The 240,186-nt window shown below is 53.9% G+C and overlaps 69 protein-coding genes and 5 non-coding genes across 74 annotated transcripts; 39 read left to right on the top strand and 35 right to left on the bottom strand.

Moving 5' to 3' along the window:
* Nucleotides 1-525: 525 nt before the first annotated feature.
* Nucleotides 526-1,749, top strand: ColSpa_08012 (uncharacterized protein; the record flags this gene model as incomplete). The annotated part of the gene is made up of 1 exon (XM_049274224.1): nucleotides 526-1,749. The coding sequence occupies one exon, from the start codon at nucleotides 526-528 to the stop codon at nucleotides 1,747-1,749; it is 1,224 nt and encodes a 407-aa protein (XP_049130181.1).
* Nucleotides 1,750-5,836: 4,087 nt separating this feature from the next.
* On the top strand, nucleotides 5,837-5,918 carry ColSpa_tRNA_214. The gene has a single exon. It is a non-coding gene; the product is annotated as a tRNA-Ser (tRNA).
* Nucleotides 5,919-10,276: 4,358 nt separating this feature from the next.
* Nucleotides 10,277-10,513, top strand: ColSpa_08013 (uncharacterized protein; the record flags this gene model as incomplete). The annotated part of the gene is made up of 1 exon (XM_049274225.1): nucleotides 10,277-10,513. The coding sequence occupies one exon, from the start codon at nucleotides 10,277-10,279 to the stop codon at nucleotides 10,511-10,513; it is 237 nt and encodes a 78-aa protein (XP_049130182.1).
* A 185-nt stretch (nucleotides 10,514-10,698) lies between these two features.
* Nucleotides 10,699-11,631, top strand: ColSpa_08014 (O-acetyltransferase anaat; the record flags this gene model as incomplete). The annotated part of the gene is made up of 1 exon (XM_049274226.1): nucleotides 10,699-11,631. One exon carries the CDS (start codon nucleotides 10,699-10,701, stop codon nucleotides 11,629-11,631), a length of 933 nt encoding a protein of 310 aa, XP_049130183.1.
* Nucleotides 11,632-13,275: 1,644 nt separating this feature from the next.
* On the top strand, nucleotides 13,276-15,636 carry ColSpa_08015 (putative endo-beta-1,4-glucanase D; the record flags this gene model as incomplete). Its single annotated transcript, XM_049274227.1, has 1 exon — nucleotides 13,276-15,636. One exon carries the CDS (start codon nucleotides 13,276-13,278, stop codon nucleotides 15,634-15,636), a length of 2,361 nt encoding a protein of 786 aa, XP_049130184.1.
* Nucleotides 15,637-16,185: 549 nt separating this feature from the next.
* Nucleotides 16,186-17,203, bottom strand: ColSpa_08016 (uncharacterized protein; the record flags this gene model as incomplete). Its single annotated transcript, XM_049274228.1, has 2 exons — nucleotides 16,186-16,943; nucleotides 17,002-17,203. The coding sequence occupies 2 exons, from the start codon at nucleotides 17,201-17,203 to the stop codon at nucleotides 16,186-16,188; spliced, it is 960 nt and encodes a 319-aa protein (XP_049130185.1).
* Nucleotides 17,204-18,489: 1,286 nt separating this feature from the next.
* ColSpa_08017 (inactive glycosyltransferase 25 family member 3) lies at nucleotides 18,490-19,774 on the top strand (the record flags this gene model as incomplete). The annotated part of the gene is made up of 3 exons (XM_049274229.1): nucleotides 18,490-18,639; nucleotides 18,696-18,910; nucleotides 18,976-19,774. 3 exons carry the CDS (start codon nucleotides 18,490-18,492, stop codon nucleotides 19,772-19,774), a joined length of 1,164 nt encoding a protein of 387 aa, XP_049130186.1.
* Nucleotides 19,775-20,246: 472 nt separating this feature from the next.
* On the bottom strand, nucleotides 20,247-21,044 carry ColSpa_08018 (uncharacterized protein; the record flags this gene model as incomplete). Its single annotated transcript, XM_049274230.1, has 1 exon — nucleotides 20,247-21,044. The coding sequence occupies one exon, from the start codon at nucleotides 21,042-21,044 to the stop codon at nucleotides 20,247-20,249; it is 798 nt and encodes a 265-aa protein (XP_049130187.1).
* A 2-nt stretch (nucleotides 21,045-21,046) lies between these two features.
* Nucleotides 21,047-26,090, bottom strand: ColSpa_08019 (uncharacterized protein; the record flags this gene model as incomplete). Its single annotated transcript, XM_049274231.1, has 2 exons — nucleotides 21,047-25,723; nucleotides 26,028-26,090. 2 exons carry the CDS (start codon nucleotides 26,088-26,090, stop codon nucleotides 21,047-21,049), a joined length of 4,740 nt encoding a protein of 1,579 aa, XP_049130188.1.
* A 3,031-nt stretch (nucleotides 26,091-29,121) lies between these two features.
* On the top strand, nucleotides 29,122-31,272 carry ColSpa_08020 (uncharacterized protein; the record flags this gene model as incomplete). The annotated part of the gene is made up of 2 exons (XM_049274232.1): nucleotides 29,122-29,367; nucleotides 29,425-31,272. The coding sequence occupies 2 exons, from the start codon at nucleotides 29,122-29,124 to the stop codon at nucleotides 31,270-31,272; spliced, it is 2,094 nt and encodes a 697-aa protein (XP_049130189.1).
* A 3,471-nt stretch (nucleotides 31,273-34,743) lies between these two features.
* ColSpa_08021 (uncharacterized protein) lies at nucleotides 34,744-35,049 on the bottom strand (the record flags this gene model as incomplete). Its single annotated transcript, XM_049274233.1, has 1 exon — nucleotides 34,744-35,049. One exon carries the CDS (start codon nucleotides 35,047-35,049, stop codon nucleotides 34,744-34,746), a length of 306 nt encoding a protein of 101 aa, XP_049130190.1.
* Nucleotides 35,050-35,541: 492 nt separating this feature from the next.
* On the top strand, nucleotides 35,542-37,072 carry ColSpa_08022 (3',5'-cyclic-nucleotide phosphodiesterase; the record flags this gene model as incomplete). The annotated part of the gene is made up of 2 exons (XM_049274234.1): nucleotides 35,542-35,553; nucleotides 35,582-37,072. 2 exons carry the CDS (start codon nucleotides 35,542-35,544, stop codon nucleotides 37,070-37,072), a joined length of 1,503 nt encoding a protein of 500 aa, XP_049130191.1.
* A 362-nt stretch (nucleotides 37,073-37,434) lies between these two features.
* Nucleotides 37,435-38,402, bottom strand: ColSpa_08023 (uncharacterized protein; the record flags this gene model as incomplete). Its single annotated transcript, XM_049274235.1, has 2 exons — nucleotides 37,435-37,572; nucleotides 37,653-38,402. 2 exons carry the CDS (start codon nucleotides 38,400-38,402, stop codon nucleotides 37,435-37,437), a joined length of 888 nt encoding a protein of 295 aa, XP_049130192.1.
* Nucleotides 38,403-40,138: 1,736 nt separating this feature from the next.
* ColSpa_08024 (uncharacterized protein) lies at nucleotides 40,139-40,402 on the top strand (the record flags this gene model as incomplete). Its single annotated transcript, XM_049274236.1, has 1 exon — nucleotides 40,139-40,402. The coding sequence occupies one exon, from the start codon at nucleotides 40,139-40,141 to the stop codon at nucleotides 40,400-40,402; it is 264 nt and encodes an 87-aa protein (XP_049130193.1).
* Nucleotides 40,403-41,826: 1,424 nt separating this feature from the next.
* Nucleotides 41,827-44,337, top strand: ColSpa_08025 (ribonucleases P/MRP protein subunit pop1; the record flags this gene model as incomplete). Its single annotated transcript, XM_049274237.1, has 1 exon — nucleotides 41,827-44,337. The coding sequence occupies one exon, from the start codon at nucleotides 41,827-41,829 to the stop codon at nucleotides 44,335-44,337; it is 2,511 nt and encodes an 836-aa protein (XP_049130194.1).
* Nucleotides 44,338-49,570: 5,233 nt separating this feature from the next.
* ColSpa_08026 (protein flp) lies at nucleotides 49,571-51,484 on the bottom strand (the record flags this gene model as incomplete). The annotated part of the gene is made up of 1 exon (XM_049274238.1): nucleotides 49,571-51,484. The coding sequence occupies one exon, from the start codon at nucleotides 51,482-51,484 to the stop codon at nucleotides 49,571-49,573; it is 1,914 nt and encodes a 637-aa protein (XP_049130195.1).
* Nucleotides 51,485-52,310: 826 nt separating this feature from the next.
* ColSpa_tRNA_220 lies at nucleotides 52,311-52,401 on the bottom strand. Its single transcript is given in 2 exon segments — nucleotides 52,311-52,345; nucleotides 52,364-52,401. It is a non-coding gene; the product is annotated as a tRNA-Gln (tRNA).
* A 569-nt stretch (nucleotides 52,402-52,970) lies between these two features.
* ColSpa_08027 (putative pectate lyase E) lies at nucleotides 52,971-53,984 on the bottom strand (the record flags this gene model as incomplete). The annotated part of the gene is made up of 2 exons (XM_049274239.1): nucleotides 52,971-53,400; nucleotides 53,479-53,984. The coding sequence occupies 2 exons, from the start codon at nucleotides 53,982-53,984 to the stop codon at nucleotides 52,971-52,973; spliced, it is 936 nt and encodes a 311-aa protein (XP_049130196.1).
* A 1,369-nt stretch (nucleotides 53,985-55,353) lies between these two features.
* On the bottom strand, nucleotides 55,354-58,059 carry ColSpa_08028 (phosphatidate phosphatase APP1; the record flags this gene model as incomplete). Its single annotated transcript, XM_049274240.1, has 1 exon — nucleotides 55,354-58,059. One exon carries the CDS (start codon nucleotides 58,057-58,059, stop codon nucleotides 55,354-55,356), a length of 2,706 nt encoding a protein of 901 aa, XP_049130197.1.
* Nucleotides 58,060-59,365: 1,306 nt separating this feature from the next.
* Nucleotides 59,366-61,748, bottom strand: ColSpa_08029 (ATP-dependent RNA helicase DRS1; the record flags this gene model as incomplete). The annotated part of the gene is made up of 2 exons (XM_049274241.1): nucleotides 59,366-60,091; nucleotides 60,144-61,748. The coding sequence occupies 2 exons, from the start codon at nucleotides 61,746-61,748 to the stop codon at nucleotides 59,366-59,368; spliced, it is 2,331 nt and encodes a 776-aa protein (XP_049130198.1).
* A 659-nt stretch (nucleotides 61,749-62,407) lies between these two features.
* On the top strand, nucleotides 62,408-63,436 carry ColSpa_08030 (microtubule integrity protein mal3; the record flags this gene model as incomplete). The annotated part of the gene is made up of 4 exons (XM_049274242.1): nucleotides 62,408-62,421; nucleotides 62,532-62,603; nucleotides 62,699-62,811; nucleotides 62,904-63,436. The coding sequence occupies 4 exons, from the start codon at nucleotides 62,408-62,410 to the stop codon at nucleotides 63,434-63,436; spliced, it is 732 nt and encodes a 243-aa protein (XP_049130199.1).
* A 1,540-nt stretch (nucleotides 63,437-64,976) lies between these two features.
* ColSpa_08031 (vacuolar protease A) lies at nucleotides 64,977-66,080 on the top strand (the record flags this gene model as incomplete). The annotated part of the gene is made up of 1 exon (XM_049274243.1): nucleotides 64,977-66,080. One exon carries the CDS (start codon nucleotides 64,977-64,979, stop codon nucleotides 66,078-66,080), a length of 1,104 nt encoding a protein of 367 aa, XP_049130200.1.
* Nucleotides 66,081-71,922: 5,842 nt separating this feature from the next.
* Nucleotides 71,923-72,633, top strand: ColSpa_08032 (uncharacterized protein; the record flags this gene model as incomplete). The annotated part of the gene is made up of 1 exon (XM_049274244.1): nucleotides 71,923-72,633. One exon carries the CDS (start codon nucleotides 71,923-71,925, stop codon nucleotides 72,631-72,633), a length of 711 nt encoding a protein of 236 aa, XP_049130201.1.
* Nucleotides 72,634-74,856: 2,223 nt separating this feature from the next.
* Nucleotides 74,857-76,844, top strand: ColSpa_08033 (amidase 1; the record flags this gene model as incomplete). The annotated part of the gene is made up of 3 exons (XM_049274245.1): nucleotides 74,857-75,108; nucleotides 75,192-76,260; nucleotides 76,318-76,844. The coding sequence occupies 3 exons, from the start codon at nucleotides 74,857-74,859 to the stop codon at nucleotides 76,842-76,844; spliced, it is 1,848 nt and encodes a 615-aa protein (XP_049130202.1).
* Nucleotides 76,845-78,265: 1,421 nt separating this feature from the next.
* On the bottom strand, nucleotides 78,266-79,925 carry ColSpa_08034 (putative metabolite transport protein YwtG; the record flags this gene model as incomplete). The annotated part of the gene is made up of 6 exons (XM_049274246.1): nucleotides 78,266-78,434; nucleotides 78,480-78,565; nucleotides 78,746-79,203; nucleotides 79,493-79,621; nucleotides 79,674-79,783; nucleotides 79,843-79,925. The coding sequence occupies 6 exons, from the start codon at nucleotides 79,923-79,925 to the stop codon at nucleotides 78,266-78,268; spliced, it is 1,035 nt and encodes a 344-aa protein (XP_049130203.1).
* Nucleotides 79,926-80,670: 745 nt separating this feature from the next.
* Nucleotides 80,671-82,227, top strand: ColSpa_08035 (cytochrome P450 monooxygenase atE; the record flags this gene model as incomplete). The annotated part of the gene is made up of 4 exons (XM_049274247.1): nucleotides 80,671-81,248; nucleotides 81,304-81,574; nucleotides 81,629-81,911; nucleotides 81,971-82,227. The coding sequence occupies 4 exons, from the start codon at nucleotides 80,671-80,673 to the stop codon at nucleotides 82,225-82,227; spliced, it is 1,389 nt and encodes a 462-aa protein (XP_049130204.1).
* A 422-nt stretch (nucleotides 82,228-82,649) lies between these two features.
* ColSpa_08036 (uncharacterized protein) lies at nucleotides 82,650-83,162 on the top strand (the record flags this gene model as incomplete). Its single annotated transcript, XM_049274248.1, has 2 exons — nucleotides 82,650-82,746; nucleotides 82,897-83,162. The coding sequence occupies 2 exons, from the start codon at nucleotides 82,650-82,652 to the stop codon at nucleotides 83,160-83,162; spliced, it is 363 nt and encodes a 120-aa protein (XP_049130205.1).
* A 4,394-nt stretch (nucleotides 83,163-87,556) lies between these two features.
* Nucleotides 87,557-87,754, bottom strand: ColSpa_08037 (uncharacterized protein; the record flags this gene model as incomplete). Its single annotated transcript, XM_049274249.1, has 1 exon — nucleotides 87,557-87,754. The coding sequence occupies one exon, from the start codon at nucleotides 87,752-87,754 to the stop codon at nucleotides 87,557-87,559; it is 198 nt and encodes a 65-aa protein (XP_049130206.1).
* Nucleotides 87,755-88,175: 421 nt separating this feature from the next.
* On the bottom strand, nucleotides 88,176-89,042 carry ColSpa_08038 (uncharacterized protein; the record flags this gene model as incomplete). The annotated part of the gene is made up of 1 exon (XM_049274250.1): nucleotides 88,176-89,042. One exon carries the CDS (start codon nucleotides 89,040-89,042, stop codon nucleotides 88,176-88,178), a length of 867 nt encoding a protein of 288 aa, XP_049130207.1.
* Nucleotides 89,043-94,956: 5,914 nt separating this feature from the next.
* ColSpa_08039 (putative protein in traX-finO intergenic region) lies at nucleotides 94,957-95,766 on the bottom strand (the record flags this gene model as incomplete). The annotated part of the gene is made up of 1 exon (XM_049274251.1): nucleotides 94,957-95,766. The coding sequence occupies one exon, from the start codon at nucleotides 95,764-95,766 to the stop codon at nucleotides 94,957-94,959; it is 810 nt and encodes a 269-aa protein (XP_049130208.1).
* A 578-nt stretch (nucleotides 95,767-96,344) lies between these two features.
* On the top strand, nucleotides 96,345-97,461 carry ColSpa_08040 (dehydrogenase RED2; the record flags this gene model as incomplete). Its single annotated transcript, XM_049274252.1, has 3 exons — nucleotides 96,345-96,687; nucleotides 96,746-97,139; nucleotides 97,230-97,461. The coding sequence occupies 3 exons, from the start codon at nucleotides 96,345-96,347 to the stop codon at nucleotides 97,459-97,461; spliced, it is 969 nt and encodes a 322-aa protein (XP_049130209.1).
* A 249-nt stretch (nucleotides 97,462-97,710) lies between these two features.
* ColSpa_08041 (maltose permease MAL31) lies at nucleotides 97,711-98,438 on the bottom strand (the record flags this gene model as incomplete). Its single annotated transcript, XM_049274253.1, has 2 exons — nucleotides 97,711-98,346; nucleotides 98,400-98,438. The coding sequence occupies 2 exons, from the start codon at nucleotides 98,436-98,438 to the stop codon at nucleotides 97,711-97,713; spliced, it is 675 nt and encodes a 224-aa protein (XP_049130210.1).
* Nucleotides 98,439-98,692: 254 nt separating this feature from the next.
* Nucleotides 98,693-99,482, bottom strand: ColSpa_08042 (maltose permease MAL31; the record flags this gene model as incomplete). Its single annotated transcript, XM_049274254.1, has 2 exons — nucleotides 98,693-99,092; nucleotides 99,154-99,482. The coding sequence occupies 2 exons, from the start codon at nucleotides 99,480-99,482 to the stop codon at nucleotides 98,693-98,695; spliced, it is 729 nt and encodes a 242-aa protein (XP_049130211.1).
* An 825-nt stretch (nucleotides 99,483-100,307) lies between these two features.
* Nucleotides 100,308-101,830, top strand: ColSpa_08043 (uncharacterized protein; the record flags this gene model as incomplete). Its single annotated transcript, XM_049274255.1, has 2 exons — nucleotides 100,308-100,631; nucleotides 100,697-101,830. 2 exons carry the CDS (start codon nucleotides 100,308-100,310, stop codon nucleotides 101,828-101,830), a joined length of 1,458 nt encoding a protein of 485 aa, XP_049130212.1.
* Nucleotides 101,831-103,196: 1,366 nt separating this feature from the next.
* On the top strand, nucleotides 103,197-104,114 carry ColSpa_08044 (putative oxidoreductase; the record flags this gene model as incomplete). The annotated part of the gene is made up of 1 exon (XM_049274256.1): nucleotides 103,197-104,114. One exon carries the CDS (start codon nucleotides 103,197-103,199, stop codon nucleotides 104,112-104,114), a length of 918 nt encoding a protein of 305 aa, XP_049130213.1.
* A 4,619-nt stretch (nucleotides 104,115-108,733) lies between these two features.
* ColSpa_08045 (uncharacterized protein) lies at nucleotides 108,734-109,432 on the top strand (the record flags this gene model as incomplete). Its single annotated transcript, XM_049274257.1, has 2 exons — nucleotides 108,734-108,886; nucleotides 108,944-109,432. The coding sequence occupies 2 exons, from the start codon at nucleotides 108,734-108,736 to the stop codon at nucleotides 109,430-109,432; spliced, it is 642 nt and encodes a 213-aa protein (XP_049130214.1).
* Nucleotides 109,433-109,697: 265 nt separating this feature from the next.
* Nucleotides 109,698-110,123, top strand: ColSpa_08046 (uncharacterized protein; the record flags this gene model as incomplete). Its single annotated transcript, XM_049274258.1, has 1 exon — nucleotides 109,698-110,123. The coding sequence occupies one exon, from the start codon at nucleotides 109,698-109,700 to the stop codon at nucleotides 110,121-110,123; it is 426 nt and encodes a 141-aa protein (XP_049130215.1).
* Nucleotides 110,124-111,819: 1,696 nt separating this feature from the next.
* ColSpa_08047 (versicolorin reductase) lies at nucleotides 111,820-112,119 on the top strand (the record flags this gene model as incomplete). Its single annotated transcript, XM_049274259.1, has 1 exon — nucleotides 111,820-112,119. One exon carries the CDS (start codon nucleotides 111,820-111,822, stop codon nucleotides 112,117-112,119), a length of 300 nt encoding a protein of 99 aa, XP_049130216.1.
* A 1,159-nt stretch (nucleotides 112,120-113,278) lies between these two features.
* On the top strand, nucleotides 113,279-113,363 carry ColSpa_tRNA_215. The gene is given in 2 exon segments: nucleotides 113,279-113,314; nucleotides 113,328-113,363. It is a non-coding gene; the product is annotated as a tRNA-Arg (tRNA).
* Nucleotides 113,364-114,046: 683 nt separating this feature from the next.
* Nucleotides 114,047-115,423, top strand: ColSpa_08048 (putative monoglyceride lipase; the record flags this gene model as incomplete). The annotated part of the gene is made up of 4 exons (XM_049274260.1): nucleotides 114,047-114,150; nucleotides 114,330-114,463; nucleotides 114,565-114,659; nucleotides 114,731-115,423. 4 exons carry the CDS (start codon nucleotides 114,047-114,049, stop codon nucleotides 115,421-115,423), a joined length of 1,026 nt encoding a protein of 341 aa, XP_049130217.1.
* A 6,766-nt stretch (nucleotides 115,424-122,189) lies between these two features.
* On the top strand, nucleotides 122,190-124,564 carry ColSpa_08049 (dual specificity protein kinase lkh1; the record flags this gene model as incomplete). The annotated part of the gene is made up of 6 exons (XM_049274261.1): nucleotides 122,190-123,104; nucleotides 123,159-123,240; nucleotides 123,298-123,645; nucleotides 123,697-124,159; nucleotides 124,212-124,299; nucleotides 124,352-124,564. The coding sequence occupies 6 exons, from the start codon at nucleotides 122,190-122,192 to the stop codon at nucleotides 124,562-124,564; spliced, it is 2,109 nt and encodes a 702-aa protein (XP_049130218.1).
* Nucleotides 124,565-126,559: 1,995 nt separating this feature from the next.
* Nucleotides 126,560-127,750, top strand: ColSpa_08050 (uncharacterized protein; the record flags this gene model as incomplete). The annotated part of the gene is made up of 2 exons (XM_049274262.1): nucleotides 126,560-127,294; nucleotides 127,343-127,750. The coding sequence occupies 2 exons, from the start codon at nucleotides 126,560-126,562 to the stop codon at nucleotides 127,748-127,750; spliced, it is 1,143 nt and encodes a 380-aa protein (XP_049130219.1).
* A 757-nt stretch (nucleotides 127,751-128,507) lies between these two features.
* On the bottom strand, nucleotides 128,508-130,024 carry ColSpa_08051 (uncharacterized protein; the record flags this gene model as incomplete). The annotated part of the gene is made up of 3 exons (XM_049274263.1): nucleotides 128,508-128,687; nucleotides 128,736-128,851; nucleotides 128,914-130,024. 3 exons carry the CDS (start codon nucleotides 130,022-130,024, stop codon nucleotides 128,508-128,510), a joined length of 1,407 nt encoding a protein of 468 aa, XP_049130220.1.
* A 5-nt stretch (nucleotides 130,025-130,029) lies between these two features.
* Nucleotides 130,030-130,620, bottom strand: ColSpa_08052 (uncharacterized protein; the record flags this gene model as incomplete). Its single annotated transcript, XM_049274264.1, has 1 exon — nucleotides 130,030-130,620. One exon carries the CDS (start codon nucleotides 130,618-130,620, stop codon nucleotides 130,030-130,032), a length of 591 nt encoding a protein of 196 aa, XP_049130221.1.
* Nucleotides 130,621-131,989: 1,369 nt separating this feature from the next.
* ColSpa_08053 (ADP-ribosylation factor-like protein 2) lies at nucleotides 131,990-132,815 on the top strand (the record flags this gene model as incomplete). Its single annotated transcript, XM_049274265.1, has 5 exons — nucleotides 131,990-132,048; nucleotides 132,102-132,212; nucleotides 132,265-132,281; nucleotides 132,330-132,475; nucleotides 132,540-132,815. 5 exons carry the CDS (start codon nucleotides 131,990-131,992, stop codon nucleotides 132,813-132,815), a joined length of 609 nt encoding a protein of 202 aa, XP_049130222.1.
* A 2,289-nt stretch (nucleotides 132,816-135,104) lies between these two features.
* Nucleotides 135,105-140,597, top strand: ColSpa_08054 (gelsolin; the record flags this gene model as incomplete). The annotated part of the gene is made up of 4 exons (XM_049274266.1): nucleotides 135,105-135,255; nucleotides 135,409-135,657; nucleotides 135,770-140,178; nucleotides 140,232-140,597. 4 exons carry the CDS (start codon nucleotides 135,105-135,107, stop codon nucleotides 140,595-140,597), a joined length of 5,175 nt encoding a protein of 1,724 aa, XP_049130223.1.
* A 788-nt stretch (nucleotides 140,598-141,385) lies between these two features.
* ColSpa_08055 (translocation protein sec66) lies at nucleotides 141,386-143,598 on the bottom strand (the record flags this gene model as incomplete). Its single annotated transcript, XM_049274267.1, is given in 4 exon segments — nucleotides 141,386-141,549; nucleotides 141,610-141,713; nucleotides 141,725-143,199; nucleotides 143,257-143,598. The coding sequence occupies 4 exon segments, from the start codon at nucleotides 143,596-143,598 to the stop codon at nucleotides 141,386-141,388; spliced, it is 2,085 nt and encodes a 694-aa protein (XP_049130224.1).
* Nucleotides 143,599-145,300: 1,702 nt separating this feature from the next.
* Nucleotides 145,301-147,743, bottom strand: ColSpa_08056 (patatin-like phospholipase domain-containing protein NCU11180; the record flags this gene model as incomplete). Its single annotated transcript, XM_049274268.1, has 2 exons — nucleotides 145,301-146,640; nucleotides 146,696-147,743. 2 exons carry the CDS (start codon nucleotides 147,741-147,743, stop codon nucleotides 145,301-145,303), a joined length of 2,388 nt encoding a protein of 795 aa, XP_049130225.1.
* A 2,175-nt stretch (nucleotides 147,744-149,918) lies between these two features.
* Nucleotides 149,919-150,820, bottom strand: ColSpa_08057 (small glutamine-rich tetratricopeptide repeat-containing protein 2; the record flags this gene model as incomplete). Its single annotated transcript, XM_049274269.1, has 4 exons — nucleotides 149,919-150,292; nucleotides 150,371-150,410; nucleotides 150,543-150,646; nucleotides 150,685-150,820. The coding sequence occupies 4 exons, from the start codon at nucleotides 150,818-150,820 to the stop codon at nucleotides 149,919-149,921; spliced, it is 654 nt and encodes a 217-aa protein (XP_049130226.1).
* Nucleotides 150,821-152,042: 1,222 nt separating this feature from the next.
* ColSpa_08058 (uncharacterized protein) lies at nucleotides 152,043-154,190 on the bottom strand (the record flags this gene model as incomplete). Its single annotated transcript, XM_049274270.1, has 2 exons — nucleotides 152,043-152,901; nucleotides 153,376-154,190. 2 exons carry the CDS (start codon nucleotides 154,188-154,190, stop codon nucleotides 152,043-152,045), a joined length of 1,674 nt encoding a protein of 557 aa, XP_049130227.1.
* Nucleotides 154,191-165,482: 11,292 nt separating this feature from the next.
* On the bottom strand, nucleotides 165,483-167,591 carry ColSpa_08059 (uncharacterized protein; the record flags this gene model as incomplete). Its single annotated transcript, XM_049274271.1, has 2 exons — nucleotides 165,483-167,109; nucleotides 167,203-167,591. 2 exons carry the CDS (start codon nucleotides 167,589-167,591, stop codon nucleotides 165,483-165,485), a joined length of 2,016 nt encoding a protein of 671 aa, XP_049130228.1.
* A 3,653-nt stretch (nucleotides 167,592-171,244) lies between these two features.
* ColSpa_08060 (vegetative incompatibility protein HET-E-1) lies at nucleotides 171,245-172,765 on the bottom strand (the record flags this gene model as incomplete). The annotated part of the gene is made up of 2 exons (XM_049274272.1): nucleotides 171,245-172,030; nucleotides 172,364-172,765. 2 exons carry the CDS (start codon nucleotides 172,763-172,765, stop codon nucleotides 171,245-171,247), a joined length of 1,188 nt encoding a protein of 395 aa, XP_049130229.1.
* A 730-nt stretch (nucleotides 172,766-173,495) lies between these two features.
* On the bottom strand, nucleotides 173,496-174,782 carry ColSpa_08061 (vegetative incompatibility protein HET-E-1; the record flags this gene model as incomplete). Its single annotated transcript, XM_049274273.1, has 1 exon — nucleotides 173,496-174,782. The coding sequence occupies one exon, from the start codon at nucleotides 174,780-174,782 to the stop codon at nucleotides 173,496-173,498; it is 1,287 nt and encodes a 428-aa protein (XP_049130230.1).
* Nucleotides 174,783-174,885: 103 nt separating this feature from the next.
* ColSpa_08062 (vegetative incompatibility protein HET-E-1) lies at nucleotides 174,886-175,841 on the bottom strand (the record flags this gene model as incomplete). Its single annotated transcript, XM_049274274.1, has 2 exons — nucleotides 174,886-174,908; nucleotides 174,929-175,841. 2 exons carry the CDS (start codon nucleotides 175,839-175,841, stop codon nucleotides 174,886-174,888), a joined length of 936 nt encoding a protein of 311 aa, XP_049130231.1.
* Nucleotides 175,842-176,695: 854 nt separating this feature from the next.
* On the top strand, nucleotides 176,696-178,510 carry ColSpa_08063 (cytochrome P450 monooxygenase fum15; the record flags this gene model as incomplete). The annotated part of the gene is made up of 2 exons (XM_049274275.1): nucleotides 176,696-176,930; nucleotides 177,099-178,510. 2 exons carry the CDS (start codon nucleotides 176,696-176,698, stop codon nucleotides 178,508-178,510), a joined length of 1,647 nt encoding a protein of 548 aa, XP_049130232.1.
* Nucleotides 178,511-179,502: 992 nt separating this feature from the next.
* Nucleotides 179,503-179,617, bottom strand: ColSpa_rRNA_027. Its single transcript, XR_007414258.1, has one exon. It is a non-coding gene; the product is annotated as a 5S ribosomal RNA (ribosomal RNA).
* Nucleotides 179,618-180,536: 919 nt separating this feature from the next.
* ColSpa_08064 (ATP synthase subunit delta, mitochondrial) lies at nucleotides 180,537-181,095 on the top strand (the record flags this gene model as incomplete). Its single annotated transcript, XM_049274276.1, has 4 exons — nucleotides 180,537-180,563; nucleotides 180,602-180,755; nucleotides 180,828-181,006; nucleotides 181,063-181,095. 4 exons carry the CDS (start codon nucleotides 180,537-180,539, stop codon nucleotides 181,093-181,095), a joined length of 393 nt encoding a protein of 130 aa, XP_049130233.1.
* Nucleotides 181,096-184,064: 2,969 nt separating this feature from the next.
* Nucleotides 184,065-184,316, top strand: ColSpa_08065 (uncharacterized protein; the record flags this gene model as incomplete). The annotated part of the gene is made up of 1 exon (XM_049274277.1): nucleotides 184,065-184,316. One exon carries the CDS (start codon nucleotides 184,065-184,067, stop codon nucleotides 184,314-184,316), a length of 252 nt encoding a protein of 83 aa, XP_049130234.1.
* An 845-nt stretch (nucleotides 184,317-185,161) lies between these two features.
* ColSpa_08066 (putative 1-acyl-sn-glycerol-3-phosphate acyltransferase) lies at nucleotides 185,162-186,144 on the bottom strand (the record flags this gene model as incomplete). The annotated part of the gene is made up of 2 exons (XM_049274278.1): nucleotides 185,162-185,361; nucleotides 185,427-186,144. The coding sequence occupies 2 exons, from the start codon at nucleotides 186,142-186,144 to the stop codon at nucleotides 185,162-185,164; spliced, it is 918 nt and encodes a 305-aa protein (XP_049130235.1).
* Nucleotides 186,145-188,199: 2,055 nt separating this feature from the next.
* On the top strand, nucleotides 188,200-190,158 carry ColSpa_08067 (uncharacterized protein; the record flags this gene model as incomplete). The annotated part of the gene is made up of 3 exons (XM_049274279.1): nucleotides 188,200-188,594; nucleotides 188,648-189,000; nucleotides 189,050-190,158. The coding sequence occupies 3 exons, from the start codon at nucleotides 188,200-188,202 to the stop codon at nucleotides 190,156-190,158; spliced, it is 1,857 nt and encodes a 618-aa protein (XP_049130236.1).
* Nucleotides 190,159-191,840: 1,682 nt separating this feature from the next.
* Nucleotides 191,841-195,203, top strand: ColSpa_08068 (exportin-T; the record flags this gene model as incomplete). Its single annotated transcript, XM_049274280.1, has 3 exons — nucleotides 191,841-191,852; nucleotides 192,096-193,635; nucleotides 193,786-195,203. 3 exons carry the CDS (start codon nucleotides 191,841-191,843, stop codon nucleotides 195,201-195,203), a joined length of 2,970 nt encoding a protein of 989 aa, XP_049130237.1.
* Nucleotides 195,204-197,466: 2,263 nt separating this feature from the next.
* Nucleotides 197,467-197,582, top strand: ColSpa_rRNA_028. The gene has a single exon (XR_007414259.1). It is a non-coding gene; the product is annotated as a 5S ribosomal RNA (ribosomal RNA).
* A 637-nt stretch (nucleotides 197,583-198,219) lies between these two features.
* Nucleotides 198,220-199,985, bottom strand: ColSpa_08069 (fusaridione A cluster transcription factor fsdR; the record flags this gene model as incomplete). The annotated part of the gene is made up of 4 exons (XM_049274281.1): nucleotides 198,220-198,456; nucleotides 198,523-198,886; nucleotides 198,960-199,444; nucleotides 199,542-199,985. 4 exons carry the CDS (start codon nucleotides 199,983-199,985, stop codon nucleotides 198,220-198,222), a joined length of 1,530 nt encoding a protein of 509 aa, XP_049130238.1.
* Nucleotides 199,986-201,895: 1,910 nt separating this feature from the next.
* On the top strand, nucleotides 201,896-204,968 carry ColSpa_08070 (ZEB2-regulated ABC transporter 1; the record flags this gene model as incomplete). Its single annotated transcript, XM_049274282.1, has 7 exons — nucleotides 201,896-202,508; nucleotides 202,593-202,841; nucleotides 202,901-203,103; nucleotides 203,160-203,503; nucleotides 203,561-203,846; nucleotides 203,894-204,456; nucleotides 204,512-204,968. 7 exons carry the CDS (start codon nucleotides 201,896-201,898, stop codon nucleotides 204,966-204,968), a joined length of 2,715 nt encoding a protein of 904 aa, XP_049130239.1.
* A 14-nt stretch (nucleotides 204,969-204,982) lies between these two features.
* ColSpa_08071 (ZEB2-regulated ABC transporter 1) lies at nucleotides 204,983-206,936 on the top strand (the record flags this gene model as incomplete). Its single annotated transcript, XM_049274283.1, has 4 exons — nucleotides 204,983-205,238; nucleotides 205,303-205,925; nucleotides 205,983-206,446; nucleotides 206,501-206,936. The coding sequence occupies 4 exons, from the start codon at nucleotides 204,983-204,985 to the stop codon at nucleotides 206,934-206,936; spliced, it is 1,779 nt and encodes a 592-aa protein (XP_049130240.1).
* A 2,893-nt stretch (nucleotides 206,937-209,829) lies between these two features.
* On the bottom strand, nucleotides 209,830-210,021 carry ColSpa_08072 (uncharacterized protein; the record flags this gene model as incomplete). Its single annotated transcript, XM_049274284.1, has 1 exon — nucleotides 209,830-210,021. One exon carries the CDS (start codon nucleotides 210,019-210,021, stop codon nucleotides 209,830-209,832), a length of 192 nt encoding a protein of 63 aa, XP_049130241.1.
* Nucleotides 210,022-210,181: 160 nt separating this feature from the next.
* Nucleotides 210,182-210,739, bottom strand: ColSpa_08073 (uncharacterized protein; the record flags this gene model as incomplete). Its single annotated transcript, XM_049274285.1, has 1 exon — nucleotides 210,182-210,739. The coding sequence occupies one exon, from the start codon at nucleotides 210,737-210,739 to the stop codon at nucleotides 210,182-210,184; it is 558 nt and encodes a 185-aa protein (XP_049130242.1).
* Nucleotides 210,740-217,837: 7,098 nt separating this feature from the next.
* Nucleotides 217,838-218,656, top strand: ColSpa_08074 (uncharacterized protein; the record flags this gene model as incomplete). The annotated part of the gene is made up of 2 exons (XM_049274286.1): nucleotides 217,838-218,490; nucleotides 218,551-218,656. 2 exons carry the CDS (start codon nucleotides 217,838-217,840, stop codon nucleotides 218,654-218,656), a joined length of 759 nt encoding a protein of 252 aa, XP_049130243.1.
* A 5,016-nt stretch (nucleotides 218,657-223,672) lies between these two features.
* ColSpa_08075 (sphingolipid C4-hydroxylase SUR2) lies at nucleotides 223,673-224,047 on the top strand (the record flags this gene model as incomplete). The annotated part of the gene is made up of 1 exon (XM_049274287.1): nucleotides 223,673-224,047. One exon carries the CDS (start codon nucleotides 223,673-223,675, stop codon nucleotides 224,045-224,047), a length of 375 nt encoding a protein of 124 aa, XP_049130244.1.
* A 229-nt stretch (nucleotides 224,048-224,276) lies between these two features.
* Nucleotides 224,277-224,936, top strand: ColSpa_08076 (uncharacterized protein; the record flags this gene model as incomplete). Its single annotated transcript, XM_049274288.1, has 2 exons — nucleotides 224,277-224,734; nucleotides 224,792-224,936. The coding sequence occupies 2 exons, from the start codon at nucleotides 224,277-224,279 to the stop codon at nucleotides 224,934-224,936; spliced, it is 603 nt and encodes a 200-aa protein (XP_049130245.1).
* Nucleotides 224,937-226,792: 1,856 nt separating this feature from the next.
* On the bottom strand, nucleotides 226,793-228,069 carry ColSpa_08077 (uncharacterized protein; the record flags this gene model as incomplete). The annotated part of the gene is made up of 3 exons (XM_049274289.1): nucleotides 226,793-227,215; nucleotides 227,287-227,574; nucleotides 227,653-228,069. 3 exons carry the CDS (start codon nucleotides 228,067-228,069, stop codon nucleotides 226,793-226,795), a joined length of 1,128 nt encoding a protein of 375 aa, XP_049130246.1.
* Nucleotides 228,070-230,079: 2,010 nt separating this feature from the next.
* On the bottom strand, nucleotides 230,080-232,360 carry ColSpa_08078 (uncharacterized protein; the record flags this gene model as incomplete). Its single annotated transcript, XM_049274290.1, has 2 exons — nucleotides 230,080-231,477; nucleotides 231,527-232,360. 2 exons carry the CDS (start codon nucleotides 232,358-232,360, stop codon nucleotides 230,080-230,082), a joined length of 2,232 nt encoding a protein of 743 aa, XP_049130247.1.
* A 506-nt stretch (nucleotides 232,361-232,866) lies between these two features.
* ColSpa_08079 (uncharacterized protein) lies at nucleotides 232,867-234,836 on the bottom strand (the record flags this gene model as incomplete). Its single annotated transcript, XM_049274291.1, has 4 exons — nucleotides 232,867-232,902; nucleotides 232,925-234,412; nucleotides 234,488-234,590; nucleotides 234,649-234,836. 4 exons carry the CDS (start codon nucleotides 234,834-234,836, stop codon nucleotides 232,867-232,869), a joined length of 1,815 nt encoding a protein of 604 aa, XP_049130248.1.
* Nucleotides 234,837-238,136: 3,300 nt separating this feature from the next.
* ColSpa_08080 (uncharacterized protein) lies at nucleotides 238,137-238,373 on the bottom strand (the record flags this gene model as incomplete). Its single annotated transcript, XM_049274292.1, has 1 exon — nucleotides 238,137-238,373. One exon carries the CDS (start codon nucleotides 238,371-238,373, stop codon nucleotides 238,137-238,139), a length of 237 nt encoding a protein of 78 aa, XP_049130249.1.
* Between the last annotated feature and the right edge of the window lie 1,813 nt (nucleotides 238,374-240,186).

The raw sequence follows: 240,186 nt of genomic DNA on the forward strand, positions 1-240,186 counted from the left end.
TATCGGTGAACATTCAGAAAAGATTTTGTCGGGAGCAAATCGGGCCGAGGACCCTGTATCGCGAACTCGAAGCAAGCCGATTTGCCCTGGCGGCAGGGGGCAAGAAATAGAGCTGAAATGTCAAGAACACTAATGACTGAAGATTCCGACCGCTGTTGTGGGGCCACTTGCGTCAGAAATGAGCATCTAGAGCCCTAGTCGTGAGCTTCACTCCCTTATAGGTCATCATGATGCCCAACACGTTGCCAATCCTAAAATTTTGCTCTACGCTTTCCTTGCCTAGATTGTCGAGAACATAATCCGGGCCGTCTCGCAGCGAGTTAAGCGCCGCTGTGCCGCAGGTGAGAGTTAGACCTTTTCAGATGCGGATCGTGTAAAGCCCTGCCATGACTGTTCAACCCTGTTTGTTCAAACCAGTATCCTTGTAATGAGTCGAGGCATATGATCCTACGTACGTGCCTCTAGCCTGCGTCCCTGGCTTCTTTCAACACCGAGTTTCTAAGTCTTGACATAGATTGCTTCGCCATGGCATTTCAATCAACTGCTAGTCTCAACCTCCTCCCGACCGAGATCCTTGAACGAATCCTTTTCTCCATTACCGATCTCCGATCAATTTACCATCTCGTCACGGCTAGCCCGGCTGCGTCTCGCGTCTTTGAGTCCTCAGAAGTGGGACCAAAAGCTCTCGATCATGCGCTTGCTGAGTCAATGTCACCCCATGTGGTCGAGCTGGTCCGCCTTGTCGGTCTAATCCGCATCGCAACGCCAGGCCATCCACCAGCATCGTCGCTCCAGGAATTTATCGAGAAGCACACCCAATGCCAAGGAGGCCAGGACTCTTCCTTCCTCTCGCCTGCACCAAGCCTCGCGCGCTCGCTCCGCGGCCAATCTCCTCAGCTCGTCCGGGACATTCTCTTGACCGCGCGACGCATCTGCTGCCTGGCGTGGGCCTGTTTCGAACACTATCGCAGCCGATGGTCCTCCGTCATCCCATCCCACCTCGAAGACCCCTTCGCTTGGGGTGTTGGTCGTGAAAAGCCATGGCGCCAGAACCCCCTTGGGAAGCCATACAAGCTACAACCTATCGGTCCCTTCTGCTGGATGGAGGAGCAACGCGTGATGCGAGGGTTCTGGAGATTGCAGCTGCTGATCGACCTGAAGCTCGCGGCTTCTGAAGGCCGGCTGGGATGGGCCCTGGGAGACGGCCAACGAGAGATATCTCCTGAGATTCTATTTGCAGGCTGGACCTGGCAGAAAGAGGAGTTCCTCACCGTTGTGGAGTTCGTTGACCATGTGCAAGGCGGTTCAGTTCTCGCGCAAGGCTCTCGGCGTCTCCCGACCCCTCCTCTCGACTACGAGTTCGCAAATAAGTGGCAAAACCCAGCCTTGCCAGGAGTTGTAGACCCCAGATGGCCACGAGAGGAAATTTCAAAGGGACAACCACCGTGTTGGCCGTTCTACGTGGTCAGACTATTAAAAAATCCGTATTCGCCCATCCGCGGAGTTCCGTTCTGGCCGTATCGCCAGCTGGGACTAGCCATCTGGGAAGAAGACAAACTAGATGCACTAGAACTATCACTTAAGCCGTATGCTTCCAGGGCATGCAAACGGCCAACATCGTCGGGCGACCAAGTCTTCACCTGGAGAAGCCTCTTGAGCCAAGAGCTTATAACCGAACTCCAAAGGAACATGGAAGAGGACTGCCAGAAGAACGGGTTTTCGTTTAACCGCGGTAACCCAGACATGTGAGAGTCTCGGGGTTGACTTTGCGGTGGTCTAAGTTGAGAAGAGCATGGAATCAGGATCGAGCCGAAGTTACACGGCTTGATTAGCCAAAAGAGCATGAGAAGCGGGCAAAGGATGTATACCAGGGGAGCAACTCACACCAAAGGTTGAATCGCAAACCTACCGTTGCACTGAAAGACCTTGTCACAAGCCTCCCAAGCCTCGCCACCCTTGATGTATCTCACCCCCAAGCCTTGAAAGGTGGCAGCGTCTTCACAGACATCATCTCACCACATGTTCTCGATGGTGCAAGGCCCGCGGCAGCGAATTCTCTTAACCTGGGCCGGGCCGATGATGACGTTCCTCAACGTCGCGCCGGGTCCGAGAATAAAGACAGCAGCAGCCTCGTCCTGTTCGGCTTGGCCCTTGCAGTCGTCAATACTGTACCATCTTCTCGTCACCTATAATAATGCATGTTAGTAGCAAGGCGACTATAAGGATTACAGCCCATACTCCAAGCGGTGCACGACCATGCGCAATAGAATTCACATGAATTCCGTTCTGAGCCGTCCCTGCGGGCTGCAGGATAGGCAGCCCCTCAGTTATCGCGCCGTAAGGATAACTTGCTGCCATACCACACTTGCATAATACCGTACACCCTCAATTAGTCTCCTCCAATCAGCAGTCAGCTTAGATTACGAAAGTCGGAGATCGCTCTGGCCACATTTGTGCTTTGCCAATCATGTGAGAGATGTAGGCAACTTGATTGTCCTTTATTCTCCAGGATGCGCGCCGTTGCGCGCAATTGCGCGCGGACTGACTTGCAGCGCTCCCTCAGAAATGAATTATCAGGCTACTGCTTTGCATGTACGTGTAAGTGTACGAGCCTCTGGAAACTGATAATGCCGACGCATTTCGCACATTTATACTGCCCAACAACAAAAGGCGCTCTCAGTCCAATATTTCGAGAAGAGTTGGGTCAGCGTCGCAAATTAGAGCAATTCACCGAGCTTTGGGCTTCAATTTTGGTTGGGGCATCTGAGCAGTAGCCTAAGATTTGCAGTGGGGGGCGGTCTGACGGCCACAGAATTTGCCGAGACCCCCTTCAAGGGAAGTGGGAACATGGGGTCCCATCCATGTCTTACCACAGTGACCCCAGCACAATTGTGCCTGGCACCGATTTGCGCAGCATAAGCGACCATCCCTTGGGGCTACACACCTTGTATGAAACATCTCCCTCCTCTCATCTTCCCACTTCATGCTCTATGTCATCGTCATCAGTCATATCTAGATGTAGACCGTATGATGGATGTATTCAATACACGTTCTCCAAAACCTCCGGCCTCATCATGAATTTATTAGTGTAAAGCACTGTCGTTCGTTTTCCCATCACCCATCACCGACCTACGCCATGGGCATCACGCTTTTCGGGATAGAATCTAAGCAATTCGAAGAGTTCAGCCAATGGACTGCTACGCCCCCTTACGCAGCCGTGGTTTCCATTGGAAATCCCAATCTAGATCTGAATCTGGGTCCCATAGGACACAATGCTCACCGCTCACAATGGATGTCTCAACAGCTAGAACTCGAGCAATTCGAGGCTGCATGTGATCTGGTTCGGGACCAAGGGCTCCAGTACGTCTGGCCAGATTTCTGGTGTGCTAATATGAAATCCGGAGGAATGGACTCCCACGGGCTCAACTTCTGGAAGACCTGTTATGGACGCGCTCGTTGGTACTTGATTCTCATGTCGGAGTCTTTGTACCAACAGGTTCAAAGAAACCTGTATCCTGGAGGCAACCCTTCTGGATCGTCCCAAGGACCCCATAGTCCGGAAAAATTCCTGGAATTACTCCTCGCGTCAAGAACGGAATTCTCCAATCTAAGATCTGGTACCATGGATCAACGGCCCCTTCCAAACCTGGCTCATTTGATATTGGCCATCCATGGAATGAATGCCGCCAGGCTTCAAACTTCTATATTACATGAGAAATCAGCAAATGTTACTTCTGTGGTTAACGCAGCAAGCAGTCATGGGTTGTGTAAGACAGTGATATCACAGCTGGTTTTGGTTGTTTTTCGAAGCGATGTAGGTAGTAATTCTTGTAACAAGCAGACAGCTGTCTGCCAAAGCTTCCAGGGAAAGCATGCGACGTTGCCGAAAGACACAGTTTCCAATCTCGGAGAAACTGTAGACAAAACCCAAGGACAATATCGAGCAGCACCATCAACCTGGCAATTTGGAAAACCAGTCATTACACATCCCGACTCCTATACCAAGCAAAGCCAGTTTATGAGGCCACAGACTGGCCCCCGCGGATTTTTCGAAGCTTCGCATGCTTTCCAGCAATCCATCGAACAGGCGATTCCCGCAGCATCTAGAAACAGAAAACAACACGAAACTCGTCATCTGTTCCCAGTGACGGAGGAGGAGACTTACGATCAACGTTCTTCAACATTACAATCTCAAAGTCACTCATTCGACATGTTGCGACTAAAGCAACAAGAAAAAATCGAAATCTCTGCACCGCCACACAACCTGGACAAACATGGCGTCTCCATGATTGCGATCCCCTCGCTATTGCATGGAAATGACCTTCAGCCCTCTAAAGAGGACGCTTTTGGCACAATACGTTCGTGGCTCGATTCGACTCCGTTGGATCCAGCGACAAAAGAAGAAAACGAGTCATTCAAGCTACTTCCTTCCGTAGACCCAGTCGAAGTAGTCGATGACAACATGGAAGATATCAACGACAGATCTTCGGAAACTTCATCCAAGACAGAGAACCAGTGGCAATCCTTTGATGGATGGGCAGAAACGGCTACTTCACTGGAGTCCAGTCATCCACTATTCTTCGTCAAAGGCAAACTCATTGAAACTGCTTTGGCCAGGTACCTTGACCAGAAAAATGAACAGCGAAGATCTAGTGGCAGTCTGCGGACTCCAGTATCATCCAAAAGACAACGAAGGCCGGAAATAGCATGTCCCTTTTACAAGAAGGACCCAGTCAAGTACTCAAGTTGTCTAAAAGGTCCCCGCTTATTGACCATATCCCGAGTCAAACACCACCTTCTGCAAAAGCATCGCATGCCGTTCTACTGTCCAGTTTGCAAGAAGGATTTTCAGATGGCTCAAAGCCGGGACAGGCACATTGTCAAGCGGTCCTGCAGCCTTAGGGAAGACTTCCCGCATGAAGGGATCTTAGACGACCAGAGACGACTTCTGCTTCGTCGTCATAGGCGTTTGGGCCTAAAGCAGCACTGGCACAAAATATGTGTTCTTCTACAGCTTGAAATCTACGAGTCTGTGTCACCATACTTGATGGATACAAACGACATTGCAAACGAGGTTATGAGATTCAGAAACTTTTGGAGAAAGGACGGCCAAAGCTGTATAGCAGACACTTTGGTAAAGGTCGACTTGTGTCATTGGGATCGCAAGAATGAGGAACGAGATCTGGCTTCTTTATATGTAGACGTTCTGGAGGGAGCGTTAGACACGCTCATCAAGTGATACAGATAACAGGAAGAGAGGCTCACACTATACCTTGAAGGGGTAGGACAGAGAATGTAAGAACCCCTTTCCACTATAGGATGAACCTTCAATAAAAGCTCATGAACAACACAGATGGTATCAACTTAAAAATCGAAAAGTAGAAATTGTTACAAGCCTAGCAAGATTATAGTGTTTTTGTGGATGGAAACTAAGTTTCTCAGAAGATTTCTGAAGATAGTTGCTGTTTCTTTACAGTCTCTTTCAAAATTCACAAAGCTTGGAGTCCTTATGTATAGGTAGCCTTATCAAATTGGAAATTACGTTGTCGTCTGAATATCAATGCTTTGAGTGAGCTCCCTGACGCAAAACTGGAGTTGATTACGAAGCATATTTTGATCGTGGAAGGACTAGCTGGAGAAAATCTGAGCGTACATTCTAGTATATCCAAATGAAGTGCTAGCTTAATTCGTAGACACGCGATATGGTTCTGTTATTTTGCGATTTTGGAATAGGGCTTTCTTCTGGGCATCTCTACTTGCGCAACCAAGGATTTGCCATCAAGAATTTTCGAATTCCACCGCATCCCGTGTCTCCACCTCAGTTCAAGTGGGTTCCGGCGTTGTGGCAGAGTGGTCTAATGCGCAAGACTAGAAATCTTGTTCCTTCGGGAGCGTCTGTTCAAATCAGGCCAACGTCGTTAATAGTTTTTGGTCTACGTAACCAAACGTTTTTTATTAGAAGACACTCACGAACAGCACATTTTTTTCACCTACAAGAGTTATGTTTTCAGTGAATGAAGATTAAGAGCTGGAGAGAATTCTCATAACCAGGCTTTCATGTTAACTAAATTTGTGTGGGAAGGGGGGGCTAGGCAGTATGAAGCACGTTGGTTTAAATACTCTTGATATCATCAGTCCACTTATATCTATAAGCTGTCAAAGATTTCAGCTCACCTTCCACTGTTGTATGAATGCACAGCGGGAAGTAAGCGCCAATGTCCAATTGGCTCGACTGCCTTTCCACTCCAAGACCCGGAACATAGTTCTTTCTGCAACCTGATCTACGACGAATACGAGCAGTTTTCTGCTGCAAGTACTCGGCGCATCAAGAGGGTACAGTTCCAGTGGGCAGGATAGGTGTCGTTCTTGGCAAACAATCGAAACAAGATGGGCCTTAATTGTTCCGATTGGAGAGTTGGCGAAATGAGTATAAAAGCCTGGAGCGGCGCGTGTTTCTAAGCCAGAGCAGGATCAGCTGCCCACCCACCCTTTATTCCAGCAATCTTCGATCTACGCATTTGCAAACTTATAGCCTCTGGTGATGATTTTTTCATTGAGACGGTGTTGTAGCATAACGGTTTAATATCACGCGTACGCCAAGGCTCTGTGATCACTTCTAGCAGATTTCACGATGGCCGAGCCTATGACCAACCAATCCGGCGCCCCCGCGGCTGCAGAAGCTGCTGCAATACGTCCTTCTGATCCATCAGTTACCTCATCGGTTGTAACCTCAGAGATTCCCGCGAATGATTCAATACTTAAGGCAGACGAAGGAGAAACTGTATACGTTGATATGATGTAATCTATTCTGCCCTGTAGACTCTAACATGTGCATGTATTTCAAGACTGACGGAGCTTCGACAATAGATGAGCGACTGTAGGAAAACCTCATTATCTCAGATCCGTTTCTTGATACTGAAATTACGTAGCTCTAGCTATACCGCTTCGCTGTCCTCTAGCGTGATTGATTACCCAGTCGAGTACGGACGACGCTATCATGCGTTTCGGCCAAGGTGTAAGCCCTAGTATTCCTTCCAGTAGCATTGTGTTTTTTGCCTTTATGTTAACCTATTTGGCCTATGTTATGCCTAAGACGGAATCGACAAAGAGAGACTTCAGTAACCGTAGGTCAAATGATACGTGCACGCGGCCGTTACGGATAGAATCTTGATTATGAGCAATGTGAAACAAATGGGTTCAATAGTATCCCATCAGTCAAGGCAGGTCAGCATGAACTCACTGCAGCACACATGTTGCATCAACTCTGAGGTCCCAATCAAGGACTTATCGCGCGTTTCTCATACATTCCAGCACAAACGTTGACTGTATCACGACCGATGGCTCATTTCCGTCGACTTCCAATGCTGAACCAGCGACTGTGGTCATGCCACTGACTGATCCCCCAGTTATGCGGTTTGTCAGACCAATCTCATCATCCGACTCTTGTAATCGCTGCATGCCATCCCCGTTGCCATAGTTGAACCTCGATCCCCCGTAGGTGAACAGCGCGCCTTGGCCTTGTTTCGAGTTATTGCAAGCTCCCTCAGCCGACCTCCACGGCGTGCTGTTGAATTCTGGCCCGGATTGCGCGCTGCGCTGTGTCGAAGAAATCCTATTGCGGACGAGGTGGCGGAGTGGAGCGAGGTGAGGTAGGCAGGCAGATACAATGGCAACAGACGGCTCGATTGCCGACCAGATAAATACTGGGCCCATAATCCACGTGAGATCTTGTGCTTTGGAGAATTTGTCTAGGTACCAGATGCGGACAACGCTGGCAATACAGACACTGCAAATCGGTCAGTCATATTACCATATCATCAGTCGGGGGGTGAAAAGGGAGCAGTCGCACAAGCTCCCGAGCAACATGATACTGCACACAGCAAACTTCCTCCGCCCAGACATCTGCAACTTCAAGATCTCGGGGATTGGTATCAACAAGACCATGATGTCGTTCAGCATGTTGATTATTCCAAGTGCGAGATAGAATGCGTTTACGTCGATACACGTCCCATGTTCTCCGACGAACTGGTTCCAGTAGAAGGATAATGGTTTGCATGCATTTCCCATCGTTGCCCATATGATGATCGGATATGATATTGATAGGAAGTATCCAAAAATCAAAGAGATTTTGAAAGAAAGAACCGTGGACACGAATATTCGTTGGTAGAAGAAGATTGAGATTTTGGTAGCTGCGCAGGCGCTTCCATAGACGAAGGTGTAGGCGTAAAGGACCTTTTCTCAAGGTTGGTCAACAAACGTAACATTTTCAGAGAGACGAAGATCAAAACGCACCTTGAAGACCCGTGTCAGCTTCCCAAGTGTCAGGGACCAGACATGGTTTCCAGCGCCTTGGGCACCACCCGCGATACTCAGACCAACGGTTGCGCCAACAAGAACCTAGAACACAACACCGACGAGATTAGCAGTTGTTTTCGGCAGGTTAAGTTTGATATCAGGCCTTCGTACATACCAGAAACACAACGATGACCCAATCATCCGCCTTAAGGTTGTGGCCTTGGAGGTATCTCGCCCCCAATCGCAACATCACCGCTACGGACGCCAAAACTGCCAGGACAATTACAGCAGCATTATTCTGGGCGACACTGCTTTCAGTAACGTCTAAGCCGTCCGGTGGTGGACCAAACAGCAGGGTGATTTCCGAGTTCCATTCCATGTCGGAGACCTAAGTCTGGTATGCAACAAATAGAAATGCCGTGCCACTAGAGATTCGCGGTGGAATCAATACAAACACTTTTGCAGACATGTAGTTGCAGAACAACAAGAGCAACTTTCTATCTTGCAGAGAAATGGACCGGGTTTTGGAATTATTGTGGCACAGACGGGCGTAGGAAGCTCTCAGGCTGCGCAAAATGGAAGGTGCTGGCTGAGGCGAATATTGGAACTGATGCTAGAAGTCTTTCGGTCTCTGCCCCATGCAGATTTCCTCGCATTGTACCCTCTTCAAGCTTGGTAATACCAAAGCTTCCCTGCGGTTCGATGTTCAGATCCTCTGGAATGTATCAGTCTTCAGCGTCATTTTTCAAGGTGCTCTAGGGTTACTGGGTGGTTGTTATGCAAGGGTCAAGGATGGTTTGGCCGTTGGTTGCACACCACGCTGCCTTCCCCAGCTGTTATGGCTATTCAATCCCCGCTTGTGGGACAGTATTCATTAGCACCTTCAGGGGTCATATGCACAGACAAGAGAAACTGTTAGCGGGCTCCTCCAGTATCACAGTACCCTCTGATAGTTCTCACCGGTGGTTGATGCGCATACCTACTTCCATGACCTGAACATCATCCAGTTGCTTTCGCAACAGCTCCGTCGACGAATGCGTCAAAGGAAATTGGAGGACCAAAATGAGACAGGGCCCTGAAAGTCTGGTCGAGATCTACAAAGAGCAATTCGCATTGTTTCAATGGTATACCATCCATATCGGAGAAATGACAGAATTTTGAATTGGAGAAGGTGTTTACGTTGCTCTTATCTCAAGTATTAAATGCAACAAAACCGGATGATCGTAAGACATGTAGATAACCTGCAAATCTTGACCGTTAACCTCGAAGATATCGAACAATAGAAAACTGCTAAACCACAGTATAAAGACTGCGTATTCTGTAGATTGTCAAGTGGTATGTGCTTCCGGAGCCGATCACTCTTGCCCGTTGGACCGTCTAGCTGCAACTTATATTGCTTGAGACTGATGGCACGGGGAACAGGGGGGCCGGTTCCGTAAACAGGGGTCAGGTCTAGGCTTGGTCTGATCACGCTGCTAGGCGTGGGCGAACCATTTAAATTGCGAAACTTATCTTGCAAGGACTGGTCGAGATATTCGGAACTCAAGGAGAAGCGCTTCTGGTTTTAAGGATTGAACAACATACCTATGCGTTTAGCCAACAAGCCAGTTTTGTGACCCAAGTTGACGTCTGGCTCTGTAAAGTCCCCTTGTATATAGTCCTGGACAAGTCCTACCCTGTCTACTTGTGCAGTGGGGCAAGGCCGAATTAGTGCTGCTCATCGGCGATACATAGTAGATAGACGATAGGAGGAGGTCGAGTGGATTCTCCATGTTCGTTCCGTGGCAAGACACGATGTTAGCAAGAAGGGGTGAAGTGTGGTTGCGGCGTAGCTACTTGGTGCTGGGATCATCGTTCAGGGATAAATTGTGACCATAGCTACGAGATGCCATTATGATAACCCTGTTTCTTATGTCCTCCTTTTTTTGCTTTATTCCCCAACTCTCCATCGTTCGCTCACTCATTTGAGCAGTTTGATACCATGGGGTCCCTTCCAGGCTTCACCGAAATTCCCGACCTGACACCCTTGGAGCGTATTGGTCCCAAAGGCTACCTCCGGTATGTCTTTCCTTTTCAACTCAAGGATGACTACGACCTCGATCAAGTAGCTTTAGTCCTCTGTGCTGGATATGAAGCTGCCCAGCGACGAATCATTGTCTTGGACTGCGAGGCCATTCCAGACTTTGATGCAAAGCAAGCTCCGAAAACTACCATATGAAGACATGGAGAGGATTGCGGTCAAAGATCTACGCGCTCCTGGTATTTTTCCAATGACCTATTCAGAGCTAAAGTCGAAGGGTTTTCCGGTGTCTGCGTTCGACGCTGTCACCATCTGCCGCCGTTCTGTCTGGCCTTCTCCTGGACGTCCAAGGTGGCATGATCTTATCGTGGTGCATCTTCCACATGTTCGGTGATGGACAAACCTTCCTAACCTGGACAAAGATCTGGGCAGAAGAATGTCGCCGCGCTCAAGGTCTCACCATCGCGGACCCGTTCAGGCTCGACGAGACTCTTTTGAGGGACCGCCAGCGACTCATGAAGCCTACTGGCAAGAACCAAGGACGGACCGAAGACCATCCGGAGTACACCATTCTCCCTTTCACCCCTCAAGGCATGCCTCCCAACATGCTGTCCGAAGACCACCGTGGACAAATATTTTACTTCTCGCCAGAGTCTCTTGCCAAACTCAAGTCCGAAGCCTCTCCTACCAAAGCAACAGAGCCTACCAAGCAGAAATGGATCTCTACCAACGACGCCCTTTCAGCACTGCTGTGGCGTACAGTGATGGCTGTTCAATCGCCTCTCAAGAATCTTGAAGGCGACCCGGTTTCGGTCTTTAACATTGCAATCAACGGCCGTCTCCGTACAGACCCACCGGTGCACCCCGATACGATGGGCTGCTTTCTAGGTTATGTCGCCGCATCAGTCCCGATCCGCAAGATGCTCGGCTCTGCGAGCTTAGCGGATTTGGCCATCTTGATCCGGCAAGCCCTGATACGAGCCGACAACCAGTTCGTTGACGATGTAGCGACACTCATTGACAAGGTGGAAGATGTCAACCGCGTACTTCCCACTGCGATGCTCGATGTTCCGGGCAACAACTGCATCCAAACATCTTGGGTCGACTTCTCTCTTTATGATGTCCAATGGGGGCCAGTGCTCGGCGACAAGATCCAGGCCGTCCGCGCCCCTCATATAGGAGTTATAAACGGACTGCAGGTAGTCATGCCTATCTTGCCAGATGGCGGGATGGAGATTTTGATTGGAGTTGAGAAGAGCTGTCTGGACAAGTTGCTGCATGAGCCATTGTGGATGAAGTTCGCCGAGGCGAGATAGACCACTACAGGCTTACGAGCGATTACTTTGGAAATAAATCATCCAGCCCGGTACCAATAGGGACTGTTCTTGGGCTTACCAACCGAGACAGCATTTGCTTGGAGTAGTGAATACAGATAGAGTTGGACGCATTCTTGCAATCGTATCGATCCGTATGAGGCCAGGGATAATTGATGAGCATGGTTTGTATTGGAAATAGGGAAGAAAAGTAAAATTCATCGCAATTGTCTTCAGTTTTCCCTACCTGTTCTCTTGTTCTGCATCACCGGGTACAGTTGCCTTGAAAAAAAATGCAAACCCGAGGGGTGGCGTTGGGGTAACTGAGCTTTTCTGGTGAGTTCCTTAACTATTACTATCACTACTAACCCCGATTGATGCCACAGGGATATACTCCAATTGGTATGGCCCAAACCAACGTCATCCATGAATTATCGCTTTGCAAAACCAAGAGACTTCTGGCAAGGTCTTGTTACATCAACGCAAATATCATATCGAAGGGCTGTCCTCGTTTTCCAAACATTCACTGGCGCGCACAATAACATTCACTCTTAGTACTTCAAAATCGGCAGGAGTCGTTAGGTAGCGACTTTTTATCATGTCATCGTAAGATTTGAGGGCTACTTTCCACCTGTGGTTTCTCGATCTTCTGGTGACATGGGACTTAACGTTTCACTGTGAGATAGCCTGCACTGGTAGGCTAATGTAAATCTGTTTGATACTACTAAGATAGCAAGGTCTCATGAAAACGCTTTCTTTCACGAGCGACTTCCGGCGTAAAGCGTGTGAGTTGCGGGTACAAGCGACATGCTTTTCGTAGCTCGGGTTTGTCGAGTTAAATAAATTTATGTAGTCCTCAGTCATTTCCCGCATAACATAGCGTAACAAGATACAGATCCTGAAATCTGATTTAGCACGAAAGTCAAACGCAGTCCTTCGCAATAGCGGAAAAGAGAGCCCACTCGACAGGGCCTGAGTGGTGCGCAAGTTAAAGTATGATTCATTAAACGAATTCGAACAGATTAGACAGTTACCTTTCATAACACAAGATCATGTGGCTCAGGCACAACTGTTTTTGTCTAAAGGCTCCGAGTAAAAATTTCTAAAGATGGGTGTCGCCGGTCGCACAGCCTAGTTCTGTGATCCATTCATAAAACAGCGCATTGAACATCACTTCAAGTAGTAACTTTGAGGCGCAATACGCACTCTAATCGCACGAAATGATCAGTAATATATTCCGAAAGGCGTACAGTCTAACGTCTTACTTACCCGAAGTTCTGTATACTGGTCTGAAACAAGACGCGGGGCCTCTGGGTGCACCGAACTCGCCGGCCAAGACTTGGATATGAACTTAGATTTGACTCCGCCAGGATCTGATATTAGTTTCGCATAACCTAGATGATAGCGACGAACTTAAAAACCCCTAACGGCGATTAACGTTGTAACCCCTCAATGATGCTTGCGGATATATCTTACCATTCTTCGACCGGCGCCGATAGAAGTCCATTCCTCGGCGAAATTCTCTGATAATCCTGTCGGCTAGGATATCTGGAGTCTCTAGCGACCGATATATTCGTTCCTTGAACATCTCCTTTCTTGACAACTCACTCAGTCACTCATTTGTTGTGTGATATTACTGTCTTTACCATGCTTTCTTACGTTCTTACCACCGCTCTCCTGTTAGCTGAGCTGGCTTACAGCCATCGACTGCATGGACTTCACGGTCGCGTGCCTGCTAGGTATCCAGTCTCGCACGGTCCTGGAACGCACGCAGACTTCACCAAGCGAAACTCGGAGAACGTCTTCGTGCCCATTTCTCACGATCGGCCTATCCTGGTCCCAACACGTAATGATCACCCGCAAAAGCCGGTCGGCGTCAAGGGGGACGGACCAATTCAAACCAACAAGTTTTACGCCAACTTCTTCGCCGGCAAGCAAGACAATGCCACCTGGACGCACCCTTATTCAGTTTGGTGGTCCAATGACACGGCCAAACATGGTCATGGACTGTCAGTGTCCCATACGGACCGTAGCGATTTCATCTACGGTCCAGGGCACCCTGTGCAGTCATTCGAGGACCCTTTCTTCCAGCAATCAATCGCCCTTTCTGCCCGGGAGCTCCAGAATGGCACGTTCTTGACAACGGACACGTTGACAGCTTTTGCCGTCAACGTCAACCTTGCACCCAGGAAAGGCGCCAAGCCAACGATTTCGTTCCCACTTGTTCAGGGAATGGCTTTCGTAACCGGTGTTTATAATGATGCCACTGTTCTCATTCAGTCTCAGAAGCATTTCTCGAACATAACCGATCTTCGACTAGACTCTTATGGACTCGATTCTTCTGTGTACGGTTGGAGTGCTCGGCTGAACGATGGGTCAAGCTGGTTGATCTATGTTAGCCCAAGCGAATCTTCTCAGAGACCAACTCTCAAAATGATGGACAAAGGGACGCTTCTAGGACCTCGGGGCTTCACTGGAACAGTGCAAGTTGCTAAGAACCCCAGTGGAACGTCTGGTGTCGAGATTTTCAACAAGGCCGCTGGAGCGTATCCTGTGGGTGCCACAATCTCTGGCTCCGTTTCGGGCAAAACAGGAACGTACACACTCGCTTGGAAGAAGAAGGGCGTCACGCAAAGCCCACTGTTAATGTTCGCCTTACCTCATCATGTCAAGTCCTTTGATAAGGAGACTGCCAGAGGCCTCACGAATGTCACCTTGGCCAGTACCACCAAGGGCATCGCAACTGCTACGTTTGCTGATGGTTTCACCATGATCGAGGACGACCTTCCGACCGACATCAGCTTCGATCCGTGGTCGCCTCGTTTGGGCTCTGTGGGATCCAAAGGCGCTTCAGGCGGCACAATCTCGGACGAAGCCAAAGCCGCTGTGATTGAAGCCGCAAAGATCGAGCTTACCCGCGACATCGTCACACTCACTAACCTAACATCCAAATACTACGGCGGCATAGCCTTTTCTGTGTACGCAAGGGCGCTCTATGCTGTTCACGAAATAGCTGGGGATACTTCGTTCAAGGATGAGGCACTGCGCAAGCTCGAGACCGCATTCGACCGTTATGTCAATAACCTGGAGCCGAACCCCCTGTTCTATGATGACGTGTGGAAGGGCCTCGTCTCCTCTGGATCGTACGGCAACAACGACTCGGGGATTGACTTTGGCAACACGTACTACAACGACCACAACTTCCACTACGGCTACTACGTCTACACTGCCGCAATCATCGCTTATTTTGATCCGTCCTGGTTGACGAGGAATGACGGTCTCAACAAGCTTTGGGTCAACAACCTGATCCGGGACTGGTCCAACCCCTCCACCGAAGATCCCTTTTTCCCCTTCTCCCGCTCTTTCGACTGGTTTCATGGCCACAGCTGGGCGCGTGGCGTGCTCGAGGCCCCTGACGGTAAGGACCAGGAATCTTCTGCCGAGGATGCCTTCTCGACGTACGCCATCAAAATGTGGGGGCACATCACAGGCGATGTTCATGCCGAGGCCCGCGGCAACCTCCAGCTCGCCGTCACTGCCCGCAGCTTGCAGTCATACTTCCTCCTGGCTAGCGACAATGATGTACAGCCGCCCAACTTCGTCGATAACCGCGTGACGGGAATTCTCTGGGATAGGAAGATCAACCACACCACCTACTTCGGCGACGAGATCGCCTACATCCAGGGCATTCACATGCTACCGATCGTCCCCAGCAGTGCATATGTTCGGACGGCCTCGTTCGTACGCGAGGAGTGGGACCAGTACTTCGCGGGCAACAAGAGCGGCTCTCTCACAGCAGCCGGCTTCGCAGGGCATGTTTACGTCAACCTTGCCATCGCAGATAAGCCGGGTGCGGTGGAGAGCTACCAGTTCATGAAGAGTCTGACGCCGAGCAGCCCTTACCTCGATGGGGTGAGCCTGACATGGAACATTGCGTACACCGCTGCCCTGGGTGGAAGTCTGGGCTCCAACTCTACTGCGAACTTGGCAATCAGGGAGTCATCTTGAATACAAGGTTCTCTTGGAGGCTTCGGTGGGTTCGGAGCGTGGAAGGGGGTGCAACCACGGAGTTCATAATTTCATTTCTACGCTGTACTGACTCAATGAGTCAGTTCATGGCGGCACCTATACCAACTTTTCCACTGCTAAAACCGATTCGCATTTATTTGGGTGCAACGCTTTGAGACTTGCTTCAACTGTTACTATAAGAAGATATTACCCATGAATGACCCAAAGTCGCCTTGCAAAAGGGGACCTCTATCGAGCAGGCAACATTATATCGCACCACTAAACAACCAGAGACACAAAGAGAAGTAAACCTGTAGGTTTATTTGTGGACGTAGACTGGTTTCGATAGCTTCTTGCAAGTTGTGAAGCCATGTAACCGTCCGTGGTTGTGAACTATGTGACTTGTCATGACTCATGGAGATGGTCTCAATTTACCCACACGCGAAACCTATTCGACTGTTTTTACAACCATGCACAAACCTGGCCGCACCATAATGAAAGACCTCGCGCAAACTGCCACCCAACGTTTCCCCACCCCACGGACACTTCTCAAGCAATCTCGACGGCCTGCGAGTTGACGTAGTAGCCGGCCGGCTCTTGTGTCGACTTGGTGGGCGACTGGACTTCCGGCACGGGGCGGAATACCGATCCGGGAGAATAGGCAGGGGATTGCGACATGGTCATCTCCTGCACCTCTGCCAAAGCCTTTTGATTTTTCTTCAGGTACCTGTACTGCATCACCGCGCAGACGATGCAAGTGATTCCGATGATGCCGATCCCGACTCCCATACCAGCCTGCGCCCCGACTGGCAAACCGCCATCCGATCCGGAACTGCTGCTCTCGCCGGTCTGGGTTGCTTGACTGGTGCCAGAAGATGTTGACCCTCCTCCATCTGTGGTCTGCGTGAGACTTGGAGCTTCTGATGTCTCAACTAACGGTGTAGTTGTGTCCATTGAGGGACGGGTCGTAGGAACAGCTTCTGACATCCCGGGGGACAGTGGCAGTATAGTCATCGAGGTTTCGGCCGGGGAGCTACTCGAAGGGCTTGAGAACATGGTCTTTGAGAGGATCACGGTTTTTGTCGGCTCTCGTCTGGTGGTTGAGAGGTTTAGCATGGCCGATTTGCTTGGTTGATCATCGTCGGTGATGTTGAAGGGTATCGAAGATGTATGCCGCAGGGCCTGATTTCCCTGGTTGGGTTCTGCGCCCTCGAACAGCCAGAAGTAGACGACATTCGAGACGGACAAGTCCAACCCGTACGCCTGGACTTCCCAGCTAAATTCTCTCAAGCCCCCCTTGGCATCATCTGCGTTACGAGTCACAACTCTGGTCACGTTACGAACAGGCGAACGTTGGACACTTACCCGTACTGAAGACAACGTCTCCCAACACTGCGACAGGTAAGGTTTTCTGCCATAGCCCGACGGTGCAGTGCTTCAGAGTCGTGTTGAAAAAAACCTTCCTCTTCTCTCCGGTCTTCCACAGTTCCCCAGTCAGTGCCGGGCTAAGGAACTGGCACAGCACCGAGGGGATGAGGGCATAGAGAAGGAGCGGTGGAGAAAGCATTTTCGCAAGGGCTCTGTACTCTGAACGATGATCCGAACGGAGCAGCGTTGGCCATGACACGTCCCCTCTTATCGTGGTTCTTTGACTTGTTGATGATCTTGCCTGAGGCTTGAGCCGGGTTTTCAGACCCTGTACTCATGTTACTAGCACGCTGGCTTATTTGCGGTTCCTCGCTTTGTTCGACAAACTTGGTCGTGATGGCAAACAATTGTTTGCTGCATTTCGGGATCCAGCACCTGGTAGGAGCTTGCCTGAGTGCACTTCTCAGGACAGCCATCTTCAAGACAGCCATCTTAATCCCATGGAAAGAGAAGAAAAAAAAAAGGCCGAAGTCTTTGTGGTGACATATATAGGAAAAGCATATTACATCAAGGTATCAACCAACGAAAAAGAGTTCCCAAGTCGTCTAGCGAATAGATCCATGCCGTCCCGGAAAACAACGGCCGAAGCAGGGGGTCCCCGGCCGGTCGTTTGGCTCCGTTGACCAGCAATGGGCTGCCAGACACGACCCAATCACGCAGCGAAGATGCCCGCCGTCATCTGCACCCTGGCCTCGACCCGAACCAAGCGTCTCGTATCGCCAAGCGTCTGTGATAGGCGCGTCGAGCCCGACACAAGGAAGGAAAAAAACCACCAAGTCCAATTTGGAAAACCAACTGCGGTCTAGTGAACTCCGGCCGCGCCCCCATTGCTTCTTTTCTCAGCCGTCTCCCTCCATCCAAAGACACGCACTGTCTACTTGGAACCCCGGGCTCCGTTGGTCTGTCTGCACTGCGCAGCTTCGCGCGTTCTCGCCAAACAAGGAACCCCTCCTTCGCCCGCCCCCTCCAACTTTGTCTTATCATCAGTCAGCCGCCAATGCAGCATCACGTTCTTTTGGGGGCTGGCTGAAATTCGCCTTGCGCCCCGTCAGCGGGCATCCCGCCGGCCGGCAAAGTAATTTAAGCAGCCCACATGCGCCTCGAAATATGAATGAGCTAGCTTGAAATGTTGCCGTTTCTTTTTGTCCTCGTCCCCCATCGATTTAAAGACAGCTCTGGCCCTCACGCGGGGTGCCCGGGGTCTTTGGCTGCGGTTGCAGGAATTTCACGAATCTTACAGCCCAAGGTCAGGAGACTGCTCACCGCGAGAAGTTTCACTGCGCTGTTTGCAGGCGAGATACTCTGGACAACGTGCAAAGCCGGGAAAAGGACTGGAGGTCTCGTGTTGTACTTGGCCATTCTATCTCCTTGCATCTAGCCAGCGCATGGTTGTAATCGCCCATGATGCATTGTCTTCCCGGCAGGATGACGTCCAAGAGGGACCTGTGCATCGTTGGCGCCGTCTTCATCACGGTCGTGCTTTTCCTGCATAATCCGTTCCTCGACCAGGTTCGGCAAAGGAGAGCCGCGGCTTCGACAAGCTTAATGAGGAGCATCCAAAACAGCACGCTTGGGGTAGGTCTCCGTCGCCTGTTGGGTCGGCACTCTTCTAACGGTGCTTCTCCCACTAGTTTGAAAAGATCTTTGTCGTCGGTCTACCGAGCCGGACGGACCGCCGAGATGGCATCCTCCTCCAGGCCGCGCTCAGCGAGATGGAAATCGACTTCATCGACGGCGTCCAGGGCAACACCGTTTCCGACAAGGCGATACCACAGACGAGCGAGCACGACCGTCTGAGCGACGGCGCCATCGGCTGTTGGCGCGGACACATGAACGCGCTCGAAGAGTGAGTAGCCCCCCGACCTTAACATCTCGCAAGGCTTCGGAAAGACTTACATCCCTAACCCACAGAATCGTCCGCCGGAACTTGTCCTCGGCTCTGATCCTCGAGGACGACGCCGACTGGGACATTCGAATCCGTCAGCAGCTCCACGACTTCGCCCTCGCGACCCAGGCGCTCACCCAGCCCCTCCTCCAGGCGCCCTCGTCCTACGTCGACCCCTCGTACCGGACGCTGACCGGGGACTCCCCCGGCACCGTCCCGGACATCTCCTTCAACCACCTGCCGGCCACCGTCGCGCCCGAGATCTCGCCTTACGGCGACGATTGGGACCTCCTCTGGATCGGCCACTGCGGCATGCACTTCCCCTTCGCAGACCCCGACAACGTCGTGCCCAAAGCCCGCGTCATCCACGCCAACGACGTCACCGTCGCCCCGAAAAAGAACCTCTGGACGCTCAACATCCCCTTCACCCTCAAGGAAAAGTACCCGGAGCACACCCGGGCCATCCACCACGTCCAGGAAGGCGTCTGCACGCTCGGTTACGCCGTCAGCCAAAAGGGCGCGCGGCGGCTGTTGCAGGAGGTCGCTCTCAAGGACGTCAGCGACGCCATCGACATCCTGCTGAGGTTCTTCTGCGAGGGCAGCCAGGGCCGGAGGCCGCACAACTGCCTGACGACGCAGCCGGCCTTCTTCCACCACCACCGGCCGGCCGGCCCCATGAGCTCGATGAGCGATATCGGTAACCACGGGGATGGTTTCAGGGAGACTAGTATGACCGACATGGTGAGATGGAGCGTGCGGCTGAACGCCGATGCGCTCTTAGAAGGGAGCTCAGATTTTGTTGACCAATACCCTGATGACAGATGACCACTAGAAAAGCGTGCTCTTCGTTTGACCAACGAAGTCGTCATTGTAATAAGATACTGTATGAATGTGTCTCTCAAACTTGATGAGCCTTTTTGAACTCATCCAACGTACATCCGTTACGTCATGTTAGGCATTGCCGGAGAAAACTGAGTGAGATCTTTCACTCGGCCAGGCCCTTTCATGCGGTTTTCGGCGTAGAACAAGGGGATTGTCATGATTAGCTAGAACGGATCAGTCATCCTACTACATTTCGGGTCTCCACCCAGACTAAAAACAAGTTTGAATCACGGTCGAAGAAGCGAGAGAAACGGTACTGAATTAGAAATAATCTCTTGAGGGCATGCAAGGGGAATCCTCTATCCAAACAATGCATCATGTGACGCAACCATTGTATCCATGTCAAGACGCCGCGGCTTGCCTCCCAAAGGCTTAATAAAGAAGAACGTCAACGTCGCCCAGGCATCCAAGCCTCCTAGTGCTGGTCCTGTTTTCTCCCCAAATCGTTGGCGAGGTTCATGTGCATCAGAGCCTGAGCTGTCCAGTCCTCGTCGGATTGACCGCCTCCTTTTTGGCTGTTCCACATATCTGTGCTATCTCGCCCATCGACACCAGGAAGATTGATCTGTGGAGGGGGTTGCCCCGGGCCAGGCTTCGCACCCACGGGCGGTGGGTCGTCGTCGCGACCGAATTGGTCGAAATCCGGCAGGACATATCCGTGGCCCGCAGACGTGTTGGCTTGCCCCTGTTGTGCGTAAGAAGGGCCCTCATCACCAGGCATCTCCGCAATACCATCGTGGCTATGTTGGGGAAGGGAGGCCATCTGTCCGACCTGCTCTTGGAATTCTTCCTGCTCCAGAATCTGCGGCGCGTGCTCTACGTTCCGTAGACTCGAAGAACCCGGGGCTAGACCGCCTGCACTTCTTTGACTGCCGATAGAAGCCCGGTGAGGATCGGGTCCGTCAGCGGTGCCAGGCTCGCCCCCAATAATGCTTGCCGGGTCCATGTCTCTAATGGCGAACTGCGCAAGAGTGCGCATCTTGCGCGTGACCCATCCAGCCAGAATCTTTCCGCGCTGTTTTTCGCCGAGACGAGACCGGGGAAAGTCGCCCTTGTTGACGAATGCCACGATATCGACAATGATCTGGTGTTCGTTAAGGATTGCGTTAACGATGACCGGCACGACGGAGCCGAGGTAAGCCTTGCGAGTGATCTCAGCCAATACGACGACGAGGCCGCCAGCTTGGAACACGGCGCTGGAAAGGATTAGCATCATTACTCGACAAGGGTAAGGGCAAGGGCGTTGACTAACCATCCACCAGTGACGATGTTTCGGTGGCACCGTTCCACAGAAGCCTCGATATCCATGGGGAAATGGCTGAGACCATTGATCTCAAACGTTTCACCAATGTTACCGAGGACGAACAACACCTGCATGTCGACCTGCGCGCCTCCAGGACCAATCGGTCTGCTCACATTATGCAAGAAGCCCAAATCTCCGGTGCGGACATACTGAATGCTAGGGTCGCCATCGACCGTACGGCCGTCGAATCGTTCAGCGTCGAACACATCCTTGGAGCCGTAGAAGCCTTTGACGCATGCTTCGGAGTCGACCCAGATCTCACCATACTCACCATCGTGGCAGAGTAGTCGGCTTTCGGGGTTGACAATAGCGATCTGTGTCGAGACGGGAACCATGCCCGAATCCTGGAGCAAGAGCGCCTTGGGGTCTTGCTCAGGATCGACAGGGTAAATGAGACCTCGTCGCAAGGCCTTCGTGTCCAGCCAGAGCTCAATAGGCTCGATACACATGTAGGAGCGCGAAGCGACCATTGGGTTGAGGACGTGGGAGTAGACGGTGTTGATGGCGGTTCTGTCGAGGCCAGTAGCGGCGAAGTGCAGGCGTACCTTTTGGAACACGTCGACCCGCGGCCTGCTCTCGGCCGAGATCATCATGTTCTTCAGCTCGTGGAGCGTGAAACCCTTGCCTTGCATCATCGCCATGGCGTGATCCAGCATCTGGGGCGTCGCGTAGGTGTCCTTGATCTTGTACCTAGAAAGAGTCACGAACAGCGACATGGGATTCTGCGCAAACTCGACAGGTGACAGTAGGTAAGTCGGGGTGCCGATATAGATGCCCATCAGGCATGAGTGGATGAATCCCAGACCGGTACTACTACGCACGCAACCGAGGACAGGGCGAGAGCTCGTCATCTGACATGTTTCCTTCTGGACCTTGCACATGCCCAAGATGGTGTCGTGTCCTAGCTGAACCGCAATACGGCGCTGGTCGGGTGTCCAGTACGTCCAAATGATTACAGGATAGCCTGACTGAATCCACGCGGGTTGCATCGTGATACCGTTATCTCGCAACCCACTGCTCTGCTTAGGCGGTTTGGTGGTGTTGTAGTAATTGGGAACGCCTATCTTGAGGATGGAAGCGGCCTGTTTTACGTGGTTTGATACAAGCTTCAGTTTGACCAAGTGGTCAACTTCGTGGTTGACCAGAATAGCCTTGACGCGGAAGTCGGCGACGACGTGCAAGAATGCCGGCACGTCTTCGTTGAGTCGGTTTTGGTCCAGAGGGGCCAGCGGGATGACGACCGCGCCCAAGTTGATGCATGCATGGACGGCGTAGACAAACTCTTCCGAGTGTGTGTACATCAGAATCAGGTGGTCGCCGGGGCGGACCTTGACCTTGTTCTTCAAATACAGCGCCACGGCGGCGACCTTGGTGTCGAACTTCTTCCAAGTAACGCCCTTGCCTTCTCTGCCACGGCCATCAATTGTGCAGTAGGCCAATTCCTCGGGCTGTCGGGCTACGCGCCATTGGATGAGATCAGTGATGCATGAGAAGTTGTTGAGTGGAGTGGAAGTGCGATCGTCAATGACAACTTCTCTTCGGTCGATACCCGAGTATTGCTTGTCAGACGACATGAGAATTCCCGCGCGGGACTCGGAAGAGATGGGTGACCAAATGCCTCCGATCGGGTCGACGCCGATGGGCAAATTGAGCACTGCATGCTCCACACCAAACTTGACATGGACGCAAGGCAGATTACCCAGGTCGAACTCTCTCCTGCACAGCATATTTCCGATATCCCTACGTCCGTTCTTCACCACCCTAGGAAGGGAGTTCGGTGCCGTGATCATGACGCAGTAGAGTCTCAAGTGGTGCTCCTGCATCAAAACGTCCATACATCTTTCGGCGAGCGAGTCGAGAAGCGCGGTATCGAGTTGTCTCGGCGGTCCACCAGACGTTAGAGGCGCTGTCGAGGCAGCTGGCGATTCCAATACCACAATGGGAAGATGCTCCTCATTGACGAAGACGTCGAAGGCAGAGCAGTCGTAGATTTTTGGTACATTCTTGACAATGCTGACAACGAGATGCTGAACGAAGAAGTAGCGATGCTCTGCGACCTCGGTGCCGTGTTCAACCCATTCTACCTTTTGGCGAATGCGATCCTCGTACAAGCCCAGCACGAAGATCTTGCCCTCAATCACCGTGCCGAGCAAGCCAGTTCTCAAAAACTCAGGTTCGACAACTGTCGGTGTTGGCTCGCCAGGGTCGAATTTGTAAGGGCGAGCGTGGAATATCTGCTCCGTGTGTTTGGGCAAGGCCCAGAACCCCCCAGAGAGCGAGGGCGAGTCCACCCAAATCTCTCCGACCGAGTGCGGCGACGCCAACAGGCCGGTCTCTGGGTCGACAACGGCGAGGGTAGCATCGGGGATCGGATATCCAAAGGCGCCAACGCGGACGGTGCCTTGTTCGCTAGCTGCACGTTTCCGCGCCTCGTCTCCGATCGCAACCACGACAACTTCGTTTGTCTTCAGAGCCTCTCTGTCAAGGAGCACCTCACTGAGCTCGTTCTTAGCGCGCTGCTCTGTGGTTGTTGTGCCACCGCCTCCCAAGAGACTGCCGAAGCCGTTCGAGGGTGCTAGTTTCACCTCTTCCTTCTCTTCCACGTCGGACTCAAAATCGGAGCCCATGTCAAGCTTCAAAGGGCATCCCATCCGCTCCTCACCTCCTAGCCAATCGCGAATACTGATGACCATTCCACCGTGTTCCGGCAAACAAAGCATGGGTGCGACAACCTCGCGGGCGCGAGGGTTTCGTAGTGGTCTCAGCCATCTGTCCGCTAGGACCTCGTGGAATTCGCCATCCACCGTCAGGGTATCTATGAGGCAGAGTTTGACTGTCTGGAAGTTGGGCTCCATGCCCTTTTTGAAATTTCGTGTCGTCATGGGGTCTGATTGGTAGTTGTAGGCTGCCCGTTTCAACCCGGGGTAGTCCGCAATCATGAGCGTGGCCTTGTACTTGGTGATGAGATGGGCGTAGAGTCCGGGTACTTCGACGGCCTTGTTCTCGACCCAAACCGTCGTGTGGCCTCCGTAGACGGTGAGAAGAACGCCCAAAATCATGCCGATGCCCTGCCGCGGGTCAAGATATGAGAGAAGCGTCTCGCTCGTTGATCCGGCACCAATAAGACGACCGTTCTTGTCCCGCAGGGTGCGGCTAAAGGTGTCACCAGGGCCGTTTCCTGGCACTGTCGAAACAATGGCACTCAAGCAAGCCATCTGATGCATAACTGTTCTGTGACTCAGTACAACACCTCGCAAGTCACCGGTTGGAGCCCTCGAGAACTCAATGTAGGCGAGGTCGGGAACCGTCAATGGCGGGACATCGTCCTTGCGTTTGGGGTGAAAACTGCCGAACTCATTCGTCTTCCACCATTCAACACCCTTGGGCCAGTTGAGCTTCTGCGTTGTTATATCGCGCTGGAAGGCCTTGAGGTTGTTGTCGGTCGTAAGCGCCAAATGCGCCTGCGTCGAGGTGAGGATCAAGTTCAGCTTCTGGTAGTCCTGGAGATCGTTGATCGGCACTGCGACGACGCCGGCAATGAAGCATCCGAGAAGGGCAATAGCAAAGTCGATGACTTCCGTGTCGCGGTAAATGAGGGCAACGCGATCGCCGCGATACAACGAGCTCTTGTCCCTGATAACCTGCGCCACCTTCTCGGCTCTCGAGGCCAGCTTGTCCCACGTAATGGAGGCGATTTCCTTGCCTTTGTTGTCGAGAACCCAGTACGCGGGAAGCTTGGCCATTGTCCTTCCCCTATGCCTCAAAACCGCGGCAATGTTGTCAAATTTGGACATGGGGGTGTTGCTGTCGTGCGGGTCGGATATCGCAAATGGGAGGTCGCGGGGTTCTAGAGGCATCTGGTATTCGAGCACTTCCGGCGGGGGCAGGTCGTTGGCAGTGAGCATAGGTGGCGCCATGGCAGCCGTGGGCGAGAAGGCCTCTCCCGACGAGTATCTGTGTCCTCCGCCATATTCCTCCTGCTGTCCTTGGTCGTAGCCCTGCTGGTCGTAGTTCTGTCCCTGTTCGAAGTTCTGCCCGCCGGTGAATCCCGAAAAGTATCCCGTCGTGTCGAGCATCGTGCCCGTACGGCTGTCGTACGGGTTCTGGGCATGGTCTACGTAGTGTCCCTGCTGGTCGGGGTTGAAGGCGTAGTCAGTCGACACCATGGTGCCCGATCGTGTCGGCGGCTCGTTAGCAGCGCCCAGAAAAAGCGAGTCGTGCTGCTTCATGTTCGGCCGGTGTTCGGCGAGAGGACCACCAGGTCGAAGGAGGCCGGCGGGGTTCATCTCGGGGGAAACGTAGCCAGCGCCCGGGGACTGGTATCCGGGTGATGCGTAGCCGGCAGAGCCGTGGCCAGAACCATGGCCAGAACCGTGTCCGGAGCCCTGGGCGCCAAAAGGCGACTGTGGGCGGTGTGATGTCGGTGATGTCGGGCTACTGGGATCGGAGTCTCTACCGCCCAGGGCGGCGAGAGCGGCTGCGCGGTGGCCATCGCTCGAAGGATGTCCAGTATTGTCCGGAGAGTGTATGCCCAGGCCGCCTCTGGTCTCGTTGACGGCGGGAGCACCAAACGAGCCGGGGCCCATGAACTGAGAGAGGAGCTGCGTTCGTCGCTTCTGGTATCTGCGGGGAGTGAGGGGGTTCGTTAGCCGTTATCGCGCCGTCGCGGGCAAAGAGGGGGGTTTCGTGGAGGAGCGGTCGGCCACCAACCCTTTCTCTGTAATGTCGCCTTCCTACGAGCACAAGAATGCGTCAGTCAATGCGACGGAAAACGGACGACGAAGAAGAGACTGCAGGTGCTCAGACATGGCGCTCGCGCGCGCGCGCGCAAACGCGCAAGGTCTTTTCGGGACGTTGGACAAACTGCAGGGCGGCAGGGGATCGCAAACTCACCTCCAACTCCTTCTCGAGCTCGTCGAGCTTGCCCTGCAATTCGGGGGTTAATCGTGCTGCCATGGTGGTGACTCTGGTCGTGGGAATGCGCGACGTCTGCGCAGGATGCAGCAGCAGCAAGAGGAAGTAGTGAGAAAGGGTCTGGAATGGCCCGAGACCCCCGGGGATAAGGGGGATTGTGGAGTGGGTGGGAGTCGTCCAGAGTTAAAAGGAGGGACGATCGCAAGGTGTTGATGTCTATTTTGGGTCCCTTGTATGGATATGGTGGTGTCGGTGATGGTGGTGCACCGTCCTGGATCCTCTACCCGGTCGAGTCTCGTGACGTAGTTTGTTTCCAGGAAAGATGAGGAAGCGGGCGGTCGCTTTCCTGGTTGGGCTAAGGATCTGAACCAGGTTAAGGTTGGCCCGAGTCTCTCGAGAGGTTGGTTGGGGCGGGTGGGCGGCTAGAAGAAAAGAGAAGAGAGGGAAAGAGGAGGACAACGCAGGGTTCGGGGCGGGAACACGGGGAATTCAGTAGTACCGTTAGTACAGTACGATACGGTGCGTGGAACGTGGAACGTGGTGGTGACTGGCTGTTGGCGCAGGGCTCGGAATGGCGTCTGCTGTACGAGGTGCAAGATGGTCAAGTCGGGCAAGGTACGGAGACATATGACTTAGCAAGAATACCTTGGCCAAGGAACGAACCGGTTTGATTTTTATTCTTATTTTTTTGGTTTTTTTTCTGCAGTCACTAGTGCGGAACGTTATGCCACGCAGCAATGAAGCACAACATGTACATCTGCAGTTGAGGAGGAAGTTGGATCAGACACGCTGACGACAGACATTGAGATTTTCATTAGACGTAGGCCTGCCTATAGGTACACGACATGGCGGGGCAGTTCAACCAAGCATTCCCATTGCGCTCTAGCCATTCAGTGTTCGTCCATTTCGCCCAAGCCAACAGCAGTGGGTGTCGAATCGCCGCTTGGCGTCGAGATCCCGGATGAGGAGACCCAGACAGACTTTCAGGTACCCGCGAGGTAAATGGCGACGAAGTGTCCGGCCGGTGTGAGGACCCGGGGGTCTCGTGGGGGTTTCGATGGTCTGGGAAATGGGCCGAGGAGGCGAGAAAACGGTAGTCGACAACATCGTCATCGACGCCAGATGGACAACCCGGCATGTGGCCGCAGATGAATCTTGAACCAGCCCGGAACCATGAATCGGCCAAGAAAGGTCGACCGAAGGATGCCCAAACGGGAACACGGACCCCAACTGCCATGCCATGCACCCCTCGCTCTCTCGAGGCCAGTCCCTGCAAACCCGGCGCCAATGGCGTAGGTATTGACCCCAAGCTGCTCACTCACCGTTGTGGAACGGCTGACACACACGCAACAGGAGAGCAGAGCCTACAAGTGGATGGACAAGAAGCCCAGGAGACTAGGTAAGGTGAGTTATTTCCGTTGGGCTGCATCCAGGGACCACATTAGACCGCCCGAGATGTATCCAGGAGGTGGAATTCTCCAGCAACGCAATCCCGACTGTCCCCCAATGTCTTGGTCGCCGTCGACCAACAACTCTCTCTTGAATCCTCACAGGTCCAGAACCGTCCAGTGATTGCATCATTGGCTCGGCTAACTGCCCCGATCGGGCTGAGAGATATCCATAAACGGAATAGCGTCCAAGGACTAACGACAGGGAACGGTCGCCCCTCCAAACGGCTTTCGGACGCACGGACCATGACAGGGCTGCGGGGCCCTTTCCCATTCGTGGCCGACCTTTTTCGTTGGCTTGAACCACCTTTGAACAGAAATCTCTTTCCTCACCTTGACGACTGAGCGTTTCTCTCTCTCATCAACATCACTACCCAGCCTTGCAACATCTCGAGAAGATGGGAATCGGTCCGTAAAGGCCCTCAGACTCAATGTGGTGTGCTTGAGCAATGAGTAATGATGTCCAACAAGCTACCTTGCATTCGTCGGCAGTTTTTCAGCCTCATTGTCGGTTGGTTCGGACGTCTCGAAATATGAGGCGGACAGGCTCCCGAGTTTGAAAGGACGGCATCTCTTTATGCTTCGCCTCGACCACCAGACGCTGTTGGAGAACCAGTCTGCGCAAATACGGTTTCTCATCCTCGAGTCCATCGCCCGAACCACAGCGAGAGAACCACAAAGTCGACATCAAGTGGTGTTGACCACGTACCAGTCAACGAGCCTCGGACTTCTCACGAGGTCTTCCTCGAGACAGACTGGCATTGCTGCGACCAACTGACTCGAAACAGGAAGTCGCTCCTATGATCACCTCAAAATGGTAAGCTACAATTCTCTTTATTCAACCCATACTACCACAACACTTCTTAAATGATGAGAGAAGCAATTAACACAGACCTGTTCGGAACAAATTTTGTCGAGAAACGTGCACTTTACTCCTGATGAAGACCTACATACACTTTTTTTCAGCATCTTCCATCCAAACGCAGTCGCTGACCAAATACCCAAGACAGGAATCATTCAACTATCAAGCCAATGGAAGGACGTGGTCGAGGCAGTGCTCCGCCCTCTGTCTCTCTCTCTCTCCATAAGACGCTCTCGAAGACGAGCAGTCCATCTGCGACATGAACTCAAGGGTCATTGTCCCGGGACGAGAAGGGCTCTTTTCCACCCCAGCCTCACCCCAGCCCATGTTTTTCATCAGCGTCTTCTTTACCAGCGTCTCTTGTCGTGCTTCAGCGTTCGTTTGTCCCAAGTCTACTTAGAATAGCAATTCCAAACCTTTGTCCAGATCGATCCTCGACCTGGTTGGACATTGTCCACCCGGTCCCGTTGTCCAACGCTCAGCGCCTTTATGTCGATTCTTCGTTCCAGGCCCAGCGTAACTTGTGCTCTGCTGCCCGAAGAAGGGACATGAAAAGTAGCATTTAACCCAGTCGTCGCCCCGCGGTGTTTCTGCCGTTTGGAAGGCCTCGACATTCGATTCGACACAGTATATACTCAGCTAAACCGATAGAAAACATCAACACGTCTCTTCGATTGTTCCTTTTCCGTTTCATTGTACAGTGACACCAAATCATTGCAGAAACCTTTTGCAACTCCCCGTAGGCAGCATGTATACCGAAATGATGACACCCGTGGATGACACCTTCCACCTCGACGGGTACCCCGACACGTCCTTCGACGCCTTCGTCGACCCCAACTCGTACTTTGAATCTGACGCCTGCACCGAGGGGCTGGACCCCATGGCAGAGTCGACCGCGCAAGTCGCCGAGACCAGCACCACGCTAGGTGGTCTACCAACCACCCAAGTCTCTGATTTCGCTTCTTTATTCGGAGATGACCAAGATATTTCAACGCCTCCGGTCTCAACAGTAAGCCCTGACCAGCTCATGCTTACAGTACGCGGTAAGCCGTCAGAAACACAACAGCAGAAGCAGCAGGGCCCTGCCGCTGGCGCACACAACCTCCCCCTCGTACTGCCAAGTATTGAACCAGGACAGTCCGAAGGAGACGACCTCGAGACACTCTTCGCCGAGCTGTCCGGCCCCATAGCCGACGCCCTCCAACTCCCAACCGCGGCCCCGACGCCCGTGCCCACCTGCGACTCGCTTGCCCTCCCCACCACCTCGTGGCCCTCGGACACGGTTGACGCCACACTCACACGGGTTCCAGGGGTTGACGCAGCAGAGCTGGATCTCTTTGCCTCTCAGCCTCCCATGGACGGCATCTGCGACACCTTGGATACCTTGAACCCCTTTGGCACCTTTTCTGAGATCAAGCAGGACTTGACCTCTTCGACGGGTTTCTTTTACCCATCCCCCCAGGGCACCGAGGTTTTGCCCACGCTGCCAACGCAACCGCAATCGACCGAGTATCTCGACTCCTTGTTCCCCGATATAGCATCCGCCCCTGCCGGCGGGGTCCCTTTCACGTACGATGAGAACTCGGTAGATCTCCTTTGTTCCCTCCCTTCAGTCGCATCCTTGACCGCTCCGCAGTCCGTTCCTCCCCGTAGCGTCCCCGTCGTCGCGGCGGCCGCCGCTAGCAGCACGGCCAAGCTCGTGCACCCCAAGCCGAGGTCGCCCAACTCTGTCAGCTTCATCCATAGGCGCAGTGAGTCCTTGACGGATACCTACCCCTCCAGCATCCTCGACGGCCGGGGCCTTATTCATGTCCCCGCCGCCTCGGCGTCTTACCTGACTCCAGCTCACACCCCGGCAAGAGACCTGACCACGCCGGTCGTGGACGGCAAGGTCCTCAAGCGCATCCCTAAGCCGGCCAAGGCCAAGGACGTGGATGCTTCCGATTGGTATGATGCTCTCCCCGAGGCGCCGGCGGCATGGGGAGGTTGTGACCCGAAGAACCCCATGTTCCATTACAACAGGGAGGGCGAGCTACTGCCGAACCTACGATTCTCGAGAGAGCAGATTCTCTACTACCTCGAGGGGCGTAAGGAGCAGGGTCTCCCGTTAACGCTCTGGATCCAGAACGTCCCCCACGGATGTAAGACGCGCGTCGGGGACGATAGGCTGCGCGCGTGCCGCTGGTCGGAGTGTCCGGCCTACAAGGGCACCATTCTCAAGGGGTTTTGGCGAGTCTGCTTCGACGAGCGGCCCGCCACGTCGGGCAAGCAGCACGACCCGTACCACAATGCGGGCTACATGCACCTGTGGTGTCTGGACCGCTGCTTCGACCTCTTTGAGATCGCCCACGCCTTCGACCTGAGGCCCGACACGCGATACTTTGAAAAGGAGGAGCGCAACCCCATGGCCATGACGCGTGACCACGACGAGCTGGTGATGGAGTTCGAGAAGTGGCGCACGTCTCAGAAGGCGGCCTACGGGGAATGGCAGAGGCTGTGCGAAATAAACAAGATGCTAGGCCTCCCTATCGAGAACCGCTTGGTCGACAAGGAGGCCAAGCTGTGGAACGTGCTGACAACCGGGCATCTGGCCCTGGAGACGCCCGTGCGAAGCAGCATGCGGAAGAAGCGGAACGGCATTTCTATTGATAAGCACAAGGGGGATCTCGGGTGGTACGTTGAAAAGGTTAACGAGAAGAAGGTTGCCAAGAAGGGGGCCGCCAACTACGAGGAGGTTGACACGGAGGATGAGGATGGGCCCGAGACTCAAGTGAGCAGGCTGCGCGCCTCGAGCAACATGAAGAGAAAATCAGAGGACCGGGAGTTTGATAATGAAGACGGCGGCTCTCATCGCCAAGCGACCTGCGGCAGCAAGCGTCCCCGACGTTCCTGTCGTTTGGGCACGATGCAGTGAGGGCCAAGACATGAGATGGGCAATGAGAGCACGACCTGAAGGTCTGCAAAGAACGGACGAAGGCGAAGCCAGCCAGATCGAGGAAACACCAAGACCCCGAGTTCTGAAGATGCATAACCGCAGAGCTCCAACCAAGACATGAGTCCAATCCGATGCAATGGTAACACTGCAAGTCCTGACTCACTATCCAGGCTCCAGCCAAATTTTCAATGGGTCGAGGAGCTGGAGCAGGCGCGGCCGCCAGACACTGGGTAGCCGGTCCTAAACGGTCGGACACAAAGCTGCGGCCGAGGTCTCACGCCCGCACCAATGGTCTCATTTCGATGTCGAGAAAAACATGGGAAAGCTCGGGCTATCGTCGCTTGAGGTTGCAGAAAGGCGGGCGGGGAACGAAGCCGATGAGATTTTGGCTTGGGAGCTATGGGCCGCAGTGCTCCAAATGCGGGGCCCTCCACACACAAGGGTTGCGGTTCGTAGAAGCCAGATTACCAGAATGGCCAGAATTGGAGAGGCAGGGAGAACCGGGACTAGCTGGAGGGGGTGACATGGTTTGGGAGAACATGGCGTTGGAAACCCGGTTAGAGAGGTATATGGGCGCTGGCATGGTAGGCCAAACAGGTAAAAAGCTGGAGAGGGATGAATATAAGCGGTAGGTCAGAAGGCGGGAGCGGGTCAATCGCAGCTTTGCAGGTGGGAACACTGTGAGTCGTTGGAACGTGAATGCGCGGCGAGGCCGAGGCGGGCAGGGGGCGCTAGTGCTCGATGGAGGTGCCGCGATGCAAGAATGCGCCGCCAAACTAAGATGGAACGTAGTAGCGTATCCTCATCAGAACCCCAAGAGTCACATTGCTGCAATGGCTGTTGAACGACAGTCGGACCTTTTTGCTCTTCTGGCTGCAGGGCAGCGTCGGGGTGGAACGAGGCGGGCGCGTAACGGCGCCGGCGACGGCCCCAGCGTTGGCGTTGGCGTTGGCGTTGGCGTGAAGATACTATGCAGACGAAACGAAACGGCTGGAATTTACTGTGTGCGATTGTTAGCCAATGCCTTGCCATGAACAAACCAGCCTTGGCCCAGGTTCGAGGAAGAGGTGTGAGGAGGAATATTAAAACCCATTCCTCCGTGCCGTTGTTGGTGTCGCTGTCACCACCGGGGTTTCCTTGTCGACAGAGCCAGACGCGGCAGTCTTGAGTCGGAAACCAACCAAATAAACTCTCATCTGACCAGGCAAGCTTTCGTTTTCTCGTTCCATTTTGTTCTCTGACTATAGTCTGCTGTCGACCCAGAGTCAGTCTCATTTTTCTAATTTTTTCTTTACTTGGTGTCTCGCATAGGCTCAGCACATTGGCGCGAGATGGTGTGGTGGGATTGGGCAAAAGCCGACGATCCACTTCATCCCATCATCTTGGTCGGTAACGAAACCCGGTAGTCCCCGCAAACAATTTGCGATTTGGACTTCAGACGGCACAAAGCTGGAACACTGGGCTGAAGCTTACGTTGGCGGGAGCACCTGGGATCCGGACTGTCTTCGAAGGTTGGCCTCGGGTTAGTCTGGCCAAAGACGACACGCCATTGGCGAAGGTAGCTTGTGAGTGGCCAACGAAGTCGGGGTCGGCCTGGATTTGGACTTGCAACCAGGTGCACAGAAGAGCCTCGAACCGAACTTCGAGAGACGGGGTTTCTTCAGTCCAAGGGACAAAGAGAGGACCAGTGCGACCTAGACGATCCCTACCTACTTTGACGGCAGCCAACCCGCGACACGAGATTGCCTCTCACTCATCGTGCCCCTTGGAAGGCGCGTGCCTGCCACGCCTTGGATTTCTATCCACGTCTCAAGGTGGGAGGAACGGAAGGGCCAGTCTACCGGTACATACTCAGTCAAACCAAGCAGCGCAAGATACTAGCAGTTCCGTACGACAGTTTCGGGAATCCAGGGGAAGCGGCAACTGAAACCTTGATCTATCGTTCCTTCTCAGTTTTTCGGGCTGTCGAATTGTCAGACCTTAGTCAGTCTGGACCCTGAAAGAGGAAAGAGGCCAGGACAGCTGGTTTGGCAGGGGTGGTGCTGCAGTGCACTACATACGTATGCAGGAAGCACCCAAGCACCATAAGCAGACGGCAGGCGAGCGGCAGACATCGACATCGACGCCGACGCCTCCTTACACAGGCTTGGGGAAGGCACACGGGCAGATCGGAGCACGGGCCAGTAGGTGAGCACCTACCCCAGTCACTAGAGCATCGCACGTGCGGCGGCACGGCACTGGGGCCTTTGCGCTTTCCCTCCGTCGAGATACATACACTACTACGTACTTACCTGCCTTGTTGCGTACAGTTGGCTCGCAGGTACGTCCTTGCTGTCCTGCTCCCCTCTCCCCCGGTCGGGTCAATACTGTAGCGGCTTCAATCTACTTGGTGTCGCTGCTACCTCGACTAGACAAGACGGGAGGAAGAGCAAGAGCAAAGGATCGGTACCTCTCATCTCGACTCTGTAGCCGACCTGGAGAAACCTACTCCAGCATCCGCCATCAGCAGCAACACCACCCAGCAGCGCACCCTGCCCGTTGCTGTCGCAAACGACTTTGATGCCCACCCGCTTCCGCGCTTCCACCTCCAAACCCCAACACCCCAAGAGTCTCCAAACTCTACATCCACTTCCGCATCCCACGTCCCTCATTGTCGCTGTGCGCAGCTGCAGCCACCCCCGACCCGAGGCCACTTCCGCTCCCTCATCACTCCCGCCGTCATTCGTCGCATTCGCAGCTGTTGCCGTCGCCGCAACAGGCTTGAGCTGCTCACTCGTCTGTCCGTCCTCCAGATCAAGCCAGCCACAGCCAGCCAGCCAGCCAGCCAAGTTTGCTTGGGACCGCCTGCGTTCTGCACGAGACCCCCGGACCCCAAACGAAGCCATTCAAAAACTGCTCCATCGGACTTAAACCCGACTGCACAATCGCATATCCACACGCGCATCCCTCCATTCACCGTCCGCATCCACATACGTCCTCCACTTTGCCAATCAATACCGTACCGGCTGGAGACTCGTCTTACCCACCTATCCCGGGCACACGACGTCGGGCCTTCGGGGAAGCCGTCCATCTCACCATCTCTAGCTCCATCCATCGCTTTTCTCCCGCCCTCAGGGATCTCGTTGGAACCTCTTGCCCAACAACAGTTGACAGAAAAAGAGTCGAGAAAAGTGCCAATGCGCCGCTGCCAGCATCAGTCCTGAAAGCCCCAACCCTGTTTCGTTGCGATCCATCAAGACGCTAAATTGTGTCTCTCTCACTTGCATTCTTCAGTCTCCCATTTGCCCTCTCAATGCTTTTTTTACTCACTTCAATCTTTCCCGGTCCTCACGCCCGCCATCGCAACCTGGATAGCTCCCGTCAGACCAGTCACCTCACTACCGACGTGCGCCAGCCACTCACCGACGTCATCCTCCCTCCCTCGCGCTCACCGGCGATCTCGTTCAGAACTCAGATCCCAGATCTCCCCGTTCCCGCGACCATCAATCCCACCAGCGCGCGCCCGTATTGACTACTTCTGCGCGACCCGTACGACGACACTCGCATGCGATTCCCATCTGTGCCGTTCCACCGTTTCTGCCGCGCGCCCCGTGACCCCATCTTGGCATCCTGTGTCGGCGGGGTGGTGGCATCGGCTTCGGCTTCGTAGAGCTGGCCTTGGCTGTGCTTCCAGTACTCGATCCTGGTACGGAATCTTAATCCATCGACGCTCATCGCGCACCGCTGCGCTGCATCCCTTAACATTCGTTTCGCCATGGAGGAGGACACGAATGGGGAGTCGGACAGGACCCATCGCCCAGCCTTACAGGTTATCGTCCTGGTAAGTTCACTGTCATTACATCCAATGCGCCCCGTCGCTCCGCCCTACTGTTACCTATTAGTCTTTCCCCTCCGTCGTTGAGTGTTCAATCCCTAGCTCTGCTCCTATCGATCGCGAGCTGTCACTTCATGATTTGGCGATGAGACAAAAGTCGCCATGATATCATTCGACCCGGCCGGGCGGCGCATCTTTTTGTCATTCATGCAGACGCCTATTTTGGGGTCGCCAACCGCACCGAATAGGCAGTCGCTACTGCAGGCGCATCACACCCTAGGAGTCTCTGCAAGTGCAGCTCGGAGACGAAGCAGGCAATGACCAGCAACTTCTTCCGTCCGTCATCGTAATTGTTTAGCTCCCCCTTCTTGTTCGTGGAGATACGTCTCGGAAGAGGAAAATCGCATATCGCTTGAATATGGACTTGCCTCACTATGCCTTGTCTTGTCTGCATCTCTGCTAACCCATTCTCAGGGTGCCGGTGGCGGTCCCCAGGAAAACAACACCACCGCTCTTCTGGTACGTTCCGTCGCTTCGGGCTGGACAAAAGGATCCATTATTGCCGTAGACGCTGGCGTTCACCTGTCCGCCATCACCCGTATTCTCGAGACCTCTGTGCCATCTGGCCTTGGCAGTACTGTACCGCTTCCCCACACTCTCACATCTGGGCCATTTGCCGGCCTTGAGCTTAGGTCAGACACCACATCGATTTACCCATCATCTATCGCCGCTCATATCACCCGATCTCTCATTGATACATATCTAATCACACATCCTCACCTGGACCATATCTCCGGCTTCGTTGTCAATACAGCAGGTCTTACTCGGCCCAAGAGGCTTGCCGCTCTGCCGAACACCATCAACGCCTTCAAAACTCACATCTTCAACAACATCATCTGGCCCAATCTTTCTGATGAGAATAATGGTGCGGGCATAGTAACGTACACACGGCTCGTCGAGGGCGGGTCGCCCGCCATTGGTGACGGCGAATCTAAGGGCTATCTGGAGATTGCCGATCGTCTCGCCGTTAAGGCGTGGTCAGTCTCTCACGGCCACTGCATGGAAAAACACCCTCACCGTGGATCCACCTCATCCACTGCGACGCCCCTGCGCTATCCATCTGTCGATGCCGCCTCGATCGCGTCGCCGCGCATTCTACCTCACGGCGTCGCCCCTAGCACTGCGCCTATTCCCCGGGCGTCTTCCGTCGCGCCTGAGCCGCAGGCAAGCATATGCGTCTATGACTCGTCGGCCTACTTCATCCTTGATCTGGCCACCAACCTCGAGATCTTGGTTTTTGGTGACGTCGAGCCCGATTCCCTATCGCTCTCCCCTCGCAACTTGGGAATATGGCAGGAGGCTGCACCAAAGATTGCGTCAGGACAACTGGCCGCCATCTTCATCGAGTGCTCGTATGACGACTCCCATTCTGTCGATCGCCTCTTCGGGCACCTGAAGCCATGTTTCGTGATAGAAGAGATGCGAACATTAGCCCAGGAGGTCGAGGTAGCGCGACAGGTTGCCCACCTCTCCCGGAAGCGCAAGCGTGTAGCAGACACCGACGGGGTCCCACGGAGACGGACCGGAGGTGCCTTCTCACGGCTTACGGGCGGTGACGAATCCCCGCTCAGCCCCAAGTCGGTGGCCAAGCGTCAACTCTCGGCGGACATCGGACACGTGCCACCACTCCCGCCGGCCGCGACGTCGGTGGAGAGCCCAAAGCTCACAACCCCGACGAAGGAGTTATCACTGCGGGAAGCCGAGGGATGGAGCGAAAACGAAGAAGGGCACTTTAGGAACCTGCCCTTGAAGGGCGTCAAGGTAGTCATCATCCATGTCAAGGATCGGCTGGATGGGCGAGATCAAGGGAATGTGATTCTACAGGAGCTGCAAGCGTACGAGGAGGAAGCCCAATTGGGCTGCGAGTTCATTATTTCGGAGCCAGGCCAGAGCATTTACCTGTAAAAGCCACTCGGCCTGCGCTTGGGCGCATGCAGACCGCCCTAGGCGCGGATACCAACGAAGGAACGATTTCAATGAGTAATTCAGGGACATGTCGAGCATGAGAGGAGGGCGGGAGCTCTGGAGTTTGAAAGGCGGGGTTGTCGAGAGGGAAGCATGGGTTGATACCGTGTGCATTCTCTGGCACATATTCGTCGCATTCTATATATCCGTCGGACGCCCTGGTTAGAACGGGGCCGCCGCGTTTGCTCTATGGCTGATTTCTATGCTCATGGCCGCGGAAAGGTGATACGCGGGTCTTTCTATACTTGGCCACAACGATTACGTTTCTTTCCCACCCCGATTTTCATGATCAGTACGAGCTTCTACTGCTTTCCCTTGGCAATCTTTTCCCAGCCCTCTTCGCCACCAACGTTCTTGTCCCAGTCCGCCCTTGGGATCTCCAGGACCTCAGTGGTGCGTCCGTAGGTGATGCCGCCTAATCTGCTAACAGGGCGAAGGACCTACAGGTTCCAGTTAGTACGGGGATCGCTCGCAAACAGGCGTCAAGGGGGGGGGGGGGGGGGGGGTGGAAGTAGCCTACCTTGGGGTCGACAATGTTCTTGTCCTCGTTGATGGCATCCTCCCTCACCCAAAAGTTGACGCCCTCGATGAAGGCGACGACGCCGCTCTTCTTGCCCGGCGTGGACTTGGAGTCGTACTCCTTGAAGAAGTCGAGCTTGCCCTCGATGGCGAAGACGGCCTCCTTGACGCGGGCGGCCTTGACGTGCTTACAGTCGTGCACGGGAGTCAGCCCGCTGACCTCCCACTCGCTCTTGCCGTACGGCGCGTTGACACTCGTCGAGTTGGCGGCCTCGAGGTAGCCCTCGCTGATGATGTTGATGACGCACTCCTTGCTCTCGAGCAGGCACTTGAGCGAGTCCTTGGGCTTCTCGACCGAGGCGGCGAAGCCCACGACAAACAGGGGCGGGTCGTGGTTCACCATGTTGAAGTAGCTAAAGGGCGCGAGGTTCGTGACGGCGCCGTCGGCGGAGCGGGTGGACAGGAAGGCGATGGGGCGCGGGACGATGGAGGAGATGAGGAGCTTGTAGTTGAAGCCGGCCGGGCGGCCCTCCTCGTACGGGTCGATGGCGATGTGGGGGGCGGTGGACTGGCCGAGAGCGTTTGCGCCGGAGCCGAACTTCCAGTCCGGGTCGACCGTCTTTGTGTAGCGGATGCCGAGGGAGGCGTCGAAGGGGGGCCGGGTGGCCTCGACGGATTTGAAGTCCGGGTGCGGGTTGTGCTGGGCCTGGGCGCCGCCTTCGAACTTTGTATTTTGGTGCTGAGACGACATTTTGAGGGCGGTGCGGGGTGTCGTCGCGAGGGTTCTTCTTGCTGGGTGGCGGCGGGGTGAGGTCGGCGATGGAGGAGCGGGCGGTATTTTGAAGAGGACGCGACGGGGTATCGTGGGAGCAAGACGGAACAAGACGGTACGGCTAGGGCCGGACATGACGGGCTACCTACGTGCGGAATAGGGCGGGGGGGGCCGGCTAGGATTAATGCCGCGGTGCACGCCAGATTACGGGGCGCGAGTCAATTGGCGATGTGCGGGATGCAGACGGACGGAAACCCACTTTCCATGAACGCTCTCGTGTGTCCCCTTTGCTGTCTCTTTCTCACTCGTGACGTTTTGGTTGCTTACGGATGCTTTGTTACCTCGACCCTGCCGCAAACTGCGCCGGGCACCCCCTCGGGTAGTGGAGTGGGGGGGGGGGGGACGTGGAGGGGCAAGGTCCGCATGGAGGGGTAACACAGGAGAGCCCCTGGTCCATGATGCAATTGACTTGGCGGGCCACGGCTTTTTGGGGGTTGCGCCGGGGGGGTCGCACGCGGTTCCTTACTGGTCCATGGGGTCGACAAATGCCGTCTAGATTTCTGAAAGACCTTTTTAGAATGTTCCGACTTGGGGCCATGTTCCTCTGGGCACGCCAGGTCGGATGACAACCGCAACTTAAGCTCCCCGCTGACAAACCGCCCGTTGTTCTACTCGTTCCGCGAGCCGGGGTTCCCGTCCGGGCGAGGGTTCCGGGGGGGTGGAAATCGGAACTCGGAAGGATTTGTAGCAGCTTGTCGGAGTGGGATTGAGCAATTGGTGTAGAGCGGCCTGTGGAGGAGAAGCAGGATTGGACTCTGCGTAGGTAGCAGGCCGTGGGGAGGTCGGGCAGCGTTAGAAATTGTGCAAGTCAGATGATAAGAGAGGACGCGGATCAGTTGGTTTGATGCACTTTTTGGGTGGGGAATGGCATTTTGGAGACATGATGCGATGTCTTTGACGACTGAAACTCCAAGATGCCTCGTTTTTTTGCAGATCGATACATACTATGATATTTTCGATTAGGTTTGATGTGGGGAATCCGATGAACTCGATGCTCAGCTCAAGTGGTAGAACTTGGCCAGTGACCGACGTTGCAACTTGTCTCTGGTGTTATCGCCAAAGTTCCATGTTGTTGGGGTTGGCTGCAGCTCCTGATTGATGAGATATGTGTCTCAACAGCCGAAGCGCGGGGGACACTGAAACTCTAAGAATGGGGGTGTGAGCGGCGAGCCCCTCGGACAGCTTTCTTAAACACCCCGGGGCCAATTGAGATTCGCGTTGAGAAACAAGAAGGACATTTCAAATTCTTTGCTTCTGGTGATCAACATGGGGAACCGACGTGGGGAAGATGGCATTCTCGTCTTACAAACCCATCCAGCTCGCCCAAGTGGCAATGCCCCCCCGCCATTCCCATCGACGCCCACATGGCATGGCGAAACTCTTCCCCGGCGCGAATTGGCTGTGTTTCTCATGCAGGGACTCTTCGTGCCATTGATGGAATGTCAGCGGGTGGCCACCTCTCCAGGAACGGGCGATCGCCAACTCCTCGGGGAAGGGTGAGCATGCGCAACCTCAACAATCCGAGCGTGGCAGCCAGTGTGTATATAAGTCGACGGGGATGGTCATCGGCCCATTGATGCCCCATCAAAGAGTCTCTCACTTGAAAAAACTCCTTACCGAACCCAAACACAACCTCAAAATCCTCACAAGCCATCATGAGCGCCATCCGCTCCTCGTCCTCGGCTCTCCTTCTTCTCGGCGGCGTCGCAACGCTCCCCGGCGCCGCCACGGTTCGCAGCCGGTTCCCACAACGCAGCTCGCCGTCCAACTCGGCCGATGCGGAGCTGGGATACATGCAGCAGCCCCTCGGCCCGGCCAGCAGCACCTGCACGGCGACACCAGTTACCACTCAGAAAGCCGCCCCACGCAGCACTGCTACATCCGCAGGGCCGCTGGGGTGGCAGGCCCAGGCTTTATGACTGCCCAGGACGGCGGCGGAGATCGTCACGATGGCGACGACTCACACGCGCCTCCGGGTAAAGGATGAAATCAAGGCTGCCTTCAGGCCCAAGTCTGCCAGGGAGGTGGTCGCCGTCGTGCTTGGTCGCAACCAGAAATACTCGTCGCTACGACCTAAAAAATGATACCAGAAGAGGTGAAAATCTGAGAAAGAAAAAGTTTGGTTTCATCTGTCGGTTAGGACTGGTCATATTGATCGCAAGAGACCATATAGCTGGTGGGCGTTAATCGGTCAATGTCATTTCATCCAAGACAGGTCGTTCGGTTACGACCCCAGGTGGTTTAGGGAAAATCTTTGGGATGGTCTCGAGAGTAATACTAGTGCTGTTCTAACCCCAACTAAAATCATGAGCAAATCGTTGTTGACGCAAGTCGATTGTGTCACCAATGGTGCATTGTTGAGGTGCTGAGATGCAATAGATCGAGTCGTTGAAGCGCTCAGATGTCCGGTGTATCACTTACCTAATCATGGAGAGACAAGAACCCGGGCAATGCTGACTCAGCCACTGCGCTTGTCCGATAAGCCCTTATCAGCTAGCCGCAGCTGTCAGCCGCAAAGGGTCCGTCCAGAAAGTTTTTTTGGCCGAGCAGTCATTCGCCGCCCACGACAAGTCGCAGCCAGTCAAGTCCGTCATACTCCAACTGCTATTCTCCAATGTGTTGATATCCACCAGTGTCTTTTTTTTTTCTCTTTCCGTCGTGAGCGTCGTGCTCCCCACACTCTTTTTTCTTCATGTACCGCCCAGCAACCCAAAAGCATGTGGCGCACGCATTGAGTCATCTTAATAACGTTTTACATTGCCCAAAAGGAGCTGTCAGTCCTCTGACTTCTACGGTTTCCCGGCGATATTACCACGACAAACCCAAGCCTGCGTCTTCGTCCGCACCACGATCCTCGGCACAGTCTAAGGCGAAGACAGCACCGCCTGAGACTGCTAAACAGTCGCCCAAACGTCGTCCCTCTGCAAACCAACTCGACACTCTTCGCTTCACTCCTAACGTCTGGAAGGACAAACCGGCATCTCGATCTGCCCCTGCAACAGCCTCGAAGAACAACCCGGCTACGTCGAAGAGCCACTACAAACCACCAGCGAGACACTACTCCCGAAACACCCTTTGCGACAATCTCGGCGAAAAACCGTCACTCGAGTCACTGGGCTCATACACGGGAAGGCAGTCGCCTGGAGCCAGTCTCCGCACCCACAAAATCCTTCGCGGCGACCCTCGGTCGTTTCCCAGCAGGCAGGTGTTCCTGTTACCGGGCGGTTGGAACAATATCGCCGATCGGGACAGCAAAAGGAAGTTTGTTTTCTGCCACCACCTCCTTAGAGGACCACAGAAAGGGCCACTGAGACGCATCCGAAAGAATTGGCGGCTTAACACTATGACGAACTACGTTCAAGTTGTGTCGACGCCTACGGCGGATACAGGCGCCAGTCTTTTGCTCCATTTCGACCACCGACGATATTTGTTTGGCAACCTTTCCGAAGGAACTCAGCGAGCCCTGAGTCAGCGCAAGCTCGCCGTCGCTAAGCTGGAGACCCTTTTCATGTCGGGCGAGACCAAGTGGGAAAACACGGGCGGCATGATTGGCATGATGCTCACGATTGCCGACGTTCAGGACGGCAGCCGGAGGGAGGTACAGGCCCGGAACGAAGAAAACAAGAAGATCGGCAAAAAGCAGGTGGAACTCAAAGGCCCCGACCACATCGAGATCCACGGGGCCCAGAACCTGAACTACTCCATTGCGACCGCGCGGGGGTTCGTCTTCAGAAAGGGACTCCCTATCCACGCTGTTGAGCTTTACGAGGACCCGAGATTGACAAACTCTGAGGCTTCGAAGCCTGACTGGGAGGACGATTCGATCCAAGTCTGGAAAGTTCCCATCTCTACTGACGAGTCCTTGTCAGCCCTCAACAAGTCACGTAAGAGAAGCCACGAAGTTATGACAGCAGAGGACGAGGCTCTGCAGACCCCCGCCCGCACAGAGTCGACATCGATCGAGCAGCAGAAATTGACCGATCGGGAGGCACTTGAGGCGATTGTGGGAGAGATGTTCAACTCGGACTGGACCATGGACAAGCTCTACGAGACAAAGCTGTCCCAGGTAAAGCTTCCTGCTACGGTCTTCATCAAGGTGGACGGCCAGATCCAAAAGTACAAGGGTCCCATGCCCGGTGACAAGGGCGAGGTACCTGACGTCGATGTCCTTGTGCGATACCCCTGGCCAGCAGCCACGGTTGAGTCGCTTCCCGAAGCCACACGCTCCAACTCCGCCGTTTGCTACGTCGTCAAGAACAGAGGTCGCAGAGGCAAGTTCAACCCTGTCATTGCTAAGCAGTTGGGAGTCAACCCTCCTGACTTCAAGTATCTTGCGGACGGCAAGACGATCAAGAGCAAGACTGGCAACGAAGTGACACCAGATATGGTGCTCGGAGCGCCGACGAAGCCTATCGGCTTTGCCGTCATCGACCTTGCGAGTACATCTTACATCGAATCGTTCCTTGGCAGATCAGAATGGAAGAACGAGGCCGTGATGGACAACGTGCTCATCTTCTACTGGATTCTCGGCCAGTCGGTAATTGACGACCCGCGCATCCAGAGCTTTATGAAGGAGCGACCCAATGTCAAGCATATCGTCATGGCCCCGGACGCTTGCCCGAACATGGTGTCGATGGAATCCTACGGCCTCCTTCACGCCAAGCTGCGCCACATCGATCCTGACCGCTTTCCTCTTCTCAACTCCGACAACACGGTCCGGGATCTCTCGCACATTGGCCCTAATGTCGAGGCTGCGCGTGCTGGCATGAAGGCCGTCTTGGGGGCGGAAGTAAAGGAAAAGAAGGATGAAATCGTGCCGTTCCCAACGTTCAAGGAAGTTGCTGGCATTGACAAAAAGGCCTCGAAGCTAGCCTCGGATGCTGTGACTAAGATCGGAAAGCCTGGATTCTTGGAAGAGGTCGAGAGGGTGGAGCAGGATATCCCTAACCGCGATACCGAAATCATCCCCCTCGGCACTGGATCTGCCCTGCCATCCAAGTACCGCAACGTCTCTTCGACCATCATCCGCGTGCCGCAGTACGGCAACTACGTTCTCGACTGCGGCGAAAACACCCTTGGCCAACTTCGCCGCGCTTACCCCGCCGAGGAGGTCACCAAGATTCTCCAAGAGACTCGATGCATCTTCATTAGCCACATGCATGCAGACCACCATCTCGGAACCGCAAGCTTTATCCGTGCCTGGAGCGAATCGACCGCCCACCTCAACCCGCAGCCCAAGCTTGGTGTTGTCAGCCCTAACGCCATGCAGTACTTCCTCATGGAATACAACCGCATCGAACCGATGGCCTTTGATCGCCTGAAGTTCATCAGAAAGGACCATGTCTTCCCTCACGGCGACGGCCGCCTGCCCGCCGACTGTCCTACCCGCCTCGCCTCTGTCCAGCTGGTCCCGGTCCAGCACTGCCAGCACTCGTATGCCGGCGTCCTTACCTGGCCCTCGGGTCTCAAGATCGCATACTCGGGCGACTGCCGCCCCAGCGATAAGCTTGTCGAGGCCGGCAAGGGCGCCACCCTGCTCATCCACGAGAGCACTTTTGACGACGACAAGAAGGGCGACGCGCTGGCCAAGAAGCACTCCACCATGTCCGAGGCTCTCGACGTCGCGTATCGCATGGGCGCGCGCCGTGTGCTGCTGACGCACTTCTCGCAGCGCTACGCCAAGCTTCCGCTGGTCGAGAAGCGGACGACGGCAACCGGCGCCGACCAGGCCGTGTTGATGGCGTTTGACCAGATGAGGGTCAAGCTTGGCGAGTTCCGCCAGGCTCAGGCATTCTTGCCTGCTATTAGACGCATGTTGGACACGGACGCCTGGAAGGCGGATGAAGACGATTAAAGCAAAACTCCTCTCCAGACACACAACCAATGATTTAGAAGCCATTCCTATCCGTGGATATAATTCGTGAAGAAACAAGGACCCTGGACGGTCTCAATGTCCAAGTCGTAGATATTGTGTGCCTAACCTCTGGGCGTTTGCGGTGCAAACCCACAACGATACTCATCTCAATCAAAGATTGACTTAGAACCCTCGATCATAGTGCACTTGGAGAAAAATACCATGTGTCTGCAGGAACCTAGCTATGTCCGTCGGATGCTTGACTTTGAACCACGTTCTGGGTCCAAGGGGGGGGTCACCGAATTGCTGATGTTGTGCCACGCCCCTCCTCGGAGTGGGTTTCACGGGAGCACCGTAAGACTTCGCCAGCTGCCGCCTGAGATGGTGAGGGACGGGCCTTTTGTATTCATGGGTTTAAACCGGCGAGAAACAAAATATTGAGTAGGGCCGGTGGATTCATGGTCCTTTGGTCGGAAAGTCACGATGGTCTTATAAAGGCATAAATGTATCCAATGACTTTATTGCCGTACACAACATATTCTTGTTCACTATTTAAATATAAATCGACGGCTAGGTCTATGTTCATTCAGTATCCTCATCAATGCACCTGTGACAGATTAGTAGGGGTTTAATCAAGTGAATCAGTCGGCATGCTATAAGCGACCATAATGGTGTCCATCTATCTGCATAGTGAGTGAACGATTGCCTAAACACTATTTCGTTGTTAGATATAGTTGGGCCGTTACAAGACCATATATCCGGTATGCGTAGATGCCAAGGGCCAAGGGTACCGAGTGAGATGCGACCACGCTGCGCACAGCCTGGTGTCGTCCCTTCCTTGTTCTTCCCATGTTCCGACCCGTCTTTGGGATTGCCCCTCCCGTGAGCACACCGGATGTCGCTCGAAAAGCCGTAGGACGATGTGGAAGCCCTTCTTGTGGTGTCTGGTGTCAGTGGGAACGCCCGGTGTGGCGCGGTGCGTCACGCGAAGTCGGCACTTGTTGTTTTGCGGTGCCATAAAAAGTCTCTCATTGGCGCCTTCAAAGGCATATGTCAGTCGGCTCGAAGATTGTATTGCAGCGGCGGCCGGCAGAAGGTGCAAAATCAGACGACACAGCCCGACAGCCCGTGCCGGATACGGAAGGTCACTGTCTCAGCTTTACCCCGGACCGAGGCGCTCCTGTAAGAAGGCCTCCAAAGAGAGCAATCGGCTGAAGAGGTCGTTCAGGCGCAGTAACGGACCGCCGAGTGGGTTTCCAGAAGTAACCAGCGGGTTCCTCACGGCTTACACGGCACGGCTGTTGGGCGACAGCAGCAGCATTGGTTTTTTACTATTATGTTTCCTTTTGTTCTTTTAGTGAGTCCGCCACCTCAACATCTAGATATTCTTCAAGATAGAAACAGAGCGGCCGTCTTGGAAATGGGAGGACCTCGAAAGTATTTAGGCGAACGATATATCCTCTCCATATAGCGCAGCCAACGTTCCCAAGAATAAATTTAACAGACTCTAGCTTGCAACAAAGGTAGAGTTCAACCTCTACCTAGAGGCTATAACAGCAACTAAAAAGAAACGAAGAGGAAAACAAGACACAAGAGGGGACTCAGTTGTGCCTGCTCAGCCACACTCGGAATGTCACTTGGAGAACTCGAAAGGGACACCGCACACTACCAGTGAGCGTAGGAGCATTATCAAAGAATATCAATGCTGCACTACCGGGGAAGTACACATGCCAACTATGCGGCCTCCTATCTCGGAAAGATGACAGCGTACTAGCATAGCTACAGACCTCAATGGTAAGGCTCAACTAGTTTTCGGATTATATTGTTGCCACTACCTCGGACCAATGCATGTGGCCAAGCAACAGAACTGATCGAGCACTTTCTTCCCGTCGTATTAGGTCGAATGTACAGCGCGTTCAGATGCACCATCGAAGCGACGTGCGCAGAGGAATCCTACTGTTTTATCTAGGCGCAAAGACCGCATCTGGCCTTGAAGACTGGTCACTGTGTAGTTCTGGAGGCCATTTGAGGGAAAATGAAACTCGTTGCATGAATCAACCAAACAGGGTGCGGGAGCATTCCACCTATATTGTTGATCTTATGTGCTATATCGCAGCTCCTATAACCGTACTTGGCAAATCCGTCCAGGCTATCGCTATGTCTCGCACTCGTTAAGATAGTGGGCCTAGGGCGAGTAGGCGGTTTGATACATGCCGTGAAAGGATTCAGCACCATCGGACAACACTTGGCTTCGTTCGATCGCATCACCAAACGGCTTCAGTCCTGCGTCAGCGTCTCCACCGGACAAGTATGGTCACTCTTAAGTGCTCAGACACGTCATCCCTGGAACAAATGAAGATTTGCGACAAGGGGGTCGGTTTCGAAGCTGGCCCTACCAAAGAACATGATCCGTTTCCAACCCATGGGTTTCCTAGAAGGTGCTGGCTGTACCCGTCTCGCATTTCTTCGAAACGAAACGAGGCCACTGCTAGCATCTTATAAGGAGCAAGAGTACAAAACACAACAAAGTCCAATCTGGGTATATCAATGCTCTTCATGGGCGACAAAGCAACGGTTAGACTCAGCAGCGATTTATACTCAACAACATACGATACCACTATATACGGCCATCCTCCCGCCTCGTCAGTCTCACTCTAGCCGAAATTTTGGCCACTGGAGGGCCCGACTCCCGCCACGATGCTTCTCGACCACACCCCCCTGCGGTACAAGCTGGTGTTAGCTGCCAAGTATATCGTAGGATGGATCGGATTTGGATGTTTTTCATACTTTCTGTTTGTTCTGTTCGCGTTCGGCGTGCCGGGAATCGCACATCCCTTTTCGATCGCTGTAGAGGCATACGGCCTCGTGGAGATTATATGGTACTTCACCGTTTCCGCATGGCACAGGAACCGACTACAGGGCTTTGGCATGCCGATGCGAGAGATGACGAGGGCTGAGAGAAAAGCGCTGATGGAAAAGTCTTGGGCTACGATCCCAGACGGTCGACTTTACATCCGCAAGTGGTTCTCCCTTGCGCACCTCGATCAAATCCACCGGGACAACATGAAAGATTGGTTCGCGTGGGCTCTCTGGGCCACGGAGTCTGAGGCCCTCAGCAGAGAGGAATGGGACGAGATTGATGATTACGTTGACATGGCCGAGGAAAAGTCAGGCTACATCTTCCCCCGGGCCGGGCTGACGGCATCCCGATCCGCCTCAACCTCGATCCTGTGCAGATGTACCACCGATCGCTGCTGTGGTATACCCTCATGGGCCTCCTAGACCATCAGGCGTTTCTTTGGCTAGCTTTAAACGGCTTTACCCTCTACCGACTACCGCGCTCCACGTTTTTCTCAATATTCCCGCTCCGGTTCATGACTCTGCTGGCGCCCAAGCAATCAGCTTCCGCTCACTTCAGTTACTACTACCGACCTCACACATCCACGACGTACCGACCGATAGTGTTCTTCCACGGCATCGGTCCTGGCATAGGAACTTATGCTTTCTGGTTACCAACCATACCCAAGGAGGTTGGCGTCATTGCCATTGAGATCATGAACGTATCCAATCGGATAGCCCCCATCGGCGTCGAGATGACTACCTTTTCCAGAGAAATCAACCGAATCCTCGAACAGCACAACATCGAGGATTTTGTCTTCATCGGCCACTCCTACGGCACCATGCTGGCGCGCCCGCTGCTCAAGGACCCGGCCGTTGCGCCCAAGATCAACTCGCTCATCCTCTGCGACCCCGTATCCATCCTGTTACATCTTCCAGATGTGGCATACAACATCACCCGTCGGGTTGCCAGTGACACGCCACAGGTCGAGATCGACTTTGCCGCCGGCAAGGACCCCATGATTGCGCACACTGTCTGCCGCCGCTTCCATTGGCCCGAGTCGGTTCTGTTTCGGGAGGACTTTGAGGGCAAACGGACGACGGCTGTTGTGGCTGCGCGCGACTGCGTGTTGAACGGCCCTACAGTGGCCGCCTACATGCACTACGGACATGTCAAGTATACGCCCGCCGACATCGAGGAGCTGAAGAGGACGCCGGAATCATGGACCGGGCAGGCGGATATAGAACTTTTCTACCTCCACAACCGCGACCATGGGCAGTCGCTGCTGATACCATCAGAGCAGAAGCGCATTGTCAGGATGGTGGCGACATACGCGGACAAGTCGTTGGACAAGGCCCCGGTGGATGAGAAGTGGGAAGTTGAGGCGCAGGAGCAGGAGCAGGAGCAGGAGCAAGCGGAGGTTTACCAGAAAGAAGTGGCTGCGGGACCAGCCTGAGCGAGTCATAATACCAGCGCAGAAGATCGCGTTTAAAAGAAGGACAGCACGACGATGATTGGAAGATGCCGCATATGTTAGGATAGCATTCCCGTTTACGTAGCGTAATGAATAACTGGAAATAATATGTGAGAATACACTGTTGACTGTCTGGCCTAAGGGCCTCTCCTTAGAGCGCGGCGCCAAATTCGTTGACTGGGCCCACCGGTCAGCAAAACCCGGAAAACAAAACGGAGGGAGATGTTGAGTGGGGCTGTCGGCAGCTCCCGTATTTCTCGGGCCCAGGCCGGCGCTTCGAAAGGTATGAAGACGTCTGGATACCTGGGCTCAACCGGAGGCTCGTAGGACAGAAATCTAAACGAAGGTGGCACAAAGCTGGTGGGCACATCTTTCAACGTACCTCCGCTATGCTCTAGTCTCGTAAATCACCGTTTTGCTACTCCTAGGGTTCTATCCCCGTTGCCTGCCGCCATCATCATAAGTCCCTATAACAGGAATCCTGCCACAGAAGAAGAAAAAAAGTACAATATTGTCCTCATTAGTCGGCACTATTCTGATTTTAAATTTATAAAATTCTCATACTATAGCAGTGTTGCAAGTAATGACCCTGTCTTATTGTATAAGACCCATTTTGTCATAGGCGTAGCTAAGACCATCATGGTAATCTCGTAATGATACCTACCTGTTGGTTGTTTGTTCATAAATGCTTTCAGAAAAAGGCTTTCTCTGATGTTGTGGTAAACAATAGAGCGGAAGATTTGTTATCCCTCTAGCGATGATGAAAACGAGCAGCCAGAGAGTTACCCTGGAGACAGACTTGCATAGTTGATTAGTTATTATGCAACTACCTTGTTAACCTTTAGTGTTACCAATCCCCATCTCAACCTGGAAGGTATCGAAAAACTCAAGTTTGACATTGACTATGGCATGTCCATAGTCTACGCCGCCGCAAATTGCCCAAGCACATACGGTAGCTTGTTGTACCTCAGATCATCAAACTCGGCCTCAGAGATGTACTCCCTCGTATTGATCGTCAACGCCCAATCCACATCAGACCTGCTCGCCGCAAACGTCCTTGCCCCCACGAGCGTCCCGTCGCGCTCCGCATACAGCGCCCTTCCGCCCGTGCCATAGACAGCATGGGTGCCGATAAACCTCGCCACCGTCGCCGCGCTCGCCGCGAAAGAGAAGGCGCCCATGCACTCTTCCTTGATGGCGCCATCGCCGCCAAAGGGGCCCGGGACCTGGTGATACGCTTGCGGTTCCGTGGGATCGTAGCCAGTGTACTTGCTCTCCTGGATGATGCGGTCGACAGCATGCTTAGAGGCGGCAGTCTCGTAGAGGCGCACGTCGTGGTCGCCGAAGACATTCTCCTGAAGGTAAGAAAGGTAGGGAGTCGCGGTAAGGTTGCTGACGATGTAGCTCAGAAGCATGGTTCCATAATTGGAGTAGGAGTACTCGGATCCTGGGGCGGAATCAAGAGGGCGGGCAAGTTGGTACTCGATCACGTCGCGCAAGGTTGCGGCACGAGTGCCGTTGAAGAGGTTGAATGCGATCTCGCGGAACAAAAAGGCAGGATCTCCTGACTGCTCGCGGCTGTACCCAGATGTGTGAGTGAGGAGGTGGTTGACAGTGATGTCGTTGGCGCGGGTGTCAGCAGGCTTGAACCCCAAAAGTGGGTAAACGGTGGTTGAGTAGTTCAGCTTTCCGGACTCGATCAGGTTGGTGACGGCAGCGTAGACAAAGATCTTGCTCACACTGGCAAGAAGAAAAACGTCGTCTGGCTCAACAACAGCCCGGTTGCTCTCTGCCCAAGTGTATCCGCGCCCCGCAATGGTTGAGCCATTCAGTGCGACGGCAACCTGGGCCTGCCGCACACCGTTCTTCTTCATCCAGGTCTGCATAGCATCATCGAAAGCTGCAGTGGCGCCGGCGTTATCTTTGAAACCCGTGACAGAACCCGTCGCGCTCCACTTGCGAGATTCGGGGATGTCTGTCTCTGCGAAAATGACGGCGAAGCGGACGTCAGTGCCGGAGACGCCGCCGTGGAGGTCGATAGGATACAGGCCCACTTGCTTTTGAGCTTCGATCTGTGTTGAAAGCTCTGAAGCTGTGAGTCCGTCCATGGCCACCCATTTCCCAACGGATGTGTCGACGAACTGCGGCGTGATAATGTGATCATCGGAAACGAAGAGCCGAGACGGCCGCCAGAAGGGCTTCGCGACCTCGGACTCGTAGATGGTAGGGTAGTCAATGGTGTAGTTCCCGGCCGAGTAGAAGATGGTAGAGTGCCGGTTTCCAACATTCTCGTGCCCGAGGATGCAGTACCGGCGGTCATCTGGGGTGCCGTACATGCGGAAGCCCTTGACGACCATGTCAACCCCAGACGTCGCGTTGTCATAAGCATATGGGTCAGTCAACCCGCAGTACTGCTCCCAATTGGCGACACTGGTTTTCTCCATGACGCCGGTGAAGACGGCACTGCCGGCCGGTCCTGTAGCAGAGACATGCGTCGAGACGTAACCCTTGTTCTTCCACGAGTCCAACCAGTCGTCGTAAGTCGCTTCGTCCACGCCGTAGATTACCTCAAAAGGGTTTCCATCTCGCCGGACCCAGATGGCGGCGTAATTCTCGTGTGGTGCTCCGCCGTACGCACTCAGAGAGATCATGCGGTAGCCATCGGCAGTCAACGACTTGATCTTCTCGCCGTGCGCGGAGCTATCGAGGTCGAAGTACGTCTGAACGTCTACGGAGGTGCCATTGACAAAGCGCCTCTCCGTAGGAATCGCAATGACAGCAGAGCATAATGAGAGGCATGAGGTCAAGAGACCCAGAAACGAGTGAGGGTACATGGTTAACGAGAGAAGGATGCCCAAAGACAATCCGAATCGACCCTAATGTTTCAATCTTTGAAACTCTAGAGACAAACACTGCCATAGACTTCTTCCATCGCGGGTTCGAACGGTCACGTTGACGGTTTTATTCTAACCTCCCGATATCCACAAGTCCCTATTATTAGAGTGTCAATTTAGACTGTGGTCAACATTCTGCAATACGAGATGAACCCCGTCTATGCCCCACAACGCGGCGCCCGGCAGAAGGCGAACGCAACCCTGATCCCAGTTTGGCGGACCTGGAAGCGCCGGGCTCGCCTGTCTATCCCGGAAAGTATAGCCATCGAAAAAGGGTCTATACGATGGTGTTGCCCTTTCTGGTTCCATCGCTCATTTTCACAGTATTGTAACGTACTGTGTAGGGTGTTCGCTGTCTTTGAAAGTCCATTGTTCTCGTGTGTGACATCTTGGTGGCTTTATGCATTCTGGTAGATGCTGCTATCGCGAGTCGGATATTCCATCGCCTGTCGTCAAACAGGACCTGCATAGATCCCGGTCAAGGTTCTTCATAACTCAAGTTAAACTCAGCATCGCCGTTTCAGCAACGCGTGCACATCGTCTTCGTTTGACAGGTAATAATAAGCGCAGATATAAACATGCTTCACATAAAACACAGATTCAACTATTAAAACCAAGCACCTTAACAAAATAATCATTTCGTCACACACTCTGTTAGTGAAACACACCATCTTTGCTTCCGTTGACATTGCATATTTGTCCGACCCATTCGCACCACGTAAAATAGTCAACACGTAATATCAACGGGATGCAACAGCAAAAGGAAAGGTCCATCCAGGATTCGAACCTGGGCTTACGGAAAATCCCAACTTGCGAGAGTCAGAATCCGACGTCCTAACCAACTAGACTAATAGACCGATTTGTGCGAACTTTGTGATGCTCAGCTGCTGTGGATGCATTGGCGGAGATCGCAGAATTTGAAGCGACAACGAGGTGATGGTGTGGGAAGCGGATCCCGAAGCCCTCTCTGTGGATGTGGTGGGGATGAGGGCGGGGCGACGTCGCCGGTCTGGCGGGACGAGGCCGTATGGGCTGGGGCGGGATATCCCGGTCATAGACGTCACACCGAGATTGTCGAGTTGAACTACATTTCTAAGCCTTGCAATTTGGTGTCTCAAAAGACTTCAATATCTTCGTTGCAATGGGACTAGACTACTGGTTTACAGCCAGCGTTGGAGACCGCGAAATATGTAAGACTGAAAGCGCTAGCTGGCTTGCCTCTAGGCTTCCTGCTGGATTGACACCAAACCAGGCTTTTTCCCGATATGTACAGTATCAAAGTATAGACAAGCTGCCAACATGGCAGTCCTCAAACCACAAGTCTTGGAGAGACTTGAAAACACCCACAGTGTCACTCAGTGACCCGTTCACGGCCCCAAACCCTCCACAAGATCCCGTCTCTAGCATCTCTCTCTGTCAATCCAAACTAGCACCCGCTAGTCTTAACATTGTTCGCGACGCAAATCTTGCCATCCGGCCCCTTGCTCTTTAGCGGCGGCTCGGCACCGCTGTTGTTGCCCTCAAAGTTCTCACAGACATCCGCACCGCCCAGCACGCACGAGTTCGAGACGGTCACGCCGTCGCCGAGGTTCCCGTTGACGCCCGCAACGACCTTGCCGCCGTCGAGCCTGATGTTGTCAAAAGTTGCGTGCCGCGCCGTCTGCTTCTTGCAGTTGCCGCAGCTCCTGTACATCTTGCTGCAGTTCTTGCAAAAGTAGTTCTTGACCGCCACCGTGCCACCGCCGTCGTGCTGCAGGACCTTGTCCTCGGCGTCCTGCGCGCCGCCGCCGTTGACGTATGAGGTGCCGGATTCCTGGCGGAAGGTTATGGCATCCTCGCAAACCTTTTGGAACCAGCTGTGGACGGGCGTTAGTATTCCGGCTTTCAGGAACGAGAAAAGGGGCAAAAACAAGAGAAGGGGGGATGTGACTTACACATTGTTGATCGTACAGCTACCCAGGCAATGGATTCCCTCACCATTGTTCGGGCCAATCACGACGTTGCTAATCGTAGAGCCCTCCTCCAGAATGAAGACGGCGTCCTTGTTCCCGCCTTCGGCCTGGCCGTGACACGTGCTTGGGCTACGGTCCCACAGCTGCATCCCGCCGTCGAACGACTGGCCCGCGGCAATGGTCTTGACGGCCGCGAGGTTCTGCGAGCCCTTGGGCGTGGGGAAGGTCGTCTGCAGCTCCGTGTTTGTGCCGCCCGAGCTCGTACCGTTGCCGGCGGCGGAACCGGAGCCGCCGCCGCCGCCGCCGCCAGTAGATCCGGCACCGGATTTCGGAGCATGAGTACCCTTGGGCGCATGCGCCGGACGCGTATTATGCGCCTTGGCGGCCCCGCTGTGCTTCGCGCCCTTGCTCGAGCCGCTCTTCGAAGCCGGGGAGGCGAGAACGGAGAGGCAGAGGGCCAAGACGAGGAGGTTGTTTCGGATGTACATCTTTGGTGGAGGCGTCGAAAGGTAGCGGCTTGGCAAAGACGAAGAGTGTTGGGATGGAAAGGCTTGGCTTTGATATGCTGAAAGATTGTTCGGTATGGATGGGTAGACCAGCTGTCAAACGAAGCGACACAGTCGTTGTGAAGAAGAGAAGGTTGAAACTTGGACAAGAAGTGAGTGAGTATCTTGAAGCTCTTGGAAGCTGCTGATGATGATCAGATCCAAGAGTCTGCAACGACGAGAACTCTATCCTCTTTATATATCCCGTTTCCTCACGTCTCTCCCCCACGAACCCCTATGTTCTCCGTCCGCTTCCATAAAGCTAATCGCAACTTGGCTTCGCGACTGACAGCAGTCGGCCCGGGCTCGCGTGCCGCAACCACTGCGTGCTCCTCCATCCCACCAGCAGCATCTTCAAGCGCACGTACACGGACGGAAAGGTGAAGGGCAGAAATCTATCCAAGAACGCTGGCGCGCTTCATCTAGACGTTCCCTTGCCCCACAGTCGTCTGAAACCTGCACGGTTAAGCTTTTCCAGACCCTTCAGACAAAAAGGCTCTCTCTACTCTATTCTCTTCGTTCCCCATCTCAGCCACGCGGGTTGGTAAGTAAGCTCAATCTACTAGAGAACGACGTTGACCGACTGAAAAGCTTATCCGAAACCCACCAATGGCCATCCTCTCAGTAGCGTGGCATGCCATGGAAGACCGATGCAAAGGCCGCTGATGGCCGATCTATCCCGTCCGATGTCTTAATGCACGGAATATCACACACAGACCATCCGGTATCCCGGGACTGGCGCAAGCCAAGGTCCCTCCCTGCGAAGAGCCTCATGTTCGGTGGACGGGCCTGTGGGATGGCTGAGTAAGTCAGAGTCATGGAGGGGTGTTCATTTATCTCGGACGCAGAGTCAGGCTCTTCATCTTCTTCAAACAGCCTCTCTGGTGGGTACGAGTCTTCATGCATCTCCATATGTCGGTAGTGTCACCCGAAGTATAGTTGTCTCTCCGTGGCGTTTGAGAACATCAAACCTGGCAGTATAGTTTCATCAACTTTGACGACCCTTTTTTCACTCATGCCAGGCGTTCTTGTCATGCTCTAGCCACCGAGCGAGACCGTGCTGGACTGTCATGACTGCCATCAACACGGACCAACCCTGACTGTCACGATTTATGACGAGAACTAGACACAATGCGGATGTCCTGAATGAATGGCCCCCGTGATTTAAAAAATTGCAGGCTTGATTGTAAATATCTACTTGAATCATCTCCGCCAGCGCCATGTTATACCGTTCTTCCCCCTGGCCCGCTGCTTCCCCTAGTCAGTCATCTCCACGAATGGTATACCGATGGCGTCACTGAATCTTGAACGGTCACCACTTCTGCTGGTATGCTCCTCGCTGCTGCTGTTGCGGCCTTTGTTGCTGTTGATGCTGCTGTTGTTGTGACTGTTCTCTCCGAATCTGCCTCTCGAACTTTTTCCCCTCCGTCGTCGCATCCTTTTCGCCGTTGAGACCGACCTTCTTCAGCTCCTCTTTGACAATTCCCACGGCCTCGGCCACGACGTCGCCGCCCCTTCGCCAGGTGTACAAGGCCACCCCATGCGACTCCAAGATCTCTTGGGCCCGCTGAAGCCGGCGCATCCATAGCTCGTGCTTCCTATTCGGCGCCGCCGCGGGTGCGAGGTGCGGGCTGCCTGTCGGTGAGGTAGCGCCCGACTTCAGACTGCCAGTCCTAGTCCTAGCAAAGGTTGGGGGAGCAGCCTGCCCTTGGGAGGCCGCGGACGGCGGCAGTGCATCAAAATCAATATCGTCATTGCTCGATAGCCTGCGTCCGTTGTTGAGGTTCCGCGGACTGAGGCTTCGGGAGCTAGACGGGGTATCCCGGCGCCGAGGCGGTGGGGGTGGCGGTGGGACTTTGGCCGTCTTGCTCATAGTGTTCTGGGCCGTGGCTGCCGGTATCTTGGCGGCGGTTGGCAAACTCCTGCTGCTGGCCACGGTCTGCTGAGAAGAGTTGTGCATCTGAGACAGAGGATGAGGGCCAGCTCGGTCAGCGGATGGCTTTCGAGATCTTGGCACAGGAGGAGGAGTTGCCCCGCTGCTCACACCAAGTGTGTTCACACTCGTATCAGAGGGTGCGCTGCGAAGGGCTGCCGGCTTGTTCGGTCGAGGCGGAGGAGGTTTGCGACCGACGACGAGATCGGTGGAGCTGGTGTGCGGCTTCGGTCTAGCCTTGATCTGGGCCAGGGCAGCTGCATCATTCAGTGTGGTTTCCTCGGGTTCATCCGAAAAGTCGATCAGGTCCCCCATGACTGGCCCAACGGTCTTGGCCTCACCCCGTGGAGGCAATCCTGGTCGACTAGATGGTGCATCGCTTTCGTCTGTGACCCTGAACTTTGGGGCTTTCTGACGTGAGCTGCCACCCTCAAAGGAATTGTCGAAATAGCCAGCTTGCTCAGGTGTCGTGACATCACGGATAAAGATGGCAATGACGCGTCCTGGATGAGCCTCGACCAGCTCGGTGTAGACCTCCAAATCTGCTTCACCACTGTCGCCGACTAGTAGGAACCTGCGTTCTGGGAAGTCGTGCATGAGTCTGGTAAGGGTGCTCTTCTTTCTTTCCGCTACAGGCTCGAAGATACCCTGGAGCATACCGCTATATTGCTTCAGATGGAGCGAACCAGGAGGCAAGCCAGCGACCATGAAATAACTCGCGAGCACCGGGAACAGCTGCCATGGACTATTCGAGCAGTAGTGCATGCTTACGCCCATCTTGTGTAGCTCGTTGTACCACTCTCGAACGCCCTCCACCGTCAAATCCTTCAGTTCTCGAACAAAGGTGTTGCGGAAGATTTCTTTGGCACCACCCGAGATGTTGGAGCGCTTAATAGTGTCATCGATGTCACTAATCAAACTGACACCCCTCGGCTCGATGATCTTGACCTCCTGAGTTGCCGACAGGTCCTCATTAGCGAGAACGCGCACGTGCGTGGGGACGAACTCCAAGGCGGCGCGCAGAATGAAGTGTCCCGCATCGTTTGTCTGTACTGTCCGTGAAGCCGACTTCTCATCGTTATAAAAGAAGACGGTGATGGGTAGTTGAACCAAAGGCGTTGTCATGAAGGGCGCTATTCTTGCCATGAGGTTGGCATTCGCGACGGAAAGTTCGGCATCTGTCAGGTCGGTACCCGTAGTGTTCTGCCTTGTCGGTGCCAACTTGGGGGACCCAGGGGCCGTCATGGGTGTGTGGGTACCGCTTCGCGACCTTGATCTCGCTCGATATATGCTTTCCGTGTCATCGTCCGAGCCCTCTTTTGGCGCCTCGCTGAACCCGCCGTGGTTCGCCACACGCCGTTCCTCCTGTCCCCTCTTCTCGATTTCTGCGGCTTCTTTGGCAATCTTCTCCTGTTCTCGCCGCTCCTCATGGGATTGGTGCAGAGCGGACAGGTTGTCGACGGGCGCAGGGGCGTCTTGTCTAGGGGCCGGAATGCCACTCAACTGGCGCGCAAGGCCAATGAGGATGCGGTTTCGTCGAGTTATCGGGCCTTTGTGAGGCGAATATACCCAGCCCCTGACGTCGATGTCCACGATGGCCTTCTCATCCTCATTACGTTCCCATTCTTTCCTCCAGAACTCCTGGTCTTTGACACTACCAGGCTGTTCGTCAGAGTGTTGCTGATATTCCGCTGTCCAGTCTTGCTTGACATGGCGCTTCGCGTATGACGGGAAGATGACCATTTGGTCGTCTCCCTGCACGGTGATGGCAACGTCGGGGAATGATCCGGGGATTGTCGTCCTGGGCATGCCGTCCTCCGGTTCCAAAGGCCGTACCCGTGTCTGCGCATACCCTTCTCTTATTTCATTTACGGCGGTGGCACCGGCGCGGTACACACTGCCAGCCTTTGCAGCCAGCCATTTCCGCCGAAACCCCCTCTCGCCCGGGGTTGGCGGGTCATCGGCCGATGCAGCCCCGTACCCATAACCGTTGCCTGCACCAGCACCAGCACCAGCACCGGCACCACCGCCGGCTGCGCCTCGCCCTCCTCCGCCGTAGGTTGTGTAGTCTGAAAACGTGGGCATCTTTTTGCTTAGGTTGCCTGCCCTCTCCCTCGCATGCCGTTTCAGCTTGGCCGAGGGCGGACCTAGGAGCAGCCGGCGACTGTGCCGCGCGAATACGTCGACGAGCCTGGTTTTCTCGTTCCGCTTTCGCTGGCGCTCGAGTATATATCGGTATATACTAGACTGAAATCGGTGCTTGAGCTGCGGGAGAGTGTCGAGGCGGAAGTTGAGGACGCGCTCGCGGTATCGGTCTCGTAGGCTCCGTGGGAACAGGTATCGCAGGAGGCTGGTGCGGTTGTGAGGATGCGGGCGCGGGGGACCAAATCGCCCGAAGGGAGCCAGCTTGATCTTGGTTGTGCCTTGGATAAGGGTCCAAGACGAACGGCGGGCGCGGGACGGCCCAGAGCGTGGGCGTTATGTAGGAAGAGAAGTCTAAGTCTGGGAGGGTACGATAACCGGCGAACCGAGGCTGACGAGGCGAAGTCGACGAGTTGCACGAGGCTGGCAGGCGACAGCGTCTTCTGACCCCCACGCTCTTACAGGTGATGAAGGGACGGCTGAGGGTGATGGAAGCACATGGTCTTGGGCGGCTCTGGTGGGTGAAGTTGGCGCGAGCGGTTCGGGGTCGAAGGAGCCGGAGCACGCGGTGTGCTTTGGGGGGAGGGGAGTGAGCTCGTGACGGTGGGCGGGCGGAAGCTTTAGGTTCGTGTTGGTGTAGGTGTGTTGGTCTCAGAAGCTCCCGGTGTCGCGCAGTGCGGGCACAGGTTTGGGGGCGAGGGTTGGCGTCTGTCCTGGACGTTCACAATGCGACGAGGTGCCACAACATGCGATTATGCGGGATATGGAGGTGGTCCCGTTGCTTCTGGCCGTGCTGATGCACTGGGGAAAGAGGTTGGGGGACTCGAAGCGAGACGAAACATTACGTCATCCTTGCACAGCTTAGCTTCGCTGGCAGCAGGTATTCAGCCGCTGAAGCTTGGCCCTCTTATTCACCACTGACGCGGTGGTGGAGGATCTTCAGCGCTGTTGGCTCCCCATGCTCCGGGGAAGTCACGGCCAGAACGTAACATCGCTTGGCCCCCAAATGCCAAAACTGACAATGCACAGACCAGATCTCACATCAAGTGACGCTCGAGCGCGCTGGGCATGTGAGACTGCGATGCCATAAATCGCATCCAATAAAATCCGCATGCTTTTACACGATTTCCTCCCATATGCGAAAGACCCCTGGCCGAGAAATCAAATGGTATTGTCCACATGGTGTGTTGGTCTAGACAGCTTCCCTCTTCTTCTTCTTCTTTTTTTAAACACCGAAAGAAAATCAAAATTATCGCTTCTCACGAGCCAACCTCGCCCTAGTCCTACCCTTAGCCGGGACGTTCTTCTTCTTGGGCTGTTTCTTGAGGTTGAGCACCGCGCCCTGCCCGGCTCGCTCAGCTCTGCCCTTCTTCCACACCTTGTCCTCGCTACGTATGGCCTTGGCGTCGAGCTTCTTCTTGTCCTTGTTGCTGAGCTTTTGCTTCTTGCCCTTGGGCCCGTTGAGCTCGTCGCGGCCCGCCTCCTTGGCCTTCTTCTTGTCCTGCTCCGTCTCGAACCACGTCCTCTTCGGCCGCGCCTTGATCTCCGCCTCGTGCTGGAGTATGTTCTCTCCCTTCCTGACTTGCATTTCTGCCTGCGCGAATTGCTTCTCCTGCTTCTCCTCGACCATGATCTCCTCAATCTCGTCCTCCATTTCGTCCACCTGCGTCTGCCACTTGTCCGCTTCCGCCGGCTCGATGATGCGGCTCATGATCTTGGCGCCCTGCGCCTTACCGGCCTTGACCGCTGCCTTGACGACCTTGCGGTCCGGCTCGGCGGCTAGCGTAATGGCGATACCGGTTCTGCCGGCACGCGCCGTACGACCGACTCTGTGCACGTAAATCTCAATGTTTTGGGGTGCCTCGTAGTTGATGACTGTGTCGACGCCCTTGATATCGAGACCACGGGACGCCAGATCGGTCGCCAGGAGGTAGTTGACCTTGCCGTCACGGAAGTTTTCGACACTGGCGATTCTCTGGAGGCATGTTAGCGAATATTCATGACGGGAAACCTTCAGTGACACTGACCTGAGCCTGGTTCATGCTACCGTGGAGCTCGGCGCAAGACATGCCAAGCAGACCAAAGATGATTCTCGCGCGGTGAGCCTCCTTCTTCTGGCGGAAGAAGACGATGACACGCTCGGTGTGCATCGTCTTGCAGATATGCACCAGATAGCCCATACGCTTCTCCTCGCGTCCGGGGCGCAGGCGAACAAACTCCTGCACCAAGGTACCGACAGTCTTGTTCTTCTGCGAGTCGACCATGACTCTGGCCGGCTTGTTCATTCCCACGCGCACCAGCTTGTCGACGGACGATGTCATTGTTGCGGAAAAGAGCATGGTCTGCCTTGACTTGGGTAGGGTGGTCAAAATCTCGTTCAGTTCGTCGGCGAAACCATCCTCGAGCATGCGATCGGCCTCATCGAGCACGAGAATCTCCACGGTATCGACGTTGAAGCTGGCAGAGTTTCTCATATGGTCAATGAAACGACCGGGTGTGGCGATGATGACATCCGGGCGCAGCCTCAGCTCCACCTCCTGGGCCTTGAGACTCAGACCACCGACGGCCAGGGTGAACTTGATGTCGGTGTAGGCAGCCAGCTTGGTGGCTACGGCGTGACACTGGATGGCCAGTTCACGAGTCGGGGTGAGGATGACAACACGGCTGGTCGGCACCTTCTTGGGTCTGTACAGAAGACGTTCGAGAATGGGAACGACGAAGGCAGCAGTCTTTCCGGAACCCGTGACAGCGCCACCAACGACATCCTTGCCCATCAGCGCAATGGGCACAGTCTTGGCCTGGATGGGCGTGGGCTTGGAAAAGCCAACAGCCGCGAGACCTCTCAGCAGAGGGCGCGACAGGGACATGGCCTGGAAGGACGACGCAGTATCCTTCTTGCCAGGCTTTGCCGGCTCCTCGGGGGCGAAGAAAGCGTCACGCTTCGCTTGTTCCTCCGCATCCTCCTCTTCCTCGTCGTCTGAATCACGATTGTCTTCAGGGTGGTCGACAGGCGTCGCAACGGAGTCGTTGTCGGATGCTGCGTCGTCGTCCTCGGCGTCGTCCGCGTCCTCAGCGTCAGAACCCTCATCTTCAGAGCCAGATTGCTTAGCGTCGGGGTCCACGCCCATTCCGAAAGCATCATCGGCCAGGACTTCGTCGTCGTTGTCGTCCAGGTCGATGTCCACGTCCATGTCATTGTCCACCTCTTCAGCAGCCTCTTCTTGTGCTTCTTCCGGCTTGTTCTTGCCATCTTTCTTCGTGCGCCTCCTGCGAATGATCTCTTCAAGGTCCACACCGAGCGTCGTGTTGCTGCTCATGGACTTCTTGGCTCCTTCGAAACCCCAACCTTCGAGTTCCGCATCGCCGAATTCGATGGCGCCGTCTTGCGCAAATTCAAAGTCTGAGTCCATGGCACCATCATCGTCATCTTTTGCGCCCCAGATGCCCTCGTTGACTTCTTCTTCGGGCGAATCTTCCTTGGCAGCAGCCTTTTTCGATTTCTTGGAGGTTTTCACCTTCTTCTTGGGAGGCGCTGCGACGGGGGCCTCCTCCTCGATGATTTCTTCGTCATTGTCGGAGATTGTGTGGACGAAGTCGTCGTCGACGGTCTTGCGCTTGTTTGAAGGAGCCATGTTGGGTTGTGGGAGGATTGCGGAGAGAACGAATGTCGGGACCGCGGGGTATCGTTCTGGCTTTCACTACGCTTCCCAATGCTTCGCGCTGTTCCAGAGCCAGAAATTTTTCTGGACGGACGGTGGAGCTCAACTTTTTCTGCCACCCTCGAGGTGACCCGGAAGCAGGCGGTCAAAGTACAGGTGGGGCTGATTTCTCGCGCAGACGGGAGAGGGACCGAAGAGATACGTACTCCATGGACAAGCACGTGATGCTGCTTATCATCTTCCATCGTCCGTCGTTCGTCGTCCAGTGTTCAGTGTTCTCAGGGGGCAGGGGCGACTCCCGATGGGAGACCCCACCATGGTTGATTGGGCGACCACTCACAGCTTATTGGCAACAATTTTGGCAGCCTTCACGCCGCTGGGTGCCGGCAAAGCAACGAGATTTAATTTCTGCCCTGTTGACTCTACAACTTGTCTTTTTCGGTCCTAACCCAACTCGGTGCCTCACTTTCCCGCGTCTCCTTCTTGACCACAACCGCGTCTCTCTACTTCTCTCAAGCGTCTTTTCCAACGATTTCCCTTTCCTCGAGCGCGCATTTCGACTCTTCCGATTGCCAACAAAAGTTGCTCCCGCAAGACACACAATCCGCAAAACACCGACACACACAGACAAGATGGGCGAATCCAGGTGGGCGAGCTTCCATCCCCTTCCACACCACTATCTCGGCGTTGTGTTTGGCAGCATCTGCAGACGTTGGCGCGTCACAACTCTCTGCTAACACCACATGGGCTTTCCAGGCAGGAACTCATCCAGTGGTTGAACCAGCTGCTGTCCCTCAACATCACAAAGGTCGAGCAATGCGGTACCGGGTAAGTGGTGATCAGATACCCCTCCCCCGCCATGTGTTTATAGTGGGACCCTTGATGATTTTGATGGTGTTGTTGATGTTTGGTCCGGTTTGCAGCGCGGCCCTCTGCCAGGTGTTTGACAGCATCTTTATGGACGTTCCCATGTCCCGAGTCAAGTTCAACGTCAACAGCGAATATGCGTACATCCAGAACTTCAAGGTCTTGCAGAGTGAGTGTTGCGCCATCCCGTCCCATGCCGCCCGCCTCTGCTCTCCCTCGATCAAAACAGTCACGGCTGACCAACGCTCACCTACCAAACAGACACCTTCGCGAAGCACCAGGTCGACAAGCCCATCCCCGTCGAAGCGCTGGTCAAGTGCAAGATGCAGGACAACCTCGAGTTCCTGCAATGGACCAAGAAGTTCTGGGACCTGAACTTCCCCGACCACGAGTACGATGCCGTTGCCCGGAGAAAGGGCGCTCCTGTCCCCTCCGGCGGCGGCTCTGCCCCTCGTGTCGCGTCCGGTACCGGCGCCGCTGCTAGACGAGGCGGTACCACCCCCTTGGGCGGCGCCCGTGTCCCCAAGGCCGCTGGCCCCGGCACGGCCGCTCTCCAGCAGGAGAACGCTACCCTCAAGGAGACGGTTGTCGGTCTCGAGCGCGAGCGCGACTTCTACTTCAGCAAGCTCCGGGACATCGAGCTCTTGGTGCAGCAGGCGGTGGAGGAGGACCCCGAGCTGGAAAAGCAAGAAGACGGCCTCGTCAAGCAGATCCAGACCATCCTGTACTCGACGGAGGAGGGCTTCGAGATCCCGGCAGAAGGCGAGGTTGTCGACGACCAGGAGACCTTCTAGATGGTGTAGGGGTGCATTGCAGGAAAAAGAAGAGGTGCTTGGATGGGGGTGGTGAAGCAAAAGCACACGGGTTTGGCGCTAGTGCAAATACCCAGAGGCACGTAATAATCAGTATACTGGCGATGATGAGGCTGAGTAGTACTCGGACAGTCGAGGCCGAAGTCGGTCAGAGCTCACGGCGGTCCCGTCCCGCATGAGCCGTCATGATAGAATCAAAATATTTTTTGTCCGGAGCTTCAAGTCATGTATGCGCGCTAGTCGTGGGTTGTCTACCGTATTAGTAGGCTGTCCTGTTTGTCATCCAAAGTGGGCTTGTTGCAAACGAGCTACGCGTCCATGGAACCAAACTAAACCCTGAGACGGATGGCTGGCTTGGTCTGCAAAGTGACCCTATGGGTCAGTTTCAACCTCCGCCCTCGTCAGAGAATGAAATCTTATTGTCTGAGAACGGCTCCGCATGGCTTTCGGAGCTAGAATCCGACACCACGTTATTGAGCAGTCTATTCAAGGCTCAGAGAGGAACTTCATCAAGCACTATCCCATGATGCCGTTGCAACTTGATCAAATAATCCAAGGTCGAGGTAGTGGGCGAATATCCGAGTGCTGTGGAACACCAGCAGCGTCCGTTCAATCATAGCATGCATGCTATGCCCTCGGCGTGTATGTGTGTGTGTGTGTGTCTTGGGCCTGCGTAGGTTTGGGCCTCACCTACATAGTACGTCGTCAGCTGGTTCCTGGCCTGGAACTCGGCGCCCAGGTGAGCGTGTCCCAGAAATGCGGTCATTCCCTGCTGCAGGCCCCAGTTTAGCGGTTCCACGCAAAGAAAAATGCGCCACAGGCGTCAAACAGCGCACACGACCAGCGGCGGGCGTCCTTGCCCGTCGCCTGCCGTTTTATTTTTTCTTTCGGAGACAGGCTCTGAGGGAGAGGCGAGACGGGACGACAGGGGACCTCAAAACAGGCACGGGCGGGCTGTGGGCCAGGCTCTTTTAAGGCATGGTCCGCTGGGGCAGCTGCTGGAACTGGAACTGCTGCTGCTGCGCACCTCACACCCGACCATTCGCGGTGGGACCAGCTGCTCCATCGCCGGGGACGAGGCGAACCAGAGACATTGGAACCCGACACCGAACGAGCCTTTGTTGCTTGCGAGAGTGCCTGACGCAAACAACCTCCTGACCAACTTCATCATTCCACACACAAACAACACCCAAGAGGAAAAAACGTATTTGACTTGTGCGACGGCCCCGTTCTTGCTGCACACCCTATTCGACGACAAAGACTCCAAGTTCGGTTGCGAGACAGCGTCGAAAAGCTTAAACAACATACATACATTATCGAGACTGCCCGCTGTCACTGTCTCTCTGTCTCTGCCCTCAATCTCTCTCTCTCACCACCCACGATCGACGAGGGGAGCTACAGCAATCAACGACTCAGCTCACCCGAGCAAGCCCCTCGTCCAAACCCCGAAAAGACGTTCGATCGCTCGTCCTTGATAACCAACAACCTCTTGGACTCCCGTTTCCCTTGACCACACCTCACAATGGCGCCCCCGGCCGAAATCTCCATCCCATCGACCATCCTCTCGACCGGCGAATCCAAACCATACACCCTCTACAACATCACCCTCCGCCTTCCCCTCAAGTCCTTCGTCGTCCAGAAGCGCTACTCCGACTTCGCCGCTCTCCACCAGACCCTCACCTCCCTCGTCGGCTCTCCGCCCCCGCAGCCGCTCCCGGGCAAGTCCTGGTTCAAGTCGACCGTTTCGTCCCCCGAGCTCACCGAGCAGCGCCGCCAAGGCCTCGAGGCCTACCTCCGCGCCATCGCCGAGTCCCCCGACCGCCGCTGGCGCGACACCACCGCCTGGCGAGCTTTCCTCAACCTCCCCTCCACGGGGGTGGGCAGCACCTCCAACTCGGCCGCGAGCGCCCATGGTCTCATCACCAGCGGCCGCGCCGGGGCCTCTGACCCGACGACTTGGCTCGACCTCCACCGCGAGATGAAGACGTGCCTCCACGACGCGAGGAACCAGCTCGCCCGCCGCGACGGCGCCGTCGATAGTAACAACAGCACCGCGGCGGCCGAGGCAGGCGCCGCGGCCAAGAGGTCCCTCGTCAAGGCCGGCACGCTGGTTAACACCCTCACGGACGGGCTGCGGGCGATGCAGGAGGGCGGGCGGCTCGGCGACGGCGAGCTACGGCGTAGGAGGGACCTCCTCTCGTCGGCGCGGGTCGAGCGCGAGGGCCTGGACAAGCTGAGCAACAGCATGGCGCAGGGCAACGGCCGCAGCGGCGGCGGCGGCCGGGAAGGGTGGGCCTCGGCGGGTGACAAGGCCGCCCTGCTAGGCGGGAGCCGCAACGGCGGGGCGCGGACCGGCGGACGGGTCCTGGGCGCCCCGCTTCCGGAGAACGAACGCACGCGGGAGCTGGACAACAACGGCGTCGTGCAGCTGCAGCGACAGATGATGAGCGAGCAGGACGAGCAGGTCAACACGCTGGCGGCCATTGTGCGCCGGCAGAAGGAGATGGGGCTGCAGATCAACGACGAGGTGCAGGAGCAGACCAAGATGCTCGACCGGCTCAACGAGGACGCCGACCGCGTGGGCGGCAAGATCGACGTGGCCAAGAAGCGCATCAACAAGTTCTGACTGCGGCGTGCCGGGGGCGCCGTCGCGAGGGCCGTGGTGAGCGTGCTCGAGGTCGTGGTCTGGATTCTTTGGGTCGGCGGGCGGATATTGGATGCTTTTGCGTGGTGTCTGGAGTTGGCTTCTCTTTTGGTCGCGCCGGCTCGTCGATGATGGCTCGATGGGCCGAGCACGCGCTATTTTTTATTGTAGTTCATTCGAAGTAGGTAATCACGACGTACATACGTACAGGACGACATTCGCATTTACATATCTTTTTCTTTTTCCCCAGCAATAGCGGCGTTATCCTTTGGGTTGAGAGTGGAAATACCAGCACGGATGCCCTTGGCCGTTATACAAACATACTCGTGATCTCTGTCCTTGACTTGACTATACGCTGCATCATGACCCCACGTGAGGATGAACCTACAGAAGCCGCTCACTGTAGAGGACCCCATTGTCGGCATCAGTCACGATGAGGGGCCCGAGAGACCATATCAACAAAGAGCAACAGCGGCCCGGTCATCGGCTGCCTGACAATGGTCTTGGGCTGCCAATGCGCTGCAACGCGGCTGGGCGAGTTGGGCCTGGGCTATGCTCTTTCCTTTCTACGCCTTCGGCCGTCCCTCTTGCCGGCTCTTCGGGGTCCTCCTCGGGGTCCTCTTCTGCGGGTGGGATGGGCATCAAGGCAGCAACTCAATAACTTTCAGTGCAAGCCTTCACGCCACGAGATGACGCGTCCTCAGCCTCTCTTTAGAGTGTCTACGTTGATAGGAACTGCTGTAAAAAAGTACTCTGCCAGCTATGTTTTTGGAGAGGGGCGCGTTTTTAGGCAACCCCTGCGTCTCCTTGCACATTTGCTTGTCAGATGTTCAAGTCAAAGCCGACGCGGGCTTGTTCCCTTCAAATGGCTAGTTTTGGCCAACCAGACATAGATGCAAGATACAACGTCTTAGCTTCTAGACGGGTTTTATGTTTATTCGTCTGCCTAGGCTGATAGGCAACAAGCGTATCGGATGAACACGAGCTTGGTATTGAGTACCGTCAGCACGACTTCGTCTCAGACAGCGACAGCTCGCACTAGACGCTTTGCAAGATCTGAATCGTAGACTAAGATTTAAAGGAGATACGCGAAACATTTTTTCGATACATGTCAGACTCAGTGAGCAAGGCATCGGCATCTCGACGAACCCCCATTCTCCGGTTCCTGAAACATGACGGAAGACAAAGGAACAATGCCTCCTCCGTCGGGCTTCGCCAATAACGACCCGACTAGTTTCTTAACACCCAACTCAGTTCTCCAACATAAGGGGTTCGGCACTGGCTTTTAAGTTTGTAGTATCAAGAAAGTCAGGGTAATATGGCACAATGCGACGAACTGAATAACTATAACTTCGACTCGGGCACATGTAAGACACGACCGTATTTGAGTTGCTCAAGGTGGCTGGCCTTTGTTGCAGAATCGAGCTAATTTCGTCAATCTTAATGTAGGTATGGCTCGGGGTATACTGGAGGTGTCAGCCACAAGAACAGTCTCAGGGTTTTAGGTTGTTCGATTCAATGCCGCTTGCGCCGATTAGAAGCTTGAGCAGTTGGACAGTCAACAGGTTTTGGTAGAAACAGCCACAGAGAGGCAATCGACAGATCGCAGGACCCAACCAGAGCTTACTAGAGCACGCGATCGATGTTGTCTCAAAACAAGAAAGCAACGGGCGCGCCCAGGACGGGACTTGGAGTAGGGACGCGACAGCGTCCGCGGCGGACCGTTCCTCATGCGCATGCAGATGGTCGCTTATAGATAGACCCTTGCCGTTAATAAGCGTGGGCGCATGCAGCCGCTGTCACATCGGGGGCTCTCTGCTCGTTGCCAAAGAAGAAACGCATAAAGCCACAGGTGATCAGATCTAAAGTTCCAGGTGAAGAGGGCCATAAGTGGTTGCACCATGGTGGTTCATGTAGACATCGCCGATTCCGTCACGTCTGCTCATGACGCCTCCCAACCGTCCGGCATCCGTAAACTCTGAGCCTCCGTCCGAGTCGTGCAGACACTCACACGCTGCCGGCCGGCAAGGCCAAAAGGCGGTTAGCGTGGGACCTGTATCCGCTACCCACTTGGTGATTTTTGATACGTCACTGCGGCGCCAGGATGGGCACAAGGTGCAAGGGACTTCCCGCGGTTGCTGGGCAACGAAGCCGAGCGCCGTTTCCTGGGAGTGGAAACCTCCACAACCGACATTGGGACAATGTCACAGTGTCGCAATTGGCGCCCAACGGCGCCTGCTGGCGAGCCCCGGCTCGGTCCAGAGGTTGCAGTCGCTGTGCTGGCCCGATCAGCCGTCGTAACCGATTCCATCGAATGCTGAACCTAATCGACCAAGGGATTCCCAGTGAACCGGGAGAGAGGCCTGGGTCCTTGGATGAGGAGAGGACCGTCGCTGTTCGCCGAGGTGGCTACTGCAACCGCACGGGACTGGCGGAGGCTGGTGGATTCCATGGCCCTCCCCCTCTTCCGTATTGCCTTCCTACACCCAAAGAGGATGTGTGCTGGCGCCGAAGCCTTTCCGGGAACATAGCCTCAAGGTCCGCGATTCGCTGTGGAGGCTGGCTCGGTGGACCTGTCCCCCAGTGACTCCCAGTGATTGACCGCTCGAGGGACCCGAGGCGACTTGGCGGATAACCTCTCATAGGCAGGAGATTGAGCAATTTCTTGGGATTGGACGGTGAGAGGAGGGGATTGAGGCCCTGGAGAGCGGCGTTTGCAGTTTGTTCATTGGACCTGAGCGGGGGAGCTCGTGGACTCGGCAACCGAGGTTTGTTGTGACGATCTGTTGGCGGCGAGTGGGCGACGTTGCGTTGCTGGCGGTGAAGTCGTGTGTCGTCCATCGGTTGGCCGACTTTCGTCTAATACGAAGGCTACCAGAGGGAGGGACTTAGAGAAACGTCAGTCGAGACGGGGTATGGACGTGAGGCAACGGACATGGAGATTGGGGCCATCGCAGCCGCCTCTGCCGCAGATCGAAAGGGTGGCTGGAAGCTCGGTCATCCGTGTGTTCGGTTTTTTTTCAGGGTCTTGTTGGTACAAGGAAGATCCTCTCAGCCCATGAGGTCAAGCTTGGATGGCAGTTTTTCTGCTGACGGACCCTTATTGGCTTTGTCAGTCCAATATTTCCAACAACCAAGGACATCTTACCCGAAGCATGTAGATGCAACGGCCAAAGAATGAAGGTTCGGGACTAGCAGAGCAAAAAGGAAGCCGAACAAGAGAAGCAAACGAGACAATGGAAACTGAGTGGAAGATGGTTGAGCTGGTGGCAGCACCTGCCATTCGGTATCGGGTCTGTGTGTTTGTTCCTCGCCCCTTCCTCAAGACTTGAAAGAACAGCTAGCCACCTGCCTGTCAGAATGTCACCATCTGGTTTCTTCGCTTAGAGGAGGTTAGTGAGTGTAAAGTGGGTCTTCGTCCACTGTGAGCCCCCGGACGGTTGACTCTTTCAGTACTGTACCAGCCACTAGCGCCCAGTCAACCCCCCATCCCACCTCTCTCTGTGTCTCTCTGCCTGGACTAGACCGTGTGGTTGCCCATGAGAAATTCCCAAAGTAAACACAAAAGAATTCCTGGCCCCTTCTCGTCCTCCTCTTCGCCGCATTTTCTCACTCAACACCACCACCTCCGACCTCCACCAGGAACGGCGCCGTGTCACAAGACTGCTGCATTCCCTCCAAACCCGATTTACTGACCAACGGGGTGAATCCCTCGAAAACAAGACAATTATTTTTTCTCGGTCCCTTCCCCGCGATCGGACACAAAAAAGCGCCGGCAAAAAAGCGCAAAGGCCGAAGCGGAAAGACACCATTCACTCTAGGCACCCGAGCATCGACAAATACCTCTAGATACCCATTCTCTCTCGCTTTGACGCCTTGGTCCTTGCCCAGTTTTGTCCCTGGGGTTCCGGCGTTTGTTTTTTCTTGCATTGTTGCTTGTGAGTCTCGCCAACCTTTCCACTTTCATCTTCTTTTTCGGCCATCCAACCCGCTGTATTTCCTACCACCACATGCTACTCCTGCCCCTCTCCTGCTGGAACCTTTCTCATGGCTATTGTGCAGACGCTTCACGACCTCACGACCGTCAATGGACCCCCCAAGATACCACTAGACTTCTGTTTTCTTCATTCACTCCGAGTCGGAGTCTCCACTTGAGCCCCGAGGCTCCATTTAGGTCAACAAGCAGTGCCTGCCACCTCACCACAAAGTGCTGAGGTCTACCTGACATGAGCGCTCCTCCACCGCCTCCGCCCCATGGCGAGGCACCCAAAACCACCGCCGGTTCCCCCCTCCCGGTGCTGGCCTGGGACCCGGCAACTACGACATTTTTGTCATTCCCCAGCGCGATAAGGGTGGCGGGTTCATCTACCTGCCCTCTCTGGCTCCCAACGGCCCCAGCTTTGCTGCTGGCTTCGCATGCGCCCTCGTCCTCGTCGTCATGTTCCAGAGCATGGCTCCGGCCTTCAGGGCATGGTGGGGGACGTACCAGGGCATGGGAAACATGGGTATGACCCTCCTGGTCATAGCCGTCGGTGTGGGAGCATGGGCTTGGGGAAAGTCGCAGAACCAGAGCTCGTCTTCGAGCAGCGGTCCCAATGCCAACTACCGCTCTGGTCCTGGTGGTTACGGTGCAGGGGCGAACTTCGGCGGCGGTTACGCAAACGCTGGCCCTCCGCCCCCGCCCCCGCCTCACGGCAGTCAATACAACGGCCCCCCTCCGAATTCTCCGCCGCCCAACCACGGGGCGGGAAACGGCGGTCCTAGACCACAATGGCAAGAACGATCACAGCCTCCACCTCAGGAATCTGAAACTGAACCTGAGCCAGAGCCGGAACCACGCAAGCCAGATCCTCCTCCGAAACCAAAGCCTGATCCATCGAAGGGTGCCTGGGAAAAGGCTCGGGAGGAGACGAAGAAGCGCGAGCAGGAGCGCAAAGCGAAGGAGGAGGAGGAGCGCCGGAAAGCGGAAACGGCACGGAAGCTCAAGGAGTTCCGAGAGAGGGAAGCTCGCGAGCGCGCGAGGCGGGACAAGGAGGAACGAGAAAGAAGGGAGAAGCTTGAGCAGGAGATACGCGAGAAAGAGGACCTCAAGCAGAAGCTTGAAAAGGAGCGTCAGGAGAAGGAGAAGCTCCAGCGCGAAATGGAAAAGGCCGAGCAGGAAGCCAAGGAACGCGAGGCAAAGGCCGCCAAAGAAAAAGAAACCAAGGACCGTGAGGAGGCGCGAAAGAAGGAGGCAGCCGAAGCCGCCGCCCGCAAAGCCCGTGTCGAAGCGCAACTGGAGGCCTTCCGGAAAGCCAAGAAGGAACGCGAAGAGGCAGAAAAGGCCAAGAAGCTGGCCGAGGAGGAGGCTGCTCGCAAAGCCAAGGAAGAAGCGGATCGCAAGGCCAAGGAAGAGGCGGATCGCAAGGCCAAGGAAGAGGCGGATCGCAAGGCCAAGGAGACGGAAGAGGCCGAGAAGAACGCTCGCAAGGGAAGTAGCTACGCATACTCGTCGGGTGAGAAGACGAGTATGTGGCCAAACGGCCGCCCCCCCGTCTCCCCCGCAACGGCTTCGACGCCGCCGAGACCTCCCCCGTCTGCTTCGTCCGCTCCCCCAAGACCTCCCCCCTCTGCCAGCTCTGTGCCACCGAGATCGGCACCTTCTGCAGCTTCATCCTCGAATACAGCCAGACAACCGCCACGGCCGTCAGCACGAACCGTCGACGAAGACCAGTACTCATACCGACCGTACGACAAGCCGAAACACAGACCCGCGTCTTCAGTCGGCTCCGAGTCATCATGGGCCCCGTCGGCCACCACGACGAGAACGACACCGCCGCCTAGCATGCGCGGGCCGTACACGACGAAGGATCCAGACAAGATCGTCATCAAGGCCGTCTACCTGTTCATGAACCAGTTCGCAAAGACACCAGCCAGTCAGCTCATCTCGGGATTCGGCACAGTGACCGACGGCCTCATCCTGCGAATCACGACCGAAGGCCTCTTCATCGACGACGACGTCCGCGGCGTCCCGCAGCGCGAGTGGGACGTCAAAGCCTGGACGCTAAAGCTGGTCGAGGTATGGTGCCCCCCGCACTGCTTGAATTCCAATGCTGCTCCTGCCCCTATGAGTGCTGCGAATCATCCTTCGAATTTGTTTCAAAAAATGGCGAATCAGCGAGCCCGTACGGCGGACAGGGGTGCCACCAGGACGCTCACGGGCGATGAAGCCGATGCCTACCTGACCGAGATGTTGCGTGCTTGCAATAGTTGTTGCCGTCTTGGCTTGTGCGACACGAAATTCAGAGATACTAACGTGGCATCTTCGACCGGACAGACTGGGGAGTGGAAAACTAAGCGCCTGCATGTCTTGCGCGCAACAGTTCGAGACCAAGAGGGCAAGCGATACATGTTCGTCCTGGACGAGGAAGAAGCCTGGAAGGTCGCCGTGGGCGTGCAGCGGCTGCGTAAGGGCACCCAGGTTCGCTCGCTGGGCGTCAGTGGCATGAGTGCCTCGGATGCTCGGGGCACGCTCGAGACCCTGGGCTGGTCATGAGATGTGTCTGCTACCAACAGTTGTAGGCAGCTTTCGATTCGGGTCAATACTTTTTTCGGGCGGTTGGGCCGCCTTTGTCGAGGCAATAATGTGTGTGGCTGGGAGATTTTGATCTTGGAACATGGATAAGCAGGCCAGGCTGCTTTCTTATACACGGCACCGCGAAAGGTCAAGGGGACGTGGCAGTTGAGTTGGCATTTCGGTTTCGTGGAATTCGGTTGCATAGCAGAGCGAGGATGGTCACATTCCAGGAAACAAAAAGCTGGGACAAAAACATTGGCAATGGGTTTCAACAGTATTGATGACCCGGTTGGGTACATCCTAGGATACCTCCACTTTGATGGACGAACCACTGACTTGCATCCGGATGGCTATTAAAGTTAGCGGTGCGAGAGGGTGATGAGTTCGGATAATGATGATACGACTTCAACTTTGTGTCTTTTGCGTCGTTGTTTCTTTGCAAGTGATACATGAGTCTTTCGATGGCGTCTGAAGAGGCCATTGTCAGTATTGGCGGGATCGCGAGATCCAGGCACGAAACTTTTCTAGTGCAATTGTCAGCAAGGATCATCCCGACGATGGCAGTTGGGAACATGTGAGGTTGTTCCTTGTTGGACTTATCGCTACCAGGAATTGAGCTGGGCCAACGGCTGCCACCAAGTGTGATACCCAATCCCGCGAGGGATTTTTTTATTTTATTTAAAAATCTTAGATTGTCATCGACGGCGCGCTATGCCTGTATCGCAGCTCATGCGTCCCACGGCGGCCCAGTCTATACTACGTCGTCCACATTCCACGGGCCTCTCAGTGCTGGGCCACGATACGAGCTGTCAGCTACACTACGTCACGTAAACAGGCGTGACTGCCGAATCCCCCGTCCCCTCCTTATCATGATAGCGTCTTGTCACCATCGGCTGGGTCTTCTTCAACCATCGGGCGAGGGGGGGGGCCTCCGGCGGTGACGGACCACGGCCTGCAAGCAAGCTGCAAGTCCCGCATATTATTGATATCGGCCTCCCCACTTGGAGTAAACAAGCACAGGCTCTCTCTCGCCTCGCTGCCGCTGCCTGGGGGCAACAAACTCAGTCGACGCGTACTCCAACTTTTTCTCGTCGTCTCCAAGCCCATTCGGGGTAAGAACGATGAGTGTCTGAACGCCCGGTTTTGGCGCAGACTCGTCATGCTTGTCGTCATCGACGCCCGAGAGGACATTGTCTGACACTAGCATCCTGTTCTAGAAACAATCCATGGTCAGCCCAGGAACCGTTTGACGCCGCAAGCTTATCTTTTGGCAAGTCGGCTCGGCCCCGACAGAGTTTGCCGGCCCGCCGGACAGACTGCGGTAGTTCCGTGCTGCTGCTGCTGCTGTGTGGGGGAACCGTCTCGCTGGGAATGCCACGCCTGTTACGCCCCGACTTCCCCTAATCGTGCCGTCCAAGATAGATCGGACGGGGTTACGAAAGTCTCATGGTAGGCGCGAGTCTTTGCTGGTATTGCTCTAATGTTCAGATGTTCGTCAGCTATACGTATGCCCGTCAGCTGGTCAGAGATTCGTCAGCTACCTATTGTTTTCTTTCTCGGTGAGCCGTGCCGTATTGACAACCAGCCACTGCCGACGGTTTCCGCTTCCGTCAAGTCCCCCGGGCCCGGCAAAGCGACACAACTACCGACATCGGCCAGCCCTCGACAAGATTCCTTGACGACCCCTCTGAACCAAGTGGAATCACTATCCTGTTCATCCCGCATCAAAGTCCCCGAGGGATAGAACACCGATGTACCCAAGGATCACCGCCGTCTGCCACGGCACAGGCTAGGGCGAGGCAGGACAAGATACCCCGGCCCGAACCACTAACGAATGCGAAATGCATGCATGCCCTCGTGGAGTGCCATGATAAGCAAGCCCGACGGTCATCGTCCCCGCCTCGTCGAGGTGACCGAATCAGATGGGCCAATGCTGCCGAAATGATTGCACATTGCTTTCTCACAGAGGTCCTGTTTCTTAGCAATTAATCCCAGCCAAGCCCAAGCGCAGAGATAGCTGGACTGGACTGGGCGAAAGAAAAGAAAGCCCCCGCTTCACCATCTTACATCCATTGCATGCGTAACCAGCTCCGGCCCGGCGCGCGCCCATCTATAAAGCATGTCGCGGCCACAGGTTCTCCTGCCTTGCCTGGCCAGGAACCAGTGCAAGACTGAAGCCTCGCCATCCTCTCGCCTCTCACGATGAAGGCCTTCACTCTCCTGACCCTTGTCGGCGCCGCCGCCGCCGACCTCGTCCAGACCGGCGCGTCTCTGCGACTCAACGACGTGTACTACTTCGTCTCCCCCTTCTCCCAAGGCAAACCCTCCAACGGCTCCCTCAACATCAAATCCCTACCGCGCGCCTTTGGCTTCACCCCCGTCACCGTCGTCTCCGACCCCGTCCCCAAAGACAGCCTCGCGGCCCTCTTCTCCAACTGGACCGCCAAAGACGACGTCTGGCAGCCGGCCTTCCTGAGCGCCATCTTCCTCGCCGGCGCCGAAACCCCTTGCTTGACAAAAGCCAGCTATGACGGCAGCAACAAGACGCAGTCCATCGTCGTGCCCCTCTCGGGGGAGGCGGCATCCCTTCCGGCCCATACTTCCTAGACACCTACACCGGCGACGTCTACCAAGCCTTCCGTCTGTACGATGACTTCGCCGGCGCCTTCACCGAGTCCCTCCTGCAAACGCCCCAGGGCACCTTCCAGACCCTCTCGGCGCAGGTCCCCTCCTCCGCATCCCTGACCATCGGCGTCCCCTCTCGTCTCTACTTCACACCCACCGCCGAGAAGCCCCTGGCTGGCGTCCGCGTCGGTGTCAAGGACATCTACGCCCTCGCCGGCGTGCGCCGCTCCAACGGCAACAGGGCCTGGTACTCCCTCTACCCGCCCGCGGAGACCACCGGCCCCGCGATCCAGAACCTCATCGACGCGGGTGCCATCATTGTTGGATCCCAGAAGCCGTCCCAGTTCGCCAACGGCGAGACGGCGACGGCCGACTGGGTCGACTACCACGCGCCCTTCAACCCGCGCGGCGACGGGTACAACGACCCGTCGTCCTCGTCTTCCGGCGCGGGCGCGTCGATCGCGTCGTATGCGTGGCTCGATATCGCCGTCGGGAGCGACACGGGTGGTTCCATCCGCGGGCCGTCCAACGTGCAGGGGCTGTTTGGCAACCGTCCCTCGCATGGCCTCGTCAGCCTGGACGAAGTCATGCCTCTGTCTCCGACGCTTGACACTGCGGGATTCCTGACAAAGGACCCGTATCTGTGGGACGAGGCGAACAAGGCGCTGTACAAGGACAACTACACATCGCTTGTGGGTGGGGAGGTCAAGTACCCCAAGACGCTGTACACGCTCGGCTTCCCAACGGGTGACCAGAGCGACGCGCCCGCCGCGCAGATTCTGAACAAGTTCGCGAGCGACCTTGCGACGTTCATCGGGACGAATCTTACAGTGTTCAACCTGACCTCGTCTTGGGCCGGCTCTGCTCCAGCGGAGGTCAGGAACCAGACCCTGGCAGACGTGATGGGCACCACGTACGCGACGCTCATCACCAAGGAGCAGACGGCCCTCGTCCGCGACCCCTTTTACGCCGACTACGCCGGTAAGTGCACACCCTCACACCTTGCTTCACACTCTTACAGATACTAACACCGCCAAGCCGCCCACGACGGCCGCCTCCCTGCCGTGAACCCCGTCCCGCTCGCCCGCTGGTCCTGGGGCGACAACCAGCCCGCCACGGCCCTTGCGGACGCAAAGGCCAACAAGACGCTCTTCGCGGAGTGGTTCAACACTCAGGTCCTCGCGCCCGTCGCCGACCCGTCCACGTGCTCCTCTGGCTTCCTGCTGTACATCGGCAGTGCCGGCATCGCGGACCCGCGCAACCAGTACCCCTCTGCGCCGGGCACGCCGCCTCTGGGCTTCTCCAACGGGCGGCTGAGCGTATACAGCGGCGCGCCGGATCATGTGTTCCCGCTGGGCGAGGTCGGCAGCATGAGCTCCGTCACGAACCATACCGAAATGCTGCCAGTGACTGTGGACATTATGGCGGCAAGGGGGTGCGACGGGCTTATTGTGAGGTTGGCGCAGGACTTGGTTAAGGCCGGGTTATTGACAGCTCCCAAGGCAGGGGGCACGCTTGCTGGCGGGGAGGTTCTTCTGAGGAGGGACGTGCATGAGTGGTTTTGAGAGAGGGATCTAGGGAGGGTGATGATACAAAATCTAATGATAATCTGTATGCGACACATGATCTTGCTTTTTGTATTCCTGTGTGAAAATTCTCTCCGATGCTTGCTTCTGTGATAGCTCTGTTGTTGCTGGTGGTTAAGAAACCGATTTCGAAGGACAAGCAATTTCAGAGCGAAGTCGTAAACCCACTGGCAGTATCCACTCATCTAGGCCATCCATTCTGTTTGCTATTCTGTAGCCACATCTGGAGCTATGTCAGTGGAATCCTTGACCTGCCGGCGGATTCAATTAAATGAGAAGCCTACACAGTGTATCGGCATCTTAGTGTGGTCTGTTCTTATTAATGTTGCTTTTGTTGATTTAACTGAGAGATTCAAAGGGGTCCGGGCAAGCAAGGGGGCAGCGCACCTTTGTGCCGCCCGGCTCAGCAAGGCATTAGCCGTTGTTAGAACGGAGCATTTGCCGCGAGCAGCTGTGGCATTTAGACCAGTTTAAGATAAGGAGACGACCCGGTGCGTGGTGTGTCAGCTGGAGACAAAGTCAAGTCCCTCCGTCCAGTGATTGCCTTGCGTCACGGCTTGCTGAGCCTTGGCCGTACATAATATTATTGACATAAACCTCTCGGAGGTTGTTACCTTGCTACCTAAATGCAATTTCTCCCCAAGTCGCTCGGAATGGAGTGAGGAATTCTGTCTGAGAGCTCCGAGGAAGTAAGGCCATTGATTTTCGATTTCCCGCCCCATGCGCCAAAATGTGAGTACGAGGACAAGTGTGAGGAGGATCGGTACACATAACAGGCCACGAGAGCCAGCTATTTGGGTTCACATATGTTAACCTGGCTTACCAACTCATCAACTACAGGTTCCCAAAGGGGTACTTGTTCGTTATTGTATACAACCTTTCATTGTTCCTAGTCATTAAAGAACAAGTCTTTCTAACAGAGAACCGTCATAATTACTTACCTGACACTTATTACTTGGCCGTGAGATATGATATGTGTTACGAGAGACGTGAAACAGACATTAGACGGATACGAGTTACGTATCGAGGGTATATATATACCTCCTCGAGACCCCTCTAAAGGGCCCTTACTCTAGACCTTCAACCACAGTTAAGACGTCCTTTCCTACGTGTACTTTTTGATCGTGACAGTTATAAACATGGTGAATGAGTTGTTCAATTACTTCTATAAGAAATTTCGGTCTGTTGAACGCCAGCTTTTTCGACCAGGTCAACATTACGAACAATCCTGACATCCCCAAAGATCTCATCAATTTCTTCCAATGATTTGCCTACGGGACGTTAGGGTTGTTTCACCAAAGTACAGGAGCACTATTTACCTCTAGTCTCAGGGTAAAAGAGCGCAAAGACGGCGGCACAGAGAGCATTGGTCAAGATGAAAAGAATCTAAGGGCATCGAGTTAAAGTGGGTTTCTCAGAATCGCATCGCGGTTGCCTACGTAGTACTTCCAGCCAACAGCAGCAAGCGCAATGGGAGAGCACTGCGTTATGACCAAGCTGATTGAGTAATGGATCACCTGGACGATGGCATTCGCCTTTGCTCGTAGTTCTGTGGTGAAAACTTCTGGCCTAGAGGAAATCAGAGCAGGCTCGTACTCGAATAAGCAGACTTACGGAATGATCCACGTCATGGGGCCCAGGAGAGCAGAGTAATTGGCCGATACAGCAAATATGCATGCAATCAGACCACGCTGGGCTGCCTGGTTCGTGGGGAATCCGGGTCTCACAGGGTAAACCGCAGCCAGGACCGTAATAATCAAGTAACAGACTGACAAAAGTGATGAACTGATAACAAGAATTTTCTTACGACCAATGCGGTCAACGAAGAACAAGGAAAAGAAGCATGCCACAGGTGCAACTGAGCCGTAAAGACCGCTTACCAGGAGTTGCTGGTCTTGGTTGAACTGCAGCGTGGCGTAGATAGCTGTCTGGTAATATTGCACAAACGATATGCCTGATAACATTGCTGCACTCCATACAAAAGCTCCAACAAAGAGTCTTTTGCGGAAAGCTGGAGTCTTGAACAGGTCGCCCCATGAGAGTTGGCCTTGAGCTTGCAGCTCCTCTGCGATATTGATTTGGATGGCGGTGAACTCGTTGCGACACCAGTCGTCGTTGGATCCGTTATAGTGATAGTTGCGGAACGCTTTCTCAGCCTCTTCATGACGGCCCTTGAGACACAGCCATCTCGGTGACTCGCTGATAAAGAGAACGCTGACGCCTAAAATGAGAGCAGGGAGACTTTGTATGGCGAAACCAAGCCGCCATTGGTTTTGATTGTGCCATTTTCCCTCGCCTACTCCAGTCCATAGGGCGACGAAGAAACCCCAAGCAACCACTGTCCATATGTGTCATTCAATCAACTCGGATTCACAAAAAGAGACGCAACCTACTCATTTGGTTGACAGCCGTAATTCGGGCTCGCTCGTGAGTCTTGGAGCTTGTCAGACTTATCGGATCCCACAAGATTTACTGGTACCAGCAAAGCAGGTTTACCTTTGCAATCTCTGCCCCGAACACAGGAGCTACGCCAGTGATTGTCCCAACAGCAAACCCAACGAGGAGACGACCTACAACGACTGAATTCATGTCAGCACGGATTCTTTCAAGATTTTTAGATTACTCACGCATAGCGACATGGGCAGCACCAGCCATCAAAGCTCCACCAATAACACCCCATATGCATCCGAAAGCAATGGCCTTCCTCCGACCGAGTCTATCGCTGGTGATGCCGACGGAGGCACTACCGAGCCATGCTAGGGGTGGCTTGTTAGTTTGCAAGCGCCGCTCGAAAACTAACGACCCTACCTCCAGCCTGGTAAACAGACACAATAGCCCCTCTCAAGGGAGCATTGGGGTTACCAAAGTACAGCAGAAATGACTTGAGTGCCAGACTGGGAGTGACGATTCCGGAGTCACTGGTAAACGCATGTAAGGACGCATTCGGATAATCTAGGAACGAGGAATGTTTACTCACTATCCGTACAGAAACCCTCCTGTGCCAAGCAGGATTGATGTCAGGAATGGCTTGTTGAGCCAGCTCGATTTGTTTAATTCCATGATTGGCCGATCAGGTTCCAAATAACAACAATTAGTCGAGCACGGTCAACTAAAGGGGGATTTTCATGAGTACACCATGTAGACTGGGCCTCGTAGCCTTTGTATTGCTTCGCTCTATCTTTCCTCGCCTCAACCATCAACTGCCGCAATGCTGCTACTAGAAACAAGGATATGCTTATCCGCATACCGCCATTGTAAGCCCCGTGTCAGCAAATAATATGTGTGAGGGACCCTGGAACCGATAGGCCCATGCATCTCCTTCCCCGCGTAACCCGCATCAAGCTCCGATTGCGGGGTTATGGGCCTGCCATTTTATGCTATCAGCCTGTCTTATCAAAGACATTGAATCGCAAAGCTTTCGGAGACCCAGTCACGCCCTCGCGAGTGATTAGACATTAGTGGGGGTGGCTTGCTGGACTGTCATCGCCAAGGTCGGCAATTGGCAGACTGTCGGGTTGAAACACTAGCCGCATCCTTGACCTTGATAACCTCCGGCTTTCGGCCAACTGCCTGGGTACATAGTCTTCAATATTGCTGCCTTAGATACTTTAGATGGTCTTTTTCGAGAGTGACGACCGGAAAATTGACAAGATACAGGCGGGAGGCTTTATCAAATTCCCCTTTTAGTAGTGAAACTATCATGTTGGGCATTGTCACGTATTTGGCTGTGGTTTTCAGTCTGGCTTACCTTGCCCTGATATTCCCCAGGGTATGATTACTAGTTAGGCTTCTACGCGAGTACTAAATGCTGATCTTTCTTGTCAACCAGTTGCAACAAGAATGGAAGCTCTATTCTCATCGCTCTCAACTACCACCGGGACCTAACGCCATCAAAACCGGCATAAGGAAGCCATGGATCTGGTTCCAGGAGCTGAGCAAGGAGTATGGTGACGTTGTATATCTCCAGCTGGGACCGACACCAACCATCGTCTTGGGTTCTGCCCAGGCAGCTTGGGATCTTCTCGAGAAAAAGGGAGCCATCTTCTCATCTCGACCGCGCTTCATAATGGGCGGTGAACTCTTATCCGGCGGCATGAGGGGGCTTATGGCCCCTTACTCACCTTTCTGGAGGCGGTGGCGTAAGCTCCTCCACAGCGGCTTCATGCAAAGACAAAGCGAGACGTATCGACCAATTCAGAATCTCGAGTCAAAGGTCCTTATGCATGAGCTTCTCACGACCCCTAATGATTTCAGGAAGCACCTAGAGAGATATGCGGCTTCAGTCATTGTGACAGTCACGTATGGGAGAAGGGTTGAAGATGTTTCGACTGACATTGTTGTCCAACGAAATGCCGAGTCCATGGGACGACTAACTTCAGTCAAGTATGTCATTTCTCGACCAAGAGATAGAATCCTGTTAATCATGTCCCCTTCGCAGTATCCCCGGCAAGTTTGTGGTCGAACGGTACCCGGTACTCAAATATCTTCCAACCTTCTTGGCCCCGTGGAAGGCCGAAGTCTTGAGACAAAGACAAAAGGACATCCATCTTTATACAGAGCTCATGGATGCAGTTCGAGACAAGGTTGCGAAAGGCACGGCACCCTTTTGTTTTGCGAAACACCTCTTACAAGAGCAGGAGAGCCTCGGTATGACGGATCTCGAGATTGCTTACACGGCAGGATCACCATTCGGGGCGGGTGTTGAGACTGTAGGGGAAACAATCCCTCTTTGAGAGAGAAATGACTAACACCGTACTCTACAGTCGGCTGGGTCTCTAGCAAGCTTCCTTTTGGCATGCGTCAAGTTTGGGCCCCGATTCATACCAAAAGCTCAACAAGAACTTGACAGAATCATTGGGAGTGGACGACTCCCAGCCTTTGAAGATTTAGACAGACTCGAGTACATTCGGGCTATAGCGTCAGAGACTTTACGTTGGAGACCGGTCGCGGTTCTCGGAGGCACTCCTCATGCAAGCACGGCAGATTGCATATACAAAGATATGTTTATACCAAAGGGAAGCACCGTAATTGCGCCTCTATGGACCAGTAAGTCTATTTTAGCTGAATTCAACCAGGCTGTTACCTGTACTTACTTAAATCCTTAGTCCACCTCAACGAGGTAGACTTTCCAGAACCACACGAGTTCAGACCGGAGCGATTTACGGAGCATCGAGAATACCCAGGTACATTCGGTCACAGTGCTTTCGGTTGGGGTCGTCGCATCTGTCCCGGCATGCACCTTGGCTCTGCATCCGTAATATTAAACATTGCGCGGATACTTTGGGCATTTACGGTCAACCCTGCCAAAGACGAGGAAGACAGAGATATTGACGTTGATATGTACGTGTATGATCAAATTTAGTCTGCTGACCTGAAACTGACGAATGTCAACACAGCTTTAATTATTCGGACGGCTTCAACTCAAGCCCCTTGCCGTTCCCGTGCTCAATCACACCCCGGTCAGCACATCATGCTACAGTTATCCAAAGAGAGCACGAGCAAGCTTTGCAAAAGCTCAAAGCATATACTGTCACTGCAAGCAGGGAGTCTGGTATGTTGTCACAAGCTACAATGCATGTAGGAAAGGACGTCTTAACTGTGGTTGAAGGTATAGAATAAGGGCCTTCTATAGGGGTTTAAAGGAGGCATATATACCTTCGACACGTAACTCAATTTCGTCTAATGTCTGCTTCACGTCTCGCGCAGGTGACCAGCTTGCAGACCAGCCAAGTTCAAGCCAGTAATAACAAGTAGTTGCCAACGTTCTAACTGACAGTTCCCTCAATGATTGAAATTAATCCCGAGTCTTTCTTCGACTCGCAAGCTCAAGCCATTGCCTTAACAACAGACCGCGGTAAAACCACCAAGACGCACGCCGCTGGTATGATTCCCTTGTACGTTTGCCATATCCCTTTTCCCCGTCGTCGCAACCCGCCTAGTTTGCTTTCTCCCATATACCCCCTACCCTAACACCCAGCTCAAAAAGCCCAAAAACCAGCTCAAGCATGTTGGTTCTTCACCTCCCTTACAGAAACGTATGGTGGTGGCCGAATAGGGCTAGCTGCCTCCTCGTCACGGGCCTCTCTGACTACCACCGGCGCCGACCATCTTGTCTGCATGTGTCTCGTACCTGCCCGTTGTGTCGCTGCCGAACTCGCCGACAACTGGCTCTCGTATCGTTTTCCAATAACGGCAACGATTGCTATTGTCCATAACCCAACAGTTAAGACGCTCAAGAGCATCCAAGTTACGCACAAGTTTTTGACCGGCTCTGGCCAAGAATGCAGCCACATATAATCAATGCCGACGAAGCCGACGCTTTGCATAACGATCCACATGAAGTAATAGATGAATATTGTCTTGCCGAGATCTGTCGGTGGGAGGCCAACGCAATGCTGAAGGACGAAGCCAAGTAGGGTACCGTTCTGGCAAACAGCAAGGAAGACGGCGAGGGCAACAACAACACTGTGGTTGTACTCATCCGGCCACATTTTGCTGATTGCTCCCGTCAGGGTTCCAGAGGCTGTGATAGACAACACTACAAGCAAGGATACTGAGCTTCTCGCCGAGTTGTAGAGGTTCGTTATTCTTGGCGTTTGTTGCTGGATTACTGGGCTCGACTCGGTCCTGGCATGTGGAACGGCGCGTCGTGGCATTGTAGTGTGATATCAAAGCTGTCATATGGCAGTGAGTTGCTAAGGCGTATGCTTTTTTATCTGGATGAATTGTGAGTCTTGCCGATGCAGTCCTCAAGCGTGCAGTCACTGGCGGTTTGAGGAGGAAATCGTCGCTTAAGATGTCCCCCTGTTCGATGGTGTCCTGGTACTCCATACCCATGATCGGCAAGGCGTCGCGATGGTTTCTCGTGATGTGTGAGACTTTGGTGGCGTTGTTAGAAACAACCTCCATCTACCCTGATAGCCAATGAATATTGAATACATCAGACTTGGAACCTTCAACCTGCTGCACATGTCATCATTAGAGCGAAGAAGAGCCTTCGATTGTGGTATCAGTCACATTTTGCTCCCCCAATCCGAGGAGAGTTGGAATTCTAAATAGGTTGTCGGCAAGAAAGTATTGAACGGCTTTAGCAGACGGTTGGCTGATGTTTTGCTTCGGAGAATGCAGATCATTAAGGTTATAGCAATTTGCGATGAGCCATGTTGCCTCATAAGCTAGGGTCTAGTTAGTAGCTTGCGATACCTTCCGGCGGCTCGAATGTAACCACTTCATAACCTTCCCAATATTGGGTGCTCTCATTGAGATATGCTATTGTATGGACGATGTTCGGGCAAAATATCGCTCACTCCCGAGTTGCTCCGCGGGAAAGCTTGAGCTCTCGCCAGGATTCCGCTAATCGCCGAACGCGTCCAAATCCCCCTATAGCTTTCCCCCCAAACGCGCAGTTTCAAACACAAAACGCCGCGCAGACCCATCTCCTGTCTAACGCGACTGGAAGAGCTCCATGAATGGCCATGGAGCAACTAGTCTTCATTCCCATCCGCAGCGAACTAAACCCCACGCTCCTTCACCCCGCCTTCGTGTGGTCACCGACATGCCTCCGTACCCTGCGCCCAGCTTTGCGCCAACAAGAGTCCCAAGGCTTGAGTGTACAAGTAGAATACTTACATACGACACGTCCACGACATCAAGCCCCCTCTCTTTTCTGGCCATACCCCGCAGGTATCTCGTTTTCGCGGGAGTTAGAGCGTCAGTGAAGCATCGACGATGCAAGGCCTTGACTAATGCGCGCGTTGCAGGGCCGGGGTGGTTGGCAGTGGACTCAAAGGTGGAGATTAGCTGAGCTCTTAACTGGTTGGAAGTAGTGCCGAGCAAGCCTAGAGCTCTCGGCCAGGTTTGCGGTAATCCAAGAGACAACACCAAGTTTCTTGTACGCGTCCACGATCAGAGAGCACAAAACTCCAGACATTCCAATTTTTACCGGATGACAATCTGGCCAGCACGACCAGTATGCAGTTCGAAAGGGTTGCGCCAAGCGAACCCAAGATCAGATTGATGCGTGTCCCGGCTGCAGATGTATGTTGTTCCGCGCTCTACAGGTGGGCATTACTCATGGTACTTGTTGCCTACCTGCGGCCCCTCCAGGTCCCAGTAATCCAGTTCCACCAAACTGGCGGGCACATGAAAAGACATGGATTCATCCATGGCTCCACGGCCTCATCTCAATGCTCAACCCCTGTTAAACCACTGCTTCAGTCACCTCTTGATGAGTGATGGCCCGTGTTTAGCTCCGCTGTCTAGACCGTGTGCCTGTTTGAATGACATCAGCGGGGGTTTGGGATGCCGTCACGACCGGCCGAATTCCAAAGCTACCCCTCCATCATGCCACCTTTTGACCCCTCCAGTACCTTGTGCGACCAGCTATTCAAAGACGGACGTCCCTCGCAGATCTTCCCTCTCCCTCCTCTCTCTTCTACTCTTTCATCGCAAAAAGTTTGATACCCAAGAACCCTTTTTTCCAACCTTTGTAAACTCATTCCCAATACCCAAGCCACATCAATACCGCCATCATGCCTCAAGAAATTCCCACCGCTTCCCGTCTTCTGGACCTCTTCAGCCTCAAGGGCAAGGTCGTCGTCGTCACCGGCGCTTCCGGCCCCGTGGCATGGGTATCGAGGCCGCTCGCGGCTGTGCCGAGATGGGTGCTGATCTGGCCATCACCTACTCCTCCCGCAAGGAGGGTGCTGAGAAGAATGCCGCCGAGCTTGAGAAGGAGTACGGCGTCAAGGTCAAGATCTACAAGCTCAACGTGAGCGACTACAACGACGTCGAGAAGACCACCAAGCAGATCATCTCGGACTTTGGCAAGATCGATGCATTCATCGCCAAGTAAGATTCCTCTCACCCACCACCTCACCATGAAGGAGTTGGGACCGTGTGCTAACAAAACCCTCTTCCAGTGCCGGTGCCACTGCCGACGCCGGAGTCATTGACGGCTCCAAGGAGGCTTGGGACCACGTCATCCAGATCGACCTCAACGGCACGGCCTACTGCGCCAAGGCCGTTGGTGCTCACTTCCGTGAGCGCGGTACCGGTTCCTTCGTCATTACCGCCTCCATGTCTGGCCACATCGCCAACTACCCCCAGGAGCAGACCTCTTACAACGTCGCAAAGGCTGGCTGCATTCACATGGCTCGCTCGCTCGCCAACGAGTGGCGCGACTTCGCCCGTGTCAACTCGATCTCTCCCGGCTACATTGACACTGGCCTGTCCGACTTCGTTGCTAAGGAGACTCAGGAGCTGTGGAAGAGCATGATCCCCATGGGCCGCAACGGTGACGCTAAGGAGCTTAAGGGTGCTTATGTGTACCTTGTCTCCGACGCCAGCACTTACACCACTGGTGCCGACATCGTCATTGACGGTGGATACACCTGCCGGTAAATGTCTTTGTTTTGGTCATGTTTGAGCGGAGCAACAGGACACGGATACAGGGCATGAAAAGGCCCTGGGTATGATGTTATGACTAGCTGGATGAATAATAGACAAAAACAAAATTACGCTTGATAACTTTGAAACCTTGTGAATTGTCCGTACTTTCAGATCAAACCATGATGACCTTTCGATATTTACCTGTTGCGGCAGACAAGATACTCGCTGAGCGTCCAGTCAAATCAAATTTGCGCGTGATAAACAATGCTTGGCAGTCAATGTGTCATAGATACCAAATGAATTGATACGACAAACAAGATGTAGCTACGTTCGTGCTCATAGAAGCTAGAGCAATAATGTGCTCGTAACCCAAACTCACATCCCAAAATGATGATGTATAGGTGATGTTATGTCATTGCTTCGTCGTAAGGTCCATTTCTTTTAGGTAGCTAGCTGGTGTGGATTACCCGTTGCCACTCCACCTTGCGGATGCTAGCAGCAAGAACCATTGACCATCGTGATCCATCGTCAGGTCCACAACAGCCCCATGCATGACATCCACGATAGTTCAGCAGCCTTTTGGTCCATTTCTCACTCGCTCCGGCTCTATGTACATGCATCGTGCTTGTAGACTCGTTTTTGACTGCCTTATGTATTCACTCAAAGCTACATGTCTAATCACGGGCGCGTTTCTTGTGTGCAAATTACAGCCAGATTGAAGCAGGCCACCTGACATAACTTTGGTCTTGGTCCATGAATTATGGTGTTGTGGCCTGAAAAGGCTGATATGTCCATGTAAATGACCACCGTTGTATGGCTCTTGGAACATCCTTACTGTAGTTGATGGAAATACTGCATCGCCTGGCTTCAGGTGCATTACGTCCTAGGGTCTGACACAAACGGCACTGGTGTATTAAGCATCAGAGCAACGATCTCGGGTATAATAGAATTATACAGTGAAGAACTTGTATAATTGACTAAATCCCTTGGATGAGTTATTCAAACGTGGTAGTTTCACGTCGGAACAAGATGTCACAAATTCCCTCTGCTCCGTCCCATCTAACATAACAAGCGAATTTGAAAATTTAACCCCACCCATCTTGTTCATTTTTGGCCAATGCAGTTTGAGCATTTGGGAACAAGCTTTCATCTAAATGGCGATCAAATGTTGGTTCCGTGCCTGTGTTTCTTTCACAGCTATGATGAGATCAAGTGTGTCCCATGTGTATCCTACTGTGCCAGCTTTGACCAGCCGATATTGAGGTTATTGCAGTGTTTCACTTCGCAATAGTTAATTCGTGTTAGATGCTGACTCTATGCAAGAACATCATGGCGTGAAACCGCCGCTTAACTCTAGCTTTGGGACCCAACTGACGTGCTGCAAGTACCACAACGGCCATGACGAGTCCAATACCGGCCAGGAAGTTGATTGCTGCATCAATCTCTCTCATCCGGATGTTGACGATGAGCATAAGAGCCAACATGCCGAAAGGCTCCATGGAGACAATGGCATCACAAAAGTTGTCGTGTCTAGGGTATTGCTGCGGCTATACTTCGGGGCACTGATTTGTCTTTGAAGGAAGCAGATGACTCTTGTTCTCTTGTTAGCATAGCCTGCTTCGGAGGGGATACGAAAATCCCGAGTCAAGACTGGGATAAGTCGATGCAAGTTGAACTCCAATTGTGCTAGGTTTCTGGATAATTGTTGTCTGCTGATCAGATTGATGTGCAGATGTCTGTAAGGAGATGGGGAAAGTCTGTAATCAATTACAGTTGTCTTGTTCCACAAACTAAATTCGTCATACATACACTTCCATCGCAATTTCTGAGCCTCTAGCGTCCGAAAAGCCATCATACACAATATTCAATGTGTCAATTTAGGATTCGAACTTGAAGTAATACCTTCCGTTGCTTCTGGGATCACGAGGACCCACCAGAAACAGGAATCAAGTCAATAGTGATGGAGACGCCGCCGCCAAGGTCGCCGCCGATCGAGCGTTCTGGTGTTCCCGACGCGGTGTACAAAGCCAGACGAATTGACTGCCTGGGCTCCTGCTCACCAGAAAGTGTCTCGACGAGCAGGTATCTGGGATCCTCAAATTGGCGGATGGGAACATCAAACGTCCACCGGCCGCCATTGTCACCCTCCGCAGGTCGGTCGTTGATCCCGGCATACGCCTTCTTGAATTCCTCCCTGCTTACATCCACTGCCAGAGAGTGAACGCCAAGTGATCCGCTTGGATGTCTGATATTCTCTGCAACATGGTTGGGTACGCGTAACTCGCGAGGTGTCCGGTCGAAGCACCAGAACGGCAACTCGCCCCTCTCCACATTTCCTTCCGATTCCGCGCCGGCGCCGGCCGGAAGCGCAACAGCCCATTTTAGCTCCTCGCCGTCCGGTCGGATTCTCCCCCCAGGAACGGGGTCATCGTAGATGGCTATTGATTGAGCGTCACGCACACGTTTCTGAATTGCAGCAAATCCCGATTCGTCTTTCAAAGAGTATGCCCAGTCGATGATCGTGCCGTCCGGCTTCGGGCCCCATTTGTGCTTCAGGCGCTCATCCTGACTAAGACCCTCAACGAAAGAGATGAGCTCAAGGTATGTGCCATCGGCAAAGATAATGAGCTTGTTTTCAGTGCGGCCATCAGCGTGGCGACCGCCTGTGAGAATGGTAAACTCGGAGGAGATCCATGAGGGGAGAGAGGCGAGTACTTGGTGGGGGAGAAGAATGACGATGTGGTCGAGGAGGGGTAAACTTGAAGCTTGACCAGCTAAAGAAGCCATTTTTCGAGCAAGATCCTATCCGAGATGCTTGGGAAGAGTATTTTATGTTGATAAATCGGATTGTTGATGTCTCGATTATCATTTCCATTTGATACTCGGGCGTCATCCGATATTTATCGTTTCTTTCCCCGCGCGCCCCACTATGTCACCATTGCAGACAATCATTGCGAAGATACTGATGGAGTCCGTTATCGGGTGAATCAACGAGTGAGGGCAAAGCCAGGTCTGTGAAGTGCGGATTCATTTTGCGATTTCCGCCATGTCCTCGGATTAGATATCGAAAAGCTTCTCTATCCAAATCTTGGTCGTTTCGATCGATTGGTCCTTCATTAGTTTCCTTGTCCAGTAGATCAGAGGTCACGTCGATGACCTAATAAAGGGGTTGAGCTCTTCGCATGGCTTGTGGAGATGTCAGACCAGCAAGGCGCGATCTTGATCTACGATCCTTCAGCCCCTCTTATCGATCTCCTGGCACTTTTTCAAGACTAAGCTCTACTGCCTTTCAGGCCAGTAAAATGTCAGCTTCCTCAATTTCATCTTGTCTCTCTCAGAATGCTGTACTCTTTCCATCAAGATAAACGAATTCCCCAGTGAGCCTGCGTGGATTGCCCTACGAACGTCTAAGGGGCTGTGCGCGTCTGCAGAAATGCCTCGGAGCGGAGAGCGAACTCTTGCAATGCACAATAATATCAAGAAACGACAGAAAAATAAAGCTGCCTAGTATTTACCAATCTTTTCTTGCTTCGAGTCGCAAGATCAGCACCTGTCTCCTCTTGACGAACTCTAGAACTGCGAGAAAGAGAGTGTCTCTTTGACTCTATTAGTGCTTTCGTCAGTGCTAGAAGCCCTGTGAACTCCCACAGGCTATTCCCTGAACGTCCACCAACACACATGATCTACCGCTAGTGATCCATGCTGGCGTCGATTCTGTTTGGCCTCTACCACACTGATCTGACAGATAAAGGAACCCTTGACAAAAGCTTTGATGGGCTGACAGTGATCGAGCCGCTATGTGTGACGTTTTCTCCGAGCACTAGGCAACCACCCCGATTGATGTAGCCTGAACCTTCGGCCCATGCGTCGTCCCTTGTACCTCCTGACATCAAACCATAATCACAGATGTAATTGTTTGCTTCCTTTGATCCTTGTGAGACGGCAGGAAATTTCCATTGTGAATAGAGCCATCTTGCGATATTTGGGTGACAGTCCAAAGCTGACACCATTTGCAACGCTCACTCACTGGAATAATCCGAGTCAGGCCGCATTCAATCGCAAACTGCCAAAACTGGAACGTCGAGTCTCCGCCACCCGGTAAGCCCGGTGCCCCTTACCATTCGTTCCCAAGTCCGTGTGTCCCTTTTCGTCGGCCTGATTGAGGCTGATGTCCCAATTGGGGGCCTCGGGGGTTTCCCTCGCCCTCAATTGCTTAACTTCCACATATTATGGACGGTGGCCACCCCAGCGACAGCCAGCGTGTCTGGGATTCAGCATGGCAGCGGACACGGATCCCTAGCCTATGGTGTAGTACATGAAACTCCGGCCGTCTGATGCAGGCCCTCGTCTGACCGGGCTTGGTGGCGCTTGTCGCATGAATTTCGTAGTACAGAAACGATCATCAGATGACAGAACGGGTCTATCACAGCCCATTTGTGCCCATTATGGGTATGGGAGAAAATCCACATCCATGCCCAATATCGTCTTTCCGTTCGCTCGGGTCGTTTTGAGAGGCTATTCTTGGTATTTCTTATAGACAAGGTAGCGGTTTTGATCGCTTCCTTGTAGTTAATATGTAATGCGGCTGCCCACCGCCCAACCGATCTTGGTCCTCCTCCTCCTCTTTGTGACTTCTTGCAACCATACTCCTTCGGTTTTTTTTTTTGGGTTTTTTGTTTTGCTTCCTTGTAGCCGTTCGCCCCTGTCGATCGCTTCTTCCTTTCTTTCTTTCTCTTCTTCGGATTGAATCCCCTCTTTTGAATATCAACAACTTTCTACGTTCACTTCTTCAGTCGCTTAGGTTCCGAACATGAGTTTAAAGGCGATTACACTTCTTGGGTTTGCGGCAGCGGCAGTCGCTAGGGTGCAGTTCTTGGCAAGTTGAATGATATGCGAAATATGGGATGACGTCTAACCTTGTATCTAGGGAGTCGCAATATCCGGCGGTGACTTTGGTTGCGAGATCGATGTGGGTTGAGCCATCACGGGATCTGTCAAATGACCCAAATCTAACCTAAGATAGGGAAGCTGTCCTTTGGGCAAGGTTCAGCTGCCTCTCAGCTCACTTGGAGGCGGTGATGGCGAAGGCCAGATGAACCATTTTGTCCAAGACGACAAGCTCAACATGTTCCGATTGCGTAAACAATACCCAACACTCTACGGATATTGTATTCGAGCTAATGGTTCATAGCTATTGGCTGGCAGTTCCTCGTTAACAGCCAGTTGGGCGGACAACTCAACTCCAACAACTTTGGCCGCTACGACCAGGTCATGCAAAAGTGCCTCGCAACAGGCGCATACTGCATGCTCGATGTCCACAACTTTGCGCGATGGAACGGCGGCATCATCGGTCAAGGCGGACCGACTGATGACCAATTCGTCTCGCTGTGGACACAGCTCGCACAGAAGTACAAGGCAAACGAAAAGGTCGTCTTCGAGCTCATGAACGAGCCTCACGACCTTGACATCAAGCTCTGGGCGGCAACGTGCCAGAAGGCCGTGACGGCGATCCGACAGGCTGGCGCGACGTCGCAGATGATTCTGCTTCCCGGGACCAACTTCAACTCGGCAGAGTTTCTCGTCAGCAGCGGCAGCGCGGACGCTTTGACGGCGATCACAAACCCTGACGGCACGACAGATAACTTGATCATCGACGTGCACAAATATCTCGACGAGGACAACAGCGGAACACACAAGCCTTGCACGACTGACAACGTGGAGAGTTTCAGGACGGTGGCAGAGTATCTGAGGTCGAAGGGGCGTAAGGGGTTGGTCAGCGAAACCGGTGCCTCAAACGATGCCTCGGTGAGTTTCGGCTTTTAGTGATTTGGGGGAAATTGCGCCTGCTAACAAATTAACAGTGTTTCACGAGCTTCTGCGCGCAAAACACATTTATCAACCAGAACTCCGATGTCTTTATCGGCCTAGTGGGATGGGCCGCTGGCAGTTTCGATACCAATTACATCCTCAGTCTGACGCCGAAGAAGTCAGGCAACAGCTATACCGACAATGACTTGATGAAGCAGTGCGTCCTTGATACGTGGGCGAATACCGAGCAAAACGTGTCGGTGCCAGCGACGACCAAGTCTCAGCCCGTCGCTTCTGTGGCGCCCACCAAGATTCCAAGTGCAGCGCCAAATCCAGCACCCAGTTCAGCACTGAGTTTAGCACCGAGTTCCGCACCCGCCGCGGCTCCGATCACAGCGTCGACGAGCGAGGAGGCAGGTATCGCTCCCCCAACAACTATCGTCAGCATGCCTAGCACATTGTTGGTAGATCCTTCCACGCCGACACCACCGGCGCCAACCGGTTCTCGTAGGAATGGGACAGCAACTACAAGCTTGCCGACCGTTCCAACGGCTGCAGGTTCAAGAATAGATGTGGCCGGAAGCTTGATTAGTGTCGGCTTTCTGTTCACCTTGTTCTTTTAAAGGGTACATGTAGACCCATAGTTTCAAAATCAAAGAGAAATTTTTGTCAATAGACTTCGACGAGGAAAGCGAACCACTCTGCATGCGTCTTCTTGCAGTATCAAATAAGAGGCCATCGATATCACTAAAGCATTGTTATGACCTAGGCAATCACACCCCGATTTTTTAGTGTTTTTTTATAATTTTTTATGAAGGCTAGTACCCTTTAATTTCGGACATGACTGTGACTAGTTTTCAAAAGATTATGGAATCGTAGACTTTACCTATAAAAGGACGAGCTTAACCCTCTAAATGACATCTAACAGTCCGCGAACATAGTGGGTCTCGGCGACGTCTACCTTGGGTTGAGTAACATATAAAAAATGGAGAATTGACCGAACGCCTGGATCTTAGGCTGCGGCTCGCTACCTATGATCGGTCAGAATGTGTTGCACATGGCACACCCTTCTTCTTCCGAAATGAAGAACGAGGCCTTGTCTTGGCGATGATCGTCCACACTCGTTAGCTTCAAGATTACTAGTAAAACCCTTGAATCCTGTCGAAACAATTTCCAGAATAAACCTAAACAGTTAGATCTATGGAAGACCACCAAACTTACCAGAACGATCTTCTCATCGACATCGTTTTCACATCTTAGTGACGATGATATGTCATGTTGACCTTGAAACCACCATCTACTGGGTGTTTATCGACGGCCCGGCTTTGAGCCGTCTACACGTGAACTCTGGCCATACATGAACTGAACTAATGCGTCACCTGATATCGGTTTACTTCATCCTTTCTGTGGCTTGCAGCAGCCTCGTTCACTGAACACTTTCGGCGAAGACAGCGAATCTCGTTATATTAAAGCACGTTTGTTCCACATTTTCCTATCATCCACTCTCAAGCCACCGAGTGAGATCCGACGGACGTACTGCACTTAGGCAACCAACAACAACGCAAGTGATTTGCTTTAATACATCAATTTTCATCCAACAACTATGTGCATCACTGCATTCCGTCCCTTTCCGCTGCTGCCGACAGAGCTTCGAGACAGAATCGGGGACCTTGCAGTTCGTCCGGCCGGTCTCTGTGGTGTTCATTACTTCTCTTTTTATTATAATCGCATCGTACCATAAAAGACCAAACGCCATATGATGGTTTCTCACAAGCGCCAGTGGGATATTCTTGGCCCTCCACTCCCGGCCAACGATGCGGTACCGGGAAGTTAGGACCCTAACCAGTCCACTTACGCCATCGACGCAAGTTTCTGGACTACCTGCAAAGAGTCTCGTGCATTCATGCATCGCCGATACAAGCTTGACGACTGGACCGACCACTACGATAATCAAAACCGACGACAGTCCGCCATGGTTCTAGTATGGTCCGACTTCGACATTCCGAGCAAGGATTACGATGACGTGCCGGCTATATTTCCGATTGAAGATGACGATAAACGACAATATATAACCATTCTGCCGAAAAAAAGACCTCGTAATAATACAGGCGTGGGAAGTTCTCAACTTTTCATCGTTGTACAGTGGCGCCCTCTTTTCGTCGATGCAGTATGGCTTCGTCAGCTTCAAACACGTTGCTGTGGAGTTCGACCCGTTGTGGAGCTACGACGAGCTAGATCAATATCAGCAAGAGTGGAAAGAAAACAATGTAAATTGCATAGAGAAGTTAGATACGCCAAGATAGGCAACATACGACCAGTTAGTGAATGCCATGAAATCTATGCTTTTCACAAATCTGTATATGATCGACCTTCGTCTCCGTCCGAAAGCTACAGTCCTCAATGAACGATGCACGAAGCTGGCCTCGAAGCCAAACAGGGCAAGTCGGATCATTTTCCGAGATAACGGCTACAAGTACTCCCAGTTGCGGGGAAAATTCATTGAAGATGCCTGGGGATATAAGACAGACGAAGAGGCTGAACAGTGTTGGAACTTTGTTCGGAAGCTCAATGATGTGTGTAGAGAGCAACTCTATCAGGAGCAGCTGGAAGGCCTCGAAAAGGGCGAAGAGGACGACCCTGGTCATCTCTTGTATCATGACTGGGGAGTTTTCGCGTGTGAGAAAGATTGTTAAGGTTGTAAAATATTCCTGCAGCCAGTAAATTCATCATTTTCCAAAGTCGTTTCACCTCCGAACATAGTACTCATTAAGTGAGTGAAATTTTGCTCTGGTTATATGCCCCCTTCCCGGGTAGACGTGGTTCCATCTGTTCGCTCCACTTTCTGGTTGCCGGTATCTTCTCAACTCAAGCAACTCCAATAAATCCAAGTGAACTACTTGCATAGGAGCCGTCTTAAAAATTGCTTTTGGCCTGCGATATTCTTTTCAAACGCAATGCCACCCTTATATAAGTCGAAGTGACCCCCTCCAACTCTCAAGGCCTCTCCTAGAGGTGCCCGTCTGACGCACTCTTCGGCAGCATTCAACGAGGCCTCATTATCCCATGTTGGCAGAATAACTAGGTATGGGCGGGTGCTCTTGTGAATTTGCAACAATGGTCGAGAAAACATGATGCTCAATAGAGACCGCCCAGCGATGATATTGGGCCAGTCTTCGCCGTTGTCAGGTGTCAGGCGAGCCCAGCCCTCCGCTGCCTCTTTTGAAGCCATGACTGCTGCGGTTGAGCCGTCACTAACCAGGTCGACATACTGTGGTTCTTTGGCACCCAGCAAGTATGATCCCAAGATGTCAGCGGCAGCCGTGGTTGCCAGTCTCAACGACCGAGTCAAAGGCATTTGCAACACACCAGCAAGTCCATCCACCAGTGGGCACTGCGCAATACCCGCTGCCAATTCGTGATCCTCGGCCATCAAAGCTGTAGTATGCATACCGCCAAAACTGCTCCCCCAAGCAACAATACTAGAAGAGTTAACCCAGTCGCTCTGCTCGGGCTCGCGCACCCATTTTATAACGTCTCGGAAGTCTTGTAGCTGATGTTGCACGTTAAGCACGTTTCGCGGAGAGCCTTCACTTTCGCCGAAACCGATATAGTCGAACGTGACTGCTGCGTAACCCTCAGAGGTGAACTCGCTTGCAAATGGCGATAATCCGGCTGCCTTTATAGCCCCGATACCGTGTCCCATCACGACTGTGGGTAAAGGCTGTTTCATTCCATTGGGTTTGTATATAGAGATTGCAACTTTGAGACCATTACGACTCGATGTGATGAATCGGTCTTCTATGGTGTGTCCCATGTTGGCGATGGGGACTAGCTTGGTCTTCGTGCAGCTGTCAGGGACAAATGGGGAAGTAACAACTACAGTAGTAAAGGTTGCTTCACGAAGTGATAGGTCAATGGCTGGAAGTACTCGTTTGGAGTGATAGTGCCATTTATCTATTTCTCGAAACCTCTAGCTTCTGCGCTCGAGAAGTTTCGCGTCTCACAGACACAGTATCATCTGCACGGACACTCTAAGCCTCGGCCCATCGTGCGGAGTTGATACCCCAGTGACGACGCTACCTGAACTTTCTTTGCCAATGCACTTGCGGGGAAGTTTCTAACGGAAGCTGCCGCCGAGTCTGATTTCCATCCGTTGATCCGATTGCTACATGAACCAAGACAAGACACAGGTGTGAGCTTGAAAATTGACATCTCGGTCGCATCTAGCATGCGCATCATACGCCTTCCTCAATCCCAGGTTTTCTCAACTGGTCAGCTACGATGTCATCCTTGACAAATGAGCAATCTCGCGATGTCTTTGGCAGGCTTAAAGAATACTTCCGAGGTTTGAGGTCTTTTGGAGTCTTGAGGCTGATCACTCGGCGTGGCTGGCCAAGACTTGTCTTGTCCCTCTTGCTCGGAATCGCAGCGATCCGACGGGTAAACAGGTTGTTGAGTCTGGCCACTCTCAACAACTTCACTCAAGATAAGTACGACTGGAGAAGGGAGTTGGTGGTTGTTACCGGCGGTTCTGGTGGTCTCGGGGACAGACTTGTTCGTAAGTTAGCGAAGAACTGTGTTAAGGTGGTCAATCTTGATATTGTTCCTCCAAAGGAGCCGCTGCGTAAGTACTAGCCTTATGTTGTTTCCTAACTCCCATGCTCTGCTGACAACGGATAAAGCATCGAACGCATACTTTTATGAAACGGATATCACCAATTCCAGGTCCATTAAGGAAGTCGCGGACCAAATCCGCCGAGATCATGGTGAGCCTACAGTACTAGTGAATAACGCGGCAGTCATGAAACTGGCTTCCATCCTTGACGAGACTGAGGAACAGATCCGCCAAGTCTTTGATGTCAACATCGTTGCAAACTTCCTTCTGCTCAAAGAGTTCCTTCCTGCAATGATCAGAAACAACCATGGTCATGTTGTTAATGTTGCAAGCATGGCAAGTTTTGTTACCGGCGTGAACAACGTCGACTATGCGTGCTCAAAAGCCGGGACCCTAGTCCTACATGAAGGTCTTATGCAGGAGCTGCGGCATCAATACAAGGCACCAAAAGTCCGCACGAGGTAAGGCAAAGGCGAATATATTGTCAACATAATGCCTAAGACGCTAACAGCTTCACTTTCTGCCAGTATCATTCATCCAACCTACATCAGAACAGCCCTGATTGAGAAGGCTCAAGGCTCGGGGTCTTTCAAGTCGAAGATACTGGAACCCGAACCTGTTGTAGACGCCATCTTCAAACAGATCATGTCTGGACGTAGTGGCAATCTCTATTTGCCAGAAGGTTACCGTAATGTTGCCGGGGCGCGGGGTTGGCCCTACTGGGCCCAGGAGGCTCTCAGGAACCAGCAGAAGGAGGTCCTCTTGTGTCGTCTTGACTCTTGAGCTGTAATACAAAAGTTTGGTCCCGGAATTCAAGGTGGCAGAACCTTTGTAGAAGCTCTAATAGCCGCACAAGCTTTACGTCAACTAGTTCCTTGAGGTTTTCTCGCATGCGAGATATATGTCTTTATTAGCATTGTTGAAGGCTGTAATGGAAAACTCGAACTGCCTAGGTAAATCGTCTTTCTTTGCATACTCCGTCGCAGTCCAGATATTAGATCAATGTGATAGGCTGTCCCTATCACTGCAGACTTAATGACTACCGCTTTGTGCAGTAGTCTCGTTGCGCATCTGCATAGTCGTCTTGTATGTCTTGAACTTTCTGGCCGGAACACCCTTTGTAAACATCTCATCAAGCTCCTCGTAAGAGCGACCGCCGGTTTCAGGCTGGAAATACCAAAGGTAAAGAAGAGAAAAAAAGCATAATCCGCCAAAAATGAAGGCAATCTTGGCGCCCAAGTTGGCCTTGTCTGGGTTGAACATGTATGGGATAACAAACTGCCACATGACATTGATAGAATTCTGCGATGCGTACCCGATGGCAACAGTCTTTGCTCGAAGTCGAGACGTCGAGGTTTCTGCTAGAAGAGAGAAGGCAGTTGATCCAATGGAGACGTTGTACCACCAGCTGTATATAAGAATGAAGGCCACAGTCCCCTTGATCATGGGCTGGGTGGTGCCAGTTCCCAGTCCTCCCGTGATGAAAAGGAACACCGTAAGGATACCGAGGCCGTAGAGCGTAAGGTTTCTTCGACCGACTTTATCGATAACAGCGGCTGCCATCAAGTTACCTACAATAGACAGAACAGGTTGGGCAATTTGAAGCTGGTAGCTCATGGAAGTGGAGTAGCCAGCCAGTTGAAGATAGTAGGTGAAGTAGCCGGCAACCTACGCATGTAGTTTAGTATGAGTGCAAGTCAGGAAGAAACGTTCGTTCTTACCCATGCGATGCCGCTAAAAGCTTGAATGATTAATGGCATGATACTAATGATGGTTCTCCGCAAATTAGACTTTTTGAAACACTCCACATATGTGACGCCATCTGTCTCTCTGCGAACTTCTTCCAATGTACGTTCGATTAGAGCAAGCTTCGCTCTTCCTTCGTTACCCGCATGGCCAAGTCTGCCTAGACTTTTGAGGGCTTCTTCCTTCCTACCTTTAGATACAAGCCACCATGGGGACCTAGTACGGTTAGTTTGGCTTGGTCAAGTTAACCAAATACAGGAGGCTAGGTTTACTCGGGCATAAATGGCCAAAGAATGGCCGCAACTCCTGCAAAGCCGAACTGGCAACAGAACACTGTGCGATACGCCCAACGCGACTGGACTGTCCCCGTATAGTTGGTGACGATGAAAGCAACCAATGGCCCAATGCCGTACGCTACACCAACACCACAGGTGAAGATACCACGCAAGGCCAAAGGAGTAATCTCGCCGATGTACGAGACCATGATCGTGCCGACTGCACCTACCATAAAACCATTGAGAAGCTTACCGGCAAAGAAAACAGCATTTGTAGTTGCGATGAACTCGATGGCAACTGCAACAAAGGATATGAGGAGGGCGAGGGCAAGGACCTTTTTTCTTCCGATAAAATCGGCCAACTCAGCGGAGGCAATTGATGAGATCACAGCTCTACAAACGGAAGTCAGCCTTTAACTGTGAACATCTAATGAACTTTCTTCTTGTCACTCACGTTGCAACGGGGGCGCCGCTGAATGAAGATTGCCACACAGCTGGAAGGACGTAGTTGCCCTCAAACTCGTATCCAAAGTCCTTTCGGAACTCGGGAATACCTACGACAGCCCCTGCGGCCTGAACGTCGAAACTGAGGAGAATAATAGTCCAGCAGGCGTAAACACACCATGCAGATGCCCATGGGTATCGAACGAAGGACTTCCATATGCCTAGTTCATGGTCTTCAAAGTCGGCCGCCTGGGCCAGCGCTGAGTCGGCGCTTAATTCGACATGTTTGGTGTGCGAGTCTACTTTTTCGGCTTCAAAGCCGTTGTTGTGAGTAGCCATTACGATTGATCAAAGCCAGGAACAAAAGCAAAATGAGAAGTAGTGTTCCAAGTGGCCGGCGTCCTTGACATGACCTCGACCTTGATTGTGTGCGGAAACAGACGTTTAATAGGCGATGGAAAATCAGTAAATAGAACAAAGAATGGTGCAGCGCTACCCCAGGATAATGACGAACAGAGTTTCTGGGGTATATCGTAACTCCCTTGGCTGTCTAGAAGGAGTCTTCCGACGGCATGGTTCCTGGGAACCGTTCGATTACAACCATGTCCCCATGGGGTATCAAGATCTTGCGGAGGTGGGGTAGGACAAGGTTGTGCCAAGATACTTGAATTTTACAGTACCATGTAGGTATCTTGAGGCTCTAAACTCCTCTTTCGTAATAGGTCAAGATGGATCAACAGGGAGTGGGGGGTTCCGCGTTCCGTTGCGTGGCTCATATTGCCTATTACGGATGAGTCCAACTAGCTTCGGATCAGGCGCCATTTTAACCTCCAGTCCCACATCCGGGACTTCTCCCCTCCCCAAGAGTTCGTAAGAGCTTCTGGCTGCCTCTTTCGATAATGAAAAGCGGTTGTATTTGGACGGTTTGTGGTTGGCGCCAAGATTAAGGTTCGGTGTACTAAATGGATAGGTTCCCTCATCTTAAAATGCCCCTCAAGTTCAATAACTATTAGAACGGCAAGAATAAAACTTGGTCGATACCCAACATCAGGCTGAACTATTGGAAAACGGTTTAGTCAGCCTCAAATTTGAAGCCCAAGCCAATCCGTACCACTTCCGAGCAGCAAACCACAACTTGAAGGAAACCAACAACCCCCGCTCCAAATGGCCGCGTCAAAACTCGCAGGAATAGCGTCCCTTACTCAATTTCCATCGAAGCCGCGAGTCTTGATCTTGACAGATATCACTAACGAGCCTGATGATGCAGAATCGTTCTGCAGATATCTCACCTACTCCAATCAGTTCCGCACCGAAGGCATAGTCGCCGTCACATCCACATGGCTCAAGAACAAGGTGGCGCCGCAGAACCTCCACGAAATTGTTGACGCATATGAGAAAGTTGTTGATAACCTCAACGCCCATGCTCACCCAGACTCACCTTACCCCTCAGCGCAGAACTTGCGGAACCTTATCAAGTCCGGCCCTCCGGTGAGTCGATTTTTTCGTTTACCGCGAGCGCTTATCGCTGGTTTGCTAACTGGACGGCTCGATAGGTATATGGCATGGAGGCAGTTGGTGACGACATCTCACTTAGCGAAGGGGCTGAGTTGCTTCTTGAGCAACTCAGCACGCCGGAAGATAGCCCGCTCTGGGTGCTCGTGTGGGGCGGTGTCAATGTGCTTGCGCAGGTTCTTCACAATATTCGAAACCGGTCAGACGCTGCCAGGCTGCGTGAAAAGCTACGCGTCTACACGATTTCCGATCAAGACGATTGCGGAGGATGGATTCGTCAACAATGGCCAGAGATCTTCTACATATGTTCCATTCACGGCTGGAATCAGTACCAATGCGCTGCATGGACTGGAATCTCGGCCCCTTGCTCCGGTGATGTAGGAGGGCCAGACGGTTCCAAAGTGACACACGAATGGGTCGAAGAAAACGTCCAAATCGGTCCTCTGGGCGCTGCATACCCCAACTTCGAGTTCATTATCGAAGGTGACACGCCTACTTTTCTTTATCTTGTCCAAAATGGCCTTGGCGTACCAGATGAGCCTACCTACGGATCCTGGGGAGGCCGTTACATTCCGGTCAATGTTAGCCCAAAGGGCCTGTCTTCTAGGGGACACTTTGCCGATGCAATAGACACAGTGACTGGTGTGGACGGCAAGCTGCACAGGTCCAATCAGGCCACTATCTGGCGTTGGAGGAACACATTCCAAGACGACTTCGCTGCGCGTATGCAGTGGACCTTGACCTCTGATTTCAGTAAAGTCAACCACCACCCCGTCGTCTCAGTAAACGGTGAGTTTGGATTTGCACCAATTTACGTCGAGGCTGATGCCGGAGGTGGCGTGTCTTTCGATGCATCCGAGAGCTACGACCCCGATGGCGATAAGCTCGACTTCAAGTGGTACCAATACCGCGAGCCCAGCTCGCTTCAGACGTATCACGGCCTCGAGGTGTCCGATATTGAGATCAAGCCACTGAACGACGATGGTAGCAAAGTGGAGGTAAAAGTTCCTCCAGCGGAAAAGTCGTGCATAGTGGTCAGAGAAAGAATTCCCCTTGAGCGAGGCCTCCCTCTCCACCTGATTCTCGAAGTCAAGGACAATGGCATACCCTCTCTGACGAGCTATCGCCGAGTAGTCATTCATCCCATTGATAAACAATTCGGCTCAAAGAAATAGAGATAACGCTGTAAAGATTAGGATAACCCGGTTGACACCACACGATCAACTGTAGCAGCGTTGCAAGTCTGATCTGGTGCTGCGTTTCAGTGTGACACCCCAGTACATTCACTACGACCGCAGTTAAAACTCTTGTATGACCGGTATTCAGGTCACTAGGGGAGCCTGTGAACTCTCGAGAGACCGCAGGACTTTGTGTCTAGTCAAGCTTAAATACAAACCTCGAGTATATGTTTAACACTGGAAAGGTTCTAAGTGTTGTCTGGGATGTATCCAACTAAATGACTGCCAACTTCTCGATACCTTCCTCCTCACTATCGCCTATACGTCCCCGGCGGTCACACCCAAGCCCCACGAGCGGTTAAAGAATGAACTGGCACTCGTGAGAAAAGTCAGTGGCAGTCGTTGCGACCAGGTAGGTCATCAATACTCCCGGTGTCGGGGACACATCATAGACGTGCGCAAAGACGTAGGAGTAATTATTTGAGGCGACTCAGTGGGTCTTACCCTCCAACCGGCCCTTTCTGTGAAAGTATCCGAGGTAAGATGCAACTTCCGGATGTTTACCTCGTCTTGGTATAAGGCTGAGGAATAGGTAAGCCGCTGGACGAAACAATAACACTTGAGTTTAAAGAAACATCACACTGCAAAATTATGAGTTCCTGACCTGCATTTCTGTACCATGCGGAACTTCTTGGGGATTCCAAGTGATAGCGCCCTTTCACTACTCAGCCCAACAATAGGCAGTGGGTCGACTTACCTACTCCGGCCAAGTATCGTCCCAAGAACCCCGGATCAGACTCACAATCTCTGCAGCATATTCCCCGGATTTCGGGCTTCATTGGCCTTGCGTACGGAAGGCCTCAGGAAGGAGAGTGTCAAAGCCACTTTTTTTTCAATATGGAAACGGTAGGTGTGCTTGATTTCATAGCGTCTACCTCACTGAAGTAAATGCACCTACCTCACTAAAGCAATAGCGCCTACCTCGCTAAGGTAATGCGCCTACCTCACTAAAGTAATAACGTCTCTTACTATGATGCACGTACTTACCTAATGTACCATAGCCCCTTTTGCAAACTCACTTGTATAATGATGCAGCCAATCAGAACCCGTTAATCATCTAAACGATGGATCCCACTATGCACCTAACCCAAAAGCAGATTACACGATATGCGTAGGTGCAGTAAGTAAAAAGTAGTTTTGACACTCTCCTTCTTACGGCCTTCCGTACTTGCGTTTCCGCCAATCCCGCTCGGGCTAAAAACACGCCTGCGCTTCTTTTCTTGAATTCTTTCTTGGCTTCATCTATTACAATCTTCTCGCTCATCTCCACCTCGAGTTACAACAGCTTGTGTACATGCCCAAGATGGTGCGCTTCAATACGAACACAGATATCCCCGATCTTTCAGGCAAGGTCATTCTTGTTACCGGGGGCAACATCGGTCTAGGAAAGGAGACGATCACCCAGTTCAGCAAACATAACCCAGCCCACATATATCTCGCAGCGAGGAATGAAACCAAAGCCCTGGCTGCAATCGAGGATATTAAGAATGCAGTACCGAATGCAGCTCCTATTACGTTCTTGGAGGTTGACTTGACGTCGTTCGAGAGCATCAAACGCGCTGCGAAAGAGTTCCAATCCGAATCGGAGACCCTGCACATCCTCGTCAACAACGCAGGTATTATGGCCTGGCCGCCCAATACAACCAAGGAGGGCTACGAGATTCAATTCGGCACAAACCACATGGGCCATGCTCTTTTAACCAAGCTGCTGCTGCCCACCTTGCAACACACCGCCAAAACCAGCCCAGACAAGGACGTGCGCATTATCTCACTCTCCTCGGCGGCAGAGAGCTGGGTTCCGAGTGACCTTTACACTTTTGACGACCTCAAGACCGACATGGCATCTACCGGAACCTGGACCCGCTATGGAGTCTCAAAAGTTGCCAACATTCACCACTCCAGGGCTCTCGCAAAGCGATACCCTGAGATCCGCTGCATAGCTGTCCATCCGGGAGCTGTGAGCACGAATCTCACCAGCGGACTTGCAGCTAGCTGGCCAATAATCAAACCATTAATGAGCATTGCTTCATGGCTCACCTTATCGTCTGTCGCCAATGGCGCCAAGAATCAGATCTGGGCTTCGGTCAGCCCGGATGCTGAGACCGGCGTGTTCTATTGGCCGGTGGGCGTCAAGGGAAAAGACTCCAAGCACGCAAAGGATGAAGAGCTTAGCGAGAAGTTGTGGGAGTGGACCGAGAAAGAGCTGGAAGCACACTCTTAATGTTTGGGTCAATTCAGTGTTACGAAAGCTCTCGCGAATATGGATGTAAGACGCAATGTAATTTTGGTTGTTGTGGATATATCGTGATAACAATCACTGGTATTCTGTGTATCAATCAGCTCAATTATCACCATGACTTATTGTTCATTGTATATGTTCCGATGCTTGAACACTCAGAGCTGTTAGGTTCATGGACTTATGGAAATGCAAATGCTGGGAATTCGATGAAGCAGCAATATTGATGCATCTATTAGAGTTGGTGATTCAATAACAATTCATTCTGTTTATTATGCTTCGTTCTACATCCTGCTAAACGTGCCAACAAGGCGCTATTTGCCGCGTCTTGGCTTTGGTCATGTTCCAAGAAAGCAATCATTGAGCAGTCTCATGGTACATTGGCTCGCTTACGTAGTTCGCCTTCACATTTCCGTTTAGAGACTTTCAGTCATCACGTCGACTCGTATGCTCCAGATCTTTAAGGGCGCATCCTCCCACGCCGTCGACGTATTTCATACCCGATTTGGATACATAAACAAGTCATATGACTGATGTTCATCGCATGATAGCTTGAAGTACAATGGTCACGGTCTCCCATGCATTACCTATGATGTTCGCTGTCGTACATTCGACCAAGACATTAATAGGATATACAAACAAGATATACCATCGGGCTGAGATGCTTCCGTTGTTCATAAGCAAACATGAGTAGAGCTGATTTTCAATTTGTTCTATAATACTTAATCGTGACTGTCGAGCCTTTTCATTATGGCCAAACACGGTATGGGTTTTTGAAATAAAAAGTTCAACCAGAAATTTCCCGACATGATTTTTCATCCGCGACGTTTACGGAATCATTCACGATTATTTCCTCCAAATGAAGTTGTTGCGTTGCGTTCGATTTCGCTACCAAGTCTGTCTTGTGCAGAGTCATGATTTGCTGACAAGTTCTTCAATATGCCAGAACAGTGTACCAGAATGAACTTGTCGCCGAGGTAGGTGGCAAATGGTAACCTGTGTGTTATCATGCTTCTTTGCAAAGATCGCTCGGGAAACCCCTCGGGCATAAAGACGATCGTGGTAGATTTCGACTCTGCCGACGACGCATTGACAGTTTCTTCTAGGGGGCAGGACTTCGTAGTTGATGCAACCTCAATAAAGGAACTATGTTATCCGTACGCCTGATGGGCACCAAGCCAGGCCCGGTGTGAAGTAATTCATTCCAGTTTGAGTTTGCGCCGCCCCTATCAAATTTAAGGTTCGGTCTCTCCCGGGATTCCAAGGAAAATACCACGGCACTGGACAATCTCCGGAAATTTATGTGCGAAGAAAAACTGTCCCTCCAGTCGATGTCGAACACCACGCTGCTAGACTGGAGCCTCCAAGCTGGATTCATGAATATTGACTTGTTGGAAAGAACGTAAACCTGGTGAGCGACAGCAATTCTCGGGTCTACTGCACCCTTTTTTTGTTTATCACCATCGCTGTCGTCAAAGCTATCATCGGGTTGGAGGCGACAAAGCATCATGTATGTTACGTGTAATCGCAATGTTTTATGCGAGCCAGGTGGGCATAGTGGCTTTGGCAAGGGAAGCTTGGGCAATGAAGGTTGACAGACAACTACCACAGACACGAGTAGAGCTTTTGAGAATACTTGTTTTGACTGGTCTGCCGGTCAAATTTGTTTAGAAGTGATTGGTGATATGGTTCTTTCCGCGACCTCGAATCCGAGTCACGTTGAGAAGGTTGAGCATAACGGCAATACCTCTCTCAGCGTCAACTCTTTTGCTGATGACAAGGTCAAGCAGACCGTTATAGACACATGTTTGCAGGTCAAAGCAGCATGGCTGGTGATGCCGCCTGACATCGAGCTTTCCTAAAATCAGATAAGAAAAATTAACAATAACCTCGCCCTCGAGAGCTTGTTGATGCAGTTACATATACCGAGAACCGCACATTGGATGTCTTTCCAGCACATTGGGAGTAATTTGCTTTCAGTTCAGTTGCTTACTGCAAGCCCTATGACAACTAAAGCCCACCCATCTGCTTGCTTGTACATCAATCCTCAAGCTCTATCGTTAGATCCAACAATTCGCGGCAATCGTTGAAATGCTTTCCTTACATAAGGAAGCCCGTCAGCCAGCCCGGGCTTGGTTCTTTAATCCAGTTTGGTCCTATCTTCCACAGCTCTATGGCCTATCGGAGGCAGTTCCAGGGTCTCAGCTCTTGCAGCCTTGTACTAATGAGGAAAGGATAGATGATTTTGAATCCATATCCTAGCCAGTGTCACTCGCAACAAATCGAGCTATGGACGCACTGATGGACTGATGGGCGGCCTGATGAGCTGGCTGATGGCAACTGACTCGCACCCCTGACACGCGGGAATGCCGGCTACTAGCATTCGGAAAGACTCGCCCGCAGCTAGTCCTCAATTCAGGGACCGTGCGGCTGTTTGCCCGTACAGTTGCCAAGATATTTACAACGAATGCGACAGGTCCTGCACCTGGTGTAATTCGGTACATATTCAAACTCACTCCGAGAGCAGATAATGATATGTCTTTACCTAATGAGGATTTGGTATCCAATAGACCAAGCGACTGATTAAATAGAAAAAAGACTTAAAGACTGAATGAAAACTTTATTATCACCTCAGCCTGCCACCCAGCCGTGGTCTGGTGCCTAATGAGGACCATCAACTCAAATTATCTGTATCGCATCATGCATGCATGTTGGCCCCATCCTCAGCATTTCCGGCCTTGGCGCAGAGATCTGACATGCTCTAGTAAGATCAGCATGTCAGCTCCCAATGTTGTATCTCAAATAGGGATTTATGCCGTTGGGGAAATAACCGAATGCTTCTTCTTCAAACTAGCAGCCGCAATGCTCTGCATATCATGTATCCACGCAAAGTAAAAACAAAACGGGGACACTTCTCCAGGGCCCCTTAATTGTCCTATAGTATCTCAATCCTTTTCATGCCTGAACCACACATAATGACCTTTTCAGTTTATTCTTCGCCCATTTGTCTTTGTTACTGCATCATTTTGAATTTGTATTAATCAGCTGAACGCAGGAAAATGAAGTTAGTAGGTAGAAAGTTGAGGTTGTGTCGGTAGCAGAAAACTTATCTGATTTTTGTCATTCGCGTGGTATCTGGCAACTTTCCTGGATTATACCCTAGCAATACGGAGCCCGCCGGTCTCCATAACATTTCGTCAGCGGTATATCGCTAAAGCATTAGAATGGATAGGGTAGGGTTTGTAAAGCTGTGCGCCACGGTGCCCCCATTACGACATGTGCCTGTGACTTTTGTAACCCCTTCAATGCATCTCAACAACATTCCGTACCTGTCAGTTCTTGACAGTCTAAGAGCCCAGTCCCCTAATTAGCTTCAAGAAAAGAAGTACTGCAGTGAATTCTCAAGGTCTTCGGACAAGGTTAAGAGTGGGGAACCTAGGGAGAATTCCTCATAGGTATGTGGGACTCAAAAGGCACGGCAACGGCCCGGGGTCTGCTCGGACCCCCAGCCGACTACCAATAAGACGCTTATGGCTGGCCTATACAGCGAGATGAGCTATGGTGTGCTATCTGCTGAGCAGGCGGCACGATCTAAGCATCCTTGGCTTTACCCGGGCGAGCGACAAGAGCATCACTTCGAGACGTAGAAGCGGATATTTTAGATCTAATCCAGTCGCGAGGCTTTTGTCAATGGGCAGGATAAGCACCTTCCGCATTCTTGGCTATCATGGAACGTGACTTCCAACGCTTCTAGTGTTTGGGGAATACACCTGAAGTAGTGAGTTCTCTAGACAGATTTGGGATACTCTGACCTGCACAATAGAACATCTCGGGATCCGGGGTCTATCTTCAATCGAACTGAGCTTCCCGCTTCCAACGGTCCCATTCTAGTGTCCTCCCTTGGACCAAGATTCCTGCAGGTATAGCATACGTTGGTTAATTTGAGGTCCTTGGCTCAGGTGTGTATTTTCGGGTACTTCCTCACGAGTTATGTCAGGCGCAATTTCAAACTGAATACATTGGGTCTCAACCCCTTCGCTTGTGAACCTTCACAACAAACCGCGTGGCCACCGGAAAACTAGACGAAATCGTGACGGTGGGGGCCGGCGACCGTTGAAGATTTGTGGCCACAGTGGGTCTTCGTAACATTCCGAGGGATCCTGTTGGCTGATATTCCTTGTTATGTGCATGCTTTGACACATTTATAAATTACCCTGGCCAGTGGTGACGATCTCATGGGCCCTCTGGTTTGATTCGGTCCAGGGTCGGCCTCAGAATCCGTCCACTTCAAGCCTCCTTTTGCACTATTTGGGCTAGTGATCGACCTGTCATGTAGTCTCGTAAAGGGGCAGTGGGCTTGTGAGAAACGAGCCCGTTCACTTGCCAAGAGGTGTTTCTTGGAGCAAGGCCTGCCATCCGGCCCTCTCCAGACTCGCTACTACTATGGTCTCGCCCCCCATCAGAATTGGCTCGTGGAGATACAAAACTGACAAGATGAGTCGCGAAGCTTTAATTGACGGGTCGCCCCAATTTGGATCCTGGCCATCCTCCCGTCTCTTCTATCTTCCCGTGTTGTCTCGACTTTGAGATCGACGACACAGACAATGATTGGTCCAGGCGGAGATGCGCCTATGGCGCTCGGCGTCCTTTGGGGCTTGACTGCTCTTACGTTGTGCTTCGTTTTGCTGCGGCTGTATACGAGAATTTTCATTCTTCAAGCTTATGGTATTGATGACCACTTTTACAATTTCGCATTTGTAGGTGCCTCCATGCCGTGGTCATCTGGTTGAGCTCTGCTAATGTCTAGCCTCTAGGTTCTGTTCGTCGCCTACGATGTTATGCTTACACTCTCTGCCTACCACGGCTTCGGCAGAGAGATCATGACACTCGACACGCCAGACGTACCGAAAGCCATCTTGTACGAGGCCATCGGCTCGACCATACTCGTCTTTGCTATCGTCGTATCTAAAGCTTCCTTGGCACTGTTTCTGCTCCGACTTGTAAATACACGCATACATCGGATTGTCGTCCTTGGACCAGTCGTCATTCTCTTCCTCTTCGCCGTCGTCTCACTCTTGGTCTTCTGGTTCTCGTGCACACCGATAGAATTTCTCTGGAACAGGTTCATCCCTGGCGGGGCTTGTAACATCGACCCCGGTCCTATCTCGACAGCTGCTGGAGCATGGAGTGTTGTGGTCGACTTCTGGTACGCTGTCACACCATGGGCAGTGCTGTGGAATGTACAGATGCCGAGGCGTGAGAAGCTACTCATCAACGTCAGTATGAGCTTGGGTGTGATGTAAGTGTTTCTTTCACTGTTCTGCTTCATTGACAACAAGTTGACTTTTCTCCCAGTGCCGGTGCATGTGGTATCAAGAGAGCATTGGAGCTCCACAATCTCGCCAGCGTAAACTTTACCAGTAAGCAACCTACTATACCGTCGATGCTTATGCCGCAATCACCGTCCCGGAAGCGCTTGGAAACCAAGGTTTACTGACATGATCAACTCTTTAACCAGAGGATACGGTCCAACTTATAGTTTGGCACGCGTGTGAATTAGCGGTCACCATGGTTTGCATCGGCGTCCCCGTCTGCCGCCCCCTTTTCAAGGGCTGGTTCAACAAATTTTCTTCACGCGGGGGTAGCAACCCTGGCGCGTACACGAAGGACCTGGCCGACTCCAATGGCGGTTTCGGTCTGAAAACTATAGGAGGCACTGATTATTCGGTCAGAGTCGGGATGAAGACGCCCGATATGAATTTGACCAGCGCTAGCGGACGAAGTGGGGAGGGCGTCAAGGGAGATCCCAATAGGTCCATGGGAAGGGTGTATGGCGACGACAACAGCGTCGATTCGATCTTGGGCCCTGACGACCGCCACGGTCAGGTGCGTAACACGGATACCGACGGATATTCCAGTGAGGATGGCAAGGGCGGTCTTCAGAACATCTGGGTGAAGTCTGAGGTGGTGGTCCAGTCGACGGCACGGAACTAAAAGGATGCTTCTAAGCAGTGGGCCAATAGTGACTGATGGGACCCGTATGCGAGTCTGCAAGTCTGCAGGCTTGCAAGACGTTACAGCATCACTGATCATTGCCAGTGTCAAACACAGGCATATCGCCTATTATTCACGGAAGATAATAGTGTAATTCAGCGTGTAGAACCAGAAAGAGATGCTGACCCCAAAAGGTGTACATCACCTCAGCAAGTCACTGTTGTAGTCCGTACTACCAAGATGTTCTCGTTCCATACACCGCGCAAGCCCTCATCTTCGACGACACTGACGTCCAAATCCTGTTTCACATTCACTTGGGTAGTTGTACCTACGGTGTTTTAGCTAGCCCTATCTCTAACCCCCTTCATGTCTCTTAATTCCCAAGCAAGATGCTCTTCGCTGTCTGACTTCTAATTGAAGGCCTCGCTACGAGCATCGAGCTTATTTGAAGCTCATCGGTGATAGTGGCCAAGTGACGTTCGAAATTGGGACGAAGTAACCACATTGCCAGGAAGGTCTTAGAAACTAATCATGCAGTGAGAATAACTCTCCTTGAGTACCAGCAGCACCAAGGTCAACAAAGACACTCTATCCAGGTCATTTAGAAGCAAAAATTCGGTTTCGATCGTTCTTTATGTTTTGGCACGCGTTGCAGCCGTATAGTCCTCTCTCGAAAAGAAACTATCGAGCGGCATAGGACGATAAAAGACAAGGTCCTTTACAGACCAACAAGCGAGGCTTGCTTATCGTCTGCGAGGCGGTGTTTCTCGGACATGTTAAAGCGTATAATAGTGACTTGCAGCTCTTTTGAAAGCCGGATACACATCTCTACTCGACACTCGGAGGAATGAAAAAGGATACTAGGTAGCAGTACTACCAGTTTATCAAGGTCCGATTCACCCTATGTAAGAGATCCCATCTTCCATTTTCTTGAGCATCCATCTACCATTCAATTTGATATGCAATAAGTCACTCTTCCGGTACTGGGTTTGAAATTGCCACTATGGGACTTCGTCTTCGTTGGCGGTGGTCTTGCCTGCTCCGTCATCTCCAACCGTCTTCTTCACAAGGATGTTACTCTGAGGATTCGTTTGGTGGAGGTTGAGCCAACGTCAATAGCCTGGACTCTATCGTCTATTCCAACACCAATACTGGCGCCGGAAGCAACCTGCACTAGGACTGCACATCCGCCTTGCAGGCCCATCTGAATGGCCAATTGATCGGATTGCTAGCTGGCAAGGTCATTGGTGGTTGGACTACAATCAATGAGGGTAAGCTTGTCTTCAGGTCATTTCGTTACTGACTGTCGACTCAAGCCGCCAGGTCCGCGAGCATGCCGTCGACTACGTCCTCTGGGTCGAGGAGGTTGGTGATGCCAGATAGAGCCACGAGGACCAGTATCCCTACATGTTACAGATGGAGAAGTTATTTGACGCAAACATCAACCCTTATCGACATGGACTCCGCAGCTCGATGAACATTCAAAGCGTCACGCCCATGAATTGGCATCTTCCTATACGTGGAGTCTGGCTAGGACCTACGTGGTCATAGTATTAAGACGCTGCCCGAACTCAATGTGAATGCTGGTAGCCCCATCGGCCACGGCGGCTTCCTGGAGAACCATATCGAAGATCGCAGACAGCTCTTGTCTGAGGCGTTTCCTCTCGATGGTGTGATTTTCCTCACCAACGCCACTATGGTAGAGAGCATCATCGTCGAAAAGAGTCTCAATAGCAGCGGCTGGCTATGCCGTACTCGGCAACTCCTAATGCTTTCTGGGGTCAGGCATGCGGATGTTTTGATGAAACTTGGTGTTGAGGTCAAGCTAGACCAGTCCGAGGTCGGCCAGAACATGCATGAGCAGATACTCGTGCTTCCCGTTGTTCTGATCGATAACTCGCGCGGCTTGATGGGTGTTCCCTTGGCGAACATTAGCGACCCTCCCGTGATTGACACCTGTTACTTCAGTACGGCTTTGGAAAGGTACGCTGCATAAGAGGCGTTCAAGTTTGATACCAAGCTCCTCGGAAGCGACCTCACGCCCATCTTCAAAGGTATTCATGATGGAGAGCTTGCGGCAAAGGTTCCACTCACGGTGGATTCCCCTGACGGAGCGTTCGCCGCTCGCGCCCGTCAAGTTGCTCAGCACGCTTCTTATTAAAGCCTTATCTTGTTCCAAAGATAGTCGTTGAACTAGGGTATTTATTTGTTGCTTATTCTAAAGAACTTTTTTCCCGGGCGGGTTGAGGGCTATCTGCAAGCGTCGTCGATGATGGGTCTCAAGGAAGGCGACGATGGCGACCACGAGTGTCAGTGAAAGTGGCTCTGGCATGAGCTCATACCTAACGTCTCGCAACGCTGCCAGTCTTGCTTGGCCACCATCTCCGTGAAGGGCCCAACGACGTCTGACACTTTCATCAAGAGAGTGGGGCTCCCGCCTTCAAAGCCAGTTTTGACTCCCCTTCTCACGCCGTCTTCCCCCCTTCCCCACATGCCCTAGGGGACGTAACAGGTTCCAGTTTCACCGTCTCTCGAGCCTAAACATCGAAAGGCCTCAGAGGGAACGGCAATTCCGACCTATAGCTGGATACAGTTCGTAAGATCGCGTTCCTCAAAATTGTATCATGATCAAGACCCTGCCAAGGACCCAACAAGATGCACAATCGCTGGTTTGTCGCCGTGCCAAATGGTCTTGTCCCGAACCCGGGAGAAGACGACTTCAACCATGACACGGGAATGGCTCTTCGCCCTGGACTATTCGCCTCTTCCCAAAAAGCAACGAATGTTCCTCATGCTATACACATTGCCAGGATTTGTCGCCCTGGAATCCCCTGACACAGGTCGAAGGCGCAGTACGTTGATGGGAACCAACGCCATGAGCATGCACCTTGCTTCTCAGCACTATGACGGTGGTAAACTGTTAAATAACTCAAGATAAAAGTCTCCCGATCTCTTCCACGGCCACATGAACAGAAGACTTCCGCATATATTGACCCGCGGCCTGCATCGGCAGGCCTTCCGCCCGGCCTAGGCCGAACACGGGACGGCGCTCCGTGCTTTCCCCGCAGTCCTCACCCAACTGCCCCTCCTTTCAAGGACTCCACTTTAGTTTCAGCTACATATGTAAGATTTTATCAGGACGGTATAACAACGAAGGCCTGCTGGCGAAATGGCATCGCGTCAGATTTCGGCTCCATAGTCATACTCTGAAGATTCTAGGTTCGATCCCTAGGTAGGTCGCGTTACCTTTTGCCCTTTCTGACAACGCCGCGAATTCATGTAGACCAGGTTGCGTTCTGGCTTTTCTAGGTTTTTTCTTTTTTCTTCTTACATCCGTTGTTAAATCTTCCCCTCTATATTCCATTCCCGACTTTTGTTAGAAGCTGCATCTCGTTCAATCACCTCCGTTCTGCGCTTCAAAGCGCACCACTACCTGTACACGCGCCCAAGAGCCACCTCAGCTAAGCCCGCCGCACCGTCACCGACCGCGCCAATCTCCCGCCAGATACCAAGCCCTCACCACCCGTCACCAGCTGCCAAGCTTCAGGGTCCAAGCGGAATCAACCAATCTCAGCATGCAGATAACCCAACCCCGGCTGTCAAGTCCTGCACTCAATTGTGCCGCTCCCCACCGATCTCGGGACGGGAGCTCACCCGATGATACCCATCTTTTCAATCCGTCCTACGCAGACGCTTTTTGAGTGTTGACTCCCACGAGACCTCACCGCCGGCCAGCAAATATTCGAGAGGAGAAAGGTCGTACCACCAGCGTCGGCACCGCTCCCGGGTCTCTTACCTTTTTCCCTTCCTCAATTGTTGCTTATTCTACCTCTTTGCCTCCGCGAGGACCCCTAACTGAGCCTGCATCGGCCGCCTGCGATCTTTCTTCGAAACCCTCACAACCTCCCGAGCGACACCTCACGATGTCAGCTTCCCTCCCCGGCAGCCGCGAGCTGCCCGCTTCGCAGCATGACCTCAACACGTACTGGGGTCGCGTACGACACAACATGGGCCTCACGGATCCGAGGTACGTCAAGCAATTCTAAATCTTCTTGCGCGCGCGCGCGTACTGGAGAGTTGTCTCGCGACGGCGAACATATATCTGTGACCAGAGTGCTCGTGTGCTTCTCAACACCAGAAAACCTCTATCCCGAAAATCTCCTCAAGCAAAGACAATGACTGACACTTCGCTCCGCCCTCCCACAGCACTCTCCTCGTCGGCAGTACCGGCCTCGAGCAAGCAAAGTCCCTCCTCACCGACTATAAGCTGGGAAAGATCCCGACCATGACCCCCGACCTTTGGAAGGCCAAGAAGGTCGTCGACTCGACCCTCCACCCAGGTGCGACGAGCTCATGAAAGCTACAACATATCCCCCTTGCGCCGGTGCGCCCGTGGCTGGTTGCTCTCCCAACTAACATGCGCGCTCGCGCAACCACCCAGATACCGGCGAACCCGTCCTTCTCCCCTTCCGCATGTCCGCCTTTGTGCTGACCAACTTGGTCGTCACGGCTGGTATGCTCCAGCCCGGTCTTGGAGTGAGTCTTTCTCTACACACTTTTGCTCTCACCAGCTCCCGCGACTAGACTCCTAATGCACAATCGCACAGACAGCAGGCACGATCGCTTGGCAAGTCGTCAACCAGTCCCTCAACGTCGCCATCAACTCCGCGAACGCAAACAAATCTTCCCCTCTCACCTGGCGCAAGTTGGGCGAGTCCTACGCCATGGCCGTCTCCGTCTCATGCGGTGTCGCCGTCGGCCTGAACAAGCTCGTCCCCCGCTTGCGTAACCTCACCCCGGCCACCCGTACGACCCTCACCCGCCTTGTGCCCTTCGCCGCTGTCGCCTCGGCTGGTTTCCTCAACGTCCTGCTCATGCGCGGCGAGGAGATGCGCACCGGCATTGACGTCTTCCCTGTCCTGTCCGACGCCGAGCGCGCGCGAAAGGAGAAGGAGGAGGGCGAGGGCGCCGGCCAGCCCCAGTCTCTTGGCCGCAGCAAGAAGGCTGCTCAGATCGCCGTTGGCGAGACTGCTGCCAGCCGCGTCTTCAACTCAACACCCATCATGGTCATCCCGCCATTGGTACTGGTCCGTCTGCAACAGCAGCAGTGGCTGAAGCAGCGCCCGCGCCTCGTGGTGCCCATCAACCTCGGTCTCATCCTGGTGACGAGCTACGCGGTTCTCCCGCTGGCCCTGGCCGTATTCCCCCAACGGCAGAGCATTAGTGCCGATAAGTTGGAGCCCGAGTTCCACGGCCGCGGTGGGGAGGGCGGTCTCGTGGTGTTCAACAGGGGTATATAGATGACTTCTATGCAGGCTGGTGGGCCAATCGTGAATATCAGGATCAAGCGGACGTCAAAACATCAACGGCGTTCGGGTGCGACGAACGTGTCGTGGGACACAGGCAGGTCTTGCCGAGGCATCTATGATGCGCCCTCCCCTGTCATGCCTTGTCGCAATCGCATCCGTCAGGGGGATCTCCGTCCCCGGACGAGCGTAATATGAGTTTGGGAATCCGGTATCAGATCGGACGTTGAAAGTGTTTCACGCCCCCAAGTAGCCCTTGGCACGGGAGCTCCGCCGATCCCGTCCGACCTTCGAACCGTGAATGAAGTAGACAAACCCTGTTCGAGTTGGCTGGCTGGGTGCGCAGTCTGCAGAAGTTCGTCGGTCTCAATGCCTTTCCAAGGAATTCTCGAGGCCTACGTACTCCTCTGCAAACAGCTGGTTCAGAGAGCCACCGAACATCATAAATAAAGACTCCTCTGCTTGCTAATGAGACCAATCATTCCCAGTTTTCACGCGGACTTTCGTGCGTCATAAGCTTTTGTGTAATTTGCTCGGTATGTGAGGCGAGGTATAAGTAAGCAGGGCTGGGGCTGGAGTACAACGGGGCGAAGCACCGTGAATGGCGCCAGGCGTCCACCGCGGCGAAGCCATGTAATACGGTGACGGTGAAGGCATTTTTAGTGCACAAGAAGCGAACAAGAAGAGATGGCTCAGCCAGATCTCTTTGGGTATTGATGACGTTAGAGCTCCATCGCCGCGGTTGCTGACACCACCAGCCCGTCCGAGATCGTGGGAGACAGTCCAATCTGTCGTTACATCCACGGCGATTTCGGTCAATCCCTATCGCGGGAGTAGCGGCTTGAAGGGTTTCGCAATGAAATCATGTGGTAGACGGTACACATTATGCGACACCATTTCGATGAGCCTTGGGCGGGATACCGAACTTGGCTAGAAATCGCCACCAGACGGATTAGCGTGGCTGCGGGTTATTGAGGCTGGCCTGTCACTGCCCACCGCTACGATCATCTTCTGAGGCGCCTCTTTCATGGTACTAATTTGGTTCCCCAAAGACGAGCCGTTCGGTTCGACTGTCTATTTCAGAAAGACTATTAAACTTCCACCACAGCTAGCTGCAATGCTGCGACAGAGACGGGCAGTATGCATTGAGTGCCCCTACTGCATAGTCAGCACATGAGCATTACCGGCTAGTCATGAGTCTAGCGTGAAAGGCACTGTCTGTACCGCCGAGTCTCTTCGACTGCCCTCTGACATTTTACCTTTCCCCCCTGGATGACTTTGTATTGTCTGCAATGTCGACTAAATAGTTACTTGTCTCTGATGGATTGGTGATGGTGGCAACATGAGACAGGTTCCCTCTCGAAACCATAGCTGCCCCCATTTGTTAGTTGACCATGGTTTGCATCCTTTGTGACCTACCTCTTTTTAGACGTTGGGAGCAGTGGATGGTCGGTGACATGTTAGCCTCCGATTACGTGCATGCAAAAGGCAGCGGCGGGCGAGTCTGTGACAAAAGCACGGATCAAAGGCTCTGGGAAACGGAAAAGAAAGCTGAATGGTCTGCCGGTGTGTTTTCGCTCGAGGAACTGAAACTTCGCAGCCCATCTGGTTTGGGTGGCAGATGGCACCAGCATGCTCAGGCCGGGATCAAGCAAGGGACGGGAACAGCGAGAGCATGTTGCGAGCCACCGCTCCGCTCGGGGCAGGTGCTTGCCATAATCACAACGCGAAGTCTCCTTCATGTGCAGACGTATGCGAGCGTTGGGGTCAAGTTGAGCGGTTGTCTAGCGACGCCAATATTGACAATGGCGGCCAAGCAACACAATCTCGCCATTGATTATCGTTAATGAGGGGGAGATATAGGTCGATTGTTCTGGGCCTCTCATCGCCAATGTTTCGCGACGAGGCACGGCATCTGGGCCTATGCCTGTCTAGTCTCGGTTGCCACGGATTCGATGTCCTGGAGTCATGCAGGCACTTTACGCCACGCACCAGAGGGGCACGCCGTGAGCGGGCGAGCGTCGCCGCGACAGTGGGTCGGTTCCTTCGCATACGTCTCTTACTTCAGAGACCCTCTATGGAAAGGACCATTATCCAAGCCCTGACGAGAAGAATCGTGCCGTGGCAACGATCGCCCATCCCAGCGAACGAGCCCTCATGAAAGATACGCGTTCTAGTGGAACTTTGGCGGCGTGAAAAGATTAATTCGTAGACGGTGGAGTCGCGCGAATGCAGGCATGATGTTGGTTGGGGAAGGGACGTGAGGGAGGGGTTGATGACAGCACGACGAGGGTGCGTATGCCTGCCCTACCCTACCCTGTAGTGTGTTGTAAGAGTGCGTAAAGCCGTGGAGACGGGCTACTCTTCTCCGGTGGCCTTCTCTTCTGATTGAAAGGATTGCCGGGTGCCTTTTTCCCTTTCACAAGCGTTGTGATGGCTGCGACCCTTTGCCTCCTCCCCACCAGGTTGTGTGTGGCCTGCGTCTGTGGTTGGATGATGGCGACACGGGGAGCCGCTGCCCAAGGGCTCCATTGGCACATCTTTGGACGGGAGGCAAGGATCTAGACGCTAGGAAGTGCTTAGAGATTCGTCTGCCATTGCGGTGTGTGTGCACTGTTAGGTTACTGTGGAGGAGTCGATGGGATCAGATCAAAAGCAGCGGTATCCATAGAGATGTCAAGCCCAAAGACGGCCAGTGCTGGCTGTCTAAGTGAGTGGTCAAACGCTTCCATATCCGTGGCTCACTCTCGCTTGACTGGGTATCTTGACATGGGGAGCAGTGGTCCTTTAGCCTTTCGTCCAGTGCGGTCAGATCTTGGCCGACTGCGTGGAATGTGTGGATCATGCTTTGGGCTGTGTTTGGACTGAATAGTTGCCGCCGGGTTGAGGAAGCCTCAAGCGCCTTACGGCAATGAAGTAACTAGGCCGGCGTGGCAGGCATAACGAAGTCAGCCAGCGACAGAAGGGGCAACCAGAATATTCGGTTGAGGCGAAAAGGCGAAGTCTAAAACCGGTGTTGGGTTGCATCTCAGGGCCCATCGCGTCTGCATTTCCTCGAACCTTCTGACGTATTACAGCCTTCAAGGGCGTGGTATTTCGGGTAAATCAATCTAGTGCTTGGGTCGTGTTTCCGCGAAATAAGGTAAGATGGGCAGGGCTCTTTTGTCAGCAGCAAGTCCCGTCATGTCTGGTTGTCTGTTTCTCTCCGTCTGCGGGCAGCCCTGCCCTGGGTGGTGTCGTGGAGCAGTGCTGTACAGGTATGTATGTAGCACCGGGGCCGGTTGGCGGGACTGGCTCCAGTCATCCAACATCCTTTGGCCACCCCGTTGTTATCGCAATTGGAGTTCAGTCGCTGTGTCTCGACGTTCAGACCGGACCGGACCAGGCCAGCCCAGTGCAGCGTACCGTGGTAGCTCAGGCGTGAGACTGTTCACACCAATAGCGGGTGGTGGTGGTGGCGGCGGGCAGCGGCCGAGTGCAACTGCTGTAGAGTGCTGTGCACCGAGCAACATTAGAGTGAACAGAGTGACGGCTAGGTGCTGTGCAACGACGTGACTTCGGAAGAGGCGACTTGCCCAGGCCGGCGGGACGCTAAGCCTGTTTTGGGGAATCACCATGGAGGCAGATTGGCGGGCAGCAAAGTTGGGGTGGAGGGCGGACTTCAAAGCGACCCGCCAAGTGCGTAAAGTGGGTGAGAGGAGCGTGAAGCCGTCCACGGCCATTGGGTTGGCGTGTCTTGATTTCGTGAGCGTGACAAGACCGGCCTTGCTTGGGCGAAGTCATAGGACATAGGGCCGTGGAGCCCACGATGCCGGGACTTGACCTGGACAGGAGAATCGCCTGTGGTAAATGTAATATTGGTCAGAGACATTTTGGGGCTTGAAGACGGAAAGAAACTCGTCGGCGTTCGACTCAGATGCCATTGTGATGCAGAGCGCCCCCAAGGCCTCGTTGAGAAATGTGGTCAAAGGTTCGGTGGTGTGGTTTTTGGGCTGGAAGAGGCAAGAGGCAGCGGGTGACGTCCGATTCGAGAGGGGAACGAACGGTATGCAAAGACGGCTTGGGAGGAGGGAGGGGGAGGACGGCTGGGGGGGGGGTCGCCGCCATCAGAGGGCGATGGACGGTTGGCGGAATTACTGTTGTGCAAGACGGGGGGTATCAACACTGTAGACTTCGGCGTCGAAGACGTGAAGATTCACAGTCTGCAAACAACGAGAAACTGTCCGGCGCGAGGTACCACGTCCGTTACTGGCGCTAGAATACGGCCAGCTGGACAGTTCCAGTGAGGCGGCGCTTGCTTCTCCTCTCTCTCTCTCTCTCTCTCTCTCTCTCTCTCTCTCTCTCTCTTTCTCCCTCACAGTCCAGCCCCGTGTTGGTCTTCGGTGTTTTGCTCCTTCCGTCACTGGTCACTGGATTGCACCTGCTGTTCTCGGCCCACGGTGTCGTTCCTTCCTTTCCGCCTCGTCAGCTGTGGGTGATATTTTGCCGTGCTCCATTTCGCAATTTGTAGTTGTTGGTTTCTCTCTTGAATGATTCAAACGGCAAGGTGAAATGAAACCGCAAGCCATGCAATGCAAAGAACAAATAACCCGACGGCTTTCCGCTACAGGACAGGCAGCCAGACACATGGAACCGAAATATGGTGTGCGTCAAGTCTGAATGAAGTGCCCTGTAACCCGCTTCTGCACCCGCACATCAGTGACAGGCCCCTTGTTCCTGCCGGAAGCACAAGTACATAGTCTACCTAGGCGAGACAAAAGGCTAACAAGCGCACGGGAGCCACCATTCAGGTTGCTTCGGCGGACGCTCAAAACGCTGCCGATGCAGCTTGCAACTCGCGAGTGAGAGGGACAAGTTCGCGAGCTGGAACACGGGCGACCTCGCTCCTGCGTTGCGTGCACTACTTGATCCAGACGCTCCAGTCTCATCGCCTTACTCTGTGGTGTTTCTGAAGACCGGCTCAGTCCGCAGCATTGTCGGATCGTGTGCCTGCCGGAGCACAGAGTGGCTCCAGCGCTGCATACAGAGAGAGAGAGAAAGAGAGAGAGAGAGAGAATCGTGCGGGTGCTGCACGATATCACTTCCGCTGCGATGGTAACATTGTGTCGTTCTGGGGGGAGAAGAAGGACGGGTGGCAGATATCTGGAATACCTGCGTCATCATGTCAGATTGCAGCCGTTGGCAAGTACCTGCCTTAGTCGAGGTACATGTCAGCATCTGGGCCAGTGGGCGAGGCGTGCGCAGTGAGCGCGTAGCCTGGAAAGTACCTTTGGACTGCTTGCGCTTCGCCTCGACTCGCCAGCTCGCTTTCCTCCCATAACGCCTTAGGCGAACAACCAAGGTAAGCTACCTCAGGCGCTCTGCCCACGGCACCACCACATTGCACCTCTGCGAACCAGCAACGGGGGCTTTGTTTTTCTCAATACCACGAGTGCACATCAATACCACTTATGCCCTTCATTTTGGCCCCTTGTTTTTCGTGTTTCTCTCCCAGTACTGTACCTAAGCCTGTCCGCCTTCTGTCTTGGCCGCAAGTGGGCTAAACTGGAGCATCCAATCCAACAACAAATCTCCTTCTTGCCTGTGCTGCCGGCCTTCTTGTCTGCTTTGGTGATCTATCCGACGTGATTAAACAGCCTGGCAGCTGGGAAGCCGAAAAAAGGAAACGGCAAACCAGTCGTCGGACAGGGTACAGGAACGTACTCGGCCAGCCTGGAAGGTACTTCGTGCTGGGTGCTGGATAGGTGGACAAGCAAAGTACCTCCCCTCATCCACTTTCTTAACTTCCATTTCCGCTTCCACACGCACGCACGCACACACACACACACACACCCTCTTCGCCCGCGTCCACCTCGCCAACACCCTCGTCCTCTCGTGCTCGTCCTTCAGGTCGCCCATTAACTCCACAATTGGTCGCCTCCTCCCGTCAGGGCCCTCCACTTTCTCACCTCACCAACCCAACTCCTCCCCACGGACGAGGACCAGTGAAGCCGCCGGCCATCCCTCGGAACCTCGTCACTTTTCCTACCACATCGTCCACCACTGGCTGACTGCGGCTACTTTTTTTCTCTCAGCTCCCAGCTCGTCTCTCCGTATCTCTCTTTCCCTTTCCTCCTCCATTCCTGCCACTCTTCTCTCGTTCGAGAAACAAAACATACACGAAAGCTTGCCGGTACCTTCGATGTAGTAAGACGCTTTCCCACGAGAGACGCACCGTCATCAATCAAATCCTCGACTCCCACTCTCCCCCGGTCCACCACCACTACCGCCAAACCCACTGTACCCTTTGCACCGTACCAGCCACAGTTTGTGCACGACTCGGGAAACCCAGGCCGAAGACCCTTGAGTCCTTTTCCTAGGTTAGCGGTACCGCAGCGACGAGACGCAAAGCCAAAGACCGCACCACGCTGTTTTTTACCCATCAATCTGCAGCCCAGTCCACACCGCACACACACACACACACACAGGGCACATTCTTCACTGAGCGACCACTGAAGTCCACCTCCCATCCGCTCTCAACTCCCCCCCAAAGCAAAAACACATTGGTCCAAATCCGCACCCACTGGTTGCACTTGAAAGCCCCCCAAAGGACCAGCGGGCACGTACCCAGCCAGCACCAGCACGCCGGCAAAGAGGAAGGCCTGCGAAACCACCTTCCTACCGCCTTCTCTCAACCTTCGAACTTTCCTTTCCCCGTCCTCGCTTTCGCCCTCTGCACCAAAGGCGTTTCTCACGACTCCGACAACGCACGAGGAGAATCATGTCGACCCCGACAACGGCTACTGCGACATTGCCTCCTCACTCGCATTATCATCATCCCCATTATCCCTACAACCACCAGCCGTACCAGGCCTCTACTGCTACAGGCTCCTCGTACCGTCAGCCCGCGAACCCAATCCTCTCCACTTCGTCCTCGACGGCGACGACGAGATTGCCTCCCTCGTACGCCAACTCGTCGAGCATCGCTTACTCTACCACTTCCACTGCCAGTCACGCCGGTCCAAATGGCCTAGGCCCTTCAGCCTCGTCAGCCACTTCGAGGACCATCCACGACGCTTCGAGTCCCGACGCGAACTACTCCATCACCACAATGCCTACCAACTCACACTCCCAGTCTTCCCAGTCGGGTCGTAAGCGAAGGCGCTCAAAGGAGCCCGACTGGAACAAGTTTTACAAAAATGGCCTCCCCAAGGAAATCATCGTCATCGATGACACCCCCGAACCAGAGCAGGGCAAGGCCGTCGGCAATGGCGTAAGGATCGTGTCCAACGGCAACGGCATCACCACCAATGGTACCAGCAGCCGTCCTGTTCCCAAGAAGCGGAAAAGAGATGACGAGCCTCAGCCGTACGACCCCGTCTACCATAACAGCAAGTACGCCGGCTCTCACACAACCACTCCCCATCACAACGGCACCCCTAGCGGATCTACTATCTCCACCGACCGAACAACGAACTCGGCCATCCATACTACCGCTGCTACGTCCCTTTCATCGAACGGGCAGGAATATTACGACGTGCAGCCCGGTCAAAAAAGGAAGAGAACTCGTCAGCAGATCGCCCAAGAGGCGAAGAAGAGAGAGGTCGAAGGCCTTGGCGATCCATTCGTCAGCTATAAGCCTCCTCCCTACCCTCCCAAGAAAGCCTCCGACGTGCACGTTCGAGTGGTCCAGGATGTACGCTTTGACCCATCGCTGCTTGTGTTTGTTCTTCTACTAACGTTATCACAGAATGGCTACAACAAGAATGCCAAAGTCGACGATGACGACGGGCATTACATCGTTGTCCCCGATGCCGACCTGACAAAAGAGTGTAAGGATTAACCCCACAAATAAGACTTGTCGATTCAGATTGCTAACATTTTCCCAGACCAAATGGTCAAACTTCTTGGACAGGGAACTTTCGGCAAGGTCGTCCAGGCTCGAGACCGACGGAGGAACAAGTCGGTTGCAATCAAGATCATCCGATCGGTGCAAAAGTACCGAGATGCATCCCGAATCGAGCTTCGAGTCCTGGCCACGTTGAAGGAGAATGACAATGAGAACCGCAATCGTTGTATTCACCTGCGAGACTGTTTCGACTACCGCGGCCATATCTGCATTGTCATGGACCTCCTTGGACAGAGCGTCTTTGATTTCTTGAAAAGCAACAGCTTTGTCCCTTTCCCCAACAGTCAGATTCAAAGTTTTGCCCGCCAGCTCTTTACCAGTGTCGCCTGTAGGTCGAAGACTATCGAAATGCACACAGGATTATGCTGACAGTCTCTAGTTCTCCACGATCTGAATCTCATTCACACTGACCTGAAGCCCGAAAACATTCTTCTGTGCGATAGTGCATACCAAACATTTACCTACAACCGGAAGATACCCTCTTCCTCCACGACCGTGAACCGCCAGGCCAACCAACGCAGAGTTCTCCTGGATACCGAGATTCGACTCATCGACTTCGGCTCCGCCACCTTTCAGGACGAATACCATAGCTCAGTTGTGTCTACTCGCCATTACCGGGCACCAGAGATCATTCTAGGCCTCGGATGGTCCTTTCCTTGCGACATTTGGAGCATCGGATGTATCCTAGTCGAGTTCTTCACCGGTGACGCCCTGTTTCAAACTCACGACAACCTCGAACACCTTGCGATGATGGAGATGGTCGTTGGTCAGAGGATAGACTCCAGCCTTGTGCAAGCTGTCAACAAAATGGCCACCAGAAGTGGCGGAAACCCGGCCTCCAAGTAAGTGGCCTACTGTAAAATGAGTATATCCGATCCTAATTGTCTTCTCCAGGTACTTCAAGCGATTGAAGCTCGATTACCCCACCCCGGAGACGACGCGGGCTTCTAAGAGATTCGTCAAGGCAATGAGACGCCTGGAGGTTAGCATCTTCGCAAGAGGCCCAACAACACCATCTCACTAACTCCATTCAGGACATTATCCCCTCGAACACGACCTACTTCAAAAACTTTTTGGACCTTCTCCGGAAGATCTTCGTCTACGATCCCCAGCACCGCATTACGGCGAAGCAGGCATTGCAGCATCCTTGGTTCAAGGAACCCGCGACACCGGACGATGGTACCGAAGCCGCCAAGATTCGCTTGGAACGAATGAGACAGGAGCAGGACCACCGGTACCACGCATGATTCAACCAACTTTGCTGTTTTCAAACCCTTACGTCTATAACGAACAAAGTCGAGCATGGTATGGGAGTTGGGCCGTTTGATATCAGGTCTGTACGATGGGAGGAAGGGTACGGATGGGCATGGCGCTCGTGCAACTTGATTTTATTGGCATGCGCCTCGTCAGAGGCTAGCTTCGTTCTGCCTCTTAATAGCAGGCTTGGTGGGACGTGGGTTTTTTTCCTTTGGGTTGTGTTTCACGGGATGGTTCAAGGTCGAGCTTGCAGCAACACGGAGAAGTAGCACGGACGATCGAGCCACGCCTGGGACAGCGTTGCTAGTAAAAGACGTCTCAATGAGAGAGGCGTCGCGCCTTATCGCCAGGCCCAATAGAGCGATTCCTTCTGACCACCGCGAGCTTACCCGGCTCGCCAACAATCCCTTCAGCTCTACCTGGAGTGACCTCTGATCGATGACTTCGACTGGAAGAAAGGCCAACTGACTTTGGGTAAGCCAACAAATCACGTCGTACTTTTGGTTTCCCGACTTGAAAAAAAGATGCTGGTGTGTAAGTTATACATGGGATCACCGTTGTGTTCCATGCATGTGTTACTTACATTGTCCGTCTCTAGGTTCAGCCCAACTAGCCTGGTTCGTTCCGTGTGCGCTACCACGACTCAGGACAAAACAGAATCCCCACATAGTCCCCTGCACTGGTGGCCATTACGTTGTTCCTCAAGGTGGATGGAATGAAAAGGCCGCGACGGAGATTAAGCCAGAGGTGTCACGTCGGTGGAAATACCTGGCCTGCTTCAAGCTACAGATCACGAATGACGCATCCAGGCATTTCTATTTTGGGGCGAAACTGGCAAGGAAATTCGACAAAGCAATTAACCTTTCACAAAGTCATCGCGATGTTCTTTCCAGCCTTGAACGGCATGGCCAGATTGCATTGTGCCTTTGAGAGCAAGGTCAGGTTTATTGTTCTCGGTTGAGCCAGTCTCTGAGATGGAGACAACTATCAAGTTCCAGCCTCTTCGCTGACAACATGATTCTCTTGCCCCTCGACTATATAAAACTAGTCTGCTTTCTCTATAATCAACCTTTAGTCAGGATGAGCAGCCTAGTCACGACATCAACGATACTTGGTGTATTTCAAGAACCCGTCGGAAACAGAGCGTATCCATTATGTGGACCAGGCCCCTTAAAGCTGTACCAGCACATGCTGAGAAGCCAAGCCAATTCCAATGCATTCACGATTTGTCGGACGTGACCGTCAAGAAGCTGACCCGATACCTCTATCTGTCACAACGGTACAGTACTGCCCACCCTCCCGGGCACTGGCTCAAGAGCCAAGAGGAGGGTATATGCGAGCTTCCTAGCGACTGTCTCCGCCCAAGAGTCGACAATCTCAATGTTGTAAACATGGTCAAGCGTGGCCTGATGAGTATCAGCGAGAAACGCCAATTGTCATTTACACCACAGGCGGCTGTGCTCTGTCCAAGCCACCGAGGTCTCAACCCGTGGGTAATACATGCGCTCTTCGCGTTGATTGCGAAAGAGATTACAAAAGAGACTGAGCGATTACGTCGTGACAGAGGCGGCAGGAACCTGCAATACTCAACATCCATTCAGGAGTTTCTCCATCGTTTGGATGCGATCCAAGCCTTGTGGATGGACCCATCGGCTTTCGAGATGGTCTTCGGTCACCCGCCGAGTACGCCGGAAAGGGTCGCATCCCAGTGCGAGGCTTGCATATTGTCTGCCATTGGATCTCGCCATTCCTTCCTCAGTGACCTCCGAGCTCACCTAATTGCTCGGACAGAGACCGTCAAACCGGTGCTCCAAAGGATCGTGGAGGCCTGGCTTAATCATCTCCCACAAGAAACACAACAGTCGGTCTTTCAGAAAAGCTCGTTCTTAGCCGAGAAGATCAGGACTGTACGCAGAGAAATCACAACTGCTCGTCACAAGAGGCGCGATGCTAAGCGGCAACGCAAGGAACGCTGGACTCCGAATATGTCGGGCAAGAGTAACAACACGGTATCAATCAAGGGCTCTCAGCATTCTGCTACGGGGAAGCAGTCCACATCGAGTCAACAGAGCCTCGTGTCCAAGGGCGAGGACCCGTTATATGGTGTCGATGATTGCAACCAGCTGTGGGAGGACGGTGTTGGAGGCTACTATGAGCGCTTGGCTGTTGAAAATGACAACGGGCATGCATTCGACCGCGCCTCGGTGCACCCTGCCTTTGGCGGCTCTAACGCTCAGTCCGATGCCTTGCAACATCGAACGTTTGAGCCAGAACTGGAAGTTGGCTGCAGCGAACAAGAGGCCATTTGGAAGAATGCGGATTCATACGGCGCCATTCGCACACCGACAAGCCAGCAGTCCATCATGTCGTCCTTCACGACTAAACCGGAACAGCAGCCGCCTTGCAATCCCCTGCCTCGGTCAATGCTACAAGACGACTCCCGAGCCAACAAGCGTTTCCGTAACATAGCCACTAGCAGTGTCTTTGCGAACAACGAAACGGTCCAACCGGTCCCCTTGCGTTCCCAAGTTCCCCCTGCCGCCCAATCCTACACCCAACAGCGCAATGTAGCAGCACCGAGCAGCGTCTACACGAACACCGAACCAGCCCGCCCCCACCCCCCGCAGATCGACGTGTCACCCTTCGCGGTCCAACCTCAACACGCATCGTCAGGCTTGGTCAAGGGCGAACCCTCGCGCCGCCTTCGTCCAGACGCGGCTGTAAGTAACCCCTCCTCCCAACCTCAGGATAACAGACCCGTGATACAGGATCACCCGTCAACAGGACTCCCTTACCGCCCCGCCCCGGTCTCATCTGGCCGCCCCAACCGGCCTGCGACTAGCCATGAGAAGTTTGGGTGGGAGGAAGAAGACGACATCGTTGAGCGGCCGACTTTTCAGGAGTATTACGAAAACAAACGCAAGCCCGTGCCCCTGCCCCCCTCGGGACGCCGGCAGCACTACGGACGAAGACCAAGCCCCCCGCCGCAACCCCGGCCTCTGACGTCTCGTCTGCGGCCCGCGGCTCCCGGGTCGCCCGGTATCCCCGACGCGGCACGGACCCTGACTCTGGACGAGGTTCGCCGTATGACGCTGGCGAGGGGCCCTGCCGCGCCCAGCGACGTCTTGACTATATGGCCCCACGACTCCATCACCAGTGTCGGTATGCCCGGGTAAGCGGTTGGATCTCAAGGCTCGCCGTCGCTTTGATTTGGCTTCGTGAGGGGACAGAATGTAAGTAGACGGTAGGTTCGTAGGGTTGGTTATCTATTTGTCGGAGTTGGGAGGCACAATCGATTTCAGTCACATCACTCGTCATCGCATAGTCCAGCTGTGTGAAACCAACCATTGAGATATCTACCGATCTAGTCCCAAGGTACCAGTGACTGCGCTCGGTTTTCCCGAGCTCTACCTCGTCATCATGATCAGAAATCCATCCACCTATAAGCTACGTACAGTCTAATTTGCTCGCTCCGCCAAACTATTTGCTAGACTTGCGCATGTCCACCAAATGTTTTGTTGAAGAAGGTCGTTTCTTTGGCTAATGTGAACACGGGAAGGGTGGTTCTTTAACATGCTATTAGAGGTTGTGAAGAGGTGGAAGGGAGTGAGAAAAGGTACGGGAGGGAAGGGGAATGTCTGGGGGTGTCATCGTTGTCAGAACGAGGATCCTGCATCAAAAGAGGGCGCAGGTAAAAAAGGGGTTCGTTCGTGTCGATATGGTGAGCCGTCGGCTTCCGGAAAAATCACCATCTTGGGAGCTGTTAGCTCTGCAAATAGTTTCTGAACTCACCTTCTAATAGGGACTCACCTCAAAAACGCTGTTCCAATCCGAGAAAGCCGCCTCATATACGGCTACCTGGAGCCGGGCTCTCAGGAACTCCGAGGTGTCAGGACATCTGGAATCGGAATCCTGTATCGTAGGGCAAAAGGCTCAGTGACCAAAGACATCGTCGCTGTTGTGACTGGCACTGTAACAAAGCTCTTCACCCGCGACGCGAGACTGGACTCGGCGGTGCCTGGGGGAGTGTGATTTTCCGGGATAATCGTAGGAGCACTCGGACTCGTCGCCCGCGTGCAAGGTACGGACGTTGTCGATCTTGTTCGCCCAGTGCTGCCAAACAATTTGGTCGTACCAATCTACCCCGTGTGGGGTGCCTACCCTGTAGACTTGGTTGAGGCGGCCAGACTTTTCAAACTGGAATGAAGTCATAAACTTGTCCATCCATTTGAGGTCCTGGCTGTCCTCGCTCTTGACCATGGTGTGGACGATAATACCTGTCATTGCGTGTCAGCTGCATAGTTCGGGATGTTGTTGTCAAAAGTATTGCGAGGCTTACGGTGAACATTGCGGAAGTTTGGCGTGCGGAAGGAATCTCCTCCAGTTGTAGGGTCATCCCACTTGTACTCGACAACATTGCCATAGTACAAGATCGAAGTCTGCGTAAGAAGCTGGTGGAGAAGCGCACTGCCGATGCCGCCACGTCGATGATCCGGGTGGACGAAGACGGTCGCCATCACAGCAGGGGACGCCGTACCGGCGAGTCCACCGATTCCTTTCTCATACGGCTTGAGAAATGCGAAGCCGTAAATGCTGTTTTCGGTCGTTTCGTTCTCTTCGGGCTGTGATCTCTTCCATTTCATATACTGCCGATAAGCCTCTGGAGACGGCCAGTTCTTGAGATCTGACAGGTCAACCTTCTGCATAGCAGCGACAACGAAGGGCAGCTTCTCTCTCCGGCACTCAGTGACAATGAATTCGAACCGCTGAGCTGAGATTGGATTGGTGTCGACCACCTGGTAGTCATGGTTGGCCACGGCTGCGTTGTAGATCTCAGCGCAATCCTTCGCATCGCTGAGCTGGACCGGACGCAAGACGCAGTCGGCAAGGAGCTTCCTGTCAATCGAGATAGATTCTACGGCAACTTTGACCGTACTTGACATGTCTCTGCTTTCGTTTGGCTCTCGCTCTTGTGTAAGCAGGTTGCGGCGCTCGCGCTCTGTCTCCTCTTGCTGGCGACGCATCAGGTTCCTGCGAATTGTAATCTCGCGATGGATGACCAGGTTACTTGTCCAATCACGGCGACGGTGAAGCAATGCAGGCTTCATTTTTGTTTCCTCCTCAATGTCCACGATAGTTTCTGGCTGCTCAATCTTCTCCAAGAGCTGCCCATTTGTCGGGTCAACGTCGTGGTTATAGTGGTTGTCAACCTCGTCAAGGAAGGAGGTAACGCAATCCACAGACAGTGTATAGAGCCAGGCATGAAAGAAGGCGGGAACCGGCTCAAGATGGTCAGAAGCCATCGTCTTATCGAAGGACTTGCTGGGGTGGCTGGAGCCGTAGTCGTGGCTAGACGTAACCTCATCATCCATGCTGACATCCATAGATGGGTGGCTCTTCTTGAGTTTATCTGGCACACCCTCTCTCCCAGAAAGCTTTTTCAGAGCCATTGGGGTCAGGGGGTTGATTCCTTGGTGGATCCGGACATGGGGGCACGAGAGTTGGTGTAGCCGCCAGATGATTCCGTATCGGACTGAACGTAGTAGCCAGTCATGGTGGGTTGCTCTTGGCTTGGGACCTCAATATCAATCTTGGGCTTGGGCTTGATACTGCGCTTGTGTGGTGGGATATACTCGGCTGCCGGAGCCTGGTTGATGGATGCTACAGGGTTCATGTCTTCTTCGTCTTTCTGGATAGCCTGGCGATCGGAGACAGTTTCGTCTACTCGTTTCTTCTGCGTCTCCTCGAAGTTCGCGTCGACGACGTAGGCTCGCTGCCCGGCAACGTACTTGGCGTGGTCCTGAGTACTGAATTTGGGTTCGTCGTTGATGTCGCTATCGTTGTATTGGAAAGCGGCTCGTCGAGCCTTGGGGCTGGAGGTGAGGTTGTTGACGGAAGAAGGAGATAATCTCCGATCTGGAATTGGAAGGTTTTTGGCCCATCGGATCGAGGTAGTTCGGTGTTTAGACCCGGTAGATCTAACCTCAGGTACTTCAGAGGATGAAGCCGTCCTTCGAACCTGTTGATTGATGTCCCGGTCGCTCATTGTCTGGGTAGCAGAAGGGGGTAGGACCCGACCGGAGTCAGTCTGCTGAGGACGCACATTGTTGGGCGGACGAGGATAAGGAGTGCCAGGTCCAGAGAGACGTACATCACCGCCGAGATGATCCTCTCCAAGGAAATGATGTCTTGCATTCTCGCCGGCATGTGTGCCACCGGTATTGGACTCTTCTTGATTCGGCATCTCTGATAATAGCATGTGGTGAGCTTCCTCAAAGGAGCTGCGTGTCTGTTTTATAATGGAGGACAAGTCAGTAAGGCCTGTTGAAAAGAAATGAAGTGAACCAACAATCAATTCACTTAGTATTTCTCAGCGGTATGTGAAGGAAAAGAAAGGTAGGTCCCACGTGTGCATTGTTTTCAGACCTTAAACATGTACAGCTTCGCGTGCTGGACGGAGCGACGTGAAACGCTGCAAATATTGAGCAGGTATGTTCCGCAAGAACACCGATTTGAAGAACATGCAACAACTTTTAAATCAAAGCAATTAAAGAGTGCCTTTTGGTTTTTGTGGATGAATGTTGGCCGGAATGGAAGCAGGCTTTACTGTGGATGCTCGAAGACAGCGATGAGGTGGTGGCTTTGGTAAAGGAAGGAAGAAGGCCGGGTTGTGTTTGTGTGAAGAGATAAATATTATAAATGGTACGATTGACTGTGAATGAATACTTACAGTCAGACTGTTCGCTTAGAATAGGCAGGAGTGAATATCCATATGAGGCAAGCTGCTTCTCTTTTGCTCCTTCCCTCTTCCTGGATTCTTCTAGGAGACCCTCGTCGATCAGCGGTGCCTAATTCCCACCAACAAAAGCAATAAGAACCTAGCCGCTACTCTGCAAGTGCTGTGACAATTTTTCTATCAAGATTGATCGTTGATCAGTTACATAATTGCTCCAGTCGTGGATAGCTTCCACTGTCGGTGTAAGGATTCAAAATGTTGTCCCGTACACTTTGTTATTCATAGCCGCCAAAAATTGGGCATCTTGAGGGTTGTATTGATACCATAATCTCAATATAAACTGAGACAAACCATCTTGATGCTTGCAGTATAAGCCAGAGGGGTAGCAAATCGCCAGAATCTAGCGATGATTGCTATTGGTGTCGGTGAGTGTGCTCGGTGAATCTCGGTGAGACAGGCTGGTGGGGCGCTTACCTTGTCCCGACGCCGATGCGGGGTCACGTGCCCCATAAGTGATCTCGTTAGGTAGCGTCACCGGACAGCCTTGATGCGGGCACCAGCTCCTGCACCGTATTGGGACGGGTAGGGGATCATGATCAACCCGAGAAGCCCAAACTTCGCAACCTTGAGCCTGTAGTTGAGTTACTTTCAAGGGAACAATCACAAGAATACTACCAAGATGCTGTCTATCCTCAGAAAGGCGCGTCTTAAGGACAAAGAGATGCGTATCCTTATGCTGTAAGTCGTTACCCGTGTGCATACGGTTCATTTTTGCTGATGCTATAGCGTAGAGGCCTCGACAATGCTGGGAAGACAACGATAGTCAAAAAGATCATGGGTGAAGATGTCAACACCGTGAGCCCAACACTGGGTTTTATCATCAAAACCATCGATTACGACGGGTACCTACTCTTTCCCCTCAGTTTCCAAGTGCGGGTGCTAACGATAACGCAGATACAAGCTGAACATCTGTATGCCTTGCACATGAAGAGTTGAAGCCAACTGACTGACCTAAATAGGGGATGTCGGAGGCCAGAAGACGCTGCGCTCGTACTGGCGCAACTACTTCGAGAAGACTGATGCGTTGATCTGGGTCGTCGACGCTACAGACCGGTTGCGGATCGACGACTGCAGAGAGGAGCTGCATGGCCTCCTCCAAGAAGAGGTTCGTCCATCCGGCGACACGTATGAAGTGGGCGTGGTCCATCCGTGCTAACCCCGATTGACAGCGGCTATCCGGCGCAAGTCTTCTGGTCTTTGCCAACAAGACTGACGTCAACGGATGCATGGACGAACAGGAGATCCTCCAGGTTTGGATCCGGACGCACCCTCGACGAGGTTCTGGACATTTGGCTGACGTTTCTATCTTGCAGGGGCTGCAGCTGGAGGCAATTAGAACGCATCACTGGCATATCCTACGGTGCAGCGCCATGACAGGCACAAATCTCAAGGAAGGCCTGGCTTGGGTCGTGGACGACGCGAAGAAGAGGCTCTTTCTGTACTAAGATCCAGGGGCTCAGGCATTGGTGGCAGCGGCGTCTAGCCAGTTCGCACAGGAAGGCCACGTTCGCTCTGCGCCAGCAATTGAGGGGAGTCCCGGCTTCGTTCGGCTAGCCCCGAGCGTCTTTGGAAGCTGTGAGGAATAGGCAGACCCGTGCATGACGGTCGCCGGGTCAGAAAGGAGGCCAAAGACGAGGGATGCAGGATATTCTGGAAGGGCGATCCCAGGCAAGAACCGGATCCGAAAGTCCGCCACGGATTCGGGGGTCGGGATCGACGTTGCGTAACGGGTAACAGGTAGATGGGATACCCGGGCTTACGAAACACAGCGAACGCACGCGAAGGGAAAAGGGGATCGCACGGCACCCCAATGCTCGCATCGCATTGTATCTCTGAGGCTGAGAATGAGGGGCGGCTTCTGTGGACTGGGTTCGTGTTGTTACCATAGATAGTACATTGTGGTGATGTGGTCCATTGCATCTTGTTGCTTAAAACCGGGGTCTCTGCTGGTCCGACGATGCCCGAGAAGAAGAAATACGAGCGGGACAGATGGCCACGCCACTGCACGCGACATACATGCTTCGTACTACAGTACTAGTGCACACATGGTACGCACTACCGGTGGCTTCTCTCTCGAGTGTCCGCCATTGACTGGCAGGCCATCTGTGCGCCTGGCTTGCAGCAGATTCATTGCCACCGTTGTCAAATAACGGAGAGAAATGGGTGTCTTTCAAGGTCTTCAAAATGGAATGCCCGGGTCATTCCTTGGGAAATCGAGGTTTGAAACGACGTGATTGAAACGGCGCAGATGGGCCAGTGAGGTGCTTGAACGGCGAAATTTAGTGCATGGAACCTCAGGTACCAAATCCATCCCATTATGAGACAGGGGTTTGCTAGTGTGGAGAAGAGAGTGGCCGCTACATCTGGAGCGGGGTACGTACCCCGATTGTTTTGGTTCCCATTTCTTTGTGTATTCCGCGAAGTGCCGCGTCTGGCTACCTACCTACATCATGGAGAGTTGGGCTGAGCTGGAAATGAGCAGCCGAACTGGATCGGGCTGTGCCTCTTCAACTGTGCCAGGCGAGTGAGGCCATAAAGAATAAAGAGCTCAAAAGCCTGGTTGAAGAACCTCTCACGCCCAATAGATTGGGGGCATCGTTGAAGAACCAAAAAAAGTTGTTGACATTCTGCTCATTTGGGGTTAAATCACCAGGGTGGATGGTGGACGGGGCAGACATCTGTGCCAACTATGCGAAATTATTGGATGCTGCGCTAAGCCCGATGGTACCTGACGTGCAGCCTGCCCAATTGGCGTGGTTGAAAGGCGTGGCATTGTAAGGGAAGGTAGGAAGGTAGGTAGGCAGCTTGGGCGGGATGCCACTGATTATGTTGTCCGTAGCAGCGCGAGCACAGCAGCAGTAGTAGCAGCAGCAACAGCAACAGCAACATCCGGAGGGCCAACTGTCTGTCAGCTTCTGCCCTGGTTTTCGTCGCTGTGCCGGAAAAAAAAACCTGCTTCTTTCAACTTCCCGGGACGTCAGTTGTATGGTATGTACGTCTGCAGGTTCTTTATCCCTACCTTACCTCTGTTTACTTCACTTTGGCCTCGCAACCAAACTTCCCCCAAACAAAACAATCCCGAACGAGACAAAAAGAAAGTCGCATCGAGGAGCCGCCGAATCACTGCTGCTGCCGGCTGCACTACCCAAGCTTCTGGTTCGTCACCTCACTTCTTAGCCTCTGACGCCGCCACCCTCGCCAGACACACGGAACCACCCTTCAGTCTGCCGTTCTCTTCCGGCCAGTGCCCAGAGCGAGAAAACAGAGAGGGAGAGGATCCAGACCCCCTCAGCAACACCAGGTCTCGGACTCCTTGCACCCTGCTCCTGCTCACTCTCGTACCTGACCTTGGGCTGCCTTGCCTCACCTTGGGTTCCTTGCCTGAGCTGCTGCCTTTACTCCGCTTAGCGCAGTACCTTGCTTTGGCGCAACTTCCTTAGCGGCATCCATCCAAAAGGTGACAAACCCAAGGTATCTACCGCAACCCATCCCAATTCATCCCATCCCATCCCATCCCACCGCCGCCGCAGACCAAATCCTAAGGTGGACGCAGAGAGAGAGAGAGAGAAAAAAATTAGACAACATATCCTTCTCCAACAAAGACCTCACTTCCTTACCTAGTCGCCTTGCCACGACATACATTCTAACCGGGGGGAATCCTGCGCATACAGAACCACCTGTCTCCGTTCTCCCCCACTCCGCAACCGTGTCATGACTCTGCCTCCCTCGTCAACATGTCGGAACAAGCCATGGACGACGTCTCCAAGTTTTTGCAGGATGTCAAGGAGATGAATGCTCGCCGCACCGAGGAGGACGACGCCCGCCAACGCGAACTCGACGAAAAGATTCAGCAGGAAAAGAGGGAACGCCAGGCCCGTCGCGCCGGTACGTCTTGTCTATGTTTCTCTTGTCCCCCCCCTCACAGCTCAGCATCTGCGCTGCTGAGCTCTGCACCTCACCCTGCATCTCTGTCTCTGCCCTCTCTCTACCTTCCCCTTCTGCTCTTCCTATAAGCTTTCTTTTCCCAACGCGGCTAAGGCACAAATTCTGCTCCGCGTCGTGTCGTGTCCTTCCGCCTGCTCGTGCTCGTGCTCGTGCTCGTGCCGTGCTATGTTCAGGTTCAGGTTGCCCTTGATCAGAAAGCTGAGCTACTGGCGGGACGGCCGCCGCACCGGGCAAGACGCGAGCGACGCCTCGACGCCTTGACACCCACTCCCAATAACCACAAACCGCACACGGCCTCGTCCATTGTTTTCCCACCTTGTGCCGTCAGAAAACTATCAGCACGTAATTTTCTGTTTTGCATTTGCCGTTGGCCATCTTCTCCATCTCCTTGTGCACGCCGTATTGTGCTTTGCAGCAGGACTTTTGGACTATCCCTTCTGACAACGGTTAACAGAACGCGCTCGATCCATTTCCCCTCAGAAGTCATCCCCGGCCAACACCCCACCACCGTCCCGAGGCAACACTACGCAGCTTTCCGATGACCTGAAGCTGTCCTCTCCTGGCCTCGAATACACCGGCAGCCCTCGTCCTCGCTCTCGTGGCTCCCCGGCTCCCGACACCATGGAAAGATTGTCGACCTCTCCCACCAAGGAGAACGAATCCCCTTTCGACGCCGATAACAAGCGGTCGAGCGTGACCTCTCCCACCGGCGGTGTACAAGGAGCGCGGCCGCTGTCATGGCAGAGGCGTCCCAACTCTCAACATTCGGATCGATCCAAGAACCGTCCCTTGTCCGTCGTGGCCGCAGAGAACGCGGCTAGGACCTCGCCGAACCCCACGTCGGACCCCTCCTCCGCCACCGAGCAGACATTTTCTAGGGATCAGATTTCCCAGGCATTGGGTTCCAAAGACCCTGCCTGGTTCCGTCAGACGGCTGATCGTGCAAGCGCTGGGTCGGCTGCCAATCGCAAGAGCCAGGTGGAGGATACCGACACCACCGACATGTCTTCGATGCGTGCCCATCAGCTTCCCGGCTTGAGTCGCAGCTCTTCAACGGACTTGTCGCCCGAGAACTCTAGCCCGACCAAGGAGAACAGACTTGGCTCTCCGCTCTCCCTTTCCAGCGCTCAGAGGCTTGACCCCCCGGCCGAGATCTCCTCCGAGAACGACGCCACCGCACAGCGACGAATGTCCGTCATGTCGTCGGGATCTGGTCGCGCATCGCCCACGAGGCCCGTCTCGCCCACCAAGGGCATGGGCGGCTTCGTCCAGAGTGCCATGATGAAGAGATCAGACAGTGTCAAGAGATGGAGCGTAACGTCGCCCCCTGGGCTCGTACGCGCAGATTCTGCTGCCTCAAGTCGAGTCGGCGAGCCTAGATCACGCCCGCAAAGCATGTTCGTTCGCGATGGTGCAGCTACACCTACCGGCTCGTCTCACTCGCGCTCTCTCTCTCGTCCTGCCTCTCGTCCTTCCTCTCGTCCTACCTCACGCCATAGCAATCAGGAGCACCAGGACGAGCCCGAGACGAAGCCCGAGACGACGCCCAAGGCCCCCGTCGCAGCCACACCGTCAGAACCCGAGCGTGACACCAAGGAGGAGGAAGAGGAGGAGAAGATGACGCCGCCATCCAGCCCTTCCAAGACTATGGATACTAGGAGATGGAGCCCAACGAAGGCAAGCTGGCTAGAAACGGCCCTGAACAAGCCCGAGGCACCGAAACCTAAACCTCCCCCTACGGCCAACCAGCCAGCCTGGATGGTTGAGCTTAACAAAGCTAAAGCGCACAAGGCTGCCAACCCCAGTGCTGACCTTGGCCGAAGCGGCTCTGTGGCATCGAACAAGCATGAAGTCAATATTGGTGGGCTGATGCGCTCGACGCCAATGGGCAGCCACGAGGCAAAACCGTCCGTCAGTGGCCTCAAGGGCATCTATGCGCCGGTGAAGACTCACAAGACGGGCGGCAGCATCGGCAGTCCGGGCTTCCGCAGCAGCACGATCAAAAGCCCAACGAGCGAGGATAAGCCGGAAGAAACCACTTCTCCCGCAGAAATTCCAAGGCAGTCCTCCATCACTGACAACCCTGCCGTGGCCAAGGTCAAGCCCGAAACTCCTCCAAAAAAGGATTTCCGAGCTGGTCTCAAGTCTCGAAACGTATCGGGAGACGCTGCATCATCCAACGACTCGGCCAATGAGTTACAGAGTGTCTTTGGCAACCTGCGGCGGACGAAGACGCAAAACTACGTTGCGCCGGACGAATTGAAGTCTAATATTTCCCGCGGCAAAGCAGCCTTGAACATCACGGGCGGTCCGAAGCCGAGCGAGCGCAAAGACGAGTTCAAGGAGGCAATCCTGAAGAAGAAGGAAGACTTCAAGGCTGCTCAGTCCCAAGGCAAGGGCGTCGCTCGAACCAAGTCTAATGCATCCGAGAACCCAGTGCCGGAAGCTTTGTTGAAGAGACACGCGCTGAGTAAATCAGTTTCGGGCAGATCAGCTGCGACTTCGCCTTCCGCCATTGAGCACCGCAAATCCGTTAGCGAACGATCGAAATCTATATCTAAGGATGAGTCGAGCGAGTCCATCCCTTCGCTCCGTTCCCCTTCAATCAGATCCCCTACGGGTAAGGAGTCTCCGACAGAGCTCAGACCTACGACACCAACTCTTCAGAAGGAGGCCAGCACTCCTGCCAAGCTTCAAGGACGTGCCGCTGCCAGTGGTTTGGCGGGTCGCTTCAACCCCGCGCTTGCGGGACTTCTGGCTCGCGGTCCTCCCCCCATGGCTGCCAATGGAGGACGCGACACCGAGAAGTCGGAGGAATCCACCGGTGCAACCGAGCCCACGGCTCCGGGACCACAGCTTACGCACATGACTAAGGGCCGTGCTCGCGGCCCGAAGAGAAAGGCTCCGTCTGCCAATGGCGCGTCTGCCGGTGCTCCCACCACGGAGCCAGCTAACCAGCCCAAGCCAAGCTCAGACGTGACCTCACCTGCGAAGGAAGAGCCGTCTGCTCCAGCTGAGGAGCCTAAAAAGAGCCCTGAAAAGGAGGCTCCGGCGTCTATCCAGGCCCAAGTAGCTGCTCTAGCAGCTGCCAAGAACAGGCCAGTGCCCCTGAAGCCCTTCGGAAAACCCGCCGGGGCTCCTGTCGAGAAGCCTGCTGAGGCGTCTCCTGAGAAACCTATCCTCCCCGCCAAGGACGAAGACCCTGTTTCAAAGCGCAGATCTCGGTCTCCGACGATGAAGCTCCAGTCCTCTCCTATGAAGCAGTTTGAGGAGAAGCCCAGCGAGCCCGCATCCCAGCCCACTTCGCCCAAGAAACTGGACATGAAGAGAGTATCCATGTTCTTTGAAGAAAAGAACCAGGAGACTACAAAGCCCGAGAGCCCCAAGAGAGAGAGCTTGAAGGTGGAGAGTCCAAAGAGAGAGGAACCCAAGTTGGAGAGCCCAAAGAGGGAGGAGCCGAGGAAGGAGAGTCCGGCTACAACGCCCAGCATCAAGCCTAAGCCGGTTTTCGAGAAGCCTTTCAGCCCCCCACAACAGAAGAAGACTGAGGAAGTTTCTCCCGTCAAGACTTTTGGACGGCCCCTGCCTGAACCGACGCCGAGTCCTGCAAAGAAGTCGTTCTCTGACAGCGTGGAAGAGTCTACCCCTCCTGCCAGGACTTTTGGACGACCGTTACCGGAGCCCACCCCTAGGTCTCCTATCAGATCTCCTGTTCGATCGCCACCCCCCAACGATCATACGGATAGCCCCCATGTGGCGCCTCTCAGGACCTTTGGCCGGCCGCTGTCGAGACCCAGCTCACCTCAGAAGTCGAACGACCGAGTCGACAGCGAGCCAGTTGTCTCTGTGAGGAATGCCGCGGCGATGTTTGGCGGCTCAGTTGTTCAATCGCCACCTCTCGAGACGAGGTCGCGATTCGACACTCCTGCATCCCCGGTCCAAAGAACCAGCACTCCTTCGAGGGGCTCCACTAGGCCTCTGCCGATTCCACCAAAGCCATCGTCGCCTACGTCTGTTACATCGCCCGTCCGATCCCCGACCAAGTCGACCGCGGAGGTCTCGACCTTACTGGACGACTTCTTCGGCACGCGGCGGCCGCAGAGAGAATATCGTCTCGATACTACCGAGTTGTTGATGAACAAGCCTCGTGTTCGCGACATCCAAAGTCAGGGCGCAAGACTCTTCCAGATTACCGGTGATGGCAAGAAAATCCCCGTCCCGGCGCACAACGAGCGCATCCTGTTCGAAGGGGAGATGTACATTTGCGCCAACGTCTTCACCAACGAGGCTGGCAAGAAGGAGACGGAGGTGTACTTTTGGGCTGGCGACGAAGTACCAGAAGCTACCATGGAAGATGCTGCTCTGTTCGTTAGCCGCGAGGCTCGCTCGCTCGGAGGAAAGGTCATCAAAATGCGTCAGGGCAGAGAGACGCCAGAGTTCATCATGTCGCTCGGCGGCATGATCATCGTCCGCCGTGGCACCAACGCCAAGTATGACTCGTTGGCGCCTAGCATGCTCTGTGGTCGCCGCATACTTGGCCAGGTTGTGTTTGACGAGGTCGACTTCTCATCCACGAGTCTCTGCTCTGGATTTCCGTTCCTGATTACGCAATCGGGAAAGTGCTACCTCTGGAAGGGCAGAGGCAGTGACGTAGACGAGCTGAGTTGCGCCCGCCTCATAGGTATGGACTTGACTTTGATGGGCGAGCTCCTGGAGATTGAGGACGGCAGCGAGCCAGACAGCTTCTGGGCCATCTTTAATGATGGAACGAAGCCGCATTCCGCGGACCACTGGCGCTTGAAATCCAACTACGACAAGTACTGCCAAAGACTGTTCCGCTCGGACGCGTCTGCGGGTCAACAGGTGAGGAGGTCTACACTATTCCAGGGTTGAACGATGATTAACAAGGATTGCAGGTCTACGAAATTAACCCTTTCACTCAAGCCGATCTGGATCCTTCGGGCATCTACGTGCTGGATGCATTCTTTGAAATGTACATCATCGTTGGCAGAACAGCGCAGAGCCAGTACGGCTCCTTCCGCAACGCGCTCGACTTCGCGCAAGAATACGCCATTCTGGCCAGTGGCATGGAAGACCGCCCCTTTATCCCCATCTCAACGGTGGTGTTGGAGGGCATCCCGAAGGACCTCAAGAGCGTGTTCCGCAAGTGGCGAGACGAGGCGAGTCCCACCATCATGCCCAAGAAGACGTCCGGCCTGAAGCGCGGCAGAAGTCTGCGCGTCGTTCCCCTCACACATGCCCTTCAAGCAATGAGTGAGTAAGCAAACCCTCAAGGACCCAAGAGGTAGGGGGGCGGCGTACAACGGATGGAGTTTTGACAGCAGGGCAAGGACGGGGCGGCGGGCTTGACACTTGTTTTTAAATTACCAAATACCCGAATGCTAGGGTGGGGGATGACGTACGTGCAGAGTTTGGGGCAAAGTATTGGACTTGATTGTTGTCGCATTTGCAACGGTTTGGGACAATGAGTGGGAGGGGATGGGGGGCGGGTTGGCGATGGGCGTTTAGTAATTTTTGAACCACTTCATCGGACCGTGCTGGCCGGCTCGTTGTATTTGGCCATTGCATGCCCAGTGTCGTGGGTGAAATGTTGAAACAATTTGAAGCAAAACAGAAACGGCCCGTGACTACTAGCATTCTCAACGTTCTTTCGTGACAGCGGCTCGATGCCGCTGCAATCCAAGCAGCGGGTTCCACGAGACACACGGGAACAGAGGCTTGCGATGATGGAAACACCTTCTCCACTTAAACGGCAAAATGAATCAAATATACAGTAACGGAGGCCCCCCCTCCCTCACCAACTAACCTAATCAACGCCGATAGCTATGTACGTGGACTAACCCCTCCAAACATGGAACCCAAAGTCCGGCGCTCCCGGTGCGGCAAACCCCCCTTTTGGTGTGCGTGTTTGTGTACGGTGTTGGATGTTTATGACTTGGGTATATTGAGTCTTTGCACAAGCTTCTGTTTTGTGCAACTACCGTCTTTCTTCTTCTATCGCTTCCTACACGTCCTCTGCCAAAGTGCCACCGCAACACGACGGAGTGCCTCATGACTCGTCCTCGGTGTCGGTGTTTGTCTCGCTCGTGTCGTCCTCGACGTCGTCGTCTGTGCCGCTCTCCTCGTCCGAGTCCTCCTCCACTTTCCTGCGGGGCTTGGTGGCACCTGGTACGCTGCCGCCCTTGAGAGCCTGCATCTGGCCGGCTATCGAGTCTGCGGTCGCTGTTAGCATCTTACCATATCTAGTTGATTTGGGGAACGGGCGCAACATACCTTCGTCAGGCTCACTGATGTCATCCTCGGCAACCATCGCCGCTGCCTTGTTCGCCTCCTCGACAACGAGGGTAACCTCCATCTTGGTGTCGAAACCGACGTAGCTGTCGCACACAACGTGCATGACAAAGGTGTAGTGACCAGCCTGAGGGGGGCGGCGAACTGGGCCTTGAGGGTCTGCATGTTGAATGTGGGCTTGCCGTCCTCGCCGAAGATGGGCTGGTCGAACTGGGTGAAGGTGAAGGGGGGAACAGCCATCTTGCCCTGCTTGGAGTCGGTCAAGAAGACATACCACTTGGGGGCGTGATCGCGGGCGAAGTAAGGGGCGTGAGCGAGAGGAGGCAGGATGGGCTTGTCGTCAACCGGAATGGGCTTTCCGTCGGGGCCCTTGACAGTCTTCTTCTTGCGGCCAAGGTAGGCCTCGAGGTCATCTTCAGGGGGGTCAATGTCTTCCAGGTCCAGCTCGTTGATTTCGGGGACGTTTTCGCTGCCAGGGGGGATGATGCGTCCCTTGACGACGAGGGTGACGAGGGAGGAGGGGATGATGAAGCGCTCGCCGGTGACCTTGAAGAAGGCCTTGGCGACACGGAGCTGGGGCAATTGGCGGGCGACACTGACGGCGGACGTGTACTGGTCCTCGGAGAGAAGCTTGTTGCGCACCACCAGGTTCCTGCGGAGCTCGTCGGGCAGATCCATAAACTGTTGAAGGGAAACGTGAACCTTGGAGTCGCCTCCCTCGACCTGACGGACAATGTTCTGGGTGAAGTGAGGTAGCTGGAGGAGAGGCGAGGCCTTGGGGGGCAGAGCCTGGATCAGGTGCTGGCTGGTAGAGTAGGCGGCCAGAATGGGTCCGGTGTTGCCATAGGCTTGGGCAATGGCGGAGAATGAACGGGTAAGGGCGTGGGCGATGGGAGCGACTTCGTACTTGGCGCTGTCAAGGGCCGGGTCCTCGAGGTCGACACGGCCGAGGTAGGACCACAGGAGAGCCAGAGCCTTCCGGCGCACGCCGCTGTCGAGGTCCTCGAGAGCCTGCTTGTCTTTTTGGGAGAGGCCGGCCTTGTCGGCGTTGGCGAGGAGCTTCGACTCGAGCTTGGAAAGGCCAGACTCGGCCTTGTCACCCTTGAGGACGCTGTCGAACTCCTTACCGCTGCTCAAGGCAGTGACGACACCACCGTCGTCGACGTTGTCGTCGTAGGCGCGGAAAAGGTTGTTGGCGCTCTCCATGAGCACGCCGTCCTTGGACATGCGCTGAGTGCCGTACCACCACGAGCCGACCAAGTAAGGCAGAAGAACGCCGAGGAGCAGGGTGTAGGCGAGGACGACGTACTTGCCGTTGCCATCAGAGATCATGAACTGGGGGAGGGCAATGCCGATGCTGAAGCTCTGCTTTCCGTCGGGGTGGCCGTACTGGATGTAGTTGTTGCGGATCTCCTCGTCGGTGAGCGCCTGGTAGGCCTTGGAGATCTCGACGTAGGCGTTGTTGAGGGACTCGACGGTCTCGTTCTTGGCCGGGTCAGGCCGAACCTTGTCGGGGTGCAGTCTCTTCGAGAGCTGCTTGTAGACCTTTTTGATTGTCTTCTCATCGGCGGACTAAATTGGGGTGTTAGGACTGTGGGACTGGCCACGAAGCAAAGAGGTCGGACATACATCAGAAATGCCGAGAATGTCGTAGGGGTTCCAGATCTTCTGGGTGACGCTCTGGGTGTGGATGATGAGGTAGATCATGCCGGCCATGACGGCGAGGCCGATGAGCACGGCAATGACGCGCACGATGCGGCGCTGCTTCTTCTCATGCGCCTTGCGCTGCTTGTCGATGAGGTCGACATGTTCGGGCTTGAAGTTGCTCTGGATGCGCGGTGCCTTGGCCTCGATGTCCTTGGCGGGGAAGACGAGGGTGTAGCCGAGCGGCAGGGTGATGATGCTGCTGATGGCGAGGATGAAGAAGGGGTAGAATTGCGCCTCGGCGTCGTACGAGTAGTCGGAACTCATGTTGGCGACGTGGCGACGAGCTCGAGAGCTCCGGGGGACGGGGTGAGTGGCGGAAAGGTGGTCGCTTTGGGGCGGGACGTCGTTGTCGAAGTCGAGGTTGCCGAGTGTGGTTGCGCGCGCGCGGATCCGGACACGTCGCTCGCTGCCTTTGGGAGCCCGCGGAACAAAAAAAGGTTTAAAAGAGCGAGTTGTCGCGGCTTGCACTGGGGAAGCCTGACGGGACCAAGAAAAAAATAGGAAGAACGGAATGGACAGAAGTACAGAGCCGTAAGGAAGGTCTCTCTACTCTCTCCGTCTGCTGGCTTGTTTGATTCCAGGTCAGAACTTCGGGGGGGTGGAGGGGAAGGAACTGGGAGTTGGAGGTGAAGTGTCCGCAAGAGCTCAGTCACCACTTTCTTTTGACAATCGTGGCCTCGAAATAAACTGGTGCTGTGGCTTACTGTGGTAGTTTCCGGAAGGGTGGGCAGGGGTCCCAGGTACCTTTCTTCCTTCACTGTGCGGTGCTCCTGTGTGCTGTGCTATGCTGTCCAGTCAGTGTGGTCCCCTGACGCCCCACACCCGCCTCAACCTTACCTTACCTTACCATGTAGAGACCTTGTCGCGCTGTTCCGCAGTCGCCTTCGCCCCCGACCCGGCAAATGGATTATCTGTCCTTCCCCAGCTTGGACGCTTGCGCTCTGGCGCCGGTTTGGGCCTTCTTTCCCCCGTGTCTACGTACCGGGCCTGCTAAGGTAAAGTAAGCTCAGCGGCCCCATTGTTTTCTAATCCTACAGGAACCCTTCGAGCCGCCGAACCGACCACCTCGCCGTTGTTGGTCCGAACCTGCAGGCTTGCAACGGCCGGCTTGCATATGCCTGGTTTGAAAGTTTGATGGCATTGAGTGCCTATGCTCTGAACAGAACATTCAATGACCAGGTGTATAGATTAACCTACTCCTCAGGGCCTACAATCGTGCGCTAGTGGTAATTTCCACTGCCCAACGGATCCATCTAGGCGGTTACACTTGATGCCAGTAGCGTCGCGGCATCGTGCTTCCTCCTGTTGGCCAGTACAAAGTCGGCCTGCAGTTGAAGCCGGGCACGTGTGCCTCGTCGGTGCACCGTCAACTTTGCTTGGTATCTCTGGAATCCTCCCAACTGGCACGGAAACATTCCCGGTACTACGCTGTTGACCGAAATCTGCCGCTTTTGAAGAGCTCTGACTGAGGCCGAAATCGACAGCGAGCGCAGGAGCAAGTTCGTCCAGAGAGAGCAGGAACAATCTTCAGCCAGGGGGTTTGCTCCATGGCGGCCTAGGCTCGACAGCAGTGTTTGCCCGCCGTTGAGTAGGGATTGGCCGTGAACTAGTATCGCTCTGAACGAAGTTGAACTTGCCCATTACTCATCATAGTTTCTCGAAGGCTCCCGCGTGAGTACCAGCCCTGGGTGGTGACTTACGACATGCCGCTCTCTTCGTTTCCGCATACAGATGATGCTGGAGATTGGCAACAACCAGAGGTACATCTCTCGGCCGCACCACTCCCCGATCCCGGGACTGTTGCTTAGATTCACAAGTCAAAGGACGTAGTATTCCATTACATATCAAAACGCCAAGCTATGCTGCAACCTGTATCGGTTCTTGTTTTATTCCTCCCTCGCGTATACTCGACACACACACACACTCACACACGATCAGCCTCACGGGACGGCACATCTCCACCTCTCTAGTCCGTCGTTTCCCCGTTCCCGTACTTCCCCTTCTCATCTTCGTCATACTCCTCGTCGTCAACGATGGCCTCCTCATTATCCTCGTTCTCCAACAGCGTCTCCCCCTCGGCGTCCGTCGTCTCATCCTCAATGTCCGTGTTGCCCGTGATGAGCAGGCTCCGGAGGTCGTCCTCGCTGAGGATCGTCTCGATGCTGCCCCTGCGGATCCACGGCCTCGTCTCGCGCCGTCCCTGCTCAATCAGCCGCTCAATCTTGAGCCGGTTGCCCACAAACTTCAGGATCGGGTATCCCCGCTGCTGGCCCTCGTGGATCATGCGCGCCAGCCGCGGCGGGTCCGGGTCCGAGAGGATGTGGTAAAAGTCCGAAGGCACCGTCTTCGGCCAGACCGTGATGGTGCCGCTAAAGGTCTGCAAGAAGAGCTGCGACCAGTCCTGGCCCAGGGGCCGCGGAAGCAGCTCGGCGTGCCGGATGAACTTTAGCCACTTGGTCATGTCGAGCTTGAGATAGTGCTCCACCGCCGACATGACGTAGCCGCCGCGCCAGCCTTTGCCCTTGCGGTGCGTGACCGGGTGCCCGACGGACCCGCGAGAAGAGAAGAAGAAGAGGTTGATGTGCGGGTTGACCTGGCTGACTATGGTAAAGTTGACATTGAAGTGCAGGTTGAGCGCCTTGATCGGAATGTCCGTCCGCAGGCTGCCGTCCTTCCACTTGTGGCCGAACGAGTAGGGGACCAGCGTCCCGTCGCGCTGCTTCATCATCAGCACGACGGGGTTGAGGATGCCGGGGACGGCGGCGGACGCGAGCACGGCCGACCAGATGACGCAGTCGGGGCTGGTGAGGTAGTTGCACAGGATGGTGGGCGAGTGCGGATCGGCCGGGACGCACGAGACGTTCAGGATGCGACCTGTCCGCTCGTACGCCTCTCGGAAGGTCATCGAACCCCGCGTCCACCAACTGCACTGCTTGGCCCAGTCGACCGAGTCGAACCGCGCGCCCGTCTTCCACCAGCGGGGGATCCACGTCCAAAACGTCTCCCGACACGCCGTGATGCGGTGTGCGAGAGCCGGAACGAGCAGTTGCTTCAGCTCGTCGTTTGTGCGAGTCGCAACCAGAGCGGCGACCAAGGCACCGCCACTGGTACCGGTGATTACGTCCGGGAGGAGATCCGCCTCGAGGAGAGCCTTGATGACACCAAAATGGTAGTAGGCGAACGACGCACCGCCAGAGAGACAGAGGGCCGTCCGTCCGTAGTTGGTGTGCATGCCCTTGAAGATGGACCGCTTCTCTTCCATCGACAGCTGCTTCGTGTTGAGGATGAACTTGATGCTCCTCTCGACTGGGAGACGTCAGTCAATCGCTTCCGCATATCTCAGGGGACGGAGCCAACATACCTTCGTCGATAAAGTTCTGGACCAGGTTCTTGGTGCCATAGTACGTCTGGCTGTACAGCCTGGGATTCTCGACGCCGACAAAGTTGCTCTTGACGCAAGCCGACAGCAAGGCGTGAAGCTCCTCGACGGCAGGCCTGCCCTGGGCCTTGGTCTGGCCCTCGTCGTCCGTTTCGCCATTCTCCTGCGCCTCGGCCCGCTGCCTGCACTTGCGCATCTGCTCCCACACGCGCTTGACCGTCTTGGAGTCGTAGTACGCAAAGTCGTTCTCCTCTTTCCAGCGCTGCCGGTCGAGGTAGCTGTCGAGCTCCTTGGCCGCCACGACCCAATCCCGGTAGTTGTTCGTCCGGCGCATGCTGCGGCGCAGCCTCTCGCGCGTGCCGCGCCAGGTCACAAAGTGCTCGTAGACCCAGATGTACAGCCGCGTGTAGAGGTACGTCATGGCCAGACCCGCGAGCCAGGCGGCGACGAAGAAGAGCATCGGCCACTTGAGCAGGGCGTAGAAGATGCCCTCGCGCGTCTCGTCCTTGGTCCGCGTGCCGAGCAGAGCCTCGGCGGCGCCCTTGGCCCTGTTCCTCCGCCTCCGCGACCCCCTCTTGAGTATCTTCTGGTTGACGGGCGCCCAGTCGTTCTGCGCCGTGATGAACATGTTGTGCTGGGTCGTCGAGCCGTTGTGCGCGCCGCCGTTGCTAAAGGTGTGGTTCAGCCCCGGGCCGGGCGCCGTGACGTCGCCGGCAGCGGCGGCGGCGGCGGCGGCGACGGCCTGCGGATCATCTCTCTCATCCTCGTAGACGGATCCGCGCTTCGTGACGTCGAGCGAACTGTGGCTCCTCAGGCCGGGGGACCGCAGCGATGTCGTGTCGTCCGGGGACTGCAGCGGGTCAGGGGCCTGGAGGGCCTGGATGAAGGCGGCGAGGTCGGCGTCGTCGAGGAACTTTGTGTCGAAGTCGGGCAACCCCTCGGTGCTGAAGGTTTCGGGTGGGAAGCCGTAGACGTCTGTGTTGCTGCCGCTGCTCGGTGCAAACGAAACTCTGGGTTGGTGCTCAGCCATGTCTGCGGGCTGTGTCGTCTATCGAGTCTAGGCGCATGATACTGCAGGAAGCCAGTCGAAGGGGGTGGGGATGTCGAAGGGACGCGCCGACGAGAGTCACAATGATGGTTTGCTGACGCTCCAGGAGAAGCAAGATGCTCGGCAGAGAGAGAGAAAAGGGTAAGCGTCGGTGGCGTGGGTGTTGGATTTGTGTAAGTGTACGTCGCGTGAACAGTTGCGTGTGTGTATGTATGTAAGCGGCAGAGTCAGGTTGGTTGGAATCTGCAGACAAACGAATGATGGTTCTTTTTTTTTTTTCTGCCCGTAAATGTTCAGCTGTGCAGCTGTTTGTTGGGGAGCGAGGCTTGATGGTTGGTCTGTCACTGTGGCAGGAGGCTTTCCTCAGGATGGCCGGCGCTCCTCCCTAGGGAATGCAACGAGCGCCCGTGATGCCACAGGTCGGATGACGTCGGAAGTAGCTCGAATTGGATTTCGTTGGGGGGCGGGTGGAGGAATTTGGGGAGAGACTCGGCGAGAAGACGGCCGCCAGTTGGTCGCTGGCAGGTGCCAATGAGACACTATTGGCTTCGCCGGCTGATGAACCATCCACGCGCAAGCACTGGCAAGCAGGGGAGGGGAGGCGGGAGGCGTTTTCTTCAGTGGATGTCGTGCCTGTAAAAGGTAATCTAGCGGGATGCGCTGCGAAGAAGACCAATCTCGCGGGCGCAACTAATACGGATACCCGTCTGTAAGCTCCGGCTGTACCTCGAGCGAACAATCAGCCAGCCCGAAGACGAAAGCGCAGACGGAAGACAGCGGGCGGGCGCTGGCAAGGCACGCCGAGCTTATGCAAGACGCGCAATAGAGAGAGAGAAGACCAAAACCGATAGGCCTCGGCAGTGTTTCGAGGTCACTGTAACCACCTCACGGTGGGATCGGACGTGGCCATTTCCATCCTGTATTCGCAATTCCACTGTAACCCCCCCCAATCCCCTTCCCCCGACCTTCCCGTCTTTGCCCGTCCCGCCACTCCGGAATCCTCTGGAAATGTTACCTAACCACCCGCCGCACACGACCTGCAATCACTCGCTGGTGGTTGGCCCGGTACGTCTTTCAGATCGGCATCGTGAACAAGGGACCCAGTTTGCAAGGCCAGTGGACGCACGGTGTAGGTTTAGAGAAGAAACAAAGCATGGTGGAACTCCCAATGATCAACGAGGCTGAGCGGGGGGGGGGGGGGGGGGGGGGGGGGGGGGGGGGGGCGCCTTGTACGTGGTTGTGGCGGCGGGATGCTGTTCATCTTCGGTTCGATTGATTCATCGAGACGTCAGCAAAAGCCCCTATCCATCCCCAGGATCGAGTCTTGGGTTTTGACACTTGGGGCGCAGGTCTTGGGCTGTGGCTTGTGAAATGCTAAAGTGCCACGCTCCACCTGGCCTGACGTATCATCACGTTCCCGCACCGAAACCTTCGTGATTTTGACACGGTGGCCTCGGTTACATCACCATCACGACCCCGCTAGGAATCCCTTGGTACGCCGTCGGCGGTTGCAAGGCTCGGCGGGATTGTCGGGCTAGGCATTACGTCGTGGCCCTCATTTCCTTTGATACTGAATGAATGCTTGCTTTGGTCATTCCATGTTGATGTTGATGTGTTAATGCAACACTAACTACGCAGAGCAGGCTAACGATTGAAACACGCAAATAACCAGATTCCGAATCCCCGAGCCCAATGGAGTATTCTAGCCTATCAAGCGTACAAACCGCCTCGTCGGTAGCCAGCTGGATGCCTGACTGGGTGACTCTACTGACCGGCCAGTCATTGGGGCCAAACCGAGGACTTCCTCCCCTCCCGTGGACCAATGCAGAGAGCCAAGTAGGAGTAACTCAGTCCATTACGCACTTTCTTCCCCATCTCCCCGTGGATATCAGCTTCGAACGTCGAGGTCTCGTTGCCCTCGAGCACTTTGACCGGAGCTTTCATAGGCGTGGCACCATGATATCGTTCCCGTGCCGACGTGTGACCCGTTTGCCACTCGCCTGTGTATACTCCGTCCGCCCTAAACAACGCCGGGAAGCTCTACCCAGAGCTGTTGGTCCATGCTTAGACGTACTGCGAGAGCCACCGGATGCCGTCACCGTAACCTGTTCCTCCCGTTAGCCGCTGCTTCCTGCTCGCCGTGGCACACATGGAAAGCTACGCACCTTGTCTCAGAACAACCGAGCACATGAAGACCTCGATCGGCCGGATCCCCTCCAGAGGGACCTTGCCCTTGCCAGTTGTCTGGTACATGCCGAGCTGGTGACGCAGCTCCTCCTCAGAGATGGCGTCGGGGTGGTCAATCTTGTTGCCGAGGATGACAAAGGGGACCTTGGCCAACTCCTCCATGGACAGGAGGGCATCGAGCTCGGCCTTGGCCTCGGGGAATCGCTCGTGGTCCTTGGCGTCGACGAGGAAGACGATGCCGTTGACTTCGGGGAAGTAGTCCTTCCAGAGACGACGGGCCTGCTGGTGACCACCCAGGTCGAAGGTGGTAAAGCGCACGTTGCCGATGGCAAGCTCCTCGGAAGCTGTCAAGGTGGTCAGCTATTGGACACGTGCGCAGGGCTCGCCGCCGTTGGGCGTCTAGGGGAAAGGGATATACTCACTGGGGTGAAGAGTGGGCTGGAGAATGGCGACACGGTCGTTCTGTTGCATCTGTCAGCTGCAGTCCCTCGCAATCGCATCGTTGTCCCAGAAGGCCCCGTATCGGCGCATCCGACGTTCGGCGGGTTGCAAGTATCGACGGGGTAGCATCTAGGTTGTCCGGAGGCGGCGTACCTTCAGCATGTGCAGCAGCGTCGTCTTGCCGGCATTGTCGAGACCGAGGAAGAGGAGCTTGGCGTGCTTGTTGAGCAGACCAAGGCTCGAGAGAACGTTGTAGACTATTGAGAGAAGGCCAGTCAGTTCATCGAGGTCCAACCAGGGATGGGTTGCTTGGCCACAAGCTGCAGCGGCCGGCGGAGGCAGGCGCGCAAATGATTGCTGCAGCTCGTGGTGATGGAGGCCGAAGGGAGGACGGAAGAGGTCGGGCACATACACCAATCAATAATCCACATCTTGATAGCTTAGGACCGAGATTATTGTCTATATCGTGATGGTGGTTCGTGGATGGGCGGTGGACTTGAAGTAGGTAGGTTGAGGTCGGGGAGTTTCGTGGACCGGACTTTTGCACTCAAGATACGAGGCGTGCAATAAGGTGAGGAAGGTCCTGACTGCTGGGCCTGGACTAGACTGGGCTAGGCTGGGCTACCAGAGGTTGCAAGTGGTACGTGCTTGTGTGCTATGGTGCTGGTTTGGCTGGGCGCAGGGTGGTGCAGCGCTGTGCTGTGCTGTGCTGTTGCGAAATGCTGAGGTGAGGTGGTGGTGCCTTAATATTGGGGCTGCCACGTATCGGAGATGCTCCACAACCTGCACCGCGTGCGAGTGGAAGAGACCGAAAGAGAGAGAGAGAGAGGGAGAATGTGCGCCTTTGGGTGCTGATGCGTCAGAGCGAAACTCACTTTGGTCCCCTTCCTGGGCCGGACTCACCAGAAAAAGCTCCGAAAGCAGTGTCAGGTGAATCAAGCTGCGTTGTGATGTTCAGCACCGTCCCATGTTGCCTTGGATACCTGATTTTATGGTGCGGGTTGAAAAGAACACATTGTATTTGGTATCCCATCGCCATCGCATCCTCCCAGCACGTGGGCGCACCTGGTCAAAATGCCACTTCGTCGTCCCCGCCATCCGGGACTGCATTGAACTCAATACAAGCCATTATATCCTGTGGTTTTTTACTCCCTCGCTCGGCCGACCCCAGGTTGACCCAAAGATTAGTCTAGGCTTGCGAAGAGGCCAAATCATCTCTGGCAAAGCCACGAATGACATCACTGCAAATGGTCACGCTGCGAATGAAACGGTTTTTTTTGGAGGTCTGCGATATCTCGCAGGAATGCAGTTGATCAGGCTTCCTAATGCTATGTGTTCGCTCAACAACCATGCAAGCCTTCGTACACGCTATTCCAGGGGTATTCGTGCTCCAGTCCAGGCGCCGCTGGACTCCCAAAAACGATGAAGTAAGAAATGAAGCGAAAGAAGATGTACGGAGTCCTCGACCGTCGAGGTACGCTCCAGTGTAAAAAGGATATGTACAATCCCAAAGGGCGTTGAAATAGTCTCATATGTCATGAATCCCACCATGCCATGCACCTTTCAATGCCGAACGCCTTGCGAGACAACTCTGGTCTCGTCGTAAATGCAAAACAGAAACTCCTCCCCAATGTGTGAATGTAAATGATCCTCTTAGACGGAGAGGACGTAGTTGCCCTGGTCGATCTTGCCGGCCATGAGCAGGCCCAACTCTCTCATGCGCTCGCAGCCGAGGCCGCGCTGCGGCTTGCGCTCGGGAACTTGTCCCTTGCGAGCGCGGTTGCAGTACTTTTGATAAAACTTTTCCTTGCGACGCTGTCGCTTCCGCTCGAGGCCCTTGACAATGTCGATGGCGCCACGGATGTGCACGTCGTTGGCCGGAGCCTTGACACGGCGGCCCTTGGCCATGTGGGGGAACATGGAAGGAGGGCGGGGGAGGGATTTGGTAACGGTGAGACCGGGGCGAGACGCCAGGGTCTTGAAGGCGATGGCGCCGTGGCCGTTGCGGGGGGATGCGGGAGGAGATCTCAGCATCTGAGGTGCGGGAGATCTCAGGCGGCGGGGCGAGGGGCCATCAAAGAGGCGACGAGGCGAGCGGCCACGAGCCTTGGGAGCAGGCGACGCACGACGCTTCAAGGGAGGAGGCGAGTGGAAGCGCTTGGGGGAGGTGTGCTCCGTCTTCTTGCGACGTCGGCTTCTGTCGTTGGCGTGATGCAGGTCGTCCATCTTGCCGTGGAAGAACATCTCGTCGTCGCTGCTGTGGTGGACAGGGTTGTAGATCTCCTCTTCGCCCTCATCCTCCGGGTCGGAAGCCGGGAAGCTGGGGTCAATATCCTGAGGAATGAGCTGGAGCTTCTCGCGTCTGCGGGCCGCCAAGCAGGACATGTAGGCGTCCTCCATAGGGCGGTCCTCGTCGAGAGTGCCACAGACGAAGTCGGTGCTGTCGGGAAGCTCAGGGGTACCAGGACGAATCTTGATACGCTGAGCCCGGCCACGGCGGGCGCGGAGACTGCTGCGGGAGGCAATTGAGGAATCCGAGAGCTGCTCGGGCAGGGACGGCCGTCTGGCAATGGGAGTGCTGTCGATGTTCTGCATGGTAGAGCGGCCCGGCGTCCACAAGCGGAGGTCCTCGTCTTCCTCCTCCTCCTCGTCGGAGTCAGCGAAACCGGTCTCCTCGTCAGTCTTGTAGCCGTCAGAGTTGTCGTCCTCGTCAGAAGCATCATCCTCGTCTTCGTCGTCATCATGGTCCTCATCATCAACGTCATCGGCGTCGTCCAAGTTGTCAAGGTCCTCGTCATCGTCGTCGTCGTCCTCGAGAGCGGTTGCCATCTCCTCCTCCTCCTGCTCGGCCTCTTCCTCGACCTCAGTCGCCAACTTGCGAATGGCGTTCTCCTTCCGCAGGGTGTCGTCAATGGTGATGCGGCGACCCTGAGAAGAGAAGGCCTGACGGATCCAGTCGTCCTCGCGGGGGATGTCACTGGCGAACTCATGAAAGTGAGAAGACTCGTTGTTCAAGTCGTTGACGTTGGCGGTAATGTACTTCTTGGTGGTAGGAGACTTCACATCCGTCTCAACATGGGGAGGAGCAAGCGAGGGTCTGGGAGACCGCGAGCGAGCCTTGCGGACCGTCGCCGGAGAGGCCTGCTTGTCGAAGGCAGTCTGCTGAAGTCGCGCAGCGGCCATCTCCATCCGCTGGGGCGGTGTGTTCTGCGTCGAGGCGGGACGCTGGGGGATGGGGCAGGCGAACTTGATGCAAGGCTTTCGCTGGGTCTCCTGGGCAGAGGGAGCCTTCACCATGGGCTGGGCCTGGATGGGCTCAGCGACCTTGGGCTTCGCGGCGCAGGCAAACTGGATGCAGCGCTTCTTGGGCGCCTCCTTGGCAGGCTCGTCGTTGAGGTTCAGGTAACGCATCTCGGGAAGGGGAGGGCTAGGGGTGTTGGCGCGGGAGGGGCTGGTCAAGCCGGTGTCGCTCGTGAGGTCGGCGGTAGAGGCCAAGCTGATGTTGCTGGCCATGGAGCGGCGACGAGCGAAGAAGGACATGCCCGGGCGAGCCTCGGGGTCCTCATCTTCGGAAGGGCTGTGGAGGGCCTTGGTCAGGAGGGAGGCGTTGTGGTCGAGAGTAGTGCGGCGGATGGGGTTCCGCTTGAACATGCTGCTGATGGGAGAGACGGGGAGTTGGGCGTCCGGAGGCTCGTCGACATCAGCGGACTCGTCTTCAACCATCAAGGGCATGTTGGCGCAATGTGTCGACCAGGCCAGGACGTTTGACGTCGCGGCGTCGTTTGTTGTGCGGTGGGTCATGGTGGGGGATGTGATGTTGGTCAGGAGTAGATAGAGAGAGGTGGCGAAAGGTTGGTAATTCGAGGCCCAAGTCGCTCAACGATGCTTCTAGCAGGCGCAACCGGTCGAAGCTCGACTTCGTAAGAACGCAGTAGTGGTAGGAGTAGGAGTCCAGGTGATGACTGGAAGGCAGCCAGCGGTAAGCGGCCCTTGTTGTTGTTGTTGTTGTTGTTGTTGTAGTAGTCGTTGTTGGTTGTTGTTTTGTTGTGGTGTTTGTAGAGAGGGTGTCCTCAGGCGGACGTGCAGCTGGAGATCGTCTCGAAAGACAATTGCTGCAGATCAAATCGTGTCCCTAGGGACCGTGAGGCTATAAGGACAGAACTGACATCGTCGAGGGAGCAGTATCTAAAAGTAGTGCGTGGTGGTAGGGTGGAAGAGGGGAGATTATAGGACGAGTGGGCGTAGCCTCAATGTGAGGCGCGGTAGTGAGATGATTCAGGGTCCTGGGTGTACAAGAATAACTGAATCGGCGCGCGCAGATCCCGGGTGGAAAAGGGCGAGCGTGGGTGAAAGTATGTGGTGGCCGTGGGCGTTCAAGACACAGGCAGTAGGATGGGAGAGAGTTGGGTGAGCGGATGACGTCGAGCCTAGCGTGGCGCAGGGTAATGGCGAAAACCAGACGGACAGGATGTGGGAGAGAGGAAAGATGGAAGGAACAACGGGCGAGGAAGAGCGCTGGGATATGATGCTCGGACAGCGAGGGAACTTTAACAGGTTCCGGGTTATTCTTGGCGGGTTCGAGGATGGGAGGTGGGATGAATTTTCAGGATTTTCGGAGGCTGATGAGGGCTTGAGCGCTCTCTCTTTTTTGCTTCCTGGGGCCGGTAGGGAGCAGATGGGTAATGTACTCGACCATGTGCCGGGGGAGACCTGACAAGTGGCTCGACGAGACAACCTGGGAAGAAAGGCAACCAGAAAGGTGGGAGAGAGGGAGTGATTGAGTGCGAGGGGAGTGGCGACGGGTAGCGGCCGCGACTAGTGGAGGTCAGTTGGCCAGTTTTTCCAAGGGCGAGTTTCCCTTTACCGCCTCGCTGGAGCTGGTCGCGGGAGGTGTGCGGTGTCGGATGGGTGGGCGTGTAGTAAGGTAAGGTAAGGCAAGGTAGAGTAGTGGTGTAGGCAGGCCGAAGTACTCCGTGCCAGGGGGGGTACGATTTGTCTGTGGTGCCGGGTGTGCGTGGGGAGGCAGCTATGCGTTGTGAGTGGTGTGTGTGTGTGTGTGCGTGGTGGTGGGTGCTCCGTTTTTGTTGGAGGGCCCCAAAGAATGCGGTGCAGCTCCAGTCAGCCAGCAGCGGCAGCAAAATGACAGGAGCAGGCGCGGGAAAATAAAAGGTCGGAGACGGGCGTCTGACTGAGAGGGGCGGACGTAGCCAAGAGGCGACTGATTGATTGATTGGCCGGGTGATTGATGATGGAGAGAAATAGAGGGAGAGAGAGGTCCCCAGAGAGGGAGGAGACAGCGAGCGGGCCTTGTTCGTCGTTTGTGGTAGAAATGCTCTTCGATGCGTTCTCGCGTCGTCTTCGTTGGTCAGGCGGCCGTGGTTGGACGGACGGGAGGATTGGGTGGGGTCGGCCTACCAAAGGAAACAAACCGGGCCAGAATAAGGTGCGATTGGTGTGTCTAGCCTAAGGTGGTTTTTCGGGGTCTTTGTGTGCGTGGATGGTGTGTGTGTTTGCGTGTGCGTGTGCGTGCAGCGGTTGTTTCTGCAAGACAACAGCGCAGGACAAGGAAGGCGTGGGGTGTACAGTATCTGTCTGTCTGTCCGAGGCAGTGGCAGGGCAAATGCTAAAAGGGACAGCAAGATTGCGAGCCAAGGCCAAAAAGGCAGAGTCGAGCTCCGATCTTGAGCCAAAAGGGCGAGCTGTGGGCAAAGAAAGGGGAGCAATGGGAAGTGCCTTGTGCTTGGCAACTTGGCAAGATCAAAGTAAGGGATTTGAAGATCTTGGCGGACAAGGCGCTGCAGGCTGCGGGCTGCGGACTGCTGCGGATGCGCACAGCGAGCGAGGTCTTGTCTTGTTGTTGCTCAGACAAGAAGGCCAAGCAAAGCTAACCAGCAGAGGGCGACTCGACGCAAATGCAAATGCAAATGCATGTGCTTCAGTTCAATTTCAAGTGGCAGACTAGAGCAGACCAGACCAGAGCAGGGCAGGGCAGGGCAGGTCCGAATTGCGCGCGTAGGGTTTTTTTGCGATGTGTGGTTGGATTTTTTATTCCCTCATCACTCGTTCTCGCGGCGCTATGCTCTCGTGCCGATTATCTTTATTTGTTTTGTTTTTCCACGCAGTGTCTCTCTTGTTCACGGGGACCAGCCAGACACGGCTTGGTGGTTGTGGTCTGGGCCCCCCCAATGCATTTCTTCTGGTCTGTCCCAACTCATTATTTTCTGGCGAAATTTTCTCGCGCCTCCTACACTACGTACTATGTACCTCTTTTTTCATCCTCCACCTTCACCACCCTTGTCTCTCTCAATCTCTCTCTGTCTCTTTTTCTGGCGTGGGGAATCCGCCCTGCTTCGAGAATATTTTTCCCCTTCTCCCGTTTGTCTCCGGGGGTGGCACGGATTGGGGAGGAAACTCAGTGTCAAAGTTGTCATTGGGTGGGACCCCCAAAAAATGGCCGCTAGACTGGGGACAGGCCTGTCGTTCGGGGCTTGCAGGGGCCCTCCCTCGTGCAAGTGCAGGAAGGGAACGTCCCCTTCCCGAAGGAACCCACTGAGAAGGAGTTGCGGAAGGCTTCTCACATCAAATCAAAGAACGGAAGGTGAAGGGAAGGGGAAGGGGAAAAGAAAAAAAAACAAGGGGCTAGCACCATCAACAGGCCAAACCAAACCAACCAAACCAGGTCGAGGGTTTGAGCAGGCCAGCGCGGGAAATGGGAGATCCATCGGTCGTAGCGCGGCGCCACACAGTGTGCAGGCAGCAGTAAAGTGGCCAGCATTGGCAGAAAACGCCCAGAGACGCACGGCCAAGAGCTACTATGTACCTCCCACGAAGGCCTTTGGAGGCGTCCACCGGCGTCGCGGGAAGTCTGCGGCACTTTCTCGCCTTTCATCGGGTACCGCGCCAAGGAACTCAAGCTTCGAGCCGAAAACGGAGCTAGCCGGGTGGGCCAACCTCGGACGAAGACCTGCCACTGTGTGCTGCCTCGCCCTCATTGGCTCCCAATTCTGCGATGAATAACCGTTAAACACCCCGGCCCGGATGAGGACGGATACGTACCGAGACGTGCCCCCGGTCTCCAGTAACCACACACAGTACGTACAGCTCCATCGCAGAGCAACCCTCGCCGAGGGCCCTGCCCCTGTCCATCGAATTCAATCGACAATCGCGAACGGATATGGCATGGCACGGCTGGCCCTCGCACGCTGACACACTCCACCACTGGTGGGTTGACCAATGCTGGCCTTGCCAGTGGTTGAATCTGCGTAAAGGGACCACATGCATCTCACGTCCACGTCCCCGCGCCCCCCTGCTCGTCACCGGATCCACTCGTCGCCCTGTCTTCGCTTGCGGTGAATGTCTGATGAGATTCTGACGGTGAAGCGCAGCAGCTGCCAACATTGGATTCCGACCAGAAACCCCCCGAAACCACGGGTACCGACTCCAATGGCCATGCTACTGCCAGCTACCGTGTACTGCACCCTCGGCTGCCCAGCACGCTAAGCTAGGGGGGCCAGCGACGAAATGGACGGATCCCGCGCGCCATCTCGCATCTTTCATATCACTAAGGTAAGTCTTACCTACCCTCCCTTGCCTTAGCTCATCTCACCAGAGAGTGACATGCGTCCGCCCTACTAACTTCGTATGACGAGCAGGTCACCGCTGATTCATCTCGGAACCATTCTTAGTGTACCTTGCCTTACCTTATTCCCTCGGAATCTGCCCAGCTCTCCAGAGAAAAAACCTCAACGACAGACCACCGAATCACCGCTCACCACCACCTCGCGCTCAGTCGCGGTCATCATCCGTATCCTCCCCCACACCCCCTTCCGCCGCCGCCGCCAAATTTCCCGACTCGGCTCGAATCGACTCGACTCGACTGGCCTCTGCTGCACCTGCAGCTGCACCTGTCCTCGTGAGGCCGCCGTCGATTTCTCTTGGCCCATTTTCCGCCTGTCTCGTCTCATCATTCTTGTCCGAAAACCCCACGCTCCAACTGGACAACTCAAATCAAAAGCTCTGACCTTGCACATTGGCACATTCCCTCCGCTTACCGACGGGCGCGCACCCCCCAGCTTTCCCATTAATCATTCATTCATGCCCTGACCTACCCTGCCCTGTGTGTCCAGTCAAGTGATCCTGAGCCGAAAACACGACCCAATGTCAATCTATCTCCCACTTTGTTTCTCTCTCTCCATCCCCCCCCCCCCCCCCCCCCCCCCCCCCGCTCTGCTTCTATTCGTAGAAACCCGCTGTGTCAATAGTAGAGATGGCCGGTTCTTACCGAGGAATAATAGGTTACCGGCAACATGGACATATTGCTTCCAAAACGCCTGGCCTTGACTCGACATCTTCCCCATATGCCCGCAGGAGCCGCCCGTTGGGGCTTGCGTCGAGGCAATCGATCAAGATGAGACATTTTCCCCAGCGCTCAGTCCGTCGCCGACGACAAGCCATCCTCGTCTTGCACCTCTGGCACTCAGGCACAGCCGTTCTGCCGCCCATCAGCCCCCCTCTCTCGGTTGCCCTCAGTTTCCTTTAGAGCACCTTTTGAGGGATATCCTCCCCAAAATAACATCCAGAAGAACACATTTGGACCTCAGCTTCTTCGATGCTCCATGTTCTTTCAGGCAACTCACTGCAAACTTCAGACGGAACCCGCTGTCGATGCTAGGGGCTCGTCGGTGCACCGCCGTCGACTCCATGTAGCTCAGGCAGCTTGGGCAGCTCAGCCCTTTGTGTCTCTATGCAAGCCAAATTAAAGCAAAGCTGCCAATGGCATTTACCGGCCCAGTCCGCATGGAATTGATCAAAAGAAAGGCGACCGTTGCTGTCGTTGCGTAGCAGCTAGAGTAGCGCCGAGCCATCAGCATCGAGATGGGGGAGAGGCTAGCCGTCGCTTCGTCTTGCCCAAAACTTCAAACAAAACACGCCATCGACATTGCTCAGGAGTTAGCGCTGTTGACCTTTCCCGGTTTCTTCGTCTGGGAACACGCCCAAAGTTCACACTGTCAAGCGTGGGCCATGGAGCTTGCTGGTGGTGCTAGTGGTGGACATGCAAGGTGCTTCTAGCTGCGTCGTCCGACTGTCGGCCGGATGATCCTCCCACCACCTTTCCACATGCAAAGTCCTTGTCGACTTGTAGCCATGTTGTGCTCCAAGAGGGGTCATCTTCTGGAGAAGGACTCCTGAATCCTGCAAGCCCGACGCCCATCACCAGAGAACAAGCTTCAGCCCGACAGCCCTCATCCCGGGCCATTCCCTTCCCTAACTCGCCCGGGGCACCGTGGTGCCAAGCCTCGGGTCACTGGAAACGCCTCCCATCCGCAGAGCAAGGAAAACAGCAAGCTGTGACATCGATTATATCATAAGCCGAGCGGTCGTCTTGGGCTTCCTGCAATGCCGCTTCTTCATGTACGCCTGTACACGGTAGCCGGCGAGCCGCTGCTATGTAGCGGACTTGCTCCTCGTCCTCGTGGCCCCCAGTTCCCGTCAAGCTCAAGCTCAAGCTCAGACTCGCACTCAGCCCTGGGGAATTGGCATGTAGCATGACGCCACCCGGCAGCTGCGACGGTCTGTTTCTCTGCTGCGACTTCTTGGCAGTCGGTGAAGAGCACACAAGGGGGATGCAGCAAGAAAGCGAAGATGAGATCACAAAACTTGCGGATGCGGATGCGCGGGCATCGCGACAGCCGCCCGTCCGTCCGCCCTAGGCCGATTCCGGCCGCTAGCTTGTGTTTGGGGTTTCGAGAGCAAGGAGGATTCCCTCCCCAAGAGTCCTCGAGCAGATCTGGCTCGGACACCGCCAAGAGATTCAACGGTCTCCAATGGACTGTTTTGTTGTGGCACAGCTTCTTCGCACAAAGCCTCAGCCCTTCGAAACACATAACAAAGAAATCCTGCAAATGGTGAGACTCGGGTCTTGAGACCCGCACGAAAACGAAGTGCAACTTGAGATGCCCAGGCTGCCCAGAGGCCCAGATATTGACCAGTCCGGAGCAAAAGGTTTCATTGCGAGGAGCCCCCCCCCCCGAGTTGGCCTACTGGGTCTTGATCTCTTTTGGACCGAGCAAACTTACCTACTGTGTAATGCCGGGCCGGCCGCGATGATCTCCCCCCACCGTCCATTCGACGACTCCTCCTGTCGGTGCAGTAGCAGGAGGAGGAATGGAGCAACAATGTGAGAGAAATGGATTGCTTGTCCGGCACATGCTTCCGTTGCTGGCCCCCTCTTCCATCCTTCGGTCTCTCGGTCTCTCCATCCAATCTCCTCACCCGTCCTCCACTGTTCGCTTGTTGACGCTGCTTTCCGGGGGGCATGTGCGTCCTCCGGTCGACGGCACGATGTGGGCGCGCACGCGAGCGATTCAGCGGGCGTTTGACGCCAGCACCCAACACTGACAACATTCGGGTGTGTGTGTGTATGTCGTTCCAAGGCATTTACGGCACCGTACTGCTCATTTCCCTCCGAGCTGGGTACGGCCCTGCCCCAAGATTATGACCCAAAAGGTTCACGATGTCATGCCAATGCCCAGATCTCCTGGGACCCAACTTTTGAGTTGAGCCGTCGCTAGCATTTCCGGCCGGTTTGTGTTTGCTTGTTGACGACACCACACGTCTTTGGCGTGATGGAGCGTTTACGACATACTTCACTCATCATTGGTCTCCGCCCCCCGTCGTTGGCGACAACGACTCATGGACTCATGGCACTCTCTCAGTCTCCGCGGCGTGAGATGTCTTGCCTGCATGTCTCCTCATTTTTGCATGTGTGAGTTGTCCTCCTCCTCATCTTCCTGCACCTCCCCCCGTCCCCGAAACCAAGGGACAGCGCCGTTTGCCATTTAGGCGGCTGGGAAGAGGACGGAGAGGCAGGCAAGCAAGCCAACACAGCAGACCCCGCGCGGCGCATCTCTCTGATCGACGGCCCCCTGCCAGCCTCCGATTCCATTTGGAAACGGGCGGAGCTGTACTTTCTGGTGATGAAGGCCCTCGATATTACCCCGCATTCCGAAAGGGGGCATGGGATTGCAACGCCGCCAACCTGCTTCCGCTGCTGTCGGTGCTCCTGCTGTGTTCACGCGCCTGCAGCACCTCACCCTCCTTCGGTCTCACTCTCGAATCTTCACGCGGCAGCGGCGCGTAGCGCTGGAAACCCGCCGCGGCGCGGTGACTGGTCAGCTGGAAGAAACCTACGCAAGCCGTCGTCGCAACGCTGCAGACGACACAAACGCATAAGGGAAGAGGAGCAAAGGATCGACAGGTTCAACCAAGATCTTTCGAGGGTTTCCCCTCGAGCGAGCGAGCGAGCGGCCTGCTCGCACATCCAAATTTCCTCGGGCATCTGCCACCTCCGTCTCGTTGGTGCTGCTCATGCACTCGTGTCGTCAAGCTCACTATCCCGCAAACTAAACAAGCTGCAAAGTCGCAACCAGTGTGTGTAGTAGTCCTTGCCGTGCCTCGGGTAACCGCACCTACTAGTGTAGTGCCGTTGCTTTCTCTCTCCAAATCCTCGTCGCTGTCGTCAAACGGCCTTTCCAGGCTTCTGGACGGTCTACCGCCAGCCCAAAGACGCGACACCCACCGCCCCGGCGCTGCTAGAAAAACTGTCACTGACACATGGAAAGAAGAAAAAAATTGCGACGGGTCCTCTGGCGGTGGGCGGTCAGGGAGTGGTTACAGGAGAGAGAGAGAGAGCTTAGAATGCCACCCTAACGCTCTGCTCGCGCTATCTCTCGGTAGGCGCGGCGCTACCGAGTTGGGGAGCTGGAGCTTGCTTGTTTGAAGTTGTGATTCTCTGACAATGAACTCCGACACGTTGGAAGCAAAGGCTACTCTAGTCCCCCCCTCCCTCATCCCCCTCCAATCCTGCCACTTCCCGAGCGGTGAAGCGGCACAATGGACGGACCTAAGGGGGAAGGGAGGCTGTCTCGGGAGGCTGCATTGGGACACTCCCGACTCTCGCTTTGGCGCGCACACTGGAGGACGGAGGGGGGCTGACTCTGGCCGCTGCTGCTGCTGCTGCTGCACCAATAAACCACCCTCATTCAAACCCAGCCAGCCTAGTCGAAAGCCAGTCAGCTCCCTCGCCCGACTGGCCCCCTCGGTCACCCCTCCGTTGCCCCAGATGGTCGCCGTTGTGTGGATGGGGGAGGGGTGGTTTGCTTTTCCTTGGTTTTATGCTGGTCAGAGGCTACGTGAGGGAGGATAGTTTGAAGGAGCAATTGACCTCGTAGTTACGGGCGCTTGTCACATGGCCCATGCCGTCACGATCCGAAGTTTTTCTTCCTTTCTTCCTCGTTTGGCTTTCTCCCCAATTCAGGGTCTGGATTTTTACCTTCACACAGGGGCGGAGGAGGCTCGGAAGGTTTTCACAAAGGATGTCGGTAGTTCGTGTTTGCGCGGACGGGCTGCCCACCGAGTCTGTGTAGGTTTTTTTGGCATCACGAACTTCTACGGCGAGTGACGTAGTCCGCCTCCCTTTGCATCTGCTTTTTCCACGATGGAAACAAGAGCGACTGCATCACCGCCGCAAGGCGGCTCGTTCCTTGCCAAGGAGTCTCAGGACAGTAGAGATCTCGGCCGGCAAAGCTTGTCGCATACAAGGCACGCGAGACGTGGGTGTTCTGTTCCATTCAAGCCCGTGGTGGCCCTGCTCCCTCCCTTCCCCCATTGCCCCGTGCGGTGCCTCGTCTTCGTCCAATGTCACCATCGTCGGCCTCGTTTCCTTCTAGAACGTCCAGGGAAGGCACCTGTCTCTCCCAATGGCACACTGGCCGGGAGGCTGTGGCAACGGCAACTGGCGGTGAGCAAGATAAGCTGCGAGCCTCATCCCTTCCCTTACTTTGCCTTTTTTTTGCTTCCCAACCCACCATCGGTCGTCGGGTGCCCGTGGGGACGTTTGCTCGCGAGTCACGGACTGCGAGCGTGACCTCGCCTCCTGGCGTTTCAAGAACCGCGGATCTTCTTCTCCCGCGGGAAAACTATCTCTATTATTGAGAAAGGGGGCGATGAGAACGGCGGCTGTGCCGCTTGCCGCCGTTATGCTCGCCTTCTCCCGGCCTGCCCAAGTCGGTCCAGTCAATTTGCTGAACAGATGATCGTTGTTCCATTTTCGGATCATGAGGGGCGCTGGAAAGGGGACTGCTGGGGACTGGAAAGCGTTGTCGATCCCCGTTGGCTTGGTGTTTCGTTTCGAAAAAGGATGGCCAAGGGGGGGATGGGACAGCAACGCCCTACCAAGCTGTTTTTTTGCCCCAAGTCGGAGGTATTATTCCCCGTAGCGTATTTTTACCTTAAAGGATTTACGGACGGGTATACCTTTGCCTACGTTGATACATGTACGGTGTACATACATTTTCCATCTTTTTCCAGGATGGGATTTCGCGAGGTGGCGGTCCGTCAAGGCGAAGGGCGGATTCTGACTTTGGGCCAAAATACCAGACGACAAACGCGGCGGTGAAACGTGGTTGGCTTGGTTGGAAGGGGGCAGCAATGTGGAAGTGATTGACGGACGGTTACAGATGCAGATGATCTCCGGTCACGGGGTCGCCACGAGTGGTCGAGCAAGTGCGTGCCGGGCTATCATTAACTGGGCGGTGGAACAGGCGCGCATCTCCGGATCGGCGAGAGACGGGTGGGAACGAAGCTAAGACTGCAGCCGCTGCCTATCACGGCTATCACAACGTGGAGAGTGCCGGGTCCTGAACGCTTGACGGAAGACGGGTGCTGAAACTGGGAGGGGGCGGAAGGTTGTATATCAATTCCCCTTTTCGGGTGCTCTGGCATGAGGATGTGGTGGAACGTCAGATCTATGATCTTGTGCGGTCTTTTCTTCGTTGTTATTCTATAAGTCATATGGTCTTGCTGACTCACTCGAGGTGATAGTTGGGCATGTGAATCAAAAGCGAGCTGAGTAGAGCGGTCGTAAGAGTGTGTGATATGTGATATGTGCCATAGTTGGCGTTGAGTTGTAATGACTGCTGGGTCCTGTGTTGATACTGGCCCGGCTGGAGACGGTCAGTAACTTGGCACGTGTCAGCCGCGGATGGGGCTTGTTCCTGTGCATTCGTTGCCTTTGGCTTCTTTCGCTCTAGTGCCCGAGAATTGCTGTCGATGAGCGAGTTTGTCTGCCGAATAGTCCTACTCTTGATGTGATTGAGCCTCCCAGGTGGATATTATCTGTTGCTTGTTGACGACATGTGTACCAATTCGCTGGAAACTCGAGGAGACGTTAGCCTCTGGCTATGAAGCCTGCGGATTGGAGTGTGTTGCTGTTTATGATAGTTGCGTATGTGTATCTCAGTACGTCTTGCATGGTTCACAGACATGTTGATAGTCAATAGACTTCATCACATGAGATTCTCTCAATAGCTTCTCGCTGCATTATTTGACTATAAGAGCTTAATCGCCCTCAGTATCTGAGCTCTCATTGTCCATCTGCCATTCAGAATCAAACAGCTCTTACCTCTATTCTCCTGCGGATGCTTCTTGCTCGTATCATTGACGGTCACTTGTGTTGATATAAGCCCGTAGATAGACAGACCATACGCTCAGTTGGTCTACAACTCAGCTGAACATTTCACTTGTGGTTCTGATTCCATCGATAACAGGACTTTGGTATGTCTCTGTTCATGTTGACAAGTGTCAAGCCATACATGGAGAAATTACAACAGTTATTCGATCTGTTTTGCCTCACGCTGCCAGCGGATCTTGCTTGAAAAGATTCAACTGATATGGAGTGGAAGTTGATTTGATGATGAAATCCAGCTCAGTACACATACCAATGACCCGTATTCATTGAACTGTCTCGGAACAATCAAGTTCACTTGATCCTCGTCGGCATTGCAATGACTCTGTACTCAGGGGCTTGTTCGCGATGAATCAAGAGCTCGTCCACTTTGTAAACGTTTCCAATGCCCTTCATAGGCCCCTTGTACCTCTTTGAACCCCCGAGCTAATCACTTTTCAACAGGCTGGCGACAGTCCCTTCGCCTCGACAAGACAGCGGCAGACTTTGAGACCACAATAACAGCCTGAGACAAGGTTCTTGCTGATGATTGCTACGAAGACGGATGACTTGCTTGAACTGATTTCACGTCAGATGAGATCTACTTCAACCTCCGACTTGTCCTCGAACCAAGATTCGTTCCTCAAAACGAACCAACCGACACGCTTCCACTTGGCCTCATTCTGTATAACCATCAAACCCTCGGTCTCGATCAGCGGAAGGCACCAGACCTCTTCAAGCTTTTCTCCCTCATCAGCTACATCGAAAGCCCCAACAGCGACCACAATGTCACCTGAACTTGCCGCATCCGAGTTTTCCTTGGTTGAGGCAAGCAAGACTGCATGATTCAACATCTTCTTGTAAGGGAGCCATCGCTTCCTCGACTTGTCAGCCTCGAACCACTCTACCACGTCAGTCTTGATCAAAATAACCTTTGCCAAGCGTCCCAGAATCTTCAGTTCACAATACGGCATATGCAGTGCTGTAACGCCGCAGTCGTCTGTTGCCGTCCACCTCTTTCCCAGCCGGGGCTTTATCTTGACATATTTGCTATCCTGGAACAACTTTGATTTTCTCGGGTTGTAGATGCGACGCAGGGGGCCTTCTACAGACGCCCAGGACCAGGATGGCGCGCGGATTACCGGCGCTGGTGCGAAGGGAGTTGGTTTCGGACGTGTCAATGGCTCTTTGAAAAACGCGTGTACCTGATGACGCGGTTTCCACAACAAGCCCCTGACCAAGTCTTCTTCCCATATCCCAGCGAGATAGCAAGATCTCAGCACGTCTTGAGCAAGTTTCGCGATGGAGGCAATGGCTGCAAAGACATCGTGAGGGTTCGATAAAGCCCGCATTGTGTACATGTCGACGAACTCGTACCACATCATAAGGGTAGTCTCTCTATCGGCTGCCGAATGCGCAACGCCGGTAGAGAAGCCCGGGGTAAGGAAGGTGGGTTTGAGGTCTTGGAAATCGACTTGACCATCCTCCCAATTCTTTTCGGTGCGGCATTGGTAAATGATCTGCTCCTGGCCGAATATGATGGCCCGAGTCGAGAGCTTTTCTTCCTGGAAACACCATCCGCGCGTGGATACCGGCCCGATGACGGTAGACCTTGGAAGACAGACATTGACCGTGTCTTCTGTGTCTGGCGAGAGCCGTAGAGCGCACGGTGGGACCTTTTGACCAAGTCTGTTTGTGAGGAAGCCGTCACGGGCGTCCGTCGAACGACCGGCGATTATAGTCAAAGCTGCGTTGCCGTAAACTTGTGCCATGCGTTGCGATTCGAAAGCCCAGTCATCAGCATCGCCTTGTGTGATGCAAAGTGCATCGATCCACACGTAGTCGATGCCCAGAGAGCGCGCAAAGTGGATTGACTCTTGATGAGTCTTGGTCAGCTTCTCTTCTATGACGCCACCGAGAAGCTCATCTTTGGTCTTATGGGTCAAAGTGAAGGTGTCTCTCCCAGGACCCCAACAGTAGGACAGAGCCATATATGGCTCTTGTAGGCCATTCGTAACTATTAGCCGCGGCTTCTGGCTAGCTTTACCAACCGCAATGATGCGAGTTGGCATCTCCAACGACCTCGGCTTGCAGAGCTTGTGAGAGGCTTTGCACTTTCTCAAGCGCCAACCGGCCAAGTGTATATAAAGGTCAGGATCGTGGTCTGCATTCGAGAACCGTTCAATGAATTTGGACGCTGCCGGCGTTGTGAGGCCTCTGCTGATGGTTAGATGTTGTCCAATGTATTCAGATTGTGAGCATATTCAGTCGCCCAAGAATAGAGCAACGAGTACTAGATATGAAACTTACGCAAACAGAGACAGACGCGAGGCAAATGGCATACCAGGCTTATTGGTCTCTCCCTGACCACCGTCCGGATGCAGCCTTCCACATGAGATCCAAATACTACATCCTGGAATTTCTTTAGAGACACCACGGCTGGCTTGCCTCACTTCGCCATGAAGCCAGACGCTCGGGAAGAATGATTCCTTTTCGTAGCCTTCTGGTACCCGATCATTGAGCAGAGCGTCGGTGATGCTGTGGTGGCTGTCTTCCATGACACGGGTGTAGCAAAGGGTGCAGAAGGGGCATCTTGTAGCAGCGCTTTGCTGGAGCGCCTTTAGGTTGGGGTGGAAACGAACGTCTGTCGCGTCCAGTTGCTCAATATTGAGTTTTGCGCAGAATTCGCAAAGCGACATGATCGCGACATGTGCTATCTGAATATTTCACCCGGGGCTACGGCGGTACGAATATCACAGGGACGATATCAGTAAGCATGAAGTTGTAAGACGAGAAGATGCATCTCCAGGTAGCCATGAACGGCTGACACCGCATTAGACAGTGGGCCTGACGAGGGATGTACTGCGGCGATTCTATTGGCTCTTGAACATTGGGAAGTCCTAGAATATGCAGGTAATACGCCGGGTTCTGCTAGTGCCTTGAAGGAGCTTTCGGCTGACGGCGGAATTGCAGAGGCGCATGCAACTAAGTACGAGAAGCTAAAGAGTGAGCATCATATGATGTGGAGGAATCGCTACCAAAGTCCTTTACAGTCGCTGAAGTATCCCAAGTTACCAAAGATAACTACACGTTTAGAAGGACAGCAGCCACAACGTCTTTCCTAATGGGAAGCCGTTCAACAATCCTCTGCATCTTTGCGAACCTACCTGGTCAGATGAGCAGTAAAGACAGAGATCAATCTCGAGCCAGCAGCGGGATGAAATCAAACAAAACGCAAAGAATACACACAACACCAGGTATTCGCTGGTCGTCACCGACCCAACTAGTATTCCGGCCCTCACTAGTCTCTTCTAGATGGAGCGGAAGCAGTCTTTTCATGATGGCCTCACCAACCTGAAATCGTGGGCATTGCTCCTCAAAACGGACGGAGCAGAACATGGTGAGCCCGACACAGAGACATCTCAGAAAGTAAGCCTGACTGTTTATGTGGTATTTTAGCGTTTTGTCAATGAGGGATGTCGCTCTAACAAGGTTAAGTCTGAGTCGACAGTTGGCCGCTCTTGGTGCCTGAGCGCTTTAGGTGACTTTACAGTTCGGGACTGAGCCACTGAACAATGACCAGTGCAGAGTACTGCCGCAGGCCCTGACCAACCGATAGGTTGACGATGCTTATCAATCCTGTTTACGGTACATTCCCACTTTCTTTTCTAACTTGCAGCCCGGCGTATTCCGTAGCTGCTCTGCAAAGCCAGTCCTTTTTCTCCAGAAAAGCTGGCTTTGGGACCAAACGCGCCCGGCGAGCACTGGATGATGCGTAGTTTGCAAGCACAATGTGCTGCGCCTCTATCTATGCCCCGTGCAGTTGCTCGAAGCGGTCAGCGGCATGTCAGTAATCCTATATAGTCACCCGCAACAAGAGTTTTGTCCCAAATCCGCATTGAGTGTGGGGACTGATCTGTGGCCGCTTTAACTTGGGCTGACGGGGAGTAGAGGTGAGAAGAGGGTAAGCCTATGTTAGTCACCTTGAGCCTTGCCCTTAGCATTGGTTTAATTTGTAGGTGAAGTTGCTGCGAGTAAAGTTGGGAGTAAGCATAGCTATGCTGCTGACCAAAGCGGCGGAATTGTACAATCATTTGCGAATAACACGCATACGTTCAATATACTGCTTTTACCCCTACTTTTGACAAAATTAACCTATACTCTAAACCAATCCAACAGTTATTCAACGCTTACTGTTCAGGGTATCCTGGCTAGAACAGTTATATGACCTAGAAGACACCAAAGATCCTCGCTCTATTCATGTATCACATGGATTTCCAGCCATTTTAGTATCTGACTTGTGAAGCAAGAACAGAAAAATAGAGAAATAGGCAGATGTTAGCGAGATTGAAGCAATCGAAAAAGGGGGTGTCGGTGTTGGTGCGGGGAAGTAGTGACGTGGCTTAGTGTGCCATCCTTTTTGTCACCCGTGTGGAATGCATACTTCAGTTCTTGACAAATATGGTGTGTTGCAGCACCCGAAGGGATAGTTCTTCCGTTCCGTGCTCCTTTGGTTCGGCCTACTTATAGAGCTGCTCATCCTCCTCGGGGTGGCAGCAGCGCGTGATTTAGTTGCCGACTCCCGGCTGGTTCAGGTGGTAAATTGAGTATATTTATTCCAAAACTGACATTAATGATCGAGCATGCTGAGTTGCTGGAGCTAACCGTGCAGAATGTTACCTTCTCAGCAGTTGCCTATTATCATAGCCGGAGCAGGCATCGTCGGCCTTACGCTCGCACAGAGTCTTAAGAAAGAAGGCATACCGTTCCAGATCTATGAGCGTGACCAGTGTCTCGACGCAAGGTCTGCTGGCTGGGGTCTATCTTTGTACTGGGCTCTGCCCGCCCTGGAGGAATGTCTGCCTCCTTTTCTGTTCGAGGAACTGGACTCCATCCAAGTCGATCGTCAACAAGGTCTCAAAGGTACAGCAAGTTTACTCAACAGTTATTGTTTCGAATGGGGGGAAGCGAGCTTATGCTGATCCGGTGCAACGATGGTGTCAGATACTGGACGATATTTCTTTCTAGATCTCAAGACAGCAAAGCCTCGATACGTTATCCCGCCCAGTTTCAGGCGTCGAGTGAGCCGTCTGAAACTACGAAGACTGCTTACCAAAGGAATCGATGTGCACTGGGCCAAATCCATCTCAGGCTTTCAACGCACTGAGAACGGCATTGCCGTATCTTTTGTCGATGGTACCAAGGTCGAAGGCTCGGTACTCGTCGGAGCGGATGGCAGCGGAAGCAAAATTAGGCGGCTTCTGATGGGAGAAGAACTGGGTCGCCTGAATCTGCTACCAGCACACTACTTGTCCGTCACAGTGCGACTGAATCATGAAGAAATTGATCCGCTACGGAGTATCGACCCTTTGATGTTCCAGGGCAGTCATTCTGACACAGGAATCTATTTATTCTACTCAACTCTCTCTACGCCAGACGTAAATGGAAGCTCTGAAACAGATAGTCCTTACTACGAGGCTCAGTTAGACATTAGCTGGGTCATTAAGGGGCCGGAGGACGCTGTACCAAAGACAAATGCCGGCCGGCTTGCCAAAATGAGATCTGCAGCATCAGCCGGCACTGGCTTCGAAAGGACCTTAAGAGAGGCTATAGAAAATATCCCTGAGGATACTTTCGTCTCAAACATCACCTTGGCGGATTGGCCTACAGTTTCGTGGCCAGGCTTTGACGGCAGAGTCACACTGATTGGTGATGCAGCCCATGCCATGACGATGTGTATGAGTCTCAAATGGTTCTTAGTTTGTACAACAAGCTGACTTAAATCAATGAGTAGACCGAGGCCAAGCAGTTAATCATGGAATTAGGGATGCAGCAAACCTCAAGGAACAACTAAAGTTATGGCACCAAGGCAAGAAGCTTCGTGGAGAAGCACTAGCCGATTATGAAGCGGAAATGACGAAAAGGGGGCATGAAGCTGTAATGCTGGGTCGACAGGCTTGCTTGGATTCGTACGATCTTTGCAGTTTGAGTGCGGAAAGTCCTTTGATTAGTAAAAGGTAGTAGAGGGGTCAAGGTTCCCTATATCTGACAGATCTAAACCATTGAGTATTCAGCAGTTTGTACCTTTGAATCATGAGGACGTGGGGCCCAGACCCTTTCCGCGAATCACCAAATGAACATAACAGAATGTTAAAATAAATATAACTACTATGACTATACATAAACAGCTTGCGTAAGGCTAACAATTTGACTAAAGGAAGGCAGATTTCTGTAGAGCACAATTATGAAAGCCATAGTTTGTCCCTAACTTCCTCCATGAGATTGCTAAACTCTCTCAAATCAAACGGTCTCGTACGCTGTAGGATACAGCGTAACAAAAAGAGTGTAGTTATCATTTAGAGAAACGAATAAATGCGATGCTTCCGGTTGAGTGTCCCATGACAATCGTATCTTCCAGGATGGCTACGCAAGTAGCGTGATACTCATCCGGAAGCCAAAAAGCATTCTCTCCGTCCTTTCTAACCCAATCTTTCGACACAAAAATTGTGGATACATAATCTTTCAAGGACAAAGAAGAACCGGGAAAAGCCGTACTGGCAGCCAGTACCCCTCTGTCAGTCTCAATGTACCGGCGGCAAGCAGAAAAGTTCACGGCACAAACCGCAACCTTGAGTCTGAATATCCGTAGTATCAATGTGCTTTTCAGGTCCCAGATCCTAACAGTCAGATCATCTGAGCAAGAAACTACAAGCGCGTCGTCTGAAGAGAACGCTGCGGAGTTGACGGGAAGTGTATGGCCTTCAAGCACACCGTGGGAAGTTCCAGCTGCATTCCAAAGCCTGACAGTCGTATCCGCTGACGAAGACACCAGAAGATTGCCGTCCGACGAGAACGCGACGGAATTTACTGTTTCCGTGTGGCCTTCGAGCGTTTGGGACACCGTCCCAGTAGAAATGTCCCATAGTTTGACAGTCGCATCCGCTGAGCACGAAGCTACAATGTGAATGTTCCCCGGAGAAAATTGGACATCATTCACTGTGTCTGCATGGCCAGAGAGCCTGATGGTCATGCTTCCTGTTTCTACGTTCCAAACAATAGCTGTTTTGTCTGTAGAGCATGAAGCAAGGAGCCTGCCATCAGGGGAGAATCGGACCAGGCGGACACTGTCAGAATGCCTCTGGAATGAGTGCTGTTCTGCTCCCGTGTCTGTGCTCCAGAGCTTTATTGTTTTATCTGCTGAGCATGAAGCGATCAGGTGCGAGTTTGATGAGAATGCAAGGTAGCTGATACTGTCCGTATGGCCTTCCAGTTGTAGGCGTTGCTCCCCGTCTTTAGTCCATAATTTGATCGTAGTATCGCTTGAGCCAGAAGCGACTAACTGACCATCCGGAGAACGGACCAAATGGCTTATTGCACTCGAATGCCCTTTTAAGCCTTCTTGCGTAGCTGCGTTGGCTTCTAACCTAAGGGATTTTAGTTTCTCCCGCAGGAAGGGCAGGTCATCTTCAACGAATTCATCGAACTCCCCAAGTGACTCTCCGGTTCTGGCATCCCAAAGTCGCACCTCGTCATTGAAAGAACCTGATGCTAGAAGTCGGCTATCGGGAGAGAACGCAACAGCATTGATGCCGCTTGTGTGGCCTCTGAGCGTACCCAGTAAAGATCCGGTGGTTGCGTTCCAGAGCATAACTGTCATATCTTCGGAACCCGAGGCGATAAGAAGAGCATTGGGGGAGAATGTAACAGCCATGACTCTTCCACGATGACCTTTTAGCGTCGTATGTTCTGTCTCTGCGTTCATATCCCACAGCTTGAGAGTTGTATCATCGGCTCCAGAAACGATCCGCTGCCCGTCGGGGGAGAATCGGGCGCAGTTAACAGCACCTGCATGGCCATCCAGCAACATAGACATCTCTCTGTTTTGAACATTCCAGACGCGAACCATCCGATCTGCTGAGCTCGAAGCAATGAACGATCCGTCAGGAGAGAAAGCTACGCAGTTGACACAGCTCGAGTTATCTTTCAGTGCGTAGAGTTCTTTTCCTTTCTCAGCATCCCATATCCGAACAGTTTCGTCCATTGATCCTGATGCGAGGAGCTTGCCATCCGATGAGAAAGCCACAGAATTCACCCAGCGTGAGTGCCCCTGGAGGTTATGAAGCGCAGCCCTTGATCTGAAATCCCAGATCATGACAGTCGCGTCGTCCGCCCCCGACGCGATCATTGACCCGTCTGCCGAGATCGCCACAGAGCTGACCTTTTCCGTCTGACCCACGAGTGTGCCCAGTTTAGCTTTGGTAGCTACATCCCAAAGTCTCACCGCTTCGACCACAGCCCCAGATGCAATCTGTCGGCCATCTGGGGTGAATTCGATGTCGTTAGCAAAGAACGTCTTGCCCGTAATTGGTTTTTTTTATCCTTTTCGCGGAAGATTCCATGACTTGTGCATCTTCAATCCAGTTTCGCATCTGGTTCCAGAAATGGTACCGCAGCCTGTTGCTGGGGTCACTAAACACAAGGCCAGCACAATAGGTCTGAAGAGGCGCCACTTCGAAGATGGTCTGAAAAGCAAAAATGAATCGTCTCGCATCTCGAACAAATCCCAGTTGACGAGGGCTTTCGTTGGCCTAAGCAACATCGTGTTAGCCGCCCTTTTGTAGCTTGTTCAAGCAGCGTAATGAGAGCATACTCACCACAATTAGAGCTTCGTACATCCGTATTGTCATAGCGACTTCAGACACGTGACCCGTCAGGCTCATCAACTCAATCCATTGCAGGAAGAAGTCTTCAAGAAAACGATGAGCTTGACTGCCATCATAGGGTTCCATTCCACTTTCGCGGTAATGATGCACCCAGTACCGACCTGCGTATTCGAGCTCTGGAGGAATGCGTTCCTTGATCCAATTTGGGTCAATTTTCTTGGCAAGGGTGCCTGGTAACCGCACGTCACATATATCTATTCTGAGTGTCTTCATCATGAGCTGTATGCAGTTGTTCGCCATTGACTTGTGTGCCGCCTTGTCGTCCACCCAAAAGGCTGCGTCGTAGCACCGATCCTTGTTGAGAAGAAAATCACGGAATGTCGGATGATGCGGACGAATTGGTCGGTTTGTCTGGGTGGGTATGTTGAGAATCGCGTGACAGTCTGCAAGTGTGTCTTTGATGTCGCTCGACGACATGGGGAGCAAATGTGACAGCGAGTCGATTGAAAGTGGCGAGAATAGAACGACGATGCTTCCTAGGACCTCCCGCAACGTACCACAAACCTCCTTTTTCTCCTCATCATCGTAGTCTGCCTGGATACAGCCTCTTAAAACGGTTGTATAGATGTCATCCAGTTTCTTTTCGGGGCCGGCGCTGGAGTACTGACCAACAAGCAGATTGGATATGCGTTTCGTGGCAAGCTTTCTGCCCTCCCGGATAAAACGGCACGCTGTCGCAGCCCAGATGAAGAGGCCACCAGAAATATTGACCAAGCGCTTGATAATTTGCATTCCCGGCCAGCTTTTGGCAAAGCCGCGTTCTTCTCTGATCCTGTTGAAGCTGTCCTCAAAGAAGATACCGAGGTCATGATCGACAACTTCCGGCAGAATGTCGTGTAAAACAAAGATTTGTCGTTCCGCTTCCGGTATCCGGAAGAAGCTGCAGCGGACAGGGATCTCAGGCCTGCTTGTGACAAAAACCCGCAGGCGAATGTTCTTCAGCGACTTAGTCGAGGCCAAGAGCCTAAGGATTATTCGAACGTCTCTCTCGCTGTTGCACTCGTCCAGCGCATCCATCACTACCATGATTGTTGGAAGGAAGGCCTTGCTACTAAGCTTCGAAAGTGGCTTGAGGATTAGTTGGTCCCACTGGTCGCGGAGAGATTGGTCCGCAATGTTTTGCTGCTCCATGATCGCTTCACCAATATACCCTTTTAGCTGCGGCATCTTTGTTGCCAGCTGCCATGCAAGAGATGTAAACAACCTATCGGCACGAGAGACGTCTCCACCGCCCCTCGAAAAGAAGAAACTTGCTCCAAGGCACCCTCTATCATGAAACGTCCTGGCTATCGTCTGAGCAACTGTGGACTTACCCGTGCCCGCGATGCCATTGAGCCAGAAGATGCAACTCTTGTCTGGCCCATCAGCCCATTCCAAAATCTCTCTCAGCAGCTCAACTCGAGTGCCTTGAAGACACGTGGACCTGTGCTGATTTTCTAATGAGTTGAATGTCGCTTGAGGAACCACGGGCAGCTTCGACAGTAACTCATTCTGTCTGGCAACATCCGCATGCTTCTTCTCAATTTCTTCCTGCAACCGTATGAAAGCGTTGCTTCCCTCTCCATAAATCAGGGGCATGAAAACACCAAAAATTCCGAGCAAAGAGTATGCTTTGTCTTCTTTCCGTTGAGTCTGCCGGTTCTCCGCCCACGACAGTCGCTCGGTAACACTGAAATCCGACATATCAGCGCCGCGTAGAGCCTGATGGGAGATCCCAGTGATCTCATGAATCAGCGTCTCGAGCGACTTCTTATCGCCTAATCTTGTGCCCCGGACTGAGAAGAACTCAACGGACGTCGGTGCAATGAGCTCTTGCAAAGTCCATCCTCGAGTAAACCACCTGCTGTTCCGAAAAGTCGATTCCCACAGAGGACCCTGTGTCGTCGAAACATCTGATAGATAGACATAACACCTTGAGGCTTTGCGGTACCAGGCAAACATCGTTGTGATGGCCTCCTGCAGCTCTGCACTGCTTGATTTGTTGATACAACAGGTGTCTACCCAGGAATATTCGAGGCCATCCTTGGCAGCTTGCTCCACACAAAAGAGAATCTTGTTGTAGCTGGCAGCCTTCAAATGAGCATTTCCGTCCATCATGTCTTCGAAGGTAACCTCTCCGTCGTCTCCGATCCACGTGTGGGATAGTATAGCATAGTGAGGTGTTTGGTTCTCGGGACACTGAACTAAGCAAAAGCCGCCGTCATCTTTGCGGTGAAGCAGTCGCATCATTGCCGGTCTGCTTAGGTTGATGATACCTGAGCAGACGAAGTCTGAATTCTCACCTTCGGCGCGTCAGCCACCATATGTGATACCATACGTGAAAGCCCAAACCTAGGTGTGGCTCATCGTGAGCTACCGCTTAGACTTACAATCAAATTCTTGCTGGCGCAGGCGACGAAGCTCTCGGCAGTTCCTTCTATACCAACGACATCGCTACATAGTCAGCTTGCGTCTTCCGAAGGGAATGGATTCCACATGCAAGATATGTGTTGTACTATAGAGTAGTTCGATATCTCCTGTTGCAGCCGGGTGCCGAAAATGTGAATCCCACAACAGGCAGCTGAGGCAGGGGCATGGAGAGTATTATGAAAGGATGTGGAAGGGACAGGCGAATGGAGGGGTAATTGTAGATATTGCCTGCGTCAAGTGCAGCAACTATGATGACGTCTCCTAACTCTGCAGTCGGCAGCCTTGTTCACTGCTTCCTTGAGATAAATGATTGGATGTTTGCCGTGACTAAGGCAGGTAGCACATGTTATATGCATAAGGGTGGTCAGCAACTACGTCAGACTGCACAACCAAAGAGGCTGGGCTTTATGATGCTACCGTCGCTTTGACTAGGCCAGCTCTTGAACCTAGTTGCTAGAAACAACTAGAAAAAGGGAAGTCGTCCTAGAAAAGCGACCGTGTAGGTGTTCTGTTACCTCTATGCATGCTCGCTTCAGCTGGCGACTGGCAACTAGCGACATTTTTAAAGGGAAGATCTGAGCTTCATAAAGCCCAGTGCTTGGATAACAACAGGCCCCTCTTGCCACGTATCACCGAACCACGAGTTAACTTTCTACCGAAACATCGTCAGAATGTCCGTTGATGTCTCCTTGTACGTTCCAATTCTTCTTCACGTCACGGTGCTCGCCGCCTTCAGGTACATTCTGATTCCACTATGGGTGTACTGGAGACGACCTTATTCGCCAGCCATCGCACGTTTCCGAGGACCGCCAATAAAACACTGGTTCTTCGGCTTTCTCACCCCTTCTGAGATCGAGTGTTTTGAAATGTCGACGAAGCTGCTAGAACTCTGCGATGATTACGATGGTGTGTGGTATGCCCCCTTCGCAAATCGACGTCCTACAATGTACGTATCCGTTATTTTTAATGTATGCATGCCTGTAGAAACCTACACCAGGCCTTTCTCGGCGCCTCTTCCCTTTGAACGTTATGATGGTATGTCACTAAGTCATACAAACTTCTCTAGTGTTTTAGGGGACCCAGAAGCCATCAGCTACGTGTTGAATAACAGCCAGACGTATGTACGAGCTGAGGTGCAGATGAGAGTCGCTCGGATGCTCTTTGGAGATGGGCTTGTGGCTGTGGACGGCGAGCAGCATCGGAGGCAAAGAAAGGTCATCGGACCCGCTTTGACGTCTGCTGCAGTCGAGGGAATGGCGGCCATTTTCTATGAAAAGTCGCACATTTTGGCTGATCGATGGACACAGAAGCTGCCTAGTACAGCTAATCAGGAGACAAAGTGTATGGAGATCAACGCCTACCGGGAATTCGAGGCCTTGTCCTTGGATATCATTGGCACCGCTGGATTCCAACATGACTTCCACTCACTGAGTGGACAGCGTAGCGAGTTAGAGGATGCTTTAGTCAACGTCGCAAAGAGTGCAGCGACAGGGTCTATATACTCGTCTCTGAGATCTCATTTCAACTGGTTTGGCACGCTGGGTAGCCTGTTCAGCCAGGAACAGAAGACCCTAGACAAGTACAAGCGGCATGTCCGGCGAATTAGCAAAGATCTCGTCGAGAACGCGAAGAGGAGAATTCAAATGCAGGACGGCGATGAGACAGCAAGAGCTAGAGATATTCTTAGTCTCATCGTCAAGTCGAATATCAGCACTACGGGGGGGGCCCGTCTGGACGATGACGAGGTTGTCTCCATGGTCCCAACTTTCCTCCTGGGAGGGTACGACAACAACGCCTCAGAGATGTCGTATGCGCTCTTCGCGCTTACAAACTTCCCCGAGACACAGCGCCGTCTGCGAAAAGAGCTCATCTGCCCGCCGCCGGATAACCGTGACTGGCAAGAAAATTTCAGGTCTCTCGAGCGTCTCCCTTATCTGGATGCCATCGCCAAAGAAACCTTTCGGATGTATAGTTCGGCGCACTCGATACCCAGAACCGTCTCAAGGGACGACTGCATTCCGCTCAGTAGATCTCGACAGCTACGTGACGGAAGCTGGGTAGACAAGATACACCTAAGTCGTGGCGATGACGTGGTCATCGCGCAGAAATGGGTCAATGTGTCATCGCGGTTCTGGGGACCTACAGCCCACTTATTCAGGCCGGAGCGATGGATCGAGGATCCCGAGCATGAGTATTACGATGGCGGGCTGCCACGCACCGTGACGGGTGATGGTGAAAAGGCGAGGAAAGAATTGCCTGGATGGAGCCACTTGATGACCTTCTCAATCGGGCCACGGAGCTGTCCCGGCTATAAGATGGCGGTTGCCGAGTTCAAGGTCAGTTTGGCAATCTTGGTGCTAAGATTCATGTTCATAAGGCATAAGGCCATGGACGAGGTATATGGGGAAGTGCAGGTCGTAGATCGACCCCGGGTGAAGGGGAAAGAAGGGTATTGCATGCCGTGTTGGGTGAAAGCTTTAGACTAGATTCGATCTAGGCTAAGCAAGTTTGGGGGGAAATAGTCAGCTAAGGAGGTTAACGCAAGGTTACTTAATGGTAAGCTCAAGTCTAGTACACTCGACATTTTAGCCCGTGTGATGAGATAGGTAGACGGCGTATGCACCAGCGGATGGGCTAAAGGGTGGGGGTATAAGCCTCGACAGTCAGGGGCAAGGATGAGAACCCTGACATCCTTAAAACGCTGCGTCGCAACGGGAAAACAAATACATGGCAATCACAAAATTAATCAATCAAATAATTCCCATTGTTGGCGGCTTGATAGAAATACCTGCTGTGGCAGCAGCAGCCAGACTGGCCTTTAGGATATGCCAGTGGCCCGATACCGACCAAAGCGACACCACACTCAGGTACAACATTGCTTATGGCTGCAACCCATCACTAGACGGTGATTCTTACATATGTTGGCGAATTGCACGTTCCTCATACTCGGTGTTGCCTACATTGGATGCGGCTTTTCCTATTGAAGTCGGCATCACCTATGACGAAGACTTGTTTGAAGAGAACATTCTCTTTGCAAAGCCATCAATTGATAATAATACTAATAACAGTTATCTCTAACTAACACGTTGGTATTCTAAACCATAGCAATAAATCAATACCTTAATGGGTTAAATGATAGGTGTGACATATTGCGTAGGTAGTCGAAAGAAGGTAGAACCAATATGCTTTAGAGAAAAGAAATACCACCGAAAAGCCGCGAGGCACAAAAGAAAGAAGAAAATGGTGAATGACAAGAGAAGAAAGGGGTGAAGGGGTTAAGCCGCATAGGACTGAGAGGGGACAGGAGTCACAGCCGTTTTTTTGTTAAAAGAATAAAAGAAGCAAATAGTCAACGCTATATGGCCGGACGGCTGACCTATCAAACGGCGTAAGGGTTAGTCAGTAGGGGAATCCGCTCTTCTAGACAAGCCTCCCCTCACCAGCAGCGGGATGAAATCAAACAAAACGCAAAAAATACATACAACACCAGGTATTCGCTGGTCGTCACCGACCCAACTACTAATCCGGCCCTCATTGGCTTATCTATGGGAGAGCGGACGGGATCCCGAGTTTTCCAATGGGTATGGTCGTATGTGGTTATTTAACAAAGTTAGGTGAATTATATTGGAAAGAAGACGGCGGCTGTCCGAGCACCCTTGGGTTCAAGCCATCGGCTTCAGCCAGTCAGTCATTAAAATGTTCATCAATAGCAATTAAATTCTCCACATAGAGCTCTTGTATCAGCAGGACGAGCTCTAAGTTGCCATCTTGACGGGTGTTTTCTTGTACTTTCCGCGAAGGTTACTCAGCAGGCCCAGTTTTTCAATTTGACGAGTGAAGTTGAACACGAGGTGCTTTCCCGGTGAGTTCAAGAATCCGTCGTTGAAGGCAATAGCCAGACTCACGAAGACTCGGATTTAGAGTGTGGAAAATGACTTGAGCAAATAAAATCATCACGGGTAAACGGAGCGTTAGTGTCATGTCGTTCAAGTAGGCGATGTCAAGATCGCTGTAGACAGGTACTATGGAGCTGCTTAGATGCATATATGATTTGGGGGGGGGGAGGGGGGGAATGTACCAATGCGTGTTCGCCTCGACAAAGAGCTTGTTATGAACAAACGGTGCTGCTCCGTGCACAGCGGGTCATGTGCTCTGCGGCGTGACCAAAGTTTCTCCCGCTAGCCGAATCGCGAATGGACTCAGCCGAAAGATTCCTGCCAGCGACCTCACCCGAGCTGTCTTCAGCATCACATCCCCATTGCCAGCTCAGCCCATCATGAACTCTTTCCGCTTCGCGCGCGCGGCTCTCCGAGCCCGCCCCGCTGCCATCCGCGCTCCTCTCCAGCGCAGAACCTACGCAGATGCCGTCCCGGACAAGGCAAGCACCGCCCTGCATCCTCCGAGCCGGCCCCCGAACTCCCGCTAACAATTTGCAGATCAAGCTGAGCTTGTCGCTCCCTCACCAGGTACGAATGCAGGGTTTTACGAGCCCATTGAACGAGATACGAGCCGATGACAACAACTCGGCGCGACGGGGGAGTCAATTGAAGGATTGGAGCTAATTGCCGCAACCGCAGTCTATCTACAAGTCCCAGGATGTTGTCCAGGTGAACATCCCCGCCGAATCCGGCGAGATGGGTGTTCTCGCCAACCACGTTCCCGCCATCGAGCAGCTGAAGTCCGGCCTGGTCGAGGTTATCGAGGAGAGCGGCCCCAGCAAGCAGTTCTTCCGTACGTCACATCATAACCAGCCCTCCAAGGGATGACAAGAGTGAGAAAACTGACGGGAAATGTTGTCTACAGTGTCCGGCGGCTTCGCCGTTGTCCAGCCCAACTCCGTCCTCAGCATCAACGCCACCGAGGGATACCCCATCGAGGACTTCAGCGCCGAGGCTGTCAAGTCCCAGATCGCCGAGGCCCAGAAGGTTGCCTCCGGCAGCGGAAGCGAGCAGGATATCGCCGAGGCCAAGATTGAGTTGGAGGTTAGTTTTCACGAGCAGTAGTCTGCATTCTTCAATTGCTGACAGTTGTTTTTCAGGTCCTCGAGAGCCTGCAGGCTGCCCTGAAATAGAGTGTAAAAGAAGGTCGTGGGTGACATGACGTTGTACATCAAAAGACTCGGATTCCCTAACTCATCTAACATCGCATAATTGAATCCACTTGCGACGTTTTCTAGCGTTCCTTCTCCCTCCAACATTGCTTCGTGCATGCCGTGCATTTTGCTACATGTATGGGGTGGCCCTTCCGTCCTGTGATGGTACTCGTGCTGCCAGGACCTCGGCCGGTCTTGTCCACTTTCTGCGAGGCGGTCCCTGCCTATCTGCAGTCTCCCGACTTCCCCAAAACGTATTTATCCTGACCTCTCTTGAGGCAAATCCTCTTCCCTAGGTAATGTTCCGCATCGCCCGTCACGGAGCATTGTTTCTCATACGCCCACGGCCCATCCATCACAATACCATCTTACATTCATCCCAGCATTGTACAGCATTTCATAATCACTACCCACTGTCTCCTGATATGGAAGATCCCTTCGTTGACAGCTGCCGCCCTTCCCGTGCCGATGTTGCAATCGTGCTGCCCGACCATGGCGACATCCCAGAGGGCTTAGTGTCGGCGAGACGCCAGAAGTTCACGAGGCGACCATCCACTCGCGTAGTAGGCCGCAAGCCATCGCCTCTAGATACGAGAGAACGCGAGAGTACTTGGTTCGGCTAGGGTCAGCGAACCAACAACATCTTTGCGAGGCCAGCAACGCGTAACACACTGGTTGCCGAATCCCAAGCTCCGTCTCAAGACCATTCGTTCTTAGGCTGGGGGCAGGAAGGAGGCTCTCAGGGAAGCAGCCAAGGTGCCACAACCGTCTTGTGTCAGCAGCACTCAGGCTATCTGACACTTCCACAAGAGACAAACCTGGGTCTCCCACAACTTCGCCAGACCGCCTTGACAGGCCGCCTCTGGCCACGACCAAGCAAGATACAGAGTCGACATCCCATAAGACCCACACTTTCAATGCATTCCTCATCACACCCAGAGCAGTTCCGCCTCTTCTCCAATCAGTCTGCTCTCTCGAGCTACTCTCGGGGAACTGAACTCACCACGTCAACCATCCGAAGACGTCATGCTCGGGATATCTTTGCAGAGTTTGGCATCTCTCGCCCGTCTGGATGGCTCTCTGATGACGAAGGAGAGGACTTCTCACGTCACCAAGATGGAACCAACAGCATTCCACGGTACGTATCCAACATTTGTCACTCTTGTGGAGCTGAAGTTACATCCCGAACGTCTTGCAACACGTGTGGGCATGCGGTATGCCCTCAATGTGCAAGCGAGATATCAGACGACAAGGAGTCACTTGATATTGAGCACGCAGAAATCACGCAGGAAAGAACCCTGATGAGCGAAAGTAACACGGTTACCGAAGAGCACGCTCGATTTTCATCCACTTTGAAGGCTGCGGAAGCTTCTCAGGCGAACCAGGGAGCTACGCCCACTTTAACTACCCTGAAGGACAATCCTTTTATCCGTGCAGACAGAATAATCAAAACCACTGCGGCCGAGCCTCAGATCACTGACACAAACGTCCGGGCAGGACAGGCATCGAGACTATCAGATTGCGTGCCTAAGAAGACCGACTCGAGCATCGGGGAGACGCACGGAGACTATAGGAATCCCAGATGCTATGTCACTCATGCCGGCCATCACCCTGGCTGTCACCGCACTGCATGCATCGTAGAGCAGGCCTCTTCGGAGAAGATGGATGGCTCGAACCAATTGCCTTCACATCATTCGTTGACCGACCCAGTCCAGGACAAGATTGACAAGATGTACCACCACACCGAAGACCTCAGGCGTGCTCGACACATCATGGAGCACCTTACCGCAGGCTTCATTCCGATTGAAGGGAAAACCCAACCCTCTCAGGATAATGTCTTGAGGGCAACAGAATTGTCGACACCCTCCATGGAACACATGGCGTCCCAAGCTGACACTTACGGCCTCAACCGAGAGAAACAAATTAGCTTTGACATGGCCATTACTGAGGGTATTGAGCGCACTAGGGCCTTGAATGTTCACGAACTGGAAAGGTCGCAGTCCTTTGATGTGGATCCAATCAAGAAGAGAGGCTCGGAGTCTACTCCTGTGCTTGCAGGGAGCCGGCTCGCTCGTTCGCCGTCTTGGCTGCAGAGTCCCAATCGGATGAAGAGTAGACTGGCTGCAATGGAGACCAAAAGTACGCCTCTGTTGAAGAACCCAAACTCAAACAGTTCCGCCGTCATGTCTCCGTTGGAACCAGAGGCATCACCTCCAGCATCTGCGGTATCACTTCACAGCACAAGAAGCAGCAACCAGCTTTTACAAAACACATTTGAACAGCACGGGTCCGTGACAAGTGAGCCGGTAATACAGTGGCCGAAGCTAAAGAAAGTGGTCCACAAGACAACACATGAAGCCAACAAGGAGCCATTACTGTGGATGAAGAAACTCTTGCGCCGGGTACCGAAGGGAGAAAACATGACACCACAAGTTCAGGGCCAGAAGTCCGCCGAAGTTGAATTGTGGAGATCGCAGCTTCGAAAGATCCAAGCGCTGGATGCGGATTCTCCCAGTGGACAGCATGGCGCGAATGCAAACTGCGGCGACCGCAAGCGAACTGATACCTGTCTGACTTGTCGTCACGAGACGCCTTCGCCATCACTCCTTCTCGCTGATGAAATCAAAACAACTCCAGAAATTCTCATAAAGACATCCAAAGGGATAAGTAATGCAGAACATGAGGACCAGAATGACCAGACGTACAGATTGAGGCAGAAGCGCCTGGAGAAGATCCAAGTTTCAAGCTCTCAAAGATCAACTTCGAGAACCATAACAACGTCGAAGGTGGAATCAGTAACACACGTTTCTCAGACTAACGAGGATGCAAATTCTACTTTAGGATCGCTTGCAGCCGAGGAGACTATTGTCGACAGCGCTGAACAAGCCGGTATAGAGCCTTCTTGGAACTACACTGGTGAGGTCGAGGTCGTCAGCCCCATGCCCATCATGCCGCCTAACCATACGTGTTCCTGGAAGGAACGATACTTGAACTTGACGGCCGAAGTGCGGCAGCTAAAAGCGGAGATCGTGTCACAAGAACGACGCAATAGTTCCGATCGTGTGGACGTTGGGGTTAACGTCAGTTCGGATGACAACTGTGATCTGGGTGTCGAGGGGCTCACTATTGTCATGCATCTGAAGGGAAAAGACGACCTGATTATCAACACCGACTTGACTCAGGCCTCTTCGGATACATGAGACTTTGGAGAATTGGTGGTTCGAAATTGCTGTACGTTTGGACTTGGCAGGATGGCCAGGGCTATGGAAATAATGACACAAGCATGAGTTAGACAACGCGTAAATGAATAGATTGGCTTCATTGTTACAGTCATGACCTCTATGACGGTTGAAGACCAGTCCACTGTCGATCCGGGGGCCTTGCGATGATTACCAACTACCTTGCGTTATTGTCTCGAATGCAGACAACAGCAACTTGGCGCCACTATTCCGATGATTGCATGGCTATTCTGCCTTTCTATCCGCGCCACCGAGCCATCCACAGCCACACACCGGCCCTCTGCTAAGGGGCGCAACATGACTATTAATTCGACTGGCCCGGATCAATCAAAGATCAGGCGACATCGAATTCACCATGCCACCAGAATTGCGGTCTCGAGCGGATGAAGCGCCGTGTTTCAAAGCCCTCACAAACGAAACCGCATGAAGAAACCAATTTGAATGCCATTCAACAAAGATTGCTGCCTGCACGCCGTGTTCATCTACGTGTCATGCCAAACCTCTAGTTTCTCGCGGCCCCGCAGGCCAGAAATATAGACCAACAGAGCGGAGAGAGAAAATGTAAGTGCTTTCGGTCTATAGGGTATCAAGAAATGCCCCCTCCCGAATCTACCCTACCCGTACCCAACCATGCAGACTTGTTGTTGTTTGAAGCCACCCTCTATGATGGGAATGTTGCTATCGGACCCGGTCTTGACGCGAGTTTTGTATGCTTACATGGAGTTGCCTTCCCTGTCTAAGGGAGGCTCCAGTTCGCCGTTTCGTCTGATACTGTGGCTCTCAACCTCTTGTAGAGTATGGATACTTCACAAAGCCGAGACGGTATCCGTGGTAGCGTCGGTGCCGGTCGTCTTCGCAGAAGCGACATCGTGGGCGACCTTCAAAGGTCTGCCCTGGGCCTTCTCGGTGAGGCTGATGAGCTCCTCCAACATCAGGTCTCGGGTCTTGCGGGTAAGCTCGTCGACATCGGCAGCGGTCAGACCAGTCGTAGGAATAGGATCGAGAACTGCGTAATTTCGAATTAGCACGTGGTTACCACTCACTAGATCAAGATGGGAACCCATGACTTACCCTTGACGGGGATCTTTCCAGAGTTGAAGACGAGGCCCTTGAGCCAGAGCACGTGGCTGTAGTTGGCGACGACGCAGGGGACGATGGGCACGCCGGCCTGGACAGCGAGGTGGAAGGCGCCCTTCTTGAAAGGCAGCAGCACGGGGTCCTTTGCGTAGCTACGAGTGCCCTCGGGGAACATATAGACGCTCTGGTTCCTCTTGCGGATCTGGTCTGCAGCACCAGACATGACATCCCTGGCGTCCTTGGTGTTCTTGCGGTCGATGAAAATGGAGCCGCTCAGGGTCATGAACCAGCCAAGGATGGGCGTCTTCTTGAGCGAGGCTTTTGCGGTGACGCTGCAGTACTTGGGAAACATGGCGCCGAGCATGAGGACGTCGAGCTCAGTCTGGTGGTTGCCGACAAAAACGGCCGGGCGGGTGGTATTGAGGACGTTCTTGGGATCAATGACCTCGAAGGTGATGCCCGTCGTAAGGGCCATGAGGTAGCTGAAAGCTCGGCCGGTCATCCATTGCGCAATGCCTTGCTCGCCGATGAGGCGCAAGAAGATGGAGGCAAAGACACCCCAGCCGGCTGCCAACGCCAACGAGATGTAGGAGGCGAGGACGCGGGCGGCGAAGGCGGCCTTCGGGATGACAAAGGACAGCATGTAGAGGGCGATGACGAGGGCGGCATAACCCTTGAAGAAGGAGAAGATGTAGCCTAGAAAAGCCGACATGGCTGGTGAATGTGCGCCTGGTCGGTGCGGCGGCAGCTGGCGTAAAAGGAGACAGGCGCGCGGAAGCTTGGAGAAAGAGATGATAGCCGGGACGGTGGGCGTTTAGCTTCTTTGGGGGGCGGCGCGCCTCAGGGCGGATATGTTGAGAAGGGAGCTTCGAACGCGGGGTTCAGGCAGTGGAACGAAAGATCGTCACAAGGGCGAGGCGAAGCGGCGCAACAAATCGGAGGACTTTGGGGAGGAAGATTGCAACACGAAGCGAGAGAAGAACGGGGAGAGGTGAAGGCTACAGCTCCCGAAGACACATGTTACGGGGGAGTCGCGCAATGTGTGAGTTGGAGGTGTGTCTCAGGGAGAGAAAGTTGACGAGAGTCGCGCAATGACGATGTAAGAGAATCGGTGTTGGTGGCCGGACCGATGAGCAGAAAGAAGTACCTTGCGGCGGCGAGAGGAAATAGAAGTGGAAACGGAAGCCAAGTGGCAGGACTGCGACTGTAACTGCACTTGCACTTGCTGCACCTAGACCGCACACCGCAAGCTCTTCGATTGGCGAAGGGGGGGCGGTCGCGGCCCTGGTCGTCGGTCATGGGTCGTGAACTGGGTCGCACAATCCAGCAGGGTCGAGGTCAGGAAGAGGTGTGGGGTTCCCTGTCCTGGTCCATCCCAGAGAATATTTTTTTGGTGGGATGGCTTAAACTCTCCTTGGGGGAGAGGGGAGATGCCAGTGCCCCCCAGGTGCAAGTCGTTGGGAAACAATCAGCAATTGGCCGATGTTGCCGGCCCACGCGCAGCAACGCCGGGAGAACGGTCGCTGTCCGGTACCGCCGACATCTTTTGCGGCCGATTGTGCTGTGCGGCATTGAGTGCGCAACAGCAGCAGCAGCAGCAGCAGCAGCAAGGCTGTCAAGCCGTGTAACTGCGAGGTTGAGACGGAACATCTTCAGGAACTTCCAACGCCGGCTCAGACCGTTGTGGACGCTAGACCACATCGGATCTGATGTCCCGTCGATAGGCCCCTAGCACATGTCATCATGCGGTCTGTAGGTATACCATGTGCTGGCTGCAAGAGCGGACGAGCGGGACACCTGATGAGAGAGGGGGGCGGGTAGAGACAGACAGACATCAGATCTTGAGACGACTCTTTCTTAGTCGATATTTTGGAGCGGCAGCTGGCTTACTGTTGGGGAACCAGGACGAGACCGGGCGGGAGACTAATTGGATGGAGACAGGCCTAGCTGGTGCATCTGGCACGTGTAAAAATGCTGAGGACGAACTCGTAAGACAGGCCAAGAGACGCGCGAGAGCAAGAAGACGGACGGTGCCTTTCTTCCATCCTCCCACCCACCACCAACCAGTCTGTCACTGTCTCCCTGACGGGGAGGTTAGAAATGCTGGTGGGGCCAATGGCTTCCCCTCTTCCCTTTCCCCAAATGTCGCCAAAAAGCATGTGGCAGCGGGCCAGACACAGACAGGCAGGCTTCCCAGCAACTCAACCCGTCTGCCTGTGTCTTGGAGCCACTCCATCGTCCACAGGTGCAATCTTCGTGACGGCTAAGCCAGACACTCGAGTGCTTTTGAGACACCTTGCCTGCTCCACCTCAATCTCAGGAAGGACTACCAAGCCCTCCCAGTCACTCGGAAGCTCATGAGCCTCATTAATATAGATCAAAGGATACGGTTACCATGGCCAAGGTACCTAGAGTGAATCCCTAAAGTCAAGGTACCCGTGCGCGCTGCGTTGCAGGGATCTTTATCGATAAGCAATAGTGACACTCTGCTGACTAACCCAAATCCCGGCGCGTCCGCCTGGGGCCTGGGGCCTGGGCTCGGCGTCGGTGACTGTTGCCCGACAGCGAAGAGCTTCGCAACCTTGATCGCACGACAATCGTCGAGCGCATCACCAATCGCCGTGAGCTCGTTCTTCGAAACATCCTCTCGCCGTCGACTGTCATTCCTTCGCTGCACATACAAGTCAACGTCTACAAGACTATCGCTCCGCCATCGGCGCATCTCTTTCCTGCCGTAGGATGACCTCGAGTCGCTGAAATTCCGACCATGCCCTCCCGCCGGGCACAACCCCCCCTCTCTGTCCGCTTGCCGACGGGCAATGCGCAGCCCGAACTGCCTCCCATAGCCGCTCTCTTCCTCATCGATTTCGACGTCAAGGCTGGGTACACGATTGTCTGGAAACAGGCTGCACCCGGGATCGAGCTCGAGGGCCTCGTCGAGTACAAGAGTCTGCCATCGGGCCTTCACACCGTAGCCGACGACCTGATATACTTCGTTCACGATGGGGAACACGCCGGGTTGAGCGCGTTCATCAACACGCCGTGCGATGAGGAGGAGGCGCGCCATGCGCGCATGATTGCTGTTGGTGTTCTGGTTCCCCTCAGCTATGGCCGCCTTGGCCGGGCATGGAGGCATGCCGAGGGCTTGAAGGACATTGCATCGTAAGTGAACATTAGCACGACACAGCCATTGCCCGTATTGATTGTTTTGTCAGAAAACTCGCCGAGGACCGCAAGAATACCGGCCTTCTGGATGCATACTGGGAGAAGAACAAGGCCAAAGAAGGAGCTGAACAGGAACGGCCGGCGATGGAGTCGCCGTCCGTCAGTTTCAGCGCCCAAGCCGCCCAACCCAAAAAAGCTACTCACAACCGGAGTCGCTCTGCATCTGACGGCGCTTCCCTGCTACCGTCCGGCCACCGACTCTCCCCTTACCATCCAGCTTGGAGCCTGACGACCCTCTTGGATACCTTTGGGCCTCTTATTTTCCCCATTCACAGGGCGGCCTTGCTGCGAAAGCGCATCTTAATCTCATGCCATGCGCCAGTGCGTGAGATTTGCAATTTTGGTGCGTTGAAATGATCTCGACACTGGGGCCTACACTGACAATACCTTAGTATACAACATTTCTGTCCTCTCAAACATTCCTCAAACAGTAACGGAGCTACTGGCTCCGACATCATCCTCGCAACGCCTCAGGCCCCTTTTCACTATCGGAGTCCACGATATTCCCTTCTTGATGGAAGATTTTGAGGCTTCGAAGCGGCGAAAGGTCGGCAGCAACGACGACTTTGCAGATGAGTCTGGTTCTGGTTGGATTGCCTGTACGACCGACAGCATTCTTGCCATGAAAGACACCCTCTGGGACATGCTCATCACCATGCCCCCACCCTATGCACCCAATGCCAAGGAAAAGGTGTGGCCCACAGTTGAATATCCTCGCGGTGTACCTCTCAAAGCAACACAACGGGATCTGAGAAGGTTCCGCGCTTTGAAATCTGGTCTTGCCAGGCTGACAGCAACTACGCCAAAGCCGATGGCAGCGGAAAGCCCTAGATCAGACACATCGGCAGGCTTCAAGCTTACTACTGGCGCCTTCCCTGCCCCAAGCCTCGAGAACGACGAGGCCTTGGACAAGATCGTCGAGCCACCGAGCTGGACAGCGCTGGCATACAGTGGGTTCATGTGGTGGGCGAGTGCCGGCGAACAGGCACGGAGCGAGGAGCACGAAGAGGCGGCGCACGATGCGGCATTGCTGGCAGACCTGGGACTGACGCCCCACACCCCGAGTATGTCGAAGCCTCCGAAATCTCGGTCCTCGGCATCGGCCGGCATGGCCGACTCGATCGGGTCCGTCGTGTCGCGGCCGGCTGTTGGACCAGACGACGATGAAGCAAGAACGGAGCTCGCCGTCATCGCATACTTTCACCGATTAACGGCGCAAATGTTGACGGTGATGGGGGATCTCGTCGAGGGCTCGAGCGATCGCTACGAAGACGACGACGATGAGGGGGATCAGGACGCAGACGATGTTCCTCTTCGGTCCGACAGCGAGTCAGAGCGCAGCGCTGTACGAGTTGGCAGCGATGCACTTGAGAGCATGGGCCTGGACGTTTGGGACGCACATGATGCGGAATTCGTCAAGGAGCTCATGGCCAAGTACTTTGACCGGAAACCCTACATTGAGGGCAAGGGGGTCGAGGTGTGCGGAGTCCGCGTCTGCTGAGTGGCTGTTTGCTCCAGAGACTCGAAACATTTACTTATTGTAAACATCACCAGACGCTCAAACGGGTGGAGACGGCTTTTGCAGGGCGTGGCACTTGTTCGACGGACTTAATTGTATTCTCAAGCTGCTGTCCGTCCATTTCAAATTATGTAGGCGTTGGGATGATTTATTTCCGAATGGTCGAAGGCGTAAGGAGCCTATCTCCTGTATATGACGTGGGGCCCTTACGAAGCCCGGCAGAACATTTCCATCTGATCCGAATGAGAGCGAGTGCAGTGTAGTTGAGTTCCTATGCCATGGGCCTTGTGAGTACTGAACTGCTCTGCAGAGTTGGACATGGCAGTCGTGTATTTGACGTCGCCTCTATCCTGCAAGCATGACTTGAGTGTTTTTAGAAACCATGCAACTTGCAATCACGCCGGGGTTGGTTTCTCAGACAACGATCGACAATAGACGAACACAACCAAAGAGCTGGCTGGGGTTGGCGAAGTATATTAGTAGGGCTGACCTGGATCACTCAAGGAAAGGGGGACGCACACGGCCGAAATGGACAAAATGAGGGGTGAGGGGCAGTTTGGACACCAATATCGTCACCAAAAGCATTTACCTCGCGGGCGGGGTGCTGCTTTGTGTCATGGATGGGCATTCCGGATGTGGGCTATGGAAAGGTCCAGAAGCCAAGGCGAATTTTCCGGCTCATGTGTTGATACCACGACGGAAAACAAGGGACGACTTGGCCGATAATTGGCCGGGAAATAACGTAAGGTCTCTACATAGAGAGGTATCACACCAAGCCAGGAACCCCGCCCTTGCCAGCGAAAGACGGCAGGTGCTGCGCTGGTCCTGGTGCCTGCCCGTGAGGCCAAGGAGAAAGAGAGGGAGGTGGGAGGTGGGAGGTGGGAGGTGGGAGGTGGGAGGTGAGAATTATGCTTGGCCCCTCATTAAAATTAGCTTCGGGTCTTCAGTAAAATACAACACTGAACAACCTGACAGTGGACAGGCATGCTGTCCTCACAGACCAGTTGACCCCACTTGTGCACGAGACTGAGGTGCGCACTTGCACCGACTTTTGGGATTGTGAATGGAGAAGAGAGAAAAAAAACACAAAGGCAACGGACCACGACAACGACCGACACCACCTGCCACCGCTGAGTCTTGCTCTGTTGCTGCGATATCCCCTCAGCCTTGCACCACCTACCTTCTTCCCACTCTCCCTCTCCCGCTCTTTCTCTCTTCTCCGTTCTCCAATCGCCATTCTCGAGAGACTAAACCTATTACCTACGGTCGCTTCAGAATATTGGTACCTCGCCTCTATTTGGCTCTGCATCTCGACCTCGACGTTGGCTCTCTCTCGTCTCCGACCAAAGTACCCCTCGCGTGTACAATCTCCCAACTCAGCCCGATCGATCTCACTGCACCCAGGCTGCCTACCTACCTACCTGTTCTACCTTATCAAACCGAGCCGGGCCATGAGAATTCGGTAGCTACTACGTCGCCGCTTTTACGTCAAGCAAGAATGCTGAATGCACAGCTTGGAGGGCTGCCAGGATTATAGCAGCATTTCGATACCGCAAAAACTAGCCGCTTTTTTTTTCCCCTCTCCTTCTCTTCCGCTTTAAAAGTTCCCTTGATCCTTTTTCCGCCGTCCTAGCTCTGTCGCCGTGGGCCAAACCGTCTTGAATATGGACGTTCAGGTACGTTTGCAGCGCCTATGCGATTTACCGTGCGGCGCCGGTCGGTCTGCACAAAATTGTCGGGCCTTTGCCCCGCCATCCCAGCCTCTATCGTCACCCATCCCACCGCTGCCTGCATGGACCGACTGCGGTGAGCCTCGGCCGACCGTAGCATACCCTGGCTACGGGATCCTGAACCGATGATGATATGGGAGAGAATGGGAGCTGTCCTGCTGCAACGGGAGCTAACCATGTGTCACGCAGATCGAGAAGGCCGTTGAGGCCGCCTTCAACCCCACCAGCAACCAGAACCTACAGCAACAAGCCTTCGATTATCTGAACCAGCTGCGAGCCGACCCCCAGGCCTGGCAGGTCTGCACCAGCCTCTTCACCAGACCACAGGGGCCTTCCGACGTGGTCCGCCTCTTCTGCTTAGAAGTCGTCAACTATGCGATCCATACCCAAGGTCTCGACCGCGGCAGTCTCACGTGGCTGAAGGACAATCTCCTCGAATACGTCCGCAATATCTACGGCCAGACCCTGCAAGACCAGGTCGACCAGGCCGGTCTCCAGAACAAGCTGTCACAAACACTGACCTACCTGTTCGTCTTCCTCTACAACGATGGCTGGGACACCTTCATCGACGACTTCCTCGCTATTGCGAGCAGGCCCAACAACACGGCCGGCGTTGTCCTTTACCTGCGAATCATTGGCTCGATCCACGACGAGATCGCCGACATGCTGTTGACGCGCAACAGCAGCGATGCGAAGCGCAATACCGACCTGAAGGACCAGCTACGCGCGCGCGACGTCCAGAAGGTTGCTCAGTCCTGGAAGGACTTGCTAGCGCAATACTCGGGCCAGAACGATCTCATTGTTGAGATGGTCCTCAAGGTCATTGGCAAATGGATTAGCTGGATGGACATCTCCTTGATAGTGAACCAAGACATGCTCAACCTCTTGCTTCCCGTCATTGGGCGGACAAACAACTCTGGCAGTGAGGACAAGGTCAGGGACGCCGCCATTGACACCCTTACCGAGATTGTCGGCAAGAAGATGAGAGGCCCCGAGAAGATGGAGCTGATTTCTTTCCTCAACCTGCGCGATATTGTGGCCCAGCTCATTGCCAGCGCCCCTCTTAGCGAGCTCAAGTCCACCCCCCAATACGACACCGATCTCGCCGAGGCCGTTGCGAAGCTTGTCAACACCGTCATGGCGGATATTGTGCGAGCTCTTGAGGATGGACAAGCCAATGACGATACCCGAGCCAAGTCCGAGCAGCATCTCCACGATTTTCTTCCGTTCCTCCTCCGCTTCTTCTCTGACGAGTACGACGAAGTCTGCTCGACTGTCATCCCCTCGCTGACCGACCTCCTCACATTATTGCGCAAGGTCGGCGCCAACCTTCCCGCTTCTTACAAGGAGATGCTGCCGCCTATCCTCAACGCCATTATCATGAAGATGCGCTACGATGAGACCTCGAACTGGGGCGACGAGGACGAGCAGACGGACGAGGCCGAATTCCAGGAGCTGCGCAAGCGACTGCAGGTTCTCCAGAAGACCGTTGCGGCCGTGGACCAGGAGCTTTACATTGAGGTTCTGAGCAACCTCGTGTCTCAAACTTTCAGCACCCTCGACCAACAAGGGTCCCAGATGGACTGGAGGGACCTCGACCTGGCGCTCCACGAGATGTATCTGTTTGGCGAGCTTGCGCTGCCGAACCATGGGTTGGGTACCAAGAGCCAACCCTCTAGCACAGCAACAGAACGACTGACCATCATGGTGACGAAGATGGTCGAGTCCGGTGAGTGACGTTTCTGTTTACCCTTTGGACGAAATCTGACTCGAAACAGGAATTGCCAACTTCCCTCACCCCGCCATTTTGCTCCAGTACATGGAAATCAGTGTCCGGTACTGGCAAGTGTTTGATGCGCATCAAGAATACATCCCCAAGTACTGGAGAACTTTGTGCGCTTGGTACATCACGACCATGTCCGTATCAAGACACGATCGTGGTACCTCTTCCAGAGATTTGTCAAGTTCCTAAGGGCCCAGGTCGGTAACGTCGCGGAGACCGTTATCCAGTCCATCAGCGACCTCCTTCCGATCAAGGCCGAAGTCTCTGAAAACAACGGCGATGATGACATGTCTTCGGACGAATCTGACCACTCCGCCGACGCCCTGTTCACCAGCCAGCTCTACCTATTCGAGGCGATTGGCTGCATTGCGTCGACTGGAAGTACACCGGCAGACAAGCAGGCTTACTATGCCCGGCTTGTGATGAATCCGCTGTTCAGTGACATGGAATTCCATCTACCAAAGGCAAAATCCGGCGATGCCCAAGCCATTCTTCAAATACATCATATCATCTTGGCCCTTGGTCGACTTGCCCACGGGTTCTCAGACTGGCAACCTGGAAGCACCTCGGCTCAAAATCGCCCTCCTCCGGACAAACTTGTTTCTGATGAGTTCTCGAGGGCCGCTGAAGCCATCTTGATCGCACTCAGCGAGCTGAATAGCTCTACTGACATCCGCACTGCTTGCCGTGCGTCCTTTTCAAAGTTGCTTGGCGTTCTCGGGTCCGCAGTGCTGCCCCAGCTTCCTCAGTGGATTGAGGGGTTCCTGTCTCAGAGCTCATCCAAGGACGAGATGGCCATCTTCTTGCGTCTTCTCGACCAGATCGTGTTCGGTTTCAAGGCCGAGATTTTTAATGTCTTGAATATGCTGCTCACCCCCTTACTGCAAAGGATCTTTGCCGGTCTGTCCGAACCAGTTACCGGCACCGATGACGAGATCCAGCTCGGAGAGCTTCGCAGGGAGTACCTGTCGTTCCTGTTGGTTATCTTGAACAACGAGCTGCAGTCGGTCTTCATCAGCGAGGCCAACCAGGGCTTCTTCGAGTCACTGATCAACTCTGTCCTCACCCTGGGAAGAACTCTTGTGGCAGAGAACATTGGGCCTAGCAGACTGGCCTTTAGCGTGTTATCGCGCATGGTTGTCGTCTGGGGTGGCCCCGACTGCGCAAAGATCGCGGAGAACCCCTCGGCGCCCAGTGGCTCCCCGAACCCGACCATTCCCGGGTTCGACCGCTTCATGATCGATCGCTTCCACCCGCTCTGCTGGGAGGTCTTTCAGGACCCAAACTTCAGACCTCACAACGACGCGCAGAGCAAGCAGGTCCTCAACGAAATCGCAGGTCTTGAACAGGCCATCTATACCAAGACGGGCGAGATGTTCATCCAACACCTACAGTCGTCACTGTTCCCACACCTGGGTATCGACGGGTCCGACTTCCTCCGGTCTATGTCGACGTCTGTGGACAGAAAGGGTTTCTCTAGTTATCTGCAGGGGCTTCTGAAGAGCCGTAGGTGATGAGGCGTGGTAAGCGTCTGGCATGGAATTTTGATGGGGCATATGGTGGGAGGAAGAGATATCATAAGCGTACGATGGGTGGAAAGGAAGGTATTATGGGCGGAGGGGAGGAAATGTCCGGAAACTCCTTTCGTCTTGGCCACTTTTTTTTTGTTTACATATCCACTGGCCGCATCGCCTTGGAGTTTAAGGGAGGCATTAGAGAGATTAAACGACAAATGACAAAAAGAATCATGTTTTCATCCATGCCGCTGATATTGGAGGTGTCTCAAGGGAATGGTGGCTTTTGTCGTGTTTCTGTTCTTTTCTGCTTGCTGACGCTGGCTTGATGCTGTCATTTAATTGCTCTCGTTTATTCTATAGACCAATGTTTGTCTCCCCGGTCGTCCGGTGTTGGGTCTTTTGGCTGTCCTTGATGGCGCGTCACATAGACCCAGCTACTAAATCCTAGCAATCTGCTACTACTTTTACCCCCACAAGAGGCCCTGTTTAACCATCCAGCACAGAAAAAAAAAAGCCTGCGCAGAGCAAAATACATAGTCCAGAGAGCACGTTATCTTGGCAAGATCAGAGACTCTGGGTCCCCATGGGAGGTCCACTGTTGACTATATCCTTGCACCGAGTCTGGTTGAGATCACCAATCGAAACCCGTAACGCGCCATCGTACATAACCTTGCACGCTCCCGCGTGTATTCTAAGGAGATTTGTTGGGCGACGCTGGAGAGAGGCTTTGGGTGATCATGCTGCTGCTGTACGGCTGACATGGCTGTACGCAAGACTGACCATCGGCGTGATGCTAACACCAGAAGCACCAGTTGCGCTCACCGTCCTATCTACTTGGAAACTGAGAATTTGACATTCTTTACAGGCGTCGGGCGAGAGAGAGGCAGATGACGGGAGAAGTGCCTTATGCGCTTATCATGACGTTTAAGGCTCATGAGCATGATGGTCGGGATTCAAGGCTCCTGATGAGGACTGACTCCTATAGTGTCCTGGTGTCGGGCGTTGTCCTTCCTCTAGCTGGCACGAGTTTGGGCGACATTTTCTGACGGCCGAAGCTGAATAGAGATTCTTGGGGGTACAAGTGTGGCATGAGGAGGTCTTTGATGCCTTGCATAATAGTTCGTATACCTAGAGCTGGCCATCCACGTCCACACGTTCGATGCTTATCACTGTCCAGAGATGTCTTCAATGTCACCTGCAATTGTTAAAAAACGTCTCTTCTCTGGGGCGATTGGAAGAGATACAGGACTACTGGCCCGGCATCTTGAGCTAGCGTGAGCATCATTCAACTCGTGCGTATCGTTCGATACTGGTTAACTGACGACGTTGGAGTCTGGTAAGCGGTCGTGCTGCATGAATGGAAGAGACATAACCGAATACAGTCTCATGTGACTGTGTTTCTCCTCAAATACAACCGCCTTCTAAGAGACAATAGTTGAAAATACCACAGCTTCCACTTCATCCGCCAGCCGTGCGCATGTGTAGCCAACAGAAACTACAACAGGTACCCGTGTTGGTAGCAAACGAGTTAACATGGGATGTGAATCAAACAAAAGACACATCGAGTTCTACCAATATTCTGTTGCATAAAATGTTTATAAAAAAGGACCGTCAAAAGGTTTTTTATACTTTTTTTATTAACTATGTAATGTAACAAATACGGCTGGAGAAGATGGCTTGTTATGTCTATCCCAACCCCATGCGAATATTAAGTTACCGCAACACCATTACACGCCAACTTCTTGGATGTCCCAATGTTTTCCTAGCGAAACGCACTGACTGTTATATCAAGAGAGCCTCGACGGTTAGGAGTATGCAAGATGACGTGAAAGTCCCGATATGTGCGAAACGGCGGAATGGCTTGGCAATATCTAGCGAAATCGTCTCTGAATTATCATTACCCACGTTCCAAACAGCTAGGTCTCATTAGAAACCAAGGAATGATTGCCTTAGTTGTATACAGCTCTACTTTACTATTCATCAGAGCTCTATGTGACGATTACACGTGTAGAACCTCAACCATATTGGACCTCTGGATGTCGCTGCTTCACCGTCATCCTGTTGCCATTTGCGAGACGAGCAGGCACGGTCCCGAATACCCACGGCCAAAACCAAGTAATCATGTTCATTATTTCCGATTATCCTCCTCTCATCGATCCGGACTAACCACGCTGGAGACTGCAGTGGTGACAGGTCGGGCGTCGTCCGAGAGCTACTGTCTGCTCCCAATACAAGCCATCTAACCTCCACGAACCACCACATACGACCATACCCATTGGAAAACTCGGGATCCCGTCCGCTCTCCCATAGATAAGCCAATGAGGGCCGGATTAGTAGTTGGGTCGGTGACGACCAGCGAATACCTGGTGTTGTATGTTTTTGGTGTTTCTTATGACACCGAAGGTGTGTGTGTTCTGCTGTGGTGGGTCACGAAAAGGTACCCTTAGTAGGTATCTAGTCTTTAACAAAGGCCTTTTGTAGACTAGTGACGCTGTAAGAGATATAGATAGAAATAGCATATCAGAGCTACCTAGTGAGGCTGGCAGCTGTATTATAGTGGCATTATGAAGTTGTTAATAGTTAATTGAACAAAGTGGTGGTATTTGTGATGGCCTTATTTGTAACAGCACAACTCCCCTAGCCAGATGGTTGTACGTCACAAGGGCATATAAGCAGTGTTGACAGCAGGGCTTGCACGCGTGCAAGCACTGACGGATCTTTTGGGTCCTTTGGGTCAATTGGTCATGGTCGCGGAGTCTAAAGGTCCTTGCCACAGAGCGTCACTGTCAGCGTTCTGTTACATTATTTTTGGGTGGGCGGAAAGTGGGTTACTTGACTGAAAACCGGTGGTAAAATATATTGCCTTATTGATTAACTAGGTGTTTATAAATATGATTTGGGCTAGTTATTTATCAACCTAAAATACTAGCTTCTTATATTACTACTAGAGGTCATGCTGTATCCGGCCTGGTAAACGGACGGAAATTAAGAATCGGACCCCGTCCGCATCATATCACTTGTCCATGCTCTGGACGGTCCCTCCATGCTGCTGCGGCAGCAGATCGTACTCCTGCGCCATACCCTGGTAAAACATAGGGTCCAGATCGGGCAGGAAATAATTAAAGATTCCCATCACGTCGGTTCCCATGAGCGCACTGGGGGACACCTGACTCATCCCACTGTCGAAAGCAAAGTCGGTGTATCCTGGTTGTTGCACCGGACCGGATATCATGGACTCCCTCGACACAGTCTTCGACACAAATGACGATTAGACAAGTCTTTTCCCAACGACGACCATATAGGATCGACAACTTACATCAGATAGATCCAGAGTCATTTGTGTTGGCCTGGCCAGTTGTTTGTTGTTTCCGCCATCAAGATCTGATGACTGCTGTACCATTTGCATCGCGGAAGGATTCGTGGGTGCATGTGGTCTCGCAGGACTCATCAAGCCGGCCTCGGAATGCTGAATTTCATTGACGTAGTCCCGCGCAATCTTCGCGAACTCGGCTATCAAAGAACCGGGCACGGTGCCGCCGCTGGCATATTCAATCCGACTAAAGTGACCGGCAACCATGTCGAGCAGAGCCAGATTGATACCGGTGTCTGGTTGCCGAGGATCATGAATCACGAGGTCGAATAAGACGAAAAGTGCGGTGATGGGAATTCCCGCAAGGACCCTTCAGTACTGTCAGCACCCATCTTGTGATAATGGCGAGAAGACGAGAAGTCAGGAGTTTGTCCCCAACTCACCATGTGGCCGTGTATGGCTCAACCTCAATCATCGTAGTCAACTCCAAGATGGCCCTCGATGCATTCAAAATGGTCTTCATCTTGTCATCCTTTGTCGCTGTCACCGCCGGCGTTTCAGGGATAGGCAGATAGCACAGCGTGGTCCTCGCGAGAGTCAGTAGCATGCTGTAGTAGAGATAATGAAGAATGAGAGTCAACGATCTCGCGTTGGGACCGGATACGATTTGAGGGCGCAGAATTCCACCCGGCCGGAAGCCATTGTCGGGCAGGGTTGCTCTCCACTCCTCGAGTTCACCGTTCAACTGGTCAATCACGTCGAGGTAATACGAATCGGAGTTACCCGACACGCCGACCGAGAAGAGCGATGTATATGCTCGAGACAGGAGGCGAGCGAAGCGCACTAAGTGCAGGAACCAGCTGAAGTCTCCTGATGTTGCTTCGGGAACGACGGGGATAGTACAAGAGATGTCGCTGTCCACGAATCCCTTGGTAATGTTAGCAGACGGAGTGTAAGAAATCAAAGTGTGCATGCGTCGAAATGCGACATTATTGTAGCAAGGAGGAGAGTCTCCAATTACTTACAGAGCTCCTCCCAAAGTGGAAGCTAGTGATCTTCTCAACGGCGTAGAGAATCCAGAAAGATTTCTGATAAGCATGAGCCGTCGGGCCAGTGAAACTATGACTGGACATCATCTGAGCCCGTCTTGCTGCCTCTGACATGATGACAGGTTCGACGGCCAAGCCCGAGATCCCTAGGCCATACACTGACATTGCCGTTAGTGCTTGCAAGGTAGTGAGAGAATCAGGAAGCAGCAGGAGCTCCGAAAAGCCACTCAAACTGACAGAGAACAGCCGCCACGACTCGCCCTTGCCAGGCTCGAACGTCCCACCATCAGCGTACTGGGACCCGAGAGCAAGGACACTGTGGTAGAGACAACACCATGGCTTGCTCCGTTCGAGGAGGTTGGGGAAGTTGGGACTTGACACTGTCGTCTCGAAAGTCGTGCGGTCGAGGAACGGGAACATGGGATGCACCCGCTCAAAGTAGACTGACCACGCTTAGCTTCTTCCGCATTCAATGAGGCTACAGAGAGGGCAATGACAAGTAATTACGGCGGATGTACAAGGCGGCACGCGCCCTGTCGGTACCCAGGTCGGTACCCAGGTCGGGAGGTTGCGTCCTCCGAGTATTCGTGGTGCTCGAGTCGGTGCTACGCAATCGTCCGTGAATAATGACGGAGATGCGCCCAACAAGCTCGTTCACTTTTTGGTTCTGGAGGCGCGTCGACAAGGAAAGTAGCCTGTTGTCGGAGAAGAACGTGAGGCTGTTCCGGCCCCCTTGATCTGTCAGTACGTGCAGGCCACTGAGCGCATGTGGCGCTTCAATACCAAGAATGCCGTTTCGCTGATAATTTTCTGTTAGCTTCCAAAAGTGTATATAATTTTGAAATATTGATTAGTGATACTTACTGGTACAAACACTGTTTCCTCCCGGCCTCTTTTAGTAGAGGTCTTTGGTCTCTGTGCTTGTGCGAGGACGCGATCAACGTAGAGCTCTTGGATGTGGTGGGGAGGAGATTTTGGCGATGTGCGATCCGGGAGAATTATTGGTTTCGATTCTCCATCTGATGTCGACAAGTCCAGCACGGCTTTGGCGTCTGGGAGGCTGGGTGCTCGATTGCTTGAAGGCGAGTAATTTGTTGGCAGAAGCTGTCCGGCAACTGAGGGCTCACTTAGCGACTTGCAATCTTTCGCCATGGGAAATCGCCCAAATGTTGTGTTGGCTCTTCAAAGGGTAAGTCGTATGGTGAATGTTCAGTTGCTCATGCTTACCATTGCGCCTATGGGCTAGCCTCTTCAAACTAAAGCGACACTCTTTTTTTCGACGCTTTCAGGGTCAAAGTTTGTGAGCAAACGGGCACGTCATGCCAGGGGAGGAAATCCGGTTGACTTTACTTACAATGCAATTCGCGCAAGGTCCAGGCGGACCGTTGCCTATTGTCAAAGTTGATCCGTCAGTTCGTGAGTGATGGAAAGGAACGGCAATAAGCTTTCCCGAGTCACGTACTAGGACAGCGAACCTTGCGTGACTTGCAAGCATCGCAGGACTTGTGGGTTCGGGACACAGCACCAACACCAGCAGGACTGAGTGCGGGCTTATCAACAGTCATGTTCTCGGCTCGCGAAGGATGAAGTGAAAATGTAGGCTGAGAAACAGAACAGCACCGAGAGACGAAGACGAGTAGGTCGGAGACGAGATCTGCAAGTATGAGAGGATCTGGTTCACAAGGGGAGGAGGGACCAAGACAATTCAGCTCATGTTGAAAGGAGCTCGGCTCCTTTTTTGCCTTTTAGGAGAGTGGGGATTTAGGGAGCCTCGGCGCCGAGATGCCGGATCGGGTAACTTTACACATGCATCGGACCACTTTACGACGCCGCCATCCCCGGATCTGCGGGCGGGATCTTTGCGCCGCTATCTCATCAACATCGTCGACCTTTTTCCTGTGGAGTTCTCTCCTCGGCGCCGACTTGATCCATCGAGCTGGCTAACATAAAAAAAATTCGCACAATATGCAGCCAAATCATGGAAATTGTACCATCAGGCTCGGCTCGCGAGATGTTAGTTTCGGCAACGTGACGTGAAGCTAGTGATCTGGACCCTGCTTTTCGGGTTCTTCCTGCCCATGTCAGCTCGCCGACAATACGTGTATTGACGTTGGAAATGCGTATCTGTGTTGTTGTTTTCACATGTCTGCCTCATGCTGGCTGTGGAAACTTATTTTTAATGAGGAGGGTGCCTCTTCTGGGAAGCCTTTCAAGCTATAAATTCCTCATGATCCTCGTTGGGTGACATTGCTTTAGCCTCTTCTCTTTTGCGATCTTCAGGCTCTTCTTCCTTATCTGCGCATTGTGCAATCATCGAATCAAGTCACAATATGCATCACCAGCAGCGTGACAGCGGCAACGTCATGACGAAGCCGTCGGATGACACCTTGCACGCCAAAGTCATACGGGAGCACGACCACCAGCGAAATGATATGGACATTGAAGCCAACGATGCCCAAATCAACGAGCTTGTCCGGCCTTACAGTCTTGACTTGATTCGATCCACATCGAGACTCGACCCTGGCATCAACCCATTCTTATCAGATCATCCATCATTGAACCCAAGCTGCCGCGAAGAGTTCAACGCCAAGAAATGGGCCCGAGCCCTCCTTCAGCATTCATGCCACCATCCCGAAGACTACCCTAGGCTTGAAGCTGGAGTTGCGTATCGTAACTTGAGTGTTCATGGGTACGGTACTGATACCGACTACCAGAAGGATGTTCTTAACGTCCTCTGGCAAGCACCTATGATGATCAAGCAGGCTCTCAGCAACCGTCGCCAAAAGATTGACATCTTGAGAGAGTTTGACGGTATCATCAAGAGTGGTGAGATGCTCTTGGTGCTAGGTCGTCCCGGCAGTGGTGTCTCTACCCTGCTCAAGACGATCGCCGGCGAGACCCAGGGTCTTCATCTGGGGGATCATTCACACTTCAGCTATCAAGGTCAGTGACAATATCGTTTTTGACGCTATTAAGGTTATTATGCAGGACCTCGCGGTTGCTGACTGTATCATGCACCATTAACAGGCATCCCAATGGAAACCATGCACAAGCGATTCCGAGGAGAAGTCATCTACCAAGCCGAAACCGACATCCACTTCCCCCACCTCACAGTTGGACAGACACTCCTCTTCGCCTCACTAGCAAGAACGCCAAAGAACCGACTTCCCGGTGTCAGCAGGCAGAGATACGCCGAACACTTGCGGGACGTTGTTATGGCCGTCTTTGGTATCTCCCACACCATCAACACAAAGGTTGGAAACGACTTCGTCCGTGGTGAGTGGCTTGAGCCTCTGACAACTTTGAGGCAACCTCGACTAAATATGTCTTCACAGGTGTCAGCGGAGGCGAGCGCAAACGCGTGAGTATCGCAGAGGTCACGCTCAGCCAGGGCCCTATCCAGTGCTGGGATAACAGCACTCGCGGGTTGGACAGTGCTACTGCGTTGGAGTTTGCTCGGACTCTGCGGCTATCTACGAACATGGCCAAGACTTCTGCCATTGTCGCGATGTATCAGGCCTCGCAGCCGGCATATGATGTTCGTATTTCCGCCACAAATTCACTGTGTCTCGTTGTTGACTTACATTTGTCCAGGTATTCGACAAGGTCGCGGTACTCTATGAAGGTAGACAGATCTACTTTGGTTCTACGGCGCTGGCAAAGCAATACTTCGTCGATATGGGATACCGTTGCCCCGACCGTCAAACCACCGCCGACTTCCTCACGTCTCTCACGAATCCCGCAGAACGGGTGGTCCGCAAAGGATTCGAGAACAGAGTTCCCAGAACATCAGACGAGTTTGCAACTGTGTGGAAGAGCAGCGACGTCAGGGCACGCCTGATGGAGGAGATATTTGCCTTTGAGGAGGAGCATCCTCTCGATGGCTCAGGGATCGACAAGTTTGCCGCGACGCGCCAGGCCCACAAAGCCTCTTTTGTGTAAGCGGCATTGGAAATCAAGGAACTGGGGAGAATCATTCGCTAACGGTCGAGAAGGACGCCGCAATCACCTTATACCATCTCTCTGCCTATGCAAATATGGCTCTGCATGACGCGTGGGTATCAGCGTCTATTGGGTGACTGGCTGTTCTTCGTTGTCACTGTTGGTGGCAACTTGGTCATTTCTCTGGTGCTTGGAAGCATTTTCTTCGACCTGCCATCTGATGCATCGAGCATGAACTCTCGTTGCATTCTGCTGTTCTTTGCGATCTTGTTCAATGGACTCAGCAGTGCTCTTGAGGCATGTCATTTTTCTGCAGCCATATGGCCTACGATAAGCCGGGTAAACTAACATAACGATGTCTAGATCCTCACGCTATACGTCCAAAGACCCATTGTCGAAAAACACGCTCGCTACGCTTTATATCACCCGCCTCAGAAGCTATTTCCTCGACAATCTGCGATCTTCCAAGCAAGATTCTATCGACCTTGGCCTTCAACATTCCCTTATACTTCATGGCGAAGCTCCGCCAAGAGGCCGATGCCTTCTTCATCTTCCTCCTTTTCGGTTTCACCACCACTCTCTCAATGTCGATGATCATCAGAACCATCGGCCAGACCTCCAAGACCATTCACCAAGCCTTGACGCCCGCCGCGATCTTTATCTTATCGCTCGTTATCTATACCGGTTTCATCCTCCCTACCCGCGATATGAAGGGCTGGCTCCGCTGGATCAACTACATCAACCCGATCGCCTACGCGTTCGAGAGCCTGGTCGTCAACGAGTTCAACGGTCGGCAATTCCCCTGTCCCTCGTTCGTTCCGGCTTACCCGAACGCGGAGCCGAATGAGAGGACATGCTCGGTTGCTGGCGCTGCTCCTGGTGCAGACTTTGTTGACGGTGACTTCTACATGAATGCCACTTTCAGTTACTACAAGTCTCATATTTGGAGGTTTGTTCCCTCCTTAATGAAGATTTGAAGTGAATAATTCTAACATTCTTTCCAGGAATTTCGGAATCTTGATTGCCTTTATCGTTTTCTTCATGTGTGTCTATTTGCTCGCGGCGGAGTACATCACCACAGACCGCTCTAAGGGCGAGGTATTGATCTTCCGGCATGGCCACTCGGCTCCGAACCTATCAAAGAACTCATCCGACGAGGAGACCGGCCAATCCGGACGTGTTTACCAGCACGAAAAGTCTGAAGGACATGCTGCTCAGTCCGGTGTTAAACAAACGGCAATCAACAAGAGCCAATCGGTATTCCACTGGAAAGACGTTTGTTATGACATCTCCATCAAGGGAAACAACCGCAGGATTCTTGACAAAGCCAGCGGATGGGTGAAGCCTGGAACTCTGACTGCTTTGATGGCAAGTGGACCTCGTTTATGGAAAAGGATCTGTACTGACGACCAGTCAAGGGCTCTACTGGCGCTGGCAAGACTACTCTTCTTGATGTCCTAGCGAACAGAGTGACAATGGGCGTGGTGACTGGAGATATTCTGGTCAACGGCATTCCCAGAGACCAGTCTTTCCAGCGAAAGGCTGGGTACGTTCAGCAACAAGACATTCACCTCGAGACATCCACTGTTAGGGAAGCCTTGCAATTCAGTGCCATGCTACGCCAGCCAGCATCTGTCAGCAAGCAAGAGAAGTACGACTATGTCGAAGAGGTGATTGGGCTTTTAGAGATAGAGGCCTATGCAGATGCCATTGTTGGAGTGCCCGGAGAAGGTCAGTGTTCAACCCGATATTTAAATCCCGTTCATGGAGAGTCACAGCTAACTCATGTTTCCAGGCTTGAATGTCGAGCAGAGAAAACGACTGACCATCGGCGTCGAGCTCGCCGCGAAACCCGATCTCCTCCTTTTTCTCGACGAACCGACATCAGGCCTCGACAGCCAGACAGCATGGTCAATCTTATCACTGATCCGAAAGCTCTCCGAAAACGGCCAAGCCATCCTCGTGACAATCCACCAACCTTCCGCTCTCTTATTCCAGCAATTTGACCGTCTTCTTCTCCTCGCACACGGCGGGAGAACAGTCTACTTTGGCGACATTGGCGAGAACTCCCGCGTGCTCACGAGCTACTTTGAGCAGTACGGAGCAACACCCTGCGGACAGGACGAGAACCCTGCCGAATGGATGCTAAAAGTCATCGGCGCCGCGCCGGGCGCCAAGGCCGAGAGAGATTGGCCCGGTACTTGGAAGGAGAGCCATGAGTATGCCGAGATGCGCCGCGAGCTCGAACGTCTGGAGCAGGGGTTAGCGACCAATGGTTCAACGACAAGTCACGATGAGATGTCTACTTATGCTGCGCCGTTCCATGTTCAGCTTGTATTGTGCACTGAGAGAGTCTTCCGACAGTATTGGCGCACGCCGTCGTACATTTACTCCAAGTTGATCCTGTCTGGTGGCACGGTTAGTCTCAAGGCCTATTAGTTGACCTTATGAACCTCCAACTAACACTTTGCACAGAGTTTGTTCATCGGCGTGTCTTTCTACAACTCGCCACTCACAATGCAAGGCCTCCAAAGTCAGATGTTCTCCATTTTCATGTTGTTGGTGGTCTTTGCTTTTCTCGTCTACCAGACGATGCCCAACTTCATCCTGCAACGCGAGCAATATGAGGCGAGAGAGCGCGCCTCTAAGGCGTACTCTTGGTACGTGTTCGTGCTGGTCAACATCATTGTCGAACTTCCCTGGAACACCTTGGCTGCTATCGTGATCTTCTTCCCATTCTACTATCTCGTCGGCATGTATCGCAATGCTATCCCAACGGACGCGGTTACGGAACGTGGCGGCCTCATGTTCCTCCTCATCTGGGCCTTCATGCTCTTTGAGTCGACTTTTGCCGATATGGTGGTCGCCGGTGTACCGACGGCGGAGATTGGCGCAACTGTTTCTCTCCTACTCTTCGCCCTGTGTCTGATCTTTTGCGGGTAAGCCAAACACTAGTCTAACCTGCTTCGCATCTTGAATTGACGAATCATCAGTGTCATTGTACCGATCGACGCCCTTCCGGGATTCTGGAAGTTCATGTACCGCGTTTCACCCTTGACCTACCTCGTTGAGGGTCTCTTGTCAACGGGGCTAGCACACAACAAAGTTGAGTGCTCTCAACTCGAGCTGTTGCAGTTCAGTCCGGCAAATGGAACCGCGTGTGGTGATTACATGGCGCCGTACATGCAAATGGCCGGCGGCAGTGTCTTCAACCCTAACAGTACCGACGCCTGCCAATTCTGTCCACTGGCTACGACAGATGAATTCTTGGCTACCACTTCTACGTCGTATGGCAAACGATGGCGGTCGTATGGGTTGATGTGGGTCTACATAATCTTCAATCTGTTTGCAGCTTTGTCGCTGTACTGGCTGGCTCGGGTGCCGAAGAAGCACTCACTGGCTCAACTTTGGAAGAAGAAGTCTTCCTAAACAGGAACTTCAATCATCTTGGTTTCAACCATTGGGGATACAAGGGGAAAAGATGTCCTCGGTGTTTCATTGGCTTTCTTGAAGGGCTCAAGGATGCATCATCACTACTTTAGCACTTGCCACTTCACATTTTCATTTACTTCTCAACCTACTCGACCCATGGATTCCTGGGAACATGTTTCTTTTGGTTATGTGGTACTTTGATCAGCTGTATTAAAGATAGATTTCGAAAGTCAAAACGTCGCCTTCATCTACGATTGAAGGACACTCAAGTCATTGCTCCAGGCTTCCACGGAAGTTGGGTAGATCGAAGCAAGGCAATTTCAATAAAATCCATTTTCAATCATTGATCCTAAGACTAAGCTTGGTCAAACATCGTGTTGTTTATAATAGTTGGGCGTTTGACGAGCTGTCACTTGTTGAAGTCCGGAAGAGTAGGCAGAGAGTTGAAGCCGAATAGGTACTCACCCTCTGCCCAATGTGGTTACAAAGTCTGAGTTTAACGTTACTTTAGACAACATCTCAGTAACAAACAATCTCTCAGATCAAGCAACTGGGACATAACTTTTTTCCTTCCCTCGATGTAGACTGCACGCTCTTGAGGCAATTCCAACTTTGGGCGTTGGGGAGGTTGCACGCCGCGGAGGCGCGCTCCCGGATTCTGTTTCCATATCTGTTGACAAATCACTATAATAATTTGCCTCTTGCACAATCGTTGATTTTTTAGTAAAAATGGCACGATAAGATCCGCGTCGGGGGCACTCCGCCTCTTCCATCAGCCAATATTGACCGTTCAGGGCTGCAAGTGTGCGGGCATGTCCGACGTTAGCCCCAAGTTGTGGATGTGTGGAACTGATCCTGAGAATTGCGTGTTGGCGAAGAGCGGGATAAATTGGTGCTGATAGATGTATCCGGCAGTTTCAGAAGCTAACGACCAACTGATCAATCTTTGGTTATGGTTTCTGATGCTGATGTGAGGTCCCGGTTGGCGTATCTCGACGGAATTGCCCCGGTCTGGGGCCGCGTCGCCGAGTAACTGCGCACCGATCGCATCCCGCCCGACAACAAGCTGCGCTGAAGAACCGAAGACTTTCTCTTGAGGCTCTCCAAAACAGCTAACAAGAAAAATGCTGCTCTTTTCCAGATTGATCAAACGTGCTGGATTTCGATGGGGTTATGGTGACATCTCACTGGGGAACCCCTTGCCGAAATCAGATCGGGGTGTAAGGCGTGGTTATCTTGCAGTTGTCGTCATATCGTGCAACGGATATATATAGGTGGCCACATAGTTCGTAAGAACTTGGACGACTACGGCCTAAACTTATTTGACCCCTTTATAAATGGTGCAACTATTACGGCGGTAACCAAAAATGTCAGCGTTATTATCGCCTCACGGCTAAGCACTCTTTACCCTGTCGTCACCGCAAAAACACTAGTAATACTCGACTAGCTTAGTAAAGGCCATGTCGTTGTGCACTTTATCGCCGGCGGAAGCGATGCAGAGTAAGCCAGGAGGGTAACTTCCTATCTAAGGACAAGCAGTATAGCCGCCTCGAGAACTATATCAAAATTCTCTGCTGTGTATAAAAATCACCAGAGCCCTTTAGCTGGGAAAGTAAGTACTACACCTTCAAGGCTTCTATAGCAGTGTACGCCTAATAAAGGGCACAATTCCCGTCTCCGTCGGCGGGTCGTCGGCAGAGGCGTTCACCGTCTAAGATGCCTCTACATGGGTTTTACTATACTCCGCTCCGTTCGTTTCAAAGAGCAATGCCCACCATTTTAGGTTAATAAGGCCATCACGATGAAAGCTGCCTACGCTCCATCTAGAAGAGACTTCTAAGGGCCGGATTAGTAGTTGGGTCGGTGACGACCAACGAACACCTGGTGTTGTATGTTTACACTTTGCACTTTTTGATGAGTGAAGAAGCTCTGTGTGTTGTATATCTCGGTTGGCGACGACCACGGAACAATCCCCAGTCCCACTTGCGAGCCATAGGGGCAGACTTGGAGTTAAAGTAGCTCAAGCTTTAGCATTCGACTGCCAATGATCAGATGAACCGTCTCAACTCTGCTCTCCGCTTCTTGAATCGCCCATGGAAACCCTCAGACACGTCCACTTACAGCGACAAGATCGCAAAGGCATGATGAGTGATGTCTACCATTGCAAGTATTACATTAAGGACATTACCTAGATAACTATTCCGTTTAAATACTTGGTTTACTGGAATATGCTGTATCATTGTTCTGCTGCTTCTGGCTCCACGTCAAGTTATGGGTTCGATGAAGGGCTCGGGGATCGTTGGCTAGACATTGGCTTTCCAACGAGATAAACTTCGTTCTGCAGCAAGCGGCTCGTCCCAATAGATTGCTCCCTGTCTCTATGCCTTGGAACAATGACATCGTGGGTATCACCATGAATATGGACACAGTCAAGCCTCCTCTAGTTCGTTGGCCCCTCACTACGGCTTCCTATGACGAAACTTCGCTTGGCAGGATTTCTCAGAACAAAGAGGGCTGTATCAACTGATCTTAAGCTGGCCCCGTCGCAGCTTCAGTCCCAGTATACCCGTCAACTCATAATCAACTCCTTTGAACGAGTAAAACCCGCAGCCGAGCTCACTCCGAGCCTGAGCGTGCTCAGAGTGGAGTCGTCAAAGTGTCTCCTACAGCACCAGCTTGAAAACGGCGCTACCCTCGTGCCTTGACTATCCAACAGCTTCATGCCGCCGGACCCTGCCAGAAGTATCAACTTCATCTCCCCGCATCCCTCTTCTCTTACTCCGGAATCGAACGTGATAGGGACCCTCGTGAGGCTGGTTGGTATCTCGTTCTGATCGATGCTCGGAAAGCTAACCCCGAATAAGTCCAGCCTCTGCCAGTTGTTCCCCCATCATGAGTCTGCCAGCTCCTTGTCGCTGTACGCCTTCTGCGTGGCCCCGTCGGCTCGCCACCAGAAAAAGGCGGTCAACCAGCCAGACAAGTGGACGACTCTGCCCGACATGTTTCCGCTGGCCGAGTGGCAAGCACGCGCCCAAAAGCCTCGCGCGTCGACGTCGTCGGGCCTATCAAAGCTGGCGACCATCCAGTCAACCACCACGGCGAGACAGCGCGACCTATCCAATATAGAGGATCCCTCGCCATCCAATGCATCGAAATTGAACTCTGCCAGTCGGACGACACGCCTTGCCAGATCGACCCGGTCGCTGCCTCCACCGAGTAGCGTAATGGAGGGAAAGCCACACCTAACCAACCATGCCGTAGGTGAAGTAATGCTTCATGGTCCCTAGAAATACGGCGGCGCCAGTCGAGCGGTCACGCGGCAAGGTCGTGCTAAAGGTCGGAAGCAGCCAGTCGGTCAGGTTGGCATCGACCAGCTTCTTGCGGAGAAGAACAACAAGAAGCTCCGTCGATGCTGCCACGTCGATTTTTTCAATAGCCTGGCCGGCTCCGCTTCCGACAACGAGCTCGTGTTGGCCCTCGTGGGCGACGAAGCGGTCGCGCAAGGCTTCAGCGCGGCTAGCCCCGTTGACGAAGAAGTTGAATTGGACGAGCACGGCTAACCAGACATCATCGGGCCGCAGCCCGAGGTGTAAGTGTTGCTGCCAGGCGCGGAGCACTGTGTACATGAACCTGTTTTGGCAGGCTAAGATAGTGCCATTGTCTGCGTCGGATACGGATGTTTGGACAGACTCCCGAGATGAAGCCTCGCGCGATACCTGCTTGAAAAAGTCTCGACGAGGTGATGGCGCATGTGTGCATTTGCCCACGACTTTGTCGTGCGGTCGGATGATGGTCGGCATTGTGCATGGGGATGGGCGTGCAAAGCCAAAGTGAGGGAGCAGAATGGCCAGAGAACGTAAAGAGAACTGCTGTAAGAGAGCCGTAGTCAAGAATGGTGCAATTGTAAACGTAGGTCTCGTGCCCAACAACAGCTAGATCTTGGGTTGCTAGTCCTTAGGTATGCTTCTCTGGTAAACGAGGCAGATCTAGTTAACGCAACGTAGCATGGTCAAAAAGTACAGCTACAGGAGCATCAGGTTTATTTAAATTGTCTTGACGTACAAGGCTCTTTTCAACTAGCAAAAACCAAAGCAGGCAAACGTATTTACTCACTTCCTCTCAAGTAGAGAACATCTTGCAACACGTGAGGCACTCGAATCTCCTTCATTGAGGGTTCTGAGTCCAGTGTCCCCCGAGCATCAACGAGCAAGGACCTCCTGCAGCCTCATCAACTCCGCGATTTCTGTACCTACTGCTTATGAGGTAATAGCAAGGACTAACGATTCAATGATTCTTACCCGGAAGGCCCAAGCATGCTCATGGAGCAGCTCGCGGGACTCGAATCTCGCCAACATATCGCACATCCATTGTGACCTTGAGACTCCCATCGGCTTGACAACCCCACTGGAGGCATGTGTGGTATTTAACTGTATGCTGTAGGCCAATCTCCATTTCAGTAAGTTACTACTCACTCGAGATGCAACTATGCCCAGCTCTCTGTCAGCAATGGTTACGGAAAGAGAGGGCCGGGTATTTCTCATTGGAAGCCCTTCCCCAGTGTGAACACGGTACGGAGCGGACCATATGTGTAGATCCACCGTTGTTCACATTGAGTCTCTCTTCAAATGATTGCTCGTTGTGTATTTCGTCCCAGCGTATCATCTGTGAGTATTGCACGTGTTCGAACTTGGTGGAAGATCCCATTAGCAGTCACCCTTTCAAGATGCCTACTCGTTACCCCGGCCGACAAGACGCTGACCCGACGCCCCTAGTCCAGTCGCTGAGCTTCTCCTTCTCGACAATTATCGCTTTGAACCGGCTCTTGGAAGGTGCCATGACAGGACGCATCTTGCCGTCTAGCAACATCCTTATCGACCCGGAACACCTCGAAGCCTTCTTCCTCGAGTTCGCGGAGAAGATTGTGCCGTACGGAAGCAAGACCAGGACCTTCGTCACAGGCGGTGTTCGCTCGGTCGGCGCCATGGTGGATATTCTACAGATCGGGCTCGACGGTGTCGGCATCGGACGGCCTGCTTGCACAGAGCCAAGGCTGTCAAGTGGTATATTCGAAAACGGCCTCAAGGATTGTATCAAGCCGTGGGATGACGAGCAGGAGTCCGGCCTCGGGCCTGCGTTGTCGGGTGGGCGCAGATGTGTCAGATGGGCCGCAACGAGGAGCCGTTGGATCCTTCAGACGAAAAGTCGGCGGATGGCCTGCCGAAGGATATATCTGCGTGGACTACTCCAGTAGCTGAGAGTAAGGGGCGGTTGTACTGGTTCATTAAGACCTTGTCGGTTCTTGTATTCCCGTACGCCAACGCTGCCCCAGCAAGGCTGTGATGAATCTTGGGGAGATTACCTGATATTTACAGGTGAATAAGACGGATATGAAGCCATCAGCCAAGACAAAAGTCAATAGATACGTCCGAGACATGATCTGATTGCGTGTGGTTTTTTGCAGGAAAGACAAGGCATGGTATTTAGACACTGTCTTCCAGGATACAGACCTTAAATAGATGAGAGTAATAAAGCGCCCGCTGGCCACGAGTATGTGCGGCGACATTGCAAAACAAAAAGATTGTTGTGCGGCTTGTCTCACTGAATAGGCTTGCGTAACACTGCGCCTGAAACTTGTGTTGCCGCGAAATATGTTGTGCTGCTCAGATCATTCGACTTACCGAGTAGCCTCTTGGAGGTTGTGCTGGCCTTTCACCAGACCTTGCGGCGTGGCCATCACAGCCATACCTAGCATGAGTTGGAGGCTGTGTGTCCATCGACGTGATTGTGTCCGAGTAGCACCATGTATCTGGTTGCTGCTATCGTCGTTCTTCGAGGCTGCTGGTGCTGGTTTGGATCCACGGTTGTCAAGTTGCGTCGCGACGAAGGCCTGGAAAACAACGTTGGTTTCTCCTTCTATGAAGTGATACCCATCTTTGGCTTCGCTGGCCGACGTATCCAAGCTGCACATACCCTTGTCTTCAACTCGAAACAAGTAGCAGTCAGCTCGAGATAGCGACAAGTGTATACGTAGGCAGCGGCTTTTGCTAAGCCGAGTTGGATACCCGGACTGATCCATAACCCACAGGTACAACATCGAGCCCAGCTGATCCTTTGGCTCGAGCAGCAAAAGTCTGCTTGAACAGGACGGCATTCATCTTCTGCTAGGCATCGAAAAATCTCGAGCATGAGCCTTCGCCGTAGTCATGCAAGATAGTATAGGAGACCATCCAATGAGTGATCATGTTTGCAAGGTAATTCGTAGGGTGACCAGAAGAGAACTGAAAGCGTCAGCAAGCAAGCACCCTCTCACTCAGGGCCATAATTTCAATAATCATAGTCGAGTCAGCAGAAGGTATGCCGGCTGATATTACCCGGCAGCAGACACACTCGAATCTTGGGATTCTTGAGCGCCCCTGAGGCTTGCATGGGCTGCTTATGCCGAGGGATAATCTGGGGTCGGCTTGCACAGTCTGGCCCAACGAGTGACCTGCCTCAAGTAGCGACATCGAATGCATTGCTACTTTGGGAATTTGCGGGGTCGGTCAAGGGTCGCAAAAATTGCCCGAGATTTACTTCGTATGGTCAGATTGCTCGTCCTTTTGCCTCTCGGCCACGAAGAAGTCTGCCACCGGGCATTGTGCCGAAAATGCCCCAGTACGAGTGCGGTGGGAATAGAATCGGGCCCTAGTTTCCACTTTCCGGAAAGAGACGAAGGACCAACATCTCGAAATAGCAGAGACACAAAGTATCTCGATTTCGGATGGTGGCCGCCGTTTTGATGGACGAGGGTAATGGTGATAGACGAGGAATATGGGGAAGGCAGCTGCAGGATCTACAAGCTGATGTGGTGCCGAGCGTCTGGCGAGGCGGAGCTGCATGGTTCAGCTGAGTTGGCAGAGCCCAGACAGCGCGTTGCCGGACCTCTTGCTTGAAAACGAGGACCGGTGAGTCTCGGGAAATCAGCAGGAAATCGCATCCAACGTGACAGAGGTGGTACCACGGGCCCAGCGTTTGCCAAGAACCGCCAACAGAGGGAACTTGTTGCCTTTCATCAATGAGCCGCCAAGGGACAAAAGCTTCTCTGAGCCAAACGATGGCAAATGACGACGCCTTCTCGGTTGACCGGGGGCTTGCCGAGAGCGTGGCGCTTTTCTGGAAATTGCGTCTATTTCTGGGCAGGTGGTGGTGGCCTTGCTGCTGGTCTGTTCGTCGGTCAGATGGCGGGAAAACAAGGTCTGGCCTGGCGGCCGGTGGCAGTGTGCTTGAAATGGTTGCGCTCCCCAAATTGCGGCATTCCGATGAGGCCGCAGACCAAAGGGCAGCTGGAGCCGTGTGCCGGACTCCAAGTGCGAGATGAGTGGCCTCGGGCTTGTGACCGCTTCAACCGCATCCGTAGCTCGTCGTCGGTGGTGACGGGTCTGAGTCGCGGCGGATTAAGGTTATCATTTCTCCTCGACTCCTCCTGTCACACACACAGACCTCGTCGCTACCTTGGGCTCTGATGGTTCTCTGGCGGAAAGTAGCCGTCGACATCGTTAACATGGGCGTGATCGAACAGCTCTTCGGCGGGTCGTCGGCCAGCATGGTCAATCGCAGGGCTTATGCGACGTCATAAGGGTTATGGGAGAGCCGTTGAGGGAGCATCAGACGATCTTGTGCACCCACAGTGGTGAAACGCGCGACGCGCAGGTCGCTGGAGCCCCCGGGCCTGCCTTGCCTGTCGCGTGGGGACTGCTGAGATACCGTTGATGAAAATCGACATGGATGTGTCAAGCACACAATTTGGCAGAATTTTGGCTTTGTCGAAACGACTTTTTCCGAGTTCAATGTGCGATAAGGGTTCCTTGTCAGCTGAATCACGAAGGCCGTTGCACGGAAACACAGAAGCATGGCTGATGGTTGGTTACGCCGACAACCCAGTTGGCTCAGCCGTGGTTCATGTGGCGGCAACTAGACAATGGGTTTGAAATTCATATCCATGGACTCTGGATTGTCAACCGGAGTTGGCTGGCCGAAGGAAGAGACGACGTCGGGGCTAAGCCGGTTCCAGCGGCGTTGGAGAAGTGCCGGGGCGGTCTACTACCCATGGCAAAGGCGATGGATTGGAGATTAAGATTGGCTTTATGAGCTTGAAAACACACGGGCTATGGTCCGTGGTTCTGACGTGTTGACAACGGTGATCTCGCAACGCTGGACGATGCCGCGGAGTATTTTCGCTAAATGTCCATCGAGAGAGGAGGGATTGGCGAAGGGAAAAAAAGAAAGAAAAAAAGAGGGGTCTTTTGGGTCTTGGAGATCAAGGAGGCGGTCCAACTTTACCATGACAATCCCGGGGGACCTCATGCCTCTTTTCTCTTGCTTTGGCCTCCCGAGTCCCACGGCTCCGTAGGCTTCATCGAGTGATGGTATGTGAGTGAGTGAGCGGCGTCCCATGGTCGTGCCGTGTTGGTCTGAGTGATGGTCTTCCGCTTCGGGAAAACTGGGGGGGGGGACGGGGATTTACCGTAGGTAGGGTCCATTGATGAACACTAACAAGTGGCCCTCCTCTGATTGTCAACCATGACAACCATCGACGGGAAATTAAGCCGTAATGTGCTACGCTTCGTGAAATGGAGAATGATGGACGGCGCAGGACTGAAAAGGGGAATCTCTGAAAATCATTTGCAGTTTCCGGCGCGTGCGAGAGAACGGACGGTACGTACCGGGTACGTACACCACACTACTTCCTCCTTCCCTTTTCCCGCATCAATGTTTTAGGAAACAAGAGCCCACTACTTTCTGTTGTTCCTGCATTAGTCCAAGAAACCAAAGGGTTGTGCCACTCGTCTTTATGTCTGATTTGTGCAAGGTCCTTTCACCAATCCAATTGACCCCTGCTGGACTGTCAGACTGGTCAAGAAAGAAAGGAGCAAGGGGGGCACAGGGCAGAAGACAAGCCCGCCAGACACACAAGGCTTTGCCAAGAGAACGCCTCCCCCCCCCCTGTCTTCTCTGGTCAAGTTCGTTCCCTCTCCTCTTTTGGCGGAGAACCCTGCTCTTTCTTCGCTCCCTCTCTGTCTCCCACTCTTCTCCCGTTGCGTTGCATCTCCCCTTGGACCTTGGCCCCTTTGGTTTGGTGTGCGACCGACGGATGATCTTCCCTCGCCTCCACGTTGCACTGTGTTCCCGCCGTTCGCCCGTTGTATCCCCCCTTTCAGCTCGATTGCCTCGTTGACTCGGCTCTGTCGCAATCCTCCCCGTCTTGGCTGGTCTGTCTAGCTCTGCATCTTCTTGAGGCGACTAACACTTCAGTTTGTCTCTCCCTATAGAACAATCTCTCCCTTATCTCAGCTGCGGACACCGTCTCATCCGCCCACAGCAACGTGGCCGCCTTCGCTTCCGCATTCCTCAGGCCAAACCTTCTATCAACCACGTCCGATCTCTCGGCTCATCCGTGCTGCCCTGGACGGATCTCGGACACTGATGCTCGTTTTATCTAGCCGACAGCACAGAACAAGGCCAGGAGACATGAGCGAAATAACGACGTCCTGGATCTGCGAGACTGCTCTGTCGCTCAACTAGTGTAGCGAGTACAGCAGCGTAGGCTCCGGATCGCACAACCTTACACCTCGGCCAACCGTACCGCCTACACAGTCTCACCGAAACCACCCACTTGCCCAATCAGATAACTTATCCCTGTTGCCGTCGAATGTGCCACTATTTGACTCGGCTTCAAACCTCGTTCTTTGGTCCTTGATTGATTGACTCGCGCCCGACGACCTTGCCTCCTCCTCCATCCAGGATCCACGGGGTCGGAGGAAACGCAACGCTTTCGTCAATCCGACAAGGAGAACCGAGATTGTCGAGCCTAACCACCGACAGCCAGTCACTGCTCTCATGGCCACTGCACAAATGTCTATACTTCAATGAAGATGTGTCCAGCTGGACAGTCAGTAGACGCCCGCCGCACATCACCCGCCATTAGCGTCAGCGGCTTGCCATTCTGCAGTACATCGGTGTACCTCCTCCTCTTTCCGTTGGCGCAAGTGGTGGTCTTTTAGGAGTGAGCGAAATTGTCGTGCTCGATTCGTTGCCTTCACGAACGAGGAAAATCGAAAAGGCGTGCCAGAGATGCGATGAAGCCAAACGCAGCCGGCGCACAAATCAGCGGCTGCCATTGAGCAATGGCGCCCTGTTCGGGCGAGTTCTCGCCCCCAGTAAGCGCTCGCTTTTCATCTCTTCTCACCATCCTCAGGCTACACCGCAACCAAAGGCACAGCCCAGCAAATAGAGTGGCAACGCCGTTTCCCCTCTGTTCCTACACTAATGTTGCTCTATGCAGATGATGGGATCCAACCCCGGCCTAGGGTCACAGCCAAATAGCCGGGGTCAAGACATGGGTGGCATGGTCGGCCTGGCCTCTGCGGGCCAATTCGCCCAAGTGCCCTTTTTGGTGCCATCTAACCTCCACCGAACCCCTGGATTAGCGTCCATGGGGCCAGATGGTGGCAGGCGTTGGGTAATTTCCCACTTTGTGTGTTCGATCCATGTCACTCCCTCCCTCCTCGCTGCTGCTGGGCAATGGTGGACGGCGCCGAGTGGAGGAAACGGGAGGGAAGCTGACTGACTCTCTCAGTTCGCTCACCTACCTTACCGCCGGGAGAGGGGCCGTTTGGATCGAGGACTCGCACTTGTCCAACATGGCTATTAATATGTGCCGCCCTCCCCGTTTGCTTCCGACTTCTTCTTTCTTCCCTCTCCAGCCAAACAAGCCTCATCAATCTCAAGCATCAGCTTTTGACTCAACTTTGACTTCGGTCGTCCACTCTTTAACAGCTCCCAGCTTAAACACATTCTCTTAATCAACCACTCCAACTTCGTTCTTACGAACCCCTTCCCCCTTTTCAACCACCTTCAAAATGCGTTACGCTGCTGCCGCCCTTGCCGTCGCTGGTGCCGTCATGGCCCACGGCGATGAAGAGGCCGCCTCTACCGTCTTCTCCACCAAGTTCTTCACCATCACCTCCTGCGCTCCCGAGGTCACCAACTGCCCTGCCCGCAGCACCGTTGTCTCCTCCAGCATCGAGCCCTGGACCACCTCCACCATCTACACCACCAAGGTCAGCACCATCACCTCTTGCGCTCCTGAGGTCACCAACTGCCCCGCCCACTCCACCGTGGTCGTCACCAAGACCGAGGCTATCTCGACCACCGTCTGCCCCGTCACCGAGACTGCCGTCAAGCCTACCGCCACCGCCCCCGTTGTCGTCCCTCCCCCCGCCAGCAACAACGGCACCGTCCCCGCGGTTCCTTCTAAGCCCGTCACCGAGACCGGCGTCAAGCCCGTTCCCGTTCCCGCCACCACCGTCGGCGTTGCTCCCTCCGTCTCCAAGCCCGCCACTCTGGCCACCAGCGCCGCCTCCGTCTGCCCCGGAGTCTCCGTCAAGACCATCTCCACCAGCGTCACCACCGTCGTCCCTACCGTCATCTACGAGACCGTCCAGATTCCTTGCCCTACCCCCAGCGCGCCCTCTGCCACCATCCCTGGTGTCCCTACTGGCGGCAACGGAACGTGAGTACTACCTGATGCATCATGAGCCTCGAGACTCTAGATCGCTAACTCGATTTCTAGTGCTGTCGCTCCCACCAAGACCCCCGTTACCGCTGGTGCCGCTGGCCTGACCGGCTCTGCCGTCCTGGCCGCCATCGCCGGTGTTGCCGCCTTTGTCTTCGCGTAAATCTTTTCTCCTGGAAAGCTCTTCTGAGGAAAGCCAACCGAGGCTATGGCAGTTTACGATCAATCTAGCGGGTTTCTTGCTTGGGTGTCGAGAGGAAATGTAAAAAGAGCACTTCTCTTTGTACATGTATCATCTTAACGGAATGGCAAATACCATTTGTAACCTAATCTTCTAATTGTATTTGGGGGACGTCCAGGGAACGGGAGTTGTCTTCTTGCGATCGAGGATACCGAGCGCGAGGAGATGTCTCTCGGGACCCGATGGCCTGGCTTTAACGACGAAGTGTTTGGGGAAATCTGATTTGATGTGACACTTGCAATGTGACCCCCCAGCCAACCCATAAAAACCAAAGAAGCCAATCCTTTTGGGATAAAAGGTTCCCTCAAGTGAGGTGACAGCCGCCTATGCATCGATGTTCCCCGGACTCGGGAAACCTACAACTTTTCCCGGGCAGCATTAACCGTCCCCCTGGACGACAGCCGATTCATTTCCTGACCGACAGACAAAACACAATCAGCAGACGAAATAAGCATCAGGCGGAAACAACCACAACCCAAACCGGTTCGGATGAAAAGCCGCCCTCAAAGATCGCCTGGCCAAAGTAACGTCCCATCCCTGCTTTTAGCGCCTTGGCGTGGAAATCCGTCCACGGGCAAAAGGGGTGTGGATACCGCCAGGACCAACTGAGGGACTTTCCAGGAGATTACGATTTGGGCGAGAATCTTCGTGTGATTGGCCGAGGCACAGCGCTTCAATATGGACGAAACGCTTGTCCCCGCCTAATGGGATGAACGGCGTCCCCGACTTTTGGAGTTGCTTGCATAAGGCAACCGTCCTCTCTTCATCTTATGCAGGATCGACACAGAAAGCAATCGGATCGCCAGGGCAAGACGACGACGATAGGCCGAGGGGGGCCTAAAGTGCGGTCAAGGTTCACTGACCGAGCAAAACACGACGGGAGAGAGGAGTGGGGTGGGGGAGGAGGAACACTCGACTCAACATCCATGCGAACAAATCCGCTGGGAAGCACCGCAACAGAAGGGCAATGAAAACCGAAGGCTTTTTCTCGAGTGGAAAACCTTGAAGGACGGGGGACGCGGTTCCCTTCCCTTCCCACCTTTCATTTCGGGGGAATCTCGAGTTCTGGGATTCTGGCTCTGTTGTGTGAGGACTTGGTCCTCTGCATCCGGATTTGGAAATCTGGAGACGGGACGAGATGGTAACAAGTGACCATTCGGCTGGTTCTGATATGATCCGACTCATGGATAGAAATGAAGGTTCTATTTTGTATGTGGACATGTTGATGGTGTAGTTGGACAAGGGGATGTGTCGGTGGTGATCGACAATGCGTTTCCCCACCACCGTTTGATGGACGCATTGGTTTGTCTACGTCATGGGCTTCGAGGGCTGCGACCTGCGGAGCTGGTGCCCGAGCACGACGTTGATGTGCTGGGACTTTCTGAGGGGTTGTCCATCCTTCGCTTTGCTATTCTTGGTGACATTTAGCGCCCCGAACGGCTCATGCAGGAAGGTGATGGAAAGCCCTCGGGATATATGCTTCACTCGAGGACAACGTTGATTTTCGGACTGGACTTCTCCTCAGAGCCGCGGGGTTTGGACCGAAAAAGTTTTCGATTATCTCTAATGTTTGGGTGATACTTTCAACCTTCTTCCACATCATTCTTTACGTCTTAATGCCATCATTCCAAGCATGGGTTTCCCGTATGTTTCCTTTGGATGGAGTTGTTGACCTTAGCACAGATCGTCGGCTTGCCCTTACCATCAAAATAGTTCCCCATCTCGTAGTTTGAGTCTCAAAGTACGACAGTGTCTTCGCTCCCTATTGACAGGCTACATGGAGCCTTTCCCGTCTATATCACGGACAGAAGAGACGAGCGGGACGCGGACGCGGCCAGCCGTTCGGCCCCTTTAGTTTAGAAACGTCACTAAAGGTTCAATTCTGTGTGTGAATAGCTACTGGCCCGTTCCGCAACATTCCATTCCTGCCTGCCTACCATTCATGGGTGCACTACGTCCAGAGACCCGAAAGTATTGATGCTGTGCGGTTCAGTTGCCCAGACCCAAGGCTGGCTTACCCGAACCCCCGCGAGATAGTTCCCAGACAAAACAACCATTGGCTTCTACGTCAGACTGCCAGCCTTTGGTTACTGACGGATATGGTTGCTTCGCTAGGGTCGACGAAGGGATTCTTTGTACCGGGCCATAACACATACGAGGTACATGCACACACGGATGCGAATGCTCCGACTCCTGCCTTCCTGCTTTCGTACTACCCGAGAATTCGCTCGCTTTGGAACAGACCACCACGACAGATTGGCATTGAACGTTAAAATTAGGCACATTGTCCTGCGGCATCTCTGAACCTCAGTTTTTGCCTTTGAGCCAAACTCGGGCTGGCCGTAACTAAATACCGAAAGCGGGAGGCAACAAAGTTGTTTTCGACAGGGGTTGCGTTTGGGATACATCCGGCCCCATCTGACAGGGCTGCTGCATCTCAAGCGCCCCTCGGCTCATGTTGGCCAAGTCAATATAGGGAGACTAAAGATAGTCTCGCGTCGCAGTGGCAGGTGCGCCATCCACGGGCCTTGGGATACACCACTTTCGCCGGCGGGGCATGTTTTGTCTATTCCAATTGCGGCGACCCTCTGGATATCCGAGCGTCCGGCAAAGGACCGAAGCCTACTATTTGATGCAGCAAGCTTGGATGTTTGGTGAACGGGTCGTCTGCTCGGCCATCTCCGGTTGCTGCCAAGGTTCGCTTCTGATGAACGTCCCGATTGAGAGTCGCTTGCCTCGTTGAACTGTAGTGCGCCCAAGCCCTCGTTCAGCTTGTCAAGCTTATATCGCTATGATTTTTGTCACATGAGCGGTACGGTTTCGGGCTTGTATAGTGGTCATTGTGAGGCCTGACAAGCAAACAGTGAGATCGAGCTCATACTGATGTCTGGAGGTTGTACAAGACACCAAGCAGCCCAGTCAACCCAAGCGGTTACACGACAAATTCAGATTTTCGTGCGTATTGCTGATTGTCATTTTAGGCATTGCCAAGGCAGCTGGTCAAGGCGAAGAAGTCCCTGATATTCATTGTAGTCTTTGTCGGCGCGGATGCCGTCCCGATCTAGGTCGGCTCAGGACGGCAATCGCCACGGGACGGGCACCGGGCGGCCCCACTTCGGGATCAACTCGGTACCCACCCTTATGTTCTAGCTGAGCTGCCAAGACGGCGTGCATCGTCAAACAGTTTAGGTCACAATACCAGTTGACATCTGTTTGAGGTCTGCCGGCTTGCAGTTATGCGTCGCGGAGACACCACATCGGGTCCAGAGCAGGTCAATGTCTGGGTGGGAGCGCCCTGCCCGGACTAAGTGCCAGTGGACAATTCCCCAGTCAATTAAACGCGTCCTCTCTCGTCAATCTGCTTTGACTGATCGAGTTCAATGCAACACTTAGTCGTAGCCCCAAAGCAATGGCCCTTCAACCGGGCTATGAGTTGGGCGTTCGGCGCTCGTCACTAGGTCGGGACTCCACCCGTTGACTTGATCCGATTCAACGCCGACGCCGACTCCGACCCGCAGATCATCTCCCGCGAGCGAACGGATGTCCCAAAATGAAACCATCAAAGCAAACACACGCATCCGCCGGCGGCCCTTCCTGAGAGAGCCCCTCGAAAGAGCCTGCCCACTGTACAGAGTAGCACCGTCACCCACCACCCAGAGCCACAACCGCGTCCCGTCGATGACACGTCGGCCCCACACCCCAGCGAAACCTAGGATACCGGAAAGCTGCTCTGCGATGCAACGCAGTTGCATAGCCCTACAGCCTGGGCTACCCAGCGGGCGTTATCAGCATGGCAACCCAAAAGCCACAGAAATGAATCGTCCGAATCCTTCTCGCCCAGAGTCTTCACCGTCATCCCAACCGTCATCATCGAGGCTGCCATCCAATGTCCCGCCGACCCCATGCCACACCAGATGGACGCCTTACCAGGGACAGCGTTAGCGTGCCTCGCTTCGCATTCGGCACGCATAGACCACAGCTTCCTTCTTCCTCGACCGCTGACTGAACTGAGAAAGCCGGCCCCGCTCCCGCACTCGCTTAACAGCCAAGACGCCCACCACGCAAGCCGATGATCGAATCCCATTCCTTCACCCTCCCGCCCGCCCGACCGGACGTTGAGTCAAGCATGTGGCTTCTCCTACCTGGTGCGTGGTTCCAGGCTTCCAGGGAGTCGCAACGGAAAGAAAAAAATAAGCTGGTACCGGCAGAGACAGGCCGTCTCTGCCATCCGTCGACCCAACCACATTTCTCGAAATCAGCCTCTTTCTTGCCGCAGATCTCCCTGGCGGCCCACCCTTGGGGAAAGTCACCCGCTGATGCGACATTCTGAAGAACGTCTCTATCCTTTCCCGTCGATGCGGGTGCGAGAGACGGACGATGAGCCACCGCCCTCCCCTCGAGTGCCCACCCGTCTCCGGTCCGCGTCCTCGTTCGGTGCAACTACTGGGCGCTCCTCCCTTTCCACGCCCAGGATCCCTCGCCGTGGTTGGCTTACACGAGCTTGTTCTCATTCTAAAATCCTAAGAGAATGCGAGCGCTCCTCGCACCTTGTCCACTAGTGATGACGAGCCACTTCCCCTTTGGTTCAGTAGATCACCCTGACAGGACCCGAACGCCAAGAGGGGGGAGGGAGGGTCCCTTTGGGCTCGCAGTCGAGATGCCTCCCTTCGGAAGCGTATATATGATCGACGCTTGCCACGCTCGAGTTGCGTGAAATGTTTGCTTGTTAGTTGTTTGCTTCTTAGTTCCAACAACCAAGGCCCGAGCTTGAATCACATCTGTCTTTTGAGACATCCCGTCTCTTGCGGCACGTAAACGTCGATAAAGATTTTCTCCTGGCCGTCCTCCTCGGCTCTCGCCATCCTCGTCCCCGTCTACGTCTCTCTCTCACCCTCTCCTCCTGAACACCACCACGAAGGGACCACGACAACCGCCAGAATGTCCGGTCCTCCGCCCCCTCTCCCGTCCAACGTCGTGATCTTTGGCCCCTCGGCCAACTGCACCCTCGACATCTGCCCCATCGAGTACAGCCTGTACAAGTACCGCCCGAACCTCGCCGTTAACGCGCTGTTCCTCGCGCTCTTCGCCCTCGCCGGCGCCGTCCACGTCTACCTCGGCATCCGCTGGCGCTCCTGGTGGTTCATGACCTTTATGCTCGCCGGCTGCCTCAGCGAGATTGTCGGTTACGTCGGCCGCATCATCATGTACAACAACCCCTTCGAGTTCATCGCCTTCATGCTCCAGATCGTCTTCATCACGAGCGGGCCCGTGTACTATACCGCCGCCATCTACGTGACCCTTTCCAAGGCGTAAGTTTGGCTTGTTCGTTTGCATGGGTCTGCCGCAAAGGGAGGCCGCTTGCCTGGTTTCACGGCTGTTGCCTTTTCTTTTCTTTTTTCCCACTCCCCTCGCATGGTCCATTGGCAGCAAAACGAACACCTTTTCTTTTCCCCCGCAGCACATCGTCATCTCGGACCATTCGAATCTTAAACCTTCCCGTAGGAAAAAAAAAGGAAGAAAAGAAAAGCAAAACTATGGCATTATGGCGTTAGTGACACCCGCTGACTCGAACTTTCTTCTCGCGTGCAGCATCGAATCCTTCGCGCCGGAGCTCTCCCGCATCCCCACAAAAGTCATCTACTGGCTCTTCATCTCCTTCGACCTCTTCTGCCTCGTCCTGCAGGCCGCCGGCGGCGCACTGAGCACGACCTCCCAGGGCAGCTCCGACGTGGGCGTCGACCTCGCCATGGCCGGCCTGGTGATCCAGGTCGTCGTGCTGGTGGCCTTTTGCACAATGTTCGCCGACTACATGATCCGCTACACGCGCTCGAGCGCCGCGCGCACGCTGACGCGCCGGGAGAAGGTCTTTTTTGGCTTCCTCGCGCTGGCGATTGTGCTGATCCTCGCGCGGTGCGCGTACCGTGTTGACGAGCTTAGCGAGGGGTACTCGGACTCGGACAAGATTACCAACGAGGGGCTGTTTATCGGGCTCGAGGGAGTGTAAGCCGTCGCCTGCCAAATAGTCATGAGACCTTGGGCGCTAACGTGACGTTGCAGTCTTATTATCTGCGCCGTGTTTGCGCTGTGTGTCGGCCATCCCGGGTTGGTCTTTGGCAAGAACAAGGCGGTGAATGGCATGAGAAAGGGGTCGAGTGTTGAGAGTGGTGTGGAGAGTGGCATTACGGAAACGGAGCAAAAGTGACGGGAATACCATATTGTTTTACTTGATTTGTACTGCATGGGCATGATGCTGACGTCAAAGGCATGCTTCTTTGTTTGGGTTCTTTTTTGTTTCTTCTTAGAGAGCGTGTTTGTCCAATTGCTGAGGACCCGTTTAGGTTGACAAACTAGAAGCAGTATCTGTTTTCTTAACACCTTTACGCTTAGATATGCTAAAAGGCTACGAATGGGCACACCAAGCCGCGTCGTCTGGCGTGTTGTTTTAGCGAACCTTTGGACACAGCCATGGTCGAGGATGGCTCAACCAAGATTGTGCAGTAACGAAATGTAGCTCTTGCCGTGCATGTGTCATTCTCTACGCAATCTACCGCGTCTTCCGTAAGTTCGTGTTCCAACACGGGTAAGGTCATGTGGTGGACATTGAGGAAATGAAACGAAACTCTCGAACCGCCCTCTTCGGAAACCTCGGCGGGAAGTATACTCGGCCGAGACAAATCTTACTCCATGCTGAGGCCCCCAGCTTTATGGCCTGAAGGGCACGATCACAAGATGTTGTTGCTTGGTTTTGAAGAACCGAGGCTGTGGTTTCCGATATGTTCCTTCATGCTACCGGGCATCGCAATGCTCGTGACAGGCGGTGCAGAGCCGCGTGCGTTCTACCTGCAGCTAGCCACACCTTCCCGGACTATACGAGCGGCGTTATAGAACCCAAAAGTCATCATCATACAACGTCGAACACACATCAAACGAAAAGTCGATACTTGCGCTTCAGCAACCAACACGCCATGCGGCTTTCACCTCCCCCGCCCCCTGAAGTCCCAATCCAGTCCCCCGAAAGCCCAATCGCGCTGGAATCCATTGCTAACCCCCATCGCCTGCCCCCCGGATATCTCACCTAGGATACGTGCGCGGCGGTCGAAAAAGCCAACACGTCCTTTCCGTAAAAAGGGGCACACGCTAGGCCGGCCTGCCGCTCTTGTCGGAACCCCCTCCCCGCTGCCGGGGTTTTATCGCCATGACCAGGACCTAGATCATGGGCGGCACCCGCCCATCGAAGCTTTCGTCGGCGGCGACGTGCCTGTCTCGAAGAGAAGTAATGATAATCATCCTGGCATTGTTTTGGCGTTCGGTCGAGGGTGTTTGTGCGTCGACCGACGAGTGGCCAAAGGCCGAAGCCCCGGGAGCCGGATCCGTGTCCGGGGCGGCGCCGGGCCCCACATCGCACTTCAGCCCCTTGCCTCTCCCGCTCCGCCCCGTCCGGATGCCTCTTACCAGCTTCCGCTCCACGTCACATCCATCCCGTTACACAGCCAATGCCACAGACCCCAGCCGAAGCGTCACAGCACACCCCACACATGCAAAAGAAAAAGGAAACTTGTAGTCGTGTCCAACGACAAGAACTCAGATTACCACCGTGTTTTTGTTTAAATGGCTTCGCCGGCTCGTCAGCTCTAGCTCCTAAGCGCCGTATAACGCCGTTTCTCATGCTGCAGTCGCACCTCCCGACACGGGATGGTTAAACGACCGTCTAGCTGGTGCAGCCGGTGACATTTTGGTCACAAACATGTGCTGTCCCAACAGTTACGTTCCAAACAAATAAGCCACTCCGTTCCCCCCACCTCTTTGTTCCTTTCCAGGATGACGTGAGTCTGATGGGATCTCGTAGGATATTTTCCAACCCAAGCCGAGATCTTGAACCAAACCTCGATGTAGTGCTCTCGACCCGTATGCTGTGTCGACATGATACTGAAATAAATCTCTCGCAAGAGAACGCAGACGACAATGAGCCGTCGCGTTCGATGCAATGCAATGCAAAAAAAAAAAAAAACCGAACCCCATCCACAAGACGAACCCTTCAAACCCAACTCTTCCAACGCGTTATGGCGACGACACAGACGAAGATCCCCGCGCCAAACTGAGCAGGCTGCTCGCAACACCGCCAAAGACAGCACTTGTTGGCTCGTGTCCCTCTTCGGCAGTTCCTGTCTCGACCGTCTCCAAACGCGGTAGCGCCGTCTTTTCAGCCTCGGCCTGCTCCGTCGTCTTCTCGGCTTCGGTTACAGGTTCCGGATCCCTGTCGCGTTGCTTCGTGTCGCTCGTCTCCTCAGTCTCCTTCTCCAGAGGCCCGTCGCGGCTGGAAGGCGGCTGCACTGTGACCCTCGGCAACGCCCTCTCACGGGTGATCTCTTGTTGCTGTCCTGGCCGCGGCTTCACCTCCAGCCTATCGAGGGGCACGTTCTCCTGTCCCGTCTGGAGCTTGTAGTTCGCGAGGCCGAGCTTCAGCCGAAGGATTCGAGCCTTCTGTGTGTCGGGTAGCTTTGTCAGTATTCAATGTCCCGTCATCCCCGAGCCACCAATACGGGACGCCGTACCTGTCGCGCCTCCTCGCGCGTCAACAGCCTCCTAGGCCTCGGTGCGGGCAAAGTCCTGACGGCCTGCTCTGCGTCGGGCTCTGTGAGCATGGTCGTGTTCTCCTGCGATGTGTCCATGGTGGAGTTGTCGAATACAGACGACGTGTCGGGGGACGCGGATGGATTCCGCAACGTCTGCTGCGTCTGCCGATGCTCCTCGTGGGGTTGCTTCTTCTCTAGTTGTCCTTGTTCCCGTTGTTCGTCGTTCTGCTTCTGTTCCTCGTACTGTTCTTGTTGCTCGCTCTGATGCTGCCATACAGACACACGCATTAGCTTCCCGTCCCGAACACCATGATGCACGCCGTCCACCACCCGGGTCTCACTTACTTCCTTCACGTCGGGTCTCGTGTCCATCTCCGTTTGTGCGGGCGCGGCGGGAGTCGGCGTGGGTGTAGAGGTGGACGCGGTTGTGTCCTCGGGCGTAGTTGTAGGTGCAGCAGCCGTAGGAGTAGCGGCAGACGCATGCACCGGCGCGAGAGCAGATGCACTGGTAGTTGCAGACGCAGACACCGAGACGGGTGCAGCGGCGGCAGGCTCCTGGCACTGCTTCTTCTTCGCGACGGCGTTCTCGTCAAAGACAACGGCGGCGAGGGGCCTCTTGAGACCCAAGGGCGTCTTGATGGGGTTCTTGCGAGGCGAGCCGGGCACCTTGCTGTGCTTGTGCATCTTGGTGGGCGACATCGCGTTCACGTTCGCGTCCAGGGGCGCGAGGGCGCGTCTCTTGGCCGGCGATGAGGGGTCCATGGTGTCTGGTCGTGTCGGGAATCGGACCGCGTGTCTTTAGGTATTCCGGGGCTGAAAGATACACAATGGTAGTGACGAAGAAAAGAAAAAGAGGAGGAGGAGGATCGGGAGTCAAGGTCCTCTTGGTAGGTGTTTGGGTGGAGGGAGAAGAGGGGGGTTGATGGGAGGGGATGAGGGTTGGAGAGAAAGTGAGAGCTGCACTGGAGGAAAAAGAGCTATTCCCACACAATTACCCGATTCACAAGCCTGAGCGACTTTCGGCGTGTGTTTCGCGGCTTGGGGGGCACCGGGGGGAAACTGGGGGGGGGACCGTTTAAACGAATGACGGTTTTGGGTGGCCGCGTGCAGCTGTAGCAACTTGAAATCCACCCGAGGGAGGGAAGCTCTGTGCTTAAAACAAACAAACAAGTGTGCCGCTGTTGTTTGTTGTGTTTGGAGTTCCGAGGACCGTGTGTATTGTCGAACTCTATGGCTTTGAGGGAGAACGGGGGACGCAACCAATGCAATTCCTCGGCGCAAGAAAAGATGTCTTCGGAGGGAAAAGGGGGCAAGCAATGGAGGAAGCGAGACACCGACGTGTTGTTGATAATGGAAATGTCCCAAGGAAACGCGTACTAGGCAGTCGAGAAATGTGTAGGGCCCCCTAAAGTGTCTCTCGCGGGAAGCACCCTCCCTACTTTGGGCCGCTTGTCAAACGGCCACGGCTGATGAACGTGCTGAAGAACGACCGCGTAGTGCACTTCTTCAGCGCAGGGACATCGCTGTAGCCTTGGAGGCACTCGGGGGGGGGGGGGGTTCTTCGGTTTCCTCCCTCCACCCCATTAACACCAAATTGACACCAAAAACCACCGCGAACTTCCCAAATCGCGGCCCGCCGCATCTTATTGCACCCTGCTCGGTGGCTGGCGGCTTGGTCGCGTACCCCTGTTGACGCAACTGTTTTTGGGGTTGAATGTCCAGCGCCCAACTACCTACGCTCGTCCACAGTGCGTGACAGCTGCTCACAGGGGGGGGGGGAGGGGGAGATCTGAGAGAAGCCCGACGCCTAGAATGCAGCTTATATAATCCCACTGACCCCTTACCCTACATAGGTACCTACTATGTAGTCCCCAGAGGCGCGTCTGTCGTTGCAGGGGTCCGCTAGCCATTGCAGATCGCATCCGGCCTAGTGTTGAAGAAAGTGAAATGCACGTACGGGGGGGGGGAGGATGCCCAAGGGTCCACGCTGCTGGGATCATTCCTTTGACGTGACAAGCTCCACGTCCGCTACCCGCCATCTCATCCCGTCGCGTCCACCTCCGCCCCTATCCGAACCTCTCAAGCCTTCCTTCTGCCACGACATGAACATCCTGTTGTCAGACCCAGATAAGTCGTGCAAATTACTGACAACGCGGTCTGGCATGAGCATGAACACAAACCCCTAGCGCATCGTCTCCCTTCGTCTGCACAATAAATCAGTCTCACTTCATAGGGACAATCGTTTGTAAACTTGGGTATCATTCCAATCGCCCTTGCAAGAGTCGCCGACGCTCCCGTCGTCGCCAAGGAACCTAACTAAAAGACATTTTGCCGCCATACGTACATACAACGCGTGACTGTCTCTCCAACCAGGCTACCAAAAAATAAGACCAAGACCGAAGCAGAAATAACGGTGAGGAAGAAGAAAAATAAAAGAAAAAGCCCAAGTACTGAACCAGCTGCCGTCCGTCCCCTTCGCGGCTCTACCATCTTTCCATAGGTGTATAAAAAAAAAAAGAAGAAACAATAAAAAAGACACCGCTGGCAAAGAAACTAAACCGAGACTCCAAAACTCTTCGAGTCCGGAACCTCCCAAAGGAACGCCGATCCCCTGCTTTTCCTCCCCCTATGCTGGCCCCTCCTACCCGCCCGGTGAGTCGGCTGGTCATCATTCATGGAAATCCCCGGGGTATCCAACCATGAATCGCCCACGTCTGCTGTCCACTCGTCGCACCTTGTTTTGTCTTTCCCTTTGTCCACGCATTTCTCCCCTCATATCGACGAGGACACGTCCAGCGAGTACATGCTGTTGTCGAACTGGAAGGGTTTGTTGAAGTCGTTCGTCACTTCGTCCCAGTTAGGAAACTGCTCCATCGGCATCGCTTCCTCAAGCATCAGGCCCTCAAACTCGGTTCCGCCGTCTTGGAGCCCTTCCAAACCGTCCATGTTGATGTTGTTCATGTCGAGGAGCAGGTCCATGTCAACAGGCTGCCAGTTGAGGTCGATGTCCAGATGAACACCTTCCGAAATGTCGCTGTTGGGCTCGGAAGATCCGCTGTCCTTGCTTGACTCGGGTGTGTCGTTTGGCGTCAAGGACCGGTAGACACCCATGTCGCTGATGACGCCGTTGGCACCCAGTTCGAATTTGCCTAGGTTGTTGAAGAGGCTCTGCGGGTCGATTGTCGTCGCCCAGGCGTCCATCGGCGCTGCCGGTGCAGCCATTTCCGGCTGCTTGTTCTCCATCTTCGGCGTGCTCTCCGTCTTGCCCCCTGCGAGCTTGTTGTCCTGTACCTTGCCCCCCATCTTGCTGCCTGTGCGCTGCATCGAAGCATCCCGGGACATGGGCGTCGCGCCGGTGTTGCTTGCCGGTGTCTGTCCCTGCTTGGAGAGGGTTTGTCCCATCGGCTGCGCCGTCTGGGGCTCCATCTTGACCTGGCCGTTCGTGTCCAGTCCCAGAGACTGGGCAAGGCTCTCTTGCATGTACTTCATCGGGTCTTCCAGAGGCTTTACATGCTCTTCTTGGATGTGCGTCTGGCGCGCCTGTTCCGAAGGGAACCCGGTAGTCGCCATCTCGCAGTCCGTCTCCGGGCACAAGAACATCGGTTTGGGCGGTGCCTTGGGCTCCGGCATAGGCTGCCTCTTGAGCTCCGGCGATCCGGACTTGCTGATCTGCGGTGAGGGCGTGGCCTGATTCGGTTGCTGCGGCGGAGTCGGCTGTGTGCCAACCTTGGCCTTCTTCCGCGCCGGAAGCTGTAGGTTATCTTTGGTGACCTTGGGCTTCGAGAAGTGGATGGATTCGCCGTGCGGGGAGCTTGCGCCAAAGGGAAAAGGAGGCTGGCTCGTTGTCGGTGCAGCCGGGGGGCCGCTCTTGCTGTTGGATCGGTTGTGCATCTTGTTATTGAGGTTCTGTGTCTGCTTCTCCAAGTTGGCCATATTGGCCATGCTCAAAGGAAGTGGCTGGCCACCTTGACCAGCGCCGGCTTGGTTCGGCGCTGTAGGCTGGCCTTGCTGAGGTGGCACGGCGGTCTTCTTGCCGAGGTTGGCGCAATCGCGCGCCATACTCTCGAGCAGCCGACGGACCTCGTCGATTTCAGCGGGCCTCACACTGAAGACTGGTTTAGGGTTGGTCATAACCTCGCCGTCAGTGAATTGCCTGATCATGCGAAGTCGCTGTAAAACGTTAGCAGGAGACCAAGTGTGAGATTGCACGTCTACTCACAGCTCGGAAGTAGCTCTTGGCGCGCGCATCGTCACGCGTCGCGGCGTACCACCGGCCAAGGGCCTTTCCAATCTTGCCCATGTCAACCACAATCTTCATTAGCTTGGCGCATGTCTCTTGGCGCTGCTCCGGTGTCATGGGTATGTCAGGCATGTGTTCCGTCATCATCAACCTCTGCTCTTCCTGGCCAATCCGTCTAAGCTTGTCAAAGTCATTCTCGGTCGGAGCGATGCCCGAGTTCGCCGCCTGCATGGCCTGTTGGCGGCTCTTCATGGCCTCGTACTTGGCCTTTTGTTCGGGTGTCATGCTCGCTATCTGCTCGGGGGTGAGGTTTGGAAGGGTCCGCATCTGCCCGGGAAGAGCTGCAGGCCTCTGAGGTTGCTGAGTTGCCGTTTGAGGAACGTCGGCAGGCTCGTCGGTGCTGGGACGCTTGAGGCTCTTTTGCTGAGTTGCCGGTGACGGGTTAGGGGGTTGCGGTTGGCTGTTGTTCGCGGTGGGACGGTGGTTGTTCTTCGCCGCCGCAGCGTTGGCAACAGCCTTCGGGTCAGGAGTCGCACTCTGTTGCTTTGGCGGGGCTGGCTGCACCGCCTGAACAGGCGTGGGGGTGACGTTTGCCGGGGGAGGAGCGGGCTGTGGCATTTGTGGCTGTTGAGCCGTGGGCATAGGAACGTTTTGAGCCCCAGGTCCTTGGTTACCCTGTGCTTGGGCTTGACGCATGGCCATTTCCTTCTGCATAGCAGTGGCCATCTGCCGTTGCTTGATCTGAATAATGAACTGCCTCAACTGATCATCCGTGAGACTAGCAATCTTGGGGTTCGCTTTGCGGGCGTTCATGATGTCGGTCGGCGTCACCTGAATCATGTGAGCTGGAATGGTCGGCATATTGGGAGGCATGCCCGGTTGGTTAGGCTGTTGCTGGTTCGGCATCCCGTTGCCCGCTTGCATGGCACTCTGCTGCAACTGCGATTGCGGCTGAGGCGGTTGTTGCTGCTGGGGCTGCTGCGGCACATGTTGCTGTGGCTGTTGTCCTTGTTGTTGAGGCTGCTGCGGCAGCTGTTGTTGCTGTTGCTGTCCCGCGGCGGCCGCCTGCTGCTCCCGGTTGCGCTTCTCCATTTGCCTTTGCATGTATGTCGCGAACTGCGACCTCTGGATCCTCTCAAGGTGCTGTTGCAGCTGGGGCTGAACGGGATTCTGCGCGAGCCATTGCCTGAGATCCTTCCACTTGCGCACCTCTGGAGGAGCGCGTAGTTGGTTCCCCACTTGCTGGAGAACTGGCGGCGGAAGATCCATACTGTCCATCATTACCTGGTGAGCGGGTGCCACAGGAGTTCCCTGGCTTCTCAGCCTGGCCAGCATCTGCTGTTGCTGGGCAATAACTTGTTGCTGGTTGTTGGGGACTCCGGGTTGCGCCTGTTGCGGCATCATACCATTGGGCATAAACTGGTTGCCGTTGGGCATGTTGAACTGTCCCATCTGTCCGGGCCTGCCCTGCATCTGGCCTGGATTATTTCCAGCCTGTGCCATGGCATTCATCTGCATCTTGCGCTGCTGCTCCTGCCACTTGGTCATGACCTCATGGAGTTTGTCGGGAGGCAGTCCGTGGACGGCCTGCCTTTGCTCGGGGTTCATGCTCGCCATCATGTTGTGGAAAATGGGGTTGTTGTTCAGGTTCATATTGCCACCATTCGGCATTGGTCTCTGGTTGCCCTGGTTGAAACGAGGGTCGAGGGTGCCGGCGAAAGGGCCATTGGCCTGCGCTCCACCCTGGCCTTCCATGGGGTTCATAGCACTTGGGGGGCGACGCATGGGGGTGTTCAGGGTGTTCATGCCCGGACTTTGGGAAGGAGGCGCGCCGCCGAGCCCGTTCGGTTGGCCCTGTAATTGTCTGGCCTGCTGTTGAGCTCGCATCTGTGCCGCTTGTTGTGATTGTTGCTGTTCCATCTTCAACTGTTGTGCCTGCTGCATGCTGAGCTGTTGTTGAGCCTGGTTCGGCCGAGGCGTCTGGTTTGGTCCAGCCGGATTAGGCATCCCTTGACCTTGTGCGCCAGCGATGGGTTGCGGAGTCGCATTGCGAGCCGGCCCGTTGCTGGCGGGAACGACCATTTGCCCCGCCTCCTGAGCTAGTATGCCAGCCTTTTGCTGGTTCATGATGCTCTCCATGGTATTGAACTGGCCAAAGTCACCGTTGGCAGCTTGCATGCCTGCGGCGTTCATCATGGCGGGGTTCATCTGTCCTCTGCCAGCTTGCATGAGTGCCTGGGTTTGAGCAGGGTTCAAGTTGGGAGGCATGCCTCCCTGCTGCTGCCGCTGTCTCGCCAAAGCTGCGTTTTTCGAGAGGCCCTGGAAGGCTTGGTGTTGGAACCAGATGAGAACCGGATCCTTCCCTTGCGCGGTATACTCCTGTGCTCTCTGAGCGAATCGAGTTTGCACAATGTTGCGGTAGTGGTTCTTCTGAGGCTCGGGGCACGCAGCAGCCATCTTGTGAGCGAGCTCCAAGACTTTCTGCTGGTCATGCGGCGTGAGGCTCGACGCGTCGGTAGGCATGGCGTTCTGGGGTCTGACCTGCCCGCCGGGCATCTGGAACATTTGCTGATTAGGCCCGATCGGTTGGCCGCCCTGGTTGCCCATGTTGACACCCATCTGGCCCTGTTGGGGTATTTGAGACGCTTGCATCTGGTGCTGCAGGTGCTGGAACCCTTGCTGTTGGTTCTGGCTCATTCCCCTACCCATCTGGTTCTGCATCGCGGCGTTCTGGTTCATCATCAGCTGTTGCTGAGCCTGAGCGGCTGCCTGTGCCTGGAGGTTGTTGCTGAGATTCTGCTCGTTCGCCTGTCGCCGTCTAAAGAACTCGTTTGTCTTGTTGCTCATTTGCGCTTCATATTGGGCCTGTATCTCTAGTTAGGTTTATGCTTACTACGAGAGGAACTGTTGGGGGGGTTGTGGCTCAGCTCGAAATCTTACCTTATCTTGCGACTTGTTGAACGCCTCGCGCTCAAAGTTAACACCAACTTCTGCCGCCTTCATGAAATCGATGTTAGTCACGGCAAGGCCGATGTTGGTGATACTAAGGAAGGGTCAGTTATGGCGCACACACTTGATGGGGAAGAAAGGTGAGGGCATACAGGTTGTGGCACTTGATCATGCGCTCTTGGATAGCGACGCCGGCTTGCCAGCCCGTATGCGGCTGCTGCTGGGCAAGCATAGTCTGGTAAAGAAACTGGTTCAACTGAACCTGGGAGGGCCGGGGACGCGGTTGCTGCTGCTGCATCATCCCCGCCGCTCCCGCCATGTGCTGCATGTTTGCGGCCATGGCCGCTTTCCACGGGGTTTACACAAGTCCCCTACAACGCGTCTTCCAAAGCCGACAGCTTCGATCGAAATTGGACCGGGGACCGTCGGGCGGCTGCCGAGATGAGGACCGCTATCAGGTGGGATATGCGTAAGAATCGCAGATGTGTTCGCTCGGTGACAGGTCCGCAGCAATCGAGAGGAAGAGAAAGTCGCCGATTTCTAACAATAAGGCACGAAGCCGTCGACAGCCTGCAGGATGCCTAGTGACTTGCAACCAGAAGCATCAAAGAGCTAGCCGAAATGTCTCGAGCGGGTAGAGGCTGGCGGTCCGAATGGCGAGCGAGGTTGCGATGCCGCAAATGTTCCTTTTGGTCGGGGATAGGCGTGTGGTGGTGGTTGTGAGGGAAGGATGACGAGGCAGGCCAGGTGGTTCGGCGGTCTCGTCTCGTGTTTTTCGTCGCCGGGATTACGTGGAGTCGATGAAGGGACCCGAGCGCCCATGCAGCAGTAAGTACACTGTGCCTGGTCTTTGTCGCAGCAACGCACAAAGTTGCAAGAGCGAGATGAAATCGGCTCGAAAAGAGAGCGGGAAAGAGGGTAGTAGGAAGCCACGGCGTGAAGTGGCTGTCGGTGGTGGGTTGTTGTGGTTTTTTGGGTGTGTTCGTCCAGGAGCAGCGGAAATTCCAGAGAGTGGAGGGTGGGCGTGGACAGCCGCAGGTCGAGACAAAGCGAGCCGGGGGGGCTTTGAAAACGGGACGATGCTACGCGTAAGGAATTATGCTGTACAGTCTGTCGTCTTATGTAGTCGTCACCGGGTCCTATTATGACGGACTTTTCGACGAGGGCGCCTCTGGAGGAAAGGCGCGAGGAGGACACGACAGAAAGTGTCGTGTAGTGTGTGTTGGTGAAGGAGGAGAAAAAGAGGCGGGAAAGATGGTGGTGAGTGAGGTAAGGTATAGTGTGTGTGCGTAAGAGAGAGAGAGCGAGAGGGTGAAGTGAGCGATGGGTTACGGCAGCGGACGGGATCGTTGGGCGTAGTGGAGCCTCTGGAGATGGGCTTTGCTCGATCAGTGCCAGTTGATTTAGGTTCTGGTGGGCTCAGGATTGGCGCTTTTTTTTAAGCGTGGAGCCTATTTTTGCCTGTGGACGACTGGGGTGGCTGAAACGAGAGATGGACGAGGAAGGTCGAAGTGAGATGCAGTTGTCGTCGTACATGCAGAGAAGATGAACACCTCTTGATCTGAAGTTATTCGGTGCGAAGAAGGGAAGAGAAGCTAGGCGTCGGCCACACTCAGAGCACGCGATCGGGCGACTGAGGAGAAAGGTGAGATAGTTGTGGAGGCAGAGGGGGAGGGAGGGAGGGAGGATGAGGATGAGGGCGGAGGTCGAGAGAGAGAGAGAGAGAGAGAGAGAGAGAGGGAGAGAGAGAGCAAGGCAGGGTAGGGCGAAGAAGAGAAAGAGGGCGCGCGCAGTGATGAGTGTGATGGTGGTGGTGGTGGTGGTGGTGGATGTGAGTGAGACTGTGTGAGTGACGGGACGGGGAACAGAGCGAAAGAGACTGGGAGAGAGAAGAGAGGATGGGGCCTGCAGGGCGGCGAGATGCACGGTGGAGAGAGAGGAGAGGGCGTGCGACGAGAAAAAGAGGTGGGCGAGGTGGCACGGCGGGAGGGGATTGGATGAGACGGACGGGCCAGGGTGGGTGTGGATCTAGGGAAAGTGGGAGGCAGCTGTGGAAGGAGCCGGGCAGACAGACAGCAGGAGGCACAGGCAGGTACGAATCCAAGAAAGGTGCAAGAGGTACTTTGGATTTTCTGGGGCCGGAGGCGAAGAACAACAACACCTCGGACTCTCTCTCTCTCTCTCTCTCTCTTTCTCTCTCTCTTTCTCTCTGTCTGTCACTGAGCACCCGGCGATTCGTGTGGCATATTGCATTCAGACACGCATGGCATTGAATGGAATTGTTCATAAACATGAGGCCCTCATGCATCTTGTTGTTCTAGGGACGGCTCGATGTTGATATAAAACACGGCGAGAGACGACGGTGGTCGTGGTGTAAGTCGACGAGCTGGAACAAGGTGTACATATTCACCAACCCAGCCACTAACCACACAGCGGTACCAGCGCCAGCAGCACCAGCACCCAGCAGCTGAGCCCAGCCCAACCCTGGGTTGCAAAACACCTTGTCACCTAGCACGCGCCCTGACATGGACGTTTTTTCCGACCAGAAACTGACTGGTATCCGTAGGTACCCGGGCACGGCAGGTACGGCTTTGCCTGGGATAGTGAAAGTGGACGGCGAGGAGGGTCAGGGTAGGGGAAAGGGAAGGGAAGGGGAGGGGAGGGGAGAGGAGGGAAGACCAGCAGGCTGAAGTGGGCACCTGGCGAAAATGGGGTCCTTTCCTTTGGGAGACAACGGTTGCCCTTTTCCTTGCCATACATACATAGTATCCGTACTATTTTTTATAATAATTCCCTGCCCTTGCTTCGTGGGCAGGTACGGTAGGTACAGGTATGGTCGACAATGGGAGGAGGGACCAGGAGGGGAAGGGGAGACTTGACTGGGAAACAGAGAAGGGGGGGTGATGTGGTATTAGTGTCAAGGGGGCGTGGCTCGCCAAATTCTCCCTCCCACCGAACTCATTCTCCTCGTCTCTCTGCTCTGCCTTCAGCCTCTGCCTCTGCCTATGCCTATGCCCCTCTAGTTTTTTTTTATTTTATTTTTTGCTGGTGGACGTTGGCAATGATTTGCAGTGACACTGGTTTGTGTCCCTGTCGTCGAGAAGCACCTTTCGACAGCAACAGTAGTGCTACCACGACTGCCAACCACACACTCCTCCTCCTCACCCAAGCCGCGAGGCGACCATACCTCGCCATCCATCGCAGTCATAACACCCTGCCCAGGACCCTGTCCCGCGAGGACCCGGTCCCTGATGCAATAAAGACTGACGGGCGGCAGTTGTCAGGTACCAACCTATCATGACGGCGGTGTGGGAAGCGGTCAACGTGGACAGGAAGGCCGCATCATGGGTGCTAACATGATACATACGTGCAACCTGCAAGAATAACCAAAGCAAGGCCCTCCGGGTCAGCAATTGACACCAGTCTCGCCGGCACGAAAGCACTCGTAGTGCATCGGAACTACGGCGCCAGAACAAGAGAGGTCACAGAGCGACGTGGGATGGCGCTGCGTGGTACAAGCGTGGTGGTGCCTCACCTTGCCTCTCTCCCTCTCTCACTTTTACTTTTACTTGGCGCCATGCCAGCCGACTGAGAAAGACAGACCGAGGGTCATTGCCGGGACCAGGGTCGGGGCCAAACCTCAACACACCGGACCCCGGATGTCTGGAGTGCCTTCCATGCATTCGAATCTGGCCTTGGCTCGCTCCGAGGCCATTTCCAAGTTGCTCCCAGCTTTGGGTGCCGCGGCGCTGCCGGCACTCTTGAGAGACCCAAACGGAACGCGCACCATGGCTCTATCAACCAACAGGCACATTACGACGCGACGATCAGCAAGAGTCCTCGCCGGAAGATCGTGGAGGAGCAGCCCCATGGCCATCGCAAACCCCCGGTCACGGGTCTCACTTGACCACGATTTACATCACCCGGTGAGCAGGGCAAGGCACGCCGGCAAGGACCGGTACGGCCACGCCACGGAACCTTTTTTTTTTTTTTTTGGCTTTCTTCTATCCAGTACAGGAACGTACCCCGGACAATCCGCAATGCCAGAGGAACGCTCAAGACATTCGACATTCGACATTCGACATCCTCTTCCAACAGCTTGCTCTGGTACCGACGGGTGGGCCAAGATTCGTCAATTCCCCAAACTTTCGATGGTTACGGCCTACATTCTTTCGTTCTCGCCCCAATCCATCATCGGTCCACTGCTACAAATTGGCAATGTCTCTCTCCAAGTCCAACCAAGGCGAGACATTGGCCCACTGCCCAGTTCTCCCCTCTAGTTCAGACCAACCGTTGACCTTTTGGGACGGGTCTCGTTAGGTAGTCTTTACCTTTTCGTTTCTTTTTCCCTCTGTCTTTTCGTTTTCCGACTGGGCGAGCAGGCGTTCATTCCTTCTGCTTTCTTCTATTTCCATTTTTGGTTGAACCATTTTCCCGTCCCAGTCTTGTAATTCCTATTCACCGGTGTCTTCTCTCCAGGTCTTTGCGACCCAGCAACACGGTCCTCAAGTCCGAGTCCCTTCCCGCCCACGCATCCCCCCCCCAAATCCTCGTTTCAGCGACTGCTTTCTTTATTTCCTCCTTTCTTCCCGTCTCTCTGGCACTTCTCCTTTGCTGTCTAAAAGACAAAAGTCAAGGTGCTCAAAAAGAAACTTCACACACGGCAATCAACGTGGATCATCCGGGCCCTTGCATTGTCAAGCAATGTCGCCTAGAAGTACACCAGATGGGAACTTCACCTGGTCTTTGCAGCAAGGAAGACGCCTAGTACAACATTGGGCCGAGGCGCTACGCGCCTCATTGTGGCCAGGGAGCATAGTAGTATACATACACCTGGTGGGAGAAAAGACGGGACGGGGGGCCCCCCACCACCCTTCGCAGGCTCCCAAGCAGACAAGAAAGCTCGAGGCTCCCGGCTCGTGGCTCAAGTCGCTGTCTTTCCCTGCACACTGGGCAGAGTGCTCCAGGATCATCCCTGTTTAGCGTCATCGCACACATGGACGCTAAGCCGAGAATGACCAAGCCGTGACGGTCTGCTTCTCACAAGGTGTGAGGAGTCCTGTCCCTGAGCTTGTGCCAAGTGACTGCGGCGGTATGGATACCTGACCTGGCGGTGTATCCGCTGGCAATCTGTGCCTTCAAGAGAGTCATTCTTGTTCTTTGGATTAGAGGAGAGAAATCTTGAACAAGTGCAAATGCCAACGGTTGTGGCCAGCGCCGCAGGCGAGACCGAGACCATGGAACGGACGTTGATATTAGACTCATCCACATCGATCCATCTCAATATGGGTATTGCAGCGAAACGGGACGAAGTACATGCGTACCGGGAGCAGAGAATAACAAGGGCACGGATACGCAAGGCCACGGGCACCTTGCAAGCCCCAGAATCCAGTCAAGCTACTGCGCAGCGGTGCAACACTCACCTCTCTAAAGAGCAGTGTAACCGTATAGACTAATCCATGACTGGTGTGCTTTGTGCGAGGTGAGGGACAGGCAAGTGAAGCAAACAAATAGATGCCACACGATTTGCGACGATACCAGCTTCAACACCACTCCGACTGCATGCTCCAATCCCATCTGCGAAGACGCCGTAGACCGGCGCCGCCTGCCGTGGTGACTCGACCCGGTTCCCAACATGCCCTTTTTGTCGTCGAGCTGAGGCAAAGAAAGTGGTTGGGCCTACAGAGGCG

This window comes from Colletotrichum spaethianum, assembly GCF_022836535.1.
Source record: "Colletotrichum spaethianum MAFF 239500 DNA, contig21, whole genome shotgun sequence".
Classification (NCBI taxonomy): Eukaryota; Fungi; Ascomycota; class Sordariomycetes; order Glomerellales; family Glomerellaceae; genus Colletotrichum; species Colletotrichum spaethianum.